Source organism: Schistocerca piceifrons, chromosome 4 (assembly GCF_021461385.2).
Source record: "Schistocerca piceifrons isolate TAMUIC-IGC-003096 chromosome 4, iqSchPice1.1, whole genome shotgun sequence".
Classification (NCBI taxonomy): domain Eukaryota; kingdom Metazoa; phylum Arthropoda; class Insecta; order Orthoptera; family Acrididae; genus Schistocerca; species Schistocerca piceifrons.
Window position 1 is genome coordinate 493,954,372 of NC_060141.1, and position 288,358 is coordinate 494,242,729.

Consider the following 288,358-nt stretch of genomic DNA (forward strand, 5'->3'; position numbering starts at 1 on the left):
CCCTCAATATATATATATATATATATATATATATATATATATTCCATACTGTCATTTCTTGTTAACAATATTAGCTTATTCCCAAGAATAAGCAGCATTCATTCAGTTAATACTCGGCAGATATCAAATTTGTATTTGGATTTGGGTTCCTTAATTCTTCAGAAAGGTGTGCAGTATATTTCTCCATCCATTTTCAGTAAGCTACCACTCGAATTCAAAAATCTTAGCAGTAAGCTACGTGCATTCAAATAGAAACTGAAGAGTTTCCTAATGGGTCACTCCTTCAATTCTGTCGAGGGGTTCCTTGAAAAATTAAGCTGATTGTTGATTGTTGATTGCGTTTACTTAAATTGTGGATTGACTTTTTTCGTGTTCATAAGCATTTATTTTTATCTGTTATTACTTTTATGTTGTAATTTCATGTACTGATATGTTCCATGACCTTGGAGATTTGCTCCTCAATTTGGTCCTACGGAATTTGACGTGTAAATAAATAAATAAACGCAGTTATAAAGGTATCATGTTGGGAAAGAGGCGCCAGTGCTTCTCCGTGGACGTCAGGTGTTGGACTGAGGCAATAGACTCAATGGATATCGACTATAAAGGACGATACATAACAAAGATACCAAATTAAATCTATTCTGTAAATTGGCTTTCATCCGGAATAGCAGTTATAAGCGAAAATCATACATGAAATAACTTATACGTGGTAACTATATAGCTAATTAGCAAAGAATGGACTTTCCAAAGTTCCTAAATATGTAGAACGGTGACAAGTAAGAAGGTCATTATTATAAAAAAAAGAATCAGATTTTCAGTTTTAAGTCTGCGCTGCTTCAACTTCATTCTGCAACGCAATTAAAATCTGCTGCTTTAGTAGACGTTCCCAGCTTTTGCGTTTACACTTTAATAAATCAGACGTATTCAGAACTTCCGTTAGAGATAGATAGATAGATAAATAAATAATAGATTTTTATTTCCATAAATCGATAATGAGGAATTCTAAATAATGTATCAAATGCCAAAAGCAAAAATGTACACAATACGTGTTTGGAACAACAACAGCAAAATAGATTTGCTATTGTTCGCTCCATAGGAGGTAATTATAATGATCTTGACCGACATGTATAATTCTTTATTTAGTTCACGTATGTATAATGAACTGCTTATGGAATTCTTAAGCTGCTGTAAGCAAGCATCATCACACATTTCATATTTCTGCAGTGGAGATGTGCAGAAGTCAGATTTTACATAACACTTTGGTTATTTGAAGTTAGTAATGCCGTAGGAACGTCAATCTAATCTAGTAATTAGTTGATGGAGTAAGAGAGAGCCTCCAGTAAATCATTTATCTTCCTTTTCAACAATTGCTTATTATTAGTAGTTAAACTTTAAATGGCTGCTGGCAAACTATGGAAAATCGGCGTTCCTGAATTACGGATACCTCTTAGGAAGAAAGTGACTTTAAATGTTAATGCAGGATGAAGAAAAATTCGCGCACTCGGACTTCACAACGCGATTTCTCACACAGTAGCAATACAAAAATACCTGTCACAGAATTTCATCCTGTAGATATTTCGGGCAGCAAATGGACGTTAAAGAATGGAAATCTGGCCACACAATCATCACGTATACGGTAAATACTTCTGTCAGGTACAGTACCGGTGCTTTGGATAGCGTTTTGTGTTATCATGCAGGAGGTCGGAGGTTCGATTCTGGGTCTAGGCTTATTTGTTTTTATTTGCTAAAAGTAGTCTGTGTGGTACAGCATCTTCCGTCTTAATCGTCATACAGCAATTACAGTGGGTCTTCTACGAAACATTTGTAGTTACGTACTACGAACACAAAAATTGGAATACAATCGTTTTCACTGGTCAGCTTTTAAAGAAACCTTTTGCACGTCGTGGAGGCGAATTGTTTCGCGCCACTGAACCTACTAGATTTCAGACTTGTGTGTGTACCCTCCCTCAATGGTCCTATCGATTAATACGAACTGTTATTCTGGCCACGTTTAGGTTCATTACATTTCGTTAGGGCCTTACGTCACCAGTAGGGTTAGAACGTGCTTTGCAAATAATTTCGGTGAGGCTATTGGGGGAGGTTACACAGCAAGCACGTTTGGAATCTAGTAGATGCAATGGTGCGGAAGACTTCACGTTCGCGATGTGCAAAAGGGCTTCTTTAAAAGCTGACTAATGAAAACGATTGTATTTCCGTGTCTGTGTTCGTGGTACGTAGCTGTAAATCTTTTGCAGAGGAGCCACTGTAATCTCTGTATGGCGATTAAGTCTCCAGATACCGTACCATACAGATTGCTTTTAGGAAATAAAAACAACTAAGCCTCGACCCACAATCGAAGCCTCGACCTCGTGCATGCTAACTCAAAACCGTGTCCACTACAGCAACTGCACAGCATTTCTCTACCTGGTGACAGAGATAGTTGCCGTAAATGTGATTACAATGTTGCCAGATTGCCAGTCTTTAACGTCCATTTACTGCCCGAAATATGCGCAGGATGAAATTCTGTGACCGACATTTTTGCATTGCCAGTATGTGAGGAATCACGCTGCAAAGTCCGAGGGCGCGTATTTTCCTTCGCCCTGTATAGATGAGAGCTACGTAGATAACCAAAAAAAGGTGTCTTTTAAATTACTCATTGAAAGCTATGTTCTGAAAATCTGCAAATATGTGTTTCTAAGAATCAGATGACTGTGTCTCTACGTATACAGAGGAAGGAGGGGAGTAGAAGGGACAATATCACGAATACTGTTTTGTCTAATTACCTCCTCATCCAGCCTCTACGTGGAAACGTTTCCCTTCCGTGCTGTAATTTTCCACAGCGCTGTCAGCCCGTATTACCTTTCCGTCTCGGGATCACGTCGTCCAGCGTTAACAGATGTAAACAGCGTAAACGTGACGACTGCCCAAATCTTCCGGTGACTCGAGCACCTAATTGGATAAAGTAATGTGAGACGGACGAAGGAGAATCGGCTACTGTCTCGAATTTCACTCCTCTAGCAGTGTTTTCTTCTGCACGTCTCCATTTTCAACGCCCTAGGCCCGTCACCTTATCCTCTAACAGAGTCTCGCCGAGTCGTTCTCGGAAAGCACAGAGGACTAATCACTGCCACGTGCTTTGAACACTGCTCACCGTGTTTCTCGGTGCATATTCATGAGAGTCGTAACGCAGTTTCCAGTTAACGTCCTGCGTGCACGGAAACAGTGCCGCAGAGCTGTCACCTGCAGTCTTTCTCAGCGGAGTGCATACTAATTTTAACCGAACATCATAACACAGTGAATTGGCCTCCTTCCTTGTCGGCAATGAGTGCTTCTCGCACACTGGCAGATTCTCCAATCTGCATTTTACGAACACGTGTAATAGATGTAGCGTGTGCTGCAAGGTGACAATGCCACCCCTAGTCCAGTCAACAACTGAAAAGTAGCGGAACGAATTCGTATAGTTGTAAATTTTTGTTTTATTGTTCAGTGATAGGAGGGAATGTTGTGAACACCGGTGTGGTATAAGCGGGGTGTCGGGGGAGCAGGGAGTTTAAATTTCCTACAAAAAAAGGTCATATTTATTTTTCACTGGAACTAATAGTTTCCGTGTTGCAGGGGAAGGAAAAGTCAAAGATTATTAAACTGAGTGGTTTAATGCTATAAAGTTAATGTTTATTGTCAAATGAGTGGGTTAAGTATAAGTATTAAATATGAATACCACATCTAAATGCAGTAGAACCGTATTAAGGGGTAAACTGTGTGTCCTGGGGGTGTAACATGGTGGAAGGAGCGGGTCAAGGGTAGAATCGCAAGGGAAGGTACGTGGCTAGATTGTGGTCCTCCGCTTCCCTCCTTTATCTGTCTGCAAACTGAAGAGCGATCAAGCAGTTCCCTATTGTCCCCACCCCACGACATCACAAAAAGCGTTCTTCCGGGAAAAGTAACTCCCCCCCAGCCCAACTACGACCGCTTCTCAGTTAACAGGCAGAGTATACCTCTCCAGTGTTTCCAGCCTAAATCTCGTATATGAGTAAAGAACTTCCCTGAGATCATGCTTATATAGTAGAGCTTGTTTCAGTTTACTAGTTACGATATCATCAACAGCCCGCCATCCTATTGAGTGCAATGTTCGTTATACAGTATATCAATTATATAACTGATCACAAAATCTACATATAAGCTGACTGACCAGAACGTCTGGCCAATGTACTGCAACGCAACACTGTCTCAATAAGACAAACAAATTAGGAAGCGGATAAATTGGCTACATTTATTTTTCAAAGGGGTTCCCCAACCAGGATCAGTCGTAGGAGAATAGTTAGGTTCTGTGATTCACAATAAGTCTGAATTTAATCAGGCATTGATTTACTCTAAAATATCTACGCATGCCAAATTAAAATGACAAAGAATAAGTTTCCAACAAAATGAACAGAAGTTTCTTAAAACTGACTGAGAAATGTCTCCAACACAACGAGCACAAATCATCTAAAATATTGAAACACGAAGCTCAATTTAATCAAGATTGTCCGGCTAACACGATTAGAAGGTGCCTCGTTTACGTGGAAGGCTGCTTGGGATACGCTACATTCTTTCCTGATCTGCGCAGCTCGCAAACGCAAAGTAAAGAAGTCAAAGACCGACGAAAGAATACAACTAATCAGACAACACAAATTGCTTAGCAAATCCCACAAATTGTGACCTGCTCAGAAAGTGCATAGCGATAATGCGAAATGCGACACTTACTCAAAACTTAGCAAACATGCTGCAGACTTCGCTGATCGCCGTCTGATAAAGGTCACCCAAATTGGCATCATCAAGAATGCGCTCTACTACGCGCCAGGATCACAAGTCCCTCTGCCTAAGTAGCACAACTGAAAGCGTACGAAGTTATTCTTCCATAAACCTAATTCCCAACATTTTGAAATTTTCGCGTGGAATAAATAACTCCACGTTACTGCCAACGTGACCCCGAAACGTTGATTTATTTACGCGAATACAATGACACCCTAAAAATTCTCCATTCTTCTTACAGAACGCATCTTATCCTGTAAGATGTTGTTATGAGCTGCTAGCTATGTTGCTGTCATTGGCTAATCAATTCACACCGAAGGATGGCAGCAGATAAGAAACATTTCATTGTTTAATAAAATCTGGAGTGTTAGGCAAAGAGTTTTCTTGTCCAGGTAGAACCGTTCTTAGATCTGTATAGAGAGAAGTGAATTCGTCATACTCAGTGATACAGTAGGAACATGTAGTGGCTTTCTGACTGACTGAATTCAAAAGAGAAAACCGCGTTTGCCGACAAAGCACGTAGAAGGAGCTTACCGCATTCGACCCGCAAACTGCAGCGCTCTGTAGACCCACGTCAGATCACAGGACGAACACCTGGGGCCGACGGTTTCTAACTAGATAATTTGAAGCCTTCTTATTGAGTCAGTAAGTAAGTACTCTCCTCAGAAATGTCTAAGAAATAAGCAGAAAAATAATGAAATACCGCACAGTGGCATGTGACTGTCATGTCACAGTAGACTTGTACTTCCCAGCAGACCGCACAGTCTCTCTTCTATAGCTACCTTCAGTGCTATTCACTGTGAAGTATGAGCTATCCTCCTCGTTAGAAACTTTCTCTACCTGTCAAACAAGGAAGACCACTAAGTAGATAAGTTCGCCCGATAAATTATTAGTCGCGCCATAAAGGGGAAGACTTTGAAGCGCTGCAGATAGTGTAGAAGTCGTACAGTGCGCACAAAATAACTTGACTCGCACTGGCTCAGCTGACGTGGTAGGCGAGAGGACAACGGAGAGGTGCAAATCCACAGCAGAAGCCTACACACAAACACATGTCTCGTACAACTTGTAAGCTACAGCAAACGAGTCTGCAAATGATCGTACTAAAAGGTTATTTTACAGCGGCCAATAATTAGACAAACGTTGACATTCAGAGTCATCAGTTTCTCCCCAGAGCTAAAAAAAAAAAAAAAAAAAAAAAAAAAAAAAAAAAAAAAAAAAAAAAAAAAAAAAAAAAAAAGAAATACGTAAAATAAAGACAATGACCATGCAATGGCACATGATAATCTATGAATATTTAGTAAAATACGCAGTGGCGTCATTTCTGAAGTTTCCCCAGCATAACTGATCGATGGTTCGGTAACAGGGAACGTGTAAGTGTCGGTATACAGATAAATACGTAATCTGTCAATTATTTTGTTGTAAACATACACATCAAACTGAACGAATGGTCGATAAGAGTAAAACATATGTGAATGCAACCCTTATAATTTCTTGAAAGGTGTGGCAAGGGATACTGTTCTTACACTTGTTTCTTGAAGAAGTGGCAATACCGACATTGGTTCCTCTGCATCACATGGATGAAGACACTTGATTGCCTTAGACAGTTACAGTCTTGCAAACATTGATACTTTTGCCAGTGAAAATAGAACATTAAACAAATATTTCCAGTAAGAACTGTTCAAAATGTATTTCTACGTAGTGTCAGAAAGATTAGTGTCCGCCCCCGGTAGCTGAGTTGTCAGCGCGACAGATTGTTAATCCTAAGGGCCCGGATTCGATTCCCGGCAGGATCGGAGATTTTCTCCGCTCAGGGGCTGGGTGTTGTGTTGTCCTAATCATCATCATTTCATCCCCATCGACGAGCAAGTCGCCGAAGTGGCGACAGATCGAAAGACTTTCACCTGGCGAACGGTCTACCCGACGGGAGGCCCTAGTCACACGACATCATTATTTAGAAAGATTAGTTTGTATTATTATGTTCCAGACAGATTTACAGGTACAGCTACCAAAATAGATGATAGAGACAGACAAGAAAAATTAACAAAATTGTGGTAGAGGCGAAAGTGTATGACAGCTCATATTCTGCACTCACCAACACCTCAGTTTTTGGTGTACTACCAATACACGTTACCATCGTCACTTACAAAATAATTAGCCTTTGTACGTCTGTTTCTTATTGCCAACATATTTCCTTGTCTTTAATAGATTTTTGTGTCAGACTCCATTCCTTACAAAATGCATCTTCAGATCGACAACTACCTCTCTTTTGTAAAGAATTCGCCGGCAAATACGCCATTTGTTCTACAATACACCAAAGGAATATTCAACGTTCTTATGAGCCCATGACAAATGGTAGTTGAAAATGGTTTTCTCATGTGACAATATTTTATATCCATATGGTCACAGTAGGCGTTCGGAGAGAACACCTCCAAACACTTACGGTATAACTTGGATTTCTATTGCCTTTTAGTCGCAAGGTGAACTTTTATCAGATCAACCTTGCTTCTGGTTCTTTCTATAACTTGTAAACAAATACAGCTACTGAATATTTCGTAAATGAAACTGTACAAGTGTGTACAAGAAAAAAAACGGAACGTACAGGATGTAGCAGGATTTGCTGCTAGATTTGTGTGTCTCTATCCCAGCTAATGAAAATAACTCGTACTGCAGTGGCTGTAACTGGTTTCAAAAACCACATAAGGAAGAGAAAAACAAGACGCTACCCCACTAGAACACAGCCATGTCCTCCAGTTTGGCGCTTCATACTCCGTGGAGCCTAACTGCAGTTCATCAGCCATTTACTGGATACTAGACAGAGGTATGACTCTCCTTAAAGTTTTAAAAACAATTTGGGTTGTTGGGTACATTTTGTGTGCAGTAATGTATGACCTAAAACTCAAAAACATAAACTGACCAGCAACTACAATCTTCACTACAAACATTTCAAAATATGCATGAGAGGTTAGTACATTTCGAAGTATCATAACAACTATGAACAAAAACGGAAATAGAGCCAGTTTATTTTCAAGTTAGCATGTGAGACTATAAGATCTGAAACATTCTTTTTTATCGAGTAGTTTTCTCAAAATCAAATGAGAAGACTGTGTCGTGGAGAATACAAGCAAATAAAAAAAATTGTTTTCAGTGTCTTATACGAAAAGTAGAACTTCTACAGAGAAAGTAACTACAGAGACAGGTGTAGCTTTGCTTCGTTTAAACATTTTAGAGGCACAGAAGACGACTCGATACATGTCTCTCCGCCTCATGCACACGGAACTCTCCGAGTAGCCACATTACAACTCCCATGCAGAAGAAATATTGTGTGTCCCCCCCCATCCTGTTCGAAGACAATCTATATTCCAAACTTATTGATCACGTGGTGTGCTTCTATTTACAATGGTGACTGTCCTGGGATTAATCTAAAAATCTTAAGCCAACGACAGAGCAGTTACTAGCATCATATGCTGACAGAAAGTGGAGTTGAAGGAAACAAAACGAGACACCTTGAATTCACAGGCAGTACTGAATGACAGCTGTAGCTTACGACAGCAGCAGGCGAATGTTCGCTGCCCTCCGCTCCACCTACGGAAACTCTAACCATTTGCTACGTATCACTTGCTCGCTGGGTAGTGTATTACGATTCCGATGAGGGTGATTACAAAACAGGGGCGTAACACTAGATGGCTAACGAGACTAACAGACCATTAAGACTTGATTCATCTGTTCATTCGAGGTTGCTGAAAACATTAAGCAGATCTGATGTCAGTGTCGTGAAAGGACACCAAACTTTTCTTTTAAAGCGCTGAAATATCGAATGACGAATACTCAAAACAAGAAAAATAATTTCATAAAATGTGTTCTACAAATAGCGCTATTTTTTTTTCATAAATCTCCTTTTTGCAGTTTATAGAAGTCTTTCTTTCTCTTGTTCACACTTTTATTTTCTTTGTAAACAGCAGATTCAGAAAATCATTTGATGAACGTGAACGCTTCAGCATTTATATAGATGATTAAAGGAGAAAAGCAGAGCTTAAAAATTTTTCTCAAATACGGGTTCAAGGTCGCAATCGATATCAATGGGCATGCGGCTACCGTTGTTGCTACAAACTGCGGGAAATAGATCAGTGTGACTTGAGCAGACGCGTGGGATGCCTCGCAGACGTATGCCCGAACCGTCAAATCAGTGAGTTTGAAAGAGGGCGCATTATTGACATGAGAGAATGTGATGCAGCCATCCGGGACATTTCTGCTCGTTTGAGACGAAGTGTTACGGCAGTGCAACGGGTGTGTGCAGAATGTTTCACGATCTCTTGTTTCACGATGTTTCACCTCAGCTCTTGCGCCGCACCCCCCCCCCCCCCCCCGAGAAGATCGACACCTCATCCACATGGCATTGCAGGACGATCTGCGTCCTCCTCAGTTCTTGCGCAGCAGTGGAACAATCAATGTAACACATCGTACACCATCAGGGATGACAGTCTGTTAAGAAATGGTTCAAATGGCTCTGAGCATTATGGGACTTAACATCTGAGGTCATCAGTCCCCTAGAACTTAGAACTACTTAAACCTAACTAACCTAAGGACCCGTGGTCTAGGGGTAGCGTCTTTGATTCATAATCAAAACGTCTTCGGTCACGGGTTCGATCCCCGTCACTGCCTAAATTTTGATAAATAATCAGCATTGGCGGCCGAAGACTTCCGGCATAAGAAGTCAGTCTCATTCTGCCAACGGCCTTGTCAAAGAGGGTGGAGGAGTGGATAGAGGTTCAGGGCCCTCTCTTGTCCCAGGGGTGGGAAATTGCCCCTAAAGGCGGAAGAATCAGCAATGATCAACGAGGTGAGGATGCAGAAGGCAATGGAAACCACTGCATTAAAGACACGTAACGTGTATCCACAGGACATGTGGCCTGTAATTGAAGAATTATTCATGATGATCTCTCCATTGGCAAAAGATTCCGGAATAGTCCCCCATTCGGATCTCCGGGAGAGGACTGCCAAGGGCGAGGTTACCATGAAAAAAAGATTGAATAATCAACGAAAGGATAACGTTCTACGAGTCGGGGCGTGGAATGTCAGAAGCTTGAAAGTGGTAGGGAAACTAGAAAATCTGAAAAGGGAAATGCAAAGGCTCAATCTAGATATAGTAGGGGTCAGTGAAGTGAAGTGGAAGGAAGACAAGGATTTCTGGTCAGATGAGTATCGGGTAATATCAACAGCAGCAGAAAATGGTATAACAGGTGTAGGATTCGTTATGAATAGGAAGGTAGGGCAGAGGGTGTGTTAGTGTGAACAGTTCAGTGACCAGGTTGTTCTAATCAGAATCGACAGCAGACCAACACCGACAACGATAGTTCAGGTATACATGCCGATGTCGCAAGCTGAAGATGAACAGATAGAGAAAGTGTATGAGGATATTGAAAGGGTAATGCAGTATGTAAAGGGGGACGAAAATCTAATAGTCATGGGCGACTGGAATGCAGTTGTAGCGGAAGGAGTAGAAGAAAAGGTTACAGGAGAATATGGGCTTGGGACAAGGAATGAAAGAGGAAAAAGACTAATTGAGTTCTGTAACAAGTTTCAGCTAGTAATAGCGAATACCCTGTTCAAGAATCACAAGAGGAGGAGGTATACTTGGAAAAGGCCGGGAGATACGGGAAGATTTCAATTACATAACATCATGGTCAGACAGAGATTCCAAAATCAGATACTGGACTGTAAGGTGTACCCAGGAGCAGATATAGACTCAGATCACAATATAGTAGTGATGAAGAGTAGGCTAAAGTTCAAGACATTAGTCAGGAAGAATCAATACGCAAAGAAGTGGGATACGGAAGTACTAAGGAATGACGAGATACGTTTGAAGTTCTCTAACGCTATAGATACAGCAATAAGGAATAGCGCAGTAGGCAGTACAGTTGAAGAGGAATGGACATCTCTAAAAAGGGCCATCACAGAAGTTGGGAAGGAAAACATAGGTACAAAGAAGGTAGTTGCGAAGAAACCATGGGTAACAGCAGAAATACTTCAGTTGATTGATGAAAGGAGGAAGTACAAACATGTTCCGGGAAAAACAGGAATACAGAAATACAAGTTGCTGAGGAATGAAATAAATAGGAAGTGCAGGGAAGCTAAGACGAAATGGCTGCAGGAAAAATGTAAAGACATAGAAAAAGACATGACTGTCGGAAGGACACACTCAGCATACAGGAAAGTCAAAACAACCTTTGGTGACATTAAAAGCAACGGTGGTAACATTAAGAGTGCAACGGGAATTTCACTGTTAAATGCAGAGGAGAGAGCAGATAGGTGGAAAGAATACATTGAAAACCTCTATGAGAGTGAAGATTTGTCTGATGTGATAGAAGAAGAAACAGGAGTCGATTTAGTAGAGATAGGGGATCCAGTATTAGAATCGGAATTTAATAGAGCTTTGGAGGACTTACGGTCAAATAAGGCAGAAGGGATAGATAACATTCCATCAGAATTTCTAAAATCATTGGGGGAAGTGGCAACAAAATGACTATTCACGTTGGTGTGTAGAATATATGAGTCTGGCGACATACCATCTGACTTTCGGAAAAGCATCATCCACACAATTCAGAAGACGGTAAGAGCTGACAAGTGCGAGAATTATCGCACAATCAGTTTAACGGCTCATGCATCGAAGCTGCTTACAAGAATAATATACAGAAGAATGGAAAAGAAAATCGAGAATGCGCTAGGTGACGATCAGTTTGGCTTTAGGAAAAGTAAAGGGACGAGAGAGGCAATTCTGACGTTACGGCTAATAATGGAAGAAAGGCTAAAGAAAAATCAAGACACTTTCATAGGATTTGTCGACCTGGAAAAAGCGTTCGACAATATAAAATGGTGCAAGCTGTTCGAGATTCTGAAAAAAGTAGGGGTAAGCTATAGGGAGAGACGGGTCATATACAATATGTACAACAACCAAGAGGGAACAATAAGAGTGGACGATCAAGAACGAAGCGCTCGTATTAAGAAGGGTGTAAGACAAGGCTGTAACCTCTCGCCCCTACTCTTCAATCTGTACATCGAGGAAGCAATGATGGAAATAAAAGAAAGGTTCAGGAGTGGAATTAAAATACAAGGTGAAAGGATATCAATAATACGATTCGCTGATGACATTGCTATCCTGAGTGAAAGTGAAGAAGGATTAAATGATCTGCTGAACGGAATGAACAGTCTAATGAGTACACAGTATGGTTTGAGAGTAAATCGGAGAAAGACGAAGGTAATGAGAAGTAGTAGAAATGAGAACAGCGAGAAACTTAACATCAGTATTCATGGTCACGAAGTCAATGAAGTTAAGGAATTCTGCTACCTAGGCAGTAAAATAACCAATGACGGACGGAGCAAGGAGGACATCAAAAGCAGACTCGCTATGGCAAAAAAGGCATTTCTGGCCAAGAGAAGTCTACTAATATCAAATACCGGCCTTAATTTGAGGAAGAAATTTCTGAGGATGTACGTCTGGAGTACAGCATTGTATGGTAGTGAAACATGGACTGTGGGAAAACCGGAACAGAAGAGAATCGAAGCATTTGAGATGTGGTGCTATAGACGAATGTTGAAAATTAGGTGGACTGATAAGGTAAGGAATGAGGAGGTTCTACGCAGAATCGGAGAGGAAAGGAATATGTGGAAAACACTGATAAGGAGAAGGGACAGGATGATAGGACATCTGCTAAGACATGAGGGAATGACTTCCATGGTACTAGAGGGAGCTGTAGAGGGCAAAAACTGTAGAGGAAGACAGAGATAGGAATACGTCAAGCAAATAATTGAGGACGTATGTTGCAAGTGCTACTCTGAGATGAAGAGGTTAGCACAGGAAAGGAATTCGTGGCGGGCCGCATCAAACCAGTCAGTAGACTGATGACAAAAAAAGAAAACCAACTAAGGACATTACGCACATCCATGCCCGAGGGAGGATTCGAACCTGCATCCGTAGCTGTCGCGTGGTTCCAGACTGAAGCGCCTAGAACTGCTCGGCCACAACGGCCGGCGACAGTCTGTCGCCGTTTTTTTTACGGCATGGGTTACGTACGCGTCGTTCACTTCTCTACCTGTCTGCCTACCTTTCCCGAATGTGCAGAAACATGCTAGACAGAGACAGCAGTGGTGTGTGGAACGGCATTTGGGACAGGAATGGCATCGGATAGTGTTTTCGGACTGTTTGTTTTAAAATGATGATCGTATTTTCGTTCGCCGCAGGGAGCGGGAGCGGTATCACAATGGCTGTATTTACGTACGATATACGGCCCCAACTCAAGGCCTTATGGTGTAGGGTGCTATTGGATACAAAAACAAATCACAGCTGGTGCGTGTCCAGGGCACTACGACCAGGATAACCAACGTGAATGATATCCTGCGACCGTAGCCATACCCTTTTTGCACAACAACCCAGGCGCCACTTTTAGCAAGACAATGCGCGACACCATATTGCTGCACGAAGACGTGCCTTCATGGTGTCACAGGATGTCAGCCTTTTTCCCTTGCCCGCCATATCTGTGACTTGTCGCCAGTCGAAAATGTGTGGGATATGGTGAAACGACGGGTGCAGCGCTGTGACCCAGTGGTAATCACCACAGATGAACTTTGGAAACGAATGAATGCAGCGTGGATGACTATATCACAGGACGTATTCGCACCTTTTACTCGTCGATGCCATCACGCATGGAATAAGTTATCAGGGTCGATGGCGCACCTTGTGCCTAGTGGGCAACAGGACACATGGTGAACCGAGCTAGTTATTTCTGCATTTCATATTAATGTTAATGCCCTGTGAATATGAAGGTCCTACCTCTGGTCGTTCAACATATTGTGTTTTTTTTCTTAACGTGAGTGTATACATCTAAAGTTAGCGCAAGTATAGCTGCTTAGTTAATTATTAATTACTTTGTGACACATACTGCTCTGCTTTTCTTAAAACCAGTTGTTAGGTGATCGTTCCACTTTAGGTCACTCCGAAAGATTAATTCTGGCTTCTTTTAAGGTTGTTACTGTCTTCAGACCATTACCGCCAATAGCATGATGGAACACTAGTTGTTATCGATGCCTCTATGTCATTTTTTTACGTTCAAGATCAACTGTCTGTCCCTACACCAATCATCGATTCTTCACAGGTCTTCCTGCATGTCGGCAGTCTTCTGGCGTTGCAAACTTTCTATGAACAACAGCATAATCTGGTAACAGCCTCATGGACTACACAGGGTTGTCAGAAACAGCCTGGAAAGCTAGAGAGGGTGTTTGTTGTAGGGGAGGTTGCGCTGGGAAATAATTGTTAAGAAAAAAATTCGATGGTTGCGCCATTTACAAGTTATTTAGCATTGGAGTTAGTCAATCAGACCGTTGCGCGCTCAAATTCAAGTACTTGCACGCGCTAAAATTCGGTAGAGCACAGAAATCTGTGTGTCCGTGAGTTACAGCTTGTCCAAATGTTCGTTACCAGTTAAAATGCTCCTTTTTCTGGAAATGATAAATTTAACCTGGGTGGTCAAAAGCTACGTTTGTTCGATTTGAGGGAAAGAACCGTTTGGAGACACTTTCTCTGGGGAGCTGCTTGAATTTGGCCAACTTCAACGCTAAATGTCTTTGAAACTGGGGGACATTTCGAATATTCTGCTAACAATTATTTCTCAGCACGCAACGTCCTTTGCAACAGCCTTGCAAGCTTTTCATATTGTTTCTGATCTCCCTGTGTAAACGAGATCATTTATATAAGTTCACTGGGCAAAAAGTTAAGTCACCGCAGTGGTCATGAACAACTCAGTCGTCAAAAGTTTACAGATGATACGGCGACTGAATCACGTGTTCAACCGTGGGCACACTGCCTCCATGTGAGTATTAGAAAGAAGCTATCAGTGAGACATATACGTTTCATTTAATGTATTTGCAATTGAATATGGACTACCATCAGCTGTATAATAGAACGATGACGATGAAAATTTATGCTGGACAGGGAGTCGTACCAGGATTTCCGGCTTACTACTGGCTGCCGCCTCGCCCTTTGGTTATCCAGACATGACTCACGACCACCCCGAAACTTCCATATGTCGTCAACCACGTGTCTACAGCGTGTGCTTGTACATCCATTGTGTATATTCCCGTAGAGGTGACACATTTTACTTGAAAGTTCAGGTCCGAAGGAACAGTGCATAGTGATTAGAATAACATAGGCACTGCAATATCGAATTTATTCACCCCACACCGAGCAAGTGACATGCAGTAAAATATCTTCCCCGTACGGGAATATACGTAATGGATGTAGGAGTACAGGTTGCAGACACGTGGTTGACGACATATGGAAGTTTGGTCCCGGCCATTAGTCGTGAGCGGGTAGCCTAATGGTAAGGCGGCCGCTAGCAACAAGTAGGAAATCTGGGTACGGGTCCCGGTCCGGCACATGCGTGTCCTAAGGAACTTTCCATCTTAATTCGGAGTAACAAAGGCACTGCAATATCGTATTTATGTTTCAAGTGGAGATTGTACGTAAACATGGGACGTGACAGAGGAGCAAAAATGGGCGGTCAGGTTTGGCCGTAGGCTACTCGGTGCGTATAGTTGCTGAATATGTTGGTGCACCTCATGTGTCCACGAAACGCTACGTCAGAATTGTAGTCAGAAGAAGATCCTGACTGAAAGGGACCTGAGACGCGTTTCACAGCTTGTGAAACAAAATCGTTTCGGAACCTGACATGAATTGTTGCAGGCAGTGAAAGAAGGTCCATCCCAGCCTGTTAGAGGGGGAAGATTACAATGGGAACTGCATGCAATGAACATTTAGAGTCGGTCATTTAGCAGGAGGCCATTGATACCCTTTATTTTTTATTTATTTTTTTAAAGACGACAACAGCAACGTTCATAATGCTGGTAGGATTTGTAACTAGTTTTCTGAGCACCCCCCCATCCCATTATATTACATCTTGATTGTCCTGAAAAATCATCTAATTTGAAACTCATACAAAATCTGAGGGACGTGTTAGAATAACAGTTAAATGCCAAAATTAGAATCTCTGCAACTAGGTGGAATTGCGCGAATATATCCTCAGCAAGTGCTTAACCTGGATGCAAAGTACCTGCACAGTCTTGTGGACTCACTTCCTAACCGAATCCTGGGAGTTATCAAGTTCAGAAGCGTAATAGCACTTTATTAAAAGGTGCTTGTTACGGTTTCTCTATGGGCGGCTGTTTTTCGTCCAGTGATTTTATATTACAAACAGCAACGATCTTACAATACACCTTTAGGATACAGCTATATAGTTCTTCGCTTGATGCTCAGATTACGTTATTTATTTTCAAATTTGGGTTCAGATCTATTTTAATCACCTCGTACAAAGAAACTACTGATAAGGCAGTATACTAACGAATTCAGACATGTTACTGTTGTGTCATGAGGATGTTTAAGACTTATCACTATTCCGGATGTGCACACCGTAACTCCGTGTATCACATATCATGAGCTGCCAACTATTGTCCAGCTAAAGAAAGAACGTTACACAAGAAACAATATACAACACTTTTAATAACTACTAGGGTGAAATATGCGTTATATGATGCTTGAAAGCTCAGCACTCACACAATTTCTGTGGCCTGTTCACTGTGTGAACGTTCTAATTAGCGTACGGTTGCCGCCGACACCAGGAGACATGTACCGTCAGCCGCAGTGCAACGCGTCAGTGACGTTGACTGCCCATTGGTAGTTGCCGGAGAACCGAGAGAAGCTCATTTCCTCGCCTAAATACGTTCGCTGGTGGGATTTGTTACAGCTCTTTGTTCACCACACAGTTGCTTTGTGCGTCTGGTCCATCTCGCCACGAATAAGCTGTGGAAGAGAGGAGTGTGTTTCCAATACAATGGCAACGATCTCACCCTCTGCTCTCTAATTAACAGTTCCCTTCATATTCATGCTAATGTTACACCAGACATTTCCAGCTGACATCTAAAGCTTCGCTGTAAAAGGAAACGCTAAATACCTGAGCTTTCTCGGCTCCCACCTCAGCTCGTTTCATGGTGAGGAGGAGAATAAAATAGTATTTCCATGAAATCATCTCAAAAGACGTCAAACGTTCTTGTATTCCCCATTTTTGCGCTAGTGCGTAATTGTAGAGTAGAAAACTTTAAGTCTGAAAAAGTGCCGAGAAAGGGAAAAACGGAGGATAAAGATAGGAATCGAACAGTGAAACGAGATCAGAGAGGAATGAGTCAGTGCAGTGGTCGTGACAGCCTAATTTCTGGAACCGATACCTCTTAGAGATAACAGTTTTAATCTACATTCAATCTCCGTAAGCCACCTTTTAGGGTGTATCACAGGGTACTCTGTGTACCAGCGTGATTTCCACCTCTTCCTGTTTCAAATGGTTCAAATGGCTCTGAGCACTATGGGACTTAACTCCTGAGGTCATCAGTCTCCTATAATTTAGAACTACTTAAACCTAAGTAACCTAAGGACATCACACACATCAATGCCCGAGGCAGGATTCGAACCTGCGACCGTAGCGGTAGCGCGGTTCCAGACCGTAGCGCCTAGAACCGCTCGGCCACTCCGCCGGCTCCTGTTTCAATCGCGTGTGGTTCGCGGGAAGAAAGATCGCCGGTAAGGACCCAGTTGGGCTCTAATCTCTTTGATTTTATGTTCATTGTCTTTTAACGAAATATACACACATCAAAAAAATTTTTTATCAGCTAGGTTTCGAGACTTCCGGAACCTGTACAGAAAATTGGAATAGAGATCAACATTAACATCATTTCCGCCCTTTTTATTGCTCATGGAAACCACACATTGCATGTTCTACCACCATACAGCGAGACCTTCAGATGTGGTGGTCTAGACTGCTGTACACACCCGTACGTCTAATACCTAATAGCACGTCCTCTTGCATTGGTACACTGGACTCGCATTCGGAAGGACGACGGTTCAATCCCGCGTCCGGCCATCCTGATTTAGGTTTTCCGTGATTTCCCTAAATCACTCCAGGCAAATGCCGGGATGGTTCCTCTGAAAGGGCACGGCCGACTTCCTTCCCCATCCTTCCCTAATCCGATGAGACCGATGACCACGCTGTCTGGTCTCCTTCCCCAAAAAACCAACCATCTTGCATTGGTGCACGCCTGTGTTCTTCGTGGCATACTATCCACAAGTTCATCAAGGCACTGTTGGTATAGATTGTCCCACTCATCAACGGCTATTCGTCGTAGATCCCTCGGAGTGGTTGGTTGATCAAACGTTCAAATAACTCTAAGCACTATGGGGCTTAACATCTGAGGTCATCAGTCCCCTAGACTTAGAACTACTTAAACCTAACTAACCTAAGGACATCATATACATCCATGTCCAAGGCAGGATTCGAACTACGACCGTAGCACAGCGCGGTTCCGGACTGAAGCGTCTAGAACCGCTCGACCACAGCGGCCGGGGTTGGTGGGTCACGTCGTCCATAAACAACTCTTTTCAATCTATCCCAGGCATGTTCGATAGGGTCCATGTCTGGAGAAAATGCTGGCCACTCTAGTCGAACGAGGTCGTTATCCTGAAGGAAGACATTCACAAGATGTGCACATGGGGACGCGAATTGTCGTCCATGAAGACGTATGCCTTGCCAATACGCTGCTGATACGGTTGCACTATCGGTCGGAGGATGGCACTCATGTATCGTACAGCCATTACGACGCCTATCATGATCACCAGCAGCGTTCGTTGGCCCCACATAATGCCACCCAAAAACAGCAGGGAACCTCCACCTTGCTGCGCTCGCTGAACGGTGTATTTAAGGCGATCAGCCTGACCGGGTTGCCTCCAAACACGTCTCCGACGAATGTCTGGTTGAAGGCATATGCGACAGTAATCGCTTAAGAGAACGTGATGCCATTCCTAAGCGGTCCATTAGGCGTTGTTGGGGCCATCAGTACCGCGATGCATGGTGTCATGTTTGCATGGATGGACTTCGCCATGGATGTCGAGAGTGAAGTTGCGCATCATGCAGCCTATTGCGCACAGTTTTAGTCGTAACTTGACGTCCTGTGGCTGCACGGAAAGCATTATCGACATGGTGGCGTTGCTGTCAGGGTTCCTCCGAGCCATAATCCGTAGGCAGTGGTCATCAACTGCAGTAGCAGCCCTTGGGCGGCTTGAGCGAGGTATGTCATCGACAGTTCCTGTCTCTCTGTATCTCTTCCATGTCCGAACAACACAGCTTTGGTTCATTCCGAGACGCCTGGACACTTCTCTTGTTGAGAGCCCTTCCTGGCACAAAGCAACAATGCGGACGCCATCGAACCGCGGTATTGACCGTCTAGACATGGCTGAACTACAGACAACATGAGCCATTACCTCCTTCCTGGTGGAATGACTGGAACTGATTGGCTACCGGATCCACTCCGTCAAATAGGTGCTGCTCATGCATGGTTGTTTACATGCTTGGGCGGGTTTAGTAACATCTCTGAACAGTGAAAGGGACAGTGTCTGTGATACAACATCCACAGTCAACGTCTATCTTCAGGATTTCTGGGAACCCAGACGATGTAAAACTTTTTCCATTTGAGTACATGGCAGGAAGCAACATATTGGCTGACCCTTGTAGGAACGTCCGCTCTCGATACTCTAATAGTAGACCACACCGTGATGCGGACCGCCTCTCTTGTAGGGTTGACTAACCTTCTCCGTGACGCTTTCAAGCTTACTAAACGAACCTGTAAAGAAGCGTGCTGATCGTTTTTGGATCTTCTCTATTTCCTCTGCCAATGGTCGAATGAGTATTTTATAGGCTTCTTCCTTTGTTGATAGACTACATTTACATTTTATTATTCCATTTAATGTTAATTTGACATCTACCTTACCTGCAATCTGTCACGAAATTTTCACAAAAGGCTACACTAGTGTGCAGAATGAAACACTTCCTTCATGCTAAAAAAATTTCGTAAAATTTATTCACAGTTGCGAATATGGACAACCATCGGCTGTATAATGGAATGACGACAGTGTGAATTTGTGCCAGGTAAGGACTCGAAAACGAATTTCCCACTTACCGCGCCTTACGGTTAGGCTATGCTTGCACGCTTCACGACCTGACCCGAACTTCCATATGTCGTCAACCATGTTTCTACAATCTGCATTCGTACGCCCGTTGTGTGTATTTCTGTACAGGGGAGACATCTTAACTGAAAGTCGCTTTTCCGAAGAAACATTGCATTGTGATTCTGAATAACACAGGCATTCCATTATCGTATTTATCTGCTGACAAGGGGCAAGCGATTTCCAGTCAAATGTCTCCTCTGTACGAGTGCAGGTTGTAGACACATGGTTGACGACATTGGAAGTTTGGATCTGGACATGAAGCAAGGCACTTGTCTTCTATTTTTAACAGTTATTGACACTGTCATTTCAGTCTTCTTCATTATTATCCTACCCTTTATGATGATACGAAATAGGGTTTCAGATGCGTTAAACTGATCAACATTTTTGTTATTCTTACTGAGATTTATTATTACTATTACATCAGTAAAAACAGAAACCGAGTTCTTATAATGAATTTCGTATTTTATTACTTGTAGGACACTTACCAAGTACATATAACTGCGTGTTGTATCAACAGATAATTCGTGCACATCCCAGTAAAGTGATTTTTTTGTAGTTGACAGATGGATATTTTACCAATGCCGACGATTCTCAAGCGCCCACGTAGATCTTCCCGCACTGGTCCCAGTATGCCCAGAACTACTGGAACCACTTTCGCTGATTTGCCACAGGGTCGCTGTAGTTCGATTTTCAAGTCTTGGGGCATCTGGAATGGCAGTGTCAGTGAACCATACTTCCACAATTACAGTGTCTGGTGTACTTCGTTTCAGTATTCGATCTGTCTGCAATCGGAAGGCCAACAGTAATTTGGCATGTTCGTTATCGACAACATTTTCTGGCTTGTGGTACCACCAGATCCCTGCCACTGGTAGACAGTAATTTTGACATAAGTTTCAACCGATCATTCATGTCACAGCATTGTTCCCCTGTTTGTAATCAGTCTGTGCGATCCTTTTCAACAGCCCATGGTACGGTGAATTGTTGTATCTGCTTCTTTCTGTAGTCTACTCTTCGGGTCATTTGCTGATTTCTCTATTTTGCCTTTATAGGTGTTAGTTCTGACGGCTTGCTCATGTGCGGCGAAAATCAGCCCTTCAGTTTCCTTCTGTAGGTTTCCATTGGTCAGCCAACAGCAGGCGTTTTCTTAATTATTTTGCCTTCAATATTCTTCGAAAACCGCCCAAGCAGTGCTTTTTTACGCTGATTGTGAGTCCAGCACTGGAGCACAGCTTTACAGTATTGGTTCTTGGTTTGTGATGTTCAGAGAGTTCGGAGCTGATTCTTTCCTATCTTTCATACAGTCTGCTAATTCATGCTTCTGTTCTTTCCCTGTCTGCCTCACTTGCAAAAGACGTCAGCCGGCTTCTTTTTCGGGCAAGTACATATTGTCGACTTCACTGCGAGGGAGAGGGACATGTGAAAATGCCATGAGCTTCCTTGTTTCCCTGCCCATATATTCAACTGTACTTGAGTCTAGTGCACAGTGCCTGCTATGTACCTTATGGTGGGTAAAACCGAGATATTGAGTACCTTTATGCTGTTAACTCCATTTAGTTGCACATCTAAATTTTTCTAACTCTTTCGGTATGATCTTTGATGGCTGAATTTCTTACATGCCCATACATGAAGCTCACCGACTGCAAAGTACATAGAATTCGTATGTTGAGATATATCCTTCCAAACTTCTGTTACAGGCCACTTGGATATGCTTGACAGGGCGTCCACCACATGGTTGTTTGCATGTCAGTCTTCCACAGTAGTTCTTACATTCAGTTACTGTTAGTTTTCCAACTAAAGCTTACTCAAACTAATTGCGGCAAACCTTAGACCGGAGCTAATTGTAGTGAACATTAAACAGAAAAACTAACAATAATTGATTATAGTGATTGCTGCAGAAGATGATTAAGCAAACAAACATTATTTTTATCGTCATTAATATTTATTTTACTAATTATAACAGTTCTTATAATAATTTCTACGATGTGTATAACTTAACCAGAAACTGAAAAGTTTTCTAATAATTTCCGGTATGTGTTGGTACTGCTCTGCTGAAACCTTATCGGACTAAGCAAAAAGTAAATCCCGACTTATATCCGTAACATAAACGAGATCGTTGTCATCCTAACTAATAATATGAAGATCCAGAGTGTAAAAACTTGAATCGCTTTTAGTGACTATCAATTTTCGCTGAAATATTATGTGCCATTAAACTTTTGTGTCTTTTAGGGACTAGACTGAAAATACTCTTGGCCGCAAGGAAACAGTCAAGTTAGTGAGTTCCAAGTTACTTATTTATATAGCCACATAAAACGTAATGGTGATCTTACTGGAACGCCCATCTCTTTTAAGACTGGCCCTTATATGTTCCACCCATTAGCCGACACATCAAGATATTCTTCAGGTACCTTTACGTTTATTACGACAGGACCATTTCCGTCTGTGCTCATTTATAGTCATAATTAGTGGTTGTATATCATGACTCTTCCCTTTTAATGCAACCCTGTTTTGTGTAGTGAGCAACTGTTCCAAGCAAATGAATTTATTTAACTATATTTTTTTTCAGACATCCATAGTTGCTTCGCTATGGCAGGGTTAGAATGAAAGTAATTTATTACGCTTCGCTTTTTTGTTTACGCGTTTCATATTTCAAGTTTCTACTTATTCAACCGAACAATATTTATGAATTTATTGATTTTGTTATGCATAACATTACTGAAATAACATGTTAATCACAGTCCATAAAATTCGAAAGCAACTGCTCCAGAATGGCGCTATAAATCACTCAAAACCAATTGTCCTGTTTTCGCACATATTTTGTTATTTATAATTACAGACCAAAGTGGCGCCCCGGTCATATATTAGGGAGCAGTGAATTTCAAGTCTCTGTCCAATTTCCTTCATTTCAAAAAATCAGTTAAGGTGAATTCCGGGATGACTCCTTTGAATCCTAGCTTGAGATCCGTACCCACTCGTCTCGTCGCAGAATGGAAATTAATCCATATCTTTGTCCATTTTACTGGAAATTAAAAGTTACACACAAGAAATGGGAACAAATCCGACAAAAAATAAGTTACAATATTAAGAGGCATAACAGTCGGACAGCACTGGTGTAGACACGATACTAATGATTCGAAGCACTCGAAACCTTCTGACACGATTTACTACAGATGCTGCTCCTACTGTTTCAGAGCTCGCCATTCGTTACAGGCTTGTTGTTCGTTGAAGAGTATTTGTTACCGTGATTTGGATCTTTACATTTTTTCGTGTACTGAAACCTTAATCACAGTACATGAATTATTCGTTCACTTTCATTTAAAAAAATTAACATCTTTACTAGTCATTCTGAAACTTGGTTTCATTTCCAAGAACTGACAACTGAATCATGGCTTCACAATTCTACAATCAGTTGTTTCTTTTTTTTTTTTAGTCTCTTGATTACATTAGGATTAAAGTATTACTCCGGTTCCACCACTATGTGGCTTTTTATTTAGTTAATCTGTATTTCTTGCTTAGTCAGCATGCCTTTTACTCTGTCCTGCATTTTTAATGTTCTGTCAAATATGAATTTAATTCATGCTTTTTAGTTACTTCAACATATACGCTTCAAGTACGAACAGGAGAACCACAGTTTAGGTCTCCGTTTTGTACATGCACCGATGAGGTTGGTTTGTTGATTTGGGGGGGAAGGAACCAAACAGCGACGTCATCGGTCCCATCTGGTTAGGGAAGGATGGAGAAGGAAGTCGGCCGTGCCCTTTCAAACGAACCATCCCGGCATTTGCCTGAAGCGATTTGGGAGAATTACGGAAAATCTAAATGAGGATGGCCGGACACGGGTTTGAACCGTCGCCCTCCCGAGTGCGAGTCCAATGTGCTAACTACTGCGTCACCTCGCTCGGTGCAAAGATGAAGCAAAACGTTATGACCACGTGCTGGACAGCTTTTGGTAGGTTATACGCCGCGCGGGATTAGCCGAGCGGTCTGGAGCGCAGCAAAAATGGTTCAAATGGCTCTGAGCACTATGGGACTCAACTGCTGAGGTCATAAGTCCCCTAGAACTTAGAACTACTTAAACCTAACTAACCTAAGGACATCACACACATCCATGCCCGAAGCAGGACTCGAACCTGCGACGGTAGCGGTCGCGCAGTTACAGACTGTAGCGCTTAGAACCGCTCGGCCACTCCGGCCGGCAGGGACGCAGCTGTCATGGACTGTGCGGCTAGTCCCGGCGGAGGTTCGAGCCCTCCCTCGGGCATGGGTGTGTGTGTGTGTTTGTTTGTCCTTAGGATAATTTAGGTTAAGTAGTGTGTAAGCTTAGGGACTGATGATCTTAGCAGTTAAGTCCCATAATATTTCACACACATTTGAACATTTTTTGGTAGGTTATACAGCAGCGATAACCTGTGGCATGTATTTGATAATGTTTTGATTGGTTTCCGGAGGTATGTGGCTCCAGATGTCCACGCACAGATCAAGCAATTCCCGTAAGTTATAGGCCGGTGCTTTGCGGGTGCGGAGTTGGGACCTGATAACAGCCCACATGTATTCTGTCGGGTTCTGAACAGTAGAATTTTATTGCCAAGAGGTAAATATTATTTACGATCATCCTGCATTGCATCGCATTTCTGTCCTTACGGCGCGGACAGTTACCATACCGCAGTGTGCCATCGCCCTCGGCGAAGGCATCAGACATGAGGAGATGCAGGTGGTCTGCAATACTGTTCACATGGTACACAACTGTTGTGGTGCTTCGATTACTACCACAGGCCCCATGGAAGCCCAGGCGAATGTACCCCATAGAAATATGCTGTCTCTACCGGCGTACTTCAGTGTTGGGGTGTATCTTTTGAGCACCAATTCGCTTGGGTAGCGACATTATCGGGTACGACCATCAACCTAATGTAATAAGATACTCGATTCATTTGACCAGGGGACACATTTCCATTGATCCACGATTCGGTGTCGTAGATCCCATACCCACTGCAATCGTAACTGACGACGTCCTTGGGCCCATATCGCATCTTCAACAAAGTGCGCTTAAACTGTGTTTGCAGTTCCGAGAGGTGAAGTTGTTACTGCAGTTTCTTTATAATTAACCATATCGCATTTGAATGTTTATCTTGGAGGATAATAACTGTCTGTTAATGTTCGTGAGCTGCAAATGTCGTCTTAACATTTTTATTTGGGCAGTTGTTTTGTTTTTGTATTACCTAATCTGACTACAAAAAGGAAATGTTAGTGAAAGAATCTGCGGCACGTAATGGTCTGTTTTACATGCATCATTCCGGCAAACTCTGGTTAAGTGCGTCGCCCACTTTATGGATACGCCACTGTAAATTTTTGTTGCGTAATTTTTGTGGGAAGATGATTAAATTATCACTATTCGCTTTGCTTCTTGGCACAAACTGTTATCGTGCCAAACTAGTACCAACTGCAGAACCCTGATGGAACGCGTTGGACAATTCGTAAAACATTGAAATTACCTCTGTACTTTTTTCACTTTATTACTTGTTATACTCGAATCTTTCTTGCAAAGTCGACATCCTATCCCAAATGTTAATGTTATCAGTTCTTAGCACCCACTACCACGACTTTACTATCCAACCCTGTCCTCTCATTGCTACCCTCCAACTCACAATGACGTGGCATCCCTTCAGCCGAATGTCACTACCTGTGTTCCACGCTGTGATCAAGTGAACAGAACACAGACTGCATACTGTTGTGTATGCGAGCCTAGAGAGAAATGAAAGAAAAGCTACCAATGTTTCAAAAATTAGACCATTAGTTTGATTTTGAAACTTGGATGATTAGTAAATTCTCCAGTGTAAAGGCACAGGTTATTCCACTGTAGAGTACTTGCAGCAATGAAAGGCTCTGAATAAGTATTTGTGGTATGAGATGGAACTAAAAATATTGTATACAACAAGGATATGATGACTCACGAATGTTATTTACGTGGGAATATTAAGTTTTATAATATGTATTTGAAGCTAGATAGCTGAGACCATTAACGTGCAGCTCCTGGGATTAGGGGGGGGGGGGGGCGAGTCTCTCTGGATCTAATCCACATCGCCGATTAACAGGAGTCTTTATAAGCCGGCCATAGTGGATATCATTTCCCACATACAAATCGGCAAATGCTGGGCTGGTATGCACGTTCCGCCTCAGATTCACGCTACCGAGACATTTAGAAAACATTCTCACATTTGAACATGGGATTTACTCTAGACGCAATGCAGCTGTCACAAACACTGACACAACCCATATAACAGTTCCAACATTGTAGGAAATAAAAAAGCAGACAAGTGGGAGTTGGAATCGTGCTCTGATGGTTTGGTACGAGTTCAATTACGTATATACATAATAATAATAATAATAATAACAATAATAATTTGTGTGTCTCACTTCAAGTCATTCTACTGGACGCCTCTTCGGCGACATGCATGTCCTTAACCTTCCCCAGTTATCCAACTGGGAAAGCGGACGAACAGTTTAACTTGGAGTCCGAAACATGTGTTGTTTCTGGCGACTCCTCTTGTCGTAGAGAAGCCAAATTTTGGTTAAAACGAAAACTAAAATATTGATCGTCCGACAGGAATTCGATCCCTCGGCTCTCGTTCCCAGGTACGCGATTTACAGCTTCCTTTTCATTTTCTTCTTCATTGTTCACGTCATATGGTCTGGACGGATATCACGTGACACTTCTTCAAGTTGATCGTTGAATACCTCACTCAGTTATTTTCATTACAAAGGTCACCCACATCTCTGACTGAGCTCGCTGAGCTACCGTGCCGGCTGCCCCTATCCCAACAGGCCCACTAGGCCTATGTGTCTGGATAGCTCATCTATATATTTTGATGAGTGAGTTTACAGGAGTATCTTTCGGTTGCATTGACTTAGAAGAAATTATTTACACCGACAAGGGACCTTTAACATAAATTTTAACTTGATAAGTCTTCCCGTTCCCAAAAAAAAAGAATCTTTACAGACGACAATATCTTGTGACAGCACTGACTTGAAGCTTAAATTTTGTAGACCGCAGAGAGACCATAGACGTTAGTGCCTGACAAAAAATTCAACTTTGTATCTGTACCCATTCATAATATAAGGCGTCTTAGCAGACAGACAGGCCGACAGACAAAAAATACAAAAAAGTTAAGTAATTACGAATGAATAACTTTAGGATTTTTCCCTTTACTTGTACTATAGAAACTGGCTTCTTTTCAGTTTTAATGATAGTTGGTCAACGGGACGTGCTGTATAGGTTTTAATGAATTAGTTTGCAAGTATCGAAATATACGGCACAAATGACCATACCCTTTCATTACATTGACTTAGAAGCTTAAATGTTTCACACGATCAAGGGGCTGTAGCCCTTGGAATGCGATACAAACTTCAGCTCGATACCTCTGCCCCTACCTAAGAAACAGAATTCTGAACTGTCGAACAACAAAGAGGGTTCAGCTTTTACTGTACGAGGTACGAAATCCCATAAACGAGAAGAACAAGAAGAAGACATGAAGTGTGTTGTAATTTCACCTTCAGGCTGTACTTAACCAAGAAAGTTCCTTGTAGGTAGACGGAATGAGATAAAAATTTTTTGCTACACTTGTAGCTGAGTGGAAACGCATTTGATCATTCAAATCTTTTTGATGGTAGGAATCATATGACGAGACGAAATGGGTTAGAAATGTTTAGAAACGCGACACCCTCATTCACACTAGAAACGTATATTTTCATCACATTGACTTAGAATCTGTGAGCACAGCAGGTGAACTGAGTGTGTTGATGAACGCCCAGAGTGTGCGATCGTCACCGCTGAACCACTGAGTCGGAGGTGGCGCTGTTCCTCACGTTTATGTCTTCACACGCTGCACGATAGTCACGCCTCACCCAAACTGCGCCCGCATTTCGCAAACACGAGAGATCGGCGCCTCCGCGACTTTCACCGCGGCAGCGATCTCGTCTGGCCGAGCATTAGCACCCAGCTCACAGCCGTGGGACCGCGTATCACCAGAGGATAGTACGACTACTGCCGGCTCCCAGCTTTCAGAATGCCCGTGGCTCTGCGCAAATATTCCTCTGATAGACCGTAATCACAGACAATTTCGTCTGCCGATTGCCGAATTTAAGGCCTTCCACACCGTGCATGAAGGCATTCTCGTTTGCAGCTGCACTCCTGCTGATTTGCTCGTAATGACGGGTTATTTATGTGGCGATCCATTTCCTGCAGGTACACTCTGCCTTCAGTCAAAATTGCCTCTGCTACTCAACTCGTATCAATGGCGTGAAACGAAGTCTTGGTCTCAGTGACAGGTTCACAATGTGGAATTCAATAAGATGACAGTTGATTGAAGTAATACGGGTGTACTGCATTTTCAAGGACGCTGCAGTACTATAGTCTTAGTAGGAACATAATCACTTCTGGATCTGAAATTAGCGTCATCAAAATGTTGAAAATGTCTATTCGGTACGCTATTACAAGTAAATTATTCACTGAACAGCCAAAGAACTGGCACATCTGCCTAATATCGTGTAGGGCCTGCGCGAGCACGCAGAAGTGCCACAACTTGGCATGGCATGCACTCGACTAATGTCTGAAGTAATGCTGGAGGGAACTGACACCATGAATCATGCAGGGCTGTCCATAAATCCGGAGTGTGCGAGGGACAAGGCATCCCTGATACGCTCAATAAGATTAATGTCTGGGAAGTTTGGTGGGCAAATGGGGGTGTTTAAACTCAGAAGAGCGTTCCTGGAGCCACTGTGTAGCAATTTTGGACGTGTGGAATGTCGCATTGTCCTGCTGAAATTTCATATGTCCGTCGGAATGCACAATGGGCATGAACGGATGCAGGTAATAAGACAGGATGCTTACGTACGTGTCACCTGTCAGAGTCGTATCTATACGTATCAGGGTTCCCCTGTAACTCCGACTGCATACGCCCCTCGCCATTACAGATCCAACACCATCTTGATAAGACGCTGCTGACATGCGGGGTCCATAGATTCATGAGGCTGTCTCCATACCCATACACTTCCATCCGCTCGATACAATTTGAAACTAGAATCGTCCGACCAGGCGACGAATTACCAGTCATCATTTCCACTGTTGGTGTTGACTGGCCCAGTCGATGCGTGAAGCTTTGTGTCGTGCAGGCATCAAGAGTACATGAGCCTCTGAAAGTCCATATCGATGATGTTTCGTTGAATGATTAGCATACTGACACTTGTTGATCGCCTAGCACTGAAATCTGCAGCAATTTGCAGAAGGGGTGCACATCTGTCACGTAGAACGATTCTCTTGAGTCATCGTTAGTCCCGTTCCTGCAGAGTCTTTTTACGGCCGCTGCGATGTCGGAGATTTGATGTTTTACCGGATTCATGATATTCTCGGTGCACCCGTGAAATGGTCGTACGAGAAAATCCCCACTTCATCGCTATCTGTGAGATGCTGTGTCCCATCGCTCGTGCGCTAACTATAGCACCACGTTCAAACTCACTTGAGCCTTGATAACCCACCGTTGTAGCAGCAGTAACCGATCTAACAACTGCGCCAGACACTTTTTGTCATGTATAGGCGTTGCCGAACGCAGCGCCGTATTCTGACTGTTTACATATATCTGTATTTGAATACGCATGCCTATACCAATTTCTTTGCCGTTTCAGTGTACATCAGCTTTTTTCCTATGATATACACAGCCTAACAAGGAAGTGAAACTCCCAGAAAGGGAGCGGAGAATGAAATTGGAACTTCAGAGGTGGAGAGGATGGGCAATGTTATTTCTGTGATTATAATATCGAGTCGATTTCACACAGAACGTAGCAGTGTGAGACCAGTTATTAGTACGACTTAGCAACCCTATGGCCTAGTCGCATGTAATGATTCGATTGTATCCTTTACTAGGACAAGATGTCCCATAACTGTTTTTACTGGTTCTTCATATCCTAGATGCTGGCAGTGGGAAAGAGTTGATATCCTAGGTGACCTCACACCTGGTCTATCGAGGAAAGACATGGGGATCCTGGCTGCCACGCGAGTACTTCAATATCGAACGGATAGTTCATAGAGGCATATACCGTGTATTGGACAAGCATTGTCCTGTTGAAAAATGACGCCACGATACTGTCGCAGTTCGGTTATGTTGCATTGTGGTGGTTTTCTTCAGTGCGCCATGCGCCAAAGACACATTTGGATGGCTTCACATGGGTGACAATCCTCGGTAAATTGAAAGGAGTGTGAAGAGTGTAGACCAGGAATTTCGTCTTGCTCAAACCATTGTTTCACCTTCATGAGGAGCTTTCCGAACCGGAGGTATTGGTGCCAGGAGGAAGCAGGTGAACTACCCCGGACAACTACATTAGTAGATGACCGCTACTTTGTGCAGTAAGCAAGAAGGGACCCACGTCAAACGGTGGAAGTAGTTGCAACCACATTTAAGAGGACTGCAAGGCACGTTATCTCTCTCTCCACAGTGGCTCGGTGACTGCATGGAAGTGGACTACATGCCCAACCACAAGTACGCTCTGTTCCGTCGACAGTGACACCTGATGGAGCCAGGAGCACTCACGTGCTCTTCTCGGATGAAAGCAGATTGTCTGAAAATTTCTTCTGGACGTACTACCACGTTCCGAGAGGTGGGAACGCATAATATACCCAGGAACATAGTTATAAAGATTGTTTTTGTGGTCCAGTTATTATGGTGTGTGTGTGTGGGGGTGGGGTTTGGGGGAGGTGGAGGCATGATGTTGCGTAGGCGTACTAACTTCCAAAGCTTTAAACGCCGTACAGTCACTGGTAAACAGTCATTGTTACACTACATCTTCCCAGTGTGTGTCTTTTCAGAGATGCATTCGACCCTGGCTTCATTTTTATGCATGAAAATGCATGACCACATCGAACAGCGCAGGTGGAAGAGCTCTTGGAACGAGAGGCTATTCGCAGGATGGCCTGACCTGCCCGTTCCCATCGACTTAATTCCCATCGAGAACGTAAGGGATGCCTTGGCAAACGTATTGCAGCACGTCCTCATGCACCAAAGACCATCCAGTATTAGCAACTGCGCTGGTGGTGGAATGGAACCCCAACCACAAGAACTGCTTATCAACCTTGTGGCCACCATGAGGGCACGTTGCAGATCATGCATTACAGTCGGTGGTTATCACACACTCTACTAAAAACCATGTCCTGCCCAATGTAATATCCAAGGGAAATCATAAATCGTTGTGCCCTTAAAAAAGTCGTGTCTGTTCGTCTCATTGCGTAATTCTTCCAGATACGTTCTGGAGCACACTGTAGCAGTTCTTTTTGTAAATGATCGAAGTTTCATCGAGGTTTGTTACTTGGCAGTGACACACTATTGCAAAGTTCATTTCGTCCCTAAGTTTATCATACCAGAGTATTTTGTCCCTTCAGTTACTAAAAGCTGCGTTCAACATAATCGCGCAACAGGAGAAAGACTATTCGGTTTGGTTGGAACAGAGGGAAACTTAACTACAAAATCTGATATTGTACATAATGTTCGATTCTAACAATCTCACGCTCGTGATTTTTGTAGTTTCCAGTGTTTTTAATACAGGTCAATTTCAGGTTCAAACTGAGCAGTCCTCAGTGATCGAGGCAAACAGAAGAGAATACCATCCACCGGTGAGCCTCTACAAAGATTTTCCCGCTCCAGGTGATAATTTTCAGAGTGAATTATTCTTTTTATAGGAAAAGAACCTAGAGATGCACGCGCCGGAACACGTAAGTTTCCGCAACGTCTACTTGTTCAGTGGAGCGCGGTCCACACGAAGATTGTCTACACCTCTCGGTGTGGCCTCATTAAGGTTTCCGTTACCCTACATCAGAGAGATGTTCTCAATTAAGGCCAAGACCGTTTGCCTTCTCCTTCCCTCCTCCTCTTCCAGGGAAGAGATGCTCCGCCTTTAATGAAGGCTTTGGTGACGAAGCGTGGAGTACCAAACTCATTACCGCCTCATTTGCGCAAATCAATAACGAAGGATCGGTTATCTCCGCTGCGGCAGACCAGGAGAAACTATAACTTGTCCAAAGTGCAACGCTGTTTATCGCGTTATGCGGCTAAGCTATTCAAATTTCGTCTTTAATGAGACTGAGAAGTTCTGAAACCTGGTTTAAATTTTACGTAGGGAAGTAAATTCCAGTTTTTTAAATAGTAACCAGAATGAATCACTGTCTCTGCAGTAGAATATGCAATGTGCTGACTCTACTGACAGATTAAAACCGTATGCTGAACTGAAACCGAATCATGAATTTTACCTTTTGCGGACAATATCAATACTGACCGAGGTATCCCGCCACGTACCACGACCCACAGAGTTTCAAATAAGCCAGTATCATAAGGTTTTTGTTATCCGTATTGATTTTAAAACTGAAAAAAATTTAAGGTACTAACAACTGAACAAGTAAAGCGAATACGATCTTCTTTTTTTTCATGTGCTTTTGTCCCGCATCGGCGCATGGTCTCTACGGATAACTATAGAGGTTGGTTGTATGCCCTTTGTGTCGGCATCCCGTAACCCCCCGCCCCAACATTATGCCGGTATGAAATGAGTGTACCCACCTGTTTGCCAGTAGTGTTATTCATGTGAAAGTGAGGGGAAGTTTTCCAAATGTTTGCGAATCGTGTGAAGCAGAACTTGAGCACCAGCCCCGTATTCACCTAATGGGATGCGAAAAACGAAAGCGAATATACTGTAATGTTTTAAAAAGCCATAAGTAAAGAATCGTTTCCTATGGATCTAACGTTCGTATTTAGCTTCACCCAGACACCCGTGTACTGAATTCAGTATGATATACACTTAAGAGCTTGCATATTCGTACCAGTGATTAAGTGGTATTCTACCGCAAACGCGGCCTTGCACAATCAGTTACGGAATGGATGGCAAAAAATGGTGTAAACTGACCGATAGCGACGTAACGCTTGTAGAGGCTTCGTTTCTATCTGCCACTTTACGTGTCAGGTGAACTAATAGAGGTGCTCTGGTTACAACTATATGTAAAAAGGGTTTTAACTCACCACGATACATTATTCGTCGTCGATAGGAACCACGTAAGCCTTAGCGTAAGCAATTGAATTCTTCTTACGCTCACGCACATTGGTTCACTTCCGGTACCCCAGTTATTTTCTGTTGATAACTTCGAGGTTCTGGTAGACTCTGTGATTCACAGAGTATCTTACTATAACAGTTGACCTTTCAAGATACGCTGTACCGAAGGACTGAAACCTGTCGGATACCATTCTCACAGGTGCTTGGTCCTGCAGCAGGCAACTAGTGAATGACGACGAGTAACTGCTCTTGATAAACATGTGTCATCTATCTTCACCCTACATTTGGTGCTCCCTCATATATTCTGCTGTTTATTGGCATGTATTCAGATCCTTACAACACTGCATCTCATCAGTGTAGCACCATTCATTGTATTTATTCCGTTAAACAAATCGTTATTTGCTGTTCGTAAAAGTTACACTTTGAACACTGAATCACAGGCATTATGTAAAGTGCGAAGCGTACTATTGACCTTTTAATATTCCGTAAACGGCTCAACATACGGAAGCGAGTTTTCCTGGAAGTGATATTTTCACGCATGGCTACCAGTTGACATTATTTTACGTTATTCAATAGCTTTTGCAATTAATAGTTTAATGATATTACACTTGTTAGCCAAACAAAGGTAAAACAACGAATTGAAAGGCAAAACAAGGAATTGAAATTTATTATCAGAAATGTGCATACTCAAATGACTCCTAAATGACTAAAACAGAGTTACACAGTAAAATGCTTCTGAGTAACTTGTAGAATATACTTACACATCTACTAAGTACAGATATGAAAAATAATGCCGATACTTAATAACAGACCATAATTTCCGTACCACATCCAATGTGAGGCCCTCTATAGTAGCTCTGCATCATGTAAACTAACTACTCCACCTTGACGTATTACAAATATTACTTCAATACGTCAAATTTATTAAATATGCAATTAAAATATGTAAATCTTAAATTTTGTACATAAAATTTTGTATATTTTTTTAATATTCAGCATCTTCTTCAATACGTCAAATTTATTAAATATGCAATTAAAATATGTAAATCTTAATTTTTGTACATAAAATTTTATAATTTTTTTAATATTCAGCATATAGCCAGTCAGAACACCACTTAATAAATAACCATACACAGCACTCAATTCATTCATACTAAGCAATTTCAATTTTTTGATCATACAGACACTCAAATCAGAACTGTTTAATGTAGACACCGAACTGCCTGCAATATTATTTCGAATCTGTAAGCAAAAAGTTACTCACATCGTAGACAAAATTTTCCAAAGCAAACAAACGCGTTAGTCGGCAAAATGGCATATACTGTTCTGTGTTTGTGCTGTATGTAAAGACAAAGTGCTTGCACCACAACAATAAATGCAAAAAGTTGGAGCAACAACAAACAGAATAGAAAATCAGTACAGCTAACAAGTAATACAGCGTAAATATACAACTTTCGAAGGGCAGTAGTTGAACAAATTGTTAATTAGCAGAGGCAGCTGCAATAATTAAAATTGAAGCTGATGTTTTTAGCGATGTACTAACTGAAGATGGGTCAAAGCTGGAAATAGAAAAATATAAAAATATATAACAAAGTGACTGTTTGCTGTATTTATTAAAATAACATAATCCACAGACACGAAGCTCAGCAACAAGTGACATGGATAAATTAATGACAGTGCGCTTGTTAGGGCTTTCAATAAACATATGCACGAAATACAGACAAAGGGAAGTGAAAGTGTTTGTGTAAGTGCTCTGTTTAAGCAGTCTTCGACTAAAGCATTATCTGTCCTCTGGTTGTTTTATAGAAAAATATCGATGTAATCACCGATGTGTGCTTTGTAACTTCGCTTTTCGCGAGATGTCAAAAGCAACCAGAAACGTACAGCCTTCTTATTGAATAGAAACAATAATGTGACATTGTTTCTGTATGCAAAATTGTTACGTCAGTTAACTGTTCATCAGAATACACACACGGACAATTGAATCATGAGCGGAGGCATTTCCTTTTTATTGCAGCTATCACGTCTGTGTCTGGAGGAGTTCAGAGCTAGAAGGGTATCAGACCTCGTACTGGCTTGAGGAGTAACACCTGTGTGGTGCACTTGCAGGGTGCACGATATTAGAGAATTTGCTCGCTCCCAGGTCGTGGGTGCTCACCGAGGTCGTGCACGTGCTGCCATTTCTGGTTATCTCCTTATCCATGAGCTGCCGAGAGTACCTGGAACAGGACAAACCACTATCGCTAGACTCAATTACCGTCGGCCATAGCTTGTTGAAGACATTTCTCGCCTGCAACTGCCGGCCGGAGTGGCCGAGCGGCTCTAGGCGCTACAGTCTGGAACCGCGCGAACGCTACGGTCGCAGGTTCGAATCCTGCCCCGGGCATGGATGTGTGTGATGTCCTTAGGTTAGTTAGGTTTCAGTAGTTCTAAGCTCTAGGGGACTGATGACCTCAGAAATTAAGTCCCATAGTGCTCAGAGCCATTTGAACCATTTTTCGTCTCCAACTATGGCGGAACGTCGAAAGCAGAGATGTTCTCATGAGACAGGAACACCGCAGCTTGCTATCCACCCTGGGATGAAGTAGTATGAACACGTTCCTCAACGAACCTTCCGCAAGACTTGCAGCGGCAGGTAAGAAACTTATGAAAGCAGTGAGTGGCGCTTGTCGTATCAACTAAGGGGACGTCATTATGAAACCATATTACAGAGCATCCCTGCCCGATCGTGGTACTCTGTTGGCACTTACCGCAGAAACTTTGTGGTCACCATGTTGCGCCTTCGCTATAACCACGGGCCGTTGCAACTGTTTTGCCACTGGCTACACCTGAATGCCTCACCCGTATGTGGCTGTGGTGTGATGGAGGACATCGACCACATTGTGCTCAGCTGTCCACTGGCATGCCACGCGACGATCAATTTCCTGCAGCGTTTAGTACTTCTAGGACAACAACTCCTCACAAAAAATCCGAAGCTAGTCACAACGCATGATGTGACACTGTGTAAACATATGTAATTTTTTAGCTGCTAAGCGTATCAGTATATTATTCTTCTTTTTCCTGGCGTTACCCCCTGATCTTGACGGGGTGAGCATGCTATTCTGGTTCAAAAATGGTTCAAATGGCTCTAAGCACTATGGGACTTAACATCTGAGGACATCAGTCTCCTGGCTTTAGAACTACTTAAACCTAACTAACCTAAGAACATCACACACATCCATGCCCGATGCAGGATTCGAACCTGCGACCGTAGCAGCGACGTGGTTCCGGACTAGAATCGCTCGGCCGCAGCGGCCGGCTGCTGTTCTGGATTTCACCGTGTTTTTGGTGGAGAGTGAGCGTATTCCCTTCCTTCGAGCCGCAGCGTTTTGACTACGGATCGTTGTGCAGTTATTTGACATTGACAATACCTACATGGTGGCTATAATTAAACTTTCTTTACTTGAGCAGGCGTAGAAGGATAACTGTTTAGCATATGGGTACCCAGCTTTATAGGAATGATATTCAGACTCTGTGCCGCAGGATTTGCGATGCTTGTAATGTCAGTATCATGAGTTGCCGTTAGGTGCCGGTGTTGGTTCGATGAGGTAGCGTTGAAACACAGGCGTCAGGGTGTATTACAGTTGCAGACAGTCAGTATGGTTCTGGACAAGGTGATCCAGGCTTTACTCGCAAAGCTGTTCTACCGAAATACGGTAATAGTACTGCTGCTCTTCGCGATTATTCGCGTATTAAAGGAATACGGAGAGGTCGTCTTTCCGCACCGATGTTCAAGAACACGATTCGAAAGTTCAAATTAACTGGCGATTTGCGCATTGTTCCTGGGAGAGGTTGACGTCCAGTTGCGCCATACGTTGTTGACGAAGTTACTTTCGCCATGGCTGAGAATTCCGGAAGCAATGTGCGATCTTCAAGCAGTGCACGAACTGTGTCACGACAGTTGAACGTTCCGTGGTCCACCGTTCGAAAAGTGCTGCGAACAGTTACGAAATGATATCTCTAGTGCGGTTCCAGGCTGTCGTAGCTGCAGATGATCGTTTCATTGTGAAAAGTTTGTACTTCGAAACGTAAACATGGTATGTAATTAGTAGATGTTACCATCTAAGGTGGAAATTAAAATGTGTTTCATGCAACTGTTAATGTGCCGTCGACAGTTACGCTGCCACAACTTAGGTGCACGCTCTCGTAAGTTGGCACTACAAGAGAAGACTAACTATGCCCATTAAAGAGCCCTCTGGCCGACCCAGTGGAGCTCAGGGAGTGCCGTCTGGATTTCGGACCTTTTCATCAAGGGCAGACAGCCTGGAAATATCGCTTCTACTACCGAATGGGCTAGCTTGCTATTGAGACTTTGTATTAGTTACGTTCAGTTAAAGTTTGGACAGCAAAGAGTGTTTGTTAGTTTTGAGATTATACAGAACAGTCATCCTAACTTCACAGGATTAGATATGGACTACGACTTCACACCTGCGTGCTCATCCTAGCCCAAGTTAGGTATGCATTTGATATTTACTTGTGTTTTTGACTCTATTAAAAGTGTTACACGCAGTACCGAAGTGCTTCACCTCTCCTGCTCCTACTCGCTTCCTTCACTCTCGGCCTATACTACAGAAGCAATTCACAGGAGCAGACCCACGCACCGCCTGTCCAGGCGGGATATAAAAGTTTATTTGTTTTTTCTGTTCTGCATGTCCTTAGAAATGTTTCGTTATCCTACGATCAGTTGTTTGACATTGGGGCCCTCTCTAGTAGCGAAAGTTTCGTTGTAGCCCTCTTGCACTTTTGTTATAACTCCTCTATCATTAAGCTGTGGAAGATGAAAAGAAATACCGTTTGAGTGAATTTCAAGATGAGCTTAGAAGTTCTTATAACTTGTTGGATGTTTTTATTCCCGGCATGATGTATAGATAGTAAATGCTAAGTAGATACAAAACTGTAATTTGATATTAAAAAATACTTTCATTTGGTCTACTCTTCACCATATACAGTTTGGAATCATGAAATACAGGAAAAAGTGTTGATACGCAGAGTTTGCTAAAATTTATGTATGATTGGGTAAATTTTGACTTGAACTGACAATTTTGAAATTTCTGTATGCTGTAGAGTCAAGAAGTTAGTGATATGGTCTGGCTTTCAACTATTGTAAATTAAACATTGAGGCCACTATCCGCATCTGAATAGGTTTCTCAGAGCACGCTATATATTGAAACAATTGTTTACATGGAATGTATTATTCGCAGTTGCGAATACGAACAACCATCAGCTGTATAACGGAATGACGACAGTGAGAATTTGTGGCGGACCAGAACTCGAACCCGGATTTCCCTCTTTATGTGAGCTGTCGCCTTAACCACTTTGGCTATCCGTGCCCGACTCATGTTCAACCCAAACTTCCATATGTCGTGGTTCCTATGCCACAACCTGTACTCGCACACACGTTATATAATTCCCGTACAGTGGAGGACATTTTAAATTAGAGCCGATGCCTGGCATCGGTGTATAAATACGATAGTACAGTGCCTCGGTTATTAAGAAGAACGAGTCAACGTTCCTTCGGACATGTTCTTAACAACATAGGCACTACAGTATCGTGAAATTTTGTTGGTTCTGTCTCGGTAGATAGGATGGCACTCGTTACTGGGTTCTACTCAGGAAAAGATCGCCTTTCAGTAAAATATTATGTGATCACTTAAAGTTCCAAGTGTAAACGGAAGAATCATTTACAATGATAGGAGGGAATATGACCGATGGATGCAGCTATGGTCACAAGCTGTTCAGAGCTGGATAATCTGAACGTCACCCATGCGGGTACACGTATAACCCCCTCCCACCATGTGAATCATCATACAACGAGTCGTGTGTCTCCACGTCTCTGCGCGCTTTTCCCTAGCTGTGATATAATATGATAAATTTTAGGAGTTATTTGCATCGACCTTTGAAGTCAGAACATTGAAGAACTGTTTGTGTACTTTTCGTGGCTGTCTTCCGTAATGCATTGCGTGTTAAACACCGCATTGGAAGAAGATTGATTTGTGTATGTGTGTGTGTGTGTGTGTGTGTGTGTGTGTGTGTGTGTGTGTTGGGGCTTATGGGCGCTTAGCGTCGAAGTCATCAGCGCCCTGACACACATTAAAGGGAACGAATGTGGACAGACTTAATAAAACTGAAACACACATGCAAAGAAAGCAGGAAAAGAAGGAAAATGCGACGTAAGAAAGTAGAACGTAAGGAAAGGGAAAATATAGCAACAAGGACGCCACAGTAAATTGTCATTGGCTGGCCACTTACATAAAATATGGGTGAGCTTGTCACACAGTGAGCAAATTAAGATCCTCTCCCTAGAATCTTTGTAAAAACATTTGACATGGCACAGAACTTTAAAACTTTAACTACATTGGTCCGAGTGTTGCCTAAAAGAGATGGCAGGTCCGCTGCCAAGTCAGCCGCGGCCCGCTGGTCAGAAAATAAAACGCAATCCAATAAAACGTGGCGCACAGTGACCTGGACACCGCAAGCACCACACACTGGAGGGTCCTCCTGCCGGAGCAGGAACCCATGCGTCATAGGGCTGTGGCTTATCCGAAGCCGAGTGAGGAGAACCTGTAACGAACTGAATTAAAACAAATGTAGCCCAGTGCGGGCAACTTTTGGTACAGATTTCTGCTGCACTATTGCTTTATTTACATGTAGCAGTTACAATGTTACATGGCAAGCTCGTTCCAGTTTTACCATCCTGTGCCTGCGCAGATGATATAATACGTATTTTTCCTCACAGCTGTATTAATTATTATATTTACTAATGGCACATATGAAACCGTCTGCACAAGTATGCTTGATAATGGCAAAACGCCGAACTAGCTCGTCGTGTAACAATGTAACTACTATGCGTAAATAAAGGAGTAGTGCAGCAGATACTTGTACCAAGAGTAAAACATCGTTGCTCGACCTCGTGCATGCTGCGGGTCATCTATAAAAGAAATAGTTAATTAATGTGTTTTATCGACCGCAACTGCCAGACACCATTTTCACGTTGAGTGAAAAGAAAGGCTCACGGGCTTTAAAATAACACTAGTAGATAGAACCAGATGTATAATTCCAATATTAAAAATGCTAGTGCAGAGGAGTTTGTTGTAGTAAATGTAAAATAGTCATTTCAAGAATATAATCTCGTTGTTTCAAAAAGTGTGCTGAGACTGTTAGCAGCTCATAGTTCTCACTTCCTTATATAAACTAGAATTACAGAGCTGCTGTGACTAAAAAGTTGAAGTATTCAGGCAAGACATCTGCAAGGAGCTTACAATACGAAGTCGTAAGGGAACGCTGTTTTTGCAGTATTTTCCAGCTGCCATTCACAGCTATATGTCCTGCCACTGTATGGGAAACAAAGGTAATTTTGTAGCTGGGCAATTGGGGATCTACGAACATCACTAAGCACAAGAACTGAACCACAAACAATTCTGTAAAGTAAAAGTAATATTCCAGATCCCGCTGAAAGAGAGATTGCATGCTAAAATGAAAAAGACCGTTTTGATTGATAACTCGCAGACTGCGTGAAGAGTGGCATGCACTTGAGGCACGGTCCAAGTTTATGGTACGCTGTGCAAGTGTTCTTATATGTTGGAGAGATGAAATGAGGAACGTGCTACGTATGCTATCGTCTCTCATTGAGGAACATTATGGGAACTACTGTCCGGTCATGAGGAATGATTACCCAGGACAGCATTCGTCTGGTGACCTGTACCTTCAACAAGAAAACGCAGGAGGCAATCATTCCCGAACTGTCAGAATTTTTTGACAACTCATGGATTGTTTGGTGGCACACTGGCTCCATCTGGGATGCCATCGAGCAAGATTGGTGCACCTGGGATGAAGCTTCTATTAACCTCTGTCAATTGCGTTTACTTGGGTGAGGTATCTTAGTTGTCAATTATGAGAAAGGCTCCTCATCACTACTGGCGTGTCGTGGACTACGGACCATGATGCATTTGCCGGTTTTATGAGGGTGAGTGGGGTACTACACGTGATGCCTAATTTCATATTAACGGTCTACATCCCGAAAACTTTCTTTCGTTACTTAAGCAGTTTTTCAAATACTATGGAAGTTCGCCTTACATGTGAGCACTTTAAGCCTAATATTGTCACCTTGTTTCATATAAAAGACAAATGGTGCTCCATTAACCGTGAATATTAGTTTAGCAACACGTTGAAGTGAACCCTTTACACTTCAGAGTCTTTATAGTCGTCCATTACAAGGTTCAGTTCATCTGAACGGCGTTAATACTACTACCAACTAACATGTAACACATGTAACACTGCTCCCCCATCTGTGCGTTCGCTGTCGCAGGCATTCCTATCTGAACATTGAGATTACGAAAAAGAAGCTGCTGCCCAAGTGTTGGCAACTAAGATAACCGTTTAGTTTTGTTTCTTGATGGTCGAGCGGTGTAAAGCCGCCAAAAACCATAAACTGTGTTACACACTGCTGGCGCCTGAGTGTCTTGGAATTTTCCTTGGCACAGGAGCAGGGAGAAGCTAATTCTCCAGTGTAGTTGGTAGGTTCCAAATTTCCTTGTGTGGTCCCTACCACAGACGTGGTTGGTGTAAGGATATGTGGTAATGAACGACACAATTGCAACAAGGAGGAACGCCAACTCGAACTAGTAAAATCGCATAAAAATAATTTTAGAATACTTGATATATGTCTGATCTAATACCAATCAGGATCATTTATGTGTGAAACTCCCCGTCTGTGCACAACCAATATTTTAATGGTAACGAATCTATAGACCACAGAATAAAAGTCACTGAAATGCAAATGAGTGATAACACCAGCCTGGAATCGAACTGCTCACGGTAAAGATACTCATAATGTGGTCACTGTGGCTTCACATTTTGGACTACTACAGGGCCGAAACACCGGAAATAGAGGAGCATGTACACATGATGCCCTTGTTTCATTCCAATGTGTTTTAATCAGTTCACTGCATATCATTGGCTCTTAGATCACAAAATAACTTCTAGTCTAAAAGTTTGACTCTGAAAGAAATCGATGTTTTAACATATATTTTCTCAAGAGAATATTACTTTTTTCTCAAATAATATGTCATTTAACTGAAGAGCCAAAGAAACTGGTACACATGGGTAGTGTCGTGTAGGACCATCGCTGTCACGCACAAGTGCCTCAACACGACGTCGCATGGAGTAGACTAATGGCTGAAACAGTGCTAGAGGGAACAGACACCATGAATTCTGCAAGGCTGTTCATAAATCCTTAAGAGTACAAGGGGGTGGAGATCTCTTCTGAACAGCACTTTGCAAGGCATTCCAGATATACTCAATAATGTTCATGTTTGGGGAGTCTTCCTGGAGCCACCCTGTAGCAATTCTGGACATTTGGGGTGTCGGTGTCGCACTCTCCTGCTGGAATTGCCGAAGTCCGTCGGAACACATAATGGACATGATTGGACGCAGGTGACGATGCTTACGTGCGTGTGACATGCAGAGTCGTATCTAGAGGTATCAGAGGTCCCATATCACTCCAATTGCACACGCCCCACAACATTACTGATCCTTCACCAGCTTGAGCAGTCCCCTGCTGACATGCAGGGTCCATGGATTCATGAGGTTGTCTCCAAACCTGTCCACGTCCAACCGTTCGATACAGTTTGAAACGAGATTCGTCCGCCCAGGCAACATGTTTCCAGTCAAAAACAGTCCTATGTCGGTGACGACGGGCCCAGGCGAGGCGTAGAGCTTTGTGTCATGCCGTCATCAAGGATACATGAGTGACCTTCGGCTCCGAAAGCCCTTATCGACGATGTTTCCTTGAACGGTTCGCACGCTGACACTTGTTGATAGCTCAGCATTGAAAGCTGCAGCAGTTTGCGGAAAGGTTGCACTTCTGTCACGATGAACGATTCTCTTTAGTCGTCGTTGGCCCTGTTCTTGCAGGATCTTTTTCCGGCTTCAGCGTTGTCGGAGACTGATGTTTTACCGGATTCGTGATATTCACGGTACGGTCGTGAAATGGACGTACGGGAAAATCCCCACGCCATCAGTACCTCGGAGATGCTGTGTCCCATCACTCGTGCGCCGACTATAGCACCACGTTCAAGCTCACTTAAGTCTTGATAACCTGCCGTTGTAGCAGTAGTAACCGATTTAATAACTGCTCCAGACACTTGCTGTCTTATATAGGAGTTGCCGACCGCAGCGCCGTAATCTGCCTGTTTACATATCCCTGTATTTGAATACGCATATACCTATACTAGTTTCTTCGGCGCTTCAGTGTATTAGTGTTAGCGAACCACTGGTCGTAATTGTCTATAGCACGTTTCAGCGACTTGGGCCTCTATTAGATCCATTAACGTTGAAACATCGATCCTATACAAATACAGTGATTTATAGATAAATTATTTTGATGGGTTAAAGCTCAGGCATATCTCTGCCCTTTAAAGGAATTTTTGTTCAGATTTATCTGTTAGTACTGTGTTGCCGTTCTTGTAAGTGTAACCAGATTTGTCACATCAGGAGTAAGTCATTGTTTTCGGATGTAAATGTCATACCCCAATGTAAATTTCAATGTTTCTGAGTGACTGAAGAAATTTTTATGGTACTGAGAGATCAAGCCGCTTCTCTGTGATCGCGGATGTACTGCAGGGAAAGATGAATCCAACCGGGATCGACGTACAGAAGTAAAGGGAGATCAGTTACGTACCAAATCGTCTTCCTAATCACCCAGCTAATGGCTTCGTTAGTCTGTGCCATATTTCGACATGTGACTTTTATCTGGGCTATAACTGAACTTGACTGTATTAAGGGAATATGCATCATTATATTTCTGATGAAGAGAGCCTAGTGGTGACAAATACTTGGACACCCTTGGGAAGTGGTGCTTTACTCAGGGGGATGAGTGGGTGGTGATGACAGATTGGTGGGCCCAGTCGAAACACTGAGGTCAGTGAAGAATGCCTTCATTCAATTCTAATACATGACGTGTCGCAGCTCAGCGATGTAAACAAGTCTCGCTATGTTGTCCATCGCGGACGTTGACGTATGCTTAGCTCTTGACATTGCACACATACCCTGTGATGCTATTGGTCAACCCGTGGCATGCCGGCGGCGTCACGGAAATGTTGGCCTTGTCGCCAACGGCGTCCCACTTGCTTAGGTGAAGTGGAGCCGTGGCGGCCACTCGGCTCCGCACGCATCTTCCGCGGTAGTGCCTTGAGATGGCTGTTCGCAGGTTTCAACTCACTTCCCTCTGCCAGGCGTCGGACGACAGCTGGCGCTAAGACATTAAGTCCACTAGGAACTCAGTGCTGGAGACAGCTGGCACGGACCCCAGGTTGGCAGGGCAGTCACGTGAGGAACTTAGTGCTGGTGGCGGGAGGCACAACCCTGTCTCCAACCAACAGCTGCTGCTGCCGGTGTCCAGTCCTCTCGCTGCCCGGAGTGGCCTCTGGTGTCATGGTGGTGTTGGGGTGGACTCTGGTGATGAGCAGGCCGGTGTGGCCGAACGGTTCTAGGCGCTACAGTCTGGAACTGTGCGACCGCTACGGTCGCAGGTTCGATTCCTGCTTCGGGCATGGATGTGTGTGATGTCCTTAGGTTAGTTAGGTTTAAGTAGTTCTAAGTTCTAGGGGACTTATGACCTCAGAAGTTAAGTCTCATAGTGCTCAGAGCCATTTGAACCATTTTTGAGCCATCTGGTGATGAGCGAACGCTTCTACCTCAAAATTCAGCCATATTTACATCACTCCAAAGGGCATTTGTTTCATTAAAACCTTGCCCCTAGTTACATCACCCATTACAGGAGACGTTGGTGTGATGAAGTCGACCTGGTCAGAGACTAAAACTGTCTGTACAAATTATTAACACACAGAGCACTAGTTAAATGTACTGACAGTAGAAACAAGAGGCCTTCTGTTCCAAGCATGATCATGAAAGTCTCACTATAATTCAGAATGAATGCATTTGGTAAAACATTTTCACGCGTTTGGGAAATACGTCTTCTTTTTCAGTTGACAGAGTAGGTTGAAGCAGGCGGTTACACAGACATTTCGTCATTGATGTTGTTTTATGTTGATTCCCATTGAAGTGGTGTTTCCTTCCCTTAGCTATCTGAGTGAAATTTCATTTCCCCTACCACTTTCTTCATGCCTTTAGAAGCATGAAAAAAAAGTTCAAATGTGTGTGGAATCTTATGGGACTTAACTGCTAAGGTTATCAGTCCCTAAGCTTACACACTACTTAACGTAAATTATCCTAAGGACTAACACACACACACACACCCATGCCCGAGGGAGGACTCGAACCTCCGCCGAGATCAGCCGCACAGTCCATGGCTGCAGCATGAAGTCAGGACCGAATGCACCCCTGAAAAAACGCACATGGGGAAAGGGTACGGTATAACGATAACATTGACTGGTGAGTGTACCATGTTCAAAGATTTAGAGGTCAGTGTGAGCATGCAACACTGTGACACCCATACCATACCACGTGGACCATCAAACCGATCTTGTTGGACACGCCACATTAGGGTTCGTCCAGCATTGTCGAACTTGATCGTGTTGGTGGTCCTGGTGGTTGAAGGAGGGAGAAATAATCTTGCAATGGTGTACAGACCTCCAAATCTCTGAATTTGGTGAAATCACTGTTCAAAGTTATTGTTTCACACTGTAAGCCTAAGACTCGGTATGGTGCGGATTTTCACTTGTCGTCTACACTCGTAACAATGCGAAGTTCAGCATTTCAAAATCGATATAAACTGTATAATTTCTTATTATTGCATCTTCAGTGTTTTCGTCCCTGTTGACTGTTTTCATTTCATGACACTGAATTCAAATCATTTGGACCAAGAAACAGCGGAACAATTACCGTAAATTTCAGAGGACACTGCATGAAGGAGATACGTAACTTTCAGTAAACAGAAGAGCATTGTGTGCCGTGTAGTGTGCACAGTGCTGATCAGAAATAAAATTTCTAGACCTACATTTAAAATAAAGGAAGAGCAACACATTCACCTTCCGAAACGAGATTCGAGTCGTGAGGTTCCTATGGTACAACAAAGAAAAATTTCATTAATTCTTTGAGCTTTGTTGCTACTTTAGATATGCCGGTTAAAATATGACAACGTGCTTTGTATTGTCTGTCCTCATATTCAACGTGCTGTGGCAGTGGCTTAATTTTCCATCGAACCTACTTCGTTCTGAAGCGCTTCGCTACCGGATAGCACTGCTATCAGTGTCAAGTATCACAGGGAGCGATCCTGCCGGAGCAGAGTAACATTCTGAACAGAGGGCGCGGCATTTGCCTTGCAAATTTGCGCCGTGTTATCGGGTATCAGATATCGAGGGACTGCTATCGGGCATTAGGATCAGAAGCTACCCGTAGCTAATAACCGATGATGACGTCATAATTAATTAGTTCAGTTCCGCTAGTTCGACTCACGACGGTTAAGCGGAAAAGTTCGTTGCTAATCCAGCTACCACGATAGGCGGGTGACGTAACGGTTATCAACGAACCAGCAAATCAAATATTTCCTTCGGTATCGATATATCGGCGCATTCGACGACAATCGATTTACGGGTACGTGACATGATTTGTAAAACAGGAAATCGGAGGGAATAATCATAGGTTCTCTCTCTCTCTCTCTCTTTCTCTTTCTCTCTTTCCCTCTTTCCTCCATGTACATGCTCATCTCTCTCGTCCTGTCCATCCTATCATACATCCATGACCCCACTCCTGGTCTTGCCTCATGCGTCGTATAATATTGTGCTAGCGATGACACTGAGGAGTGGATTTTCTTTAATTTTACATCATAACGCTTACTTCTGTCATCCCTCTTCTGAAAAAGCTTGCGTAAAGGAAAAGCAGTAGCTTCTTACAATAGAAATTGACGTGTAACCCGGAGAATTACCCTACTTGTGTCCTCAGCTCGTGGTTTAAGTGGCTCGCCACCGAAGTAACTCAGCATGTTCAGTCAGAGGGCTGGCTGCTCTTTGTAATAACAAAAGATCAGTGAAGCACTCAATGATGAACTTGAAGGGGTGTCATGTGACGTCCGCCCAGACCAAATGGTTAGAACAATTACGAGGTAAATGACGAGGAAAAGAAAGTGGTTATCGTCGCTGTCTCTAGATCGCGAGGCCCCGATTTTGATTTCGGGGCGAGTCGGAGGTTTCAAAAACAAAATGGCTCTGAGCACTATGGCACTTAACTGCTGACGTCATCAGTCCCCTAGAACTTAGAACTACTTAAACCTAACTAACCTAAGGACATCACACACATCCATGCCCGAGGCAGGATCCAAACCTGCGACCGTAGCGGTCGCGTGGTTCCAGACTGTAGCGCCTAGAACCGTCGGCCACTACGGCCGGTTCGGAGGTTTCCTTCGCGCGAGAACAGGGTGTGTGTTGTCCTGATCATCATTTCCTCAATTCTTCGTCCTAGCTCACGTCGTCTAAGGACGAGGCATAGACAGACTTGCACTGGGCGGCAGAACAACCACAGACAGAGTCTGTCGACTGATAATGTCGTACGATCATTTCACTTCTCCCTAACTGTACAATCGAGCGGAAGGCGCGGTGGTACGACACTGTGCTCAGATTCAGGAGGACGGCGGTTCAAAATACTGTTCAGCTATCCAGATTTAGGTCTTCCATGGTATACCAAAATCTCGTAAGTCAAATTTTGGTATGGTTCCTTTGAAACGAACACTACCAATTTCCTTCCCTTCCTTCCACGACCTGGTCTTGTGTTTTTACACCTTAATGATAACAACATCGAGGAAGCACGGAGCAACCTTGACATTTGAGGGTGGAGGTCATGAAGGAGAAATCGGCTTTCGATGGGCTGCCACTGAAATTTGAAATGAAAGTTGTCTGTTTTGTTTCCTTAACATAACTATATTGACTGGCGACTCCATAGAGTGCTGTGTGCACAACGACCATGTGATAAATAACGGCCAACGCTGACCTTCCTTCTAATTTTCTAACATAACTGTGTTTTCCCCAGTGAAGAAAAGCGTCATTATTACAGGGCTGTTTAGATTTTCACAGTAGAAGAGACTGGAAACTTACTCTTCAAAGGGGATAGGAGAACGAAAGGATTGGGAAGGAAATCGGCCGTGCACTTTCAAAGGAACCATCCCGGCGTATGCCTGAAACGATTTAGGGAAATCACGGAAAACCTAAATCAGGATGGCCGGAGACGGGATTGAACCGTCGTCCTCCCGAATGCGAGTCCAGTGTGCTAACCACTGCGCCACCTCGCTCGGTAATGTTTCGCTATCTGTCGGATTAAAAGGAAAGTACAAATTCATGGTAAGATGGATATATTACAAAATACAATTGAGCTGATAATGTAATTGAGGAAAGCAACTTTTAAAACAGATCAAGAAGTACGTCCTTGACAGGAATATTAACCCAACTGGATGACGATGTATCTCTCAACTACTTAAGGCGAATAAAAGTACGCTAGAATGGTAGTAGAACGTAAAACAGTAGATCTTCAGTTCATTCTGGCAGTACAATATGTGCTACTCCGTATAGTAATACAGGAGCAATGTAACATGATTAAGAGAATTTACGTTTGGTGCCAAATACCAACCGTGTCGTTCATCCAGTCTGTGTCTTCTGTTTGATTGTGGTCAATATTTGCGGGTTGTCTATGGTTTTGTTTGGTAACAGCTTCCAAGATAATTTTCGTGTACTGCTTCAGGTGTATACTGACATAGATTCTTCCGACCATTGCTGTTGAGTACTTTTCTTCCATTATGTTACGTGTAACTGTAACTCTTCACCGTAGGTCCATCAAGAAGGTGCAATTATTTTAAATATGTTTCGAACAAATTGTTGATCTTTCCCTCTCATGCAATTCCAAAGAGAGACACAGTGCGTGACGCTCACTACTGTTTCGAAAAGAACGCCCATATAAGAACCGCGTGGTAGGAAATGAAAGCTGTCCACCAAAGCGAGTGCGAAAGTCTCATTAACCTCTGAATTCGTTGTCTTCATATGCCTTGCATTTATATTACAACATAAAAACAAGCCGGCCGCTGTGGCCAAGCGGTTCTAGGTGCTTCAGTCCGGAACCGCGCTGCTGCTACTGTCGCAGTTTCGAATCCTGTCTCGGGCACGGATGTGTGTGATGTCCTTAGGTTAATTAGGTTTAAGTAGTTCTAAGTCTATGGGCCTTATGGCCTCAGATGTTAAGTCCCATAGTGCTCAGAGCTATTTGAACCTTAAAAACAAATTAGTCATAGTGATAAAGATAGAACACATTTCAGAGTGATGAGCACTTAATCTTAAAGCATTTTGAAGCACTCATGGCAGTTCTTTGGACAGATAATCTCTGTGTTCGTAAAATTTAGAAATAATTTTAGTTTGCTGTCTACGCATTGCTTCATGTACTCTGATGCTCTCGCCGTTAAGCACAATAAATTGTTGTAAAGCAAAACCTATGGCAGAGGATACATGACTCTATAGAGATACTAGCAAAAATTCACCTCTGGCGATAACTGTGGCTCCAACCCGACTGGGCACCGAGCCTAACTGAGAGAAAATGACAGTTGTGTGTATGTCATTGCATGATGATTCAACTGTGCGTAAAATTTCATCAATGATAGCGGCTGCCGAGTGGTGTTGCCGCAGTCTCAAGGCAACCCTTGAGCAGATATATTCAGTGTTTGAGAGATCTAGAGAATAATTTGGTCGGGGCAACTGTGAAACACCCTCTGTATCCAGATATGAGCACAGTATGAGCAATATGTGGTCTTGTGTTATTTTGTTGGAAGATAATTTGTTGGATACTGCAATGATGGGGCACAGCCATCACCCTTAACGTGTCGTAAATGTAGCCTCTGCTGTCCAAATTAGCGTCTATGCAAAAGGGACGTGATTCTGTTGTTCACACAACTGCAGCCGTACCAGTTATTGGGCTCGTATGGCAACGACGAATGCAATGTGGCATGGTTCATTCACTTCAGAGCCTCCACACATTGTCAGAAAACTTCTGTCTACAGCTGCAACAAGGTAAGGCACAGTAGTTTTCACAGTACTGGAAGTGCCGTGCGGGATTAGCCAAGCGGTCAGGGGCGCTGCCGTCGTGGACTGTGCGGCTGGTCCCGACGGAGGTTCGAGTCCTCCCTCGGGCATGGTTGTGTGTGTTTGTCCTTAGGATAATTTAGGTTAAGTAGTGTGTAAGCTTAGAGACTGATGACCTTAGCAATTGAGTCCCATAAGATTTCACACATATTTGAACATTTGAACATCAGTACTGGAAGTAAACGGTACTCCACATGTAGTCACACTGACCTTGTGGAAACTTTTCTCCCCGCAAACAACCAGTTTCTTGACTCAATTTACGTAACGTATTTGATAAATGCAGCACGGCCAAACGAGCAATATGATTTACCCCTCAGGCACAAGCCCCGTGAATCCATTAAAATCCTGCATGGTATTGAGTGTGGCCCTCCTGATCAACGTGAGCAACACTATCGTGTAAAGACAGGCATTAGAGGCTACGATCCGCTGGTGTCGGATTCAGACACACGGTAGTGCACGTTTCTCCTTCTTATACGAGACATAAACAGTCAACATTATAATGGGATTTTTTAACGAGAAACTTCCTGCATAATCTTCCTTATATACACAGAAAACATGTATGGCGTTGCACCTACTTGCTTTGCGCAGCTGCACTGAAACGCTTATCAACTCCGTATTGAAGCATATACGCGGTCCAGTCACATTGGTGTGACCACCGCCTATCTTCGGAACCAACGGGTAATAACCACTCACGGAAGTCAGGTGGAAGCTCTAGCAGTGGAGGATATATAAAGCACGTCGGGGGCACGCGGAAATCAGTGCAATCGTTGTCGTAAAAAGGAAACGAGGCGATTTATCTCACATTCAGAGAGGTACGATCATTCCATTTCAGGCCAGTGATGGAAGCATTTCCGAAACAGGTAAGTTTATGTACGGGCTTCCGCAGCAGAAGCCTTGGGCAACCAAGGCTGGAATTTACACTCCTATACCGCAACTGGACGTCCACTAAAAGTCAATAGATAAACTTTTCAGATGAATCACGTTTTATGTTCCATCGGAGAGGTGGCTGTTGGCGTGTACAGCGTGAAACGTCGGAGGAGGAGCATAAGGTGTGAGGAATGTTTGCGTCATTCTGTAAGGCACAGAGGATCAACACAAGAATGCATCTATCCTTGGGGACCTATTCCACCGGCCCATGCAGTTTTGTTTCTCGGCATGATGTCATCTACCAGCACGACAATGCAAAGCTCGCGGCGTACTTTCGTGGTTAGTGCAGCACCAGGAGCAGTTTAATGTATTTCTGTGCCCACCAGAATCCTCGAATTTAAACCTTGAAGAGAATTTGTGAGACTACATCGATAGGGCTGTTCCCGCCATGGACCCTCAGTCGAGCAATACAGCTGGCCTTGGCATTAGAGTCAGCCTGGCACCACATCCCTGTCGGTACCTTCTAGCGCTTCATTAGCTCTCTTCCTGGATATTTCACAGCGGTCCGCGCAGCATAATGTGGTTATTCAGGGTTATGGCAGGTAGTCACATTAATGTGACTGCACAGTGTGGTAAAACTACATAACAATCCTGTTGGAAGAACATCCGCAACCGAGCGTTATAGCAGAGGTTCAAAACACTGCTACAGTTGTAAATTACTTTATTTTCACACGACCGGTTTCGGACTGTTATAAGCCCATCCTCAGGTGTCGTAGCTGTGCTGCGGTCCCCGAGCGCCGCGTGTACCAGGCGCCGTGTGCTGCCTATAAGCGAAGAACAGGGAAACTTTCGCTGCATGCCGCCTTCATGGTGTTGTGATTTTGGCGGACAATCGTATAGAAGAAGTCAGTGATTTTCATGGCTGTAATGACCTTTCAAAATTCCTCTCGTTGTCTACTATAGCGTTTCAGGTCCACGGCTTTTCTAGATATTTGCTGATATCTCCTTATTAGTCGATGAATAAATACATTCTGGGCAATATATTTGATTATTACCACTTTTAAACATAAACAGACTATGGTTCTGGTTCATCAAAAATTGGGAGGCATTACTTTTGAGCACGCCATCGTGTATTCCTATTTACAGTCATATTAGTGGTATTGTAGCTGCTTTAGGATCATTGTTTTCTGTTTTACACGGAGTTGAACCGTTCGATCCTGTTAGTGGCCAGGATATCGAACGTTCTATTTTCATTGGTCAGTTCTGTGTTACCTGCTGAAGGTGATTTTCGAATAAAGCACTTAGAACAATTCCGTACGATTTCCTGCCCATAGTACCAGCCTTAATCACTTGCGTTCTCCCTGTCTACAGATCGTAAGTTGACATCTCCACTTGATACAATAACACGACCAGAAAATTTGTGGGAAATACTCCCCGAGTTTCCTCTCAACTGTTCCGCTACTACTACTCCTGAAACAGAGATTCCATAAAAGCATTCGACGATCGTGTTTGTTCCACCTTAAAACACTTACCTTGACCCAAATTATTTCGCATCCAGAATCTGTACTAACCTCTCAACATACTATGGTACTTGTCTTAGAATGAAGGTTCTGTATACATGCAAATTATGTTTATAAGATGTTAAGATGTTAATTAAACGTCGTTCATATGACAAAAATTATAAAAACATGGAGAAATAAAACGTAGCGTAGAATTACCAAAATAAATTTGAAATATAATATTTTATATATGCATTTCTCTGTCGGTAAATTAATCATGATTCATACGATAGAAATCATAAAAAAGATAAATAAAATGTAACCTACAATTACCAAAATAAAAGTGAAATAGAGTATTTGATATGCACAGCTCTGACGGTATTCGTATTAATTAAACTGTCATGTCGTGTTTCAGTTACGACAGTTTAATTACTTCAATAGACTTACGAACTAGTGTCTCCAACCGAGTGGCCAGGACTCTTGCATCATGGGTTCGATGCAGCTAGTTTGTAAAAACTCTTTTTTTTTACATTGAGTTTCCAGGAAGGATACCAAAAGTCAAAATGTCGACCATGAGGTGACAAGTGAGAGACTAAATTTAAGTAACCTAGTTGGTATAAAAGCAGTAGGAAATTCCAGACAAAATGTTTTTGTTGGAAGAGAATGACATCAGAATATGCGAAAATTTGTGATAGATAACCATAGGGCTTTTATTCTAGAGTAACGGATAAGATACCCACCTAGCTCTCGCTTATGATATTTGATTGTTCATACTAGTTAATCCGTGAGAATCACATCACAACATGTATTATCAGCATACTTTTTTTTAGGAATTTCGCTATTTCGTCCACTATAGCATGTGAAGTGTAGTTATCTGTCATTTAACAAACATTTAACTCTGCAAAAAGATTTCTTTTGGTTTTGATGTAATTGTTTCGTTGCAAAAAAAAACTACTTTTATTTTTCATTTATTTTCGTGTACGAAAACCAGTTTTCGTTCGCTTTTGTTCGTACTTTTTAATCCTTTCCTCTCATTCCTGCTCTTATTCGGTTGTGGAAAAACTTGGAACCAGCGATCTCGTGAGTAGGCTAAATGTGGTCCACAAGAATGAGGTCATTGCCCTAGTGTGCAGCCGGAAACCTTTTTGTAATTTCTAGTGCTATGTACTTTAAGGGTTGCAGAGCTGGTGAGAAGTCAACTATCCCGCATTTGGCAATTATTTTTACAGTCGTCGCATACGACTCATGTCGTCATTATAATCGACAAAAGCCAACTGTGTCATCAGTCTGTGAATTGCGTAACTTTTTATACACCTGTTTAGCTGTATTAATGTGAAACCGAAACTGAACGTTGTACCAGATTAAGAGCCGGTAAACAGGGCAACAGATCGTATGTGCGTGTAACTTATCTTCTTTTGTCGTTAGCTAACGATCTCGACGTTAAGAGGTGCGGGAAGAACATAGGCACACAGGATGGTCCGGCGAAGAATTGTTAATATCAGGAAAAACAGAGAAAACTAAGAAAAATTTCCGAATGTTCTCATCTCATTCCGGCATTGCATTAGAAACTGCGTGGTGGTAGGAAACTCAACAGAGAAACACGACTTGTTGACTCTGAAGTGTGGTAATTTGGTATGTGGTGACGCTACAGTTGATTCACGGATCTGGAAGTATGACTTCACGGTTGCATAAGGACTGCTCAGTCATCAGCAGCGTTATGAAACGCACCAGCCGGGAATTTGCGAGTTCGGAGCTCGCAGAGAAACACCAGAAGAGGAAAAAATTTAAATTACTCGTCGAAGTGAAAGCTACAGCAGCCTTCGTTCGTGTCGGCGAAAGGATGTTTCCGTAGTGCACGTGCAAGACTCCATCATTAGCATTTGACGACGGCGATTACTCGAAAGGCGTGGTGGCAGAGTAATTTGTTCAGGTGTATGTAGAATCTAAAGCGGATACTGGCTTGATGTTAGAGGAGCTGCGCTCCCGAAATCCGAGGTGTACTTATACCGCCGTGCGGAGTGGGTGCACGGTTTGAGGCACCACGTCACGGATTGCGCAGTCCCTCCCACCGGAGGTTCGAGTCCTCCTTCGCGCATGGGTGTGTGTGTTGTTCTTGGCATAATTAAGTTTAAGTAGTGTGTAAGTCGAGGTACCGATGACCGCAGCAGATTCCTTAGGAATTCAGACACATTTTGTATTTAGAGCTGTAGCGCCACCTTCAAAATAAACTGGATTAAGGGATTATTTCATAGTTGTTTTTAACCATTGCTATAGATTTTATCTCCATGAGTTACAAAATCAGAAAATTGGCCAAGATGATGACAATATTCTGCGGAGTTTTGGTACCGGCGTTAGGGCTATTAATGTGCGCAGATGCTAATAAAACCGACAAAAAAGTAACGTGATAACAGATATGAGGCGAAGGAAGGATTTTCTGCGGCTAGGGGAAGAGAATTTGGCGAAGTAAGCATCTTCGTATTTCTGAATAATATCATTGCACAGTAGTCTTAGACTGTATTTCCATTAATAGACTCCGATAGAACGGTTCGGTATAGTAGACCAGAGTAGAAATTTTACTAGCTTAATGATTTTAATGCCTTAAAATGTTCCTTAGAGAGCCTATTTTTAAGATTTATTCATATAAAGTGTGCCATAAATGTTACAATATGTTAAAATCGCAATTTCTTCCATGGAGTGTGGTGCATGCGAGCAAAATGCCTCTGAACACTATGGGACTTAACATCTGAGGTCATCAGTCCCCTAGAACTTAGAACTACTTAAACCTAACTAACCTAAGGACATCACACACATCTATGCCCGAGGCAGGATTCGAACCTGAGACCGTAGCGGTCGCGTGGTTCCAGATTGAAGGGCCTAGAACCGCTCGGCCACAACGGCCGGCTGCATGCGAGCGGTCGAATGCAGTGTAATACTGTCGAGTTACGTGTCCTGTTAGTTTCGGATAGTGTCACAAAGGGCAGTATCAACCAAAATACCACTCTCAACAACATTTCTCTTCGTAACATGATTCATTTATAGTAAACAGTCTGAAAGCATGTGCTTCTCTTCCGCCTGCTTAACTTGTCGTTGCGCATTTCTTTAATGTGAAGTAAACGGTAAGTGCTTGACAGTGACAAACTAACGTATTTAATGGGATAGAAAACTTTGGAAAAGTAATCCTCATCGTGCAAAAAACGCTTCGATTGGTAAGTGAAAACCAGTTAATAAATACAATTTAGTCAGAATGATAGTGTTTAGAAATTTGCGAAAAAACGCCTACTGTAAGGTGCTATTAAATGTTTGTTCAGTTTCAATATAAAAAAAGAAATTCAAGTTGAAAATTTAAAGGCTTGTTTTTTCAAAATAATATTTTTCAAGTTGTCGGGAGCTATAACGCATGAAATACGTATGCAGTTACATTGTACCTTTATGTATGTCGTGAGTCGGCGTTTTCGCTACACTGGTACATAGAATTTTTGCGATATATTTTATTTTCGATTTTTGGTGCGCGTTTTTATAACATTTTAGTCGAAATACTTGACTTCTATTTCAGAGTGCCGCCATTTTGTTAAAGAACATTTGCTCTAAATATCTCTGTATACTACGTTAGACGATATCATAAGTTCCAAAGTAGTTTCCCAAATATTGTAGTACGCTGATAATTGTGGCGTTCAGAGCTCCCACGAATCGCCTTCGCATTCAGCGAAGGCCTTTCGTCGATGTAGTGTAGTGTCCTCTTAGTTTTATAATTAAAAAGTAGCTACATAATAAAATCTTAAGGGTGTACAGTAAAGGTCTACACTCAGTTTTGTAATTTGGTATTTTATTGAAAACAATCATCAATATCGGATCCAAAACTGAACGTCATTCTGATCTACCGCCTTAAGAAAAATATAATACAACTGAGACTGTGAGGTTAAGTCGGTGTTCACTGTACATACACTAGTGGCCATTAAAATTGCTACACCAAGAAGAAATGCAGATGATAAACGGGTATTCATTGAACTAATATATTATACTAGAACTAACATGTGATTACATTTTCACGCAATTTGGGTGCATAAATCCTGAGAAATCAGTACCCAGAACAACCACCTCTGGCCGTAATAACGGCCTTGATACGCCTGGGCATTGACTAGAACAGAGCTTGGATGGCGTGTGCAGGTACAGCTGCCCATGCAGCTTCAACACGATACTGCAGTTCATCAAGAGTAGTGACTGGCGTATTGTGACGAGCCAGTTGCTCGGCCACATAGACCAGACGTTTTCAATGGGTGAGAGATCCGGAGAATGTGCTGGACAGCGCAGCAGTCGAACATTTTATGTATCCAGAAAGGCCCGTACAGGACCTACAACATGCGGTCGTGCTAAAATGTAGGGTTTCGCAGGGATCGAATGAAGGGTAGAGCCACGGGTCGTAACACATCTGAAATGTAATGTCTACTGTTCAAAGTGCCGGCAATGTGAACAAGAGGTGACCGAGACGTGTAACCAATGGCACTCCATAACATCACGCCGGGTGATACGCCAGTATGGCAATGACGAATACACGCTTCCAATGTGCGTTCACCGCGATGTCGCCAAACAAGGATGCGACCATCATGATGCTTTCAACATAACATGGATTCATCCGAAAAAATTGACGTTTTGCTATTCGTGCACCCAAGTTCGCCGTTGAGTACACCATCGCAGGCGCTCCTGTCTGTGATGCAGCGTCAAGGGTAACCGCAGCCATGGTCTTCGAGCTGATAGTCCATGCTGCTGCAAAGGTTGTCGAACTGTTCGTGGAGATGGTTGCAAACGTCCCCATGTGTTGACCCAGGGATCGAGACGTGGCTGCACGATCCGTTACAGCCATGCGAATACGGTGCCTGTCATCTCGACTGCTAATGATACGAGGCCGTTGGGATCCAGCACGGCGTTCCGTATTACCCTCCTGAACCCACCGGTTCCATATTCTGCTAACAGTCATTGGATCTCGACCATCGCGAGCAGCAATGTCGCGATACGGTAAACAGCAATCGCGGGTTGGTTACAAGCCGACCTTTATCAAAGTCGGAAACGTGATGGTACGCATTTCTCCTCCTTATACGAGGCATCACAACAACGTTTCATTAGGCAATGGCGGTCAGCTGCTGTTTGTGTATGAGAAATCGGCTGGAATCTTTCCTCATGTCAGCACGTTGTAAGTGTCACCACCGGCGCCAACCTTGTGTGAATGCTCTGAAAAGCTAATCATTTGCGTATCTCAGCATATTCTTCCTGTCGGTTAAATTTCGCACGTCATCTCCGTGGTGTAGCAATTTTAATGGCCAGTAGTGTGTTTCAAAGTTACTAATGTTGACAGTTGTTTGTTACCAGTTCAGATATCTGGTATACTTACTCCGTCTTGTTTGGTGAAACAGGTTCGGAAACTCTGCGCTAGTGGCATTTTCATCAATAATAACACCGTTGCTATTGCACATAGAAGGTATTGATTTCGTCTTATCGATGGTGTGCTTTGCACTCTGTATTTGAAAGAAAAATGATTGGGGATACAGTACTCCACCGTAGCATCCCAGGGTGAAAGACGGCTGCCATTCAAGTAACTTGTTCCTTCTTCTAAGGTGCCGAGAACTACAGTAACCAGTGAGCATTTGTGCTACAAGAGCAAGCTGTACGTGAATGCGACGTGTGTGCACTGTGCAGCGAGGCAGCGAGGCAGCTCCGCTGCGTCCACAGCCGCCAGCAGAAATGCCCTGTGGCGCGCCGCAGCCGCGCCCGTGGCGCCGCCTCACAAGCGCGACCGCCCATTGGCCGGCTGCGGCGCGCAGCGCGAGCCGGACTTAATCAGCCGGAGTGGAGCCGTGTTGTGGCCATTCGCCGCGAGGCGAGGCGAGCCCACGTAGCTTTCACCAGCCGGGCCGAGCCGCGCCGTGTCGCAAGAAACCTGCAAGCCGGCCTCCGCCTCGGCCGCTGTTTTCGTTTAATTACGGGCCCACAACTCCGCCTGGACCCGTGGCGCCGTCACACGACGCCAATTAGCCGGCGACTGACTGCTGAGGCACGTCGGCTGAGAGAGGCGACCGGCGAATGCTGAGCGTGTTGACACTTCGTGGTCGTGACGAGGTTTCCAGGCGTTACTCAGCCCTGCATCATGCGAGGATTAGAAAGGATGCAGAGTTCATAACTATGAAAAAAAAGAGTCATCGTTTGATCTGTCCATAGCATTTTACTATGCGGAGAAGTGGAAATAATGATGTAGCTAATAACTGATTTCAAGAATACTTAAGGGAGGTATGACGTGAAACGGGCCGACTTGGAGCAGGAGAGGCACCACAAGACATTTTAATTTACACTGCCTATACTTTTACAAATAAATTCATAAAACTTTGTTAGCATGACCAGGAAGGATTCAGGATTCACACTCATGGTAATGGTTTCAATTCGCCATTTTACCTCTGAAGATGTCTTCCACAGCCAGAGGGGAAACTCAGGGAGAAAGTATTATGCATTGACCACGGCCTAATAGGCTGGAAGTTTTAAGTGATGAAATATCATGTGAGGCAGAATGCTTCCCTCTGTCATGTTAACTGACGTCAGTGGCGACAGGGAGTGCATGAACACTCCGCAGTTGAAATAAATTGGACAAATCATGAAAGCAGCGGACCCCTGGTATCTGAATAAATGCTGGAGAGAGAATACTGACAACGCCATTGGCAGAATTAATTTTTCTTATACCGTGAATCTTTTTATCTAACAGAAAACGTCATGATTTTTATTTGCTATGTAACCTGAGGCTAGGATGGAACGTTCGAAAATTTTAGTAAGAGCCCTGATAACAGCCACTAGGCGACCACTTAAAACAGTACAAGGAGTACAGTGTGTTTCACAGAACGTTGACGATCATGGAATTAAAATTATAGCTCAGTTAATTATAATGAAAAGCATAAATTTCATAATATTTTTCTTTACCCACCTATTTATTTTTTATCAAAGAAACGAAATGTGTGTGTGTGTGTGTGTGTGTGTGTGTGTGTGTGTGTGTGTGTGTGACGACGCCGGTTGCCTCTGTTAAGTTTTACCATTATTTACTCTATCGTCTGTGATTTTACTTTTAAGTCGTTAACAACCAAGAAAGGTGGTGTGGCATAGAATATTCTGTCACTTCGATGTTCTATAATCTGCCGGAATAAACTGTGAAATGCGTAAAAACGTATGTATTATATTTCACAAAGTGAGAACGTCAATCAGCGTTTGTATCGAAAGGCCCAAGGTTGCAACGCCATACTATTCACACCGACCAACTTGTACAATAGTTCTCCAAACTCTCCTTTTCCCACGTACTGGTCGGTTTCTAATTTACTTCACTCTTACCTTACACAGGAAAAGAAATGAACTTTATTTTTAGTGCGAGATCAAAGTAATCATATTTACATATTTCCCAATTTTGAAATAAAGCTTATAATTATAATGTAAACTCTTTGACAAATTCTCTGTTATTCTTATTTAATACGACTAATAAACCTGTTTAAAAATAATATTTTTAGTTTCATGCCCAGAAGTAAGAAAAAATAAGTTATTGAGCGGATTCACCCTTGAAGAAGAAAATAACTTTCTCTTGGGAGGGACATGCAGAGCTCAAATACACTACGGAATGTAATGGAATAGGCCTTATAAGTAAAACATAAGTTAAACCAAACTTAACAACGAATTCTTGAAAGGGAGATCCATAAAAATGAATGGTATCTTTAGGACCGATATCTTCCCCCTCCCCCCCCCCCCCCCACACACACACACACTCCCCCCGCCCCCCCTCTCTCTCTCTCTCTCTCTCTCTCTCTCCCCCCCTCTCCCCCTCCCCCTCTCTCTCCCCCCCCCTCCCTCCCTCCCCCCCAAGCTTTCTTTCTCATTAGCATAGTCCTTTGAATTAAATTGCCTCGATTTTCTTCACGTTCAGCCTAGTGCTGTTTCCAGAGTTGAGGTAAACTGAGTTTCAGTAGACGACAACTGCAGATCTTAAGCAAAAGACGATGTGTTGCGTGAGAAGAATATTTTACTTTAATGCCTCCTACAATGTTCTACACAGTTCTAGCTACCACGCACGAACATTCGCTCTTTTCGACTAAATATGGTGTAACTGTCACTGCAGCTAGAAACTATTAGCTAAGTGAGCGGGAAAACTAAGAACATGTGAGTAATACTAGTCGCTTTGGATAATTTGCGCTTGTGAATCCCATCCATACCAAATTCTTGGGGACGATATGTAAGAAGAGCTGTCCCCATAACCATACAAACACGGTACAAAAAAAGAAAAAATTCCAGTTTCCTCCCTCTCTGTCCATGTTGATTGAAGGGTCGAGAATGGGAGGCGACCCCTAAAATGTAATCCGATTTAAATTCTTCCATGCAGAAGAGTGCTACTGTCGGTAGCTACTGTCTTTGTAGGTGCCTCTAGTAAACACGAAACTTCATCCTTAACGACAAGTCGTTAGGCCTCTTTAACTGTTTGTACTAGCATCTTACAGGTATCGCTTCGCGCATTTGATCCTCCAAGACACTGAAACCTGCAAAGAACATCTCAGTAATGATATAAGATATGAATCATCTACCACCTGCAGGGTCCCTAAGCTTCGAGAAGAGGCAGCTATGCCTGTTACTATGAAATTTACTGGATGGATCGAGGGATGAGAGAGAAGGGGAGAAATAACTGCTGTGCCGCCTCTCGCGGTATAGTCCAGTCAACTGTGTAAGTAGGCTGTTTATGTTTTCTTATTGGCTATGTAAGTAGGCTGTTTATGTTTTCTTATTGGCAACGTTACGTAGCGCTCTGTATGAAAATCACTGGCTGTGCTGTGTGCAGTCTGTGGCTAGTTTGTATTGTTATCTGCCATTGTAGTGTTGGGCAGCGGCAGCTGGATGTGAACAGCGCGTAGCGTTGCGCAGTTGGAGGTGAGCCGCCAGCAGTGGTGGATGTGGGGAGAGAAAATGGCGGAGTTTTGAAATTTGTAAGACTGGATGTCATGAACTGCTATGTATATTATGATTTTTCAACACTATTAAGGTAAATACATTGTTTGTTCTCTATTAAAATCTTTCATTTGCTAACTATGCCCATCAGTAGCTAGAGCCTTCCGTAGTTTGAATCTTTTATTTAGCTGGCAGTAGTGGCGCTCGCTGTATTGCAGTAGTTCGAGTGACGAAGATTTTTGTGAGGTAAGTGATTTGTGAAAGGTATAGGTTAATGTTAGTCAGGGCCATTCTTTTGAAGGGATTATTGACAGTAAGATTGCGTTGCGCTAAAAATATTGTGTGTCAGTTTAAGCACAGTCTTATATAATTTTTCAAAGGGGACGTTTCAACTGGTATTGCAAACGAGCGTTTCAGTAACAAAATTGTGGAAGTTTTTTTCTCTAGGGTTGCATACGTTTTTTGTGGTGCCGAAACCAACTACATCCTTACTGTCTCTTAGGAGGTCGTTTTCACAACGAAAAATGCTGAAACCACAAGAATTTTGCACTATTTTCGGTTTTCCCACTTACATCTCGAAAAGCTACACGTTTTCCGACGATGACCACTCTTACAAAATTGAAGACGACCATATTACCTACAAAATGTGCTAGTCTTTTTCGATTTTCTGACGAGCGCTGTCGGCGCTAGAGTGCGCTCAAAAGCAGACATTTTTTGGTCCTGCAAAAGCGTCAGAAACGCCCACGCCCATCCCCTACAACTCTAAAAATATTGATGTTGTTAACAAAAACTTCTACACCATCTGAAAGTACATTACATTTTCTACAGGAGATGATTGTATCGATCAATTTTCTCATAAGGCGAAGAGAGCGAAGCGGAAATTACGAAAAATGCCTTATATGCCCTACAGCCAGACAACCGCTCGCAAATGTGTATTTCTCATCGGCACTATGCCTTCGGTGTACTAAATTTAGAAGAGTTTCTTTTGAATGAATTAATAAAAAAATACGTCTGACGAAAAAACTGACAAATTATATACTATGTGATCAAAAGTATCAGGACACCCTCAAAAACATACGTTTTTCATGTTAGGTGAAATGTGCTGCCACATACTGTCAGGTACTCCGTATCAGCGACTTCAGTAGCCATTAGACATCGTTAGAGAGCAGAATGTGGTGCTCCGCGTAACTCACGGACTTCGAACGTGGTCAGGTGATTGGGTGTCACTTGTGTCTTACGCCTGTAAGTGAGATTCCCACATTCCTAAACATCCTTAGGTCCACTGTTTCCGAAGCGACACGTACAGCACTAAAGCGTATGGGCCGACCTCGTCTGTTGACTGAAAGAGACCACCGACAGTTGAAGAGGTCCGTAGTGCGTAATAGGCAGATATCTATCCAGACCGTCACACAGGAATTCCAAACTGCATCAGGATCCACTGCAAGTACTAGGACAGTTAGGCGGGAGGTGAGAAAACTTGGATTTCATGGTCGAGCGGCTGCTCATAAGCCTCACATCACGCCGATAAATGCTAAACTACCCCTCGCTTGGTGTAAGGAGCGAAAACATTGGATGATTGAACAGTGGAAAAACGTTGTGCCGAGTGATGAATCACGGTACACATTGTCACGATCCGATGGCAAGGTGTGGGTATAGCGAATGCCAGGTGAACATCATAGGCCAGCGTGTGTAGTGCCAACAGTAAAATTCATAGGAGGTGATGCTATAGTGCGGTCGTGTTTTCATTTGCACCCCTTGTTGTTTTGCGTGGCGCTATCAAAGCACAGGCCTACATTGATGTTTTAAGCACCTTCTTGCTTCCCACTGTTGAAGAGCAATACGGGAACGGCGATTGCATCTTTCAACACCATCGAGCACCTGTTTATAATTCACGGCCTGTGGCGGAGTGGTTACACGACAATAACATCCCTGTTATGGACTGGTCTGCACAGAGTCCTGACCTGAATCCTACAGAACACCTTTGGGATGTTTCGGAACGCTGACTTCGTGCCAGGCCTCACCGACCGACATCGATACCTCTCCTCAGTGCAGTAACCTGATTGAACGTATGAATGCGAGAGTGGAGGCTGTCATCAAGGCTAGGGGTGGGCCAACACCATATTGAATTCCAGAATTACCGATGGAGGACGCCACTAACTTGTAAGTCATTTTCAGCCAGGTGTCCGAATACTTTTGATCAAATAGTGTATTTACAACATATTAAGAACATGACATCGAACAGAAAGATGAAGAGGAAATTTGTGTGTGGTAATGTACATGAGTCATGGCCCTAGATTGGGTCACCACCTCGATCAAGTTCTCCAGCTGGAAGAGGAAAAAGGCATATAGCGATAGAATACGGATGCAAAAGACAGGTATGTGGTCGATGTAGGAAGAAATATCTGTACCGATGTTATGTGCACAGTTTTCCAACCAATGACTGTCTGGCTGTTGGTAGACTAGTCAGTGTTTCTTGGGCACTAGAAGGTCCAGGTGAAGGGTCTTGGGCAATGGAAGATCCAGGGGAAGCTTAAGGGCTCTGGAAGGTACTGGCTTAACGCTGAGTTTTTGCGACTGCTGTTCTTCAAATGAAGAAATTGTGATTGAATGGTTAATATTACGGTAGAGAAAAACTTATCAGTAAAGATGCATGACGCTGCAAAATATTACATAAATTTAATACCTTCTGCGCCTTAGTCGCTTCAGATAGTGATAATGCAAGGGGCTCACCAAGGTCATCTTCATATACTATATCAAAACTGTCGTCGATGTTCGTACGCGAACCTTCACATTGATGGCAAGGCTTCGTGCAAAGGTCCTGTTCGCCTACACCTACACTTACCTACGCAGTCTGTCTTACATTTGCAAGATATAAGGCGAAGAAGACTCTAGGTGGGTGGGTGTTTCAGTGTTGTAATGGGACCCATGTCAATATTTGTCAGCTTGCTCCCTTACTGCTCTGGATCCAAGCAGTAAAGTACATGTGATGGATGGGAGCTGTTTGTTGGACTGATTTGTGTAATCTAGTGTGTATACTTTCGAACAAATTTGCGACTCATGTATTCATTATGTACAAAGTAAGTGGAATGGATGTGCGACAATTGTGTTCGATGGGCACTTGGGCGGAGAGAGAACTAAAGATTCCATAGTGTAGTTGAGGAGGTCAAACAAATATCAATTCTTGGAGATACACTTAACCAGCACCATGACACCAACAAATGCTAAATACAAGAACAGACTATTCACCATGCTGATGACAGAATGCAATAATACTGGAATAGCCTTGAAGGACGCAGATAATGATGCAGACATACCTATAGCACACTCTCAAGAATGTGTGCATACGTTGACCTTCTGGTCATAATGATGGGCCTCCAAATTGCCCCGAACATGAATTTCCTCAAACAAAGAGAGGTACAACCCTCGGAAATGTAATGTAATTTCAGGTGGTATAGGGATTTACGTTGATAGCATCTACATTTTTCTGTTTGCAGGGGATGAGTGTGGCGTTTCCGATGTCTTCGCAGAAGGGGCAAACAATGGCTGCTCTTCAGCACGCTATAGTGCCAATACCGCGCAATTCAGAAAATCAAATCTGACTAGTGCATTTTGTAGGAAAATTTGTCATCTTTAATTTAGTATGCAATGATGACCTTCGAAAAACTCGTAGTTTTCGATACATAAGTGAATAACTGAAAAATATGCCAAAAGTCTGAAGATTTTTGCGTCTTTCGTTGTGAAGCCGACCTCCAAAAAGGCATAAAATATAAAATTGGGATTCAGAATCCCAAAAACAACGTTGAGAAAAACGATAACGCTGTTTTGTTACTGAAAACAGCCATTTGACTGGGCTAGTACAGATTATTAGAGATCAGGAACACAGCGAGTACGAGTGTGATGTTCGGGTGTATACCTCACAAATGAACACGGCGCTGTTGCGTCAGTACTTATGGGCTTCCTTCGTTCCCGTTATAGTTCCATGAGTATGAGGAGTCTGAGAATTGTGGCACTGCGGTCGGTTCATAACCTTCGACTCGTTATCTCTGACTGAAGCATGCAGGAGTGTAGGCCTAGTCGTGACTTATTGTCGTTGCGGAAGATGAGTGCACTATATTGCTGCTGCAAAGTAGCACTGACAAGGCGAAATGACTGACTGCTGGGATCAGATGCCCTGTAATGAAGGTTTGTTTTCTGAGACTGTGAAGACTGTAAAATGAAAATAAATGATTCAAACTACACAATAGGGAATGTCTTACGTTAAAAGAGGAGTGATGTATGGAATAAGTTTCACGCGATAATCCGCGATTCAGACGAAACAGTGCAGACAAAATGGTTGTATTCTTGTTTATTCCACCTGAACCATGAAAAAACATACTTGCTGCGTCAAACGATAACTGGCACGGAACAACGTCACTGTTACACCAGTGCGACAAAAAAACACAGTATTTCTGTATTCGTCTGATCATGACAGTCTGCGTTTATGGACTCACAGCGAATTGTGCAGCTTATCATTCATTTCTGTAATTTATTCTAATCATTAATCACAATTTAGAGACTGCATTTCATCCGCATGTCCTGTATTATGATACTGTCGTTACAGACTAGGTAACGTAGTGCAAATGTGAATATGTCAACGTAAAACCAGGACATTCTGTGAATAGCTGTCCAATATTAAAATAAATTTACAGCAGCCTTCGAAAAATTTTACCTATACAAATGTATGTACAAACAGAACAATAGTCACTGCTAACCGATCAGTCGTTGTATTGGTATATAAACTGCTTCCGTAATTTGGGCAGGTCGGACATTTTGTGACATTTAATCTCGCGCTTTAGAATGGCTATATTGCCGAAATCGTGACTGTGTGAAATAACTGAATAGGAAACTACTATTTAATGCTGGAAATTTCTTTCAAAACGGTTGTCTGTGTAACGGGAATACCGTGAATCCGCGGTTATACTTGTGAACTCGTTTCCTCGCCCTCCTTTCTGAGCGAATCGAGTTCGCTTGTACCCGACAGCAGACTCAGGCGACGAGTGGGCTGCGGCGGGAACTCAGGAGTCGAGTCTACGGGCACACGGAGATAGGTTCGGAGAAGACGTCTCAGGACTCAATGGGGAGTTTAAAACGAGTGTACAGAGCTAATGTCTCATCTCTACTGGTTATTTCGAGACCATGCTGTAATGACCCCGACCGCACATCAAGAAAGATGGATCTGACGGGGCGGTTGGTAGAGGACGAAAACCACGCTTTTAACTGTCGATATCATACCAGCCGGCCGCTGTGGACGAGCGGTTCTCTGTGCTTCAGTCCGGAACCGCGCTGCTGTTACGATCGCAGGTTCGAATTCTGCTCCGGACATAGATGTGTGTGATACCCTCAGGTTAGTTAGGTTTGAGTAGTTCTAAGTCTATGGGACCGATGACCTCAGATGTTAAGTGCTATAGTGTTTAGAGTCATTTTTTGTTATCATACCATCAGTAATCATGGTATTTATGGTGTATCGACCTACTTCGGTTAATCTTATGAACAGGTGTATTGGTTTCGAGTGAGCAGATAGATTGCCCTATAACAAAGCTGTATAAAGTGTAATAATAGTATAATCATTGGGTTTCGTAAGTTCCAGTGACTTTCTACGAATGCCTATTATTGTGGTGATACGCTCTGATAAAACTTTTCGGCCTTCCAGAAGGCTTTATTAACTGCAGAGTTCTCATTCATTCAGAGAACACATTTGTTTCTTCTGGAGGAACTTGCGTATCTTAAACGTTTTAAACACTAAAACTACCTTCGTCGCGAAAACGTCTAAGTATTTTAATGTTTATAGTGTCATCGTATGTCAGTTATCGGTCACATCCTGTCCTGAGTTATCGTACTGAACACCGAACTAAACACTGTAAGTTTTTCCATACACCGTCCCACTGACCCTTTCAAATACTGTAACTTTAGAACGAATATTGTGATGGCTGCGTCTCTCTCTCTCTCTCTCTCTCTCTCTCTCTCTGTCTATAAATTTCGAAGTTCGAGAAAAGATATGTTGAAACCGCCTTATTCTGCTTTGTTAATAATTTTCACTATATTCGACTAGCTTCGATTTAAAATCATCGTCAAGTCAACCGATATTATCATCGTAACGGGGGACGGGGATAGTTGACATAAGAAGTACAGGCAAAACTCAGTAGTCCACTGTGTTATGCAATGTGGTTTTACTTTTTTTGACGTGAGATAAAGAAGTTAACGAGTGCCTCTTTTATAGGACACAAACAATTCTGTATAAATGTCGGGAAACCGTATAACAGCTAAACACCATAAAGCCATAAACACGTATGCATGAATAAGTAGGCCGGCCGATGTGGCCGAGCGGTTCTACGCGCTTCAGTCTAGAACCGCGCGAACGCTACGGTCGCAGGTTCGAATCCTGCCTCGGGCATGTATGTGTGTGATGTCCTTAGGTTAGTTAGGTTTAAGTAGTTCTAAGTTCTATGGGACTGATAACCTCAGGTGTTAAGTCCCATAGTGCTCGTAGCCATAAATAAGCAGAGTCCAAGCCTGTTTACGAGTCTTCACTACAGGCATCAGTTAGGCGAGGTGAGAGAAGGCAGTAACACGCCAGAGGACACACCGACCGTGTACCTGTCTGGAGGGTGCCCATCATTCATGTGGTCGAAACAGTTTTTTGAAGTGCGTTCACGGTTGCTAATTAATTAATAGCTTAATTGCGTGTGTAAATATCAACCACGAATAACTTTTTCCGTTAAATATACAATAGGTGGCATTGTGGCCTCTTTTGTATGTAAGGCTCATGAGCCAGACAAAGAAATCCGAGAGAAGTCGCCTTTTCAGTGGCTCTGCGCATCGCTTTTACCGTTTCGCAGCTTCGCCTTTTCCTGGCTGCTTCCCGCCGTAAACTCACATTAAGTTGATTGCAGAAGTTTTTTAACTTTATACCGAAAACGGAGAATCGAGTTTAACTTTTAACGGCCACGGGAGACTTCATCTCTGGATAAAACTTCAGTGAGAGTAAAAGATGAAAAGTTTCTATAGCCCAACACAACGCATAGAAGTAGACGTCTGTTTTCATGAAAAATGTGGACCGTCACACACGGAGGAGAACTGTTAAGCTGGCTAGGTGTCACTGGGAATAACTAGTCATAGTTCCTGAACAGCTGTAAGTCAAAGCCATATAGTGCCACTCTGTTATCTGTTCAGACGGTGTTAGGAAAGGTTTCCATGGCAAATCATAGGACGACGAAGCCTCTGTGCCTTCCTTTGTATGTTATACCTTTTCACATAAACAGTGCAGTTTTGATCTCCCATTTGGTTTCACGTATCGGCTGATGAGATATCACCAGATGATGAACTCGAAGAAACAGAAGTAACGACCAGACTTGATTAACTGAAATAGTTGAAAATAAACAAGTAGCCAGGTTGATATGGAATCCCAATTCGGTCTTACAAAGAATACTCTACGACTCTGACCCCTTACTTAACTTGCATTCATCTCGAATCTTCCTCCCAGCGCCTTGTCCCAAGCGACTGGAAAAGAGCGCAGGTGGCTCCTGTATATAAGAAGGAAAAAAGAACTGACCACAAAAATTACAGACCAATATCTCTTACAGCGGATTGATGCAGAATCCACGAACATATTCTCACTTCGAATATGATAAATTCTCTTGAGACCGAGAAGCACGGTTTTACAAAGCGTCGCTCATGCGAAACTCAGCTTGCCCTTTTCGCACATGATATTCTACGAAGTATGCATGAAACGTAACGAGCTGATTCCATATTTCTAGGTTTTCTGAATGCGTTTGACAAGGTACGCCAATGGTAACTGTTAATGCAAGTACGAGCATACGCATTAAGTTGCCCGATAAGCGGGTCGCTCGAAGACTTCGTAGGTAATAGAACCCAGTATGTTATGCTCGACGGCCAGTGTTCATCAGAGACTAGGCTATCGTGACAGGAGTGTCCCAAGGAAGTGTGAGACGACTGCCGTTATTCTCTATATACATAAATGAATTGGCGGAAAGAGTAGGCAACAATCTGCAGGTGTCTGCTGATGATGCTGTGTTGTACGGTAAGGTGTTGAAGTTGAGTAACTGTAGGAGGATACAAGATGACTGAGACAAAATTTCTAGTTGGTGTGATGAATGGCAGCTAGCTCTAAATATACAAAAATCTGAATTAATGCATGTGAGTGGGAAAAACAAGCACGTAATGTTCGGATGCAACATTAGAAGTGTCCTGATTGACACGGTCACGTCATTTAAATATCTGGGCGTAACCTTACAAAGAGATATGAAGCGGAACAAGCATGTGAGGATTGCGGTAAGGAAGGTGAATGGTCGACTTCGGTTTACTGGGGAATTCTAGGAAAGAGCGGTTTATCCGTAAAGAAGACCGGATGCAGGGCGCCAGTGCGACCCGTTCCTGAGTAGTGCTTGAATGTTTTGGATCTGTACCAGGTCGGAATAAAGGAAGACGCTGAAGAACTTCATAGTTGATGACAGAGATACTTCGGGAACTCAAATGGGCCCATGGAGGGAAGGCGACGTTCTCCTGGATGAGTACTATTGAGAAAATTTAGAGAACCGGTTCAAATAGTTCAAATGGCTCTGAGCACTATGCGACTTAACTTCTAAGGTCAGCAGTCGCCCAGAACTTAGAACTAATTAAACCTAACTAACCTAAGGACATCACACACATCCATGCCCGAGGCAGGATTCGAACCTGCAACCTTAGCGGTCGCTCGGCTCCAGACTGTAGCGCCTAGAACCGCACGACCACTCCGGCCGGCTAGAGAACCGGCTCTGAAGCTGACTGCAGAAGGATGCTAGTGCCGCCAACATAAATTTTGCGTAACGACCACGAAGATACGAGAAATTTGGGCTCATAGTGAGGTATGTAGACAATCGTTTTTCCCTCGCTCTGTTTATCAGTGGAATAGGAACCGAAATGACTAGCAGTCGTACAGGCTACACTATGCCACGCTCTTTACGGTGGCTTGCTGAGTCTGTATGTAGATGTATATGTATTCTGGAGAATAAATTTTGCCGGGACCGACAGCTGATCATGCCATCAAGTTGATCTTTTCTGTGGCTGGCATGGAAGACGGTGACCGGTGACAGCGATTAAGCCGACGTAACAGCACTTTTATTTCGCGAACGGTTACACGTATGGAAACGCGATTTTCGGCAAGTGAATGGTTCAAATGGCTCTGAGCACTATGGGAGGTCATCAGCCCCCTATACTTAGAACTACTTAAACCTAACTAACCTAAGGACATCACACTCATGCATGCCCGAGGCAGGATTCGAACCTGCGACCCTAGCAGCAGCGCGGTTCCGGACTGAAGCACCTAGAACCGCTCGGCCACAACGGCTAGCTAATATTCTTAGCGCTGGTATCAACGGAGATAGTGAAGCACGTAGTTTGTTTTATAATGGAAGCGTATACTTTTTATAACTGCATTCGATAGCTCTTGAGAAAACTATGACATTGATACATCGTTGTTAATGTTGACTTTCATAACCCTTGTAAAAAAATTCGGGAAATATCATAGTGTTTGAGAGCATGCTGGCCGAAGACGCCATTCGCGATGCAAACACTGCCCAGCAGGCGTCTCTGACTGAGGCTGCGTAGTTGTACACTGTAAGCTAGGCCTGCGTAACGAGAATGAAGCTTTATTTCCCCTTGAACCGACTTAAGACCTGGATGTAGGTTCATCTACGAATGCTGTACATGGAAATACGACATAGGCTAGAATATAACGTATCGCAAAGAGCTTAAGAAAACTTCTTCAAAACTAGAGAGTTCTTATACGCTGCAAAAATTAACTACTGTATTAGATATCTAGATGTCAGAAAGAATATTTGACCCATCTTTTCCTGTGTGTGCCTGTGTGCTTCTTAGACGTAAAATACATGGTGTCAGACAACTGTCTCTACCTACACTACTTCAAATTATATCATATGGGACACATTCGTTTAACTAAACATTTTATTAAAAATACTTTGGTGAGAACATGCATAACGCAAAATAAACATTCTTCTTAACGAAACGCCGTTTCACGCTGAACGTAAGCTCGTAATTATAATGCTACCAGTTACGTGCAATTCACGCTGTCCACTTATTCACGCTGTCCAGTTTCGTACACACGTAAATGAAATGAACACATGCTAACTACTCAAATCACATAACATACACTTTGTCTTCCAAAAAAATAACGTTATCCTTTATTTAACCATGTGGTCAAACTATTGATCATGGGCTGAAAGGCACATTTGCAGTCGCCGCTTGAAAGAACGATGAACAGGTGCAATTACAGTGGATGATGCGTTAGAGCATCCATTGGTGATTCGATGACACATACCGTCTGGCGTACCTGCGGCTTCATCTGATACTGCATCTTTAAGTGCCCCCCAAAGAAGAGAATCAAGATTAGTCAAATCAGGGAACCTCGCAGGCCATTTGACAACAGAATTTCCTAGTATCCAATGTCCAGGAAAGTTCTCATTTAGTATTTGCGTTACAACACGTGACAAGTGAGCTGAACAACCGGCGTGTTGCAGTGACATTACACTGTCCTATATCCAGTGGTACTACTTTTAGACGAACCGGCAGAATGTTCTTCAGAAAGTGTGCGTACGAATGTCCGTGTTCAACGCCTGATATGAAGTAAGGTCCCACAATGTAATGACATATCATACGTTTACGCTCCACGTCCGTTGATGTTGCACCTGACGAAGCCAGTCTCGTTTTTCGGCTCGCATGGTATGCAAATTTACATTAGCGTCGTTAGTAAACGTTGATCCACCGCTAAAGAGCACACGTTAGAAAAACGTAGGGTCGTCTCAGTTGTTGAGGGGGCAAACCGACATAATTCTACTGCACGATATTCAAAATCACTGTCGTCGAGTGCCTGATGTAGTGATAAGAATGTAAATTCGGTCAATGCAGGATGCGAATGACACTCGTCTCGCTGATTCCACATTCCTTCGCAATATTTCTCTTACCACTGCGCGAATTCATTACCGTCGTAGCCAGAACAGCATTTCTTTTTAGTTCTTCCTTGTTCTCTTTTTGACGTTCAAGAAGCCTGTCCGCACTAGAGTGCAGTTACCTGGGGAGTCGGACATTGGCGATCCGGATAGACAGCCCTATACCGCTGTACTGTTTTTATGGCCTTTCTTTTACGTTCACTATATAACAATAATATATCCAACTTCCCCTCATTCGTGTACATGCCTACACGTAACGAATGTTGAAGCAGAAATGAGCGGCCTGCAGTGCAGACAAGTAAACAGGCAAATATGTCAACATTCTGACACAGCGTTGCACGAGAGCTCTGCTTGGCAGTATCTGCACCGCAAATGACTATTCCGGCCGCCGTGCTCTCAAATTCTAGGACATTTCACGATTTTTTTTTACGACAGGTTCCAACGTCAGCATTAACAAACTCTATATCACTGTAATTGTCTTCTCAAGACCTACCGAATGCAATTCTGAAAAAGTATACGGTTCCATTTAAATGACGTACTTGCTTCAGTGCCTCCTTTGATACCAGCGTTAAAAACATTAACCAAACAAAACAAATACGTGCCCTGGACGCTCTGACATTCCCCGGCAATCGCGTTTCGATATGGGCAACGGATCACGAAATAATAGTGATGTTGCGTCTTAAATCTCTCACTATACACCCTGGAGATATATATATATTCTCGATCCCTGTCCAATCAAAATGAGAGCTCTGTCTCTAGTGAACCTAATCAGACCGACGTCATTGGAACAATGAACTATACATTTGTTTACTTCTTTCCAATGCTTGAAGAATGCTATCTATACACCTCTATCGGACTCAGTCACGACCTCCATCCCTATATATTTTCGGTTTTTTATGATTTGTTTTCTATCATTTTTCAGTAATACACGTAAGATTGAACTGTATCCTGTTCCAGAGTATCCTCTGAAGAAGTCTTTCATACGAAAGGCTAAAGGCGTCAGGAAAACTGAATAGCAACATTACAGTAAGAAAAAGACATTTGATATCCAGGATGAGCAAGATAGACAGAGGTTGTTCACGGATACCTTCAGTGTATTTTGGTTCAAATGGTTCAAATGGCTCTTAGCACTATGGGACTTAACATCTATGGTCACCAGTCCCCTAGAACTTAGAACCACTTAAACCTAACTAACCTAAGGACATCACACAACACCCAGTCATCACGAGGTAGAGAAAATCCCTGACCCCGCCGGGAATCGAACCTGGGAATCCGTGTATTTTGGTACAAGGGCCCACGATCTAGGGTGACTCATTGAAGTCCTCCTTCATTTCGTCTGATTTATTGCCCAGTTATCTTTGCATCTGCAGTCCACAGAAAATAGTGCATGCAGTGCAGATGTCTGCGGTAATACTATGGACTAGTCTACGGATGAAGAGTTGCCTGATATGCATTTCTTGTGTGGATTAGTTCACTGAATACAATGGAACAGCGGCACAACGACGCTATGCTGAACTATTCACACACATATGGTAGCTACATCACACTATGTTTACATTTGTCCAAGGGTTGTTGAATTACTTTGTGTTATGTTTTGTACATTTTGGTTATGGCATATTGCAAGCTTCTTCACTCTTGTTAAGGTATTTTCACAGAAACAAGTATTGTTGCGGTAACCAACCGAAAAATTCATAATTACATTATTACTCTGTAACGAGCCACGGAAAATCTTGGGCCCTTTTGCCAAAGTATTTAGAAGGTTCCTCAGAACAACCTCTGAAACTGCGTCTGTGGAGTTCTGGTTGATCCTGCATCAGTAAATATTTGCCTAGTTTCACAGGAGAAGACCATTCCAATAAACTTCTAATACAACGTATTTTAATGGCTGAATAGTGCCTGGTTGCTACAACTTGGTGACAGATTTCACAGTCTCATTATTCCTGAATCCACTGTAGAAAATATAATGTTAATATAATGTTTCGTAACTGTTTCTGTGCATTGGTTCTCACAATCATGTTACCGCGGATCATCGTCGTGGCGTTTTCTCGCTCTATTTCGATTAACAATTGGAAATGATTCATATCGTATTTAATTGAAGGATCACATGCAGTCTTTTCTATGTACACTGAGGTGACAAAAGTCATGGGATATCGTGTCGGACATCCTTTTTGTCCCGGTGTAGTGCAGCAACTTGAAGAGGCATGGACTCCACAAGACGTTAGAAATCGCATGCAAAAATATTGCCGGCCGGTATGGCCTTGCGGTTCTAGGCGCTTCAGTCTGGAACCGCCTGACCGCTACGGTCGCAGGTTCGAATCCTGCCTCAGGCATGGATGTGTTCTTAGGTTAGTTAGGTTTAAGTAATTCTAGGTTCTAGGGGACTGATGACAACAGCTGTTAAGTCCCATAGTGCTCAGAGCCATTTGAACCATAATTACGAAGCTGTTCCCGGTGCAGGCTTTTACGCCTGAACTGACTTCTCCATTATATCCCGTAAATGTTCAATGGGATTCATGTCGGGCGATCTGGGTGGCCAAATCATTCGCTCGAATTGTCCAGAATGTTCTCCAAACCAACAGCGGAGAATTATGGCACGGTAAAATGGCGCACTGGCATCCATAAAAAAGTCCGTTATTGAACGGCCGGAAATAGTCTCCAGGTAGCTGAAAATAGTCTCCACGTAGCTGAAAATAGCAATTTACAGTCAATGATAGGGTCAGTTGGACCAAAGGATCCAGTCCATTCCATGTAAACACAGCCCACACCATTATGGAGCCACCACCAGCTTTCACAGTGCCTTGTTGGCAACCTGGGTCCATGGCGTCGCTGCATCTGATCCACCCTCGAACGCTACCATCTGTTCTTACCAACTGAAATAGGGACTCATCTGACGAGCCCACGGTTTTTCAATCGCCTAGGGTCCAACCGATATTGTCACGAGTCCAGGAGAGGCTCTGCAGGCGATGTCGCGCTGTTAGCAACTGCACTCGCATTGGTCGTCTGATGCCACAGTCCATTAACACCAAATTTTGCCGCACTGTCCTAACGGATACGTTTGTTGTACGTCTCACATTGTTTCCTGCTGTTATTTCACGCAGTGCTCGTCTGTTAGCAATGGCAAAGCTACTCAAAAGGTACTGCTCTCCGTGGTTAATTGAAGGCCATCGATCACTGCGTTTTGTGTGGTGAGAGGAAATGCCTGAAATTTGGCTTTCTCGGCACACTCTTGATGCTGTGGATCTCAGAATATTGAATTCCCTAACGATTTCCGAAGTGGAATTTCCTATACGTCTAGCTGCAAGTACCATTCCGCGTTCAGAGTCTCTTAATTCACCCCGTGCGGCAATAATCACGTCGGAAGCCATTTCACGTAAGTCATCTGACTACAAAAGTCTGATCCGCCAGTGCACTGCCTCTTTATATCTTGTGAACACACTACTACCGCCATCTGTGTTCGTTCATATCGCTGTCCCATGACTTTCGTCGTCTCAGCGTTTATGCGGAGCGAGAGAACCAGGTGTTCGAAAAGGTCACGACATCAGACAAATTAGTTACGAAATTACCCCTCAGCAGTGTTAAAATCATAAGTAAGGTTCCCTATTTATAACTCAAGGAATAACGTATCAGCAATAATTTGAATGGCATGAAGAAGACATGGCCGTATTAAAGTAATTATCATACTTACAAGACACATGAGAAAGATGTCAGTTTCCAGATGACTGCCGCATTTGCACTCAGTTCCTTCCGCGAACGACTGCGGACAGCCGGAAATTATACCACTTCCTCCGATAACACGAGGGCCACTGCGGAGTGCCTCTTCACGATCGCCGTAACTTGGCAGAACTGTTGGCATAAACTGAACACCCATTGCTTGCGATTAAATTTATGCGGTCTGTTCTCGTCCACACACATAACAGCTTTGCGGCGCTCGGTGGCGTTACGGCCCAGTGTGACCTAGTTACATATGCCGCAGCAAAGCAACCGTGTTACAAAGGGCGGTCTTCCTCTCGTTTAACAGTAGCTAACATACTCTCAATCAGGTTAAGGTTCTCATCCCATCCACAGAAGATACTCGGCAGATCTTTTTAGTTTCGGTTCCGCTAGTTCATATGCCACTACAGCAGACTCCAAGAGAGAATGAAACTATTTTAAACTTTATATACTACCCTTTCCAGTGTTTTATGTAAACAGTCCAGCAAGAAATATATAGATGAATTATTCATTTCTTTTGCAAACAACGACGGGCTGTAAAAACCTTCAATGTTAAATGATCAATATACAGAAGAAAAAAAATCGCAACACGAAGAACAAGTTGTGCGACGTTGACGAAAGTTCGTAGGTGTGTTTCTACATCTGAAATATGATATCTATTCAAGTTTCACGCCAGTCGCATGAGAGTGCCTCTAGTAGCACAACTATGAGGATGCAAATCACGTTTTCTTCAAATACACGCTGCAACGGTTGTGAGCGTTAATTGCCTTCGAGACTGGACGTGGTGGGCCGGTTTTAGACAAGAATGTCTTTAAGGTGACAAAGGCGCCACTATCAACACCTCACTGGGTTTGACCGAGGTCGTGAAGTAGGGCTACGATAAGCTGGGCTTTCCTTCTGCAATATTATAGGGAGAACTGACAGGAATGTATCCACTGTATACGTTTGCTGGCAGCGATGGTCTCTAGAATGTACGGTCACAAGAACACTGGGATTTGGACGGCCGCTTGGCACTACCGAGAGGAAAGACTATCATGTTCGGTTTACGCTCTGGCGCATCGTACTGCATCTGCAGCAGCAATTTGAGAACCAGTTGGCACCACGGTGACACAACGAACTGTTACAAATCGGTCACTGCAACGACAGTTCGGAGTCAGACACCCTGCAGCGTGCATTCCACTGACCGCAAAACACCGCCATGTACGACTTTAGTAGAGTCAATCGAGAGCGTATTGGAGGATAGGCTGGAGGTTTCTTGTGTTTACCGATAAAAGCTAGTTCTCCCTCGGTGGCGAGTGATTGGTTAGAATGAGGCCAGCTGTGCGCCTGCAACGAAACGTTTTGCGTGCTAGACACACTGGACCTACACCAGGAGTTATGGTCTGAGACAGGATTTCGTATGATAGCAAGAGCACTCTTGAGGTTATCCCACGCACCCTGACTGCAAATTCGTACGTCAGCCTGGTGATTCGACCTGTTGTGCTGCACGCATGAACAGCAGTCCAGGCGGCGTTTTCCAACAGGATAACGCTCGCCCAATTACCATTGTTGTAACCCAACATGCTCTACAGAGTGTCGACTTTTTGCCTTGGCTAATTCGATTACCAGATTACTCAAGGTGCCCTCCGCCACACACCGTCAGGTGGCTTGCGGAGTATGGATGTAGATGTAGATGTAGATGTAGATGTAGATCTTTCTCCAATCGAGCACACATGGGGCATCGTCGGACGACATCTCCAGTGTCATCCACAAACAGCATTAACCATCCCTGTATTGACCAACCAACTACAACAGGTATGGAACTCCATACCACAAACTGCCAACCGGCACCTGTACAACACAATGCATGCACGTTTGCAGGCTTGTAATCAACGTTCTGGCGGTTACATCGGGTATTAATGTACCAGCATATCATATTTGCAATGGCTTATCGCACACTTAACAGTAACCTGTGACCTTACAATGTTAATCACTGAAATAGGTCACGTAGACAAATGCATTCGCGAAATTTCAATTTCTCTGCATTAATTATCTTTTGGTGTTCGATTTTTTTCCGTCAGTGTATTTTATGCAGCACTTGTGCTAATTTCCTGTAAAATGTATATTGACAGAGTCTTATAGTGTGAACAGTATTGTTAACAATGTTTTCCAGTACAAAGTAAAAAATAGATTGGACTATACGTCTTTCTTAATCAGAGCTAAACCCATGACCTGGTGCAAAGTATTCGTTTACTACAATGGCAGTTACTTCAACGAATCTTTTAGCGAGAACATTATACCGAATGCATATAAATGAGCTAACGAAGTTGAGTCAGTATCGTGAACGCTTTGTTCCCATGATACGAATCAAACAGAGATCATAATTCCACCACATTTTCAGAGGTCAGGAACTAACGGAACTGTGTATTTCGCAACGCTCTATTCATTTAATTTACTTGCTGCTGCCATTTGCACTCAATTAGGCATCTAGCTACTAAGACAGGTCCTATGAGATAATTTAAATCTATTATGTGCTCTTTTGTTTGCTTAAAAAAGGAGAGAGAAAGAGAGAGAGAGAGAGAGAGAGAGAGAGAGAGAGAGAGAGAGAGAGAGAGCGAAAGCTATCTAAGACATTGCATTAGCTCGAATTTCTCTGCTTTTCCCGTCAGGTTCAAATCACGAGATGTGTTTTGAAGTAATCAATATGCTGCCTAGCTCTTTCATGGAAACGTTGGCTCCAGGAACGTAGCTAGTAGTCCTCTCTGTGATAGCCAACGCCTTGCTTGTAGCGTCTGCCAATGAAATTTTAAAGATGAACTTCTTTCCCTATTCAGGCTGATCACAGTCTATGACAGTATTTTTAGTGATTTTGACCTACATTGGCAATCTTCATATGCTGTTCGTCACTGCCGGTTTTCGGTGTAGAAACCGTTCATTACGTATGTTGTAAAATGAAACTTAGTGATTACATTACAGAATGTGATTGGGTCTGAAGCAAAAGAACTATCGCAATAAATCGGTCACTAATCTTCTTCGAATATTTTTTTTTTTACTTTCATGAGTATTAGAAATTCGCTCTGGCACGTAGTGAATGAAAGTGTCTTCTCCCAAACCTCCTGTAAGTGTCCCCAGAGTACTGATAACAGTCTATCGGGAATTTTATATGGTATTCCCTTCGTAGGTGACTTTACTTCCATTGATTTCTTCAAATGAATCTCAGTCTTTCATACAATTTTTCTACAACTTTTGTGTGCACAGTTCCACTTAGCACATTTCAGCGCAGGACGCTACTTTTATTTGTGGTGAGAGCCAACTGCATTAAGCCCGTTCTTATGCATTTATTCCACCATTTCTTGACTGTTTCCTGGCGTTACGACTTCCCTGTACAGAACACCATCGCTCCTACATATCAGATCAATTACACACATCGTGAATAGTGATTTCGCTGTAGCACTCCCTTGATATGACCCACATTTGCTGTTTCCTGATTACGTAGAGACTTGTATTGTAAACCAAACAGGGAGGGATGTACTGGTGATGTGTTATAAACACATTTTGTGGACAATACAGTCAACTGAGATCCAGCGGCGAATAATAAACATTTGCAGTACGGCGGTATCGTCACAGACGTTTACATAATGCCAGTAACAGCTTCGGCACATCTCACCATGCAGCTGAATGACATAAGCCCCATGTTCAACAATGGGGGCTCAACAGTGTGCCACGAGGCACCAGAATTGTGTTCTGTAGTCAGATCTGTCACAGATCGCCGTTACCTCTATTTCACAGAGTAAGCAGGACCGAAATCCATGCTTTGGGGCCGCGCGGGATTAGCCGAGCGGTCTTGGGCGCTGCAGTCATGGACTGTGCGGCTGATCCCGGTGGAGGTTCGAGTCCTCCCTCGGGCATGGGTGTGTGTGTTTGTTCTTAGGATAATTTAGGTTAAGTAGTGTGAAAGCTTACGGACTGATGACCTCAGCAGTTGAGTCCCATAAGATTTCACACACATTTGAACATGCTCTGGGATAAGGCGTCGACATAACTTGTCGCCTACTCGTGGTCTCACCGTCCTTCAGACACTTTCCATAGATGATCACGACAGTAGCACTCTAACAGCCGACAAGCTTCGCCATTTTCGAGATGCCCGTTCCCAGTCGTCAGGCCATAAAATGGTATCATTGTTAGAATAATTGTTCTCTACTCTGCTTACATAGGGTGATTCATCCACCCTTACCGATGTTGTTTAACGCAACCCACAATATCATATCATGCTTGCAAAAAACGCACGCGAGATTTTCATATTCTCTCTCTCGCTACTCGCAAACTATTAGTCTCAGAGAAGGAATCAACGGGACTTTTTTTGTGGGGAATTTAGTGTTGTTAAATTTTGTTAGTGGGATAGGTTTGCGTTGGAAACCTAGTTTTCGAGTTATTCAAGAAAACGTACAAAAGTGTCCTTCAAACGCACCTCCATCCATGCACTCATCCCTAACTACCATCATTTCTAGTATGTTGTTCGTGGCAACCCCTTCCTACGACTGTAACAAAAATTTTCGATTGCGCAAACTATTGTCGACATTCGACACTTTTTCGTCTCTGTTGAATGGCCTATTACACTACCAGCATAGTCGTCTGTTTCATTAACATAATTAATTTAAACGTGCACTTGAGGGTAATAAAAGAAAAGCGACTTTTATAAACATTGCGCTAAGGCTAATCATGAATAATAAGTGATCCAGACTTATTCAATACAAGCGAAGTAGTTTCGTAGTCAAAAGGCATGACGAAAACAAGTATATAATAGTTTGTTCTGTGCCGTTAAAATTCACGAAATGTTAGGCAGAATTTACAGAAGCGTCAATTACACAACATTATGTGCTCGACTAAGACGGTGGCTTAATAAGGGCAGTCATTTATGATGATGATATTCGGTTTGGGGGCGCTCAACTGTGTGGTCATCAGCGCCCATACAAAGTCCCAATTTTTACGTAGTTCAATTTTTTTCCCACTCCAGTCTAGCCACAGTCACGAATGATCACGATAAAAATGATGAAGAAAACACAAACAACCAGTTCCCGGGCAGATAAAAAATCGTGCAATCGCAAATTTTTGAACAGCGGTAAGAGATACTGCCATGGACAGCACTTCCTGACCGGTGGGGGCTGAGTGTGGGAGTGGGGGTGCTTTTGATGGTTAGTTTTGTGTGTATTTCTTGAAATCTACGGTCTGTAAGAAAACTGCATTCCAATACAGAAAATAACTAAATTAAATTTCCCGCAAAATGTACTGTTCATTTTTTCTGTAGACCTAATAGTTTGTGAACAGCGGGCGAGCGAGAGGATATGAAAATCTCGCACGTGTTTTTTTCATGCCACATCCAAGATCGCGCATTGAATAAAACGACATCGGTAGGGGCAACTGAATCACAATGTACCGCGTCACATACGCTCAGCGCCATCAGACGGCATTCAGTAACGTGGTACAGAGTGACGGGTATGTTTTGGCTCGTGGGTGTAGTTTCTACCGAGGAAACTGTTGGTAGAAATATTTCCCTCCGATATGGTAGTGATAATATTATTGGCCTTACCTGAGACGAGTTTAATATCTTAAAGAACAGGTGAGTATCCTCATTACTCCGGTGTCACAGCAAAGACAGTGAAAATATAGTTACCACAGAACATATAGATGTTGACACGAAGGTTACTAAGGCAGAATTAGCGATAGTCAGAGATTACATTTTTTGGTCTAGAACTGACAACAAGGATAACTGAAAGTTTCTAGTGGCGGATCATACGCTCATTTATAAAAGAATAAGGAATGAAATTGGTAACTGTCTTCTCGAGGAATTCAACTCACCAGCTCTTGTCAAAAAGCACTGGAAACTAATATTAGGATAATAATGAATCTTTCATGTTGTATGATCGTGGTCCATGAAACATTTTTGTTCCTAACGTTTGATCCAGAACTGTGTTGTATATTTTCAGAGGTTCTCCTGGTTCTGTTGAGTCTTGCTGACTGACGGATTTTAAGTCTGAGAGCGACGCAGATACCGTCATAAGGGGATGTCATCCGCAGAGATAATCCTTGTCAAAGGTAAAAAGTGATTATCGAACTGTCGTCTCCCGATCACAATCTTTAAGTCTCTCTCCGTTGTCCGACCAGTCAGTTGGCAAGATCACCGGATCCTGTAGCGCCTCTGAAGATGTCCATCGCAGCTCTGGACGAAAAACTACGAAACAAAAACGATGCTGGGACCTCAACCATACAGCCCAAAGTATTCACCAGCAACAGTGACAACCGGCACTGAAATCCTTCATTGTACGATCAATATTAGAGTAGCCGAATGGATCTCAGAATTCCTCTTGTCCTTTGTGCATGTCCAGAGAACCAGGTTCGTTCGGGTGATACAAACTCCCTATGGTAGTTAATTACTAACTGTTGTGGAAAATGTACGAGGGGTGTTCAATAATCATACAACACTTTGAAAGGGTCCTATAGTCCCCTTTCGTTATCATTTTATCTACTTTCCAATGCACTTTGAATCCTACAGAACAGTTCGGGTGTTTTCGTTGCTAAATTTCGTACCAGAGAAGACTGAGCTATGATTCAATTTAGCCGTAGCCTATTTCTTTCTACGAATTGCAAGCATCATATGGCTGTTATGTTGGGTCTTTTCAGACTTTCAAATGCGTCTATAACGTCATTATAAGTCTTCCATGCTTTTATATCCAACCCAATTCACAACTATGATTCCAGAAAATGTTTGTCCCTTGTTATCCTATTCCAAAACTCTGTGGCATGCGTGACTGAATGAATGTAGGTGTGTTTCATTTTGCTGTTCAGTGCTTTAGCCAGCGGCAGTCTTACAGAATGACCAACCCTTGTAGTTTTCAGGTAGGCAAAGAGGTTTGTTCCCTTTGTGTGAAAGTTACCGGTGTTAAGTTGGTAGCGGAAGCGTCAGCTCTGTATTTTCCTGGCAACGGGGTTGTGTGGGAAAAGTTTTAGTGTGAGATGGGCAGTCTGCTTCCAGCTCTGAGAGGATTTGCATCCGAGGTCTCTTCGAAGAAGGGTGAGTTGATTTAACCACGTGACGCTTTATCTCGTAGCGAGAAGGGAGCTTTTTGTAATTCAGTCTCACTGAACTTGCACCTTGTGCTGCTTTTGGCCTCGCATTTTGTCTTATAAAAACTGTTTTGCTGTGTCGCAGCAAGAAATGCAAAGCTTTTGCAGACTTTCAGTCCGATTCCTAATGCAGACTTTGGTCCGTAAGAAGAACGTAGCACAAACGTGTTGCAAATGTTGAAGCGATCTCACTTAGGAAGTGCGCTCTCGGTTCATTGTGAATGTTTGTGTGCCTGCGACTGCTTGTGTATACATTCTAATATTTTCCGAGTCTTGATAATTTTTGCCTCTTCGTGAATTTTCTTTGTTTCATCACTATCCGCGTGGGTTAATATAAGAGATTGTTGACCCTCTGCCATTACCCTCTGTCTATTCAAATGCGTCCTCTATGAAAGGTTAAGTTCCGCGGCCGCGTGGTTTAATGTTGCTAAAATTTGGCCACGGTACATAGAAATAGTGTCTTCACGAGTCACGTGGCCCGCGAGTTAACTCCTAACTTTCCTGTCTCCCCTGCCTCTGTCCTAGAGTTTACTTATTGCTCTGATTTTGGAATATTAAATATATCCTGTCCGGATTATTCAATTGTATTTGTGGTCTGTGATTTCATGTTAAGCGCTTAAGCGTGTATGTGTAGCCCTCGTTAAGGTGTTTTCTCCAAACCAAGGTTCAACTTTAAATGCAACCGTGATATTCAGATCTACTCTTTTATTTAATCATTTGTCAACACAGTGGAGCAAACCTCCTAGGTTCATTGCATGTAGGTTCTTGGGCCGTCTTTGCTGTTCTTTGAGTGAAATGAAATGAAACGTCGTGTGGCTAGGGCCTCCCGTCGGGTAGACCGTTCGCCTGGTGCAGGTCTTTCGATTTGACACCACTTCGGCGACCTGCGCGTCGATGGGGGTGAAATGATGATGATTAGGACAACACAACACCCAGCCGGAAATCGAACCCGGGCCCTTTGGATGGACAGGCTGTCACGCTGACCACTCAGCTACCGGAGGCGGACTCTTTGAGTGAATGTGGGTCTGAATGCGAGTATTAAACCTTTCCCTTCCCCCTGTAATTACCACCGCCATTCTAAATTAAGAGATTCTGTTGTGAACTGTATAGAGTTTCACAATCAATCGTACGTACGTCAGTCAACAGCAGTTATATCAATGTCTTAAGAAATAAATAATTTTGTTTCAAGTCTTAGCCAGTGTACCGATGTTACGTCTCTTTTACCTACGACATTCACCTTTCTGTTTCCTTGTTAGCCCATCCATACCGTTTCCATGGGCACAGGTCCAATAATTAGCGTTCCCTTTTTATTTAAATCAAATTCTTTAGAATAGATCTTGTTTTCAGAAATGTTGTTGCAAGCTGCTCTTATTCACAGTCTTCAGAAACTTTTTACTTAATTTTAATATTTGATTCATGTGAACAATCCCTGGATTATATTAATAATTGCATCCTATTTTTATGGGTGACATTACAATGAATGTTGTTTACGAGTTTTTTTATTTTGGTTAAATTAATTAATTTTCCAACGCAGTCGAACCTCTTGTTTGTCGTGTGGCTAGCGTTGGTGGGGATCCAATCTTTTACTTTGATTTTAATGTGAGACAGCATTTCCATTTGCGAGTGGCTCTTTTAGCCATCAGGATATTGCTCAGGCTTCCACTCGTTTCATAAACACCACTTCATTACACGTCACTTACAACTTCTTTTCTGGAAACAGATTGGTCTTATTCGGGACTGTATACACTATATTACTCCCCGCTCTTTTAGCTACAAAACCTAATTTTCAACATAATCTCTGTTCATAGCAGCGACCGTACACCACCTTTCTGGGAGGGCTTGTATGTTCACATGCTACCATTCTACTGGTCGACGTCGGAGCCATCGTCTTGCTGCATCAACAACGTCTTCCACTATGCCAAACAGATGGAAGCCGGAGATTCGAGATCCGAGCTGTACGGTGAATGAGCAAGAACAGTACCATAAAGTTTTATGTGGTTCCCTCGGATGCAAAGACATCGTGGGGAAAGAAAGTACATTTCCACGTTTGTGGTGATGTACAGGCTGAAGTCGATATTTTCAGTTTCCTGAGGGTAACACAATAAGTTTTAGAGATGATAGTTGCACCATGATGGAGGATATCAAACAAAAGACGGTCGCCATGACTTTATCAACTGAGAATGAAAGGTGGTGTGGCACCACTCCATGGATGGCCGTTTTGTTTCCTGTGTGAAATGATGAAGCCATGTTTCGCATGTTTCGTCGCCCGTGATGATGTTCTACAAAGAATTGTTACCATCAGCCTCGTAATGCGCAAGCTGTTCCCTTGCTGTTTATGGTTAGGCGGAGGAGAACCCAGCGGACACAGGCCTTTGAGTATCTCTACTGGTAGATGAGTGTGTCAGCACTACCAACAGAGGCGTCCAGCCTTGCAGCGAGGTGTTTAATAGTGATCCGTTGACCACCTAGAATGAGGAAGTCTGCACGTTCCAACACTGCAGGAGTCACAGCAGTTTGCGGCCGGTACGCGGAGATCGGAGAGTTTGCACGACGTTGTTGCAATGACAACAGAAGCCTCGCCCAATGAGTCACCGTGCTTTTGTTCACTTCCAGGTCTCCGTAGACATTATTTTTAAGAGCCTACGAATATCAGCGATGCTCTGGTTTTCCACCAAAAGAATCTGAATAAAACGTCTTTAATTGCTTCGGAGGGGCTGACGTCCCACAGCAAAGTTCGTTGTAGGTCGACGATAAAACTGTTGTGTTTAAGCACTGACATATAATAATAATAACAATTGAAAATAATTATACAAACAACCAATTAAAAGGAAATCTAGCCGGCCGGGATGGCCGAGCGGTTCTAGGCGCTACAGTCTGGAACCGTGCGACCACTACAGTCGTAGGTTCGAATCCTGCCTCGGCATGGATGTGTGTGATGTCCTTAGTTAAGTTTAAGTAGTTCTAAGTTCTAGGGGACTGATGACCTCAGAAGTTAAGTCCCACAGAGCTCAGAGCCATTTGCACCTTTTTTTTTTTTTTAAAAAAAAAAGGATATCTACTAAATGAAAAGCAAAATGAACCTAAATATTTTACACGCACATACACATCACTATCTTAGTCTCTATAATGGAAATTATTTTTTGTCCGAAAATGTAATCGATATTATCAACTGCGTGAAAAAATCACTTGACTCCTTTGTTAATACTGTTCCTTTTTTACCTTTTTTGGTGTTTGAAGTGAAGGTCGGTAGACTCGTGGCGTGCCGAAAAACGTCTAATTTGGTTTTCTGTAAACTCAGGGAAATTACTGTCTTCTCGCCTCGCGAGGACATTCAGAATAGTTTAATTTCGTGGGTATCACGTAGGTAACGTAAGAAAAAATATAGTAAAGCAAAATCTGTACCATTTATAAATTGCGGATTGATGATCGTTACTATGAAATGAAAGCAGAAATGTCAAATTAAATAATTATTATTTATGAAAGCAGCTTTTTATACAGACATCTGACATCTCGTGCATTAATCTCACACTTTAGAGCATGACAAAGAATGTTTTGTTGTGTTCCGGCGAAATACGTAGAAATTGCAATAATCTTGGCCCGACTCTGGAGCGAAAGAAAAAAGTATTCATAGTAAAGTGATATCAGTACTCGCAGTTGGCGATAATAATGTCACAATTAAACAAATTCCTAACAGAAATACAGTTTCAGTACATTTGAACAAAATCGAAGACAATAAGAGCCTGATAGCGTAAGATGCTGTCGGAAAGGCGCGCGACTAAAGAAGAAGAGAGAAGAGAGAGAGAAGACGAGCGCGCATTCTTATATAGAACAAAATAGAGATGATAATGTTACGCCGCTCTCATTATCCTGGGCGTACATATTCGCTGACTGGCATCGCAGATAATTGACTCAGTGGTTAAATTATAACTCTTGATATTCGATAGGAAAGGAAAATATTATGTTACTTCGTCGTGGGCAGGACACAATATTACAGACATTCACATTCTTTCCTGAAAGAACCTTGGTCAGATGTGATCGAGAACGGCTTTTAATACATGTCAACGAAACTAAATTACGAGAAAATCTCTTCCCTGGAAACCGACGAACGTCTGAAGGGGAGATGGTAAGCCGAGACCACTTTCAATAGACAGCGTAAAAAACGGTGATTGCATGAGAGTTCTTGAACTGAAGGTGCCACTTGGAACTATTACGGATGAATTTTCTCGACGTGCAGTATTAAGAAGACTCATTGTGGACGGCACGCAAGGGCGGGGTGGAATGTTTACACAGGAGTCTCTCGCGTACTCCGGTGTGGCCGTAACGGGAGCCTTCTGAAGAGGAGACGTCCGCCTGCCCCGCAAAAGGAAGCGCGTGCCGCGCCGGGAGGTCCGCTCCGGTGTGTCGCAAGGCGTGTGGCCAATGGACGGCCATTAGACTTTCTAATGAGAACCCGATCCGGCACGTCGCCCAACCATCTCCCGGCCGCGGCCAACAGGTTAATTCAACTCCTAATCTCCTACTCTCCACGCTCCGAGCCCATTCTGCCTTTCAGCACGCCGACAACGTTCCTTTCATGCCGTCCTTCCCTTCTACTTGTTCCCCTTTTTTCTCTCTTCTGATGTCATTTTCGCCAACCGCAATCTGCTACCTGCATACAGTGGCGCCACCGTTTTTTTTTTTTTTGGTGTGTAAACTCAAAAAAGGTGTTGTCAGACACCTTTCCGTGGAATTTTTCTTTGGTATCTTTACACTAGTAAGACGAAGTGTTGCTCTTATCAGTGTAATAAGGTATCTTTATGTATACAAGGCTAAGTTCTTTAATGAAAAGGAATTCCACGTCGCAGCTAATATATACGAGGTGTTCAACTAATACAGGTACAAGATAATTTGAAAGATAATCCATTAAATTTCGGGCATGCACCTATGGTCTGTGAAGGGTGATGGCAGCTACTGGCATGAAGATATAGATTTGTGTACGTTTGTTTCCGATATACGGCATGTCCTAATGTGCCATCACTTTTATGGCAATCGAAAACATCCAAAAAATGGAGGCAGCCGCCTTTTTCTGTTTCCATAGTAAATTTAATGCTAGCAAGGATGGAATTCAAATGCTCAAGAAATCGACGTAATTCATCCATTCCATGGGGACATACCACGAATGTGTCATGTCATCCACGTACCTTCAGAAGACCGTAGGTTTAAAATTTGCTGAGTCCAGTGCCTTGCCCTCGAAGTCTTCCATGAATAAATTAGCTACCAGAGGGGAGCGGGGGCTTCCCATGGCAACACCATCAATTTGCTCATAACATTCACCATTAAACCGAAAATAAGATGATAAAAGCACATGTTCAAATAAGGCCGTAATGTTCTTATCAAAATGTTGGCCGATAAGAGATAAAGAGTCCTTTAAAGGTACCTTGGTGTATAATGATACCACGTCAAAACTAAGAAGCACATCCGTACTATTTAGCCTGACATTGCTAAGTCTCTGAATAAAATCCATAGAATTATGAATGTGGTGACTACATTTTCCTACCAATGGTTTTAATAAGGAAGCTAAATATTTGGCAGAAAAATTTGTTGGTGAAACAGTAGTGCTCGTTATAGGTCTCATAGACAGATCCTTTAGACGCTCATCGTTACCCATCTTGTGAACTTTAGGAAGACCATAAAATCTCGGTGGTACTGTGCCTAGTACTTTTAAACTTCTTATGACTTCCTTCGGTAGTGATGAAGCGTTCAGCAAGGCAGCAGTCCTTATTGTCAACTTGTTAGTAGGATCTTTGCTAATCTTCCGGTATGCACCAGAACTAAGTAGACCACATATCTGTTCCTTGTAGACTTCCTGAGGCAAAAGGACGGTAGCATTACCTTTAACAGCACGCAGCACGACTTTATCAGTATCCTCGCGCAGTTTTCGTATCACACATCTTTCTTCCTTGCAAACATTGCTTCTTTGTGGACGATGCTTCGTGATTGCTTGACAGGTTTCTCCTATGATTTCTTCCGCAGAATTTGAAAGATAATTGTTGCAATTAATAAATACTTTCAACTCGCTTTCATTTTCTCGAAATCTGTGTTGACATCAAAGATAGTGACGAAATGATGCGACAATGAAGGTCCGTTGTATTCGTCTGCGAGCAAAATCAGTGGCTGATCACAATGACGGCTAGTATTTGAGTGCTAGATGGGTTTTTCTAATACGGTTATTAGGTCGCGGTTCAGGACATAGTTCTCTGCCTAACGTTTCGTCTTATGCTGGAGGCATCACCAGAGGCTTCAAGAACTCCGAAAGCAGTTGCAGTTTCAAACTAGCTGAGGAACCTGAACTGACTATAGGTACCAACGCAATTATACAAACAATTATCAAAAAAGTTACATAGTCATAAAAGGGATTCGTTTTGCAGAGCTTCTTTGAGACTGTAACCGCTTTCACAGTCGTCATTGCCTCTGATGGTGTCTCCAGCACTGGAAGACGAAACATCGGGCAGAGAAATACACTACTGGCCACTAAAATTGCTACACCAAGAAGAAATGCAGATGATAAACGGGTATTCATTGGACAAATATGTTATACTAGAACTGACATGTGATTAGATTTTCACGCAATTTCGGTGCGTAGATACTCTGAAATCAGTACCCAGAAAAACCACCTCTAGCCGTAATAACGGCCTTGATACGCCTGGGCAGTGAGTCAAACAGAGCTTGGATGGCGTGTACAGGTATAGTTAGCTGCCCATGCAGCTTCAACACGATACCACAGTTACGAGCCAGTTGATCGGTCACCATTGACCAGACGTTTTCAATTGGTGAGAGATCTGGAGAATGTGCTGGCCAGGGCAGCAGTCGAACATTTTCTGTATCCAGAAAGGCCCGTACGGGACCTGCAATATGCGGTCGTGCTTTATCCTGCTGAAATGTAGGGTTTCGCTGGGATCGAATGAAGGGTAGAGGCACGTGTCGTAGCACATCTGAAATTTAACGTCCACTGTTCAGTGCCGTCAATGCGAACAAGAGGTGACCGAGACGTGTAACCGATGGCACCCCATACCATCACGCCGGTTGATACGCCAGTATGGCGATGACGAATACACGCTTCCAATGTGCGTTCACCGCGATGTCGCCAAACAGGGATGCGACCATCATGATGCTGTAAACAGAACCTGGATTCATCCGAAAAAATTACGTTTTGCCATTCGTGCACCCAGGTTGCAGGCGCTCCTGACTGTGATGCGGTGTCAAGGGTAACCGCAGCCATGGTCTCCGAGCTGATAGTCCATGCTGCTGCAAACGTCGTCGAACTGTTCGTGCAGTTGGTTGTTGTCTTGCAGACGTCCCCATCTGTTAATTCAGGGATAGAGACGTGGCTGCACGATCCGTTACAGCCATGCGGATAAGATGCCTGTCATCTCGACTGCTAGTGATACGAGGCCGTTGCGATCCAGCACGGCGTTCCGTAATACCCTCCTGAATCCACCTATTCCATATTCTGCTAACAGTCATTGGATCTCGACCAACGCGAGCAGCAATGTCGCAGTACGATAAACCGCAATCGCGATAGGCTACTATCAGACCTATATCAAAGTCGGAAATGAGATGGTACGCATTTGTCCTCCTTACACGAGGCATCACAACAACGTTTCACCAGGCAACGCCAGTCAACTGCTGTTTGTGTATGAGAAATCGGTTGGAAACTTTCCTCATGTCAGGACGTTGTAGGTGTCGCCACGGGCGCCAACCTTGTGTGAATGCTCTGAAAAGCTAATCATTTGCATATCACAGCATCTTCTTCCTGTCGGTTAAATTTCGCGTCTGTAGCACGTCATCTTCGTGGTTTAGCAATTTTAATGACCAGTAGTGTATGTCTGGGACCCCTCCCTAATGCCCAAAAAACAAAAATCACCGAGGTTGTTAGCGGTTGTTAATATATTATTTTTTACAATCTCATTTCTTATAAAGCGCTCTATAGAAACAGATTAGAATTATGTCTTACATTAAATGTAGAGAATGCAGTAAGAACCAGTCTACAACTGGAACATTAGTGGAACTACCAATAGGTAACAGAAAATAATTACGGTCTGTAGACAAATAGTTCTGGCATATTTAATGTTATTATTGTTGTATCTATTAATTAAGAAATATGAGTATATGTATGTTGGTTTTTAAATGAAAGTATATATTCATAATTTAACTTCGATGTTAAATACGTCGATATTTTGGCTCCGTTGCTATTGGCCATCAATGTTTAGAAAACGATGATGAAATCTAAATCCACAAAAGTGATTTACCAACATCGCATATATCTGTTCTGCGCAAAAGAAATTACTAGATTTTGTTAAAAAATCATCTATGAAGTAGAAAAAGTTATCCAGAAGAAACTACAGGTGCTAAATAAGAATATGGAAACACCGTGAGAAATGTATACTGGAACACAAATGCCGACGCTAGATAGGCCTGTCGGCTGTGCTGTTGCATTTGACCACGAACGACACCTCTGTAATGTGCTGAATACATTGCAAGCGTCAGCCGTGGTCCGAACAGCGCTCTCTGCAGTTGTGAGTGCATTATGTCGTCGCTAAATGACTTCGAACGTCGACAGATTGTTGGTACTTCCGTAACCAAGGGAGCCGAACTGTATGGTGTTTGAACAGGCACCGTATCTAAGGTTTATACCGGATGCAGGAGAAGCGAAAACGCATTAATCGTAAGTCACAAAGCAAACGAAAGTGTATGTTGAGTGATCGTGACAGACGGACATTGAAGATGTTCTTGACGAAATTTGAGAGGACGGGAGCTACAAAAGCCACTCCAGAACAGAACGACCTTCATGTGATCGCTGTCAACACCAAAACGACAGCAAGGGAGCTCCACAAGTAGAGAATTACAGGGGGAGCTGGAATTCCAAAACCACTGATAACTGAGACAAATACATGTGACAAGAAAGCGTGATGTCAAATTCAAAAAATCTGGACTACAGAGCTGTGTAAGATTCCTTTGGTCGGATGGTACTTCAAACTATTTACATCCCAAGAGCGAAACATGTCGGGGTTTGGTGATCGTTTCGACAACTATATGTGGTATTTTATGCCAAGGATTATGTGACCGTTTTGGCTGATCAGTTCGATCCCATGGTACGGTTGTTGGAGCTCCAATGGCGATGCTGTGTTCCAAGTCGACAGGGCCCCTATTCACACAAGTCGCATCGTCGAGGAGCTGTTTTGTGAACATAAAGATGAACTCTTCCATTTGCTATGGGCACCACAGTCACCACACCTCAATACTGTTGATCCTTTGTGGTTTACTTTGGAAAGAAGGATGCTTAATTGCTATACATCGGCATCATCGTCCTGAGCTTGCCGCTGTTTTCCAGGAATAATAGTATAAAATTCCGTCGAAAACTATACAGAGCTTGTATTTATCAATTTAGAGACGACTGGAAGGCCAACCGTCTTCTTCTGCCATATTAGGCATGGTAATGATGTGCTTTGTTTACAGGCCCCCATATTTTTGTTCAGTCCTTGATTTATGATTTGCTTTTCTGCCCGTCAGGTGTTTTATAATTTCGCTCCATGGCGAATATTTTTATGAACCGGCGATAGCTTAAGTAATGAGTAGAATACCTCAAAATTACGTTCTGGTATTGGTGCACCGTTTACAGCTAGCTGTTCTGGTATTCTTCAGAATGTTCTTGTACTTAAGAATCGATGTCCAACAAACAAGCGTAATGGAGTATTAACGGAAAATAAAGAGATATGAAACATACGAAGAGCTTTTCTTTCCTCACGGTTCACAGGAAAGGGATTACTTTGAACACCACAGTCGTCCTGACGGAAATGGTAACCTATTCCTTTCCTCCTGTATAAGAACATCTTCACGTAAACCTATCTCTCTTTTTTTAGAATGCAGGAGGGAGGAGGAAATGCAATCTAACATGGTGAATGTAGACTTCGAAGTGAAATGCTCGTTAGCATTTTTATAGTACACCCAGTTGGGGTTAGTTTAACTATAAGTAAATAGTTAGAAAAAGCCGGAGATCGAATCTGAACACGTGAATTACTTATCCTGCACCGATTTACTTTCTTTTCGCGTTTCATGCTTGGCAAGTTTCTGACCAGTAATCCTTAATGAGTAATTCTATTCACACAACACGAACAACGAAAGGCGTCAGTGCCGTAATACTTCTTTCTAAACCAAAGCTCACCATAAATTTTAAGGATATCAAGGAATTACTTGTGAAGACTTTCGTTTCACTTGCGCGGCGATTATGGGAATTAAGCATCTTCGCTTTCAATGATTATAGAATGTTCTTCTCTCGTAAAAGGTCACCTTCGTTAACATTTTCCATGTTCTACAAGGAACATAGTGCTTAGAGCCATTTGAATCATTTTGAATATGGTATGACAGATTACTTTACATCTTTCTTTGGAAATTTGTGGTAAAGTCTTATGGGACCAAACTGCTGAGGTCATCTGTCCCTAAGCTTACGCACTACTTGATCTAACTTAAACTAACTTAAGCTAAGGACAACACACACACACACACACACACACACACACACACACACACACACACACACACACGCGCCCGAAGGAGGACTCGAACCTCCGACGGCGGTTTCTTTGTTTCAGTGTAATGGGAAGAAAGTAGGCTGCATCAAAGCTGTCGGCATCAATCCAGTCGACACACCATTCCGCATTTTCAGCTTCCTACATCGTAGTTCATAACGGAAAAAGTTAACGATTTCATTACCACTATCCTTCAAAATTTGCATTTCTTCAATCACTCCTATCTACTTTTACATGTCTCATTGTCAACGCTCTCTTTAGTACACCTAAATCCCATCGCTACAGCCGGCCGTGTGGCCGAGCGGTTCTAGGCGCTTCAGTCTGGAACCGCGCGACCGCTACGGTCGCAAGTTCGAGTCCTGCCTCGGGCATGGACGTGTGTGGTGTCCTTAGGTTAGTTAGGTGTAAGTAGTTCTAAGTTCTCCGGGAATGATGACCTCAGATGTTAAGTCCCATAGTGCTCAGAGCCATTTGAGCCATCCATCGCTACATACTCCCAAATCACACAACAGTTTCCACCGCTCTAGCCTACGTGCCTTTGTATGATACTACTACCATACAACGCTGTGTAGCAGAGCCCATACTACTGCGCCAAGTCCCTTCCCCAAGCTCGATAATATCGCTTTGCTTTACGCTAACCCCCTTGACTCTCCTCAAACATACTATCTTTCTCTTTTTTCATAATAGAATTGTCTGCCTGTCCACATTACACTTTCATCTCCAGCTTCATGATCCCATTCCTTCCATTCATCAAACTAGCCACTTGTGTATATAAAACACAAAAAGGTCGCGCCGTTAAGCTCATGAGAGCGTTGGGTTTAACGTCAGCAACAGAAACACATCAGCTCCATCACCTTAGCCAACATTACGTTTCTGTCTTTATAACAATTCTCGGCCGCACTCTGCGAGGAAATGGAAATGCTTCTGCAGCGTTTTCGATGGGAAATGTTTTATCACCCACAACACAGCCCTTAATTAGCTCCCCCTGAGTTTCATCTCTGCTCTCTGCTCAGACGAACCTTTGGCCATTAAGAAAACATTTTGGCACAGACAACGAGCTGTAGACCAGCATAGAGAATTGGAGGAAAGTACAGGCGGCTACCGTCTGTGAAGAGGATAGTGGAAAGCTCGTACAACGCTACGACAAATGTCTAAATCGGAGTGGCGAATATGCAGAGAAGTAGCTGGAAGGTACACCTAACTGTTGCAAATAACACAGTTCTGATTTTCACAGAGGCTTCCATTTCGCGACCGATCGGACTTTGCTTTCTGAATAGCCTTCGTAAGTAATAGAACCTGGTACGTTGTCCTAGCGGTGAGTGTCCATTGGAGACGAAAGTTTCATCAGGAGTGCCCCATGGACGTGAGATAGGAGAGCTCTTGTTCTTTCTATAAGTCACCAATCTGACGTATACGTTGAGCAGCAATCTGCGATTGATTTCTGTTTATGCTGGAGGGAAAGGGAGAGTGTTGGCTTCCAGTGACCGTAGGAGGATACGAGTTAACTTTGCTAGAATTTCTATTCCGTTTGATGAATGGCACCTTGCTCTAAACATGGAGAAATGTAAGTTAATGCAGATAAGGAGGAAAAACAGTCCCGTAATGTTCCAATATTTCATTAGTGGTGTGCTACTGGGCACAGTTACGTCAAACTAATATCTAAACTTAACGGAGATAAGCGACATGAAATGGAACGAGCACGTTTGGTCGGTTGTGCGGAAGATGAATGGTTGACTTCGGCTTATTTGGAGAATTCTAAAAAAATCGATCAAATAGCTCTGAGCACTATGGGACTTAACATCTAAGCTCATCAGTCCCCTAGACTTAGAAATACTTAAACCTAACTAACCTAAGGACATCACACACATCCATGCCTGAGGCAGGATTCGAACCTGCGACCGTAGCAGCAGCGCGATTAAAGAATAGTTCATTTAGAAAGTATACTGCGTACAAACACTTGTAGTACCCACTGTTGAGTATTGCTCGAATGTTTGCAATCCCCACCAGTTTGGATTAACGGAAGACATCGAAGCAATTCAGAGGCGCGCTACTAGGTTAGTTACCGGTAGGTTCGATGAACAAGCGAATATTAGGGAAATTCTCCGTGAACTTATATGAGAATTATTGAAGGGAAGACTAAGTTCTTGTCGTGAGACACTACTGAGTAAATACAGGAATCCGTCATTGGCGACGGACTGTAGAAGTGAATTCTTGCCACCAACAAATACACTCCTGGAAATTGAAATAAGAACACCGTGAATTCATTGTCCCAGGAAGGGGAAACTTTATTGACACATTCCTGGGGTCAGATACATCACATGATCAGACTGACAGAACCACAGGCACATAGACACAGGCAACAGAGCATGCACAATGTCGGCACTAGTACAGTGTATATCCACCTTTCGCAGCAATGCAGGCTGCTATTCTCCCATGGAGACGATCGTAGAGATGCTGGATGTAGTCCTGTGGAACGGCTTGCCATGCCATTTCCACCTGGCGCCTCAGTTGGACCAGCGTTCGTGCTGGACGTGCAGACCGCGTGAGACGACGCTTCATCCAGTCCCAAACATGCTCAATGGGAGACAGATCCGGAGATCTTGCTGGCCAGCGTAGTTGACTTACACCTTCTAGAGCACGTTGGATGGCACGGGATACATGCGGTCGTGCATTGTCCTGTTGGAACAGCAAGTTCCCTTGCCGGTCTAGGAATGGTAGAACGATGCGTTCGATGACGGTTTGGATGTACCGTGCACTATTCAGTGTCCCCTCGACGATCACCAGTGGTGTACGGCCAGTGTAGGAGATCGCTCCCCACACCATGATGCCGGGTGTTGGCCCTGTGTGCCTCGGTTGTCTGCAGTCCTGATTGTGGCGCTCACCTGCACGGCGCCAAACACGCATACGACCATCATTGGCACCAAGGCAGAAGCGACCCTCATCGCTGAAGACGACACGTCTCCATTCGTCCCTCCATTCACGCCTGTCGCGACACCACTGGAGGCGGGCTGCACGATGTTGGGGCGTGAGCGGAAGACGGCCTAACGGTGTGCGGGACCGTAGCCCAGCTTCATGGAGACGGTTGCGAATGGTCCTCGCCGATACCCCAGGAGCAACAGTGTCCCTAATATGCTGGGAAGTGGCGGTGCGGTCCCCTACGGCACTGCGTAGGATCCTACGGTCTTGGCGTGCATCCGTGCGTCGCTGCGGTCCGGTCCCAGGTCGACGGGCACTGCACCTTCCGCCGACCACTGGCGACAACATCGATGTACTGTGGAGACCTCACGCCCCACGTGTTGAGCAATTCGGCGGTACGTCCACCCGGCCTCCCGCATGCCCACTATACGCCCTCGCTCAAAGTCCGTCAACTGCACATACGGTTCACGTCCACGCTGTCGCGGCATGCTACCAGTGTTAAAGACTGCGATGGAGCTCCGTATGCCACGGCAAACTGGCTGACACTGACGGCGGCGGTGCACAAATGCTGCGCAGCTAGCGCCATTCGACGGCCAACACCGCGGTTCCTGGTGTGTTCGCTGTGCCGTGCGTGTGATCATTGCTTGTACAGCCCTCTCGCAGTGTTCCGGAGCAAGTATGGTGGGTCTGACACGCCGGTGTCAATGTGTTCTTTTTTCCATTTCCAGGAGTGTATATCGCATAATAACCGCGAAGATAAGATGAGAGGAATCAGGTCTCACACAGAAGCGTATATAGTCATTATTCCCTCGCTTCATTTGCGAGTGGAACACGAAAGGGAATGTCTAGTAGTAGTTCAACCTGCATGTACCATTCACCGTACGTTGGTTTGCGAAGTACTCGTATGGTTGTAGACGTAGATATCCCGTATAACCCGAGCTTGAGCTTGTATCTTATCAAATCGACGGTATCGGACGTTAAAATATGTACCCATATCCACCCTTTACTTCCATCGTGTAATGCAGATTACTTTTCAAGTGACAGTTGAAACATTACCTGCGGTGAACTTTCACAATTGGTGGGAATCTTAGTAACTGGATTTAACGTGGCCGATAGGGAAATCGGCATCGTACAAAAAAAGCACGTAGAAAATAATAGCAACAATCAAAAAAATTTGAAACGAGTTTCATATTCAGCAATTAAAGCAGAATGTTGCTCTCCAGTGTCAAAAAAGATAAATATATAAATAAATAAATTTAATAAAGTTACAATTTTACTGGAGTGCTATAAAGTTTAGGAGGCAAGAAGACTTTTATGGGTCTACTGGCTTTTTTTAAAATATTTATGCACAAGATTAACCACAAAACTTAACCTTTCATATAGATATTGTTTGTGTTTGCAGATGATGGAAGTGTCATTTGAGAAGACTGGGAATATTGTGTGAACGCTTGGCGGGTAACATAAACTCGTGGATCACAGAGAACAGTGTGCCACTAGATACACATAATATTCTTCTCGCGGGACTACGGCTTAAAATATTATTGCGAAACGCAAGGAAACTTCTCACGCTCTATGACAAACAGGGGGAATGGAAGGGAATTCCTCTCGATGTGGCTGATTGGAGCTCCTTATCTCTGTCAATTTCCCAACTGATTAGAAATTCACTTGGTGGACGTTAACTTCGCAACTCTATGCATACATAGGTACTCTGCAACAAGGCTAGCCGCATCCACCACACGACGAGGAAAGACGATGCACGGAGAATGCGCGTGGTACTTGTTATCTAGTGACACTTCGTTAGCGAGAAATGTTCGTAGCAGGAAGAATGAGCCCATTCACTAGTGTTTGTACAGAATACATTGAGCTACCGGCCGCCACACCAAGGTCCTTTTTTGTAATGAAATCGTACCTCCGACTACAGGACTTCTTTATCATTTTTAAACAGATTTCAAGCCCCTGTTAAACTTTATTTCTTTTTACTTTTGTATTGATTAGTCTGGATTGGAAACAGCGTCTTAACGAAACGTTGACTAAGTTACGCTACGTGTTTGTTCCGCATGACTGATTTCGTGAGGCGTCGACTCTCGCCAGTCGTGCGGGTTAAGTACAGGGTTCGGCAGATATGTGTCGACATAAATCCTGCGTTGCTTTCTTTTTCCGACCGTTGCTGTTTCGTCGGCCGGAGTGGCCGAGCGGTTCTAGGCGCTACAGTCTGGAACCGAGCGACCGCTACGGTCACAGGTTCGAAACCTGCCTCGGGCACAGATGTGTGTGATGTCCTTAGGTTAGTTAGGTTTAAGTAGGTCTAAGTTCTAGGGGACTGATGACCTCAGCAGTTAAGTCCCATAGTGCTTAGAGCCATTCCGTACGTTGCTGTTTCGTTCTACCTTCTATCACTATGTACATAACGACAGGACGTCAGATGATGAAAAAGGACAAAATAGTTCCATCATTTCCAGTACTGTGTCGTCATACTCTGTTAAACTCGCACTAGTATTTAAAAAAAATTCACGGAGTGTTTGTAAACCTGGTGATCATAGACATTGAATAAAGGTCTTGAATGAATATGAACGTATAACCTTGGCATACCTTTTTCTTGCCTGCTGTAAAAGGAAATTACATCACATGTTTAAATCCACCAATTCTGTGGACGTTCCACAGGTCTGCTGCAGTCAGATGTAGATGAATTTATTTTTCTCGGGATCTGATATCATACCGTAAAATGTGTACGAGGGCGACATGAAACTACTGGGTCTGCCAATAAAAACCAATGTTTTTTAAGTCAAATACGTAATTATAATTTCTCGCATTTCTCTTTCACGTCAATGCAGTTTTTCCACCGCTTCTACGGGAATTTTACACTTTTTTGTGAAGTGCAGTTTTAGAAACGCATATTTGGACTTTCGCACTCCGTTAAGGTTGATGCGACCTGATACGCAATGAGACTGTCACATGCTCTGATTTCTACGTGAGTGTCTCAGCCACTAGCGTCCTCACTATGTCTCCTCACATGTTCCACACCCATTAACTAATGGACTACTTCGTTGCAACCTGTGACACCTGAAAACATTTTGGCTGTACCCATACGTAACACTAGATGTCTTTCCGTTTCCGAAATAAAGCTGCAGAAGAAACTTCCCACTAACCTATATCTACCCCAAAAACAAACTGTGCCCAAGAGGTGTCTAAAGCTTTCTCCGTTAGCTGTATTATATCAATAAAAATCTATGCTGATGACATGTTTTTCCTGTCCAATAGCAATCAGATAGTTCTACCTCATTGTTAACACTATAATATTTTTCCTCAATCCTGTTTGTATCTGTTTTTTCCTTCAGTTTCATCTACTAAATTACAGCTATTTTTTAAATCTTCCCGGAAAAAGTAATATCTTTCCCCATCTTTGAATCCTGTGCTGCTGACACGTATTTGCGTTGGTATGTCGAAGCCCCAGTTTGAAAGGAACGTCATTTGAGGAAAAGAATAAAGAAAATTTTGATAATAGTGACATTGCTGTAATACATTATATATATTCGTCAATATAACCATTTTACTATTATTATTATTATTATTATTATTATTATTATTATTATTTCACACGTTACAGGCCTTTTATCAGACCACACAAAACATTCATGAATACTAATACTTCCTGTTCTTCCAGTACTCCTTCATTCGTTCACTAAAGGCTCTCTTCCTTTCTTCCGTCCACTTTGGCCTTTCGGCTTTAGGTGCTGCTTTCCCTGACGTCACATCCCACTTTTACACCTGGTATCTACAGACGCCTTTATTATTATTATTAGTATTATTATTATTATTGCTGTTCACGCTGTATTATTATCCCTCTAAGAATATCTGTTTGGATGCAAGAGCAGACAAACATGACCTAACCTTGTCAGGTGAAATAAATATCTAAATAAATAAATGAATTGTTCTTTGAACTCAAAAAGTCTTCCGTGACATAGTTCCTTATGTGTGGGTATATTTGGAAAAAAGTGTAACCAGATCTACCGAACGTGGTGGATATTTCAGCAATTTCTCCATCACATCTCTCAGTTTCCTAAGCTTTTCCCTTACCTAAACACCTTCCTGTGTTCCATGCTGTATTAAGTTTTCTTTAGTCTTAAGTTTGTTCTATTTTCTTCGGATATCAATCTCGTGACTGGTTTGATGCTGCCCGCCGAGAATTCCTCTCCTGTGCTAACTTCATCTCAGAGTAACATTTGCCACCTACACTATGGCCATTAAAATTGCTACACCACGAAGATGACATGGTACAGACGCGAAATGTAACCGACAGGAAGAAGATGCTGTGATATGCATATCATTAGCTTTTCAGAGCATTCACACAAGGTTGGCGCCGGTCGCGACACCTATAACGTGCTGACATGAGGAAAGTTTCCAACCGATTTCTCATACACAAAAAGCAGTTAACTGGCGTTGCCTGGTGAAACATCGTGATGCCTCATGTAAGGAGGAGAAATGCGTACCATCACGTTTCCGACTTTGATAAAGGTCGGATTGTAGCCTATCGCGATTGCGGTTTATTGTATCGCGACATTGCTGCTCGCTTTTGTCGAGATCCAATGACTGTTAGGAGAATATGGAATCGGTGGGTTCACGAGCGTACTACAGAACGCCATGCTGGATCCCAACGGCCTCGTATCACTAGCAGTCGAGATGACAGGCATCTTATCCGCAGGGCTGTAACGGATCGTGCAGCCACGTCTCGATCCCTGAGTCAACAGATGGGGACGTTTGCAAGACAACAGCCATCTGCACGAACAGTTCGACGACGTTTGCAGCAGCATGGACTATCAGCTCGAAGACCATGGCTACAGTTATCTTTGACGCTGCATCATAGACAGGAGCGCCGGCGATGGTGTACTCAACGACGAACCTGGGTGCACGAATGGCAAAACGTCATTTTTTCGGATGAATCCAGCTTAGGTTACAACATCATGGTGCTCGCATCCATGATTGGCGACATCGCGGTGAATGCACATTGGAAGCGTGTATACGTCATCGCCATTCTGGCGTATCACCCGGCGTGATGGTATCGGGTGCCATTGGTTACACGTCTCAGTCACCTCTTGTTCGCACTGACGGCACTTTGAACAGTGGACGTTACATTTCAGATGTGTTACGACACGTGGCTCTACCCTTCATTCGATCCCTGCGAAACCCTACATTTTATCAGGATAATGCACGACCGCATATTGCAGGTCCTGTATGGGCCTTTCTGGATACAGAAAATGTTCGACTGCTGCCCTGGACACCACATTCTCAGGATCTCTCACCAATTGAAAACGTCTGGTCAACGGTGGCCGAGCAACTGTCTCGTCACAATACGCCAGTCACTACTTTTGATGAACTGTGGTATCGTGTTGAAGCGGCATGGGCTGCTGTACCTGTACACGCCATCCAAGCTCTGTTTGACTCAATGCCCAGGCGTATCAAGGCCTTTATTACGGCCAGAGGTGGTTGTTTTGGGTACTGATTTCTCTGGATCTATGCACCCAAATTGCGTGAAAATGTAATCACATGTCAGTTCCAGGATAATATATCTGTCCAATCAATACCCATTTATCATCTGCATTTCTTTTTGGTGTAGCAATTTTAATGGCCAGTAGTGTACGTCCTCAAATATTTCTTGGATGTATTCCAGTCTCTGTCTTTCCTACAGCTTTTACGATCAACTATTCCTGAAGTATCACGAGAGCTGTTGCATAATTTCTTAACAAATGTCCTGTCATCCTGTCCCTTCTTGTCAATGTTTTCCACGCGTTCCTCCTCGGCTAGGCTGCGGAGAGTTTCCTCGTTTCTCTTACTTTATCAGTCGGCCTGATTGTCGGCAAGCTTATGCAACCACCGACCTCAGGTGCTTGGATTCTCCTCTTCCTGTTTTCCCGCAGTCCATGATTCACATCCGATCAATGCTGTACTCCAAGCCTACATTCTCAGAAATTTCTTCCTGAAACTAAGACCTTTGTTCGATACTAGTGGACTTCTTTTGGCCAATAGAGCCCTCTTTACGTGAGATAGTCTGCTTTTCAAACCCTCCTTGCTGCGTCCGCCATCTGTTACTTTGCTTCAAAGGTAGCAGAACTCCTGCAGCCCATCTAATACGTGGTGCACTACTTGGCTGTCAAGTTTAACGGCAGTCTGATTTATGCTACTCTTCGTTGTTTTCTTCAGTTTACTTTTAATCCATAGCATGTGCTGTTTAGACCTTTCATTCCATTCAACAGCTCTTCAGTTCTTGTTCACTTTCATTGACGATAGCCACTTTGTTAGATAGCCATTTTGTCAGTTATTTCTAGGTTCCGGGGACGATTAGCACGATGAATCGTAATGATGTGGATCTAGTCTTTTACATGCACGTACCAAATTAATTTGTAAACATGGCTACATGCTGACCATTTTACAAGTGCTTTTCCTTCTTCGGCGCATTATGTGCTCCCACCTATCGCCTAATGAGGGTACGCCTAGATCGTCGAACATGATCGTTTTTGTGTGCCTTCCAAATCTTTGAACGCGTTACACTCACCGGTCAACGGTATTGTAACTTGGAGGTGAGCCGCCAGCAGTGGTAGATGTGGGGATAGAGATGCCAGAGTTTTGAGAGCGGACGATCTGGACGTGTGTCCGTCAGCAAACGGAAATTTGTAAGACTGGATATCATGAACTGATACATATATGATGACTTTTGAACATTATTAAGGTAAATAAATTTTTTGTCCTCTATCAAAATCTTTCATTTGCTAACTATGCCTATCAGCAGTCAGTGCCTTCATTAGTTAGAATCTTTTATTTAGCTGGCAGTATTGGAGCTCGCTATATTGCAGTAGTTGGAGTAACGAAGATTTTTGTGAGGTGAATGATTTATGAAAGGTATAGGTTATTGTTAGTCAGGGCGATTCTTTTGCAGAGATTATTGAAAGTCAGATTGCGTTGCGCTAAAAATATTTTGTGTCACATTAGTGATGATCAGAATATGTAAAGAGAGAAATGTCTGAGTACGTGCAGTTTTACTCAGCTGTCTCTGTATCAAATAACATAGACGTTTACCAGCACAGTAATTCATAATATTTCCAAAGGGGACGTTTCAGAAGTACTTGTGTTAATTCCATACATAATTATAATTACTTCCTTTTGTGTAATGAACAATTGTTGCCTAAATGAGGACTCTTCCCTGAATAACATCCCATAAGGGATCAGTGAATGAAAATATGGAAAATATTATAACATCCTGAAGTCTATATCCTCGAAGTTGGCAATTGTTCTCATGGCAAAAGTAGGGGAATCTTAAAGTTTTGTCGGGTCTGACGTATGGTTTTTCCAGTTAAGTTTTGTTTGTCACGCACACTACCGATTTTATTATTGTATGTTGCTATACTAGGTTAATAAGAGGTCGGGTGTTTCTCATAGTGCTAAATTGAATGAGTTATTTTTTTTCAATACGCTAGGCCATTTGTGCAAAATCAGTCAGCAACTTTCATAATAGCATAATTTATTATTTTCTCTTTTGATACTTCTCTAGTCGGTTTCACAACAATGGTAAGTGTTCTGTATCAGCGATAGTGATGGAAACCCCATACTAAAACTACGTGACCTATTTTCGAATTACAGAATACGTCGGTTTCCATCAAAATTTCAAGTTGTTTGTAGGAAACGGAAAAAAATTCAAGGCCGGGCGATTAAAAGGATGGAAACGTCCACTACTGGGATGCGACACTGCATCGAAACCGTTAAGGCACGGACGCCGAAAATCGAATCGACCAATGACGACGAAGATAACGACGGTTTGTTGCCTAGCTACGGTCAGCTTCGCCGTTCGTCTGCGTTCAACAGTAAGCGCGCAGATACGCATCGCGTCGTGTGCCCAGAGCCAGCGGTGTAGTACGAACAGCGCCTTAGGTGTCGCGGAATGGCGAAAGGTGAAACGTTTGCAGGTAAGCTGACGTAATCTCTACCACACAGGGCGACTGACCGCAGCGCTGAGCTACGTATTGCATAAAACGCCGCGGAAAATGCTATCCTGACATTATTCATCTCCGGTCGTTTTTATCTACGAGAGAGTGGTTCGCGCGACACCTTTATACGCTAATATCAGCGGAAGAAACGTCGTTTACTCATTAGTTTTTTTCATTCAGTATGTATTCGTCGAATTATTCTCTATTAAGTTATCAATCTTCATGAGTAACTCGATAGTGTCATGTTAACTGTACTCCCCCAAAAATCTGTTATGATTAAGCAATTCATTCTTACAAACAACAAATACGAGATCCATCTGCAGCCCGTACAACTGAATGGATATTGTAGGTGGTTCCAGTAATCTTCCACATATTTTAGTTTTTTCCAAGCTGTCAGAAATTTCTTAAGACTAAAAAAAAAAATTGTCAGTCAGTGTGCTCCGAATTAATCATTCACCAACTGTTTGCCTAAACTTGTTCTTAGGTTGACACTCGTAAAGTAAGAACTGAGAGGGTAATTTGCTCCTCAGGTGCAAATGAGATTCACTTAAATATATTAAAAACCATTCAACAGCCAAGCTGGCATAAAACATTTTTTTTATTTAAAACAGTCGATTTCAACAGACTATACTGTCATTTTTAGATGTTAAAATGTTTTGTTGTAAGACATTTTCATTTTGCGCTGGCCTTATGCACAAGATACCAAGTCGTTTAAAATAGCATTTCATCCACTTGACATTTTGTGCGTGAAGTCAGCGTAAAATGAACATGTCTTACAACAAAACATTTTAAGACCTAAAATTGACAGTTTAGTCAGTTAAATCCGGTTGTCTTAAACAAAAAAAATGTTTTATGTAATCCTGGCTGTTGAATGGTCTTTACCAATTCAACAGATCGCCCTTCAGTTCTCTCAAAATGAGAAAATTCAGTTTAAATGAATGTTGCTCAAAATAGCACTATGTTACTTGTAAGTAGCAAATATTCGGAACATACGTAAATAAGTGCATCCCCTCCAAGCAGCTAGAGAGGTGAAATAGTGTCACCTGATTTATATTTAGGATGTAGGTAGAGCGCCTCTAGAACATTACGCATCCACTCACTTTGGGAACTTACTCAAAGCTTCGTAATACTCGTGATGGAAGAAAACTGCGTGCGAACTGACTTTCACAACGGTCCATAACTGTCAGTTGAAACAAAGGATACAGACTCTAACCAGTCACTTTTATTTTATGATTCATTAAGACGTTTCAGACTGTTACGTCTGTATCATGAGGTGGATTAGATTTATAAACTACATTTTTGCATAATTTTATTGCCAACCCACAACGCTTTCCTTCATTAATCACAGGCTACTTTACAAAATCGTCTACCACATACACGCTTCCCTTTAACAACAAACATTTGGTAGGGCGTAGTCCCCACACTTCCACTGAGATTCATAATCTACTATTTTTCGAATTGTTTCTCGTTCAAAGAGAAACGCATGAGCAGTTGCATCTGTGCAGTGGCCATCAAATGAATCTATTCTCGTATGGAAGAGTAACTATTGCTGCTGTCATACGCCACGGGTTTTAGAACAAGTGACCGGCATCAAAGAATGCAAATGCTCCGCTAGTAGCTCTTCGTAATACTGTTCCTCACCCTCGTTGGCGAGAGGTGGCATTAAAGTAACTGTTTCGACTGACCGTGGTTGTGAATATGTTCATTATCATTATTTGGCTGGAGAAGCAAATCTGGAGCAATGGTGAACAGTTCTTGGTAACTAGACTTGCCTTGTGTCTTGTAGACAGAACATGAGAACTGTTTAGGGCGATCTGGTCTGCCCAGGAAGAACTTAAGCTAGGTGAGTCCCTTTGGCAAGCAGTCCCCTGTTTCAAACCCCACAAACGAAGCATCATATCTACGGGACCTTCATAACTCAACTTCACGCCTTACTGACTTTGACTCTTCACGTGTCCTTTATTCTAGACGAAGCCTCTTCTCACAACGAAAAAGTGGTATTTTTAGGTCACCAACAGAATCTTTGTAAACCTACATCTTCAAGACAATAATTTCACAGGAGCTTTCTGTAGTGGTACTGTAGCGTTTATAACTTGAGGAGAGCGAATTGTAGGCGGGAGAATAAGACGGAAAGTTTGGACTGGAATACGACAGAAAACTTCTCATGTTCGTACAAAAAAGGCTCCGCCATGCACTCTGCAGTGGCTTGCATAGTATGAATGTACAATAGATCTCTAATGTGACGTTTCAGTAGAGGTGGTTGGTGATGTTGATAGCTATTTATGGATTGTTATCAGGTGTGTCCGTATGAGGAATTTTGGTGTGCCATCGGATATCGTAAATCTCGCTGGCACTTAAATTCATGTTTTATTACTACTGGACGCTGACAGAGAACGGTTAAAGCTAAGAGATGTATAAAGACTAAGGCGTTGATTCGAAATTAGAATGCTGCTGCCAGGTTATTACTCTTCCCAAGGATTCTCACTTGTCGCACGAGACTGTTCTGCGATCCTTAGGAAAAGATACCCTACAGAAATTCGCCGCATGGAAGAAATACCGACAAACCTTTGTTACTTCAACGGACAATGACAGAGGTAGTGGTCGAAGGAACGCTTTGACGGTAGTTAACCATTCATAATTCTCTCGCTTTTTAAAGACGGAAGATTTCATGGGAAGGGACAGCGATGGCGACTTAACGCCACGTATTTCCCTAACGATCATTTCTTATTAGCAGTTGAGTTAAAATAGAGAAAAAAATTATACGGGGTCATGTGTACAACAACATTTCGAAATTAAGACACGCTCCGTGACCATTATTCTACGACTTAACCTGAACAAAAGTAATTTCGCTGCTCTTTTCCTGTCATATTCCTTGGAAACCAATAAATGCCGCGACATGCTAACCAAACAGCCGCTGGCACTGCCTGCATTAAACTGTAATGTCATGTCGGCGGCTGAGGCTTGTCGATTGCTCGGCCAGTTCTTGCTGGTCATCGCTGGTAACTACCGTCTGGCAGTCGAGGGCAGGCAAATAACCCATCCTGGTTGACAGCAGTGTCTGCACTGAAATATTTTAAGCACACACATGACATTACGAATGGAAAAGTGTCCAACGTACGCATGACCTCAGAGGCTTAACTTCTCATCCACCTTTGGCATCGCCTGCCATATTCACACTTCATAAACACTCATCATATTGTCATATGAAGACTACGTTGCCCTTGGTGGATGCAGACAAAGAGAGAGAAATCTCTTATTGATACGTACATTTTATGGCATCGATTCCTCCTGATACTCCACTACCTTATGATGGTCAGTAATTTTGGACTCATTAATAAGTGGTGAGGATGTAGTCGATTGAGTGGAGTAGGAACTTCATACTACCACTAGAAAAATAGTATGGAAGTACACCGAAAGGTGGGCGTTTATCGTGAACCTCTCGTCCTCTCGTCCACCGCAGAGTCCGAAGCGACTGGAAAGAAAGCGCAGTTGCCTCCTGTACATAAAAAGGGAAAAATATCTGATCCGTATAATTACAGACTAGTATCCCTATCATCAGTTTGTTGCAGAATTCTTGAACATTTTATCAGTGCGAATATAATGAAGTTCCTTAAGACGCAAAAGTTTCTCTCCAGAAATCAGCACTGATTTAGAAAGCACCACTCGTGCGTAACTCAGCTTGCACTTTACTCACAGAGATCCGGCGAACCATGGACGAAGGGCATCAGGCAGATTCGATATTCCTAGATTTCCGAAAAGCATTTGACACGGTTTCCCACAGCAGACTGTTAACGAAGGTACAAGTATACAGAATAGGTTCGCAGATACGTGAGTGGCTCGAAAACTTTTTAAGTAATAGAACCCAGTACGTTGCCAGCGAGTGTTCATCAAAGACAAGGGCATCGTCAGGGATTCCCCAGGGAAGTATGATAGGGCCACTATTGTTCTCCATTCACATAAATGATCTGACGGACAAAGGGAGCAAGAATTAGTGGTTGTCTGTTGATGATGATGATGATGTGATGTAGGGCAGGGTGTCGTCGTTGAGTGACTGTAGCAGAATACAAACTGACTTAGACAAAATTTCTAGTTGATGTGATGATTGGCAGCTAGATCTAAACGTAAAAAAAAGTGTAAGTTAATGCATATGAGTAGGAAATTAGTTAGTTACGTGTTCCATTGATCAATCTCACGGTATCCGTTATGATGTGGAACGTGTCAAGTGCATAAGAAACGCACACATGAATAAAGAATCCTTTTTACCCACCCCATTCCCTTAAATGGCACAAAATGCATATATTATAAATACTGATTTATTTATTCCTATTCAAGAAATCGCCTACTGTATAGAAGGAGTTGTCAAGGAGATATGATTTCAATTTATTTGTAAAGTTGTTACCGCTGTCTGTCAGACATTTTATTTCATCTGGTAATTTATCGAAAAGTTTTATAGCAGCACGTTTTACCCCTTTGTGTGCCAAAGGTAGCTTACGCAGAGGAAAGTGTAAGTCTTTCTTTCTTCTTGTATTATAATCATGAATGTCACTGTTTTTTGAAAACTGGTCCATGTTGTTGAGAACAAGTTTCATTACTGAGTAAATGTACTGTAAGGCTGTCGTAAGAATTCATAAGCTTTTAGAGAGATGCTTACAAGATGTGTGACTATGAGCCCCACACATTATTCTAATCACTTTCTTCTGAGCAGTGTTGCATAAGTGTTGAGTGACCCCGATTTTGTGTTAGCAGAAGATCCAACACCGTGTTACGAGTGGAGGCCGAAATGCACTCGTTTTAGCTCACGCAGGCTGGCGTGAGGAGGGAAGAGCTATACTGACGTGAGGTCTGGAACATGACAAGGAATGAGAATTCAGAAAGCTGACGTAATTAGTTTGATACTTAACTTTAATCCATTAATGATGAACATCGCTCTTGACGGTACATGATTCACAATATTATCTGTTCAGAATACATTCTTGAAGATAGTAATTATAGTAACTGAATATGGCGCCTTGCTAGGTCGTAGCAAATGACGTAACTGAAGGCTATGCTAAATTGTCGTCTCTTCAAATGAGAGCGTATGCAGACAGTGAACCATCGCTAGCAAAGTCGGCTGTACAACTGGGGCAAGTGCTAGGGAGTCTCTCTAGACTAGACCTACCGATAGTGGCGACACGCGGGTCTGACGTATACTAACGGACCGCGGCCGATTTAAAGGCTACCACCTAGCAAGTGTGGTGTCTGGCGGTGACACCACACCCGAAATATTATTCTGTATGACATCAGAGAGTGAGAGTATGCGAAGTATACTATCTTGCTCATTTCTGTATCCTCAAAATTAGCAATTGTTCAGATTGTAAAAGTTGCTGAGCCTAGTCGCTTTAGGAGATCCAAAATACGAATTTTCCAATTACGATTCTCATCTGTATGTACACCCAAACACTTAGTATGCTCTACCCTCGCTACTGACTTCTGTTGATGTGTTTCATTTATTGAAGGAACTGTAGTGCTTGCAGTAGAAGATCGGATGTACTGTGTTTTTTCAAATTTCTGAGCAAGCCCATTCTCAGAAAACCAATCAATAACTATTCCAAAGACATTATTTGTATCATTTCGTATTGGAGTTCCTTTTACCGTATTAATAATGATGCTTGCATCATCAGCAAAGAGTGTCAGTTTAGATTATTGTTTCAGATAAGAAGGGAGATCATTCACATATATCCAGAACAGAAGGGGACCCATGATCGAATCGTGTGTAGCACCTAATCCAATATCATCCCAAGTAGAAGAAGAGGGGAACTTCCTTAAATCACTTAAACCATATAAAGAAACTTTTTGCTTCGTGTTCTGTAGGTACTACTTGAACCACTCGTATGCTGTTCCATTTATACCATAGAATTCTAATGTCTGTAACATAATGCCTTGGTTCAAATAATCGAACGCTTTGTATAAGTTACAGAAAATTCCTATTGGTGACTTTTTACTATTTAAAATCTCTATTATGTGGGTAGTGAAATTGTTTATTGCTGTCTCAATGGAACAGTATTTTTTATATCCAAACTGTGATTTACTAAGTATCCCCTTACTGCTGAGATGGCTAACCACTCTTGAGTACATTACTTTCTCGACAATTTTTGAAAATGCTGTGAGCAATGTTCGATTACAGCGTTAGTAGTTTGCTGCTTCACACAGTCAGGTCGATTAAATATCTAGGCGTAGCTCTGCAAAGCGATCAGAAACGGAACGAGCATGTAAGGATTGCAGAGGGGCGGACGAATCGTCGACTTCAATTCATTGGGAGACTTTTAGGAAAATGTGGTTCATCTGTAAACGAGACCGCACATGGAATGCTAGTGCGACTCATTCTTGGGTACTGCTCGAATGTTTGGGAACCCCACATGGTCGGATTAAAGGAAGACACTGAAGCAGTTGAGAGGTAGGCTGTTACAGTTTTTATCGGTAGGTTCGATCAGTACCCCCGCACACACTAACACATAAATAAATAAATGATGCCTAAATAGAAAGGAATTATCCGAATGGGACGAAATCGGAAGATATGAGATACGTGTAGAGACAAGTAAATGATTACGGTTTCAGAAAAATTTGATGATTTATTCAAGAGAAAGAGCTTCAAAAATTGAGAAAGTAGGTAACGCGTTGGCCGGCTGGAGTGACCGAGCGGTTCTAGGCGCTTCAGTCTGGAACCGCGCGACCGCTACGGTCGCAGGTTCGAATCCTGCCTCGGGCATGGATGTGTGTGATGTCCTTAGGTTAGTTAGGTTTAAGTAGTTCTAAGTTCTAGGGGACTGATGACCTCAGATGTTAAGTCCCATAGTGCTTAGAGCCACTTTTTGAGGTAACGCGTTGACCGACCTCTGATCCTTAAGCAATGAGATTTTCGGCTAGGCATTAAGTGATAGAGTTGTTGGATGTGCTCCTGAGAGATATCGATCCGCATTCTGTCCAACTGGCGCGTTAGATCGTCATAATCCCGAGCTCCAAACGTTCTCAATTGGGGAGAGATCTGGTGACCTTGCTGGCCAAGGCAGGGTTCGACAAGCACGAGAACATGCAAAAGAGCTCTTGCCTTGTGTGGGCAGGGACTGTCTTGTTGAAATGTAGGACCTTCGTGGAGCTTTTATCCTTTTTTTACTGATTTGCTTCAGGAACTCAAATGAGAAAACCTAGAGGGAAGGAGACGTTGTTTTAGAGGAAAGCTATTAAGAAAATTTAGAGAATCGGCATTTGAAATTGACCTTGTATTGTATTGTATTGTATATTAACCCGGGGCCTAGAAACGACGGAGAGGCTCCGTTCCCGCAGCAGCCGCAGTGGTCCACAACCCCACGACGAATACCGCAGTCCACTTCACTCCTACGCCGCCCCACACCCAACCCTGGGTTACTGTGCAGTTCGGCCTCCAGTGGACCCCCTCCCCCCCCCCCCCACCGCCCCAGGGAACGTCTCACACCAGATGAGTGTAGCCCCTATGTTTGTGTGATTGAGTAGTGGCGGTGTACGCGTACGTGGAGAACTTTTTTGCGCACCTATCGCCGACATAGTGTAGCTGAGGCGTAATAAGGGGAACCAGCCAGCATTCGCCGTGGCAGATGAAAAACCGCCTAAAAACCATCCACAGACTGGCTGGCTCACTGGACCTCGACTCATGTCCACCGGGTGGATTCGTGCCGGGGACCAGGCGCTCCTTCCGCCCGGAAAGCCGTGCGTTAGACCGCACGACTAACCGGTCGGGCAAAATTGACCTTAGAACAATACTACTGCCACCAGCTTAAACTTCGCCTACGTACCACGAACACAAGATAAGAGAAAATAGGGCTCGTGGCGGAGGAACTTAGACAGACGTTTTTTCCTCGCTCTATTTGCGGATGGAGCATGAAGTGAAATGACTGGTAGTTCTACGGCCTCCCCTTCGCTACGAGCGTGCGGTGACTTGCGGAACATGTACGTTGATGTAGATGTAAAGGAGATTGGGACGAAGAATTATTACTCAAATAATGTGAGTGCATCACCGTAGTAGTGCTACAAAGGTAATTTAATTAATTTAGTTTAACGGATTAGCTCAACACAAACAGTGCCCTCGAAGGTCAAACACCTAATTACTTGACAAAACAAAAAGTGAAAATAATGCGCTTACATATTGAAAAATCCACAGTTATGTTCAACCTCCGAAAACCATCGTAGCACGGTTCTAGCCTTGTAGCACTGAAAGATATCATGCTGGAAGACGTCATCGTCGTCGAGGTAGACACAAGCATGAAGGCGGGGAGAAATTTATTAATTGGTAACAGCGGGATAAAGTGGTTCACTAAAAAATTTAAGACTAGTCCAAGCCGAAAAAGATTTGTATAAGAAATTTACAGCTGCTGTTCAACCAAACATGAAAAAGTCTACATTTGCGCTTTTCGAGAAAGCTTCAAGATCACGCCGGAGAGAGCAGTTTTGGTGCCACTGAAACAGAAGTTGCCTCTCAGTAGGGCACAGTGGAGTCCCTGAGCTCGCGTAACGGCTGCAGTCACGCAACGAGGCTCGTTGCCACCTGCTCCCAGCAGCTGCTCTCGTAACTTTGAGGCTGCAAAGGTCGTCCGTTCGAGCCTGTCCGTGACGAGAGTGGGAAGTAAACACTCGCGGCAGACTCCCTTGCAGTGGCGACAACAGCAGCAGCAGCGATCGTCGGCGAGGCCGTGAATCCGCTGCTCAGCGACCCGTGTAGCGCGCCAACTGACGCACGGGAATTGCAGCTAGGAGGAGCGAGGTTCGAACTCATGTCCAACCTTCCAGATTTACAGCAATGCCAGGATGGCTCTAACACATTTCATAATTTATTTAATTTTTAATTTTTGGATGGCACAATTTTTTGCTCTTACTTTGTCACATCAAAATCATACTGATACTTGAGGGAGGATGGGAGCAACGTATTAGGTTGGGACATAATTTCGTTTCTTTTTTTTCATAAGTTTAATAAACACAATAGTTTTAGAGACTTTAGTCATCAATAATATATTCTCCTTCACTATTTACAAGTCTCCCAACGCTGCGGTGATTTTTCGATTTTGAAACAGTAGAAATCTCTTGATTTTGAGGCGAAGAACTCGTCGAGCCATGATAGGAGCGCATTTTAATCCAGAAAGGAAGTTCCTTGGGCGGCCGCGGTGGCCGAGCGGTTATAGGTAGTTCAGTCTGGAACCGCGCGACTGCTACGGTCGCAGGTTCGAATCCTGCCACGGGCATGAATGTGTGTGATGTTCTTAGGTCAGTTAGGTTTAAGTAGTTCTAGGTTCTAGGGGACTGATGACCGCAGAAGTTAAGTCCCATAGTGCTCAGAGCCATTTGAATCATTTTTGAACCCAATTACAACGGCATGATCAGGAAAATTACTAATGATATTCTGCAAGCTCTGTCTGAAGCGCTCTACAACTACAGATGCTGACGCAGGTGGTTTATAAAAGCATCCGATCACCATATTTGACCGTTCTTTGATACTCAATTTCACCCAGATTAATTCACATTCGGAATCCGTGATAACCTCGCTAGATTTTATCGAATTTTTTACTGCAATAAACATGCCGCCACCATTGACGACTAACCTATCCTTACTATAAACATTCTAGTTTGAACTTAGGATTTCGTTGTCACTGACGGCTGGTTTCAATCAGCTTTATGTTCCCAATACTACCTGTGCATTATAACCATCAATAAGCGATACTACTTCTGGGACCTTTCCTTGGATGATCCTGCTGTTTACTAAAATGATATTAATGATTTCTATCTCTGATCTGGGAGGACCAAGATTCTCTGAGGTCGCTGTCGCTCATTTAACAGGCAAATTGTGTTTGCTCCCAAGGGGGGGGGGGGGGGGGTCCTCTAACCTAAGAAAATCGTTTGGCCTCATGGATGTTATCCAATCAGTCTGCTCCACTGTAGTCTGGTATAATTACTTAAGTTCCGGGAATCGCTGCTGAAGTAATTAATATGGTCGGTGAAGATACTGCACGTAGAATCAGTAGCAGCTAGTAAGTGTTTTCAAATGAGTAATTGCTGTATATGATCTGCTACAAGTTACCTACAGACTGATGTGGTATGACTTTAGAATTCGTCTGTGACGTCTGATAAATCTAGTAACCGTACTGACGTTGAAGTGTAAGGAATGACTTGTCTCGGGGTATACGTGAACGGCTTGAGGCGAATCTCGGAAAATCTAAATTCATATGGTTGGACGGGGATTTGAACCTCCTGCCACCAGAATTACAATCCACTACACTCCCACGTCTGTGGAAATTGAAGCGAAATATTTTCCATACTTTCTGCGTGTTATTTACGTGCGTTCGTCGAAGACTGGTGTCTGAAGTTATTTCTAGTAGTTAAACCAAAAAATTATATTCTTTCCATTCTCAGCGAACTACTTTGAAGGCAACAGAGTTACATTCCAATATGTATTCATAAATACGTTTTGAATCTTACATAGCGATATAGATTGCAGGTCTCTTCATTTACAAAAATATTATTTTCATAAGTAGCCACCATCCACGCCATTTTTGATAGCAGGAAGGGAGAAATGGCGTAGACAGTGGTATCCACTTGCGGATTGATTTGGAAATTTAAGAGTAGCTTCATACTGTAGGATTCAAACACGTTCCAGCGAGACTGCCGGTGACAGGCATTCTCGTGTTTATTATGATTACAGCATAAGCGATGTTGGTAGTTTACATTTCCTTCGTTACGAGTCGCTCAAAGTTCCTCATTATGATGCACTCGGGTATCTCGTACCCAAAGTAAGTGCCTTCCAGAAAGAACTGTGAACCAGCCTATATAGCAGAAAAAACAGCAAGAATAATGTCTCCTAGCGTGACACACCAACCCTTAAAATGTTTGAAACGCGGATGCAACGATATTTGCGTATGCAGTGAAATGGTAGAGCCACTTAATGGACATGTTGCTACTTTAGCCGGAAAATGTATGTGAGCGCTATTGCATGTAACATGAGCTGAGTTTTTGAGCGGTATCCTTCTATATGGTCTACCGGCTTCTTATAGCTACTGACACTGAGGCTTCCAGTCCCCATAAGCGACTGTTGTCCTGGATATTGGTATCTTCCTGGTCCTGCATTGTCGTCGCAGCAGGCAGAATCAGAATTTTACAGTCTTCCGGTTTATCAAATGTGTAGGAGTTATCGCTTTCCGGAAAAGCTATATAAATATTCGTATATAAACAAAACAAAATAATATCTGTATGTACCGTCTGAAAATTAGGAGAAATAAATGCACCGTATTGTGTACAAATTGGTGAAGAAATCCATTTCTGTTCGATTACACTATCGGCCATAAATCACTGGAAAGAGTAGTTACTAAAATAATCTAACAGTAACGACACAGACGGCGTAAAATGGAATGACCACGTAAGAGTAATTTTAGGATAAAGACATCCCAGGTCAAGATTAAATGGAAAAATCTTAAGTAATTCCTACGAAAGAATTGAACTGCAAAACTCCTGTTGGAGTGGAACTTGGGTATTGTTAATCAGTGTGGAATCAAAGCCTCGCTGGACTGGTGGAAGAGATAGAGAAGATTCAACAAAGATCATCACGTTTCGTTACGGGCACTAGAGCGTTAAGCATATCCTTAATAAAGTCTTATGGCAGACGCTACAAAATACAAGAGGGGCTTTGTACGTCACAGACAGGTGTAATGTCGAAATTGAGATGACATATGTTCTAAAAAGAGTCTGTCAACGTATTGCTCCCATCCATATTCGATATTGATCAATAGTATCGGGACAGCAATTAGTGGACATTAAAATGGGGTGAATCCATCATTTTGTTTTATGACAGTGTGAACTCTACTTGAGATACTTACAGTGCGGTGTCTGAATTAGTGTGCAGAAATAGCAGCCCATTATTCCTCTACAGCGGACACATAATGTGAGTAAAGCATGACATCCATGCTTCACATCATGGTGTCTTTTCTCCTTCCCAAAACCCAATTGCGAATTACTCGTGGATGTTGTTACCTTAGGTTGATTAGGCGTAACTTTCTTTAAATAATTAGACGAAAATGGTTTTTTCTATTCAGACGTAAATGAATTTTTCGCCGTTTAATATTATTTGCACATATGGGAAAGATGAATTTGAAGCACGGATCAGGCCACTGAAGACAATATAGTACATTCTCAGTAAGTATAAGGACCTGTTTGTCGTGGAGCGTTACACCACGACTGTTTCTTGACTATGATATGTGTGATTAACGTGTTCTACAAGAATCAATCAGCTAGTGACAGTGGAATGACAGTTAGTAACAGATCTTCTTCGCAGTTCGTCGGAGATGTTGTTTACGACGATTCATGACACATTCTGTAAATTAATTTTCACAATTAGTTTGTTAGTTGTGTTTTGTTTTAGGGCGCAAAAACAATTAAGGTCATACCTGCCCACGTCGTTTCAGGTTAACGCCGCGCAGAAGCTCCGTCATTTTTGCCTTCCGGCGGAATACGCGTGAAGTAAACTGTTCGCCCACTATCGATGAGTTGATCAATGTCGTTGAAACCCACCACAAGAGGACGATATAGTTCAAGATTAAAATACAACCACGCAGTAATACGCCTCGATAAATGGTTACTTCGTGATACGAGAAGACGCTGTTGCTAGTTGGTGTCTGGAGTGACGTCGACGTTCTAACTTACCCCGACGCTGTTCCATTGGTTTCAGGTCGGGACACCGGCCAGGACAGTCAGTTTTGGAAATGTTATCGTATGCAAACCATTGCCTTGCAGATGATGCTTTATTACAAGATGCTCTGTCGTACTGATAGAAACAATCACTGTCTCCGGGCTGTTTCTTTGCTGTACGTAGAAGACAATGCCTCAAAATGTGTTCATATCCTTCCACATTTATCGCTTACTTAAGCGCAATAAAAGGGCAACAGCGACCACGTAAATCAACCGCAAACCGTAACGTCACCTCCTCCGTCGTTCTCTGTTGGCTCTACATGTGGTGGCAGGTAACGTTATGCAGAAATTCGCCAGATCTAAACCCTTCCTTCGGATTGCCACAGGGTTTGGCGTGGTTCAAAACTGCAGAGCACACGTTACCAGTGATCCACGGTCTAGCGGTGTCTGTCTTTGCACTGACTCAAACGTCACTTAGCATTGCCTGCAGAAAAACGTGACTTATGAGGAGCTTCTCGACTTTTGTACCCCAGTTTTTGTACCTACCTATGCTCAGTGGTTCAAATGGCTCTGAGCACTATGGGACTTAACATCTATGGTCATCAGTCCCCTAGAACTTAGAACTACTTAAACCTAACTAACCTAAGGACACCACACAATACCCAGTCATCACGGCAATCGAACCCGGGAACCCGGGCGCGGGAAGCGAGAACGCTACCGCACGATCACGAGCTGCGGACCCTATGCTCAGTCATCGCCCTAGTCTCACTGTTAGTAGCACTTCGCAAATCACGTGTGATTCCTTCCGCTGATTTCATGCTATAATTTACGACCTCAAACCGCAATGCTCGATGGTCCCTGACTGTCGGCGCATAAGTTTTATCCGGTCTTGGGTTTCCACTTCGCAGTCACATCATCCTTCATTCGAATTGCGCAGCTTTAGAAGGGTGAAAGTGATCCTGATGGATTTGTTACTAGGCTGACATCCAATAACTAGTGCAAGTTCGAAGTCACTGACCTCTCCAACCAGATGTTGCTCCTCCTCTGCTATCAATACAACAGAACCTCTTTCCTTTAATACAAGCGGATACCCCTCTTGGGACATGTAGAGGAGGGGGGGCGGGGAGGGAGGGAACACAGTGTAACCAGAAGCACCCTCCGACAGAACGGTAAGGTGGCTTTCGGATTACAGATGAGCATGTCGAAGTATTAGTTTCCTCCAAGAATTCCTCTCTCTCCGTCAAAAACGTATTCTCATTACTATTAGCACTGCTGATGAGTCATTGCACTTTAAAATGGTGTAAATACAGTGGAATACGATCTTGACGTAGAAGAAGGATATGCTCGTATCACGAAGTAATTATTTCTTGAGGCGTATTAATCCGCACTTGTATTTCAACCTTGAACTATGTCCTCCCGCTGTGAGAGGTCTCAACAACATCGATTCAATCGTTGACAGTGGACGAACTGTTTACTTCACACGCATTCCTGCGTTCCACCAGAAGGCAAAAATGATGGAGCTCCTACGCAGCGTTGACAAAAAACGACGGTCAGAAATGTTTTGGGAAGGTGAATGGACGAATGCAGAAACGTGTGATTTCAAGCGGGCGCTACTTTGATAGCGACCTCCACTAAGTGAGCTTATTTACAGCTGAGTTGAGTTTCAGCATGTGTCAAGCATCGTTATAAACAACATTTCCGGGGAAATGCAAGTAAGATTTGTTTCGAAACTGTCATTGTACTGTCACTCAGTTGGTCGATTTTGGTAGAACTTCTCACAGGTTAATGCCATATATCAGTGTCAAAAAACAGTCGAGGTGTAACACGCCACATATAGTACATTCTGAGAATGTACTACATTCCCTTCAGTGACCTGATCCGCGATTCAGATTCATCTTTCCTGTCTGTAAGTGTTCAAGCAGATTATATTAAACAGCGATAACTTCATTTATGTCTAGATCTAAAAAAAGAACAGTTTTCTTTTAATTATTTAAAGAGAGTTAAGCCTCGACGGGATCCCTCTTTTTTGGTTCCATCATGTTCGTTGCACCAGAGACACGCTAACACGGCTTGCATGTGCTAATAACGTGGGGCTAACGTAGGCGAGCTCGCTACGTGACGGAAACGTATGTCTTTAACTGTTGGTAAAGAGGGCAGCGAGGCTTATGTCACCATACAACGAAACTCCGAAATAATTGCGTCACACGAAAACCATGAAGGTCAACATGAGTGGGCATGCACGAACTATTACCTTCTACGAACCGACGAATTAAACTACACGATATTTCACAATCACTATTACACTCTTCTATAGGTTGCAGGGCGTACTTTGTAGATAAAGTTTTGACAAGGAATTCACGTCCGGGAATGTACTGGTTTGATGTTAAGTAAGTTATAGCATCGGATCACTTTCAGACTTCCTACTACCCGGTACCCTCATGCAATGAGGTGAGGGTGCCTTCCTCAGGTCCTGTTGAAAGTATAACAGAAAATATGTTCGTAATACTACAGCAATAACTGCGAGTAACTGGTACTTCAGCATGTAGGAGGGTTGACTGAGGCGCTTCACGGACGAACCACACTCTTGACTCTGACGAGGAGCTCCTTCGTCAAGTACTCTGTAACTGCAATATATGATCTGAAGATGGGCGGCTAGCCTGAAACTGGTCATTGAAAATAAAAAATAGCGATCAAAAGACTGAAATGCCATATTTTTATTTTTTTAAGTATAACAGAATCTGAACATTGCACATGCCATGGGCCCATGTGGAAAACACCGGTCAAAGGTCTCTGTTTTCATTGTGGGCGTTCCGTGTAGCGAGAGAGTTGAAAGTTTTTCATCCCTCAGATTATTTTACACCCAGACGATACATTCCCACATATGCGTATGTGTACAGGTCGTGCCTCCAAGGAGCCGCAAGGCGCATTTTCTCCGGTGTGTCGGCAGCTAATTGTAATTTAGTTTTTGCAACGTGTAGTTGAATTTATCCCAAACAAATACTATTCAACACGTCTTTCATGCTGCGCCCAGCGTCGACAAGTACGTCGATTTGTTTCCCAGTACAATCAAAATGTTTTTAAATGTGAAATCTTACGTGCCTATTCCATAGGGCGGCCCCAAGTTAATCTAGTACGATATTTGTTTTAACGATACGTATTATTAGGGTCAGTAAAACAAGAACAATAGACAGTACTGTAGCAGCGACAGCTCCATCCTGGCCGATGCCGTCTACTACCGCTATGCAGCAGTGCTCCTCAGTCGCTGTTGGAGTACTCGTTATTCTTCGTCTTTTAGTGTCCCTAGTAATACTTGTCGTTAAAACAAATCCTGCACTAGACTAACTTGGGGCCATTCTATCGAAAAGGCTCGTAAAATTCCACTTTAAAAATCATGTTGTTTGTAAGGTTAAAAAACCGACGCATTCCGTCGACGGTGGTGAGCCTTATCCAACTACACATTGCAAAAACGTGCCGAATCGCCAGATAAAATTCGCCTCACGTCGACAAGAAGGGACTCCCGGGATATGAATTCCTTGCCATGTAAAGTCCCAGTGAAATTAACTTCTAAACTTATCGATTATCGCAAACAATATTTGCACCATTTTGGAGTCTTATCGAGATCTGATTCATTATTTTCGCAAATTTTAAGTAGCCATGATGTGCATGATAATGCTTAGGCCTAGAAAATACACTGAAATTCCATGTTACATGTAAATCGTTACAAAACATTGGTAAACATTTTTGGGAATTATTACTAGACCAATACCTTACATGTGGTAACTTTATTCAACCATTAAAATCACGAATACTGATATTGAAAGGCGCGCATCGATGTTACCCGTTGACTACAGAACATAAATTATCAGCGTCTGTTCCTTTTTTATTCGTCTACATAACAGGCATTAAAAATGAAGAGTTTCCCGTTGGAAACACACAGACGGATTATTAAAAGCAACAATTCTATATGGTTAATTCAAAAGTTAGCAACGTTTTTCTCATTCCAGATGTGGGAGTCGTTATTTGATATTTCTTGTTTGACACACAATATCTGTAATCTAGTACTCGTAAATATATGTTAACTTTTGTTGATTTCGAAGGTTTAGCATCGTTTTAAAGATGCGTCGTTTCAAGTCAAGTTCGGGGAGATAATATCTGATGTGATGCATTGACACCAATCGATCATCGACCAGTATTTTCATTCCATATCACACACACGTTTGTCAATTGTTACCTTAAGCACATCAGCGGCCGTTTGTAACCAAGAGTGTTACTGGTGTCAATTTAATTATATATTTATATGAAAATAAAGAAGAACAAATAAATGTATACTTCACGCGAGAAAGAAGTAGAAACCGAGATACAGCGTAAAGGTTCACGTCCATTGACAGAAATCGTTGATATGTAATTTAAGTACTATCACTGACATATATTAACAATCCTTGAATACTTCAACGTACAGGACGAACTAGAAATGACGTTAATCCAAGCTACAATCTGTTAATTCGAGCTAACACACCAATAACATGCCGGCATAACTTGTCTTCCATGCTCTGGCGGTCTCCGCCATCCTACATCCATCTTACTCTCTTTGATATGATTCAAATCGTACTTAAATTTCAAACTTTGCCTGACATCGTCTTAAACTGGAAACTAATAGCTTCTTTCATATTTGTCACAAAAACACTGTATCATCGTTGAGAAAGAGGTGAAATAGACTATGTCTGATTAACATCCAGTATCCCGCATTTTCGCCATGACAGCTGTTAATCAGAATTACGCTCCCAACGGTTTGCCCGCGCACCTTTTTTTTTCAGACCAGCCTGGGTCCTCAACTTGTAAAGGTCAGTCGACGCATTATCTTCCATCTATCAAGCTCTTTGTTGTGCGTCCGTTCAGATCGAATAAAATTCTGCCCTCTTAGATTGTTTGTAGATAATCGTGTCGTGTACCATCTATCAAAGTCATCAGAAGAAAAAAAATAAATGTAAAATGATCTATACTCGGAGAAGTATCAACTGACCCTAAACAGAGAAATGTGTGAGATCGTCCACATGAAAACTAGAAACAGAAAATCCATTTAATTTCGATTACACGATAAATCACACGAATTTATAGTTTGTCGATTCAGCTAAATACCCTGGTATTATAACAGCGAACGATTTGAACTGGCACCATCACAGGGAAAATGTTGAATGGAAGGTAAATCAGAGACTGTGTTTTGTTGGTAGAACACTCAGAAGATACAACTAGTCTAGAAAAGAGACTTCTTACACTACACATGCCCGCCCTCGTCTATTGTATCACTGTGCGGTACGGGATCCTTGCTGGATGATGATGATGATGATTAGTGTTTGAGGGCGCACAACAACGAGGTTATCAGCACCCGTTCCCAAAATAAATGTTGACGAGTGCAGCCAAGATCTGTTAAACAAGGATCAATTCAGAGCCGATCTTTGCGAGAGTTGTAAATGCTCAAATTTTAGGATTGGACACAGCACATCAAAACAGGTAGGTAAAACTAAAAATAAAATACCAGCACAAAACAGGTAACTGTGGCTGGGTGACCACTTACAAATAGTGGGTGACTAAACCACTTTACAGCAAATTAAGATCTCAATCCCAATATTTTGGGAAGAAGTCCAGACATCACACAAAAACGTAAAACTATAGCCACACTCGCCTCATTATTAGTTAAAATAGAGGGCAGGTCTGGTGGGAAACTTAAATCTTCCCTCAAACCCAGCATATAAAACACACACAGTTAAAATATGTCGTATCGACAGCTGTGTCCCACATGTCTGACACGTTGGTGGCTCCAGGATTCACGGATGACATCGAAAAAGATCAAATAAGGGCAGCTTATTTTGTATCATTGTCAAATATGGGAAACAGTGTCACAGATATGATACGTGAGTTGGGTTAGCAGTTATTAAAACAACGGCATTATTCGTTGCAGCGAAATTTATTTTTTATTTTTTTAATTTAATTTAATTTTATTTTTTGCGCAATTCCAGTCACCAGTATGTTCGTCCGAAGAAGAAAATATTTTGTTGACTCCCACCTACAAAGAGAGAAATAACCATCGTAATAAAATAAGAGAAATCAGATCTCACACGGATAGACTTAGGTGCTCATTTCTCCGAAGTGCTTTTGGACATTGGAAAAGTCGAGAAATGGTGTGAAGGTGGTTCGACAGATTCTCTGCCTAGATTGAATGTAGTGTGAATTGCAGAGTAGTCATATATATGTACACTCCTGGAAATGGAAAAAAGAACACATTGACACCGGTGTGTCAGGCCCACCATACTTGCTCCGGACACTGCGAGAGGGCTGTACAAGCAATGATCACACGCACGGCACAGCGGACACACCAGGAACCGCGGTGTTGGCCGTCGAATGGCGCTAGCTGCGCAGCATTTGTGCACCGCCGCCGTCAGTGTCAGCCAGTTTGCCGTAGCATACGGAGCTCCATCGCAGTCTTTAACACTGGTAGCATGCCGCGACAGCGTGGACGTGAACCGTATGTGCAGTTGACGGACTTTGAGCGAGGGCGTATAGTGGGCATGCGGGAGGCCGGGTGGACGTACCGCCGAATTTCTCAACACGTGGGGCGTGAGGTCTCCACAGTACATCGATGTTGTCGCCAGTGGTCGGCGGAAGGTGCACATGCCCGTCGACCTGAGACCGGACCGCAGCGACGCACGGATGCACTCCCAAGACCGTAGGATCCTACGCAGTGCCGTAGGGGACTGCACCGCCACTTCCCAGCAAATTAGGGACACTGTTGCTCCTGGGGTATCGGCGAGGACCATTCGCAACCCTCTCCATGAAGCTGGGCTACGGTCCCGCACACCGTTAGGCCGTCTTCCGCTCACGCCCCAACATCGTGCAGCCCGCCTCCAGTGGTGTCGCGACAGGCGTGAATGGAGGGACGAATGGAGACGTGTCGTCTTCAGCGATGAGAGTCGCTTCTGCCTTGGTGCCAATGATGGTCGTATGCGTGTTTGGCGCCGTGCAGGTGAGCGCCACAATCAGGACTGCATGCGACCGAGGCACACAGGGCCAACACCCGGCATCATGGTGTGGGGAGCGATCTCCTACACTGGCCGTACACCACTGGTGATCGTCGAGGGGACACGGAATAGTGCATGGTACATCCAAACCGTCATCGAACCCATCGTTCTACCATTCCTAGACCGGCAAGGGAACTTGCTGTTCCAACAGGACAATGCACGTCCGCATGTATGCCGCGCCACCCAACGTGCTCTAGAAGGTGTAAGTCAACTACCCTGGCCAGCAAGATCTCCGGATCTGTCCCCCATTGAGCATGTTTTGGACTGGATGAAGCGTCGTCTCACGCGGTCTGCACGTCCAGCACGAACGCTGGTTCAACTGAGGCGCCAGGTGGAAATGGCATGGCAAGCCGTTCCACAGGACTACATCCAGCATCTCTACGATCGTCTCCATGGGAGAATAGCAGCCTGCATTGCTGCGAAAGGTGGATATACACTGTACTAGTGCCGACATTGTGCATGCTCTGTTGCCTGTGCCTATGTGCCTGTGGTTCTGTCAGTGTGATCATGTGATGTATCTGACCCCAGGAATGTGTCAATAAAGTTTCCCCTTCCTGGGACAACGGATTCACGGTGTTCTTATTTCAATTTCCAGGAGTGTATATTACACACGGCTTTAGAGTGAGCGAAGTGATGCAATGTAAGACATCGCATTAGCATTCGGTAGTACAATGGTTCAGATTCCCATCCAGTCGTGCAAATGTGAACTTTCCGTAGTTTCCTGAAATCACGTAGGAAAAAATCAAGGTTGGTTCTGCTGAAAAAAGAAAACGACCGATTTCCTACCCCATCTTTGTCCAGTCAGAGGTAGCACTCAGTCCCTGATGATCTTGTCGTCGAGAGGAAGTTCACACGTGCGGAACAATTTGACCCCTCCCTCCCGCACTCAAATATAATTTGATACCACCCCTACTTTTAATCACAGATTCTGAGTATTGTATTTAAAATAACTATAAAATTTATCAAATGCTTTGATATAGTAATAGAATTCGTTTTCATTAACGCTGAGTAAATTAGACTCGCGCGGATAGCCGAGCGCGTAAACCCGTCGAATCCAGGATTCGGGGGTGGGGGTGGGGGGGGGGGGGCTTTCCGGACCCGTATCGAATCCACCGGGGCGATTGACGACGGTGTCAGGTGCACCGGTCAGCCTGGATGTAGTCTCTATGCGGATTCTCACATCCCACTATGTGAGTGTCGAGCTGGTTTTCTAGTCTTGCCTCAGATAAAGGCGCCGCCCGTTGTGGCCGAGTGGTTCTAGGTGCTTTAGTCCGGAACCGCGCTGCTGCTACGGTCGCAGGTTCGAATCCTGCTTCAGGCATGGATGGGTGTGATGTCCTTAGGTTAGTTAGTTTTAAGTAGTTCTAAGTCCATGGGACTGATGACCTCAGATGTTGAATCCCATAGTGCTTAGAGCCATTTGAACCATTTTCAGATACACGCTTTGGAAGTTAGAAAACTGTCTCACAGTTGAACAGTTGCGTTGTTTTAGAGCGGTGGTCGTCAAACTGCGGCCCAAATCAAATATTATTACGCCCCGCGGTCCTCAGCCGTATTTTATAATAATATGCATCTAGCACATAACAGGTGATCAAAATTCCAATTGAAGCTTCTTAGGAGTGAAGCTTTTCTGCTTAGTAACAAACAAGAACACTTACTGAGACAGCAATATTTTAAGACTTACTTTATTTTAATTGATGTGGGTGAAATCGTCCGTGAGCTAAGTGAAACTGGTCGCATAGCTCAGGGGATGAGGCGTAAATACGGCGGCCACTGAGGGATTATAGGTTATGACAGGGGGTTTCTTTTACTGTTTGTCTTCCAGAGCTGATTACGCACAGGCGTCTTCAACTGGTATGGATCAGCTACTACGGTATAAAAATTTTGACAAGGAAGTAAAACTGATTCAAGAATGCGCATTACAGATATACGGTCATCATCTAATGCGGTGCATATCTGCAGCATGGAGTATGAAAATAAATTAACGCTATTGTAATACAACGCAATGAGTAGAAGAAAAATGACGTTAAAACGTTTACTAAATGTTTGTGATCGTGTTTCACACTGCATAATACATTTACACATAAGTACAGTTAGTGTTATTAATCAGCTAATCATCGGGTCATACAGACAACCCAACAGCACTTCGTCATGAGACTACAGTGTCACAACTTCGAGTCACTGAGGCTTCCAGCAGTTTGAAGCAGAGAACAGTCGACACGAAGTGTGCCAACTTTTACTGATCACTAATTTGGGTGCGGCGACTAGTTCATCGCACCCTTACTGAAGTTATTCTATTGGAGGGCTCAAAACATACTAACTTACGTAGGTTACCAATAAATAGTGAGTCGGTACATACACCGCTCCAAATGGCGGCCAACAATGTCAACATTGGCTTTTTAGCCAATCTTGCTGATTGAATTGTACACATTTATTCCTATCGGTTTTGATGGTCAAGCATCATCCGAGGCTATACCAAATAGACAGAAATGAACAATGCATGTTACTGAGTAAAAATACGTAATGCATATTCGTTAAATACCGAACACTGTACTTAAATATAATTGATAAGAAATAGTTACAATGCAAAATAAATTCGACTTTTACATTTGATATTAAATGCTACAGATGAATGCCATACTAAAAGGCATATTATGATACACATCAACAGTTATCAGTGAAATACTGTGAATGTTCAGAAAAATGGCTCTGAGTACTATGGGACTCAACATCTTAGGTCACAAGTCCCCTAGAACTTAGAACTACTTAAACCTAACCAACCTAAGGACATCACACACACCCATGCCCGAGGCAGGATTCGAACCTGCGACCGTAGCAGTCCCGCGGTTCCGGACTGCGCGCCTAGAACCACTAGACCACCGCGGCCGGCTATTGTGAATGTACTGCACCATAAAAAGATATATTACATTGTATATTAGATATATTCGTAATGATTGATTGTAAATCACGTTGTTTCGTGGATTGTAATATTTTTGTTGGGTACACTCTTTGGTTTGGCACCATACGTTTTCTGTGGTTCTACAACTATCGTTGATGTATGTTGTTCTATGTATCTCAGTTGACTCAGGCACAATATTTCACTGATAGCTGTTGATGCGTATCATAATACACCCTGGAGTATGCCATTCCTCTGCAGCATAATATATGAAATGTGAAAATCGTATTTTTTGTTTTTTTTTTTGTTTTGCTTTCCAAATATTTCTTCTCGATTATATTTATGTATGATGTTCAGTGTTTAACAACAATGTGTTGCGTATTTTTCGTCGGTAACATGTATTGCTCATTTCTATCTAGCTGGTGTAGTCCGTAGGTGAAGGGTGACAACCGAAAGCGATAGGAATAAATGTGTAAAATTCAAAAAATTGTTGAAATGGCTCTAAACACTATGGGATTTAACATCTGAGGTCTTCAGTCCCCTAGAAATTAGAACTACTTAAACCTAACTAACCTAAGGACATCACACACATCCATGCCCGAGGCAGGATTCTAACCTGCGACTGTAGCAGCAGCGCTGTTCCGAACCGAAACACCTAGAACCACTCGTCCACAGAGGCCGGCTGTAAAATTCATTACATCAGAGTTGACATGGATTTTCTAAACTTTATTCATACTGTAGAGTGTCACCTTAAAAAATAAGTTTGACTTTTGCCTTCTGTCTGTAGGTATGGTACAAACCAATTGTGTGTAAATGACATGTTGTTGTTGTGGTCTTCAGTCCTGAGACTGGTTTGACGCAGCTCTCCATGCTACTCTATCCTGTGCAAGCTTCTTCATCTCCCAGTACTTACTGCTACCTACATCCTTCTGAATCTGTTTAGGGTATTCATCTCTTGGTCTCCCTCTACAATTTTTACCCTCCACGCTGCCCTCCAGTGCTAAATTTGTGATTCCTTGATGCCTCAGAACATGTCCTACCAACCGGTCCCTTCTTGTCATGTTGTGCCACAAACTCCTCTTCTCCCCACTTCTATTCAATACCTCCTCATTAGTTATGTGATCTACCCATCTAATCTTCAGCATTCTTCTGTAGCACCACATTTCGAAAGCTACTATTCTCTGCTTGTCCAAACTATTTATCGTCCACGTTTCAGTTCGATACATGGCTACACTACATACATATACTTTCAGAAACGACTTCCCGACACTTAAATCTGTATTCGATGTTAACAAATTTCTCTTCTTCGGAAACGCTTTCCTTGCCATTGCCAGTCTACATTTTATGTCCTCTCAACTTCGACCATCGTGAGTTATTTTACTCCCCAAATAGCAAAACTCCTTTACTACTTTAAGTGTCTCATTTCCTAATCTAATTCCCTCAGCATCACTCGACTTATTTCGACTACATTCCATTATCCTTGTTTTGCTTTTGTTGATGTTCATCTTATATCCTCCTTTCAAGACACTGTCCATTCCATTCAACTGCTCTTCCAAGTTCTTTGCTGTCTCAGACAGAATTACAATGTTATCGGCGAACCTCAAAGTTTTTATTTCTTATCCGTGGATTTTAATACCTACTCCGAACTTTTCTTTTGTTTCCTTTACTGCTTGCTCAATATACAGATTGAATGACGTCCATTAAATGTCTTCTGTATCGGAAATCATTCGGAATAGAGTATATACCCATATGAAGGTTTTTCTTTTTCTTCTCTGAGTACTGATCATTCCTCCTCGGACACCCTGCGCATTACACGAGATAGGACTCGGATGCCAGATGAGCGAACTAGACCAGACCTCTCAGAGCCGAGTGCCGCAGGTTGTCGTGTGCTGACCGTCTTAAGGCTTTTTTTGAGCGCTCCTGAGCTGCTATTGGAAGCCTCTGCTAAGAGTCAGTGGCCATGGAGCGCCCAGGGCACGTCCCGCGTCGCGTCCAGAAATGAACCCCGCCGCTGCCGCAGCCACGGCCGGCGTATTTATTGCCGGCGGCGCGGCCGGCCATTGTGCGGTGGCAGACGACACACACACAGTGGTGTGGTCCCGCTGCCCGCTGGAAGCTATTTCAGGGCAGCCACCCAGTTTGTGTCACACCACTCTTCTCTCCGACTCAATTTCGCTGTTTCGTCGGCTCATTTCCTGCGCCACAAGCTCGGTCATTAGCCGTGTTTATGAGCGGCATTCTCTGCCTTTGTGCTGGCCGATAACGAAGTTTATTGTTGAAGGATTACTGCGCGTCCAGTGACGAGGAGGTCATTACACGCCGAGCCACCCAGCTTGAAACGTACTCGGCTCGGTCGGAACGGTAGTTCGGTGGGCGATTCGGCGAAACGCGTAACCTTATTGTCCGAACCCTGTGGCACGTGTTTATAACGAGAATGGGCTTTGTAGTGCTGCCATACTGAAATTAATTAGATCAGTTTTTAGTCCTGAGCTCTCGATGTAACTCTAAAGAACTGCCACCTAGTCAAAAAGCTACTTCATTTTTATGTGTTACTGACACACGAGTAAAAATAGAGAGAAAAAAAATACCGTTATCAAGACCATAGGATTGCGTGACGCCGACCGGCTGCCGTTCGTCCTCTGCCATGTGACGTCATTCACATCCGGTACGGGGGGCCGTATGGGGTCAGCACACCTCTCCCCTGGCCGTTGTAAGTGTCCCAAACCGTGGGGACGCCTTTTGTCATTCTTGTAAACCCTCAGTTGGCTACCGGAGACTTACTTGACCCTATTCCAGTCCCAACTTGATTCAAATGAAGTAGCCCGTGTTGTCCATCCTCCTCTGGGTTGACGTTCGGACAAACATTACAAGAGCAAGTGAAACACCGAACACATCAGTTCGCCATGTTGACCTTAACGCTTGTTCCCTAACAGAACTCTCCTGGGCTTAAGTGCTTCTGAATGGAAGGAAATAAAGAACTTGAAGTCCTGTCAGCAGCGAGGTACAATGGAAAGCACGGTCAGCGATGCACTTCGCAGCGGTCTGAAGAGTGTATTTGTAAATGTAGAAACGGAGCACAAGCTCGGACTGGAGAAAGATGGGGAAGGAAACCGGACGTGATTCCTCAAATTAATCTTACATGCATTAACCTTAGGTGATGCAGGGAAATCACGGAACGCCTAAATCCGAGTGGCCGGACAGGTGTTTGAGTCGTCGTTCTCTCGAATCCGATTCCTCTTCCTTACCAAGGCGCCAAATAGTTATTTTGCTCCTGAAAGTAATCTCTCGATCTGACAGTAGTTGCGAACATCTTCCAGTTATAAATTATGCACGCAGCCCTGAACGTCAGGGCGCATTAATTACGACACTGAGTCCGTAGCTGGAAAAAGTGGGTTAAAATCCCCGAGTGGTGTCATGATGTTCACTTTGTTTCCCTCACGGTTTCCCTAAATCGCTTTAAATCACTGTCGTTATGACTCCTTCCATCGGCCATAGTCATTTCGCATACCTCTAATTTTTTGAAACCAGAAAGCGCTTCCTTTCAGCTACTTCAGATTCTACACAACCTCAGTTCCTAAATTTCATTTCTGTATTTCAGTTAAATAAAAATATACCCATGGCTTAAACATTAATTGCTCTGGCTTCTTTTTATGCTATAAAGGAATGAAAATTTTGTTTTGAAGAAAGTAATAGTTACAGTTAATAAGGAAGCTGTAACTAAAGAAGACACTTTTAACGTAACTATTATATACTAACAGAAATACACAATAACGAAAGATGAGACATTAGTCATAAGCTACTCAAGCTTAAACATTAAACGGAGGGCTCTAGACATAACGTTTCACGCAGCTCACGAAAGGTGTACAGAAAGACTGGATGAATTACAAATCTTCGGTCACTGTTAAACGGCAGGAGTTTCGGAGACAGTGTTTCCTTGAATATAAATATCATTTTACGCTATTCTCTTGATTTTACTCATCATATATCTGACTTAAGTTATTATAACATTTTTAAACAACGAACATACGATCACTAAAGTTAGTCCCCCGCGACCGCTACGGTCGCAGGCTCGAATCATGCCTCGGGCTAGTATGTGTGTGATGTCCTCAGGTTAGTTCTAGGGGACTGATGACCTCAGATGTTAAGTCCCATAGTGCTCAGAGCCATCTGAACCATTTGAACTAAAGTTAGTCACAAAATACTTTCAAATCTTCCATGTGCAGAGATTTCACAGACATTTGAGATAGCACAGTTATGTTTGACAATATGTAGTGCTTCCACATTCTTTGAACTGTAAAATGTGTACCGCAATTATCTAAAAAAAGGAAAAGAAGAAAAATATGAGGATGTCTGTGACTGACAATATTAGATGACCAGGCAAGAGCGAATCTGGTGCAGCACAGCGTTGATGTCAAGTACCAACTACTTTAATTTAACCACTGATACAATAAGAAATAACACAAGTATAGCCACAGCTTGATATTTAAAGAAACTGCAAACCAAGAAATATTGCACGTCGGAATACCTTGTTTCCTTTAATGCTTGGGAAGAGCGGCGTACCAATGTGGACAAAAGCGTTTGCTCTGTTGTAGAAATTTCCGAATAAATACTCAAGAGAATAACTGTAGGAGCTATGGATATAGAGTATTCCGCATTAAATTTATCAAGAATAGTTTGGATCTCAACACGAGTTAAATACTCATTCCAGCTAAGGAGACGGAAGTATATCCCCTCTGGCTTGGGGGATAATGTCCAAATGGAGATGGTTATGGGGTGCTTTTCTCAGGCTGCTGAAGCACCAAGTGTATCCCTATCCCTTGGATATTTGTGATAAGAACTAATGTTATGTAGCTATATCACTGTATTGTTAAGAAGAAATGTGATGAAATGGATTGGTTAAATCTGGTTTCAGTTTGTAGTCTATTCTTATATGAGGTTAAAATCACCATCCAATGAACAGATCGCCATCAATTGCACCACATACGCAATTTCCCCGAAATACTACACAGGGATACTGAAGTAAATCCAGCGACGCGCTGTCTGATAGGCACGAACTTTACCCCAACACCTCTGAGGCCTTAATAATAGAGAAAGAAAAAAGTCATCCATGAACTCTAGTCCAACCATCTTCTTCTGAATCTAGTTCCTTCGCCGTAAGTACATACATTGACAGTTAAATTTAAAATAACTAAATTCCATCTGTCGCTAATTTCAGGGTGAATGTTGCCATGGGAAGATCAGTGAATAAAATGTCAGTGTACAGTGTTCTCAAATATACAGCTTTTCACCTAAAATATTTCCGGAACAGTTTAATATATCATAATTTTGTATCCAATCACCTGAACAGAAAGTCCTTACTAAATAACGTATACAGTCTTTTCAGAGCTGCATTAATCACAGAGAAATCAGCACCACTTCGGTTTATCTAATGAAGCAACAGTAATTTCCGCTTCTGGTGTCGTAATTGTGAAGGAGACAAATTCAGCGGCGTTTCGCTCTTCAAAATGCCATTGCTTGTTTCAGAATCATTGTGTACGCGACTGTGGCTCAGTCTGACTAAATGGGAAACAAAGAAAACAGAAAGAACACTTTCCCAGTTTGTATGGCAATTTGATATATGTCCGAATCTCTTTCTCTCCCCTGTCTCTGTCTATCTCCTCCTGCCCCACTCTTTGTCCATCTTCTCCTCCATACCCCTCTTTCTGTCCGTCACCTCCTCCCCCTCTTTCCCCCATGGCCTCCCTCATTTCTTTCCATCTCCTCTTGCCCCTCTTTCTCACCCTCTCCTGCCTCCACCAACCCTTTCTCCTTCCATCTTCCCCTCCCTTCTCTGGTTACATCAGATCCCTCCACTCTCTTTCTTCTTATTCTGCTGCTCCCTCTTTCTATCTATCTCCTGCATTCCGCTTTCTGTCTCTATTTCTTCCCACAGCTCTGTCCATATCCTCTTCCCCCCTGTCTCTGACCTTGAGCCTTGTTTACCATTACTGCGTATCAGATTCTGTAGAAGTATTTGAGCCATAAGCCGACATCCCATAAACGCAACATTCCTGTCTGCTAACAAATATATATATATATATATATATATATATATATATATATATATATATATGTGTATATATATATATAATTTAAAGTAAACCGGTCAAGAACTTTTCGAGTTTTTTGTTAATAACCTTTCTCCTTTATACATTTTACGTTTATTTTTATGTTATACATATTAAAAATAGGTATATAAAACACTCAATCATCGGAAGCAACGTTGTGTCAAAGTTTGAAAGTAGTGAGTGGAGGACTTTCGGAGGTTTACGATTTTGTAAAAACGAACATTTACTTTTTTATTGATTTACTCTGTAATTATTGTAATTATTAAATGTGGCACTCTAATAGGTCTATAAAAACAGGCAGGTAATCGAATGCAACATTCTGTCAATATTTTGAAGGAATCTGTGAAGGAGCTATGGAGGTTTAAGGTTTTGAACACGCAAACGTTCATATTTTATTTATGTAGAAGTAAATGTTGGTTTGTAAAAAAACCGTAAATCTGCGAAAGTTCTTCATCAAATGCTTTGAAATTTTAACACAACTTTACATTCAAATATGCGTGAGTTTTTCTATATCTTCTGAAGGACGTGGATAATTCGTTAGCAAAACTTTCATGTTCATTGTTCAAAAACTAAAATCTCCGAAAGTTGTTCACCGGTTCCTTTTAAATTTTGATGCAACGTTGCATTCGAATACACGTGTGTCTTTATACACCTACTGGGGCACCATTGGCATATACAGGGTGTTTCAAAAATGACCGGTATATTTGAAACGGCAATAAAAACTAAACAAGCAGCGATAGAAATACACCGTTTGTTGCAATATGCTTGGGACAACAGTACATTTTCAGGCAGACAAACTTTCGAAATTACAGTAGTTACAATTTTCAACAACAGATGGCGCTGCAAGTGATCTGAAAGATATAGAAGACAACGCAGTCTGTGGGTGCGCCATTCTGTACGTCATTTTTCTGCTGTAAGCGTGTGCTGTTCACAACGTGCAAGTGTGCTGTAGACAACATGGTTTATTCCTTAGAACAGAGGATTTTTCTGGTGTTGGAATTCCACCGCCTAGAACACAGTGTTGTTGCAACAAGACGAAGTTTTCAACGGAGGTTTAATGTAACCAAAGGACCGAAAAGCGATACAATAAAGGATCTGTTTGAAAAATTTCAACGGACTGGGAACGTGACGGATGAACGTGCTGGAAAGGTAGGGCGACCGCATACAGCAACCACAGAGGGCAACGCGCAGCTAGTGCAGCAGGTGATCCAACAGCGGCCTCGGGTTTCCGTTCGCCGTGTTGCAGCGGCGGTCCAAATGACGCCAACGTCCACGTATCGTCTCATGCGCCAGAGTTTACACCTCTATCCATACAAAATTCAAACGCAGCAAGCCCTCAGCGCCGCCACCATTGCTGCACGAGAGACATTCGCTAACGATATAGTGCACAGGATTGATGACGGCGATATGCATGTGGGCAGCATTTGGTTTACTGACGAAGCTTATTTTTACCTGGACGGCTTCGTCAATAAACAGAACTGGCGCATATGGGGAACCGAAAAGCCCCATGTTGCAGTCCCATCGTCCCTGCATCCTCATAAAGTAGTGGTCTGGGCCGCCATTTCTTCCAAAGGAATCATTGGCCCATTTTTCAGATCCGAAACGATTACTGCATCACGCTATCTGGACATTCTTCGTGAATTTGTGGCGGTACAAATTGCCTTAGACGACACTGCGAACACCTCGTGGTTTATGCAAGATGGTGCCCGGCCACATCGCACGGCCGACGTCTTTAATTTCCTGAATGAATATTTCGATAATCGTGTGATTGCTTTGGGCTATCCGAAACATACTGGAGGCGGCGTGGATTGGCCTCCCTATTCGCCAGACATGAACCCCTGTGACTTCTTTCTGTGGGGACACTTGAAAGACCAGGTGTACCGCCAGAATCCAGAAACAATTGAACAGCTGAAGCAGTACATCTCATCTGCATGTGAAGCCATTCCGCCAGACACGTTGTCAAAGGTTTCGGGTAATTTCATTCAGAGACTACGCCATATTATTGCTACGCATGGTGGATATGTGGAAAATATCGTACTATAGAGTTTCCCAGACCGCAGCGCCATCTGTTGTTGAAAATTGTAACTACTGTAATTTCGAAAGTTTGTCTGCCTGAAAATGTACTGTTGTCCCAAGCATATTGCAACAAACGGTGTATTTCTATCGCTGCTTGTTTAGTTTTTATTGCCGTTTCAAATATACCGGTCATTTTTGAAACACCCTGTATATGTTATATAAAAAACATGGATGTTTTAAAATGGCCGGCCGCGGTGGCCGTGCGGTTCTACCGCTGCAGTCCGGAACCGCGGGGCTGCTACGGTCGCAGGTTCGAATCCTGCCTCGGGCATGGATGTGTGTGATGTCCTTAGGTTAGTTAGGTTTAAGTAGTTCTAAGTTCTGGGGGACTGATGACCTAAGATGTTAAGTCCCATAGTGCTCAGAGCCATTTTTTTGTTTTAAAATGCAACGTTTTGTCAAAATTTCAAAACAGTCTGCGAAGAACTTTAAGAGATTTACGATTTTGAACGAACGAGCATTTTAATCTTTATTTATACAGATTGGTGGAGTAGGAGTGCTGTATTATGCGGAGGTTCGTGATTTCATACTCAGATAAGGAAATACGTTATGTCGGATAAGAAGGAAACAGGAAGTTGCACTGCTGCGCTACCGCTGTAAAAAGAGCACAGGAAATGCAGCTTTTATTCCGTTTTTGTCGTTCACGTTGTCAATTGCTGGTTAGTTTTGAAAACTGAATATCCTTCACAAACCAAGAGAAACTAGATATGCTAGTCCTTTACGGAGAACAGTTGATATGTGAACACAAAGGTGTCCCGACTGACGGTGTGCAACAAAAATGACGGTTCAGCGAGTGTGCAAAACACTTGTTATTGGAAGATCACTGGAGTACTGCAGTACCTCGCAGAGGACAAGGGAAAGCCTGCAACTAGCGAAGCAAACGAAATACATGTCCTGGGAGCTGCTGTCCATAATCCACATGTTAACTCCAGTGAAGCGGCGAGTACCCCTGGAATAAATCAGCGTTGCTCACATTTTGCCTAGAGCTTCCATGCGTATCCTGCGATACTGCACCAGCAGACTAACCAGCAGGATTGCCGAAGGCTGACGGAATTCTGGCACTCGGTTCTGATACGATATCAAAACAATAGGTTCTTCCTTTGAAGAGTTATGAAACTACGTTTACAAATTACAGAAAACTGAATACAATAAATACTTGTATGCATTATTGGGTTGCTGAGAATTCTCACTGTCTGAGGCAAGTAGAGTATCAGAGGCAGTGCAGTATAAACGTTTGGGACAGGATTATTGAAGTCTACGTGACTCGTACTTACTTCTTAACGGTTAGACACACACAATTACATACTGAATTTTCCTATAGAGAGATGTCTGTGGACCCAGCACTATGGATTCTTGGCTGACTACTCTCTTGTGATAACGAAAGCGCTCACCCAGCCCTTTCCTGGTCACAGAACAGGCCGTGAAGGCGTTCTCAGAAGGCCTACATGTTCGTCTGACTTCCAGCCGCTGGACATTTCTCTCTGGGGTAATCCCAAAGTTATACATAGGCTTCAACAAGCCAAGAGGATGTAAATGATTGCAATGTTGCTGCATATGCAGTGATAGCGAAGGAATGTCTTCAGTCTCTCCAGAAGTGCTTGAACTAGTGAGGCAAACGTGTATTGCAGTAAACGGTGGGCATTTCGAACACTTGATAATGTAACAGGAATATTATGAAAGTGTTTACGACCACGTTCTTTTGTGATTTCGTATTGTTGTCGCAGATGTAAGGAGATATAGAAAGGTTCTGTATGACGACGTTGCTGCAGCATAAATGTAACGTAGCGCGACTTCGATACGGGTATTTAAGTAAAGACGCGAAAGCTAGAGTTCAGTGTGGCATTCGTGTTTTTCCGACGTGTGTACTGTAAATGCGCGAACGTAAACTATGATGATGTTATTACCAAATGCATCCAAACAGGACCAACGTGGTGTTGTTCTATACCTGCCTGTCGAAGGATAACGCCGGTAGACACCCAAGGCAGAGTGAAGAATATGCATGGGGCAGCACATCTGTCGAAAACCACTGTTGTGGAATAGAGGAACAAGAGGGTACTACTGGTCCACGTTACCGCAGTCCCCCCATCGCGATGTTCATCAACTCAAGTGGCAGACACTACCCCATGCAATCATCATCCCTTCGATCCCTTAAAAGAGGTCTTGAATGTTCGACGATTCCTGTCGGACGAGGTTGTGCAGCAGGCTATTGCGCCCTTCTTCGCGCAACGGGACGCGGTGTCTTAGAACACGGGTATCTCCGACAATGTGCGTCGGCGGGATGATTGCCTCAATGCTCACGATTATCTGCCTGACTGGCATACCGTTAAACTGTACCGCCATCGAAAGGAAACTTTTTGGTCGCCAATTACATAACTTTTCAATGTAAATGTGTATCTTGTCGTTAAACTCATAACGTGACGTCATTACTTAACACATTTTAACCTCAGTACCCTATTTTACAAAACTATTCAGTTGTTGGCGTGCACATTCCCTTCAAGGCAGTGGTAGAAACAAGAGCCGAAGTGTTACCGTAATTAACTGGTGAATCACTCTTTGACGCTACGTCAATCGGCTTCTCGTTTTTGTGACGTTCCAACCACATGTAGCCAAATAAGATTCGTATCACTCTCAAATTAAAATTTCCTTATCTATTTCGTTTCAGCATGAGGCTGAAGCGTCCCATCAGCTTGACACGTTAGTTTTTAATAATAACGCGGATTTGCGCATGAGATTTCTTAAAATTTTAAAGGAGAAATTTGAAGTTAACAATTTAGTTGAAATATCCTCGTATACACGAGTTTAGCTTTTATGAATGTACTGTATAATGTACACTATGTGATCAAAAGTATCCGGAAACCTGGCTGGAAATGACTTACAAGTTCGTGGCGCCAACCATCGGTAATGTTGGAATTTAATACGGTGTTGGCCTACCCTTAGCCCTGATGACAGCTTCCACTCTCGCAGGCATACGCTCAATCAGGTGCTGGAAGGTTTCTTGGGGAATGGCAGCCCATTCTTTACGGAGTGCAGCACTGAGAGGTATCGATGTCGGTCGGCGAGGCCTGGCACGAAGTCGGCGTTCAAAAACATCCAAACGCGTTCTTCAGGTTTCAGGTCAGGACTCTGTACAGGCCAGTCCATTACAGGGATGTTATTATCGTGTAACCACACCGCCACAGGCCATGCATTACGAACAGGTGCTTGATCGTGCTGAAAGATGCAATCGCCATCTCCGAATTACTCTTCAACAGTGGGAAGCAAGATGGTGCTTAAAACTTAAATGTAGGCCTGTGCTGTGATAGTGCCACTCAAAAGGAAAAGGGGTGCAACCCCCTCCATTAAAAATACGACCACACAATGACACCACTGCCTCTGAATTTTACTGTTGGCACTACACACGCTGGCAGATGACGTTCACCGGGCATTCGTCATACCCACACCCTGTCATCGGATTGCCACTTTGTGTACCGTGATTCGTCGCTCCGCACAAGGTATTTCCACTCTTCAATCGTCTAATGTTTACGCTCCTTACACCAAGCTAGGTGTCGTTTGGCATTTACCGGTGTGATGTGTGGCTTATGAGCAGCCGCTCGACCATGAAATCCAAGTTTTCTCACCTCCCGCCTAACTGTCTTGGTACTTGCAGTGGATCCTGATGCAGTTTGGAATTCCTGTGACATAGTCTGGATAGATGTCTGCCTATTACACATTACGACCCCCTTCAACTGACGGCGGGCGCTGTGAGTCAACAGACAAGGTCGGGCTGCACAGTTTTGTACTATACAGAGTGTTACAAAAAGGTACGGCCAAACTTTCAGGAAACATTCCTCACACACAAAGAAAGAAAATATGTTATGTGGACATGTGTCCGGAAACACTTACTTTCCATGTCAGAGCTCATTATATTACTTCTCTTCAAATCACATTAATAATGGAATCGAAACACACAGTAAAAGAACGTACCAGCGTGACTTCAAACACTTTGTTACAGGAAATGTTCAAAATATCCTCCGTTAGTGAGGATACATGCATCCACCCTCCGTCGCATAGAATCCCTGATGCGCTGATGCAGTCCTGGAGAATGGCGTATTGTATCACAGCCGTCCACAATGTGAGCACGAAGAGTCTCTACATTTGGTACCGGGGTTGCGTAGACAAGAGCTTTCAAATGCTCCCAGAAATGAAAGTCAAGAGGATTGAGGTCAGGATAGCGTGGAGGCCATGGAATTGGTCCGCCTCTACCAATCCATCGGTAACCGAATCTGTTGTTGAGAAGCGTACGAACACTTCGACTGATATGTGCAGCAGCTCCATCGTGCATGAACCACATGTTGTGTCGTACTTGTAAAGGCACATGTTCTAGCAGCACAGGTAGAGTACCCCGTATGAAATTATGATAATGTGCTCCATTGAGCGTAGGTGGAAGAACATGGGGCCCAATCAAGACATCACCAACAATGCCTGCCCAAACGTTCACAGAAAATCTGTGTTGATGACGTGATTGATGACGTGATTGCACAATTGCGTGCGGATTCTCGTCAGCCCACACATGTTGATTGTGAAAATTTATAATTTGATCATGTTGGAATGAAGCCTCATCCGTAAAGAGAACATTTGCACTGAAATGAGGATTGACGCATTCTTGGATGAACCATTCACAGAAGTGTACCCGTAGAGGCCAATCAGCTGCTGATAGTGCCTGCACACGCTGTACATGATACGGAAACAACTGGTTCTACCGTAGCACTCTCCATACAGTGACGTGGTCAACGTTACCTTGTACAGCAGCAACTTCTCTGACGCTGACATTAGGGTTATCGTCAACTGCACGAAGAATTGCCTCGTCCATTGCAGGTGTCCTCGTCGTTCTAGGTCTTCCCCAGTCGCGAGTCATAGGCTGGAATGTTCCGTGCTCCCTAAGACGCCGATCAATTGCTTCGAACGTCTTCCTGTCGGGACACCTTCGTTCTGGAAATCTGTCTCGATACAAATGTACCGCGCCACGGCTATTGCCCCGTGCTATTCCATACATCAAATGGGCATCTGCCAACTCCGCACTGACTGCAAAACCGCGTTCGTGATGAACACTAACCTGTTGATGCTACGTACTGATGTGCTTGATGCTAGCACTGTAGAGCAATGAGTCGCATGTCAACAAAAGCACCGAAGTCAACATTACCTTCCTTCAATTGGGCCAACTGGCGGTGAATCGAGGAAGTACAGTACGTACTTACGAAACTAAAATGAGCTCTAACAGTGAAATTAAGCGTTTCCGGACACATGTCCACTTAACACCTTTTCTTTATTTGTGTGTGAGGAATGTTTCCTGAGAGTTTGTCCGTACATTTTTGTAACACCCTGTATGTATTCCTTCACGTTTCCACTTCAGTATCACATCGGAAACAGTGGCCCTAGGGATGTTTAGGAGTGTGGAAATCTCGCGTACAGACCTATGACACAAGTGACACCCACTCACCTGACCACGTTCGAAGTACGTGAGTTCTGAAGAGCGCCCCATTCTGCTCTCTTACAATGTCTAATGACTACTGAGGTCGCTGATATGAAGTAACTGGCACCTAATATGAAAACTGTATGTTTTTGAGATGACCGGACACTTTTGATCACATAATGTATATACTGCGGTTGATGCGGGTGATACAGTATTTCTAATTGTTGCTTTTTCTTATTTCAGGTGAGCAAAGCAAACTACTCGAGGTTCCAGCCCGTTTGCAGAGCGTATGTGAAAACACGCATAATGTGAGTTGCTTGGCATGGTACCTAAACACTTGCTTGTTATTTCATTTTCTTATCTTTAGTTGACGAGACTGTGTACATTTTAGACAAGTGAAGATGTAACTTCCTCAAATTACATTTTCCTTCAGTTGTGACCAAGTTGTTGTCCTTTTCGTGAAACCAGTTCTGCAATGTAGGTTGCACCGGTGCATTTCCGATAACTACCTATTTTTCCTAAACCGTGAGTTATGACCATATCAGTTGGATACTAGAAGACTGGTTCAGATGGTTCAACTGGTTCTGAGCACTATGGGACTTAACATCTCAGGTCATCAGTCCCCTAGAACCTATAACTACTTAAACCTAACTAACCTAAGGACATGACACACATCCATGTCCGAGGCAGGATTCGAACCTGCGACCGTAGCGGTCTCGCGGTTCCAAACTGAAGCGCCTATAACTGCTAGAAGACTGGAAAACGATGACCTGATCAGCTGAGCTCCGATGATAGAGTTACAGTGTGTCGTAGACCCACGAGGCCACGTACCCAAGTTGTCAGCAAGGCCCTCTGCAATCTGGTGGTGGCTCCAGAATAGGGTGGTCTGTGTTTACAAGGAATGGATTGGGTCCTATGGTCCAACTGAACCTATCATTGACGTAAATGGTTCAAATGGCTCTGAGCACTATGGGACTTAACAGCTGTGGTCATCAGTCCCCTAGAACTTAGAATTACTTAAACCTAACTAACCTATGGACATCACACACATCCATGCCCGAGGCAGGATTCGAACCCGCGACCGTAGCAGTCGCACGGTTCCGGACTGCGCGCCTAGAACCGCGAGACCACCGCGGCCGGCGACTGTAAATGGTGCTCAGAGACAGTTTGTAGCCATTCGTGGACTTCATGTTCCCAAACAACAGTGTCATGTCACCGGGCCAGAACTGTTCGCGATTGTTTTGAAGAGCACTCTGGGCAGTTAGTGCGAATGATATGGCGAGCCAGATCGCCCGACTTGAATCTCATCGAACATTTAAGGGACATAATCGACAGGCCAACATCCTGCACCGACAACACTTTCACATATGTGGATGGCTATTGAGGCAGCTTGGCTCAATATTTCTCCAGTAGAGTTACAACGACTTGTTGAGTCAATGCCCCGTCGAAATGCTGGGCGAGAGGAGCTCCCATGCAATATTAGGAGGTATCCTGTGATTGATACCACCTCACTGTATGCTGCAGTAGTCGTATGCAGGTGATGAGTCTTGTGCGGGATAGACTAGCATGGAGAACTGCGTCACACCAGTCCTAGTACTGAAGACCACAACACTGCAGATGAGGACATATTGAATGGAAAATACTCAAAGAAGAAAGAAAAAAATAAAATGAAATTGGCTGAAGTGCGAAGACACTTTTCATTACGGCCGATACGTCTTGTCCACGGCGTCATAATGTGTCGGTGATTTCTAGCGACTCTGTTAGGCGTTCAGAATTAGCAAGTTGCCCCGTCAGGGACAGCTCATTGTTGGCTGTCGTAATCAGCGGTAGCGACCTTGTGAAAGCTCCCCCCCCCCCTCCTCCCCCTTTCTCCCCGACCAGTGTGCCAGCAAACCGCTGATCCGTCAGCTGCAGTGCCAGATCCAGCGTGCCCTCCCCTTGCCACAGGCCAGTGTTCCGAGCGCCGCTAATGAAAGCGACTTGCCGCTCCGGATCTTCCCAGTCCGGCCTCCTGTGATATGCAAATGGAGGGTCGCCGCAAACGCGCCAACATGTTACCCGTGTCCGTCCGCGCGCCACTCGCCCGCCGGACAATGTAATCGCTAGTCAGCGCGCCGCGTTTCCTATTCGCCGCCGAACAATGCCGGCGTTTCCGCCAGCCTGCTTTACTACTCTGCTCTGCCCTCTGGGCCTTGTCGAGCCGGGCACACGTCGGCGCTCACTCCGGGCTAGTCTACCATGCCGTAACAAGTGCCACAGCAGTGCCGCTCTTGTAATTAGGGAACCTGACATCAGCTTACCAGCTTAAGGTCTGCAACAGTGGTTCCTTTAACCACTATCAGTTTACATGACACATAGCTGCTTAGCAGTTCGGCGTATTGTTGATATGGTTTCACTATCTATCAGAGGAAGTTTTGTCCATGTAACACAACATCGTACGGGCTTTGTACTATCAGATGCCTCGCTCTCATTGTTCTGTCTAGTGATCCAATTAAAAATAAATCAACAACCGTAGTGAACTGAAAACGATAATAGTACTATCTGGTCGTGGTTGTTTATTACGTTCATAGCATTTTGAATGGTAGTCATAAAGTACAAAAGCAAAATTGTACGTATTTTTAAGCGTTTCGTCATACTTCTATGTGATTAAACGGTGTCAGACATATTACTAATTGCACAGAAGCCTATCTTACAGGTCCCGTTCTCATCACGTCTACTGAGTACTAGCATGAACGTGTACCGCGACACCGTCTGAAGGGAATGTTTGCTTTTCAGTGCTAATAAAGCCGGACTATAAGTCATTAATTTATTCGATATGTCCTCATATCAAATGACATAGGTCACTTTTTTTTCTTTTTCTTATGGGACTTAACTGCTAAGGTCATCAGTCCCTAAGCTTACACACTACCTAACCTAAATTATCCTAAGGACGAACACACACACCCATGCCCGAGGGAGGACTCGAACCTCCTCCGGGACCAGCCGCACAGTCCATGACTGCAGCGTCCCAGACCGCTCGGCTAATCCCGCCCGGCATAGGTCACTAAGTGAATCAGTTGGACAACTAGAATACACATGAAGCCTGATATCTGTTTGTCTGGTTTGAGGTTTGTCAGTAGGAGAGCAATATACTTTATTGGACAAATACGACTTGAACTTCCAGGAGCCGGTCGCAGTGGCCGGGCGGTTCTAGGCGCTTAAGTCTGGAACCGCGCGACTGCTACGGTCGCAGCTTCGAATCCTGCCTCGGGCATTGATGAGTGTGTTGTCCTTAGGTTAGTTAGGTTTAAGTAGTTCTAAGTTCTAGGGGACTGATGACCTCAGATGTTAAGTCCCATAATTCTCAGAGACATTTGAACCATTTAAACTGCCACGTATCCAACATGCAGGGGTAGGGCCAAAAGCATAACGTCATCACACATCCACCCCTCTTCGCCTCTTATCCTCATACCTCCCCACCTGCCCTCCCCTCTCCTTTGTTGTACCCCCTCCAATCCTCTCTCCTCTCCTCCAATCACAGCCCAATATTTCACTGGCCATTAGCACAAAACAACTGATCAGTATACACGCCAGATCAGCCATCAGCACCGAGCGAGGTGGCGCAGTGGTTAGACACTGGACTCGCATTCGGGAGGACGTCGGTTCAATCCTGCGTCCGGCCATCCTGATTTAGGTTTTCCGTGATTTCCCTAAATCGCTCCAGGCAAATGCCAGGATGGTTCCTTTCAAAGGGCACGGCCGACTTCCTTCCCCGTCCTTTCCTAATCCGATGAGACCGATGACCTCGCTGTCTGGTCTCCTTCCCCGAAACAACCAACCAATCAGCCATCAGCAACATTGTAGCATTTGTGGCAAGCTGATACAGCTTCATCAGGAGACAGAATACAAACACACACACACACACACACACACACACACACACACACACACACACACACACATCTTTGTCAAGTCTCGGCAGATTTAGATCTCCCAATCACAACACAGTCTCTCATCAGCCATTAAAATGACAGAGGCAATGAGCATGTACACCATAGTCTGCCATCTTATTCTCTGTATCTGATCTGGCAATGATTCAAGTTCGATATTTGTAGCCCACAGGTGCAAGGCATAGTGGGCCCTCAATCATCACACTGTTATTACCAGCTCCTAGTTGTCTTTATTATTTATCAAAATATGCAAAAATATTAACTCTAGTGATCTCACATACAGCTTAAGACGCACTGAGCATTGAGTGAAGTTCGATATTTTTATCAAACTTGTTGCATACATAATGGACTCTGAAATACAGGGTGTTCCAAAACGAACATAGCGGTTTTAAGGTGTTGTAGCATTTATTACGTTCAGCTTTGAATTGTAAATAATATACCAAATGAAAGAGCAATTCAAACAGTTTTGTTTGTATACCTGTGCGCAATGGGAACAGTATGGAATGACAAAGAGTGACTGAAAAACGTGTTGAACGAGTACGAATCTTTCACGCTTAGCTCCAAGAAATATCCAAGCAGAAAGTTTATGGGCCTGTCTTTTTCGATAAATCAACTGTAACTGATGTTTCTTATCGTTATATGCTACAGCTATGGCCCGTGCCTTAATGGGAAGAAGCTGAACCACACATCTATATTTGGGAGCAAGATGGTGCGCCGCCTCACTGGCATAACTCAGTACGCGACTGGTTAAACGACGTTGTATCCGACCGGTGGATTGGGTGCAAGGGGCTGGTTGACACAGCATTTTATGCATGACCTTCACGTTCACACACGATCTGATGGGATCATGTGTAAGTGCCTCCGACAGTAGCTGATCCATCCGACTCATCCGACTTTAGAAACAGTGTTATTGCAACAGTTACTCCTGACACATTGATCAAGGTTTCGGAACAACTCGCCTATCGATACGATGTATGATCGATGTTCACACTGAATAACGGTAAGAAAAACTTTGTGTTTCTGCATAATAACGTTAATTCCAAGCCTAAGAGTGTGTATTATTGTTCTACAACAGTACAAAATACATGTGGCCTACTAATTGACATTGTCGACGAGTATAGTTCGATATTTGAATTCCTATTGCTACAGTGCACAGCAGGCTCTCAAATTGAGCGTCATTGAGTTATTTCCACATATAAATGTTTCTATTATGTCTCAAAATACACGACGATATTGTGTAACTTACTGACTAATGAGTGCCTAAAAATATGAATCCTCAAATTAAGTGCCACAATGCCATTTCCATATTCAAACTGTCAGTATTACTTTTCTGTCACAATATAAACGTATGTGGCTAAAATAACATCCTAATCAGGCAAGGCAGTAGTAGTTTACAGTGCCTTGATGCTACCTTGCTGGTGGTACAAACAGGAACCTTCATCACCTGATGAAGCACAATTTGGGGGCTGGGAGGCGGGAAGATAATGCATCTTGTTGTAAATTAGAAAAATAAAGCTGACGTTCCTAAGGGACTAATATATCTGTTTTATTACTATTGATCTTGGGCTTACTTCAGGTTGTATTCCACTAGTGCTACAGAAACCAATTTTCAGGACGTCTGTGGTGTTTATCAGTCAGAACTACGGGATCTCAAGGCACTCTCAAACAGTTTCCTCTCCTACTCAAATGACTAAATAATACCAGTATCTACAGCATTTTTATCCACTGATTGTCAGATTTTTTAACACTTTAGTACAACAACGTGTAGTAAAATGATGTGTTTAATAGAGACATTTAACTCTGAATATAAAGTAAACTGCACATTTTCTTAATATGCTAATAGTAGTACAATTGCGAAAATCATTAAATATGATGTATGAGCTTCGTAAGCATTTAGACATACTTGGTTGGCTGCTCCGTTTGCTTTTGTGAAAGACAACGATGGACAAGGTTATTCAGAGAGGAAAGCTTGAACTCTAATCGCAAAAGAAAATTCCAACTTTGTTCCAAAGTAAAATAGCACATTAAAAAGTCGTACATTTATGTATTTATCAAATTACAAAAAGATTTTTTATGACAGTGCATTACATACGTGGGTCTCTCATTAGCACTACTGATCTAACTTGCAAGTTAATGATACATCCAGGGACGACACACAGAGTGACCTATGCTCTTGCGCAGATGAAATAACATACTGGAGAGTAATTTAGTATTTTATCCATCTTCGACAGCTGTAGTTGTATGTATCGAAATAATCAAAAACCAGTTGCATAAAAGAGACTTTACTTCCTTTACCAGTTCCAGGCATTTAGTGCCGTCTTCAGGAGGCTGTACAGAAAAATGTACTAACAATAGGTAGAAGTTGGACAAGAATAGTGAAATTAAGGACGAAAAGTTAAAAAAAATTAAAAATTAAAACAGAAAAATGATATATACTTATAACAATAGCATTATTTGCGAGCAGTAAGTAACTAAGTAATAAGATCATAAAATTATGAATCGACTAAGACAAAAAAAAAAAAACTCGTGAGGGCATCCATGTTACTCATAGCTTTTGTACAGAAATGGTATAAAGAAGCCAAACAGCAAGTTCGGGTGTCATACCAGAACTGTAGCTAATCAACTAATGACGTGCATATACAACTATACTTGTCATAATGCATAAACGAAAAATTAAAGTGCGCATAAGCAGCGTAATTAGTGATGTATTGAGAACCTAATGATAATTAAAATAAGTTAATATAAACGACATGTGGTTCTATGGATGGGAAATTTGGGAACTAATCTCTAGGGTTAGTGCGGGCATTAGCATTATAACAGAGAACCTGTTAGCAAAATCAAAGTGCCAAGCGCATCATGGGTCTGAAAACTGTAACTGGAGAAAGTGGAGAGGGATCGCTGGCTAATACTGGCTAATATTACGTGTCGGAAAGTGACTGTAAAGAAAAAGAAACGTGAGCTCAATTATTTTCTCGTGAAACCACTAGTGCTGGAATACATGGAGGTCCCAAGTACGTTTCGTGAAGGAACTGTAACTAACGACATTCACACCAGTTGTGTGATACTGTAAGTTCTATAACACATCGGTTGAACTGATGTAGAGATGTCAATAACAGCTTGGTAGCAGAAATTAAAGCAGCGCAAACAGCGGGCGATACATCAAGGCAGAAAAGCAATAGCTGGAGTAAAGGGCGAAACAGTTCCTAGTCAGTAGCTAAAACGAAGAGTCAAAAATAACTATAGGGGAAAGCAAACATGGGCTTCATTGCATACTTTCGTAACAGTTGAATAACTAATTCATAAATGTACATAAGTCCTAAATGAGATTCGTGAAGTAAATATAACGAGCGGCATCTACCCTATTTTAATTATAAAGTAGAGTACCTGTAACTTTAAGAATAGAATGTCTATGGCTCATTGTTTATGTGCAGCTAGCCACCTGTAGCAAGTACACATGACAGTGTTGGGTGGTCTTTGCTAGCGGCGGGATCTCGGGGCGGGGAGGAGGGGAAGTATGAGAATATGCTAAACTTAGGTGGGGAGGAGTTGTTGCAATGATAGCTGCGGAAGGGAAAGAAGGGGGAGAAGTGACAAATAAGAACAAGTGAAGAAAATTGGCTACTAATAGCTAGATTATTATGACTGATAAGGTGTAGCTACCAAGGCAATTAGTTGTTACGTGATTATACTAACTTTAAGCAATCTATTGAAACTAACATAGCAATTACAAAATACTGAGTATATCCTACTGATTATAGTTGTAGTCAAATGACTGTAGCACTAATTGTCGCCTATTGAATGATAATGTTGTAACCATGAAAGTTAAATGGCGCTCATAAAAATTCCCTGAAAAACAATAGTTTTATCATCTGAATTTAACTCACATTTTTACAGACAAGAAACGAACAAGCTAAGCTTTCAACTTCCCACTTTTAACTACTTTTCAAAGTCTACCAAACGTTATAGTGAATACAAGCCAATTTATCTTGCTGTACAAAACGCTTGCCATCCACTGTTGATAATGCTAACATGTGCTTCCGCACTCGAGAAGTCGACATTTAATATTGTTAGACAATCTTCCACGGGGTTAAAACGCCATCTATTCCTTGGTTCTAAATTATAGATTCCATTCTGCTAATAGCATGTTCTTTACACAAGGAAAATGTAAAAATTTCTCGTAGACCCGTGTTAGTGACATCATTACCAATCTCACTGTTCACTCCTGAGCTTGGGATTTTATTCGTATCGAGCGAGGCGGAGCAGTGGTTAGCACACTGGACTCACATTCGGGAGGACAAAGGTTCAAACCCGCGTCCGACCATCCTGATATAGGTTTTCCGTGATGTCCCTAAATCGCCTGGCAAATGCCGGAATGGTTCCTTTCAAAGGGTGCGGCCGACTTTCCTCCCCATCCTTCTCTTGCGGGCTTAGCTTACGTAAACATATTAGCGAAGTCCCAGCTTACATAATCATGATTCTGTGGTCTTCTGTCCAAAGACTGGTCTGATCCATCTCTCCATTGTGAAGTACTTACGCTGTGTAAGGATCTTCTAGTCTACATAGCTGCTGGTAGTTACATCCATTTACCTAGCTTACTGCAGTCAATCCTAGATGTCCTACGACCAGAAAAAATACTACCATTCCCCCTCTCTTCCTCCACTTAACTCATACACGTACTCACGTACATGCACACATACTTTCCGCCATTACCAACCTGACAGTTCCTAGATGCCTCAGGGTGTGAGCAATCCGTCCTTTTTGTTTTTTGGATAAATTTATTTCCTCCCAACTCGACTCAGTAGACCGGCCTCTTGATTAGTTGTGCGACCTACCGTAGTAATACTGAGCATTACTCTTGTCTAAACTGTAGTGACCGAGTGGTTCTAGGCGCTTCAGTCTGGAAACGCGCTGCTGCTACGGTCGCAGGTTCGAATCCTGTCTCGGGCATGGATGTGTGGTATGTCCTTAGGTTAGTTAGGTTTAAGTAGTTCTAAGTCTAGGTGACTGGTGAGCTCAGATGTTAAGTCCCATACTGCTTAGAGTCATTTGAACCATTTTTCTAAACTTTTGGTATACATCTTTCACTTTCATGCGAGACAACACTCTAGACAAATACCACAAGGGAAGATAATGTAATAATTAAATTCAAATTTGATGTTAACAGTGTTCTTTTTTTTTCAGAAATCACTTTCCTGATATTTACAATCTGCATTTTATATATCCTTTACTTAGGCCACCATCAGTTATTCTGTTGCCCAAACACCAACATTTATCTACTACTTCTAGTATCTCATCTTCTATTCTAACCATCTCAACATCGCCTGATTTAAGTCGACAGATTTTTATCATCCTTATTTTACTGTTGATAATGTTCATCTCGTAACCTATTTCAAGACACTGCCCACCCCTTTTACCGCTCTGCCAACTCTTTTTCTAGCTGTGGAAGAACTACTATGTCAACGGCAAAATTGAGCGTTTCTATTTGTTCTCCCTGAATTTTAATTCCTCTCCTTTATCTTCCAGACTGTGTGCTCAATGTACAGACTAAATAATACTGGGTATAGGCTACAACCGAGCCTCACTCCCTTTTCAATTACTTCTTCCCCTGCGGTTCTTAAAACAGAAGTGTGGTTTCGACTCAAATTTTAAATAACCTTTCACTTTCTGTATTTCATCCCTGCTACCTACAGAGTTTCAAGTCTGTTCCACTCTTGTATTTTTCGTTCACAAAATCCGTCCGAAAGAACGTCTTTTTACAAGTGAAAAACTCCGAGAGGTACTGTAACTGCGTTTCCAATTACGTGAATTGGTGACGAACGCGACTTATCTTCCAGCTACACACGGTTGTTCCAAAAACCGAAAAATTTAGCACTGAAGGCCAAGAGCTATGACGGAACAATAATGCACTTTATATCACAAACTGTCTGCCCGTAATATGTTATGCACTGACTTGAACTTCCCGGTAAACGTCCTTGGACGCTACAAGACATCGTCAGCTCACTAAATGCTTACACCGGTCTCCCGGGCGAGGAGTCTGTGCCGCCTATCTACGAACGTGGCAGATTAAATTTGGCGTGCCAGCACTAATCCCGTGTGAGGACAGTATTAAAAACGCTGTCGGGGAGAGAAGAGAGCGACATTAAATTCGGCCGCCGCGCAGTGCCGCAGCGCTGTCAGGGGGGGATTTATTCCTGACGCCCGGTCCGTAATCTGGTTCCCAGCGCTTCGCAGGGATGCCGCCCGCAGATGTTGGCGCCCGTATTCGCCCTCTCCACACCCACACTCTGGCATCCCGTGTGTGCGTTATCGCCGAACGCCCGAGCCATAAACTGAGCATTAGTCGTGATTTGTTACGTGTCGGCTCAGTAATTTCAGACCGAAAGTTCACGACCCAACGGTTCAGCTGCGAGGCTCAATGAAATGGGTACATTCGTAAGATGAAGACCTGTTTCCTGCGGGTGGCGCTGATGCTGTAGAGAGAACAACAAATAACGGAACCAGTAACAATATATAGCCTGCACCAAAAAAGTGAATCATTGACACGAGATTCACTTGTAAATTTTACGCACAGTTTTGATAGAGACTGAAGGAGGAAATCTAAATTTGCACACACCTCACGTGCTGGCCAGCAGCTGATACATGGCGTAGGTTCACAGTAGTCCCTCACAGTGAAATTTGTAGCACACTTTTATGCCCTGCAGTAGATGCTGAAAAGTATCTGTGGATAATTTTAAATGGAAAATCTCAATCGGTAACACATCTATTGGACTTAAAGCATCCTCGTACCTCGGAACGTTAGTAAATGAGTTCGTTACTGTAGTTGGTTGTTAAGCAATTGTATTTATCAACGAGAAAGCTGTAAAGGCATACTTAACGGTCTAAATTTCTTCGCGACATAAATAAAACCAGGCAATCGAAATGATTAAGGGGCAATTTAAATTCAAGCCCTCTATTAAATGAAAATGGCGTTTTCAGTTGCTGTGGCCGGATCGGAGAGAAGTGTGACAATTTCCCAGCCTGGTAGGAACTGGAGGTGCACTCCAGAATAGGATCAAACCCTGTGGAGAGATTTTTGAAACTGCAACTCAGATAAGGTATCTTCCATGTCGACATGATCTTGAGCAGAAGTTTCGGCGTCGTCCGTCCTGCTTTACAGAGAAGGAAAACCTCCAACCTCCATGTTCGTTGACGACGTGAGAATGTCGCCTAGTCACTCACTCGTGGATTCATCGTCCTTCAGCCTCAAACTGTCGACAGAATCACGTGAACAGCCAACCAGCTAACCAGATTCGCTATTTCCGAGGCACTTGTTCCTACGTGCCAGGCCATAACAGTTTTCTCTTTGTTAAAATCGTTTATGACAGGTTTTCCCAAATTTGCGGCACGTATCCTATTCGTGTCTGCTCTGCCTATGTACGCCCCTTAACACGCCATGTGCCCGTCACACCATTCTGTCTCATGTTGGATAGTCGTAATGTTTTAGCACATTAGTTTAGAGTAAGGTAAAGCTAAAAACGGGTAATAACTGAAGATGGACAGAAGAATATCTATGCTAGAAGTGACTTATCTATTGTGCTGTCACATTTCTGCAACATAAGACCTGTGGTCAACGAGAGACGGTTGCATAATTTACTTAAGACATTTAAATTTTCCGTTGCTTCTTTAATGCGTGATGATATCCTTGGAAAAAGACAGTGCCCGATATTCTTTCCCATCTTTGTCCGTACTGAGCCTGTATGGGGTCTCTAATCACTACGTCACTGGTGAGACTTCAGTACAACTTAACGTCTCTTTTCCAGCCATTTATTTTGACCCTCATGCTCATTTCTTTCCATCCCTACAGAAAAATAACGGCATTATTGACTCAGCTACTCCAAAATAAGCTTCCTGTCCTTGTTAACTATTTCCCCATGGTATCAGGCGCACACTGGATGCAGGAATGTGTGGTTAGAGGCACTGCGTAAGCAATCTAGGCGGCGACTAGTCAGGAGATAGTATTTGTACCAGTAGCGGTAATCCGGTTCTGCGAGCACCACGGTTTCTATGCTAACTGGTTGAGAACCTGGTCTCTACAGTGGGTGGTTCTGGCCAGTTTGTACCCTACAGATGTCCAAAATCAGTGTACGAACGGTTCTGGAGCATAGAACCAGTACTGACCGGAGGCGCTCGGTGCTGATCGGTGGCTATAGATACCTCTAGCAGAGGTTGATATACCGGAATTAGGCAAAAGTATGGAAACATCACGAGAAAGCCATGCTTGAACATAAAAAAGTGCCAGCAAAGCATACAGGTTGCTCTGTTGTGTTTGACCACAAACGACACTTGTGCAGCCTCCTCAATAACTTGAATGTCAGTCGTGGTCACACCAGTGTCCTATGTAGTTGTGATTGCAATATGTCGGAGGTAAGCGAATTCGAACTACGGCAAATTGGATGGTGGGTACTTCCAGAACCGTATCGCATATTTACATCACACACAGGAAACGAGGAAAAATTTGATCCGGTAAGTCGCAACGTGGACAAAAGTGTGAGCTGAGTGGTATTGACAGATGGTCATTGACGAGAATTGTGACGAAAAATAAGAGAACGACAACTGCGAAAGTCGGCAGAACTGAATGTCTAACTCACGAACCCTGTCAGCACATAAAAAAAGGGTGGGGGGGGGGGCGGAGAGAGAGAGAGAGAGAGAGAGAGAGAGAGAGAGAGAGAGAGAGACGAAGGGCGTGTCGTAAGCACAGTATTGTAAGGCGAGCTGTAATTCCGAAACCATCCATCAGTGGTTAACCTGCCCGGCCGTATCCAGCAGACAATACCCGCACACCAACAATGGATGAGAAAAACATCGCTGAACAGAGGAAAGTGACTGGACATGACGGGGTAACAGTACGATTCTACATAGAGTATTCGAAAGAATTTGCTCCTCATATGCCTTACTCCTTTCTAAGTTGCAGGACACAACGAAATGTTTCAAATGATTCGGAAAAACACGGGTCACATGAGTTTTCAAGGAAGATACTCAAACAGACGGGCACAAACATAGGCCAATATCGCTGACGTCGGTGTGTCGCAGAATGTTTCAGCACGCTATATGATAGCGTACTATGGCCTTTCTGGAGATTGTAAATATCCTCTTTAGGGATCAACGTGAATTCCGCGAACAACGAGCGACTGAAACCCAGCTCGCTCTGTTCGCCCACGAGACTCTGGGGACATCAGGTACAGGCGAGCAGGTTGATATCGAGTTCTTGACTTCCCCAAGGCGCTTGCCACAGTTCAGCACTTTCTCTTAATGAGCAAAATACTAGCGTACGGAATATGAGACCAGCTTTGTGACAGGACTAAAGAGATTGCATCACATAGCACACAGCATGCCATTCGTAACAGAGAAAAATCGTCAGACGTACAATTAATTTCGGACGTAAGTTATAGCTCAGTCACTGTTCAGAATATATAAACAACCTGGTGGATAATGTTGAAAGTTCCGTGAATGATGGCGTTGTATACGAAGAAATGGCAAACATAAAAAATTGTAACGATATGCAGGAAGACCTGCAGAAGATAGACGCTTGTTGCAAGATTTTCCAGTTGACTGACAACATAAACAAATTTATTGTATTGCACGTAAATGAGGGGAAAAATAGCTTACCTGTGAATAACTAATCGTAAGGAATGTAGATACAAGGATGAGAAAATTAAACGACCGAGACATAATTATTATTCGTTACTCGGGGCTCTTACCACTTAGGGTTGAGGAAGGAAAAAGCGAAGATCCAAAGAAGAGTAAGGTGCTTGAACATAGCTTTCTTTAGTAAGTGCGAAAGTGTCGCGAGTATGCAAGTCTTACTCCATCCCCAGACGCTTCAAGAGAGGCTCGTGCGCCACTGTGAGGTTTACTGTTAAAAGTGCTAGAGCGCACATTCCTGGGTTTCTCAACCGACATATTGTTTCCTCCTACGTATCTGGCGAAACTAACTTCTACGTAAAATTTAGAGAGATTCGAGCTCACATTGTGGTTTACTGACAGTCATTCTTCCCAGGAACCATTCACGACAAGAACAAAAAGAGACTAGACAAGTGAGAGCAGGACTCTTACTCTCAGGGTTCCGTACAAACTTAATTATTTACATAGATAAAATAATATTAATAGTAATAATAATAATAATAATAATAATAATGATTATTATTATTATTATTATTATTGCTATTATTATTTAATTTTGCTCAGTGGTCTGGTGCAAGTCTTTCTATTGGACTCCACTTCGGGACTTGCGTCTCCCTAACTTACTTCATTTATCCACGCAGGGAAAGGGGACAACAGTTTAAAACGGAATCCGAACCACGCATTGTTTATGGGGACTCCTCACGTAGTTGAGAAGTGAAGGCTAAGTAAAAAGGAACACTGAAAAATCCGTGGTTCGACCGAGGTTTGATCCCACGACAGCTCGGTTCCAAGGCTCACGCCTTACCACTACGCCACCATGGCCGATAGCTATATAAACAATTCATCTATAGGTTTTGGTGACTGACTTTGCAGGTATCAACATATGTGTCACGTATAGCCATATCTTTTGATTGCGTTGATTTAGAAGCTTAAATTATTTACACCACCAAGGGACCGTAGTACTAGGTATTTGACATATATTTCTACTTGATACTCCTACCCATTTATAAGAAAGAGGAGTGTTTACAGATGGCGGTAACTTTTGATCTCATAGACTTGGAAGCGTAAATTATTTACAGTGACAAGGGATCGTAGACCTTAGTATTTGACATAAACTTCAGCATGATAGCTCTACCCTTTCTGAGAAAAAGGAATCTTGACAGATAGACGGATGGATAACAAAAGGTAAAAAAATATTTTTTACATGATATAATAACAAAGTAACAGTTTTCGGATTTTTTTCTTTACGTGTGCTGTGAAACCTTGCTTCTTGACAAATTTTATGATACTAGATCAACTGGAAGTACTTCATAAATTTTGATGAGAGGATTTGCGAATATCGAAATGTGTGACACGGATTTCCTGTATTTTTTCACTGCATTGACTTAAAAGCTTACATTTTTTCACACTACCAAGTATCTGTAGATCTTACGAGCACAGTTCAACAAACAATTCAAGCCATTTTTTCTTGAAAGGTTGATTTTATTCAGGATTCCAATAAATCATATTATTTCCCATTCTTGTAACTAAAATTCCTATTTTTCAACATAATCTCTGTCAAGCGCGGCCTTACGGCACCTTACTGGGAGGGCCTTTGCTCTGCATGGTACCACTTTACTGGTGGCCGTCGGGGCCAATGTCCTCCTGCATCCCTATCGACCACGTATTGCTTCTTAAAGGGCATCCTCAGCTGGCCCAAACAGTTGAAAGTCGGAAGGTGCGAGATCTTGGCTGTAGGGTCGATGAGGAAGAACAGGCCAGTGCAGATTTGCGAGCTCCTCTTGGGGACGCACACTTGTATAAAGCCTTGTCTTGGAGAAGAAGGAGTTCGTTTGCATTCTTGTGGCAACGAACACGCTGAAGTGTCTGAGGCTGCACAATACGCTTCGGAGTTGATCGTTGCACCATGAGGAAAGACATAAAACAGAATAACCTCTTCAGAGTCCTACACACCGAGCGAGGTGGCGCAGTGGTTAGCATACTGGACTCGCATTCGGGAGGACGACGGTTCAATCCCACGTCCAGCCATCCTGATTTAGGTTTTCCGTGATTTCCCTAGATCGCTCCAGGCAAATGCCGGGATGGTTCCTTTGAAAGGGCACGGCCGACATCGTTCCCCATCCTCCCCTAATCCGATGAGACCGATGACCTCGCTGTCTGGTCTCCTCCCCCAAACAACCCTACCCCCAGAGTCCTACATGAACGTCGCCATGACTTTACTGCCTGAGTGTGCGGCTTTAAACATTTTAGTCGGAGGAGAGGTGGTGTTGCGCAGCTACATGAACTGTCGTTTTGTTCCCGATTCGAAGTGATCAAACCACGTTTCATCACCTGTGACGATGCTCAACAAAAATTGTCACGATTAACCTTGTAACTCGCAAGGAATTCCGCACAGCTGGTCCATCGTTGCTCTTTGTGGTCTTCTGTTAAGCGGCCGGACACACGTCTTTGAGTACCCCAACTGGTGGACGAGTGTGTCAACATTGGCAGCAGAGACGTCCAGTTGTGCAGCGAGGATTTTGTTGTAATCCGTCGATCACCTCGAATAAGAGTGTCCGCACGTTCCATCATTGCAGGAGTCACAGTTGTGGGCAGCCGGCCGGCACGTGGTAGATCGGACAGGAGTGCGCGACCTTGTTGCCATGATGTCCCACAGCATAATCCGCGTTTTTTCAGCCGACACTGACCGAGAAAGAAAGTGTTGTATTACTTACTGAACTCGCGTCGTAGTATGTGATACAAATTTCAGCTTGATACCTCTAACCGTCCGTGAGAAAAAGGGTTCTTAACAGTCGTACCGACAGACAGACAGACAACAAAGTGATCCTACAAAGGGACCGTTTTTGGCGATTAATTACGAAAACTTAAATGGGGGGCGGGGGGAGAGAAGTTCATCAAGTATCCTCCACCACACTTCTGAAGGTGGCTGTCAGAGCTTAGATATACACTTTTTGAATACAGCGTTTTCAGCTATAGGTGCAAGAATGAGATAAAAAAAGGCACTCTGAAATTCAAATAAACACAGAATATTCACGCTGACCAGCTGAGTCAATACTCCGTCTCGATCACGCCGTTGTCAGCGGGGCGGTACAGTAAAACCAAAATAAATACACCCTTATAGTCGAATTAGTTCCCAAGCAGGGAAATGTTTATTTGCAGCTGCCGCGGCATGCGAGTTTCCATCATAATGCGGAAAGTCAACGCATCGTGGTAGAAATCTGTCACCTTTGTGTACAGTTCCAGACACGGCGCGTTTGTTTGCAAAACAACGGTAGCTAGGTAGCCGATATCGATCGCCTGAACGTAGCATCACGCAGCGAACAGCGGACTGCAAAATGTTGTCTCCGTTCACTGTATTAGGCGCCCGTCCGGCGTAATGTCTGGCTCTTAAAATGCCCGAGAATGATATAAACTGGAGCGAGGTGGCGCTCCTCTTAAAACACAAGACTCATGCTGAACAGTGCGGTTCAGTATTATCAAGTTTTCAGATGTGATGTAGCAGCTGCTGTATTTTAACAGTAATAATTGTTAGCGCTCAGTCACAGCTACATCTACATCTAAGCGATTACTCTGCTATTCACAATAAAGGGCCTGGCATAGGGTTCAATGAATCACCTTCAAGCTGTCTCTGCCCGCATCTCATGGTCGTGCGGTAGCGTTCAAACTCCCCACGCCCGGGTTCCCGGGTTCGATTCCCGGCGGGATCAGGGATTTTCTCTGCCTCGTGATGGCTGGATGTTGTGTGCTGTCCTTAGGTTAGTTAGGTTTAAGTAGTTCTAAGTTCTAGGGGACTGATGACCATACATGTTAACTCCCATAGTGCTCAGAGCCATTTGAACCAAGCTGTCTCTCTACCGTTTCACTCTCGAATATCGCGATGGAAAACCGAGCACTTAAATTTTTCTGTGCAAGCCCTGATTTCTCTTGTTTTATCGTGATGATCATTTCTTCATAAGTATGTGGGTGCCAACAGAATGTTTTCGGAATAGGAGGAGAAAACTGGCGACTGAAATTTCACGAGTAGATCCCGTCGCAACGAAAAACGCCTTTGTTTTAGTGATTGCCACCCCAATTCACGTATCATGTCTGTGGCACTATCACCCCTGTTTGGCGACAATACAAAACGAACCGCTCTTCTTTGAACTTTTTCGATGTCATCCGTCAGTCCCACCTGATTCGGATCCCACACCGGACAACAATACTCCAGAATAGGCTGGACAGGCGTGATGTAAGCAGTCTCTGTAGTAGACTTATTGCACCTTCTACGTGTTCTACCAGTGAATCGCAGTATTTGGTTTGCTCTACCCACAACATTATCAATGTGATCGTTCCAATTTAGTTTATTTGTAATTGTAATCCCTAAGTACAGGGTGTTACAAAAAGGTACGGCCAAACTTTCAGGAAACATTCCTCACACACAAAGAAAGAAAATATGTTATGTGGACATGTGTCCGGAAACACTTACTTTCCATGTCAGAGCTCATTATATTACTTCTCTTCAAATCACATTAATAATGGAATCGAAACACACAGTAAAAGAACGTACCAGCGTGACTTCAAACACTTTGTTGCAGGAAATGTTCAAAATATCCTCCGTTAGCGAGGATACATGCATCCACCCTCCGTCGCATGGAATCCCTGATGCGCTGATGCAGTCCTGGAAAATGGCGTATTGTATCACAGCCGTCCACAATACGAGCACGAAGAGTCTCTACATTTGGTACCGGGGTTGCGTAGACAAGACCTTTCAAATGCTCCTATAAATGAAAGACAAGAGGGTTGAGGTCAGGAGAGCGTGGAGGCCATGGAATTGGTCCGCCTCTACCAATCCATCGGTCACCGAATCTGTTGTTGAGAAGCGTACGAACACTTCGACTGGAATGTGCATGAACCACATGTTGTGTCTTACTTGTAAAGGCACATGTTCTAGCAGCACAGGTAGAGTATCCCGTATGAAATCATGATAACGTACTCCATTGAGCGTAGGTGGAAGAACATACTGACGAAACTAAAATGAGCTCTAACATGGAAATTAAGCGTTTCCGGACACATGTCCACATAACATCTTTTCTTTATTTGTGTGTGAGGAATGTTTCCTGAAAGTTTGACCGTACCTTTTTGTAACACCCTGTATATAGTTGAATTTACAGCCTTCACATTTGTGTGACTTACCGGTAGTCGAAATTTAGCGGATTTCTTTAAGTACTCATGTGACAAACTTCACACTTTTCTTCACTCAGGATCAACTACCACTTTTCACGCCTCACAGATATCTTATCAAAATCATTTTGCAATTCGTTTCGGTCACATGATGACTTTACAAGACGGTAAATGACAACATCATCTGCAAACAACCTAAGAAGGCTACTCAGATTGTCTCCTATGTCGTTAACATAGACCATGAACAATAGTTGGCATACAACACTGCCTTAGGAAACTCCAAATTTTACTTCTCTTTTACTCGATGACTTTCTGTCCATTACTGCGAGCTGTGGCATTCCCACTTTAATTGTGCTTAACGCAAATGGACAAGCAGTTCGCTTCGTTCGTGAAATAAAATAAAATAAATGCACATCAGGCTATGGGTCATCGTTTTTAAGGTCATCCATTTACGTCTCTAAACGTAGTATCCCACATCACAAGTCATGGCGTCTCGAGATTTAGATCTTAAATCGTTGGCAAAGAAAAAAAATACCATATTATGTTTTACGCCTTAGCCATCTTTATGTGAAAACCAAAGGAATCTCATTTGGGAGGCTAAATAGTCTTAAATCTTGTATGGGTCCCAGTCCCGTGACGTTAGCCGCAAAACTTTTCTCCAGTCGTGACTTAGGGTAGGACGAAAATTGCGGCGCAGATGGCCTCAGAAGGGAGGACACATTTATAATTAAATTAAATGGACGCGGCGGTGCTTCAGTTCTTGGAGACATATAAAGAACAGTGAGTTTGATAAAAAAAGTGTGCCAGGCCCTTTTAGTCCAGGAACGCAGATCGTCACTGTATAATTAACAAAATAAAACAAAGACGCAACAGTTTGTAGGACAGTTGAATCCATCAGATGGGCTCTCCGAAAATTTATCTGACGAACTAAATTGCAGTCGAATAACAGGTATCGAGGACATGCTCTCAATACGAATAAATAAATAAAATAAAATAAATAAAAGCAACCAAGCTTGCTTCATCACCGAAGATTTGCAACACTGGAAAACAAGATTCTTGCTCTTAAATCTCAACTTACATCTACAGTAAGACTACGAAAATTAATTGTGTAGGTGAATGATATGAACTCTTCATTCCGAGCAGGCCAAAATGGCCGTGCGGTTAAAGGCGCTGCAGTCTGGAACCGCAAGACCGCTACGGTCGCAGGTTCGAATCCTGCCTCGGGCATGGATGTTTGTGATGTCCTTAGGTTAGTTAGGTTTAACTAGTTCTAAGTTCTAGGGGACTAATGACCTCAGCAGTTGAGTCCCATAGTGCTCAGAGCCAACTCTTCATTCCATTCAAAAAACATTGTAGTAGGGAAATCGATACTCTCTGTCTCTCTCTCTCTCTCTCTCTCTCTCTCTGTCTTGCAATAAATGAGTATTGAAACAGCTGAACCCCCAATAAATTGCTATTTACGAAAAGATGATTTTACATAACCGACAGACTTAGCTATAAAGCTGTTTGGTAAATGTGAATTCTCGGCTCTCTAAAGAAGCCTACATATGACGTAATACATATCAGCAGCCACTTTATTCATTTGAAGACGCCGTGGTGAGGCCAGGAAACATTCACAGCTGTGCCGCAAAGTGTAGCGAGATGAGATGTCAGTGGTGAGCGAGCGAGTCGGTGCTGCTGTGTCGTGCTCTTACCCTCAGCGACAGCTGAGTACACAGCTCTCAGGAATGATCGTGATGAACATCGACCGGTCAGTTGGCGTTGCTATTAGGTTGTCCCCCATCTTTTCATTGGAAGCGCTGTTGCTGCATTTGTGAAGACAAGTAAATGGCATAAATGAACCTTCTTTGCTCGCTTCAAGTCGGTGCGCCTACTTTAATATTGAGCTTATGTCCGTCTCCGCGGTTAGTGGTAGCGTAAGTGAACGTCACCAGAATCTCAGTTTGGTACTGGATACCACACCGATTACAGGATGTGTGTCGCCATCGCCCGCGGATGCGTTGACCAGAAAAAAGTGTTTCGAGATCTTTGTTACCCTCTACTAATTGTTGAAGTACCAGGTTCATCACACGAACATAGAAGTGCGCAAACAGAGCCTCAGGATATTTCTCCAGAACTTTACCTTAGAGTCCATTAAGGTAATTACACATGACAGCAGCGCCACCTAGGTTTGGAAAATTAGTTAATCCCGACAGTTATATTGTTCCATTAGTTCATCGCCATGATTAAAAAGAGCCGTTGCAGTTATGTCAGCACTCACATAGTGAAACCCAAAAAAACGACCCAGTACTTTTTTCAGTGAAACTGAAAAGGAACGGAATACAATTGATAACGCGATTTATTGATTATATCTGATGTTTCATCAAGCATAAAAACCACAAAGTCGGTTTCCTTAATTTCATTACAGACTTCATCTCTCAAAAATCAGCTATTGCCTTTATTGAACCATTTTGAACGCTTGCCGATGTGCGGCGGAAACCCATTGACATTTCTAAATGTTCTTTCAACGGACGATCAAACTCGGCATTTACAAGAAGAAATTTGATGTCATTTCCTTTGTTCGCGCACTCTGATTTTTCCCCTGGCCTCGAAAGGATAGTTCTTGCTTCGCTAAACTGAAAAATGCATTCATTAATTTGTTCAATATTACCCTGTTCTTTCTTACTTTCTCATCGTGCAGTTCTGTTTCTACCCTTCGTTGGGAACTCAAAAGATCGTTAAATCTAGCAGGGCAGGCAATAAATCTGTAGTATGTTAAAAGTTAAAATGAAGAAAGGCATAAATGAACCTTTTTTGCTCGCTTCAAGTCGGTGCGCCTACTTTAATATTGAGCTTATGTCCGTCTCCGCGGTTAGTTCACTATATTTCGTCACTGCAGTATTAAGATGCTTTAAATCACAATACCTATGATTAGTTCAAGTAGTTTTCTTTGTAGCAAGTAACAAACTGGTCCAACAATAAAATCTGGCCGCGCGGTTAGAGGCATCATGTCACTAATCGTGCGGCCGCTCCCGGCGGAGGTTCGAGTCCTCCCTCCGGCATGGGTGTGACTGTTGTCCTTAGCGTCAAGTTAGTTTAAGTAGTGTACAAGTATAGAGACCGATGACCTCAGGAGTTTGGTCCCTTAGGAATTTACACACATTTGAACATTTGAATAAAATCTGTTTATCACATCACATCTACGAAGCCTGTTTGATAACTCGCACAACCCCTTACTAAAATGCGTCGCAAATCTCTTTGCAGTAGAACCACAGTTTTCCTTTACACGCGTTGGTACTGTTAAGTTAGAACATGATCTGCCATTTCAAATAATTTGTTTCTTCTCTGTGCAAGATAGCAATGAAAATGGACTGTGTAATAGCTTTTGCACATTGCTTTCACTATCCATTTCAAAACTGCGGCGATCTTCATGTACGCAAGAAACACAAGAAGTTACCAAAACAGCAGCAGTCACCCAGCCTGCAACGTGCCGAATCACTGACACAAGAAACAACGTCCTGGCAGCAGTCTGGCCGACCAGTGGACGAGGCTGACGCATGCACAGTGACACTCGCAGAGCGAGGGATTCACGGTGGAGCCGTGCCAACGTCTTGGTTCAAGTTTGCCGAGTTGCATACTGCCAGGGGTAGGCTTGTGGTGAACAGTTGAGCTGAACTACTATTAAGCAAAGTCACAGACATAGTGTACTTTATACTGATTAAGAATGAGATTCTAATTTCCTAATTTTATTCAAACGTTGGCACACGTCTCGCACACCCCGGGCGACGCCATTCATCACAACTGCATCAGGCAATGTCCTCATCACCTGTCTACACCAGTGGTCGTTAAACATTTTCCATCAGGATGGCTTGCCATGCAGGGCAAGAAAACCCGGCGTAGAGTATCTTCGAGGTACCGCTGCGCTGTCGGATGCGGCAGATGACAACTAAACGCATCCTGAAATGAAATGGCACACCAGACCATTGCTCCCAAGTGTTCGGCCGTATGGTGGACGCCAATCAGGCAGATATTCCACTGTTGTAATGGGCCTCTCCAGACACTTCGTGGCTAGTTACTGGGTTCAGTTCGAAACAGGAGTTATTACTGAAGACAATTCCAGTCCAATCAGTGAGATTCCAGGCTGAAGACGTGTTTGGAGACGTCCCAGACAGCAGTGAGATACGAACCTCACTGTCGCCAGCCATACGCCTCGACAACCAGAACATGTGGTCTGGAGTGTCATTTTATTTCATAACGGGACACCATTGGCCGGCAAGGTCGCGGGATCTCTCCACATCTGAGAACGTTTGGAGAATTATGGATAAGGCTCTCTAACCATTTCAGGATTTTGACGATTTTAGGTACCAATCGGACCGAATTTGTCATGATATACCTCAGCAACTCATCCAACAATTCTAACAATCTAGGTCAAGGCAAATAACTACGTGGGTAAGTGCCAGAGGTGGACCACCGCGTTATTGACTTGCTCAGTTAGTGATACTTTTTCTCTTGAATAAATCATCAAATTTTTCTGTTGTTCATATCTCCATCCAGCACTCTTAGTGTCCGAGGGTCAGTTGAGGAGCACGTAAGAAGTGGTCCTTACACAAAGTCATGGCCGGTTTGCTTCCTCTTTATTGCCGAGCTAAGTCACTTTTCCATCTTTAATTCCCTATATGGTAACAGAATTTCGAAAGCTAATCATCATTTTTTACTTACTGCGAACAAATGAGTGTAAGTGAAAATCAGAGGATCATGAGTGATGATTAAGAGAGAAGTCCTTAAAAAGCGCATCCTCACCGTGTACCGCGGAATTAAGAATGCCTTAAGTATGCTGGAAGAGAATTCTGCCATATTACTGCAAAAAAATAATATTTTCTCTAGTTTATGGTCGCACTTTTACCGAGTGACTGCTGGTTTCGGTATCAAGTATACTGCTATCATCAGTCCATACGACCAAACAGATCATAGTGTGCAATTTAAATACTCTTTAGGGAACATCTGACATGTATTTTTGTTTATGACTGCTAAATTACTATGCAACGTTCAGACTTAAAATGTAGGAAGCATCTTGTCTTCGACAAGCAGTCGTTTCACTCACTTGCTCTAGTAGGTGTGTCATTATACTAACACACAGAGGTCAGTGTTGTTCATTAAACAGACGGTATTTACCACCGAAAAATACAAAAGACCCCACTCCTGCCGCCTATGTAGATTTTTATACGGTCGTTATGTAACAGGTATATAAAGAATATCATTTACCACACTCGCGTAAGAAACGAAGTGTGAGATGGTAAATAATGAAATATAATCTAGAAATAATGCCCACTGTAAAAGAATTAAGTTCACACATTATTTAATTTATTTATTTTCACCGACCGTTTATAAACTGAGTTTTCCTCTGTAAAATGTCGATTGGATCGTAAATCATTCTAATCAGGTAGGTATTGTATGTGACAATGGTATTACTTATTTCCCTCCAGCATTATTTATATGGAGATCATCAGGCAAGGTACAAAGGGAACTGTATCGCAGTGTGGCAATGTGTTACTCCGCAATTGTCAGTTGGCACTCTTTGACCGAATTTTAAGTTTTCTGCTTGTCACATCAGTATTTGTGTGTTCGATGGACATCTCTAACAAATCATATCACGCTTCCACAATACAGTGATGACTGCCTCGAAGAATCGACGAATACACAACTTCCACCTACGTATACCTCGCGAAAAGACTATCAAAGTAAAATTATGGGGATTAGAGGCCACAGGAAGACTTAGAAGTAGTCGTTCCCCCCGAGCGCCATTTGCGAATCGAATAAGTCAGTGGGTAAGTGAGAGTGGCACGCAAAGTACCCGCCGCCCCACACTGTCAACTTATTTGTGGATTATGGCTACAGAACTACCGTCGACGACGATGTCATCACGGATTGAGGGACTATGGGGAAGGAGGCCGACTGCGATCTTTTCAAAAGAACCACCCCAGAATTCACCATTAGCGATTTCGGGAGTCACGGTAAACCTAAATCTGGATGCCTGGACAGCTATTTTAACCACACGCCTCCCGAAGGAAATCTTGTGTCGTAGCACAGCCCCGTCTTTCTCGTTCAAATGTAAGAACCCATACTATCTGTGAAAGGCAGATGGCATATGAAATGAGTTTCAAAACCTGCACTTTTTTTTCGGCCAATCGCTGTTTATATATTAACATATTTTTTGTGAAAGCCAAGATCACTTGATTTTAAGGTCTTTATTCCAATTACAAGGTTCGACAGAATTGTGCTGTCATCTTCAGATTGACATTACACTTTGGGTACATGTTCACATACATGTGTCGGCGACATTTTGAAAACAAAGTGTAAATACAGTACAAAACTCCGCATTGTTTGTCATTTATAAAAAAGAATGCTCCCAGATGGGTTGTCAAACGAATAAAGTGCAACATCTGTAGCACCAACAGAGTGGAAACTACACGCCATCTTGACGGCCTCACGTGGACTCCAAGTGTGGTGTCACCGCCAGACACCACACTTGCTAGATGGTAGCCTTTAAATCGGCCGCGGTCCGTTAGTATACGTCGGACCCGCGTGTCGCCACTATCAGTGATTGCAGACCGAGCGCCGCCACACGGCAGGTCTAGAGAGACTTACTAGCACTCGCCTCAGTTGTACAGCCGACTTTGCTAGCGATGGTTCACTGACAAAATACGCTCTCATTTGCCGAGACGATAGCATAGCCTTTAGCTACGTCATTTGCTACGACCTAGCAAGGCGCCATTACCAGTTACTATTGATGCTGTAAAACATGTACCGTCAAGAGCGATGTTCACCATTTATGGATTAAAGTTAAGTATTCCACAGCTACGTCCTTTTTTGTTAGTCTAATTCCTTGACCTGTTCCAGACCTCACGCCAGCCTGCGTGAGCTAAAACGCGTGCCTTTCGGCTTCCTCTCATAGTGGGTTGGCTCTCTTGCCAATCCACAGCACCAAGAATACAAGATTAGGGTTGCAAGCTGATATCACAGGCGTTGTGAAAAGGGGAAAAGGGTGGCGTGGGGGTGGGGGGGGGGGGGAGGGGGATGCTTGATCAATGTTACGCCAACCTCATGCAGTGGAGCGTCGTTGAATGTAATGCGAAACTTGGAAACCTCTGCCATTATGCTTCGTCGAGGTGAAAGGGTGCAATAAGAGCATGTTTGTTCAAACTGGATAGACTTACTGGTCTGTCGGAAGTGAGATTGTTAAACGCTGTGTGTTGGGTACCTAAATCGTACTGCGACATGACATTGACGAGAGTATGCAACCAGTGGAAAGGGTGTTTCACACTCAGCGACAAAAAAGCACTAGACCACACAATGTGACCACAGCAGGAGTAGACCGCAAGCTTCTTCATGTGGCCATACTGGATCGAGCGGTTTCGTCCACCGCGTTTGGTCCACACTAGAACGCTGCAGTGTGTTTAGACCTGTTTGCAACAATTGTTCAACACCACTTGCTGTATGCTGGACTTGTGGAACAAATACCAACGTATCGGCTTTTATTATCCAGAAAACAGAAATTGCAACGAACACGCTGGCTCCGTATGTTGAGTGGGAAAATGCAGTGTTTTCGGACAAGATCCTCTTCAAGCTGACTTGTTTTGCTGGCCACATACTTATTAGGCGCTACTATGGCGAATGTAATTTGACAGTGTGCGTGCGCTGTTGCGTGACATAATGGACAAATTTAAAATGTATATAGGACGGTACAAACGGTCACAACATGCAGTTACGCAACACCGTTTGGGGGGGGGGGGGGAGGTTTGAGGGGGGTTGGGGAGAGGGTGGACAGCAATTCAGCAATTGCTACATCAGAAAGTCTTGGAACGCACATACTACTCATTCTTCAAGTAACGCTACGTACAGTACTTCAATAGTACAATACCCAGTCACTTGTGATGACGAAGAATGCATCGACGAATGAAATGGCCACTGCATCTTTGGCCTGCCCATTCTTCTGATACAGGAGCCGATCAAAGATTTGTGAGATAATTTTGGTCTACTTCTTGTTCGTCACAGTAATCCAACAATGATTGTTGATGTTTTGTGAGCTCATTCATAAATCTCTTGGAGGGGTATGGCCGACAAATTTATCCGGTCCTCCTTTCATTTAACACTACGACATTTAGAGTCTACGATACAACAATTAATTGCATGTATCCTCCCTGAAGTTACTGTGTCTGTTACTTGACTTTGCAGAGGATCTCTCAAGTATTACCCACGATGGTGATGCCGCAGCTTCTATTATATGAGCTAATGAAGTGTATCCTTCAAATCTGAACACAGTCGATACAAAAGGATTCGAGTAATTATGAGCGTAAAATCAGAATTGCACTATGTATTCTGAGTTATTGGGTAAATGGATTACCACAATTATAAATACGATTATAGTCGCCTAGAACGACTATTTTCCCGCAAGGAATTTTTAGGAACAGTAAAATAACTGTAATGTTCCAGCTACCGCTGTTAACATGAATGAAACAAATAACAATTTTTACAATTTATTTTAAAGTATTGATTTGGACAAGAAAAGCCTATTACTAAAACAAGGACAATGATAATATTTCTGTAGAGCTCCGAATATAAAACAAATAAAATAATACTATTTAGTAGGAATCCTACGAAGTATTTAGCCTTTGCAATCATTGCTGCTCCATTTGACACATTCTGCCGGGCGCTTTGCAGTCTTGTTTCGAACTGAATGGATCGGGTCGGTACAATGACAGATAAGCTTATAGCCAGCTCCCATTTCATCTCCCTATTTGCAGATGACGGGCTAATTAACTCATCTGGTTTATGATGTCTACTTTTCAAATTGGTCGTGCGGCTAATTGCAGTTCAAAAAGCCAAAAGAGGATTGCCTGACAGCGTGTTTATTAACACGGTCCCGCTTTCTTTTCGTTCTTGCTCCGAAACAGAACAGTCTCATTCAAGAGGGCAGAATTTATCTCTGCCTTTAAATACCTATTCACTAGTGGGATATAACTGTCAGTGTAGGAGTTAAAACTTACAGGAGCTCTTTTTCTTTTAGTTTCGATGATTCCTAGAAGTGTAAATAAACCGGAAAAACCAGTGACCTACTTCAGTTTACCATTATTCGTCAGTAAAGCCCTTGTTTTATTGTTTCTCCTCTTCTTCTCTTGCTACCAGCACTATCGGTACTCTCAAAATAAAGACTTGTTATACGTGCACACAGTCGTAGACGTACAAGTACTGCGAGGGGACTTCAGAAAGTAAGTTAATCATTATTATGTCAGGCCGAGTAACTGTCATTGAATTCTGCACTACACTTCCATGTGACACAGACACATGAATTTTGCACTACACTTACAAGTGATACAGAGACATGAATTTTGCATTACACTTACAAGTGGTACAGACACATGATACAGTTTTTCAACATAGCCGCCGAGTCTCCGAAACAACGGTCGGTACGTCCTACCAATCAGATATCCGCTCCTTCGTCACGAAGACATTCGATATTAGTGGTGTGACTGTCCTCATCATCCGAAAACTCTTCCCCCCCCCCCCCCCCCCCCGGTACAGTTTCTGAGCTTGCCCCAAATATTGTATTCGCATGATGCAAGACCTGTTCGATCAGCAATATCCATGTATTGGCGTCATTTTGTGAGGGGTCCACTTGTACGTGGAGCCCGATTTTGTAATGTAACTCATGAAAAATTACGTGAAACGGTTGTCATATGCAAAAGAGATTGTATCTTTGACACAAATGAACTAAAGATGTTTCCTGAGTCGTAGAATCGATTGTAAGTAGGTGCACGCGTAGCGCACTAGCAGGTGCCGTTGAACTCTGCCGTAGATTGGATGTAAGACTTAAAGCTAGTGGCTAGCTGTGGGAATTTAGTTGTTGGTCTATGGACGCAGGGTAATACAGTTTTTATAAAATGAAGTGATGAATGATATTGTTTATACTCACAAAGAGCCAGTAAATGTTAGGTCGTAGTGTAAACTGTGTATTATTAGTTTTTGAGGCTGTAAGATTATCAAGAATTGAAATTATACTGATCGTTAACAAATATTGGCCATTGCCCACGGCAATCATAGTAGAGTACTGAATGTATACTGGAACTCAAAGGGAAAGCAACTGGAACAAATTTGTAACGTAATGAAATTTTGTATATTTAGTTTTAAATATGCAGCAGCGCGACATGTGAATTTAGCTGAATTTTACAATACTGACCCTTGAATGTACGAACCAAGTATTTTCCATCAGATTTAATATACACGAGTAGATTCATTAGGTATATCCTATTTGTAATACACTCCTGGAAATGGAAAAAAGAACACATTGACACCGGTGTGTCAGACCCACCATACTTGCTCCGGACACTGCGAGAGGGCTGTACAAGCAATGATCACACGCACGGCACAGCGGACACACCAGGAACCGCGGTGTTGGCCGTCGAATGGCGCTAGCTGCGCAGCATTTGTGCACCGCCGCCGTCAGTGTCAGCCAGTTTGCCGTGGCATACGGAGCTCCATCGCAGTCTGAAACACTGGTAGCATGCCGCGACAGCGTGGACGTGAACCTTATGTGCAGTTGACGGACTTTGAGCGAGGGCGTATAGTGGGCATGCGGGAGGCCGGGTGGACGTACCGCCGAATTGCTCAACACGTGGGGCGTGAGGTCTCCACAGTACACCGATGTTGTCGCCAGTGGTCGGCGGAAGATGCACGTGCCCGTCGACCTGGGACCGGACCGCAGCGACGCACGGATGCACGCCAAGACCGTAGGATCCTACGCAGTGCCGTAGGGGACCGCACCGCCACTTCCCAGCAAATTAGGGGCACTGTTGCTCCTGGGGTATCGGCGAGGACCATTCGCAACCGTCTCCATGAAGCTGGGCTACGGTCCCGCACACCGTTACGCCATCTTCCGCTCACGCCCCAACATCGTACAGCCTGCCTCCAGTGGTGTCGCGACAGGCGTGAATGGAGGGACGAATGGAGACATGTCGTCTTCAGCGATGAGAGTCGCTTCTGCCTTGGTGCCAATGATGGTCGTATGCGTGTTTGGCGCCGTGCAGGTGAGCGCCACAATCAGGACTGCATACGACCGAGGCACAAAGGGCCAACACCCGGCATCATGGTGTGGGGAGCGATCTCCTACACTGGCCGTACACCACTGGTGATCGTCGAGGGGACACTGAATAGTGCACGGTACATCCAAACCGTCATCGAACCCATCGTTCTACCATTCCTAGACCGGCAAGGGAACTTGCTGTTCCAACAGGACAATGCACGTCCGCATGTATCCCGTGCCACCCAACGTGCTCTAGAAGGTGTAAGTCAACTACCCTGGCCAGCAAGATCTCCGGATCTGTCCCCCATTGAGCATGTTTGGGACTGGATGAAGCGTCGTCTCACGCGGTCTGCACGTCCAGCACGAACGCTGGTCCAACTGAGGCGCTAGGTGGAAATGGCATGGCAAGCCGTTCCACAGGACTACATCCAGCATCTCTACTGTCATCTCCATGGGAGAATAGCAGCCTGCATTGCTGCGAAAGGTGGATATACACTGTACTAGTGCCGACATTGTGCATGCTCTGTTGCCTGTGTCTATGTGCCTGTGGTTCTGTTAGTGTGATCATGTGATGTATCTGACCCCAGGAATGTGTCAATAAAGTTTCCCCTTCCTGGGACAATGAATTCACGGTGTTCTTATTTCAATTTCCAGGAGTGTATTTTGTGTGTTTTATGATTCTGATACAGAGAAGTAAAATTTTGGAATCTGTTTTGTCAAACGATATCAGACTTTTTATGATGTAACAGTCCAAGTGTTTTTAATTGCGACAGTAAGAGACAATTTAGAATAGTTGAGAAGTTGACTGGTTCTCAAGTTAATGTAAACTGTTTCATATCCGATTCTGTGGAGGTGGAACTTTATTTTGATTACAATTTTGGAACTGAAGCATTTGGTCTTAGCATATCAACTTGTCAGTACCTCATCCTCTTCCGTGTCGTGTTTATTTAAATCCAATGAATAGTTTTCTAAAAAAAAATCATTTTCCAATCAGAATCATAAAAGTATTAATGTGTCATAATAAGGAAAATATTTATGTTTGAAAGTTTCATTGCGGGCAGCATTGCACAGCATTGAACCAATATCCAGTATTTTCACTGAACATTTGCAAGGTTATTCATTTGTCAACCATTCTACTGACATTATTTGTATGAAGCTATTTTAAGGCGGGCATTGCACTTCGTTGTGACAAGATTTAATATTTTCCGTGCCCACTGTGGAGGGAACAGAATACAAAGATTACATCTGTTGCGACTCTAGAGCTAAGGAAAATTTATTTCATTGTTTATTTGCACAAGCAATTTTGTCGGTTTATTGTACAGGGCCATAGAAATCGGTGCTCACGACAGTGGGTACATTTCAGAGGGATTGATTTCATTATGGGCATTGCGTATTGGTTTTCCAGTTTAAGTTGTTTCATTTTTTTGGATTACAGTAAAACTGATGAAGCACACCGTTTGCTCAACAACACATCACACTGTAAATTTGCATAACACAAACATTATGCATTTCATATTCATCGGCAAACAAACACATGGATTTTTTAAAGAACGTTACACATTTATAAAGAACGTTACAATTTCACCACGGCTGAGCTCGACCGCACAGAATTTCACGATGAATCTGTGTGTAATTTAAGCATTTTGCCCCGATTTTCCAGCTGCTGCGCCATTTTACAGAACACTACAGTGCACGTGTTACCTATACCACAGCAGTAGCACTGTGTATGCAGGAAGCAGGGAACATTTACGCTCTTGCGTCAGTGTACCACTTGTTGCGCAGTGGTCTTGGCGTGGGACAATACGTGTAACTTACTTTCTGAAGTTCCAGTTGTCGACAGCTTAACGAAGTTTTCATTTGTACGTAGTTATCTCAGCCAGTAGTCGAATTTAAGAGTTTATGGTTTTTGTAATTGTAACAATGTGTGTGCCACATTTAGCTTCGTCACTGAGAGAAATTAAAACAAACACTGCGTGTCGTTCTTTTCAGTGTAGTTGTTGTTGTTGTGGTCTTCAGTCCTGAGACTGGTTTGATGCAGCTCCCCACGCTAATCTATCCTGTGCAAGCTTCTTCATCTCCCAGTACCTACTGCAGCCTACATCCCTCTGAATCTGCTTAGTGCATTCATCTCTTGGTCTCCCTCAACGATTTTTACCCTCCACGCTTCCCTCCAATACTTAATTGGTGATCCCTTGTTGCCTCAGAACATGCCCTACCAACCGATCCCTTCTTCTAGCCAAGTTGTGCCACAAACTCACTTGCAAAATAATTTACACACGTATACATTTGGTGAGAATGGAGAAAGCCGGAGCAATGGCGAAGACACTGGACTCGCTTTCTTGAGCACCACGCTTGAAATCCTCGTACGGAGACCGTATTTTAGTTTTTCGTGGTTTCCCAAAATTACTTAAGGCAAATCCCAACATGATTACTTTGAAAAAGACTTTCTTGATGTCCTTCTACATTCTTGTCCGTAGCAGCCTTGTCCTTCGACACTAGTGACTTCATCGTTGACGGAAAATTAACCCCTAATCTGCTTTTATTCCGCAAGATAATGCCACTGTACGGTGTATGGCGAAGGGAAGTATTCCATTCCATTCGCGTGTGATATCATATTGATCTCATTAAACGATATGTATGTTTGAAACATTTTTTTAAAGTCTACTTCTTGCAATTTACGGAGAGATGCTGTTCGCTATACCAAATGGGATTACTGGTCAAGTTACTGTATGTAGTTCGCAATCACCAAACGATGACACTTACAAGTGGAAAATAGTATCGCCAGACTAAAATTTTGACGGTGTTGCTGACTACATCTGACCAGTTGTCTACGAAGAGGTTCTTTGAAACTTCACATGACAACGTGGAATGTGACTTCCGCTTTTGTGGAACAGTTGCCGTTCAGAATAATGTATTAACTTCTGTCTGAGTTACTCAGGCTAGCCTCGCACCTGGTAAGGCACTGCGGACGATCATCGTCATCATTCAAGAGACACGTGTATAGATAATTACAGCATGTTAGAACAACACATTACAGTCTTTATATATATTTAGCGGCACATCTTAAATAACTCAGGCACCTATGACAGACGTAAGCATTTATCTACTGGTTGGTCAGACCATCGTTGTGTAAATACGCCTAAACACATGGGTGGCGAATAGTTCCAAGACTTCGAAGGCTTGTAAGACATCTCAAATTTCGCTGTTTTGATTGGTGAAAAACTCCATCTTATAATGTGGGTCTGTGGTGTCACCGCCAGACACCACACTTGCTAGGTGGTAGCTTTTAAATCGGCCGCGGTCCGGTAGTATACGTCGGACCCGCGTGTCGCCACTGTCAGTGATTGCAGACCGAGCGCCGCCACATGGCAGGTCTAGAGAGACTTCCTAGCACTCGCCCCAGTTGTACAGCCGACGTTAATAGCAATGGTTCACTGACAAATACGCTCTCATTTGCCGAGACTATAGTTAGCATAGCCTTCAGCTACGTCATTTGCTACGATCTAGCAAGGCGCCATTACCAGTTTATATTCAGTGTAATAATGTCTAAACAAGAGCGATGTTCTCCAATTGTGGATTAAAGTTAAGTATTCCAAGAACTACGTTCTTTTCTTTATAGGATAATTACTTTACCTTGTTCCAGACCTAACGCCAATCTGCGTGAGCTTAACGCGTGCCTTTCGGCTACCTCCGAATGGCTTGTCTGTCTTGCCACGCCACTACAGGGTCGATATTCTTTCCCTTGCAATACGCACACACACAGCTTTAGGACGTACGTTCCCAAGGAAAAATACACAAAATGAGCGAACACATTGCTTAATAGCGTGGTGTTACAACTTTGGAACGCAATTCAGCTACAGCTCCGAGTTTCGTTGATTAGACAAGTAGTTGGTAGGTTCCCGGAGCTGAATGACAACACATGTATGCGCACGGCTCACATAGTTCCCATAAATAACAGATCGGTGGTTTGTGGGTGCAGAGCTGAAGCCCGATAGTGTCCCGGATGTGTGTCTATTCGGCTCTGATCGAGAAAGTCTGGTGTTCAAGACATCAACGGAAGTGCACTTCCATACTCATCAGTTAACTGTAGCAAGGTTCTAGCTTTGTACCACGGACATTTATCCTGCTGGAAGTCCGCCCCGACAGCTGAGTGGTCAGCGTGACGGATTGCCGTCCTACGGGCCCGGTTTGATTCCCGGCTGGGTCGGAGATTTTCTCCGCTCAGGGACTGGGTGTTCTGTTGTCTTCATCATCATTTCATCCCTAACCGGCGTACAGGTCGCCCAATGTGCATCGAATGTAATAAGACCTGCACCAAGGCGGCCTTGCCCCGCAAGGGACCTCCCGGCCAATGACGCCAAACGCTCATTTCCATTTCCATCGTGCTGGAAGATGCCATCGCTGTCGGGAAAGACATCAAAGGTGAAGCAATATAGGAGGTCCCTGATAATGTTCCTGCAATCGACAGGTTACTGCTACACGAACCATGAAAGCTCACATGAATGTCCAAGGTAGCATGTGATACTGTCTCTACTGGCTTGCGTCCGTGGAGCTACGCAGGTATCGTGTAGCCGTTCGCCAGCATGGGGACGTGTCCGGACACACCATCGGCTTGATGTAATAACAAAGGTGATTCATACTACCAGACGACACGTACACATTACTCTACGGTCCGACCTCGATGATCCTATGCCTACTGCACTGGTATTTAAGGATATCTTTGGGTGAACACGGGAATACGTGGGTGTCATCTTCTATAGAGCCACAGAATAAACATTGAGCCCTGGAAGGTGTACTCAAAAGGAACCAACTTCACGTTCACTTGCTGCACGCATCTTACTTCCTTGTAGTCTGTACAACTAACGTAATCAGTAGAAAAAATTATTCAGACTGTCGGAGATGCACTGCAGCAAAAAATAAAAAAAGCGGCAGCCAAAGAAGCGTGCAGAAGAGGCACTGCTATTTTGTCCTGCGTCTTCCAGCTGACTACCATCTCATTGTCAAACAGAAGGATCCTACATCACGGGGATGATGGTTAAACTGCGATCAAATCGAACACCCATCGTTGGCGAACCTCATGCCAGCCACGCAGATGGAAGGAAGTTGTGCTCACCAACATGGCACATAGTTTCCTTCTGCAGGAGCATGATCCACCAATACTCTTATGTGTAGCCTGTGGTATAGCACTTTCGGTACAACATATTTCAATACAACATATTTCATATGCCGATGTAAGGACAAGTTTCTGCTTGGCTAGAGTCCTGTTTATCATCTAAGCTGATAACGGACTGTGTTAGCTGCATTTAAAAATTTTGTGAAGTAACGTACCTCCAAGACGAAGTGTTGGGGGAGGAAGCCATTGAGTACTGAGCGGACGGCTCGACTCCAGTTTTTTTTTCTTGAAGTAGTTAACCATCCATATGTCAGGCTGTTTGATATCAAGACGTTTTTCCAAACGATTGGAGGATTTTAAAGCGTTCACATCACATATTTGATTCAACATAGCCAGACACTTTAAAGAAATATCCTGATTTGTGTTACTATCGAATCATCACAAGAATCTCGCTTGTGACAACAAACATCGTTAAGATCACGAGTACGCGTGTTTTCCATTAGGGGCGCTGATGATCTTGCTGTCGGGCGAACTAAGCCGATCACCACCACCACCACCACCACCACCACCATCATCGTTACGGTAGCAGTCCTATCACACTTCCCTCGAACGCAACCGAAGTCCCGTGTGTTTTTGGATGACTTCCTATCCAAGCTCAAGAAGTTTTAAATCTTGGGGCAAATGCACCCGACACTACACTATTTTCTCTCAAGGTGCAGTGACCACATCGAGGCATAAGGTAACAGAGGTGACAACTGAGGGTATATTATTGCATATCTACCCACAACCTTCAGAAATCAGAAACCTGAAACTGTCGATGAGTTTACCAGGCAGCATGTCTTCTGAAAATATGTTCATATTGCACCGCGAGATTCTTTTTCCATATTTAGCTTTGCTTTATTGAACCATACTGCCAACAGCTTATTACCAATGTAGAATCATATATAATGAGATACCGCAATATAAAGAATTTTAACAATGGTGTTAAATTATTTTACAACTATGATATTGGTTCAATACTTACAGCTAATGAATCTTAACAAACCGACTTTAAAGAAAATAGTACCTAAAAGAAAGAACCCAGTAGGGATGGGAAGCATGCACCTGGAAATTATATTGGTCGTATGATAACCATCGTCGGCTGGACTATGCTAAATTATACTTATTGGTATGTGGCTAAGAGATTTAGCGCACGAATTACACTAACTGTGAAAAAAATAGCAACGCTGAGAAAGGGTTGTGCAACATAAGCGAAATTTAGTAGGCGTGTTTCTCCATCTGAAAACGTCTATTCAAATTTCGCGCCAGTTGCAATAGAGTGGCACTAGTATCGCCACTATGATCATGCAAAGCAGGGTCGCTTTAAATACACTAGAACGGTCGTGAGCAATAGTTACCTCGGAGATTGGACATAGTGAATTGATGTTAGTCAAAAATGGATTTAAGACGACAAACATGCCATTATTAACACCTTACTGAGTTTGAACGATGTCGCCTAATAGAATGTTCCTTCTGCGGTGCTGTGGAAAGACTTGGCAGCAACGTAGCGACTGTAAATGAACGATTGCAGTGGTGCTCACGAGAGTGTACGCTCGCAAGAAGACCGGACTCTGGACGGTCACGTGGCTCTACCGAGAGGTAAGACCACAGTGTTCGGCGTATGGCTTTAGTGCATCGTACTGACTCTGGAGCAGCAATCTCAGCAGTATATGGCATCTCTGTACGAGCTGTTACATTCGGTTATTCAAGGACAGATCCAAGCCACACACTCTTTAGCGTGCATCCTACTGACGCCAAACCACTGCCATTTACGACGTCGCTAGTTACCAACTCCGCGCGACTGCTACGGTCGCAGGTTCGAATCCTGCCTCGGGCATGGATGTGTGTGATGTCCTTAGGTTAGTTAGGTTTAAGTAGTTCTAAGTTCTAGGGGACTTATGACCACAGATGTTAAGTCCCATAGTGCTCAGAGCCATTTGAACCACTTTTTTTAAGTTACCAACTAGAGCTCTTTGGACGACAGATTCGTACGTCAGTCTGGTGATTCAACCTGTTGCACTTCCATTCATTAACAGCTCTCCAGGGATGTTCTCCAACAGGGTAACGCTCGCCCACAAACTGCTGTAGTAACCCAACATGCTCTTCAGAGTGTCGACGTGTTGCCTTGGTCTACTCGGTCACCAGATCTGTCTTCAGTCGAGCACGTATGGGACGTCGTCGGACGACAACTCCAGCGTCATCCAGCACCAGCATTAACTGTCTGCGTATTGTCCGACCAAGGGCAGCAGGCATTGAATCCCATCCCACAGACTGCCATTTGTCATCTATGCAACGCAATGCATACACATCTGCTTATTTTCATTCAACATTTTGGAAGTTACATCCGTCATTAATGTACCAGCATTTCACATTTACAGTGACTTTTTTCACGCTTACATTAACCTGCGAACTAGCAGCGTTAATCACTTAAATACAACGATCAGCCGAAACATTATTACCAGCTACCTAATAGCTGATATATCCTCTTTTGGCACGGATAACAGGTGCGACATGTCGCGGCATGGAAGCAATGAGGTCTTGATTGGTCGCTGGATGGTTTTGGCACCGCATGTGCACACACAAGTCGTCTAATTCCCATGAATTCCGGACGAGGGCGGCGATGAGCTCTGACCCAACGTTCAATCACATCCCAGATGTGTCCGATCGGGTTCAGATCTGGCGAGTTGAAGGGGGCCAGAATACCAATTGGAACTCGCCACTGCTTTCCTGAAAGAGAAGATAATAAGGTAAATTCGAGGCAATAATTTTTTGGTTGTATTTAGTTCCGTAAAATACGAGGGTCGTAATGAATTTCGTGAGCAACCCAATATTTAAATTCAAATTTGAACAATGTAACAAAAACGGATGCAGATTCGTTGTCTACAGATTCTCCACCACACGTCGCCATATTGTGACGTTATTAACGACTTTCAGGTGACGAGAGTCTGTACTTCCGAAAAGTCGGACGTTGATGTTTCGTTTCGACAGTGGGCTCTCAGTGAAATCCTTGTCAAAGAGGGAAAAATCCGCTCCTGAAATTCAGCCCAGACTTTGGTGTGCCTGTGGAGTGAAATCGCTGCTAAGCTTGCAGTAGGACGCAAAACAGAGCACGAAGTGATTCAGAGCCTAGGTTATGGAAAAGCTCGTACCCGTTGGGTCCCACGTTTATTGACTGAAGACCATAAACTTCAGAGAAGAACCACCAGCCAAAACCTTTTCCAGAAATTTCATAATGAAGGTTATGAATTTTGGACGAGCATTGTGAGAGCCGATGAACCCTGTGGGACGGTGAAGGATATTCAAAAAGCAGTGTGTCAGTATGTTCCTGCAGCTGGAACGGAGTTCCATAGTAAGGATATTTTCAAAATTGCTGAACGATGGGAAAAATGTGTGCGAAGAAATGGACACTATGTTGAAAAGGGAGAGAAAAGACTACAGATTACTATGGTGTACTTGGTTTCTCAAAAAATAAATATTAAAGGAATTAAAAATTGTTGCTCCCTACTTTCGGTATGACCCTCGTACTGTGAAATCTCTTAAAACTCTGATTAGTCATATATTACAGTCTATTTCACGATAGCTTAATAACAATTGGACATTGTGTTTAGCCTTACAGTTTTCGTCACCATCGTGAAATTGTGGAAGTAGGAAAAGCGTCTGGTCTCAGTAGAAAATGCTTAAGACAGGATCAGCTAAAGTACATTAAAAGCCTATAGCGAACAGCATAAAAGATAAGAAATTATATATCAGTTTGACGCTAAACTTCAGGAGGGGCAATAACAACTCATTACTGCATGTGAGGTTGCAGCAGTGACTCCGAAAGAAGTCGACGCACGAAAAAGCGGCAGCTGCTGGGTGTGCTGACGGCTGAGTTTTGGAGGTGTGGCTTTGTGCTGCGGGCAGCCAGCCGTGCCACATGAGGCAGACACGTTGTGGCCCGGGTGCTCTAATAAATGTTGCAGCGCTGACCGCTGCGCAGCGTCCGACATGAAGCTGTACGCCGTATGGTTATGGTCTGCACAGATTACGCTGCGTGAGTGCTTCCAGGTTTTCCTCCGAAGCTGATTGCGTTGCTTCATAATTCATGGTGAAGCCCTGCCAGTTTGGCCGCAATCTGTGTTGTTCCACTTTAGCTCCGAAACGCAGAGTGCAGTGCTGCATAACACATAGTTGTGTTATCCCAACCCAGCACTAGTTTTCGGTCTCCTTGACAACGTTGCAATACCTATCTTTACTGATGGTGCATTACGTTTTTGGGGCAGAGTAATTTCATCTCGAGAAAACTTAGGACATTAAGGAGAATTGGTTTTGAAAGCCTAACCGTGCAACAAAACGTTTTATTGTGATATTATGTTGCAATATTTAAGGATAAATGTAATAAAAGGTCAGCGTGGGCTAAACAGGTAATTCAGTACACGCAAAAATACACTACTGGCCATTAAAATTGCTACACCACGAAGACGACGTGCTACAGACGGAAAATTTAACCGACAGGAAGAAGATGCTGTGATATGCAAATGATTAGCTTTTCAGAGCATTCACACAAGGTTAGCGCCGGTGGTGACACCTACAACGTGCTCACATGAGGAAAGTTTCCAACCGATTTCTCGTACACAAACAGCAGTTGAGCGGCGTTGCCTGGTGAAACGTTGTTGTGATGCCTCGTGTAAGGAGGAGAAATGCGTACCATCACGTTTCCGACTTTGATAAAGGTCGGATTGTAGCCTATCGCGATTGCAGTTTATCGTATCGCGGCATTGCTGCTCGCGTTGGTCGAGATCCAATGACTGTTAGCAGAATATGGAATCGGTGGGTTCAGGAGGGTTGTACGGAACGCCGTGCTGGATCCCAACGGCCTTGTATCACTAACAGTCGAGATGACAGGCATCTTATCCGCATGGCTGTAACGGATCGTGCAGCCACGTCTCGATCCCTGAGTCAACAGATGGGGACAACAACCATCTGCACGAACATTTCGACGACGTTTGCAGCAGCATGGACTATCAGCTCGGAGGCCATGGCTGCGGTTACCCTTGACGCTGCATCACAGACAGGAGCGCCTGCTATGGTGTACTCAACGACGAACCTGGGTGCACGAATGGCAAATCGTCATTTTTTCTGATGAATCCAGGTTCTATTTACAGCATCATGATTGGCGACATCGCGATGAACGCACATTGGAAGCGTGTATTCGTCATCGCCATATTGGCATATCACCCGGCGTGATGGTATCGAGTGCCATTGGATACGCGTCTCGGTCACCTCTTCTTCGCATTGACGGCACTTTGAACAGTGGACGTTACATTTCAGATGTGTTACGACCCGTGGCTCTACCCTTCATTTGATCCCTGCGAAATCCTACACTTCAGCAGGATAATGCACGACCGCATGTTTCAGGTCCTGTATGGGCCTTTCTGGATACAGAAAATGTTCGACTGCTGCCCTGGCCAGCACATTCTCAGATCTCTCACCAATTGAAAACGTCTGGTCAATGGTGGCCGAGCAACTGGCTCGCCACATTAAGCCAGTCACTACTCTTGATGAACTGTGGTATCGTGTTTAAGCTGCATGGGCAGCTGTACCTGTACATGCCATCCAAGTTCTGTTTGACTCAATGCCCAGGCGTATCAAGGTCGTTATTACGGCCAAAGGTGGTTGTACTGGGTACTGATTTCTCAGGATCTATGCACCAAATTGTGTGAAAATATAATCACATGTCAGTTCTAGTATAATATATTTGTCCAATGAATAGCCGTTTATCATCTCCATTTCTTCCTGGTGTAGCAATTTTAATGGGCAGTAGTGTAAATTTCTGTTGATCTCGTTTTTAGTAAAATCACAGCACCAACAAATTAGTTCTCAGTCTAAGCTCTTATTGTAAAGCAATTTTCAAACTTACAGCACCATAAATATTAGAAACTGTGCAGCGACATTACTGCGGAGTATCTCACATGTTCCAGCATGTAGGTTTTAGGCTGTATCCCATGTAGAATTAGGAAACTGCAAAGCTGTTTCCCCAGTGATGGACACGAGTTTCATGGTTTACGTTAATTGGTATGAAGACTACCCGGTGACAAATTTAAAATAAATTACCGAATCATAGAAGAGAGAGCTCGCTATTCACTGGACGAAGGTGAGATGAATTCCATGACAATAGATGCTGCCGTGTATGAGTAACTTCATGCCAAAAACACGGTGCTGCAATCAGCAAATTCTTAAAACAGTACCACAGAATGAAAGAAGTATTTTGTATTCTCCTGATTAACACTTTCCAGGTAACCTCTGGGAAGTATTAAAAACTTAAATTTATTTAATATAGGTTGATTCTTACAGAGGAGATAACAGTAAACCGCCACTTTTTGTAATGCTATTAATTTAGTTAAATAGCGCCGTTGTCAAGAGATTGATCGTCAGACGGGTTGTTCACGTTAAGATACATTTTACATTAGCTTGCACTTTTTGTTCTCCCAAATGATGAAATTTTCTTCGGGTAGTGTTGCCCTACAGCCAAAACAAATTGTCAGGCAATGTCTAATTGTAATTGCGCCTCACAACGATATTAAACAAGGTAAACAAATTTAGTTACTTACAGCTGGCCGGGGTGGACGAGCGGCTCTAGGCGCTACAGTGTGGAACCGTGCGACCGCTACGGTCGCAGGTTCGAATCCTGCCTCGAGCATGGATGTGTGTGACGTCCTTAGGTTAGTTAGGTTTAAGTAGTTCTAAGTTCTAGGGGACTGATGACCCATAGTGCTCAGAGCCATTTGAACCAACCAGTTACTTACATTCAAAACTCCGCGCCATTATTTTCCGTTGCTGACTACTGGTGTTCATGCCGTTTGATGACAAGGCGACAAGTCGACAAGTCATCCGATTTCTCCACCGGAAAACACGTGTCATATTTCATACACGGCATTACTGACAGTGCGTGTGTCATACGACAGGAATCTATTATCGACGCGCCTACTTTGTACGACTGGTAAGTGAGTGGGACATGCCTCCTTTCCCGATATAGGTGTTCGTAAGGATGTGAATGTGATCACTCCAAAAAAAATGATGAAAATATAATAATTTGTCACACAAGCTGCAACAGATGAACGCAACAACTTTACGATCATACAGTTTCTCTGTGCTATGTCAGAACTCTTCTTTTAACGTTTTTTAAGCTGCGTTCTTTTTTGGAAGTCTTGACGTTTTAATTTCTTTGTTGTAACATAGTTCACACACGTTTATGTGTTACTGTCATCTCGGTGAGACGTCTACATGACATCTCGTCTGCTCTCGCTATCCATTACATTTAGTTGCGACGATAACGTATTCTTACCACATGACTGATATTCGATAAGCAATGTATCGTATTACAACTGAAAAGACTACAGAAAGAGAACAAAAATGTCAATGACCGGACGGGCAGTTCATAATGTGAAAAAAAGAACAGCGCGAGGGAGTCATGAACACGGCTTGCCTGCTTGGATTTCAACCTCGGTGACCACTTACCCATGACGCCCTTGTTGTTTCGCGTTGCTCTTGTTCCTGGACCGCTCACAGTTTCTATTTTGCTTTTTCTTAACAGTTCAGTACACCTTCTTTCTGTTTTCATGCTTGATCTGTATTCAGTTTTTGACAGACTATCCATTGAGCCACCTTACCACTAAAAGTGAGGAGTATGCGATGGGGAGTTTCCCTTCTAAGCTGTATAAATGTGAAATATTCAAAATTCCACAGTGGTCTTACGTAGTTCAAGGACAAGCAATAGGTCGAGTGGAGTAGACGTGGCGAATTGACAAGCAAGTAATTTGATGAAAAAGTAACTTCCCCACTCCGAATATTCTTGTATGGAACAGCAATATTTATACTCCCTTGTGAGGTCTCCGAATTCTTAACTTCTCTTCGCCTACATTACTAGAATTCAGGTGACAGAGATTATCTGATTCTGGCTTTATTCGCCTCAGTGAAGTTGAGAGCCAACTGTCGTTCACGGTTCAGAGTTCAAAGAGCACGAAAGCTGTTGGATACGGGCGACTTTTTTCTCGCAAAGATCAAAGGCCAGTTCCAGAGGCGTGCTTTCTGCCGCTCAGGGCAATGCTGAGCGAGATTTGCCTGCGCCAACCAGGGAAGCCGAATCGAAGCCGAATGTCGCACGAATACCAAAGATTTTGCGAAGAGAGGGGCATAGAAACTGGACTTAGACGAAACTTTCGTCACAGTCAAATAACTCACTGCACTTGACTTTTTGGAGAGATCATGACAGTAATGACTACCTTTTGGCTTGAGCGTTCTACACACGCAGAAGGTTTTTCACCAAATCAGATATTTTTTTTTCTGAATGTCGTGTCATTTCAGCATATAACAACGAAACTGATTTGACTTAGATACGAATATTACTTTCAAGAAACTTTTCATTTGACCCCGCCTCCATTGCTGATGTCGTTATTGTACTCCTGTGAGGTGGCGCTCGACTCGGAGGTAGCCTGGACGTGCCTTTGTGGTGCAAGGAAGTTTCACCTGTAAGGGTAGGAGAGATGGTGACGAGAAAATCATGCTTAAAAGATTTTGCGATCAGTGTGATGGATTTAATTCCAAGCCTCTCGAAGGTGTCTCACAGTTTGGAGCTTTTGATGCTGTTGGCGGTAATGCGACCTCCGGATGAGGATGTTAATCCTGGCAGTACCCATGGTAAAAATGACGGTTATGACTCAGACAACTGGTTTTCGGTTAGGCAGGCTTTTTTTGACACCAATTTAACCTGCTCAAAATAACCGGTTTCTGAAATAACAGATTTTCGGTTTTTTATTCGTATTATATCCTGTAGTAAACGTAGAAATCGAACAACAACTGAAAAATTTTGGCTCAGTCTCAAGATTTATAGAATCAAAATATTAAATTAAATGTACAAATAAAAGAAAATTTAATCCGTCTACTACTCGCTACTATTCTCAAAAAGTTATGGATGGTACAATGCTAGAAAGAAATCACAGGTATTCTTGTACTGATTATAATTTTTTGGAACTCTTCTCAAAAATCATGTTTTCATTGGGGATCGTGGCACTATTTGGGCATTATAAATAGTCAGTGCTAAAGGGTGAAAATGTAGGTTGAAGAACTCTGTTTTCGTGGTAATTTGTATGTTTTCAAGGTTTACAGGCAGATAAAGGCGTATTACCTAGATGCAGGCAGCAGATCAGCTTCTTTCTATTTTTATTGTATACCGTGAATGAACTGTTGTTAAGTTTTTAATTTATTATTGTTATCTAAATTTCCTTCCTCTTTCTTTTCATTTTGTAGAGATGGCAGATAAATCTTTAATCTTTTAAAGTAACTTAAGCATTGTACTTCATTGCTACGTTAATTCGTAAAAATATTTCCAGACTAGGGTTGGTGCCATCTGCAATGCAACGGAGTTCGATAACGACAACGAGAACGTACCGTACAGACCAGATGGGCGCAAGTAGTGCACAATGCACGCACTCACGTACCTTAAGCTATGGCACACTGCAACAAGGACTTTACTGTCTCAACAGCGCGGTGCTAATTCATATGCCAAGTGACTTGCTCGTGCTGTCGGCATTGTTATTAAAATGACACTGATCGTTTTTCCCATTTTCTGTAATAACGCGTTAATTCAAACAAACGCCAATTTTACGAATTAAATTACTTCTTTGTTAAAAATTTTAGCACTTTTGTGATGGCTAATTGAAATTTCGGTCTTTTACTAGTTTATTAGTAAAAATAAAAACTACTTTTTATAGCCGACACCAAACAAGCGCCGAAATATACCGTTTATTCAAAATTAAAATACCTGTTTCGATTTTAACCGGTCAGGTTTTCCCGTACCACATGGTGCTATTTGAAAGAGGTAGGCTATGTGACGGCAGCGGATTTCACCATGTGCCTTCCACTATCAGCAGACAACAAACACTTCACGCAGTTATCTACGTTTCATAGATAGGGCAGAAGGTTCCACCTTTAGGATGATGTACCGAGGAACACTTGCTATTTTATTAGTCTATATTTCAATCTAGTGACATGTTTTAGAAAGGCATGAAGGAATGCGTTGTAGAGACTACCATCAGCAGTTTGCGACGTTTTCTAAGGTTTTGTTGCTGTGAGACATGAGGTTGTGTTCTGTGTAGCGTTTGTTAATATTACGAGTTGTACAAACTTACGCGCTGTATAATATATTAACGCAGTTTGGAAGACATTGTTAATTCTCCTTGGAAGATATAGTCAATTCTCCTGTCATAGAATTTTATGGTGGGCATATTTTCTAAAACTAATTAGTTGTTTACAGTTAAACCGTACAACGTCGGTCATGTACCATTTAGTAAACTGAAACGATAGAACGTTTTCTATCCCGAACCTTGTGATGTTTTCAAGCAAACTGAATAACTTCTGTCATGTCTTGACGATTTTACCTGTCTAGGAAATAGAAATTCTCGTCAGTTTCCAATAGCTTCTATTTCAAAATGTAGTTAACTTGTAAATGGTTTTTAGTAATACTGCTACTTAATTTGATTTCACCTACTGACTGTTGGTTATGTAGTAGAGTACTGACGTAACGGGAGCACTATTAAACACAGAATTTTCTCGACTGCAACACTTTCAAATTTCAGTGGACTGTTTACTTGTAAATGAATGACAGTGGCACATTTTTCCACGTTAGGAGAAACAATACTTTTCCGGGATGATTTTGTAGTTTCAGAAAAACATACAGCACACAACAAGTGAATGCTATAATTTTTAAAATGGAATAAGGCAATATAGTAAATATCTGTTACAGGGTCGACTAAATACGAAAGTCTGAAATTTGTTCCAAGGCGCAAAATACTTCCTCAGAATTAACACGCAACCGTCACACACCGCAGTGAAAGGTGCCACGTTAAACAGAGGAAGAAAGTCTACTCCGATTACGCTGCGGAACCCGTCCCTTGGGTTGTTTCAGTCAACAGTGCCATAATATCTTTGCATTTAACAACGTACCACCCACCTTTGCTGTAGTAATACTTTCGGTGCTCAAAACAGCAAACATGAAATTGTACTGTTCAAATGTTTCAAATGGCTCTGAGCACTATGGGACTTAACATCTGACGTCATGAGTCCCCTAGAACTTAGAACTACTTAAATCTAGCTAACCTAAGAACATCACACACACCCATGCCCGAGGCAGGATTCAAACCTGCGACCGTAGCAGTCGCGCAGTTCCGGACTGAAGCGCCTAGAACCGCTCGGCCACCGCGGCCGGAAAATTGTACTGTAAGATTTATTTTTATCAAAGTGATTGCGATGTAATACTTGCAACACATACGTTTCAGAATGTATATGACAATGTTATAATTGCAACTGCTTCCATTACCGATAAAATTCCTTCTTTATATTTATCTTAGAAAATAAAAAATGAGTTCTTGTTATAGTGATTGACGGCGGTGGTACTCGGATTTGAATTCAACAAAAACAGAGATTTTGGAATTTAATTACGAGGCATGTTTTATAGTCAGTTCGTCCAACATAATCGTATTACAGTTCATCCGATCGCAAAATACGGAAAGGCAGACTCTGTGTGGCCTCTGTTGCCTATTATTATATAGAGTTTTAACAATCAGATCAATACATTACTTCATTATAAAATTCATTACAGTTAACATTAATGCGTATAGTGATTTTACAAAGTTTTTCATACTGTAGTATTGTATTATATGTAGTGTATTACATGAAATGTCATGTGAATAGTGCTAAGACATTTTACCTTTCCTAATACAAATACAGCCATTTATGATAATAAACTCGATATTTTACATACAAATTTCTTCTAGTACTACGTTCAAAAACATCCCCACATTGATGTAATATTCATTCACAATCACCAGTTCATAAATGCGTTTGTTTTACTAAATGTTGTGCTTTGTACAAAACTTACAGCATTTATGTTTTTGAAAAATGATCTCTACATGATCACTGTTACATTGTCCGTAATTTCGTACATTCATATTACATTTAGCTTTTAACATCTCATTTTATAGTCATAATTACGGCATAGAGATACAAAAACAAAAATCTAGCTAGTCGTGGAGTTAAGTGTACATAATAAGTACGTATGGTCACTGTACAGTACAATATATCTCTGTATTGTTCAGTTCATTAATTTCCTATTGGGTCAGTTATGTCTCATACCACAGAAAAATCTGATATGTTTGCCGGAACTCGATTTCTGGATCTGTACATTAATGGCTGACAACTTAAATCTCTAGACTACAGAGGCGGCGGATCTTCAGTGGTGATTATCGTTTTCGCCGTGTGCTCATGAATACTGGTACTCCTTGTTCTTAGCAGACGCTGAAGTGAAGATTGCACTGTACAGTCAGTGGTCATTTCTTATTGACTGACGTTGTAAATGTTGCAACAACATTTTACTTCAAACAAGTAGTAGTATCGTGCATTAATATATTCCCACACGCCCTACACTGCTTTGGACATACACAGATCAGTCAGGACGCAAACTTAGAATACACTAGGCGGCATTTCTCTTATCTCAGCTGGATGATTGGGTTAAGTGAAGGAATTCCAGCCTACTGTTTCCGAACGCTGAAGCTTTTTAACAATGTCACTTTCGCTAATTTGGCTCGCGTGAACCGACCGTAATAGCGCCTAAGATAGAAGAAGCACGACAAATGAAACTGATGCAGTAAACAATGGCCTAGTGGGTCCCTGAAAATTTGCGGCCTGATTACGTTCGATGTCCAGCTTCGTGATAGTATACAAGTTCCACCTCTCCAGGCGTGAAACAATTCCAGGCATGAATCCGTCAGAATCAAGGAACAAAATATATCTCTCGAGTCCACGTAGCAGCTACTACATAAAAAGAAACTACACTGCACTACAACTAAGTAAAAATAAGTTACCGCACTACTACTCACTTGACCCGCCCTGATAGACGCTAGCATTAGCAAGCTTTTACCTAGGTTTAGCGAGGAGCGCATGCCGCAGAGTAGATCCGCCCGGCGGATTGACGACGGCGGCCGTTGTGGGGGCCAGCCTGGGTATTTTTAGGCGGTTTTCCACATATACTTGGCTGGTATTCACGTTACACCTCGGTTACGCGAATCGGGAACATTCAGAAAAGTTTGTGCACTTTCACGTGAGATAACACTGGACGCAGACAAATGGTACACAGGTATTTAGTTCAGGGCGGGGAGGGAAGGGGGTTCACTGGAAGGCGACAGGAAGGGCTTCCTGGAATCCCTTAAACCAAGCACACTGGACTCGCATTCGGGAGGACGACGGTTCAATCCCGCGTCCGGCCATCCTGATTTGGGTTTTCCGTGATTTCCCTAAATCGCTCCAGGCAAATGTCGGGATGGTTCCTTTGAAAGGACACTGCCGACTTCCTTCCCCGTCCTTCCCTAATTCGATGAGACCGATGACCTCGCTGTTTGATCTCTTCCCCCAAACAACACAACCAACCTTAAACCAACAATGGCGAATCCAGAATAACACGTCAACTCGTTGAAGACACGCGATAAGACCAAGCAAAAGAGGAAGAAAGACACTATCATTCAAATTCTCTCGTCGTGTAAAAGAAAGGCAGCGAACTGCTGAATTGCAAATGTAGTCACGTACATTTTTCTCGAGTTACAGTAACTGCATCTATAAAAAAATCGGTTAATATTAATATCTATTATCCAGGTCTGGTCGAATGATAAGAGTTACATCAGTCAGTATCGAACACAAAACAAAGACTGGCGGTTTGCAAAGTTTAAACAAATATTCTTGTGGGACAGCAACAACGTGTGAAGACTCCGTACTGTCCGGCTCGCTTTTTTTCTCCCCTCCACTGCTCACGCATCCTCTGTGCAGTTACTGAAACCCCTGGGATACACCACTGCGTAGCGGCTCGTAAACTCACATACACCAGATTTTGCAAGAACAGGTAGTAAAAAGATTGTCCTTCTCTTGCATTTCTTATCTCACCACTTACCAAACACATCAACCAATTTTTATTTTTTATTTTAAGTAACTACCTCATTGCTAATGTAACAGAAAAGTCAGACCGCTACAACCAAGAAGCACAATCAGCAGCAGTGAGAATGCTAAGCTGGGAGAACAACGTTAGTTACACTGCATGCCACTGTGTGTGGGGAACAACTGAGAGGTCGATAAGAGACCCTAAGAGCGGCCAAGATAACTCCGTTAGCCACCTGCCGCGCCGCGCCGACAAGAGGCAGCGCCAGCTAAGTGAGCGTGCAGAAGCTATGGCCCCGAACCGTGCAGCCGCGACGACGCCACACAGCCGGACACTTTTTTTGGAGATCTCCGGGCAGCGCTCCTGCTGCTGTCATTAATTTTACCGCGCGCGCCACTATTTACGTGCTCTCTGCAGAGACCTCCCTGGAGTGGCTCCATTCTCCCTGCTCATGGTCTCCTCTCTACTCGACGAGAGAGCAGAAAAGAAAACGAGACGCTGGAGCTGTGTAAGCCACCGCCGGAATTCACCAGAGAACGTCTTCCCACAGTGACGTGACAGCTGCAGTGACCTCCTCCCTCGCTCCTCCTAATTCAGTCATCGCCGTCCTCCAGTGGCAAGCTTCCTGCAATATTACGTATGTCACTTCGCGATATATCGAACGTTTGTGACATGTTTTCGAACCCTCTCGAGTATAAATAGGTTTATCACCAAATCGTGGCAGTACTTTTCTTTTGAGGCTCCGAGCTATTTCTTATTGAGCTGCAGGTCCACATCTCGTTTCCCTGTTTTTGAGAAATATCATGTATAGCTATTGCAGTATGGAGACAGCTTTTAACGGTATTGAATGGAGTGACCTCTTCGTCATTCTCAAGGTAGCAGGGATAAAATACAGGGTACCAGACGTTATTTCTAAATTGTACAGAAACCAGACTGCAGCTATAAAAGTCGTAACATATGAAGGGGAAGCAGTACCTGAAAGGGGAGAGAGAGAGAGATTTCTAACTTATTCCAGATATTATCCAATCGTATAATGAGGAACCTGTGAAGGAAACCATGGAGAAATTTCGAATGGGAATAAAAGATCATGGAGAAGAAATAGAAACTTGGAGATTAGTCGAAGACATTATAATACTGTCAGAGACAACGAAGGACTTGGAAGAGCAGCTGAATGGAGTGGATAGTGTCTTGAAAAGAGGTTATAAGATGATTATCAACAAGGCCAAAACAACTGTAATGAAATGTAGTGGAATTAAAATCGTGTGATGCTCAAGGAATTGGGTGACGTAATCAGACACTACAAGTAGTACAGGAGTTCTGCTATTTTGACAGCATAATACACACATCAAAAAAAGTTTGCATCACCCCAGTTCCGACAGTTCCAGAACCCATCCAGAAAATTGGAACAGAGATCAACATAAACATCATTTTCGCCCTTTTTCTTGCTCATGAAAACCACACATTGCATGTTGTACCAGCATACAGTGAGACCTTCAGAGGTGGTGGTCCAAACTGTTGTATACACCGGTACCTCTAATACCCAGTAGCACGTCCGCTTGCATTGATGCATACCTGTATTCGTCGTGGCATTCTATCCAAAAGTTCATCAAGGCACTGTTGGTCCAGATTGTCCCACTCCTCAACGGCGATTCGGCGTAGATCACTCAGAGTAGTTGGTGAGTCACGTCGCTCATCAACAGCCTTTTCAATCTATCCCAGGCATGTTCGATAGGGTTCATGTCTGGAGAATATGCTGGCCACTCTACTCGACCGATGTTGTTATCCCGAAGGAAGTCAGTTACAAGACGTGCAGGATGGGGGCGTGAACTGTCGTCCATGAAGACGAATGTCTCGCCAATATGCTGCCGATATGGTTGCACTATCGATCGGAGGATGGCATTCACGTATCGTACAGCCGTTACGGAGCCATCCAGGACCACCAGCGGCGTACGTCGGCCCTACATAATGCCACCCCAAAAAAGCAGGGAACCTCCACCTCGCTGCAATCGCTGGACAGTGTGTCTAAGGCGTTCAGCGAGACCGGTTGCCTCCAAACACGTTTCCGACCATTGTCTGGTTGAAGACGTGTTGCTGGGCTTATCTCTACCGCGCAGCATAGTATCGTGGTTGCAAAGATGGACCTCGCCATGGACGTCGGGAGTGAAGTTGCGCATCATGCAGCCTGTTGCGCACAGATTGAGTCGTAACACGGCGTCCTGTAGCTGCACGAAAAGCGTTGTTCAAATGGTGTCGTTGCTGTCAGGGTTCTTCCGATTCATAATCCGTGGTAGCGGTCATCCACTGCAGTAGTAGCCCTTGGGCGGCCTGAGCGGGGCATGTCATCGACAGTTCCTATCTCTCTGTATCTCCTTCATGTCTGAAAAACATCGCTTTGCTTTAGTCCGTGAAGCCTGGACACTTGACTTGTTGGGAGCCCGTCCTGGCACAAAGTAACCATGTGGACACGATCGAACAGCGGTATTGACCGTCTAGGCATGGTTGAACTACAGACAACACGAGCCGTGTACCTCCTTCCTGGTGGCATGGGTGGAACTGATCGGCTGTCGGATCCGCAACTTTTATTAGGCTCTGCTCTTGAATGGTTGTTTACATCTTTGGACTGGCTTAGTAACATCTCTGAACAGTCAAAGGGACTGTGTCTGTGATACAATATCCACAGTTAATGTCTATCCTCAGGAGTTCTGTGAACCGGGGTGATGCAAGACTTCTTTCTGATGTATGTACCTAACGACTTACAAAGAACAGAGTATATCACACGTGGTCTGGCTAGAGCAGGAAAAATATTTTAAAAAATAGTAATTTATGAATTTGTTGACATTGAAAATTAATTTGAGCGTTATAGCCTTTTCGGAAGGCACTTGCCTGAAGTGTAGTTTAGAGGGCAGAGTTAGCGACCACATCTTGACTTGTACTTCCCATTGATGCTAGGTGTCTTTTTGTGCTGGTTACGCCACTGAGCTGCGGCACGTTGCAGGCGCTCTCTCGCCCGTGTATGCACTGTGTGTTGCCTATAATCCAGTCACCTGCTCCGCGTGAAAGGAGGTACGCTAAGGAAAATTTCACTTCTTGATTAGCTTCTGCAATACACTGCTGAAAAAAATCGCAACACGAAGAAGGCGTTGTGCTCCGTAAATAAAAGGTGACTTTCGTGTCTCTGCATCTGAAAGATGGCATCTCTTCAGATTTCGCTCCAGTCGCGTACGAGTGGTGCCAGGAGCGCAAACTATGGTGACGCAGACCAGGTTTGCCTTAAATATACACCGTTACGGTCATGAACGTCAGTTACCTTTGAGATTGGACGTGGTGAGTTTAAAATAGTCATGAAGCCTTTAAAGCGACATAGACGCAATTATCAACTCCTCACGAGTTTCAACTAAGTCCTGTAACAGGGCTGCAAGAAGCTGGATCTTCCTTCTGCGATATTTCAAAAAGACTTCACATTAATGTAGCGACTGTACATCACTGATGGCAGCGGAGACCACGAGAATGTACTGTTGCGAGAAGAACGGGCTCCGGTCGACCATGTAGCACTACCGAGAGGGAAGACCGTCGCGTTCGGTGTATGACTCTGGCGTATGGTACTGCGTCTCCAGTTGGCACCAAAATGACACAACGAACTGTTACCATTGGGTTACTTCTTGGACGGCTCGGAGCCAGACGCCCTATAGCGTGCTATCCACTGACCTCAAAGCACCGCCATTGGTGACTTCAGTGATGTCAAGGAAGATTTCATAGTAAGGGGGAGTGGAAGTCTGTTGTGTTTTATGATGAAGGTCGATTCTGCCTGGGTGCCAGTGATGGACGTGTGTTCGTTAGAAGGAGGCCAAGTAGCGCCTGCAACTAACTTGTCTGTAGCTAGACACACGATCTACACCTGGAGCTATGGTCTGGAATGCGATGCAGCAGCAGTCCCGTGGTTATTCCATGCACCCTGAGTGCTAAATTGTACGTCAATCTGATGATTCGATCTGTTGTGCTGTCATTCACGAAAACCACTCTATGGAGTGGTTTTCGACAGGATAACGCTCGCACACATACCGCTGTTCTAGCTCAACGTGCTCTACAGAGTTCGACACGTTGTCTTGGCCTGATCTATCACCAGATTTGTCTCCAATCTAGCACATGTAGGACGTCATCGGATGACAACTCCAACTTTATCCACAAACAGCATTAACCGTCCCTGTATTGACCTAGAAAGTGCATGCAACAGGCATAGAACTCCATCCGATAAAGTGGCATCCGGCACCTGTACAACACATTGCATGAACGTTTGCATGCTTACATTGAACATTCTGGTGGTTAAACCAGTTATTCACAGTGTCTTATCTCGCGTTTACATTAACCTGTAATCTCGCAGTGTTATCACTTTAACATATTACCTAGACAGCATATTCCCGAAATTTCATTACTCTATGTTAATTGACAGATTACTACCGTTATCATTTCTGGTCGCAACTCTCCCACCTGTTGCACCAAGCAGTCAGGCCTACTAGATGTGTGGCTTGCCGAGCGAGTGCTTTTAATATTTGTGCATCGGAACTATTGATATGACTTATCGTAGCCACTGCTACTGAACATTGATAACAAAACAATATCACGCAACTGTTTTGCTATAATTTTTTTTTCTTTTTAACTATCTCATCGCAAGGGAATGAAACGTATCTGACTAATAAATATTAAATATGGTACTGAATGTACACATTTTCGATGGACTCACTCCACCTTGGCAAGACCACATTCCTATTGTATAGCATTCACTTTAATCAGACCTTGGCTATTCTAGTAATAGGGAGCTTATATCAAAAAGTTCCGAACAAAATGGCTACCCTCTACTGAATGATCGTGACCACCATTTTGTTTCATATCTCCTGTTTATTTTCTGAGATTCTATCACCGCAGTGATACGATCAACCATCGGCTCCTTCTGAATAAGGTTTATGATATAACTAAAGTCTTCACACCCATGTGCAATATTAGAAACCTTCTCCAGAACCGCAGATTTTTTGTGGAATTTCAGGGTAAGAAAAGTAGATGGAGAACTCAGAAAAATGTGCTACCACGAGGCAGTGTGCTTGCGCCGCTATGATTCAACATCTATACCAACGATTAACCTATCCCTGAAGGAACTCGAAGCTTTATTTATGCCGATGACTGCACTGTCACTACTCGGGCTAATTGTTTTGAGATTGTAGAAGATCCGCTATCAAAATCTTTGGAAGAATTCACTGTTTACTATCACGGGAATTACTTGAAACCTAACCGTGCCAAGACTCGGACCTACGCTTTCCACCTGAAGAATAAACAGGCGAATAAGTCCTTAAATAAATCCTGGGGAAGCATCGTACTTGAACATAATCCTACTCCTAAATATCTTGGAGTAACCCTGGATCGCGCGCTAACATACATTTGGGTAATGGATGGCTCCAAAGGAAGAACTTCCCCCTGGACATTCGGAGAAGTGGTCAATATGGAAGTCTCTCAATAGATTAGGATCAAACACAACGAGATGCAAGACCAATCTGGGTTTCTCTGTGGACTCAGTTCTTTGCTGGTGTGGCGTTGAGCAGAATAATAGCCATTTCCTTCAGTGTCCCTCATCACCAATCACCTGCAACTTATGAGAGCAACACCTAATACACTTGAAGTGTTCAATTTTTGGTTTTCTTTTGTGTAAAATTATGTCAACACTTTCACACTATAAATAATAAATACATCACCGCAATGATACAATATTTCCTCCAGTACATTTAAACATAAAAGAAAACAAGGAATTATCTGCCCAATGGGCATAATAAACGTACACACATTTCAATATCCCATGATTTCCTAATGTTTTTCCTTATTACTATGGTACACTTTCTGGATTGGAACGGACGGGCACTACTTCTCTCTCTCTCTCTCTCTCTCTCTCTCTCTCTCTCTCTCACACACACACACACACACACACACACACACACAGACACTCACTCACTCACTCATAAGCTCATTCATTAATAACCTAGAGAAGTTACTAGCGGTCAGGCTATGCAAAGAAAATTCTTGCTTCTTGGTACAGTACTTGTAACTAAATAGTCACATTCAAATTACACACATTAAAAATGTAAAATAAAACGGAATAACGGACTTCCCCACAGCAAAATTTCAACCCAGATTAACAAGTCACAGAACTTCGGATTAAATTTCACATGTAACCTTTCTTACTGACCTACCACATATTGTGGAGGATTTATGCTCATCTCCCACTGCAATGTGTCCCTCATTGTGTTGCTGGGCAGATGGCTAACCAACCTTTTTCTCTCTCAGAGTATCAAAATTTCTAAGTAACTTCACGTGAATGGAGTTAATAGCAGTAATTTTGATACTTAATTATCTCACACACAGAACCTCAACTGAAAGTTTGCATAAGCACTTCTGTTTTCCATTGCCTTTTGGTCAGATTGAGACAAAGTCAGTACTCACCATGTGGACGGGCTTGTTACTAATTCAGATTCTGCACACGAGATTCTTAAATATTCTCAGCTTAAATTTGCACACGGAAGTATCTGAGCATAAAATTACCATACGCAAGTATCTCAGCCTAAAATTACCACACATGGTTTCATTGTGACCGTTGGTCACTACCAAAGAATGCTAAATTCACCGTGAGTTCTACCTGCCTACCTTTACATGAACCTCCCACCAAAAAATTTTGTGCTCATCGATATTCAGAAAAGGGAAATCATAATTTCCAGCTACTCTTAAATATTCCACATCCATACCATTCCCATATTCTTTAGTTTTACGGAGCACACTGAAAATAGGGGTTCCAACTTCAGCAACAATCGACCGAGTGTCTGAACACGGCCGTTCACCAAGCCATCCCACGCTTCCTCAGAAGTGGGAAGGATCCTGTTACCTGGTCAGCCACACGCCAGGCCCTCTAGTGCTCTGGAATACTTCCTTTCTTTGGTTCTGCCAAAGGTGACCGGAGGACTGTCTCAAAGATAATTACAGATTCTACATCCACTACCTGTGGTCAGCAGACAACAAACCGTTCACTCATCTCTCAAACATCAAAAATCTGGATATAGGGATCTATTTTTGAAGGAAATCCACATATGAATAATTAAGTACAGAAGTTGTCCTTCTTTTCTACATCAGTATCCGGTTTCAGTGTACTGAATAAAATTTTGTTACCATAAAACTGCTGTTCTGACAAGAACAACGAAGTATGTTGTTATACAACGGGTATTACTGTACCCAATGAGCCAAATCTTCTCTATGTCGGGTAGTACTGTATCCTTTCATAGTTACTTTTTAGTGTTGTGACCTTTTACCGTCAGTGCATCTTTCCCCTCTGAGAGACACGCATTCTTAAAATCTTGTTGAAAATCACTGTATCAGTTTATTGAGGTAGGTAGTATGCCACATACCTGGTTAGCAGAGCCTGATAGACCAATGAAAACTCGTCATCCTAGGGCCGATGAACATTAAAAGACACATAATGTCGCCGGGAAGCGCCACAGAATATTTGTCTCTGACTAAAGTTGTCCCGAATGACGTGATGTGCCATTCGTAGACGGGTGATGCAAAGATTTTGAAACACACCGTATTCACACCTATCTGCCGCTCGGAATTAGCCGAGCGGTCTGAGGCGCTGCAGTCATGGACTATGCGGCTGGTCCCGACGGAGGGCATGGTTCAAATGGCTCTGAGCACTATGGGACTTAACATCTGAGGTCATCAGTCCCCTAGAACTTAAAACTACTTAAACCTAACTAACTTAAGGACATCACACACATCCATGCCCGAGGCAGGATTCGAACCTGCGACCGTAGCGGTAGGACGGTTCCAGACTGAAGCGCCTAGAACCGCTCGGCCACTCCGGCCGGCCCCTCGGGCATGGGTGTGTGTGTTTGTCCTTAGGATAATTTAGGTTAAGTAGTGTGTAAGCTTAGGGAGTGATGACCTTAGCAGTTAAGTCCCATAAGATCTCACACACATCTGAACATCATCACACCTATCTCATTCACCCTCCAACACAGCAGTTGCGAGTGGGCGCACTAATCTCTCTGCCGTAAGAAGCGGCGGGTCGGAGCCTACTTGGCACATACCGACTGCGGACTGTCAGACTACATCTGTATCAGACCGTATTTAGCTGGACAAGCCGCCCTACATCACACACGGCGGCGAACGAGCACACCTGCGCGGCAGACCGTGACGGACAGCTACGCGGACTGTATGAACATTAGCGCGGATGTTCGCTGTGACACGCGATGGTATCTGCGGCAGTGGAGCAGGGGGACACGCCCTGCCCAGACGAATTAATCACCGGCGCGTGTCGGCCGGCGAGGGCCAGGCGATCCGAGCGCCGGCTCTGCTCTGACCAGGCAGCGCGGCGACTAGCGGCTGGCGATGGCGGCTATGGCTGAAACAACCGGTTTTCGGTTACACCGTTTTGTGACGGCTCCCAAACCCAAGGTCCTCGGCGGTACTTTTGGGGCAGCCACCACAAATTGTATAAAGCGTGGGTAGTGACCAGGATGTAGCTGTGTCTGTTGGCCAAAAAATAATTAATGACAAGAATTGCGCTAGCTAGAATGAAGAGACGAAACGTGCACCAGCAATACAAGTCCAAGTAATATCCAAGAGTAATCCGTGTACTGAGCCTAGTCGAATACAATAGCAAATATCACACGGCAATGGCTCCGCTATAAACTCCACCGCTGCGGACCCGAGTTCAGCCATGGCGCGACCTCTTCCGTCGGCGGTAACGCCCTGAGACGCCGACGGCCGCGACAGGAACTGTGGCCAGCGATGTCACGGTCAGGGCGCGCGTGCGCGAGTTGGTTGGTTGGGTCCGTGGATACAACACATCGGTTCTTTGAGTCTCCGGTTTAACCTGACATTTAAATCTGCTCAAAATAACCAGTTTCTGAAATAACGGATTTTCGGTTTTTTATTGCTGCTTCTTCCAGTAATAAATGTGGAATTCGAACAAGCATTGAAAAATTCTAATGAAGGTGAAGAAGTAGGTGATCACTATCAACAGGGTTAAGGCTGCAGCAGAAATCGGTCTCATTGTCTCCCACAAATACTGCGAAACTGAAAGTGATAAGCGACAGCGAGAGGTGAAAGTCACAAGTTGATGACTTCCATGGATCGTTACTTTCGTATGGTATCAGTTTTTCATCCTGAGCCGTTTACAAAACTAAGGATTCAGTTATTAACCGAAGTTTATAGCACGTCAATAACATTATATTAACATCAATGAAATTTACTTTCTCTCCCAAGGAACATTGTAGGTGCTGTCTCCTTAATTTGATGCTGCAAGTTTGTAGTGCCGCCTGTTGTTTTCAATCTTTTAAACCAGTACAACATTGAATTTCATTGCTACGGCACTTCGTAAAGTACTTCCAAACTGCTACGGTCGCAGGTTCGAGTCCTGCCTCGGGCATGGCTGTGTGTGATGTCCTTAGGTTAGTTAGGTTTAAGTAGTTCTAAGTTCTAGGGGACTGATGACCTCAGAAGTTAAGTCCCATATTGCTCAGAGCCATTTGAACCATTTTGAACTTCCAAACTGTGGATGGTACTGTTCTGCAATACAACTGATGTCCGAGGACGGCAGCAAGAAACTGTAGTATAGACTAGGTGTTGGTGGAGAGGTTGGTGTGTGGGAGAGGGGGGGGGGAGGGAAGCCTTGGACACTGCATGTACACGCAAACCGCCTAATAGGCCACGCCATACAGCAACAGGTACATTACTGTCTCTGCAATGCTGTACCGATTTTTGTGTCACGTGTTTTATTATAGTTTATAAATGCAGGTGTTGTTATTGGAATAGCCGGCCGGTGTGGCCGTGCGGTTAAAGGCGCTTCAGTCTGGAACCGCGTGACCGCTACGGTCGCAGGTTAGAATCCTGCCTCGGGCATGGATGTGTGTGTTGTCCTTAGGTTAGTTAGGTTTAATTAGTTCTAAGTTCTAGGCGACTGATGACCTCAGCAGTTGAGTCGCATAGTGCTCAGAGCCATTTGAACCATTTGTTATTGGAATAATACAGACCTCTTCTCCCAATTTCTATAATAATCCAATATTTCAATGGAAATTTTATGAATAAGCATTATTTGTTTCTTGGAAATAGGTTTTATTAGAAAACCAACTATTTTAGCGCTTCTGCTGTAGCACATTATTATGTAGAATTTTTATCCAGTTATTAGTAATATGTTAAAAAAAACCTGTTGCAGTCGAGACCAAAGAAACACAGAAAAATACCGGTTATGCAGAACTAAAATACTCCCAACATGTTTGTTTGCGCGGACATCCTCGGCAGCAATCACGGAAACACTTGTTTAGTAAATAAAACCGCCTTTTCTTGCTGCAGTTTACTTATAAATCAGGTATAAAATACTACTATTGGTTTTAACCAGTCCGTTTTTCCCATCGCTCCTACCGTCACGGATGCGGCGATCTGCACTCCTTTCCGGGGGAGAGGTAAGTATAACAAGTAGTCGTCCCCAAAAGTGGGATTGACTTTTCAAAAACGTCTGACCCTTGGAGTAGTTTATGGTCCCAGGTGTCGATAGCTGCAGTCATTTACTCCAGCTGGCACTCATTTCCGAGTATTCGACAAAAAATGTCACAATTTCTTGTGACGGGGTAGTTCATTAAAACCAGCAGTAACTTAAATGGGCACCGTAGCGTAATTGTTTGGTTGTTTTACTAATATGGTGAAGATTGCGGTTTCATTCCCTCTTGGATGCATATATTACATCTTTACCGAAATGACCACGATCGTTATTTTTATTCACTTAACTGGTTTAAGTATAATTACATTAATTTTTGATCCATTTTCCCATCATTTTAACTAACCTATTAACTTGTATTGCTCTTCTTTTTTACTTCGTTTTATTTATTTTCTTTTGCATTTGGTATCATTGTTCATGTTATTTTAAATAAACCTATGTAGTTATCTTAATTTTTAAACGTTTGAAAGTACCTATCAGTCAGATATGAATGAGAAGACGAAATAACCTGTTCACTTCGGCTGGGCAGTGCTGTGCTCTCTACATCTGAGAGAAGCACTTGCAACCTACGTCCTCAGTTATTTGTTGGATATATTCCAGTCTCTGTCTTCGCCTACAGATTCTACCCCCTACAGTCCCTATAGCACCATATAAGTTAATCCTTGATATCTTAACAGATGTCGAATCACCCTGTTTTTCTTTATTGTTAGTGTATTCCATACATTCTTTTTCTCGCCGAATCTGCGAACCTCCTTATTCCTTTTCTTACCAGTCCACCTAATTTTCAACATTCTTCTGTGGCAGATCTCAAATGCTTGGATTTTCTTCTGTTCCAGTTATCCCAAAGTCCATGCTTCGCACCATACAATGCTGTGCTCTAACTGCACAGCCTCAGAAATTTCTTCCTCAAATTAAGCCGTATGTTTGATATTACAAGACTTTTCTTGACAAGGAATGCCCTTTTTGGCAATGCAAGTATGCTTTTTATGTCCTCTTTGCTCCGTCTATCGTAGGTTGTTTTGCTACCTAAATAGCAGAATTCATTAACGTCTGCTTCTGATCTCCACTTCTGATGTCAAGTTTCTTGCTGTTCTCGTTTCTGCTACTTCACTTTACTCTCGTCTTTCTTCAGCTTACGCTCAAACCATAATCAGTACTCATTTGACTGCTCATTCCACTCAACACATCCTGTTCTACATCACTCTCACTCAGGATAGCAATGTCACCAGCTTATCTTATCGCACTCTTGAGCCTTTCTTTTATTTCCGTCAATGCTTCTTCGATATACTGATTAAATACTAGGGGCGAAAGGCAACATTCACCTGTCTTCCACCCTTTTTAATCCGAGCACTTCTTTCTTGGTCTTCCACTATTGCTTTTCCCTCTCGGTTCTTGAACATATTGTATATTATCCGTATTTCCCTATAGTTTATCCAGTTTTTCTCCTTGTTTCGAACATCTTGCACCATTTGACTCTCTCGAATACTTTTCCCAGGTCGAGAAATCCTGTGAACGAGTCTCTCCGCACCTTCCCTAAAGCCCAATTGGTCGTCATTTAACAGATTCTCAACTTTCTTTCCCATTCTCCTATATATTATTCTCATCGGCATCTTGGGTGCATGGACTGTTAAGCTGATTGTGCTGTAATTCTCGCACAAGTCGGCACTTACTGTCTCCGGAATTGGGTGGCTGATGTTTTTCCGAGAGTCTGATGGTATTTGGTCAGTCTCATACATTTTAGATACCAACATTAATAGTCGTCTTCTTGCCACTTTCCCTAATTATTTTACAAATCCCGATTGAATGTTATCCATCCCTCCTACTTTATTTGATCCTAACTCTCCCAAAGCCCTTTTAAAATCTGATTCTAATACTGCATCCCCTGTCTCTTCCCTGTTGACTCCTGTTTCTTCTTCCATCGCATCATCAAGCAAGTCCGCCCACTCCTCTATCCACCTATCCGCTCTCTCCTCTGTACGTGACAGAGGAATTTCCATTGCACTCTTAAATCTTACCGCTCTTGTTTTTTAATTCACCGAAGGCTGTTTTGGCTTTTCTGTATGCTGAGTCAGTTTTTAAAACAATTATTTCTTTTTCGATTTTTCACGCTTTTCATGCAGATATTGTACCTTAGCTTTCCTGAATTTCCTATTTATTCCGTTCTTAAGTGACTTGTATCTCTCTATTCCTGAATTTCCTGGAACACTTTTGAACTTCCTTCTTCCGTCGGTCAATTAAAATATTTCTCCAGTTATCCATGGTTCCTTCGCAGTTACTTCCTTTGAATCTACGTTTTCCTCTCCACCTTGAGTGATTGCTCTTTTTAGAGATGTCCATTCCCCTTCAGCTGAACTGCCTACTGAGCTATCCTTTATCGCATTGTCTATCATCTCAGAGAACTTCAAGCGTATTCTTTAGCACTTGTGTATCCCACTTCTTTGCGCATTGATTCATCCTTACTAGACTCGTAAATATCAACGTACTTTTCATCATTACTAGAGTGTGATCTGAGTCTATATCTGGTCCTGGATACGTCTTACAATCCAGTATCTGATTTCGGAATCTCTGCCTGTAATCTAAGAGAAGTTTTCAAGTATACTTTCTTTTTTTGTGGTTCTTAAACTGGGTATTCCCTATTACTATCTGGTATTTGTTGAAGAACTCAGTTAGTCTTTCTCCTCTTTTGTTCCTACTACCGCGTCCATATTCTCCTGTAACACTTTCTTCTAGGCCATGCCCTACTACAGCATTTCAGTTCCCCATGACTATTAGATTTTCACATCCCTTCACGTACTGAATTACCCGTTCTACATCTTCATATATTTTCTATATCTCTGCATCCACCGCTTGTGACGTCGGCATGTATACCTGAACTATCTGAAATATGAAATTGTGAAAAGCAAGAAAATGAATCGAAGTAAATGAAGAAAAGGTCTTTACCAATTAGGGGAATAAAAATTATGATTGCTGTAATTTCCATAAGGATGTAAAAAGATACACCCAAAGGAATTCGAACCCACAACTTTCAGCATACTGGGCAATTATCATAATCATTAAGCTATGATACTAATCGGAAATTTGTGCTATTCTCAACGCTCTAGCTAACCACAAGAAATACTGGTCTTTTTTGTCGATTGTTTGCAAACAAGGTCTTACGATTGAAAATGGCAGCAGGGGGACCTGGGACCCGACAATCCACACCACCGTATTCGTGGTTTCAAAATGTCGATCCAGCCCTCGGGCACCTTTCCTTGCTAACGGCAATTGGAAAACTACACTGCCGGACATTAAAACTGCATCATCATGAAAGTTACAAATAATGAAATGTTAGTTACTGTGCTTGTAGAATATAGTAGGGAGGATACATGCTTAAATTTTTAGGCGATTTGGGGGTGTACAGGGTACAAAATTTAGTGCAGAATGCTGCCACTTCTGGCAGCATCAATAGCTCTAAACCGGCTTTGCGTGCTATAGAACTGTTCTTGTATGACATACACGCATACATCATTTCATGCTGCTCTGTGCCAGAATTCACCAGTCTTAGCGTGTGTCCGGTGGTGGCGTTTCAGTCTTTCGGTAACCGATGGCCATATGTTCCCAGTGGTTATGAGATCTGGACAACGTGGTGGTGAGGACAGCGTTCGAACACCCTTTATATCAAGATAAATCTTGCGTTATCTTGTTGAAAGATACCGTCACAAAGATCTTGAAGATAACGTACGGTTACCGGCCTTCACGCGTCATAAATGAAACATCTGATGTCCACATCATCGTTACACAAACCAGAGATCATCGTACTGTGTACCCTGTTGCATCTCATGTCATTACGGCATTTGCTGGACCCCTCTGACGATAACGAATGCAGTCTGGTAACCTATGTTCTCATCGTATGCTCCACACACGGATACGTCCATCGTGAACGATGACTCACCTGAAAAGACGCCGTGGTGCCACCCTTGCGTCCTGTGTTGCCGTTGGCCACGTAATGCTGACAATCCATGGTGTTCCAAATGGAATCACCCTGCCCGTGTGGATGCATGTCTTACTCCAATTAAATCCATTTCCCGAATCCACGAACGTTATGAGGCTGTACGATCCTGCAGAGTCGAGAGAAATTCTGTCCTGTCAGGCGCTTGTCGCGTGGGACGTTTGATATCCTGTACGTTGTTTGGTACGTCCTCCCCGAGTCCATCGCTTCCAAATTCACATGACAGTTGTGCAATTCCGACAAACGCGTGCACTAATACCATAGAGCAAAAAAACTGCAGTCTCCTTAAATCACTGTCCTTCTGCTATCGAATTCTAACAAAACGTTGGTGGATGTTTCTCCTCCTTATACGAGGAATCTAAAGCGATAAATACGTCAGAACACGTGCAGAACTGCAACTTAATTTGACGTCAGTCAGTGTACAGCGTATGTTACTCTGTGCGGAATCGCTCCTCCGTGTTACCACAGATAGCACGTAATGTCCCCATTTTTACTTGGAATGCAGGCCATGTTGGAGGCGTGTTTGTGTTTTGCAGTAGCAATTTGAGCAGCAGTTGGCACCACAGTGACACAACGAACTGTTATAAATCCTTTAATTCAATGACACTTTCGTGCCCACACTCTACAGCGTGCATTACACTGACCCCGAACCACCACCATTTGCGACTTCAGTGGAGTCAATCGAGAGCTCTTTAGGGCGGGGTGGAGGTCTATTGTGTTTTCCTAGGACAGATCGTTCTACCTCGGTGCCAGTGACGGCCATGTGTTGTTTAGAAAGGGGCCAGCAGAGGTTATGTAACCACACCATCTGTGTGCTGGACACACTGGACGTACACCTGGTGTTATCAAAAATGGTTCAAATGCCTCTGAGCACTATGGTACTTAACTACTGAGGTCATCAGTCCCCTAGAACTTAGAACTATTTAAACCTAACTAACCTAAGGACATCACACACATCCATGCCCGAGGCAGGATTCGAACCTGCCACCGAGCGGCCTCGCGGTTCCAGACTGTAGCGCCTAGAACCGCACGGCCACTCCGGCCGCCACCTGGTGTTATCGTCTGGGATGAAATTTCGTGTGACATCGAAAGTACTCTGGTGGTTATCTCATGCACCCTGTGAGCAAATCTGTACGTTAGTCTGGTCATTCGAGTTGTTAAGCTTTCATTCATGAACAGCATACCAGGGATTGTTTTCCAACTTAATAACGCTCGCTCACATAACGTTGTGGGAAGCCAGCATGCTCTACAGAATGACGACGTGTTGCCTTGGTCTACTCGATCACCAGATCCGTCTCCAGACGAGAACATACACTATGTGATCAAAAGTATCCTGAAACTCCCAAAAACATACATTTTTCATATTAGTTGCATTGTGCTGCCACCTAGTGCCAGGTACTCCCTGTCAGGGACTCAGTAGTCATTAGACATCGTGAGAGAGCAGAATAGGGCGCTCCGCGTAACTCACAGACTTCGAACGTGATCAAGTGATTGGGTGTCACTTGTGGCATACGTCTGTACGCGAGATTTCCACACTCCTAAACATCAGTAGGTCCACTGTTTCCAACGTGATGGTGAAATGAAAACTTGAAGGAGCACGTACAGCACAAAAGTGTACAGGCCGCCCTCGTCTGTTGACTGACAAACACTGCCGACAGTTCAAGAAGGTCGTAATGTGTAATAGACAGACATCTATCCAGACCATCACACAGGAATTCCAAACTGCATCAGGATCCACTGAATGTACTGTGACAGTTAGACTGGAGGTGAGAAAACTTGGATTTCATGGTCAACAGGCTGGTCACGAGCCACACATCACGCCGGTAAGTGCCAAACGACGCCTCGCTTGGTGTAAGGAGAGTAATCGTTGGACCATTGAACAGTGGAAAAACGTTGTGCGGAGTGACGAATCACAGTACACGATGTGGCGATCCGACGGCAGGGTGTGGTTATGGCGAATGCCCTGTGAACGTTATCTGTTAGCGTGTGTAGTACCAACAGTAAAACTCGGAGGTGGTGGTGTTAAGGTGTGGTCGTGTTTTTCATGGAGGGGGCTTGCAAACCTTGTTGTTTTGCCGTGGCACTATCACATCGCAGGCCTACATTGATGTTTTAAGCATCTTATGCTTTCCACTGCCGGCCCCTGTGGCCGAGCGGTTCTAGGTGCTTCAGTACGTAACCACGCGGCTGCCACGGTCGCAGGTTCGAATCCTGCCTCGGTCATGGATGTGTGTGATGTGCTTAGGTTAGTTAGGCTTAAGTAGTTCTAAGTTCTACGGGACTGATGACCTCAGATGTTAAGTCCCATAGTGCTTGGAGCCATTTGAACCATTTTTTGATTTCCACTGTTGAAGAGCAATTCTGCAGATATCGAATTAGGTGGAAATGAAATGATGTCACACATGGTGAACCAAAAAGAATAATCTATTTTGCAGTCCACCAAGAAATCATGGGCAAAACTTTGCAGAACTAGCTACCTTGTCACTCACTGTTTCAAGCTTATTATTATTATTATTATTATTATTATTATTATGTGTTTGAAGAGGTCAAAACACCAAATCGGAACACAAAATCAATTTCATTCTTCTCAAAACAGTGCAAAGGCAGCGAAGAAATGAGTTTTTGCATTTCCCGTGGGCATGGAAGGAAAGCGACCCTTCACAGAACTGAGTATACTCTTATTTAATCATTTGTGTGAAATGTTCCCGACTCTCTCCCTCTCGCCCTCTCTCTCTCCCTCTCTCCCTTCTCTCTCCCTCACCCTGTTTGGTTGTGACAGCAGAAACTACTTTACAGTCCGATATAATCAAACTTCCGATCGTCCAACGGTATATGTCTCCTTCCTTGAAGCGATCACCTGTGGAATTTCTTTTGTTATTTATTATTCGTAAAGTGGAAACATCCCCAACTTGTCACCGCTACAACCAGTTTCAGCTGTCCATTACAGCCATCTTCCGATCAAATGTGCCGCACTAATGACCTCTTTGTCATTCAGACACGTATCCACAGTGTGCCCTCTTACTGCTGCGCGTTGGATCAGAAGGTGAATCTCACGGACAGTTGAAACCGGTCGCAGTGTGTAACTAGCATGCGACTGTATCCGTTTAGTAAAAAGTTAATACTCTGATTGTAATCACAGGCTTCTCCATTTTTGGTCGTACCTTTGGGCACAACTGAAACAAGACTCTCTGTAAATCACACATCAGATTTTTTCCGAACTTTTATAGCCAAGCGGAGAGGAGTGAAGGGACAAATGGGGTATCAAACTGACCAGCACGAAGTTTAGTATGCAAAAAATTAATTACTCAGCGGCACTCAGCATAATTAATAAAACCTTAATTAGTGATTACAGTAAAAATGAAAATACACACATGAAAAAACTTTCGCATCACCCCTGTTCCCAGAATTCCTAAAGATAGACGTTGACTGTGGATATTGTATCACAGACACAGTCCCTTTGACTGTTCAGAGATGTTACTAAACCCGCCCAAAGATGTAAACAACCATGCATGGGCAGCGCCTATTAGACCGAGGGGGTCCAACAGCCGATCAGTTCAAATCCTTCCACCAGGAAGGAAATACACAGCTTGTGTCGTCTGTAGTTCAACCATGTCTAGACAGTCATTGCCGCTGTATGATGACGTTCACATTGTTACTTCGTGCCAGGAAGGCTCTCAACAAGGGAACTGTCCGGGCGCCTCGGAGTGAACCAAAGCGGTATTGTTCGGACTGGAGGAGTTATAGAGAGACAGGAACTGTCGATGACATGCGTCGCTCAGGCCGTCCAAGGGCTACTACCGCAGTGGACGACCGCTACTTACGGATTAAGTCTCGGAGGAGCCCTAACAGCAACGCCACCATCTTGAATAATGCTTTTCGTGCAGCCACAGGACGCGGTGTTACTACTCAAACTGTGCACAATAGGCTGTATGATACTCAACTTCACTCCCGACATCCATGGTGAGGTCCTTTTTGCAACCACGACACAATGCAGCACGGTAGAGATGGGCCCAACAACATGCCGGATGGACCGCTCAGGATTGGCATCACGTTCTCTTCACCAAGTGTCGCATGCGCCTCAACAAGACCAGCGTCGGATACGTGTTTGGAGGCAACCCGGTCAGGCTGAACGCATTAGACACACTGTCCAGCGAGTGCAGCAAGTTAGAGGTTCCCTGCTGTTTGGTGGTGATATTTTGTGAAGCCGACGTACGCCGCTGGTGGTCCAGGAAGGCTCCGTAACCTCTGTACGATACGTGAATGCCATCCTCCGACCGATTGTGCAACCATATTGGCTGCATATTGGCGAGGCATTCCTCCACATGGACGACAATTCACGCCCCCATCGTGCACATCTTTTGAATAACTTCCTTCAGGATAACGACATCGCTCAACTACAATGGACACCATGTTCTCCAGACATGAGCCCTATCGAACATGCCTGGGATAGATTGAGAAGGGACGATGTGACCGACCAACCGCACTGAGGGATCTACGCCGAATCACCGTTGAGGAGTGGGACAATCTGGACCAACAGTGCCTTGGTGAACTTGTGGATAGTATGCCACGATGAATACAGGCATGCATCAGTGCAAGAGAACGTGCTACTGGGTATTAGAGGTACCGGTGTATACAGCAGTCTGGACCACCATCTCTGAAGGTCTTGCTGTATGGTGATACAATATGCTATGTGTGGTTTTCATGAGCAACAAAAAGGGCAGAAATGATGTTTATGTTGATCTCCATTCCAATTTTCTGTACAGGTTCCGGAACTCTCGGAACCGAGGTAATGCAAAACTTTTTTGATGTGTGTATTTTACAAGTAGCTGCTGCAATCTGAGTAAGTGAAGTGTCAAAGTTCATCTCTTCAAGGCCTAGCTATTTAGCGCACAAAAAGACTCAATGGTGTAGAAATTGTGGAACGCTTTCTTTTATGTAGAAGAAATGAAATAAATATGAGATTGCTGCATACATTGAAACTTCTCAGCTTCTTCTTTACCCATGCACTCTTAGCAATTACAGAACACCGATCGATATTTAAATATGTTTCTGAGCAATCCATGAGGAATAAAAAGACTGAAAATTGTGTCGTGCACAAAAAAGTGAAAAATAACGGGAAAATATTTTTTGAAGTAATTTGTCTGAAATTGAGAATAGATTAGAAAAACAGTTGATGCTCTTATTTGCTGTCCATAATTTCGAGCATGATTCAAAGGTACTTCAAATGTTCCTCTAACCAGTTTTATTTCTTATTTTCAGACATATCATTTCACAAAAATTAGATTTCTTTTTTAATAAAAGACAGTTATGTTGTACATTACTAAACACTCAGATAAGGACGTAACTTCGGAACGTTTTGCACTTATATGATCAGATGAAAAGCCGGCCGATGTGGCCGTGCGGTTAAAGGCGCTGCAGTCTGGAACCGCAAGACCGCTACGGTCGCAGGTTCGAATCCTGCCTCGGGCATGGATGTTTGTGTTGTCCTTAGGTTAGTTAGGTTTAACTAGTTCTAAGTTCTAGGGGAGTAATGACCTCAGCAGTTGAGTCCCATAGTGCTCAGAGCCATTTGAACCATTTTTTTTTTTTTTTTTTTTTTTTGATCAGATGAAGTACGGCCACGTCTAAATTCAGTTTTTGCTGCATGTAGAAGCGAATTAGCAGATTCATTATAAACTTTCACCAACTGTGGGTGAATGTCTATAGGCAATAAACCGACCTAATTAGAGAAAGTTCATGCACAGTATTTCAGATTGTGTGTATTAATGAAACACACGTAGGAAGACTGTTTTAAACAGCCGTACAAACAAATTTATTTCGCCTATCAATTTGACGCTCGACTTAACAACACAACTAAAACAAATTTTCGTTATTATTATCACCACCTCTGTGTCAGGCTGCACCTGTCATTTGTAGTGCAGCAGAGTTGCGTGTGCAGGAAACCCGTAACAAGTACTCTCTTCTAACGATGCTTCACTATTGTTTTGCAATGGTCTTATCGTGGCACTAGATGTGTAACATACTTTGGGAAGTTTCCATGTACAGTCACTGAAGTCAGTCATATCACATCTTTACGTCGATTTAAGCACATTCTTATTTCTCAGTGTAGAGTATCTTTTGGATCCCTGTTTTCACTTGACACAGTCTTATGTTTAGTCAGAGTGGAGACCCGCAATCTTGAGATCTAAATAGAGGTTACCTATTCAGCTTTGCATTTGTCTCTCAGTTTGTCGTTTACCATTTCCATTAATCGAAAACATGCGTTTTTCCTTTGTTTATCGATGGGTGTGAAGGAAGTGCCCAAATAACGTAGATTGAGTCTCCCCCACTACTTTCACGCATTATTTACAGATATCTATGTTGAGAGTCAATTGCCGGCCGGAGTGGCCGTGCGGTTCTAGACGCTACAGTCTGGACCCGAGCGACCGCTACGGTCGCAGATTCGAATCCTGCCTCGGGCATGGATGTGTGTGATATCCTTAGGTTAGTTAGGTTTAATTAGTTCTAAGTTCTAGGCGACTGATGACCTGAAAAGTTAAGTCGCATAGTGCTCAGAGCCATTTGAACCATTTTTGAGAGTCAATTGTGTGTTTTAACAAACAGTGATCATTTCTCAGTTTCAGTTTAGTTTGTGACAATGTTGTAGCGACGTGACATGTATAAAGTCGTTTGTAGACCGATCGGAAATATGAAAACGTCACCTGTTTTCATTTCTTCGGCCAGGTGTGTTTGTGTTGTGACAAACGTACGTCATCCTGAGTATGAAAAATAGTCTTTAATGAGAAACAGTATGTGCAACTTCTATCTATGGATGGCGTATTTTTGTCTGCTTGTGTCTTTATTATTTTGACTGTTTCTCTGTTGCGTTTCTGAGGCAGAGGATAACCAGCCAGGAATTCGCGCATGGCCGGCCGCGGTGGTCTCGCGGTTCTAGGCGCGCAGTCCGGAACCGCGCGACTGCTACGGTCGCAGGTTCGAATCCTGCCTCGGGCATGGATGTGTGTGATGTCCTTAGGTTAGTTAGGTTTAAGTAGTTCTAAGTTCTAGGGGACTGATGACCACAGCTGTTAAGTCCCATAGTGCTCAGAGCCAGCCAATTCGCGCATATAAGTGTGTATAACCGTCTTAAAATCGAGCTACTGTCTCCCTAATCTCCAGAACAGCCATCGTTAACCCACTGTTCCACTTTGACCTGAGTTTTACTCTACCACGTTTCTCGCACGACAGCGCTCTGAGCGTTTACTTACACATGCAGACAGCCGTTTTCCTAATCGCAATAAATATTAATATTTCACCTCTGTACCTTTGCACAGTTTTACGAGTTGTCTCTGTCCAGAAATATGAGGTGCAACAAGCAATACTGAAGTGAACCGTAGTAACCGCCGACCTCGTGGAAAGAAAGCGTCTCCTATTAAAGGTGTAAGAAGGCCTACAGTACAGAGTGGTGTTGTATTTACAGTGCTACTACTTACTCGTGAAGCCGTCTGCACTCTTCTCATCACGGTAAGAGACGCTAGCTCCAGCGTTATCAGTTCAGCCGCAAATTTCTCATCCTTCTGCGTATCTTACTCACCAAGTGGTAAACAAAGCTCACGGGAGTGACACCGTTCCGAGTACTAAATATTACCTTCAACTGGTCGTTTCACACACTCACACACAAAAATATTCCGTTCCATAGGGATGAATGTATGAGTTGGTAAGTTTTAGAACAATTTATTTGTTGGTCTTTAATATAATCTTCCTGCAAAACATGTCCTTAAGGTCGATACCACATAGATACTATTTATTGATTCTACGACCGGATTTCGAAGTTACATTCAAGTTAATTTTCTGTTGGGTGCAGTCATTGTGCGACTTATCAACAGCAATAATGAAATATTTCAATAACCCTGATATTATCGTTTAATTTCTTTCTCAGATATCTAAACCAGTTCAATTTATTTGAAATTAATTGATGATTCATTCTCACTCTTTATTTAACGGGGCTCTTCGTAGAAAAAGAAATACATCTGTATATTGCTCGGATTTGTGACTTTTCCGTGAAATGTGCCTTGGTTAAGGCTATGAAGCATGACCGCTAACACGCATAGCAAACTTTTTGCCCATCATGGTTTGATAGTCAAAATATTAAAAAATAGTTTAACAGTCAACATTTAAAACAAATGAACTTAAAATATCTAGTGTTTTAAGCATGATGCTTCTATTGATGCTGCCAAATTTTTACTTTGTTATTAGTTGGAAACATATAATCTAAGGAGGTCAGGTGAAACTGGCTGCGGTGGATATTTGCGGATCGTACGATCTACAACTTACCGCATGTAGCTGAAGAATGCAAAAATAACGACGATGTTATAAAAAGTCCAGGATTTTGTATGACTGTATGGTCATTTATGTCGGTAGCAATGTATTGGTGGTGACGGATGTGAGGTATCTCAATGTCGTGTTCACATAAGAAAAAGCGTGTAGACTTTCGTGATATTAGTTTTGATGGACTGCAGAAACTGAAGTACTTCATTTTCTCTTTTTCGCGTCACAGTAGCATAATTAACTTTACACAGTCATTTACGGTTTATGTAGCGATTACTCATAAGACCACTCCTCACAGACTCTGAAGAAGAGTGCTAGGTCAGGTATCGACTTGCGGCGTGCATAATAAATTTTCCATCTAGGCTGCCAGTCCTAAAACATACCAACGACCTGTATTAAAAAAGAAATGTTCAAATGTGTGTGAAATCTTATGGGACTTAACTGCTAAGTTCATCAGTCCCTAAGCTTACACACCATTTAACCTAAATTATCCTAAGGACAAACACACACGCACACCCATGCCCGAGGGAGGACTCGAACCCCCGCCAGGACCTGTACTCCTTTTATAGTTGTATGTATATTACATACACTTTACACCGTCCGTTCATAAAGTCTCCGAGACTGATATTATACCCGGCATATAAGCGAACCCAACGCAGCAGTTACTGTGGCAGTTTGAGCTAACAACTGTAAACAAGAGATTTGCATTTTATCTGTCAGTTGTGAGCCGGCAGTGTTAAGTAACGGAAGTGTGGCCGTAGTATGTCAACGTTGTTGTCTCTCAAATCGTAATGCATCACCATTTACAAAACAAATCTTCTTCGTACTCTTCAGAATGTTTTCAAGAAGCCCAAAGTTGTCCTGCGACAAAAACAACAAAATCAATGACACGTGGACAACTGTCGTGACTTGATTCAAAGGCAACACGCCGATAATTATTCTCTAAAAGTAATCATCACGAGTGACGAGACCGTATTATCAGTAAGAATCTACCACAAAACGGGAAAATGGAGAACTTCACGTGAAGGGTAAACGCTTCAACGACGTAATCGACATTTAAGCCAATGTGACGCAGAGTTCATCAGCATCCCAAAGAAGGACTTTTCCCACAGTTTCATATTCTTTTGTGAACGTCCTATGGGTTGGCTTCAAGTGGAGGAGGGTGAGGAGACTGTGTAAACCACCTGAGGCATTAAAACCACCATCTTAATTTTTCTCTGATACTGAATGCTATATATACTATTAGCCTTTTCCCCACAACTTTGCCTGCGTTTTTGTTGAACACATGTACTGAACACACTTCCTCTCCCCTCACTCTGTGTCCACCTCTTACTGCCTCTGTCTGTCGACCTCTTACTCCCACTTCCATCCATCTATCTATCTCCTACTCCCCACCCTCTCTGTCTCTTCAACTCCTCCTCCTCTTCTTTTTGTCCATTTCCTCCACATCCTTTTCTCTGACCACATCTTTTTCCTTCTGCCCATGACCATACCTTCATCTTCCTCTCTATCCATTTCCTCCTCCCCTTGGTCCTTTTCAACCTGCTCATTACTCATCTACACCTTCCACAAGCCTCATCCATCTCCCCCTCCTCCCCTCCATTTGTCTGTTTCCTACTACAGACTATACACCATCTGTCCTCTACATCAAAACATCCATCGCCTTCTCCATCAGTCTCAATCCGTCCCCACCCATGCTAATAGGCTCATGTATCCCCCCGCAATACTGTTCAGTAAAGCAAGCCAATTCTTCTACCACATGTCTGTCATGCAGGGCAGGTTACACATCCGGGCTTGACAATCATTTCTTTGCCTCTGACATATAGGCAGCTATACAAGGCACATGATAAAACAGGGTGATACTGATACAACACAAAACACCTGACATGCGGGGCAACCTACATCTCATAGACCAGAAAACTGTTTTTTCTCCCCTGACACACAGACTCCCCTGTAAAGCAGATTGATTTGGCAAGCCGATATTTCTCCCACACAATATAGCTGCAATGTGGGGCAGCCTATATGTCAGCGTCTGGAAAAAACATGTTTTGCCTGAATCTACATCTTTGCTGGAGCTAGGAGGTTATAAACTCCACAGTTCTGATCTGATGAGGTCTGCTGTTTCTGTGCCAGATTTGTCTCACACAGACACACACACACACACACACACACACACACACACACACACACACTGCTTTATATAAATAACAGATATGCTCTCACTTATTGGATGATGGAGTTTTCACACAAAAACAAGAACGAAATTCCAGTTGCATTTACACTCCTGGAAATGGAAAAAAGAACACATTGACACCGGTGTGTCAGACCCACCATACTTGCTCTGGACACTGCGAGAGGGCTGTACAAGCAATGATCACACGCACGGCACAGCGGACACACCAGGAACCGCGGTGTTCGCCGTCGAATGGCGCTAGCTGCGCAGCATTTGTGCACCGCCGCCGTCAGTGTCAGCCAGTTTGCCATGGCATACGGAGCTTCATCGCAGTCTTTAACACTGGTAGCATGCCGCGACAGCGTGGACGTGAACCGTATGTGCAGTTGACGGACTTTGAGCGAGGGCGTATAGTGGGCATGCGGGAGGCCGGGTGGACGTACCGCCGAATTGCTCAACACGTGGGGCGTGAGGTCTCCACAGTACATCGATGTTGTCGCCAGTGGTTGGCGGAAGGTGCACGTGCCCGTCGACCTGGGACCGGACGGCAGCGACGCACGGATGCACGCCAAGACCGTAGGATCCTACGCAGTGCCGTAGGGGACCGCACCGCCACTTCCCAGCAAATTAGGGACACTGTTGCTCCTGGGGTATCGGCGAGGACCATTCGCAACCGTCTCCATGAAGCTGGGCTACGGTCCCGCACACCGTTAGGCCGTCTTCGGCTCACGCCCCAACATCGTGCAGCCCGCCTCCAGTGGTGTCGCGACAGGCGTGAATGGAGGGACGAATGGAGACGTGTCGTCTTCAGCGATGAGAGTCGCTTCTGCCTTGGTGCCAATGATGGTCGTATGCGTGTTTGGCGCCGTGCAGGTGAGCGCCACAATCAGGACTGCATACGACCGAGGCACACAGGGCCAACACCCGGCATCATGGTGTGGGGAGCGATCTCCAACACTGGCCGTACACCACTGGTGATCGTCGAGGGGACACTGAATAGTGCACGGTACATCCAAACCGTCATCGAACCCATCGTTCTACCATTCCTAGACCGGCAAGGGAACTTGCTGTTCCAACAGGACAATGCACGTCCGCATGTATCCCGTGCTACCCAACGTGCTCTAGAAGGTGTAAGACAACTACCCTGGCCAGCAAGATCTCCGGATCTGTCCCCCATTGAGCATGTTTGGGACTGGATGAAGCGTCGTCTCACGCGGTCTGCACGTCCAGCACGAACGCTGGTCCAACTGAGGCGCCAGGTGGAAATGGCATGGCAAGCCGTTCCACAGGACTACATACAGCATCTCTACTATCGTCTCCATGGGAGAATAGCAGCCTGCATTGCTGCGAAAGGTGGATATACACTGTACTAGTGCCGACATTGTGCACGCTCTGTTGCCTGTGTCTATGTGCCTGTGGTTCTATCAGTGTGATCATGCGATGTATCTGACCCCAGGAATGTGTCAATAAAGTTTCCCCTTCCTGGGACAATGAATTCACGGTGTTCTTATTTCAATTTCCAGGAGTGTATATTCGATATCCCGTATTTTCAGATACTGATAGCCGGACCGTAGGTGCAACCACAACGGAGGGGTAACTGTTGAGAGGCCAGACAAACGTGTGGTTCCTGAAGAGGGGCAGCAGCCTTTTAAGTAGTTGCAGGGGCAACAGTCTGGATGACTGACTGATCTGGCCTTGTAACATTAACCAAAACGGCCTTGCTGTTGTGGCACTGCGAACAGATGAAAGCAAGGGGAAACTACAGCCGTAATTTTTCCAGAGGGCATGCAACTTTACTGTATGGTTAAATGATGATGGCGTCCTCTTGGGTAAAATATTCTGGAGGTAAAATAGTCCTCCATTCGGATCTCCGGGCGGGGCCTACTCAAGAGGACGTCGTTATCTGGAGAAAGAAAACTGGCATTCTACGGATCTGAGCGTGGGATGTCAGATCCCTTAATCGGGCAGGTCGGTTAGAAAATTTAAAAAGGGAAATGAATAGGTTAAAGTTAGATATAGTGGGAATTTGTGAAGTTCGGTGGCAGGACGAACAAGACTTCTGGTCAGGTGAATACAGGGTTATAAAGACAAAATCAAATAGGGGTAATGCAGGAGTAGGTTTAATAATGAATAAAAAAATAGGAATGCGGGTAAGCTACTACCAACAGCATAGTGAACGTATTATTGTGGCCAAGATAGACACGAAGCCGATGCCTACTACAGTAGTACAAGTTTATATGCCAACTAGCTCTGCAGATGACGAAGAAATTCAACAAATGTATGATCAGATAAAAGAAATTATTCAGGTAGTGAAGGGAGACGAAAAATTAATAGTCATGGGTGACTGGAATTCGACAGTAGGAAAAGGGAGCGAAGGAAACATAGTAGGTGAATATGGATTGGGGCTAAGAAATGAAAGAGGAAGCCGTCTGTTAGAATTTTGCACAGAGCATAACTTAATCATAGCTAACACTTAGTTCAAGAATCATAAAAGAAGATTGTACACATGGAAGAATCCTGGAGATACTAAAAGGTATCAGCTAGATTATATAACGGTAAGACAGAGATTTAGGAACCAGGTTTTAAATTGTAGGACGTTTCCAGGGGCAGATGTGGACTCTGACCACAATCTGTTGGTTATTAACTGTAGATTAAAATTGAAGAAACTGCCGAAAGGTGGGAATTTAAGGAGATGGGACCTGGATAAACTGACTAAAGGAGAGGTTGTACAGAGTTTCAGGGACAGCATAAGGGAACAATTGACAGGAATGGGGGAAAGAAATACAGTAGAAAACGAATGGGTAGCTCTGAGGGATGGAGTAGTGAAGGCAGCAGTGGATCAAGTAGGTAAAAAGACAAGGGCTATTAGAAATCCTTGGGTAACAGAAGAAATATTGAATTTAATTGATGAAAGGAGGAAATATAAAAATGCAGTAAATGAAGCAGGCAAAAAGGAATACAAACGTCTCAAAAATGAGATCGACAGGAAGTGCAAAATGGCTAAGCGGGCACGGGTAGAGGACAAATGTAAGGATGTAGACGCATATCTCACTACGGGTAAGATAGATACAGCCTACAGGAAAATTAAAGAGACCTTTGGAGAAAAGAGAGCCACTTGTATGAATATCAAGGGCTCAGATGGAAACCCAGTTCTAAGCAAAGAGGGGAAAGCAGAAAGGTGGAAGGAGTATACAGAGGGTCTATACAAGAGCGATGTACTTGAGGACAATATTATGGAAATGGAAGAGGATGTACATGAAGATGAAATGGGAGATACGATACTGCATGAAGAGTTTGACAGAGCACTGAAAGACCTGAGTCGAAACAAGGCCCCGGAATAGACAACATTCCATTGGAACCACTGCCGGCCTTGAGAGAGCCAGTCCTGACAAAACTCTACCATTTGGTGAGCAAGATGTATGAAACAGGCGAAATACCCTCAGACTTCAAGAAGAATATAATAATTCCAGTCCCACAGAATGCAGGTGTTGACAGATGTGAAAATTACCGAACTATCAGCTTAATAAGTCACAGCTGCAAAATACTAACACGAATTCTTTACAGACGAATGGAAAAACTAGTAGAAGCCAACCTCGGGGAAGATCAGTTTGGATTCCATAGAAATGTTGGAACACGTGAGGCAATACTGACCTTACGACTTATCTTAGAAGAAAGATTAAGGAAAGGCAAACCTACGTTTCTAGCATTTGTAGACTTAGAGAAAGCTTTTGACAATGTTGACTGGAATACTCTCTTTCAAATTCTAAAGGTGGCAGGGGTAAAATACAGGGAGCGAATGGCTATTTACAATTTGTACAGAAAAAGGTGGGAATTTAAGGAGATGGGACCTGGATAAACTAAAAGAACCAGAGGTTGTACAGAGATTCAGGGAGAGCATAAGGGAGCAATTGACAGGAATGGGGGAAATAAATACAGTAGAAGAAGAATGGGTAGCTTTGAGGGATGAAGTAGTGAAGGCAGCAGAGGATCAAGTAGGTAAAAAGACGAGGGCTAGTAGAAATCCTTGGGTAACAGAAGAAATATTGAATTTAATTGATGAAAGGAGAAAATATAAAAATGCATTAAGTGAAACAGGCAAAAAGGAATACAAACGTCTCAAAAATGAGATCGACAGGAAGTGCAAAATGGCTAAGCAGGGATGGCTAGAGGACAAATGTAAGGATGTAGAGGCCTATCTCACTAGGGGTAAGATAGATACCGCCTACAGGAAAATTAAAGAGACCTTTGGAGATAAGAGAACGACTTGTATGAATATCAAGAGCTCAGATGGAAACCCAGTTCTAAGCAAAGAAGGGAAAGCAGAAAGGTGGAAGGAGTATATAGAGGGTCTATACAAGGGCGATGTACTTGAGGACAATATTATGGAAATGGAAGAGGATGTAGATGAAGATGAAATGGGAGATACGATACTGCGTGAAGAGTTTGACAGAGCACTGAAAGACCTGAGTCGAAACAAGGCCCCCGGAGTAGACAATATTCCATTGAAACTACTGACGGCCGTGGGAGAGCCAGTCCTGACAAAACTCTACCATCTGGTGAGCAAGATGTATGAAACAGGCGAAATACCCTCAGACTTCAAGAAGAATATAATAATTCCAATCCCAAAGAAAGCAGGTGTTGACAGATGTGAAAATTACCGAACTATCAGCTTAATAAGTCACAGCTGCAAAATACTAACACGAATTCTTTACAGACGAATGGAAAAACTAGTAGAAGCCAACCTCGGGAAAGATCAGTTTGGATTCCGTAGAAACACTGGAACACGTGAGGCAATACTGACCTTACGACTTATCTTAGAAGAAAGATTAAGGAAAGGCAAACCTACGTTTCTAGCATTTGTAGACTTAGAGAAAGCTTTTGACAATGTTGACTGGAATACTCTCTTTCAAATTCTAAAGGTGGCAGGGGTAAAATACAGGGAGCGAAAGGCTATTTACAATTTGTACAGAAACCAGATGGCAGTTATAAGAGTCGAGGGACATGAAAGGGAAGCAGTGGTTGGGAAGGGAGTAAGACAAGGTTGTAGCCTCTCCCCGATGTTGTTCAATCTGTATATTGAGCAAGCAGTAAAGGACACAAAAGAAAAATTCGGGGTAGGTATTAAAATTCATGGAGAAGAAATAAAAACTTTGAGGTTCGCCGATGACATTGTAATTCTGTCAGAGACAGCAAAGGACTTGGAAGAGCAGTTGAATGGAATGGACAGTGTCTTGAAAGGAGGATATAAGATGAACATCAACAAAAGCAAAACAAGGATAATGGAATGTAGTCTAATTAAGTCGGGTGATGCTGAGGGAATTAGATTAGGAAATGAGGCACTTAAAGTAGTAAAGGAGTTTTGCTATTTGGGGAGCAAAATAACTGATGATGGTCGAAGTAGAGAGGATATAAAATGTAGGCTGGCAATGGCAAGGAAAGCGTTTCTGAAGAAGAGAAATTTGTTAACATCCAGTATTGATTTAAGTGTCAGGAAGTCATTTCTGAAAGTATTCGTATGGAGTGTAGCCATGTATGGAAGTGAAACATGGACGATAAATAGTTTGGACAAGAAGAGACTAGAAACTTTCGAAATGTGGTGCTACAGAAGAATGCTGAAGATTAGATGGGTAGATCACATAACTAATGAGGAGGTATTGAATAGGATTGGGGAGGAGAGATGTTTGTGGCACAACTTGACCAGAAGAAGGGATCGGTTGGTAGGACATGTTCTGAGGCATCAAGGGATCACCAATTTAGTATTGGAGGGCAGCGTGGAGGGTAAAAATCGTAGAGGGAGACCAAGAGATGAATACACTAAGCAGATTCAGAAGGATGTAGGTTGCAGTAGGTACTGGGAGATGAAAAAGCTTGCACAGGATAGAGTAGCATGGAGAGCTGCATCAAACCAGTCTCAGGACTGAAGACCACAACAACAACAACAGAAACCAGATGGCAGTTATAAGAGTCGAGGGACATGAAAGGGAGGCAGTGGTTGGGAAGGGAGTGAGACAGGGGTGTAGCCTGTCCCCGATGTTATTCAATGTGTATATTGAGCAAGCAGTAAAGGAAACAAAAGAAAAATTTGGAGTAGGTATTAAAATCCAGGGAGAAGAAATAAAAACTTTGAGGGTCGCCGATGACATTGTAATTCTGTCAGAGACAGCAAAGGACTTGGAAGAGCAGTTGAACGGAATGGACAGTGTCTTGAAAGGAGGATATAAGATGAACATCAGCAAAAGCAAAACGAGAATAATGGGATGTAGTCGAATTAAGTCGGGTGATGCTAAGGGAATTAGATTAGGAAATGAGACACTTAAAGTAGTAAAGGAGTTTTGCTATTTGGGGAGCAAAATAACTGATGATGGTCGAAGTAGAGAGGATATAAAATGTAGACTGGCAATGGGAAGGAAAGCGTTTCTGAAGAAGAGAAATTTGTTACATCCAGTATAGATTTAAGTGTCAGGAAGTCGTTTCTGAAAGTATTTGTATGGAGTGTAGCCATGTATGGAAGTGAAACATGGACAATAAATAGTTTGGATAAGAAGAGAATAGAAGCTTTCGAAATATGGTGCTACAGAAGAATGTTGAAGATTAGGTGGGTAGATCACGTAACTAATGAGGAGGTATTGAATAGGATTGGGGAGAAGAGAAGTTTGTGGCACAACTTGACTAGAAGAAGGGATCGGTTGGTAGGACATGTTCTGAGGCATCAAGGGATCACCAATTTAGTATTGGAGGACAGCGTGGAGGGAAAAAATAGTAGAGGGAGACCAAGAGATGAATGCACTAAGCAGATTCAGAAGGATGTAGGTTGCAATAGGTACTGGGAGATGAAGAAGCTTGCACAGGATAGTTTAGCATGGAGAGCTGCATGAAACCAGTCTCAGGACTAAAGACAACAACAACAACAACAACAACAACAACAACAACATCCCGTATTTTGACTTATTGAAGAATGTAGAGTTTCCTTAGTTCCCAAATAAATAACTGATTATAAATGTTCAAAATGTCCTCTGCTTTCTCCCTCACACATATATATTAGACAGATTATGGTCTGTTATAAACTTGAGGTAGCCATGAATGTTGTTGGTTCCACAGCTTTCCAGATGCACTGATGAAGCACATGTGTATCGAATTCGTGTGTTCATAAATCGATTGTTATCCAATTTTCCCACTCATAATGTATTTAACAAACATCAGAGGACTGTAGTGGCTATAGAACCGCGTCTCCGCTACTAATCACACTAATTATCGTGAAGGATATCTCGAATACGATGGCTGAAAAGTGCTGTCGCCGTTTCATGCACCAAATATGCATCTGAAGAAAACACATGTATGAAGTGAAGTGCTGGGAGAGGATCCTTATAAAGAACGTAGTTGAAGGCCTCCTTTATAATCTGTCCATGCAAATAAGAATGAGCATGTGGTTTATGAATGATACATCTCGGGTACGTTTCTGTGACATTGTACGAAATGCATCGAATCAAATCTTCCGCGATACGTGGATAGTTGTATCAGGAAACGTTCCATTGTCTACAAGTTTCCTTGATGTCATTCCTTTGGACGATTATCTGTTTATCGATTTACGCAGCAGGCGTTACAAACACGAGGACCTTTCATTGTATGTTGTGAAACCATTCGAAAACGTAATATGAGATTTTTGAAGAGTCCTATAGCCCACAATATTGCGAGTGCTTTCGTTTCTCAAACAAGAATATTTTGAACATTTGTTAACATTTTTACACTATTAAATTCTCTAAAATAGTATCTAAATATATTTTTTATCCTCCGAAAAGAACTTGTTATAATTCTGTACCATTACATAAACTACATCAAACACACAACTTTAAGCTTCAAGAAGGTCCCAGTGTCTCTCCATGCAGCTAGAGAAACAGAAAGAATTATTTCCTCTAGAGCTTAAAAACAAGACGGCAAAGAATCACAACCCCTTTCCACTAATGCCTGAGTACGGAAGCCAAATTAGCAAAAACGAAAACACCTCCTCGTTCTATAAATCAATCAAACTATCCTCTATGCATTGAATCTCCCCTCTTAACCGTTCTGTTCGCCTTGTAGCCAATCCAGACACAGCGCCAGGGTTCCCATTCTGGGGGAGCAAGCTTCTGCTACGCATATCCTGGGAGGAGCCAACCAGCGACTCCACATCTCTCTTGTCTGAAAAAGAAGATTTTAGACTAGGGAGGCGTCGTTCTCATGGTAAGCATGGACATGTTTCGGCAAAAAACGTCTACCTAGACAGTACCACAGACCCTCGTTTATGAAGAGATCTAATCTTTACAAGCCGATCATTTCCGATTTATGAAAGAAGGCTGTTAAGCGTCCCACAAAGTCGTGCCCGAAATATATATTTTGGCCACTCGCTAAAAGAACCTGCGACTTTCTGGCATCACCAGAGTTACAGCCTTGCCTCCACTAAACACGTTCACCTGCCATTTTGTGTCGTTCCAGCTTCTAACATGAGAATGCTAAGAGTTTTATGACTTGCCAACCAGTTGCACAAAAGCGCAGATTCAGCACTCTCTCTTAAATGGCTTCTTCCACCCATTTTCCGCCATACGGTCACCTTTACGATGGACTGTCGCCCCGCCCAAGTAAAATGTGTTGCGAACCGGCGCCCTCCTGCTCCAACCCTAAATGGAAAGAGGGGAGTGTCATGGCTCAAAGTCTCTCTGCAGGTACTATCCAACGAGCACTACTTCCCAGAATAACTCGCACAGCCAGGTCGCTGGACTCAGCATTTGTGGCTCGCAGTCCATCTTTCTCCCCACTCTCCATCGCCTCCACTACGACCGCTTGGGTACAAGTTCTCTACTGACTACACACGCAGTTATGTGAACATTCTGCCCACAATTTCCTCTTGTAAAAAGTCCTGGACCACACATGCCAAATGTAGCTCTAGGGCACACCGAGATCATGAACTAAAATATGAATATTGATTTGACTGACAGTGTTGTTACAATTAGTGTGGCATGCCTGCTCTCAATACCTGTCTGCGAAACATTTGTAACATTTCATATTTTTTCTACCCTATCACTCCTCCCTATGGAAAATAATCATGGCTGCATGCAGATAAGCAAAGATACTATCATACCTTCAGCACCACTATGTCCGGATCCTATCAGAGATTTCGTAGTCGATTCCTTTTTACAGAAGTCATATTATAGAGTTGAGGAGGAGCTTTCGAAAGAACCCATCAAATTTCCCACATTTTTCAAAATTTGAAAGTTTGGCGGCACAACAGCCATCACCACGGGGGAAAACTGGACGACGTTCCTTTGTCATCCTCACGGAGAATAATTTGAACGATTCAACCCTGTTTGTGTTGGGTAAAGGACTCAATTTTGCACGTACATCTGGTGCTCTGCCTCTGATAAGTTTTATGAGTGGTACTGAAGAAGCTGTACAACGCCTTCCTATGGATGCTTCTGAAGAAATAAGAAGGGAAACTTGTCACTCTTTTGGAAACTCCTCCTCAATGCAGTAATATGACCTCTGAAGAAAGGGCTGCCTACGAAATCTCTGACAGCATACGGAAATAGTAGTGCTGAAGGCTGATAGAGGTAACTCAACAGTTTCGTTACCTCGTAGTTTGTTGCTGGAGACGATTTGTGGCCTACTTACTGATACTATGTACAGGAAGACTGATCACGATCCTACACTCCTGAATTCCTCCTCGTTACCTCCAGAGACCATCAGGTGGTTAAGACCACATGATAGCGTACCACCAAGACTGTATGGTCTTTCTCAGGTGCACAAAAATATCCTTCCTTTGAGGCTTATAGTGAGTAATATTGACGCCCCCACATATGATTCAGCCAGGCATCTTGCTTTCTTGCTGAGACCATTGCTTGGAAAATGTCCACATCACATAGGGAACTCAGCCGATTTGATCAGCAAACTGGGGGCTCTCCATCTATTGTAGTTCAGATCTTTTAGTGAGTTTTGATGTATCTCTTTTTCAAAGGTACCTCTTGCTGATTACTTGGCGCTAACTGGTAAACAGTTTCAGGTGGGGGGTCACTACTTTATTTCAGCACGATCTATTTTATGTTCAACACTGAATATTTTGAACAGACTGAAGGCGTCGCCTTGGGCAGCCCCTTAACTCCCCTGGTGGCTAACTCCTTTGTGGAGGACTTTGAGGAAAGAGCAATTGAATCAGCTGTTCTCATACCAGATGTTTTTTGGAGGTACGTGAATAAAACCTTCATAGTGTGACCCCCCCCCTCCCCCACCGGACCCCACAGAGGAGGCAACTTAATGGAGTTTCTACATCATCTTAACTCCATTCATGAAAACATTCGATTTACTACGGAATCAGAGAAAGATGGTTGTGTTCCTTTCTTGTATGTTTTCGTTAGTCGAAAGAGTGATGGCTCTCTGAGACATTCTGTTTACTGTAAGCCCACTCACACTGGAAAAGAGCGTACAGCATTGTCGGCCGGGAGTCGCCCATTCGGAGAAGTTCGGCCGCCGAGGGCAAGTACTTCCTGCGTTCGACGCAACATTGGGCGACTTGAGCGTTGGAGAGGGGTATGAAATGATGATGAGGACAACACAACACCCAGTCCCTAACGGAGAAAATTTCCTGCCCCAGCCCGGAAACGAACCCGGACCCTTGGCGTGGCATTCTGCCGTGCTGATCACTCAGCTAACGGGGACGGACCCCTCTCACACTGATTTGTATTTACACTCTTTAAGTTGCCATCACCCATGCCATACCGTGAGTGTGCTTAAAATTCTTGCACGCAGAACCCATGTAGTGTCGGAATCAGATAGTTTGCCTAAAGAGATTGCACATCTAAAGACAGCGTGCAGAAACAAAGGATACTCTACCCGGTAGATTAACAGAGCATTCTCAGCTAAAACCAAGAACCGGGAAGTGGATATAGATGAGAACGTGCCAACGAAGTCCCTAGCTTTTCTTCCCTCCGACGGAAATATTTCCTTTATAATAGCAAGAATCCTTAGTAATTTTCAGGTGACCTGCTGAGATCAGTGAAGTATAATTTGTTATTGAGGAAGGCGCGAATTTACAAAATTCCTTGCGAGTGTGGCATGGCCAATATAGGACAGCCGGCCGCGGTGGCCGAGTGGTTCTAGGCTCTTCAGTTCGGAACCACGCTGCTGCTACGGTCGCAGATTCGAATCCTGCCTCGGGCATGGATGTGTGTGATGTCATTACTTCTATATCTACATTTATACTCCACAAGCCACCCAACGGTGTGTGGCGGAGGGCACTTTACGTGCCTCTGTCATTACCTCCCTTTCCTGTTCCACTCGCGTGTGGTTCGCGGGAAGAGCGACTGCCGGAAAGCCTCCGTGCGCGCTCGAATCTCTCTAATTCTACATTCGTGATCTCCTCAGGAGGTACAAGTAGGGGGAAGCAATATATTCGATACCTCTTCCAGAAACGCACCCTCTCGAAACCTGGACAGCAAGCTACACCACGATGCAGAGCGCTTCTCTTGAAGAGCCTGCCACTTGAGTTTGCTAAACATCTCCGTAACGCTATCACGCTTACCAAATAACCCCGTGACGAAACGCGCCGCTCTTCTTTGGATCTTCTCTATCTCCTCTGTCAACCCGACCTGGTACGGATCCCACACTGATGAGCAATACTCAAGTATAGGTCGAACGAGTGTTTTGTAAGCCACCTCCTTTGTTGATGGACTACATTTTCTAAGGACTCTCCCAATGAATCTCAACCTGGTACCCACCTTACCAACAATTAATTTTATATGATCATTCCACTTCAAATCGTTCCGTACGCATACTCCCAGATATTTTACAGAAGTAACTGCTACCAGTGTTTGTTCCGCTATCATATAATCATGCAATAAAGGATCCTTCTTTCTATGTAATCGCAATACATTACATTTGTCTATGTTAAGGGTCAGCTCCCATTCCCTGCACCAAGTGCCTATCCGCTGCAGATCTTCCTGCATTTCGCTGCAATTTTCTAATGCTGCAACTTCTCTTTATACTACAGCATCATCCGCGAAAAGCCGCATGGAACTTCCGACACTATCTACTAGGTCATTTATATATATTGTGAAAAGCAATGGTCCCATAACACTCCCCTGTGATACGCCAGAGGTTACTTTAACGTCTGTAGACGTCTCTCCATTGAGAACCACATGCTGTGTTCTGTTTGCTAAAAACTCTTCAATCCAGCTACACAGCTGGTCTGATATTCCGTAGGCTCTTACTTTGTTGATCAGGCGACTGTGCGGAACTGTATCGAACGCCTTCCGGAAGTCAAGGAAAATGGCATCTACCTGGGTGCCTGTATCTAATATTTTCTGGGTCTCATGAACAAATAAAGCGAGTTGAGTATCACACGATCGCTTTTCCAGGAATCCATGTTGATTCCTACAGAGTAGGTTCTGGGTTTCCAGAAATGACATGATACGCGTGCAAAAAACATGTTCTAAAATTGTACAACAAATCGATGTCAGAGATATAGGCCTATAGTTTTTCGCATCTGCTCGATGACCTTCCGTAGGTTAGTTACGTTTAAGTAGTTCTAAGTCTAGGGGACTGATGACCTCAGATGTTAAGTCACATAGTGCTTAGAGCCATTTGAACCATTTTATATAGGAGAAACAACACGCATAGCGGAAGAACGCTGTACAGAACATAAACGTTACACTAGCCTGTGCAACCCATCAAATCTGCAATTGAGGAAGATGGTATCTCCAAAGGACATTCAGTGGACTTCGACAAAAGATTGATTTGGCCACCTTTTTGGGACTCCATAATAAAAGAATCCGTTGAAATACGAATTGCGGAAAATCTTATGAACCATGCCAGCTGTTTCCTGCGGGATAATGCACGGAATCCCGTCATTTACGAGATTTGCTCCATACGAAGACGTCAGAGTACTCCGATGGCTGCGGCGAGTGGCAACGCCGAAGACAGCTGATCCTCGCAGTTCCACCAGCGAGGGCGCTGCCGCCGGGCGGTGTGGTCCATCTGTCGCCGCGACTCTAGACGCACACGTGGCATACTCTCAGCGTGCTGTATAGTGCGGAGTGGACAATGTCTTCGTCTGTCGTTAATGGCTCACCAGAAGATGAGAGTGGCAGGTGGCAAGTCGAAGCGTTAACTGACCATCTTGTTTCACAACAGCTATCTCCACCTCTGCGGCCCCCCCCCCTCCCCCTCCCAACAGGCACACTACTTTCTGCGGCCCATGTTCCCACGTTCCCCTGTCAACGTAATTCTGTATTGAAATAGTCGTGTCAGTTCTGTCTTCTCCACTGTGTTTTTATCCCATCCGTTTCTAATAATATATTGTGTTAGTAATTATAGATTCTTCATAATAATATTTGAGATCAAGGTAACTGAATAATAGGTACGAAGAGATATTGGCAATGTTTGGTAATAATCTTTGGTGTGTGTAGTTCATAGGCCAATGTATGAGAGAGGATCTTAACTTTCTAACCTGGTCAGGTTAAATTAAACTATAACTAATCAATTACTTCATTGATAACAGAAAGTCTGAAGTTTTTTAGGACTTTTATGTAGCCTTTTCTTGACGTGATGCATTCCGCCTCCATACTACATAAAAGTATTTAGGATAGACACAGAGATTTCTGATGTAAATACCTATTATTATTACTATTATTATCATCAGCAAGCTTCACAAGCTATGAAACCTCTTTGCTGCTGACGTCTCAGTGCTTGCCGGGTGGTTACATCTTGCTATTTTGTTTTGCAAATTAATCATATGTAATATTTTCATACCTACCCTGATGTTGTCTTAATAGCATAGTCTTGGTTTTCCAAGCGATGTTCTTCTGGAAGATGTCCTCTACGTACTTGATAAATTTTCCATTCTTCTGTAGCTTGAAGTGCGTGTCCATTTCAAAGAAGGCTCCTAGCTTTCATTTTGGATAGAATGTCTAGTTCTCCATGTAGGTCATATACTTTTTGTTTGTTAATATTTTCAATTCCACTTTGTTCTTATCTCGAATCCTGCCAAATATTTTTCTTAAAATTATTTTTCAAAGATTCATAATTTTGCTTGTTCTAATTTTGTTAATGTCCATGTCTCGCAAGTGCATGTCAAGAAACATATAATAAGAGTTTTTCATATGCGAATCTTTGAATTTCTTGAAATAAATATGATTTTTATTACTCCCAGTAATGCGAAATAACATCTATTGACTGTTTATATTGTACTACTTATTCCTCCTGACATTGTTGTCCGTAGTTAGCAAAGTTCCAAGAAAAGTGAAATGAGTTACCGTTTCAACTTTCTCTGTACCAATTTTAAAGATATGATCTGCTTTAGTTTGCCGTGGGAAAATGACGTATTTGTGTTTTACTACTATTAAGTTGTAGTCATGTTCCAGGTAAGCCGTTATACTGGTACAATATTATGGTGAGTGAATTAATTTTTTGTTAATTTTACACTAAGATTATGATGTCATCTGCATAAGTCAGTAAGTTAAAATGTGCTCTGGTTTTTTCCCAAGTTATGATGATTTTATTTTTCTGATGATCTCTCCCATAACGAGGTTGAAAAACAGAGTGACACAGCACCTCCCTTCAAATGGTTCAAATGGCTCTGAGCACTATGGGACTTAATATCTGAGGTCATCAGTCCCCTGTAACTTAGAACTACTTAAACCTAACTAACCTAAGGACATCACACACATCCATGCCCGAGGCAGGATTCGAACCTGCGACCGTAGCGGTCGCGCGGTTCCAGACTGAAGCACCTAGAACCGCTCGGCCACACCGGCCGGCAGCACTTCCCTGTTTGGTTCCAGAAGTAATAAGGAACATATCCGAGAGACTGTTTTGTAGTTTAATTCTAGAATAGATTAGGAATTCTGAATTCACATGTTTAACGGCTATATTTGTCTGGAATTGCAAATTATTTGATAATCATCCATAGATAGTTTCTGTTAATACCATGTAAGCATCGACAAAGTTTATTGGATAAACAGCACTGCCATGTATGTGCGACTGTGCAATGTTCACCTCTATTCATAGAACAGCTTTTACGACTTCCCTGGACCTGGCAGCAATCGGAAACGCGGCAGAACCGTGTACTCTGACATTCCAGACCGCCTAGTCCCACTGCATTTACTATAGCGACTGGTCTCTCGGAATTGCCGGCGGCGTGCTACACGCTGCGCGAAGAAAGAGCTGGAGTTGTAAGCGGCGAGCTACAAGCGCTGCCGCCCCTACCGCGCGTGCGCCGTGTCGACGTGCAGTCGAGTGCAGGCAGGCCTGTGTTTTAGGCGCGCCGGCCGGCCGCAAGATAACATTGTACTGTGCGGCCGGCGGCAGTCGTGTCCAACCCGGCGTCCGCCTGCCCTTACACCGAGGCGAGCTGACCGCCGTGGTCTGCGCTGTACAGACAGGCAGCCCTGTCCGAGTCAGCAGTAAACACGATACATGCTAATTCTGCTTCATCAGTGCGTGGTACGCTACGTATCGTGTGTCTGTTCCTGTTTGTTGTCCTGGCGAAGAGAATTTGCGCCAACGATAATGACACCTATCTACAGCAATGTGCAAATTCCTCATTGGAAAAAAAGTAGTACACCTGGAAAACAGACGTAGATTTTGATCCCTGGACGACATATGCCATTGGGGGATACTGAATGTACTGATAATAGCTTCACCGGAGTCCGCCAACAGGTAGCGTAGTGGCACAGCAACCACAGCGCCATCCGTGTCTACCCTTTAATAGGGAATGCCCAGAAGGCTCAGTCTTGGAAATGTGCGAAGCTCCTCCTATGGCTGTCTGAGGAGCTATTGCGAGGAGCGGGAGGTCTGGCTATCATCCCCTAGTGGGGGAAAATCAATAACTAAGGGGTGCCCCCAGGGTTCCGTCCTATGACCCCTGTTTTGGGACATCCACATGGAGCCGCTATTAGATACTTCACAACAAAGTGAAGAGGTGCTAGAGGTGATAGCCTACGCAGATGACCTCCTCAAGTTGGTTGGCGGCCTTAGCCGCGAGGACATAGAGCCCAAAATAGAAAGTGCCTTGAACAAACTGCAACTATGGTGCTATAACAGTAAAATGAAAATATCACCAAGTAAGTCTACTTACCTATTATTAAAAGGACAGTTAATCAGAAACCCTGCAGTAAGAATTGAGCGCTCACCGGTTCTTCGGTGACGTGAGACACGGTACCTAGGAATCATCATTGACGAAAGGTGGAACTTCGGGAAATGCATTGACACCGTAACCCAGAAAGCCCTTCAAACATTAAACAATCTCATCTCCATCGGACACAAAAGATTTCATCTTCCCCCTCACCTCATAAAATTATACCACAACAGTATCTTAACATCAATAGTGGGTTACGGCTTGGGAGTCTGGGCACACAGGCTCACGAGGGTTGTGTTCGCCATGACAGTGAGAAGGGTTCAGAGAAATATGATACTCAGATCTGTGGGGGCCTATAGAACATCTCCAGGGGGAGCCATATTAGTCATAATGGGGCTCTGCCCCTGGGCATCAAGGTTAGAGAGCAGGCTGCGTGGTTCTGGGTCAATAAAGGGAACATCACGAAGACAGAACAGATATTAGGCACTGTGGTTGAGGATAAGGGTGAGATACAGCAAAGGGGCTAGCAATTGTGGCAAGAACTATGGGAGGCGGATGAAACAGGGAGTAGAACTTTTGAATTCCTTCCGAGCGTTAGGGAACGGCTGAAAATGAAATACGTTGAACCCACTCGAGGACTGATCCATTTTCTCACTGGACATGGGCCGTACCCGACATATTTATGTCGGTTCGGGAAAAGGGCCACACCCGCGTGTGAATGTGGGGAATCAGAGGGTACCCCCGATCATGTGATCTACGAGTGCCCCCTTTTCAATGATGTTACTTCCACATTACGTGACCAATTACCTGGCCGCGACACATACCAGTTACTAAGACAAGAAGACACTTTTCAAACTCTCAACAAACTAGCAGATGAGGAGGTATCACGAAAAGTGTTTATGGAATACGTGAGGGGCATAAATTAACGAAAAATTGAGACAGACCAAATATTGAATACGCGCCCTACTCCTATACCGCCTGTGCGTGGAAAGGCCGACTTTCCCCGTAGTCTGGAATCCGCCACGTACAGGACTAGGGGGAGTGGGGAACAACACCACCAATAGTAGACAAAGCACCGGACTTGACTTAGGTTAGAACTAGTTAGTAGGACTTAGATTAGGAAATTAGCATTAGGAACCTGCAGCGAATAACATCTTGGCCTGTCCAGTGTCCGGGGCACGCCCATCGGGATTAGCTCGATGGGCAAGGCAATAAAGTAGGTTTATATATTAACTGACACAACTGTGACGCTGCAGGCAGTAGAGTTTTAGTTAAGATAATGTACATTAAATATTAATAATAATAATAATAGCAGAAATTTAGCTGCCCATTGTCATTAGTTATAGCTGTAGCTCACAAATTAATTAAACCTATAATTAGCTGCAATTGATGTTTGAACAAATTAGGACCCACTAATCATATAAGGAAGTGGGTTATGTTGTATAATTATTATTATTATTGAAATAAAGTTTTTTTTTAAATTGTGAAGCTAGCAAGTAATCATGCACAGACATGCACTCGTGCTTCCTACAGCCAACTCAGCGAGTTTGAAAGGGGTCAATTCATGGACTTGAGAGTGGCGGGATAGTACTTAGGCGAACTGCCACAAAAGTTGGACGTGCTGCGGCAGTTGTGCAACTATATTGGTATCAGTGGTCACGTGAACATTCTCACATCCGTAGACAAGGGTCTGGACGTTCACGCGGCATAGACACTCGCTAGGATCGTCGTATTGTAAGGGTAACAGTGGCTGATCGTACAGCTGCCACAGCACAGGTAAGACAGCTTGTGAGCGCAGACGTGTCAACACGAACTGTTGCGAAGAGTTTATTAGCAGTGGGACTACTTGCACGCACACCACTACCTCGTCTTCCACTCACGCCGCAGCATCGACGTGCCCAGCCTGACTGGTGCCGTCGGAGGATCACTTGGAGGATGGAATGGCACACCGTGTCTTCAGCAATGAAAGCAGATTCTGCCAGTACGCAAGTGATGGTCGTTTGTGCGTATGACATAGAGCTGGTGAGGATCTCTCGTAGAGCACATTCGTCGGAGACACCCTGACCCATTCCCAGGACTTGCGGCCTACAGTGCGACAAGCTGAAACTCTCATTCACCTTTAGTGTTTGTGGAGAGAATGCTAACCAGCACTCAGTAAGTGCAGAATGTTATTAGACATGTTCTACCGCCATTCTTGCAACAGGAAGGTGGTGTGTTGCTCCAACAGGATAATGATGAGCCACACAATGCCTGTGAAAGTCATCCTGCTCTGCAAGATGTACAGCATCTTCCCTGGCCAGCACGTTCTCTGGACTTACTTGCACTCGAGCGCATCGCGACCGCAGTGAAGCCAACTAATCCACCATGTTATGTGTAGACAAAAGAATCAGGCGTGGCATATGATAGTGTGTAAGGAATGTGCGAAAACGTTTTCATCTATAATCGATTAGCAGTTATACCCAGAAAGAAATCCACTTCAGAGCATAGTACACTACCACTTTACACACATCGTCTCTCGACCGCCGAATGCCTACACAGAACATGGTGGTTAACACACTGTCCAGTCATATTCATGTGGTCACCCGTCAAATGCCTGAATAACCTCATTTGGCAGAGGGGACCGCTGCGAGAAGCCCAGGGTACAGGAAGAGAGCCGCTGCGGTTCTGGAAGGTACCGACAGGGATGTGGAGTCATGCTGGGTGCAGTGCGGAGGCCGGCTACGCAAGTTATCTCGAAGGAGAATCCATGGCGCAAACAGCGCTATCGAGGTAGAACCACCGAGACTAAGTAGGGAAGTATGATGGCCAGAGGAGTAAGGTGAACTTATCCTGGCGTTCTTTGAGTCACGCTCCTACATTGCGAGCTGTTTGACACGTTACATTGCCATGCTGGTAGACGCCACCATACCGAGGGAAAACAAATCGCATGTATGCGTGTACATGGTCCCCGAGGATAGATTCAACTTGTGTTGATCCATTGTGCCTTCCAGAATGACGAAATCACCCCAGGAATGACCTACAGCCGGGACCCTTCCGACGATTGTTGCAAGGTGTTTGCTTTCAGATGTTTTGTTTTCAGATGTTTCGCTTTCAGATGTTTCACGTCGTAAAGCCAACGGCCATCTGTTCTATAGAGCATCAAACATGATTCATCTAAAAAGGCCACCTGTCGCCACTCAGTGGACAACCAGTTCGGCAAATTCCAGCCTTCGTCGCCGATGAACAGCAGTCAGCATGGGTGCGTGTACCAGCAGGCTTCTGCTGCGGAGGTCCATTCGCAGCAGCGATCGCTGAACGGTTGTTGAGAAAACACTGTTGGCAACCCCTCGGTTCATCTTGTCAGACAGTTGAACAGTTGCTGTTCTATTCGCCCGTACACTTCTCCGCAAGTCGTCACTCATCCTTGCCATCTGTGACCTGTGGTGCACTGCAGTTGCGTCGGCGCTGATTTTGGACAGCGCCAATTTGCCGTGCAAGGTATACGTGGACCACGGCGGCACGGAAAGATTGCAGAGTGCGCGTTTCGGTAACGCTTCCACCCATGGTCCGAAAGCCAGTGCTCGTGCCTGTTTGAACGTCAGATCAATCGCTCTGTTTCCACAATACGAAAACGACTGCACTGTTCTTAGCGTCTTTTTTTTTCTTTATTATGATTTCATTCCACTGCCCCATATGGGCAGGGGAGGGCTGGCAGCGACACAATCCGCCTCTCTTCAGCCGAGTGACACGACAACTAAAACAAGAAGAAAATGTTACATACATAAGGGAACATAAAACAGAGTAAGGGGAGAAAATGAAGGTAAAAATACTGACATGGAGACGTTCATGGGGGACAGTTAGAAAAGTCACCAGAAAGTTAAAAAACACAGTTGGCGAATCTTAAAACACAGAGAAGACACTGAATGCACATGCACAGGTTAAAAGTCGGCTACAGTATTAAAAACACTCGGGAACAACACACTTAAAACCCGCTTGGAACACACACGACAAAGAATAAAACTGCCAGGTGGGACCTGCCGAGGGAAAGGTCAGAGAGGATGGAAAAGGAGGGGAGAGCATGCGGCAGCAGGGGAAGCGACGCGATGAAGAGAGTAGGGACGTCAGCGGGTACACTAAGAGGCAGGAGACACGTGGGGCAGGAGATGAAGAGGGGAGACAAAGCAGGAGGGAGTGCAGAGACACTCAAAGGGGGCACAAGGGGGGGAGGAGGAGTAGGAGGGTGAAGCCACTCAGGAGGAGGGAAGGTGAGGAGAGGGAGCCCTGAGGAGGAGGCAGGAAGATGGGGTTAGAGTTGGTAGGAAGGGTAGATGTCAGGGCGAAGCTCATCATTCGGGAGGGGTAAATGGTGGAAGTTGCGTTGGGAAAAAAGCAGGGTGCGGAGATGGAGAGAGGGTGGAACACAAGGGTAAAGGCGTGGCAACTTGTTGGAGGTGGAGAGGAAGGGAGACACCAGGGGGTGAGGGGGATCAAGGCGGTGGACAATATATAGTGAGTGGATGTGGTCAAGGAAAAGGAGAAGGTGGGGTAAGGGGATGATGTCGTAGAGGAAGTGCATGGGGGATGGAAGGCAGATGCAGAAGGCGAGGCGGAGTGCATGGCGTTCGAGGATTTGGAGGGCTTTATAGAACTTGGGAGAGGCAGAAATCCAAGCTACGCTAGCATAACAGAGGATGGGAAGGATTAAAGATTTGTAGGTGTGAAGGATGGTGGAAGGATGCAAACCCCACGTCCAGCCAGACAGGAGTTTCAGGAGGTGGAGGCGGTTGTGAGCTTTGTTTTGGATGGTAAGGAGATGGGGAGTCCAAGTGAGGTGGCGGCCAATTATTAGGCCAAGGTAATTGAGGGTAGGAGTGAGGTGGATAGGACAGCCATAAATGGTGAGGTAGAAATCATGGAGGTGGAAGGAGCGGGTGATGCTGCCTATGATGATCGCCTGGGTCTTGGAGGGATTGATACGGAGGAACCACTGGTTGCACCAAGCGGTGAATTGGTCAAGCTTGGTTTGGATGTTACGTTGGGACCGTTGAAGGGTAGGATAAAGGGCTAGGAAGGCGGTGTCATCAGCAAACGAGAAGAGGAACTGGTGGGGGAGGTTTGGGCATATCAGCAGTGTACAGGAGATAGAAGAGGGGAAGAAGAGAACCTTGGGGCACGCCAGCAGAGGGATAGAAAGTACGGAGTTGGAATTGTGGATAGTCACATAGGAGGGACGATGGGAGAGGAAGGAAGCAACGAGACGGACGAAGTTGATCTCAGCGTCCCCACCACAAGCTTTATATACCCTCCACTGCTAGCGCTGCTATCTGTGAGTAGTTGATGTCGATGACAGGAGGAGCTCACATTAATGTGACTGAACCATGTAGCACAGCGTGGCACCACAGGGGGCATTAAATAACGCGATACAGCGTCTGTATGTGTATTCTCTCTCTCATGCTTGCCCCTTACTAACATAACCTGTAAGCACAATGCTATGCCAATTCCAGAGAGCAATTAGCCACGCTGCACGATTCTGGCTGGGTCTTCGGCTTATTCGGCGGTGGCGAATCCAAAAACGTCCACCGATTGCTCTGCTGCTTCATTGTCTCGTGCTTATTGTGAACTACCTAGTACACGTCCATAGTGATTAAGCGGGTAGAGAAATCATCTAGATTCGTCAGACACAGCTGTAACAATTCCACGGTTTCCTACTAAGTTTCCAGTATTCAGTAAATATGTAAGACGTTCCTACTGATCTGACGAGCAAGTATTTACCACAAAAGGTGTAAAAATAGTAGCTCCGTGTTCCTCATGGAACGACGTATGTGGGCTGGAAGGGTAGGATGATTTAACACGAATAGCAATTTTCTCTAGTCAGTCTTAGAGAAATTATGGCACACTCTCATACGCTGTGCTAATACATCTACCATCTTCTGTAAGTCGATGTGATATTAATGCGGATGCAAGATCTACAGAAATCTACGGCTGCTGTATCAGTGGTCTGAAAGGCGTACGTTTCAAGAAATGATGAGTTCTGATTACTGGGAGCTGAAATTAACTTTCCTATCTGCCCGTCGCCTTGCTCTAGATGCATGAAGTTCCGCAAGATGAGCCACCGCAGACTTATTCCATTTACATGCTAATACGGATTACCATCTCCTCTTGTTTCTAGAGTTTCTGCCCATTCCGTACCGAATGAGTAGTAGTCCTGACCTCAGCCATTACGAGCATTAATTGTTGTTTGTCCGGCTGTTTTTGTTTATAGCTGCTGCCGGTGGTTACACATTTCGTTTACAAATAAGACAAAATATTATATGAAGTACACTCACGTGTTGTATGAAGTTTCATGAAATTTTCCTGTTTTGTAAACACTTGCAAACTTTTATTGTGTCCTTCTAAATGGCGGAGAACTGAACGCTATTCGCACAAAGTTAGTCCCTTGCTTACTAGGCTTATGCGGTGCTTCTCAGTGAATATATGTTTCAATGGCTCTTATACCTTTAAAAAGAAAAGCGTCCAGTTTCAAGTCACAGCTGTCCATGTCGTGAGGCCTCGCTGCATCTAATTTCCAGACAATACTATGTAGAAAAAGGAATGTTTTGTTTAATTTTATTAATTATGATTGGTATCATAATTCTGATTTATTATATTCATAAACCACGGAAGAAGTAGTAAATTTTCAGCCAAAAAATATCATTTTATTTCATATTCACATTACATTACGAAACCTGAAGGTTGTGTTTTAAGTGGTTAATGTCAGTATTTTGTCGTTGTTTGAATGTAGAAATCGACACTGGTCATTTTATATAAATGCAGAATATGTTAAAGATTATATTCTAGTATTCCTGAGACCGCGTACTGGTCAGTCTTGTAGCTGTTGCATTGTATTGAGGAAGACTCGCCCATTTTCTAAGCATTTTTGTTCATAAACAAAACCAAATCAAAATGTGATAAGTTCGCACCCAGCTACAAACTAAATGAATTCCTTTTTCGTAGCCAAGAAGTCCAATATAAATAAAACATATTGCAAGAAGCAAAGGACTTCCCTTAAGTTTTTAATACATGAAGCAGAATCAATAAATCCATATATTCTTTGTAAATTTAATGTTATTTTGTATTCCTAAACATAAGATTCCGGCACTTAATTCTGCAACAGAGGCAAAATTTCGAAAATACCTCTGTCACTGAAGAAAAAAAAAAGCAACTAACTAACAGCGCCATATACTCGTTCTTCAGCGTACAGCACCGCGATAATCGTGTCACTCAGGTAAAAAAAACCGTCCAACCTATTAAGCTGAATAGCCTCCTGAACCTTTAAATTAAGATTTTTTTTCCCGTGATCCGATTTTGACGAGATAAGGCCTGCATATAACATACAAGCTTTATCTCTTCAAAATCGGATCACGAAAAAATTCTTGAGGTACGCTCAACTTACCTATGCAAACGGCATCAAAATTCGTCCAGTAGTGCTCGAGATTAGTGTGATCAAACACATAAACAGACAGACAAAGTTTTCGGAAATGATGTTATTGGATTCTGTTACACTCTCTAAATCGCCGGCAAACAGTTTTTGACAGTTATTTTTTTCAGTGTACAGACACGATGGCTTTACAATTTCATTATTATTAGATTCGCGCATAGGTTCGTACCGTTTTTCTTATGCACATTGTTATTCCATTTGCTAAGGATTTATTTATCGACTGTCATTTTTTATTTGTAGTTCACTCTTGATATGCAGATTTAAATACTGCCATTTAGTCATTTTGAGATGGTGAGTGGATATATGGGCTCATGAAAACGGAGTGTCAAGTGGAAAAATCGGAACATTTCCGAGATATTCTTTTGTTTGAGTTAAATAGGGGGGTGACAGCAGCGGAGGCAGTCAGAAACATTATTGCCGTGTATGGGAATAACGCCATTGGACAGATCTCGGCAATACAATAGTTTTCTCGTTTTAAGGAAGATCGTTTTGACATTAGTGACTCACTACGTTGAGGAAGACTGTAACGCCGGAAATGCATATCCTCCTATTTCCATCTATTGTACTATTATTTTTTTTTTCCTTGTTTTGTTACCTCAAGATATGACATTTCTGTCTCTTTATATATTGTAATTGTTTTACTGTTTGTATATATATATATATATATATATATATATATATATATATATATTTACGCACTTATGTCGATGTATAATTGGTTTGTTTCGTAAATATTATTTGTATTTTTACGCTGGGTCTTGCCTAGGGAAAACTGCTATCGAACGATTACATCGATAGGTCGTGTGAAGAATCAAAGTGTGTAGGATCTTTGGTAGTGTTAACTCTGCCGCGTGGAGCGCGGGCAAAGCGGAGGGAGTCTGGCTGGAGTAGCGAGTGGAGCAGGGGTGTTGTGTGACGCTCCCGCGAGTTGCCGCGCTTTCGGGGTTTGGCAGCATGTAATTGCGCTCGAGTCGCGATGATAGTTTCTGACATGGTGTCGCGGACGGGAAGCATTAGCTGGCGCACATCAAGAGCCCGTTTCGCCTGGTGACCGTGTCGAGAAGAAGGCGCGCCAACATCCAGCTTCTGCAACAGCGACGGCCGACAATGAGTGACTGTCGCCACCTCCTCGATCGACGGCTTCAAACCTTCAATCAACCAACAAGGAAGACTAAAAGCACGTAAAGTTTCAGAACTGTATGGCAGACCTCAGCTTTTCAAATTGTTCCATTTGCCTCGCAAAATTACAGCAACTTAGCATGAACCTTTGTTGCTCATTGTCCCAATTGCATTGCCAAGCAGGGTCCCTTCCTTTTCCGAAATGAACCCGAGTGTGGTTGAAATTCAAACGCCAGCATAATTCCATTTCACTGCTTTGATTTCAAAGTTCAATTTAAGTATTCATAGCTGGCTACAATAGTTAGATTACACAAGCACAAATTAAGAGTGCGAGTTTTGTTACCGTATTTTAGCTTACCTGTGACTGCAGCTCAGCATGGTACGTACTAAATTTTACTATTGTTAATTGTTCAGAATCGTTTAATTCAAGTTCAAAGTTAAATCTCTTCTTTCTAAATTGCGTAGATTCAAGTAGCTTTAGAAATGATTGTTGAGGTAGTCCAAGACTAACTGTATTTCGATGTGCTTCAGAAAGAAAGCTCACTATTAACTTCAGTCACTAAATTAACTTTCGATTTTCCGGTTTCATTAATTCTTTTGCTAAATTAAGTGTAGCGAAATTTATTACTTCTGACAAACTTTCAGTTTTCACACTACACGTGTCAACCTTCAGTTGCCACGCTTCTAGTGCTAATTATATGTGTAATAACCTTTCTTTTTCAGTTATTATAGTAATTGTCCATAGGACTGGCGACCGTAATTTCCCCCAAATCTCAAATATCTCATTACCGCTAGTTGATTGTTAACGTAACGGCCGCACATTTACTTTCCTTATTAACTTTATCCCTATTTCAAAATTAATTTCCACCAGTTTCACTTGCATTTTTCCTTTCATTGAGATGTAACCCTTTCCTCCCTCTTTACCGACAGGTTAACTTCGGTGACGATTGCTTTTCCAAAATTCCCATTAGGTACACGCGGTTTCATTTTTCACTGTCATTAAGGTCGATAAGTGAGGGGGAGGTTACACGTGGCGACCTGGTGACAGGACAATCTTCAAATTTGAGGTTGTTCTGGACACGAATTTTGCATTGTACAAATCTCGTAACAAAGTACTGGTTACGAAATGGTCGATACGTCAGCGAGAATATTAGTGTGAGGAATCCTAATTAGATTTGAGATTTGGCATTTATATTGAAAATTATTAAAATGAGTGAAGGCAACAATTACCAAAATTTGGTAGGCTTGGATATGGAACAATCGGTCGAACAGTGGGGAACGCGCACCGCGGTACCCATTGTTCAGGGACAGGCGGCTAGCATGAAAGACGCGACCGCCGAAACGCAACAAAGAGCAGAAATGGAATTCCACACTTTAGAAAATGTTTCGGAGTCGGAAGTGAAAATCAAGTGCGAATCCCTTGGTGACGAATACGGGGGGACAACTAAAGAGGAAGCCGCTACGGAAGTAAAACCGGTAGTTTCCGGGAATTTAACTGATTTATTGAATGTTTTGATTAACGAAATCAAGAGTCAATCGGCCAAGCAAGAACCTCAGTCTGAAAAAATTGAACGAAAGCTAGACAGTCACAACAAAGCTATTAATGTTGTTAACAACAATGTTGGAGTTGTTAACACAAAAGTTGATAAAATCAAAGAAGATATTGTTGTGATTAATAGCGAAATCGGTAATCTTAAACCGGAAATGATAGGCGTTCAGGCGGAAATTGCGAGCATAAATACTCGTTTTTATTCCGAAATTAGCAGAATCGAGAAAAGTGTAGGAGAATCAGTTGCTCCGATCATCGAGAATAAGGTGACGGAACAAATTCAATTAGTGAAAAAAGAGGATCAAAGGAAGGTGGAAACTTTAAAGGCTTTAGTATCCAAAGTAGATACCAAAGTGACGAAGCAGGCTAATACCTGCGAAGAGAAAAAAAGGGAAGTAGAAACGCTTGCGACAACCACTTGCCAAGTACACTCCTGGAAATGGAAAAAAGAACACATTGACACCGGTGTGTCAGACCCACCATACTTGCTCCGGACACTGCGAGAGGGCTGTACAAGCAATGATCACACGCACGGCACAGCGGACACACCAGGAACCGCGGTGTTGGCCGTCGAATGGCGCTAGCTGCGCAGCATTTGTGCACCGCCGCCGTCAGTGTCAGCCAGTTTGCCGTGGCATACGGAGCTCCATCGCAGTCTTTAACACTGGTAGCATGCCGCGACAGCGTGGACGTGAACCGTATGTGCAGTTGACGGACTTTGAGCGAGGGCGTATAGTGGGCATGCGGGAGGCCGGGTGGACGTACCGCCGAATTGCTCAACACGTGGGGCCTGAGGTCTCCACAGTACATCGATGTTGTCGCCAGTGGTCGGCGGAAGGTGCACGTGCCTGTCGACCTGGGACTGGAACGCAGCGACGCACGGATGCACGCCAAGACCGTAGGATCCTACGCAGTGCCGTAGGGGACCGCACCGCCACTTCCCAGCAAATTAGGGACACTGTTGCTCCTGGGGTATCGGTGAGGACCATTCGCAACCGTCTCCATGAAGCTGGGCTACGGTCCCTCACACCGTTAGGCCGTCTTCCGCTCACCCCCCAACATTGTACAGCCCGCCTCCAGTGGTGTCGCGACAAGCGTGAATGGAGGGACGAATGGAGACGTGTCGTCTTCAGCGATGAGAGTCGCTTCTGCCTTGGTGCCAATGATGGTCGTATGCGTGTTTGGCGCCGTGCAGGTGAGCGCCACAATCAGGACTGCATACGACCGAGGCACACAGGGCCAACACCCGGTATCATGGTGTGGGGAGCGATCTCCTACACTGGCCGTACACCACTGGTGATCGTCGAGGGGACACTGAATAGTGCACGGTACATCCAAACCGTCATCGAACCCATCGTTCTACCATTCGTAGACCGGCAAGGGAACGTGCTGTTCCAACAGGACAATGCACGTCCGCATGTATCCCGTGCCACCCAACGTGCTCTAGAAGGTGTAAGTCAACTACCCTGGCCAGCAAGATCTCCGGATCTGTCCCCCATTGAGCATGTTTGGGACTGGATGAAGCGTCGTCTCACGCGGTCTGCACGTCCAGCACGAACGCTGGTCCAACTGAGGCGCCAGGTGGAAATGGCATGGCAAGCCGTTCCACAGGACTACATCCAGCATCTCTACGATCGTCTCCATGGGAGAATAGCAGCCTGCATTGCTGCGAAAGGTGGATATACACTGTACTAGTGCCGACATTGTGCATGCTCTGTTGCCTGTGTCTATGTGCCTGTGGTTCTGTCAGTGTGATCATGTGATGTATCTGACCCCAGGAATGTGTCAATAAAGTTTCCCCTTCCTGGGACAATGAATTCACGGTGTTCTTATTTCAATTTCCAGGAGTGTAATTACGAGAGTGTCGGAATTAGAAAAGAAACTTGACGAAAAACAGAGCTATGTGCCAATCTATGCACATAGTTCGGAATTGTTGACGAAAGAGGAGCGGTTCGACCCCTTGAAAAAAGGCGGTATACACGCGACGGATTTCATTAAGAATTGTGAAAGAGTTTTACCCAGATCATGGACTAATGAGAGAAAAATTAATGCGATTATTGATGTGTTGGCTGGTGATGCCAAGCGTTGGGGTTTAAACCTCAACATTACGGACCTGACGTTTGACGAATTTAAAAATTTGTTTCCGGCTGAATACTGGTCAGAGCAAAAACAGCAAAGTGTCTGGCGCGAATTTGTCGTATCGAGGCCTTTCGATGCGAATTCGCGCGGTTCGATGAAGGAGTTTTGTAAGGGCTGGATCCGCAAGTTGGAATACTTGCGTGATCGCCGCACGGAATCCGAAATAGTCTGGGAACTCTACAAAAAGCTTCCAGATGATACAAAACGCTACGTAGGAAGCAATTACAGAACAATAAATGATTTCCTGGAAAGAGTGGAGGACGAGGACAATTGGCGCAATAATCGCGACAGTGGTAGAGGCCGTGGTAACAACAACGGGTACCACAGCAACCACAACAACGATAACCATGGGAATAATGCATACCGCAACCATGGCAGCAATAACAATAATGGTTCGGACCCTAATAACAATCGGTACAATGCAAATAATAACAGGAATGACGGAAACCAGTATCATACTAACGTGATACGGGCTTCACAGAATAGTAATAACGCCAGAGGGTGTGATCAGCCGCCTCAGCAGCATCCGGGGAGCATATCTGCTGGGACGAGACAGGGAAACCATTAGCCGACCGGGCGTGGAGAAATTTTGGCGGCCCAATAACAGGAGAAAACCCAGGTGTCGTCGTTATGAAAATTCCGTGTGGAATAATAAACGGAGGGAGAGTGTGCCAGTGTTAGGAGAAAGGAGTGCGCCCACAAGTAATAGATCAGCTGTATACACGGCAGTAGAAAATACATTCACTGTCAGTGAGAACAAATTAAGTAGTGTTCCGGAAATCGATTATAAAGTGGCAGCTGTAATACCCACAGCGGAACTGGAGATTGAGTTTAAGAATGATTCGCAAGTGTTGAGAGAAGATCAGATGTCGGATAAAACGTCCGTCATCGAGCGAGGGGATGCAGAGAGGGATGAGGTCTGGTTAAGGCAGTTCGGTCGCTTATACGACGAACTAAGAGATTATAGGGGCCTGTACGGGAGAAGTTTTTATGGAGAGCGCGGGCAGAATTTGCCGCGTCTCGTCCCACAGGAAGATAGTATTTGTGAAGTGATGGAAAGTTCTGGCCCTAACCGGCAGACTTTACCAGAAATAGTTGATGTTAATGGGGAGCACGAGCAAGATTCGTCATGTTTCGTCCCGCAGGAGTTAGATGTTGAAGTAGTAACGGAAAGTTCTGGCCCTAACCGGCAGACTTTACCGAAAGTTATAGTGGTAGAAGTAGCCCACCCATCCGACGCAAACCTCCAGTTTAAACATTGCGAAAGTATTAAGGAGAAAGATTGCGAAAATTTTAGTGATAGCCGGACACGATTGGTAGAAAACCACGTAGATTACAGTGTGTATGAGGTTAGAGCTGATGTTATACGGTCAGACGATAACAGTGTGGGTTGCGCAGATCTAGAGGAAGTAATTGCAGATACTACTGGGCACATTTCTCCAGGTAGATTGGCAGATGAGATCAATCTGGCTAAAGAGGAATCAACGAAGGTGAGAGTTAGTGAATTGATAGCAAAGCAACACTCGCTAGTTGACGAGTTACAGGAAAAGGTTTCGGTTTTGGAGGCGAAGCTACAGACAAAGCCTCAAGACAAACGTGTTGAAATTAAAACTGTATGTGAACAGAGGCTGAAAAAGCCGCCAGATAAGCCGGATTTGGGATCAAAGCCGGATGGTTTTTTCTGGAATGACCTGGATATAGACGAGGATTTACTGTGGGAAAATAAAGAAACAGTCGAGGACAAGTGTAGACGGGTAGTAGTGTCTGTTAATATGCACGACCTACAACTAAACGTGTTGATTGACACCAGTGCAGAATTGAGTGTTGTATCTGGGAAAATATTTGAGTTACTGAAAGATAGACCTGGCATCGTAGTTATGCCAGTAACAGGAGTGAAAATTATCGGTGCTACTGGGAAGGCCAGTAAACCGGTCACAAAACAGATTTTTGTCCACTTCGAGATATGTGGGGCACGATTTGAACAAGAGTTTGTCGTCGTGCCAGACTTGACTACGGAAGTAATTATCGGGTTAGATTGGCTATTAAAGTACCGTGCAGAGATTAATTGCGAAAGCAAAACTTTGACATGTACGTCACAAGATAAAACAATAGTAGTTAGTTTTGACGAGGCAGGAGACGGTGTGCATAGGCAATACCAGCCTATACACATTGTTAACTGGCCGGATGCTATTGACGTAGGTATGAATTTGAACTACTGTAATGTGAGGAATCTCGGCATTGACAATAGTGTAGAAAGTGAATTGGAAAGTATTGTAGACGGTGTGTCAAACGTAACACACGAACAAAGACGAGGCCTGTATGAAGTAATAATGAAGAATAAGAGTGTGTTTTCAGACAAACCGGGACTTGTGGAAGGATATAAATGCAAGTTGCATGTGATTCCGCACGAACCATTCTTCGTGAGACCGTATGCTATACCGCTGTCCAAAAAGGAAGCAGTGCAACGGGAGATAGATAAGATGATCGAATGGGGAGTGATTGAAAGAAGTACGAGTCCATATAATAACGGTTTGGTCATTGTAGCAAAACGGGATGGTAGTGTGCGTATTGTGATTGACGCACGCACGTTGAATAGGGTCGTTCAACGTGAAACAGACAGACCAGAGAGTATGGAGGACATTTTGCAACGTTTTCATGACGTTAAATTCATGACTAGCCTCGATCTGACGGCTAGTTACTGGCAAATAGAACTCGAAGAAGAATCTGGGCCATACACCGCCTTCTTGTTTGCGGGCAGGTGTTATCAGTATAGAGTACTGCCGTTTGGACTTAATATATCTGTGTCCGTATTCATCAGGGCCCTAGATAAAGTGCTAGGACCGGCTTTGAGTTCAAGATTAACTGTATATGTTGACGACCTATTGTTGGCCAATGCCACTTGGCATGACCATTGTGACCTGTTAGATGAAGTTTTTAGAGCATTGCGCCGTGGCGGAATGACTCTAAAGCTAAAGAAATGCGAATTTGTGAAGCAGGAACTGAAATTTTTAGGGCATGTAATTACCACTGCTGGTATTACAAAGGACCCAGAGAAACTAGAGGCAATAAGGAATTGTCCTCCACCCAAGTCTAGGAAACAGTTAAAAAGTTTTCTAGGGCTAACAGGATTTTACCGTAAATTTGTAAAAGGACAAGTGTTTAATGATGAAAATTTGAATAACCTCTTACGCAAAAACGTTCCGTTTGTGTGGACTGACGGGTGTCAGGCCGCTTTCGAGAGATTAAAAGACGAGTTGTTAAGATCTAACATACTATTTCATCCTGATTTATCGCTACCCTTCCATCTGGGAACGGATTCGTCGAATTATGGGGTGGGGGTAGAACTGTTCCAAGAAGTTGGTAAAGGAGAGGATAAGGAACACCGGACGATAGCGTTCGCGAGTCGAACTTTATCAAAAAGTGAGCGAAACTACACGATTTCTGAGAAAGAGTGTCTCGCTGTCGTGTGGGGATTCAAAAAGTTCAAGGGTTACCTATGGGACCGTAAGGTGATTATTCATACGGACCATAAGGCGCTCACTTATCTGAAGGATTGTAAACTACTTCACGAAAGACTGACTAGGTGGTCGCTGTATTTACAGCAATTTAACTATGACATCTGTTACGTAAAAGGGACCGACAATTGCGTAGCGGATGCGCTGTCGCGTTTGCCCGAGTCTAATCAAGAGATATTGAAAGATGAGTCAGATGGAGTGGTCAAATTATACTGTTTTAAAGAAGCTGAGGGACGTAAATTAATAATGAACATCTGTAAGAATCTACGTCGTCATTAGAACGAGGACGGTTGTTTAAATATGGTGAAAACCCGATATGACGAAAGGAGTCCAGAAGGAGAAAAATTAAGGAAGTATTACAAGATATACGATCATATCTTGTAAGAGTGAAGATAGTAATATTTGGCGGGTATGCTGGCCCACCAAATACGTCACGGAAATAATTGACTACTACCATTTGGCGTATGGTCACTGTGGACCAAAGAAATGTACGGAAAAGCTGAGTGAAGTAGCGCATTTTAACAACATGTTAAAACGCGTTACTGACAGAGTGAAAACTTGCGATTTATGTCAGAAGGTGAAGGTTACCAACTGTACGAGTCGTGGTCCTATGCAAAGTATAAGGCCTAACGACACCTTTGAATTACTGTGTGTGGACTTGTACGGACCGTTGCCCAAGTCATCAGGAAACTTCGCCTACATTTTAGTAGTGCTAGACGCTTTTTCCAAGTTCATCAAACTATACGCGATTAGGAAAGCTACAGCCAAAGCGGTCTATAGCAAGCTTGTGAACGATTATTTTGTTCATATTGGTAAGCCCAAGGCGATTCTATCAGACAATGGGGCACAATTTACTTCTAAGTTGTGGAATGAAGGCATGGAAAGTAATGGGGTCGAGGTGATCCATATTTCAGCTTATTGTCCGGCTGGGAATTCCGCTGAGAGGTATATGCGCGAGCTAGGCCGACTTTGCCGTACCTATTGCCATCACAACCATAGGGCATGGGGCAAATATGTGGCAGTATTTGAGAGAATTATGAACACCTTGAGACATGAATCTACGGGATTTTCTCCAGAGGAAATCCTGTTGGGTGACAGAAGTAAAAGTTTAGTGGAAGAGATAATCAAATTCCCTCCACGGATTGACATTAGTATTTGTGTGAAAAAAGATCGTTTGCGAGAAGTAATGAAGCTAAAAGCCGGTGCTCGCATACGTCGTCATGACGCTAAAGCGCGTTTTGCTAAGTTTGCAATCGGAGACTTAGTACTTGTAAAAGCTCATGAGAAATCGAGCGAGATAGACAATGAAATCTCTAAATTTAAGTTTGTTTATAATGGACCATATAAAGTCATTGGTATACCTCACACAAATGCTTATTGCTTAGAGTATCCAAGCTCTGGAAAACTATTAGGTATACGGAACATTGTAGACCTGAAATTGTACCAACCTAGGATTGATTAATACAACAGAATGGGTAATTTGTACAGTATGTAAAATAGAGTGTAAGATTTAACGATTTGCTAGATTGCCATGCTTTTGACTGACCAAGGTCATTAAAGATGTTGTAATTAATAAGTAATTAATTTTGATTAATCAATTTAATTTTAATCAATTTAATCATGATCTAATCAACTGAAAAATCCAAGCTGCTAGTTTAAGTTTTCAGCTGAGTCACAGTAGATTAAGGAATGTAAATATGATTTTGTAAATAGCTGTAAGATTCCATAAATATGTGATTTACTAGTCATTGCCGATGTACTTAGACGCTGTTTTAAGTTTCAGGCTAATACATGCGTGTGATGATGGACAGTGTTGAGTTATCCACTGTGATAGCGTTAATGGACTCCTTGAGATTACTCGGGAGTGAGTTTTTCCTAAAGAATTCAGTGAAACGGACGTTCTGGAAATGCCGTTACACTGGCGAGTGAGATCAAGCGTGCCGCTGTCGGCTCTTGTGCCACTGTCGGCTCTTGTGCCGCTGTCGGCATTCTTTGTACTTGCGGGTACGGAAGGCGGATTGTTTTTCTTCCTGGACAGCTGAAAGAATTATACTGTCAATATTTATGGTTTTTTCGATCTGCTGAATACTATTTTCTTGTTTAGCATTAAGTGGACTCTCATGGCAAGAGTATTAATTAAGAAAAGGTTATATAAAATGTGTAGTCTATTTAATTATTTATTTGCGTATTTTGATCTACCTGTTTTTATGACCATGCACTCTAATTAATTTTGCAAATAGTGTTCCATTTCTTATAGTGTTACGAATTTTAATGATTTTGGAATAGCTAAACCATTTTCTATGTTTTCTATGAATTTTGATATGTTGTCAACCTGTTTTATTTTGTGCAAGATGACAGAGTGGAATAAGATTAGGAGTGTCTCCACTCAATTATTATTGTCTTAAAAATTTATGCTTAATTAGACGAATGCTAAATTTTTTTGATGTTTTGAGCATATGCATTTCCGCTGTTTATTTTTTGGGACATTTTCTGGGTCTGTTTACGTTACACGAACATCCTCAGACAATGTGGGGCACGTGTAACGCCGGAAATGCATATCCTCCTATTTCCATCTATTGTACTATTATTTTTTTTCCTTGTTTTGTTACCTCAAGATATGACATTTCTGTCTCTTTATATATTGTAATTGTTTTACTGTTTGTATATATATATTTATGCACTTATGTCGATGTATAATTGGTTTGTTTCGTAAATATTATTTGTATTTTTACGCTGGGTCTTGCCTAGGGAAAACTGCTATCGAACGATTACATCGATAGGTCGTGTGAAGAATCAAAGTGTGTAGGATCTTTGGTAGTGTTAACTCTGCCGCGTGGAGCGCGGGCAGAGCAGAGGGAGTCTGGCTGGAGTAGCGAGTGGAGCAGGGATGTTGTGTGACGCTCCCGCGAGTTGCCGCGCTTTCGGGGTTTGGCAGCATGTAATTGCGCTCGACTCGCGATGATAGTTTCTGACATGGTGTCGCGGACGGGAAGCATTAGCTGGCGCACATCAAGAGCCCGTTTCGCCTGGTGACCGTGTCGAGAAGAAGGCGCGCCAACATCCAGCTTCTGCAACAGCGACGGCCGACAATGAGTGACTGTCGCCACCTCCTCGATCGACGGCTTCAAACCTTCAATCAACCAACAAGGAAGACTAAAAGCACGTAAAGTTTCAGAACTGTATGGCAGACCTCAGCTTTTCAAATTGTTCCATTTGCCTCGCAAAATTACAGCAACTTAGCATGAACCTTTGTTGCTCATTGTCCCAATTGCATTGCCAAGCAGGGTCCCTTCCTTTTCCGAAATGAACCCGAGTGTGGTTGAAATTCAAACGCCAGCATAATTCCATTTCACTGCTTTGATTTCAAAGTTCAATTTAAGTATTCATAGCTGGCTACAATAGTTAGATTACACAAGCACAAATTAAGAGTGCGAGTTTTGTTACCGTATTTTAGCTTACCTGTGACTGCAGCTCAGCATGGTACGTACTAAATTTTACTATTGTTAATTGTTCAGAATCGTTTAATTCAAGTTCAAAGTTAAATCTCTTCTTTCTAAATTGCGTAGATTCAAGTAGCTTTAGAAATGATTGTTGAGGTAGTCCAAGACTAACTGTATTTCGATGTGCTTCAGAAAGAAAGCTCACTATTAACTTCAGTCACTAAATTAACTTTCGATTTTCCGGTTTCATTAATTCTTTTGCTAAATTAAGTGTAGCGAAATTTATTACTTCTGACAAACTTTCAGTTTTCACACTACACGTGTCAACCTTCAGTTGCCACGCTTCTAGTGCTAATTATATGTGTAATAACCTTTCTTTTTCAGTTATTATAGTAATTGTCCATAGGACTGGCGACCGTAATTTCCCCCAAATCTCAAATATCTCATTACCGCTAGTTGATTGTTAACGTAACGGCCGCACATTTACTTTCCTTATTAACTTTATCCCTATTTCAAAATTAATTTCCACCAGTTTCACTTGCATTTTTCCTTTCATTGAGATGTAACCCTTTCCTCCCTCTTTACCGACAGGTTAACTTCGGTGACGATTGCTTTTCCAAAATTCCCATTAGGTACACGCGGTTTCATTTTTCACTGTCATTAAGGTCGATAAGTGAGGGGGAGGTTACAAGACCTTTGGGGTTTGGAGGATATAGTTTAAACGCATTAATCCACAATGATCCACGTAAGTGTACTCGTGAACTGGAAAATGAAATGATCTGTGATCATTTCTCCATCATGAGACATCTGCGTGTAATGGGGAAGGTTCAAAAATCGGACGTTATGGTACCGCGTGGTCTAACAAAAGGACCCTCTATACTGTAAATCACGGAATTTGATGCACTTCAAATATGTTGTAGAGGCACTTACCCTGAGTACCTGGCTATTCGGTTTTTTACCGACGGGCCTTGTTTTTTTTTGGAGACAATCGATTTTGAAGTTCACTGCGCGCTTTGTATATCCGTAACATTACATATATTCCGAGCAAGTCAGCGTAACGCAGCGGTGAAGGTTCGCGGCTACCGCCCTAGAGGTAGCCCGTGTTAGAATCCTGTTCCCATATGTGTTTCTATGTATGCAAGAACCGTCCGGATAATTTGGTCCTAACGCTCAAAAACGAGTAGACGAATTAACTGGGAAATACTGAAATGTAGTCGTGTCCTGCACGAAATCCGGGAAGTTCACAAAAATGGTGTACGTAGAATTTTTGCGTTCTGTAATTCTTCCGTTCGTGGGACAGAAAAAATTTTAGTACTTTATCGATTCAACTTTATACGATCATCTATTCACTGATGAAAGGAAAGCGAGCACCTGCACTCTAAAAGTGGTCCAACGAAAGTGCACACCTTATTGCCAGCCCTGCGATGTTTATTTTTACCGACAGGTGAAAATCTCCGCGAAAATTATTCAGAATGCTCCCGATTTGATGAAAGACAATACAGAGATCGCTTCTAGGGAAGATTCGATTACATTACATTCGCTAATACTACATCAATTCAGCGCACCTAATTTGAAAGACTGATTAGATACGCATGGGTCGCACTGAAATTAGCGGATGAAAGAGAAATCTTTTTGAGTGCAAAAGAATTGTGTCTCTCGGTATCACTCATGAAGAAACCGTGCACCTGCAAGACGGTTGCTTTCATAAAATGTACGTGGTGCTGCGAAAATTTGTGCTTCGTATGGTTCTATGTTAAGTATCACCCACAATATTGTTCTGGCACATCAAGCAATGTGGACGATGGAAAATAAGATTTTGTAATATTGTATGACTGAGAAAATTAATAACTGACTATAACTTTATAATTTCGCTCACCTTACACTGTTTGTTGATATTCTTTGAAATAAAATTGAAAAATTCGGTCGATTTTTAAAAAAACCTTTACCGCTGCGCTACGCTGACTTGCGAGGAATAAATGTATTGTTACAGGTGTACAAAGTCCGCAATAAACTTCAAAATCGATTTTCTCAAAAACTAAGGCCCGTCGTTAAAAAAACCGGATAGCCAGGTACTCAGGGTAAGTGCCTCTACAACATATTTGATATTTGAAGCGCATCAAAATCCGTGGTTTACAGTACAGAGGGTCCCCTTGTAAGCCAAAATCACAAAAATCAGCGGGTGGATACATGTGCATCTCTACTTTCTCCTCATCAATTGGCGCCCTCAGACTTTCACCTTTTCAAATTTCAAGGAACTTCCTTTCCTTGTGAGAATACGCTCCTAATACGGCTTCACTAGTTCTTCGCCGCAGAACCACGTGATTTCTACTGTCGCTGAAGTGAAAAGTTATCCCAGCTTTGGCAGACTGTTGTAAATACTGGTGGAGAACATAGTCTTCATGAATGGGTATACATTTCGAGTTTATTAAACTTACAGAAAAACGCTACTAATTTATGCACCAACATAATAGTACAGACGTAGTAATAAGTTAAAACGGCTGCAGACACATTATCACTCTGTTCCACTCCAACTGTCATTTTCTTAATAACCTTCACTTTTGCTTTTGTGTATTACATTGTTAATTCAACATGCGGAGTGATCCTGGTGTGCCATACAAAGTTCTGCGATACAAACTGCATCTCAAGGTACGTGACAGCCGCACACTGTCTCCATTTACAGGTCACAGGGATATTTCGCAACGCTGACACTGGTAATGACTCGTCAGACTGGTTGTAAAAGCCGGAGAGAGCTGAAAGTTCACGAGTCGGTGACTAACTTGTTGGCTGCATGCTGAGACGCCGCCATTAGCTTATCAGGAGGAGAGTATAAGCCCGGCGCTGGACAGCGGACCAGCAGAGTCGTGGCTGCCGCTCGACGCGGCGTGCTAAGCCCTCTGTCGGCGCCATCAGATACGGCGGTGTCTGGCGCTGGCGACGCACCCGCACGTCGGCTCGTAAAGCGAGCTGTTCTGCGGATACCGGGGGCCACGCACGGACACAGCGGCTGCTGGCCTCCTGTAGCTTAAATATTTCACGGTGCGGCTACACGGTCCAGTCACATTAATGTGACCAGCGTCTATGTTCGAAGTCAGCGTGCAATAACCACTCACCGACAGCAGGTGGCAGCACTGGCAGTGTAGGGTACATAAAGCGTGTCTGGTGGCAGCACTAGCGGTGGAGGGTACATAAAGCGTGTCTGGGGGACGCAGAAAACAGTCCAATCGTTGTCGTAAACGTAAAGGGAGTGGCTTGAGCATTGGCCCTTGCGACAAAGGTGGAAGCATCTCCACAACTGCTAAGTTTATACAGGTTGAAAAGTATTTAAACCGACAAACTCTGGGAGGTTGTAGGAGACATCAAAACAAATATTTTCCCTTAATGTCATTTCTTCCAATAGGGAGTATTTAAACCGGTAGAGGAAGATTTCTCTGGCAACAAATTAATTAAAAGAACAAGTACTTCTCCAATTTTTTTTATGAACAAGAGACAACACATTAACACAACCCAATTTCAATTACAGTAGATTTTCAAAAATGCCTCCATTGACACGTAAACAAATGTTACACCGTCGGATCACGTTCTGTCTGACACGGGCAAAAACCCCAGGAGTATCTTGAATTGTTCCTGCTGGGAACCACAGTCAGACAGATGTCCGTTGGCGTGTACGTCGTGAAACGTCCGAAAGGAAATGATCCAGGCCGAAGGGGGGACTATTATGTCTGGGAAATAATTTCGATGCATTCCCTGGGTGGTTTCATCATTCTGGAAGGTACAATGGATCTACCCTTGGAATCATGTCAACCTCTAGATGCAGTTTGTTTTTCCTCGGCACGGTGGCTTCTACCAGCTGGACAATGCAGCGAGTCACAGCTCGCAATGCATGTGGCTTGTTCCAAGAGCACCAGCAAGTGTTTACCGCACTCTCCTGGTCACCAGATCCTCCGGATTTAAACCCAATCGAGAATCTGTGGGACCACCTCGATCGGACATTTCGTGCCATGGATCCTCAACCGAAAAACCTAGCGCAGCTGTGCGCAGCTTTGGTTTCCCCATGGCTCCCCATCCCTGTTGGTATCTTCTCTCTTTCTTCACGTCCGTGCTGCCAAACGTGGTTATTCATGCTTTTGGTAGGTGGTCACATTAACGTGACTCGGCCGTGTAATTCGGTGTCTCTACTATAAGAGGACTGCGACTGTACAAAGGTTCCTTTCACCCGTCCTCGAAGCTTCCCTGACGTCGCACCTGCAGCCGCGACCACAACCCACGCACTCTTTGCTTTGTGTGGTGAGCGAGACAAATTACCCGACGTATTTCTCCACAGATTTCATTGGAAACATTTATGGCTTAATTGTGTCCACTGCAACACTTGTAAAAACAAGGGCTTCCAGAAAACAAGGGCTTCCAGAAAACAAGGGCTTCCAGACTCGCCTTGAGACACCGTTAAACTCCTCACAACTCCAAATTCAATAATTTCAAAGCCCTGTGGCTATCACTTTCAAGAAAGATTCTGAGATCCGGCCGCTAGAGTGCAATATGCCCACCACTCATAGTTCAATGTACCGTTCCCAGATTATTGCTAGCAACTCTCGCCGATAATAACCGTAACAACAGAACAGGAATACAGTGTAAAGTCAACAGCGAAACGCTCTCACAAAGAATCAGTCTCAAATTTGTGCACCTACATCTACACTCTCCAAGCAACCTGAAGATGTGTGACGGAAAGTAATTCTTGTACCATTATTTGTTCCCCCTTGCATTTTTCCATTCGTTAATGAAGCGTCGGAAGAATTATTGTCGTTATATCCCCGTATTAGCTCTAATTTCGCTAATTTTCTCCTTGTGGTGACTTCGCAAAACGCATGTGGGACGAAATAATACTTTGTCCGTCTCTTTACGGAACGTAGTCTACTCTCTCGGAAATTCGATAGTAAATCACTCCGGTGGCCGGAGTGGCCGAGCGGTTCTAGGCGCTACAGTCTGGAACCGTGGGACTGCTACGGTAGCAGGTTCGAATCCTGCCTCGGGCATGGATGTGTGTGATGTCCTTAGGTTAGTTAGGTTTAAGTAGTTCTAAGTTCTAGGGGACTGATGACCTCAGAAGTTAAGTCCCATAGTGCTCAGAACCATTTTAGCCAAATCACTCCACGATGTCCAGTGCCTCTCTTGTAGCGTCTGCCTCTGGAATTCGTCAAGCATTTCAGCAAAGCACTCCATTCAACTAAATGAGAACTTGACGAAATGCGCTGCCTTCCGTTGTAAGGTAGCAAGACTGGTCGCAGGCCTGTCTGTTTTTCTCGTTTGTATTGATAATAATACTGTGGTGACAAAAGTCATGGGATACCTCCTAATATCGAGTTGGACCTCCTTTTGCCCGCAAAGTGCAGCAGCTCGACGTGGCACGGATTCAAAAAGTCGTTGGAAGCCCCCTGCAGCCATGCCGTCCATATTATCGAAAGTGTTTTCTGTGCAGGACGTAGTGCACGAACTGACCTCTCGATTATGTGCCATAAATACTGAATGGGGTACATGTCGGGCGATCTGGGTGGCCAAATCATTCGCTCTAACTGTCCACAATTGTTCTCCAAACCACTCGCGAACAATTGTGATCGTGTGAATGGACGCATTATGGTCCACAAAATTTCCATCAGTTTTTGGGAACATGACATACATCAATGCCTGCAGATAGTCTCCAAGTACCGTAACGTAATCAAAATCCCGTTCATTTCATGTGAACACAGCCCACACCATCACGGAGCCACCACCAGCTTGCTCAATGTCTTGTTGACAGCTTGGGTCCATGGCTTCGTTGGGTCTGCGCCACAATCGAACCGTGCCATCAGCTTTTACCAGCTGAAATTAGGACTCACCTAACCAGATCACCGTTTCCCAGTTGTCTAGGTTCCAGCCGGGATCACAATCCCGGGATAGGCACTGCAATGCTGTTAACAAAGACACTCCCATGGTTCGTCTGTTGCCCTAACCCATAAAACTCATAAACGCCATATTATTTCGCTGCGCTGTCCTAAAGCATAAGTTCGTCGTACGTCCCATCTTGATTTCTGCCGTTATTTCACGCAGTGTTGCTTGTCTGTTAATACCTATAACTGTAAGCAGCGAGCGAGGTGGCGCGGTGGTTAGCACACAGGACTCGCATTCAGGAGGACGACAGTTCAGACCTGCTTCCGGCCATCCAGATTAAGATTTTCCGTGATTTCCCTAAATCACTTCAGGCAAATGCCGGGATGGTTCTTTTGAAATGGCACGGCCGATTTCCCTCCCCATCCTTCCTTCATCTGAGGTTGTGCTCCGTCTCTAATGACCACATTATCGACAAGTCGTTAAACACTAATATCCTCCTCCTCCAACCATAACTCTACGCAAATGCCAGTGCTCTCGGTCGTTAAATGAAGGCCGTCGCCACTGCGTTGTCCGTGGTGAGAGGCAATGCCTTAAAGTCGGTATTCCCGATACACCATGGGCACTGTGGATCTAGGAATATTAAATTCCCTGACGAATGCCGACATGGAATGTCCCTAGCGTCTAGCTCCAGCTACCATTCCGGGTGCATTGTTAATTCCCGTCGTGCCTCCATAATAACGTTGGAAAGCTTTTCAAATGAATCACCTGAGTATGTATGTATGTATGTATGTATCTAGTAATGTATCTAATATTGTTTTTAGTTTGCTTCTGGCACGATAAATAATACCTGAGTACAAATGACAGCTCCGCCAATACGTATACACGATACTACCGCCATCTGTGCTGGTGCTTGTGGCTATCCCATGACTTTCGTCACCTGATTGTAGAATAGTAAAGGAAGTTGATAACAAAGCAAATTACGGCGTCAATAATCATAATTATTTAGACTTGACATACTGGATTAGAAAGCTTGATTTGTTTTTCTCTCTAACTTGAGGAAGTGTTTCTGGTGTGTGGGAAACGCAACGCACAGTGAATTTGAAAGCCGAGGGGGACAGGCAGAAGAATGCACCTACGAAAAAGACGGTTCTTTGTGGAGAGCTCGGTCGGTCCTGCCAGAGACACTATGTAACAAGAGTCCGGCGCCGAGGTGCTGAGGATCCACATTGTGCATTGTACATTTTTATAACAAGGGACAGGTCGAAGGATGAAACACTGCCATGAAAAACTTTCTAACGGGGGGTGAAAGCCGCGTTGGGGTGCTTTTTGGAAGTGCCTTTGTAGATAGCCATCGGCCGCTTTCGTAAAGATTAACATAGGGCTGTAATAATGTGCCAGCCTCTGTTGGTATAAATTCTCAGCATCTCTGTAGCTAGGATAGGGGAAACGCAACAATACCCATTGGTAGAGGAGTCAGTGACGTATTAAAACATCTGTTTCTTAGAAGTGGAGATGGATTCTGAATGTCCACTGAATTTGTTACGAGACGCGTTGTCTTGGTGGGATTTTCGGTGACAGAGGGTTCCGCAAGGTGCATCTGCGGTTTTCGCGCATTTTACGACTAGTGGACTAATTTACATTGGCGAGAATCTGTACGAGCCCGCGAAGTGTGCGATGAAGAGGGTTGGGCCTCCGGGCTTCGTGGAGAGAGGTTGAGCTTGACCATTTTCGGTTAAGTTAGATTTTGGAGATTATGCTTATCGGTGTCTCGGTGGACAAGCACGGCGTTTTGAAGATTGGTTTGAGGCGACGCCCGGAGTCTGCTCCTGCACAGACGTCACGTGTTCGAGCCGCGACGACAGCATCGTCTTCTGCGACATTTCAATCCACGGTGAGCAGAATTCGCAGCATGAACACGTAGGGAAACTCTGTGCCATCTATTGGATTTTATGTCATGGACCAATTCCTGTCTCGAATCAACAGCAGCTCTGCTGAATACATGTGATTTGTCGATAATTCGGCATATATCCAGTCAGTACAATTTCTTATTGCATTCCGTGCAGCTGAACTAAAGTTAACGGGGTTCGGAGTGAATAAGAATTGCGTTGCATGGGTGTAATTATTCAGCAGTGGAAAAAGGTTGTGAGCGAGTTAACATACAGTCACTTTGAATCCGCAGAATACCTGCTCATTATAGATTTGATTTATATTCTGGTATTACATGAATGTCGACTTTACATACTAATAAATTAATTTTTAACTACCCGGCGTTTATATTCAGAACCTTTCACTAACATTAGAGTATATTTTTATGACCTATTCCTTGTGAAAATGATAGCTTTGGAGGCCTTCAGAATGCCCTACTGAGTTGTATTTCGTACATTGATCGCAGGACTTTGACTGAAGGGATTTGGGAAGCATTAATGCAAATTTCTGGACCAGATTGTCAACCTGACACAAACTCGACATTTTGCAACGTTATATCTTCTCTCTCTTCAATTAATCCCTCTTCTTACGGATGCCAGACTGATGAGGAGTACCCAGAAATCTGTCGAACAACTGTGTTGAAGCCACTTCTTTCGCGGATGAGTTTTATTTTCTTAAGAGTATTCCTATGAATCCCAGTCTAGCATCTGCCTTACGATCTATTTGTTTTATGTGGCCATTCCACTTAAAATCGCTCAGGATGGTTACTCCTAGATATTTTGTGGTGGACACCGTTTCCAGCAATTTTTCATCAATAGCGTACTTGTACAATAGTGGATTTCTTCTCCTATGCATGCTTACTATATTACATTTATTTACGCACAAGGTCAACTGTCAGCCCCTTCATCATCCATCAACCCTATGTAGGTAGTTCTGCAAATCGCTGCATCTTTAGAGCTTCAGACATTTTCTAATATATTATTTATAGGTATTGTAAAGAGTAACGGCCCTGCCACACTTGCTTGGAGTACTACTGATTTTAACTTTACATTTGTCTATTTTGTTCCGTTAAAAGTGACGTGTTGAGTTCTCTCAGCAAGGAAGTAGCAATTTAGGAGTTTTTTTCGCTAAACAGCTGTGTGGGACAGTGTCAAATTCCATCCTGAAGTGAAGAAAGACGGCATCAACCTGAGCGCTCATGTCTAGAGCATTGTGGATCTTACGGAAATAAATGAAATTTATTGGCATATAATAAATGCTGGCAAAGTCCGTCACTTTTATCCAACGGCAGCTCCAGCTAAGCCAGTGCCTCCACTCTCCGCTCTGAGGCTTTCTTTGTGGTGAGCAAGTCCATCGTCACTAATCCACAAAACTCGCCGAGAAAAACAAGAAAATGCCTTAGCAAGGTTCGAAACCCTTGCATGGGAAATCACTGTCAACTGACTTCCAGGCTTTACATATCGGTAAAGTAATTTAGTTGATTGCGAAGGACCTCTAACTCCTCACTTCCGAAATTGTAACCACTTTAAGACACAAACTCCGCGCCAAAATTGTAACCACTTTAAAACACAAACTCCACGCCACAGGGCCCTCGGTTTTCCATCTCAAACCCACGAGGACTGGCGGCCTGGTCCTCGATTTCGACCCCCAAACAGGTTACGAAATTAAACTTTTGTTTGCTGGTAAATGTCTACACTCTTGGCGCCCATCGAATTGTTGCTCCACAGTACCGTATTACGCCGCTAGGGGAGACAAAAGGTGTGCGGCAACAATTCACCATCATATTACGTAATGGGCAGGCGGAGTATACGATACCAGTGCACTGAAACGAGTGGAAATGGCGAAGAACAGATTGACAATCTCTCTCTGAGGAATCGGGAATGGCAAAGGAAATGGGACCACATTGTTCTAAGATCGGCGTATCAAAGTCGCGGTGACAGTAGAAAAAGAGAAAGGCAGTCATGGATCAGTTTTGATCATTTTGAGAGACATTTTCAACACGGAAAAGTTCGCCGCCGGATGATTTCCGCGATTGATTACAACCATTCAAAAAGCATGCGCAGCAGTGAAATAGTTGATGAAATCATTAGCTGCCTAATAGCACCGAAATATCATGACAGGTTTACGAACCACCTAATACCACCGAGAACTCCCGAAAAGGTTATGAGACCTGTTACGACGAAACGTCGCAATAAGCTGTCCACTAGGTGGTTTTACTCGAGGATAACGACCCACTTCACTCATCACCGGACACATTTACATACGCTGCCTCTTTGGGTTGTCGCCTATTTCCTCACTCTCGTCTTCTGGCGACACATGACACAGTCATTTCATTCTCTTTCCTTGGATGAAGAAAACATTGGGTAACAGTCGTTTCCGGAAGAGCAGTGAGGTGATTTTCAATGTGCAGCGTTTCCTGAGCACAGAAAATGCAGACTTCTGAAATTAATATTTGCGCGTGGTCGTCCACTGATAGTGCATATGCGGAGAAGGACTAACACCACAGTCTACGACAAACAGCTGGAGCGGTACTGGAGCTCCAAGCGGCTAGCATGTAGCAACAGAAGAATGGAATGATATAAACTGAGAACTTGCTGTTTTCATGCTATTACATCTATATTTCCCAGTCATTAAAATGACAGTGACTATTCCAATACGAATAAGAAAGTGTAATTAAAGCCATATCCCGTCTCCTGTTTACGTCAATATATAATAACACCTCAGCGCAACGGTTCACAGCAGCAGAGTCTTAGCCGTATCATGGGAAGTCCTTCGAGACGAGAAATGAATTGTAATCTGATGTTGTAATATGATGTGTTTGAGTTCAAAAGGAAATGATTACGAGTACATTCGCGTGCTTGGCAGGTACGGTTCAAATGGCTCTGAGCACTATGGGACTTAACTTCTGGGGTCATCAGTCCCCTATAACGTAGAACTACTTAAACCTAACTAACCTAAGAACATCACACACATCCATGCCCGAAGCAGGATTCGAACCTGCGACCGTAGCGGTCGCGCGGTTTCAGACTGTAGCGCCTAGAATCGCTCGGCCACCCCGGCCGGCTTGGCAGGTATTTTCTGATACTTTGCGCTTAATGTAGTACGTTTGACGAGCTCGCTTGTGGGTTCCAGACTCACTCAAAACTAGTCGCGATTTTCGCTTCTTGGAGATTAGCTGCTAATTCTCCTTATAAACGCCGTTTTGGCCTTCTGCCCGCTTCGATGCAATGAATGTTCGTATCATATTTATCTGTTTTACTTCCCAGAAATCAACTTGTACATGTACCTTCAAGACTGTCTTTCTGTTTGTAACGTTCAGTCCTCCATCTTTTTCATCTGTGACCCTTTCTTCTTATTTATATGCGTATCTTACACTACGGCTACCACATGTTCCCTCAGATTTAACACAAAACGCAATTACTTTTCTTTCTTCTGCTACCACTGTTGTTGTCATCAGTTGATCTTATGTCTGTTCTTCATAAACAATAACAGTCTTTCACCTATGACAAATCCAGCTGCAGCTCCTACAGTTTATAGCGCCACGATAAGGTCCGAAATACAACTTCATTTGCATTTTGATTATGCTTCTCCATTCTGTACAAACAGTCGTTTAGTAAAGTGTTTATGCATGTTAGCTGCTTGGCGACGCCACTGTAGTGAAGTTGTAGAAAGAAAAAGTTTCGTCACTCATATCTTAGATTCTGCAGCTTGATTTTAGCTTTCCCATAGTATATTTCAACAACGTGTATTCTAGGTAATTGCTTTCCGGTCGTGTCACTTACAGTCGGGAACTGGAGCTGATCTGCAGCCAAGTCTCGCAAAACCGCGGGAGAGTGCAGCTGGCAGCTGCGCGGTTCTGTCCAAACACTGCGACTGCACCGTGTGGTTGCGTTCCCCCAGGGAGCGCACCAGCCGTAATTAATTGTGCGGGCGGTTCACGTGACACGACCGTCTGCGGCGCCGGTTCGCCGGCCGGGATGCTGTGCTCAATCTGTCGTAATTAACTCATCGCAGTAATTACGCTCGTTTCAATTACCCGCCGACGCGTTGGGCGCAGAGCTCGCTCTGTTACTTCTGGCCGTTACCGTTTCCGGACTGCCGCAAAGCTAGCGCCCGCGCCGGCCGCACCGAAAGGGGTATCCGGAGCGCCCACCCCTAATACGACCGGTCACAGCTCACCCCGCGGTGCGCTGAAGTTCGACCACGCGAGGGTGCCAACTACGCCCGAGTTACTCGTCGGTGTGGCAGAAGCTGACAAATGTCCCTCGGTGGAAAATTCGTGTTGCCGGCTATTCGCTCGTGGTTCCCGCTGCCTGTCATACACTGACCAGCGGTGAGAGATATTACGATGACCCACAGGCTGAGGAAATGAGCATGAGCTGCTCACGATGATGAAAATTTATTTATATACTAAGATGATATCATTTCTTTCGGACATATCCGAAAGAACAGATACCATCTTAGTGTATATATATATATATATATATATATATATATATATATATATATATATAAGGCTCACCCGCCACTTGACCATCTTCTTCTTCTGTGCGAATGCACAAACAGTGCCCGAACTCTTACGGGGAATGTAAGGCGGGACAATACGTTGAGAATGTGGGTTTCGCGGGAGGCGTGCCAGAGATAAATCCCTGCAGTCGCGCTATCCTCTGTGTCCCAGGTGGCTCAGATGGATGCCGGCACGGTAGCTCAGCGTGTTCGGTCAGAGAGCCGGTTGGCCTCTGTAATAACAAAAAAAAAAAAAAATGAGTGGAAGGATCAACCGCCGAACTTGAAGAAGATGTCTTGCGACGTCCGCAACGACCAAACACAACGATCAATAATGAACAAAATGCAAAAAAAAAGGTGGTTAGAGCGTTTGTCATGTAAGCAGGAGATCCCGGGTTCGAGTCCCGGTCGGGGCATACATTTTCACATTTTCATCTGTCCCCGTTGACGTGTGTCAACGCCTGTAAGCAGCTAAGGCTGTTCATTTCATTGAAAATTTATTTGTTAGAAAGGCAGTATGCAAATACAACATCATCGGTATTCCGCAAGACGGAGTATAAGGCACGATCAAAATGTTTTCGTTTGATGTCGTCGCTGCAGCGTTTGTGCAACGACATGCAGGCTAGAGAGGAGTGTGGCATTCATGTCTTTTCAAAATGCGTGCTGTAAATGCGGAAACGTGAACTACGACACCTTTTTTACCAAGTGCTTCCAAACACGACCGACGTGGTGTTATTCTTTTTATTGTCTTAGCAGAAGAGCCAACACCGTGTTACGAGTGGAGGCCGAAATGCACGAGTTTTAGCTCACGCAGGCTGGCGTGAAGAGGGAAGAACTATACTGACGTGAGGTCTGGAACATGACAAGGAATGAGAATTCAGAAAGCGGACGTAATTAGTTTGATACTTAACTTTAATCCATTAATGATGAACGTCGCTCTTGACGGTACATGATTCACAATATTATCTGTTCAGAATACATTCTTGAAGATAGTAATTATAGTAACTGAATATGGCGCCTTGCTAGGTCGTAGCAAATGACGTAGCTGAAGACTATGCTAAACTGTCGTCTCTGCAAATGAGAGAGTATGTAGACAGTGAACCATCGCTAGCAAAGTCGGCTGAACAACTGGGGCGAGTGCTAGGGAGTCTCTCTAGACCTGCCGTGTGGCGGCGCTCGGTCTGCAATCACTGATAGTGGCGACACGCGGATCTGACGTATACTAACGGACCGCGACCGATTTAAAGGCTACCACCTAGCAAATGTGGTGACTGGCGGTGTCTGGCTTCCAAGGAACAAACGACAAGGACGAACGTCGGAGAATGAAGAAATAGTATGGTCCGGCATGTCTGTAGAAAATAACCGTTTTGGAGTGGTGCGTGAAGTTCGGTGATGGTCGCGATTCGACACCAGGCGCCGGTCGACGTGGGAGGCCAGCCTCAAGGAACCTCGTGTCTCAGTATCCAGGGAACGGTACAGCGCAGAGGTGGAGAAATTGTGGCGTGCAATTAAGGCGAAATATCAGATGAAAACTGCGAGAACTGGAGCTGCTGCTTCGTGATAACGCACGTCCCTAGACTGCAAATGTCGTAACGCAGATGCCATACCAACTCAAGGGGCAGACGCACCAGCACTCCTCCTACAGTCCTGATCTCTCCCCGCGCGGTTATCACGCTTTCGGCCCCTCAAAGAAGTCCTTGAAAGGCCGACAATTCCTGTCGGGCGAGGATGTGCAGCAGGCACTCATGGACCACTCCAAGCCGTAGGACAGGGAATTTCACCAAACATTATCTTCAACCTGCTGCGTCGGTGGGACGATTGCCCCAATGCTCGTGGTCAAAAAGTGGTTCAAATGGCTCTGAGCACTATGGTACTTAACATCTGAGGTCATCAGTCCCCTAGAACTTAGAACTACTTAAACCTAACTAACCTAAGGACAACACACACATCCATGCCCGAGGCAGGATTCGAACCTGCGACCGTAGCGGTCTCGCGGTTCCAGACTGACGCGCCTAGAACCGCTCGGTCACACCGGCCGGCGTTCATGGTCATTTTGCCTGATTAGCATAACGATTCTGGATTGTCAGGCTTTCGAACGGAAAATTTATGGTTGGCTCTTAAACACAGTCGGTTTGTGATACTACATTTTACTAGCGGTTTAAATTGCAAATTAAAATAAAAGACCTGCCTTCCGATTTTCTGTGAGTCCCCGAGAGGAGAGTGAGACGAAAATTTCTTAACATTGTGACAGAAGAACCTGAGTAGCACCGTGGTGTAGTAGTTATGGTACTAAACTGTTGAACAGGGGGGTCGTGCGTTCAAAACTCACCTCGAATATACCATTTTAATTTCTGTATTCGGTTCGAGCACATTCTCTGTAGCTGTATATATACTGTATGTGTTCCGGCCGGAGGCAGTTCGCTCCACGCTCTTGTATGTGCAAGAATAAACCTTCGTTAAGTGAAGTTAGTGTTCGTCATTCATTCAATTACACCTTCTTCTACGTGACAATACTATTTCTTCCGTACAGCAGTAATTTGGGCCTGTTTGATTATAATAATGTCACTTCTTTCTGTCTGTATTTATTGCTAAATTTGGTTTCATGGGATCTGCTTTGAGCAAAACAATTTTTTTTCTGTTACTAAGACCTGTTTCTTGAAGTTGCACCATCGTCAGTGGGTTTTCACTTTCTTTCCTTTGAAATACAGGAGAAACGCTTTGTACTACCTGTACTTATTTATAAATTCGAGTATTTCATAAAGTATACTCAAATTTGCAACCACACCAGATTTTTAACAACTTTCGAAAATTAAATTGTATATGATTGTAGATGATAAACTGTAAAACGAAAAGAACTGTAATACAAAACACGTAAAACCGCAAAAGCCACAGATCTGGTAACAAGGTATTTATAAAATAACCTCGTTTGTATGCAGATTTGTGAATCCTTTGTTAAAAACTAGAATTCATTTATTTGTACGGGTAGTAAAGAGAATTTTTGCTATTGGTTGATACAAAGGAGACGAAAACCCACTGATGATGCTGTTACTCCAGTGAAATAGGGGAAAGGAAAAATGGTATTTCCTCACCTTGAATCTCATCTAAGACCACTTTATTATTAAGCAAACTCGGAGTGAATATAATCATTAGTGGTCACCAAGACGGCGGTAACCATTAACGCAGGGATACGTCCAGCAGAGGTAGTTGGCGTTTAAGACCAGACAGATAATGACAGCCTAACAGATCCAACGAGTCGCCTCAGAACTCGCTGGGAAGTCAGACATAGCTTTCTGTGGGAACAACCGATCAGGTTGGCAATAAGAAATAGTGCCTAAAGTGACAGTCTGCTGTTGTCTTGCTGCGCCCGAGATTTTCAGATAGGACCCAACAGTGTCACTGACCCTCAATTTTGACGGTGTCCTGGAGCAGTCAACACGTAACTTCTGTGTCCATTAGGGACTACATCATGGACAACCACCAGCAGCCGGTGGCCCAACACAGCGAGAAACTACCGCCTACAGGCTGGGTAATGCGCCATCATGGTCCACTGGTGCTCGTCACTGCTAGCGTTGCTGTCTTTCACTCGTCTCAACCTTACAGGGACTTAATTGATTACATTTTTTGTAACATTTATTCTCATTCATGCTTGATAACAAGTGAACTTGATGTTGAATACTAGTGCACACTTTCCACGCGACTTCAGTGCTTACTGTTTGTTTCCTGTTGCTTTGTAAATGCAGACTATATCGCAATGTAGGCTACTGCCATTGTTACGATTGCGATTTTGGCCTTACTGTTCACCTACATCACCGTAATTAACTTTGATTAATCGATGGTCAAACTTACTGCTTGATTCACATTTGTAAGTAGGATAGAGTCAAATCCTACCAAGGACACACTGTACGGCATCACATTCATTGGGTGCCATTTGTTAGCGGAAGTGGTGGACAGGCGTGGTGTAACAACACAAAGTTGGTAGCCTGTGCATCCTCATCTAATATAAATTGTCTTGCAGATCTTATAACGCCTTGTTACGTGTATACAGCTTGCTATGAAAATCACAACAAAATGGAGGGCAGCAGTTAACATTATTTTACGTGTTGTGCGTATACTGCGCATTAGAAGAAATTCATGAGTAAATTTGTAATCTGGGGATACGCGGGGTTCGTATACAGGGTTTATACAAGGGGACGTCAAATGGAAGCCGAACACCCGCCACTACGGGATAATGGAATGGTTCCATTCAAAAGTAATCACCACATGCGTTAAGACATTTATCCCCCTGGGAGAAGAGATGACCAGTTCATGTTTCGTAGAATCCGATCGATTGCCGACGGAGTCACAACCACACCCACTCTTGCACTTCATCGTCCGACTGAAACCGACGTGCAAGCATGTCTTTCTTCAGGTCGCCAAAGATGTCCAACTGACACTGTGAAAGATCCGGGTTGTGCTGGCTCGAAATGGTGGTGCCACATAAAACCATGATGATCTCCTTCTTCGACTGTAGGAGTACTCTGTTTGTCGAAATCCTCGAATATGGAGCCACAGTCAACGCACAGCGCCATGAACACACTCTGCAGGAACAGCGACGCGTCATCAAGTCGAGTTGCCAGCAATTCTGTCGGACGGAGTCATACTATTGAACGATAACTCCCGCCCTCATACTGCCAATTTGACGAGTGATACGCTTCAGCTATGTGGTTAGGAAATACTGCTACATCATCAGTTCAGATCGAATCTTTTACCATATGATGTCCACATCTATGGCGACCTGAAGAAAGACATACGTGAACGTCTGTTTCTGTTGGACATGGAAGTGCAAGAGGCGGTTCGGTTGAGGATCCGTCAGCGGCCAACCGCGTTCTACAAAACAGGTTCAAATGGCTCAAATGGCTCTGAGCACTATGGGACTTAACATCTATGGTCATCAGTCCCCTAGAACTTAGAACTACTTAAACCTACCTAACCTAACGACATCACACAACACCCAGTCATCACGAGGCAGAGAAAATCCCTGACCCCGCCGGGAATCGAACCCGGGAACCCGGGCGCGGGAAGCGAGAACGCTACCGCACGACCACGAGCTGCGGACACAAAACAGGAACTGATCGTCTCATCTTCCAGTGGGATAAAGTTCTTATCACTTTTGGTGATCGCTTGTGAATGATACTCTTCCACAGCCCCGTTATGGTGGGTGTTAGGTTTTCATTTGACTGCCTCTCATACCTCTGGCAGAATATATGGGTGGACAGGAAGTCGTAGTGAGATTGGATGACAGACTGTGGTACTGGATTCCATGCTACTTCAACTCTATGCTAGAGCTCATCAGTCATTGTGGCTAGCGAGTGGTGGCATGCCAGTCCTCCAGCAACCGACTATCAGTTGTTTTCAATGAGTGGGACCCACGGAACTTACTGGATAGGGCAACTGCTTAACACACTGAATCGAGGTAACGCCAGACAAGACGGGGTAACATGGAGTCTTGCGTTATCTTCTTGAAAGATAACATTAGCGGAGTCCTCATAGATAGTAAAGCGACCGCAGGACATCGGAAAAGTAGCACCTGGTGTCCAGATAAACTACTGCGCTTCTAAAGCTGATCGTGTCGTGTACCCAGTAGCATTTCATTCCATCGCGCCAAGTCCTGGTACTGTACAACTATTACAAATACAGTTCGACAACGTTCGCTCTGCTCAGTTTCCAAACACTGATATATCCATCATTATGCTGTACCAGGACTCTTCTGCCAACACGCATCTCTGTGTTGTCGCATCAACGGAAATTGGAACAGTAATCCACTGGGGCTCCAGACATTGCTGTAGTATCCAAGTGGGCCATAGTACTTGAAAGCCCTTCCCCACACCCCATCAATAGCTGAGTGTATTGAACAGATGGCTTCGATAAGCTGGGGGTATCGTCTCAGGAGTCCTGAGAATCATTAGAAACTGAGTGCCAACAGACTACGAGCACAATCACGAAGTTACCCTAGCAGATTGCAAGGTGATTAGCCATTATTTTCTCGTGTATCACCCAGTACCAAGTTTGTCCAGTTAATGAAGCAATGGGCCTCCTTGGCAGATAAATGTGCAGAAGAGGTCTGTGTAAGTGTCCTCAGCAGCTACTCACCATACGATGGGAGGTGAATCTTGAACACCAATAAACTGTCCAGTCACAGGTCAAAACCTGAATAACCACCTTTTGCAGCGTAGACCTTTGCGAGACGCGCAGGAAGAGAGCCAGTAAGGTTGCAGGAGGTACTGTCAGGGATAAAGCTGCACAAAGCTTCTCTGTTGAGGATGCATGGCGCGAACAGCCTAATCGAGCTGGTCCCACAGATTAGGTATTGGATTTTAATCTGGGCAGTATCGTGGCGTACAGTAAAATCATCCCGGTGCTCTTCTAACCACGCACGTAAACTGTGAGCTTATGACAAGTTGCATTGTCCTGCTGGTAGATGCCTTTCTTGCTGAGGGGAAATAAATTCCATGTAGGGCTCTATATGGTCCCCAAGGATAGGGGACACATGTGTTGATTCACTGTGCCCTCCAGAATGATGAGATCATCTAGAGAATGCCACGAAAACATTCCCCAGACCAAAACGGTTCCTCTTCCAGGCTGTGACCTCCCAACGATTGTAGCACGTTGCTTGCCTTCGGACGTTTCACACCCAGTGGTGTATCAAACGTAATTCAGATGAAGGGGCCACCTGTCACCTCTCAGTAGACGCCCACTTGCGTTGCTGAAGAGCAAATTTCAGCCTTCGTCGCCGATGAACAGCAGCCACCATGCGTGAACCATGCAGCTGCTGCGGAGGCCCATACGTAGCAACGTTCGCTGAACGATCGTTGAGAAGACATTTTTTGCAGCCCCTTGGTTCATGTGGGTGGTCAGTTGCTCAAGAGTTGCACGTCTATTCTGCTGTACACATCTCTGCAGCCGAAGTTCACCCTATAATCTATGGCGCATGGTGCATCATAGTTGCCCTGGTTCCATTTTTCCATCCATTGTATACTTTAACCACAGTGACACGCGAACTGTTTACAAACTCAACCGTTTAGGAAATGCTTCGACCCTGAGCCCCAAAGCCAGTGATCATGCCCTTCTGGACGTCAGGTAAGTCACTCCACTTCCGCGTTACGAAAACGACAGCAATGTTTCCCGCGTCCTCTCAACACGCTTTATATACCCTCCACTGCTAGTGATGTCACTTTCCGTCACTGACAGGTTATTTCACGTTGACGTTGAAGATAGATGGCGGAAATATTAATACGACTGACCTTGTAATATCGTGACTTATCATTATAAAACGAGTGGTAAACACTAGGAAAGCCATTTGTGGTGTTGGACCACTCAGTAGCGCGAGAACTGCTAGTAGCCGAGGCCCTGTGATGTCACGTCGAAGTCTCTTGGCGGACCGAAGTTATTTACGCATAAAACTACTGAGAAGTACCCAATCCCAAAGGCTTGGGAACTGGTGTCCTACATTATGTACTGAGAGGTGTAGTACAGAGTCCCAAAAACGTCCTTGACACTGGCTCGTGATTGTGGTGAGAGGACTCTTGCCTACATGAGTACCTTTTTCTTTCAATATAAACACAGCGTAACTGCTGGGGAACTCCCCTGAGGAGTCCGATTACCGTGGAAGTATATAGTATTCGAGTTCTCTTTGAGAGCTGCGCAGCATTCACTTGGCAGATTGCATGGTGATTACGCATAGAATAGCCTTAAACTACCCTATCCATGGTATTCGGAGTAACAGATGAGGTGCGTGGTTTAGGTTACTCGTCAAGTGTTGTGGAGACAGTTGTAACGACACGATATGTATTACACCAGCTTCAAATCTAGACAGTCGTGGAATTGTTTTGAGGCTAAGAACCAAGTGGTCGACTCCGATGTAGTTGGGTAAGGCCTGCCGAACGTCTAGCTACCTGAGTTCGACAATGGGTGGATATGGCCACTTTCTATCCACAACTTCTGCGGGTTATAGTATCAACATGTTGCCTACTGTGCAGACACCGATGCTGAATGATTCAGCCGAAGTGGTACCCCCTTCCCGTGGGTCCCTGTGGACACTGGCGCAGCGGCGAAGTGTGGTTCTCTTTCGAGGGTCCGTCGCCCATGGAAGGGGAAACATTCCTGGTCCGTTACCTGTAGGTGCTGATGGAACTAGACAGGTGTAACCGTTTTTATACTGGTATTACTGGAGTAAACACACAAGCTGTGCTTTTTGCTGTTACGTATGCCAAAACCCTGTGATGATTAGTAAATTATGCAGCACTAAAATTAAAATGATATAAACAAACTATCCCTTTCCATAACTGTGTTATTGCAAATAACGCGTTCTCCTGATTCATGACACGTGATGTGACTGTAAAGCTCGGCATCACAGAGCGAACAATCTGTCTGTCGTCTGGACCGAAGACGCGTGGTGCTTTTGAGATCTCGCATGGCGCTGAGTGAAGCTCTCCTGAATCCATTCATTCTATATTCTCATGACTGTCGTGGTATCCCGAACAGTGCGAGAAGCAATGTCGCGAAACGATAAACTCTCTCTTGATAGACCACTATCCTGTCACTGACGGAGTCCAACGCGTGCTGGTGCGCTGTTCAGCTTCTCACTCGCGGCATAACACGAACTTCTCACAAGGAATCACCATTCAAACATGTTTTCTGAATAATAAATCTATTGTCTAATCTTTCCCTACACACTGAGATGACAAAAGTCATGGGATACCTCAAAAAATCATGTCAGACCTCCTTTTACCCGGCGTAGTGCAGCACCCCAAAGTAGAATGGACTCAACAAGTCGTTGGAAGTCCCTCGCAGAAATATTGAGCCCTCCTGCCTCTATAGCGGTCTATAATTGCGAAAGTGTTGCCGGTACAGGATTTTGTGCATGTACAGAAAACTCGATTCAGTCCCATAAATGTTCGATGGGAATCATGTTGGGCCATCTGGGTGGAAAAATCGGTCGCTCCAGTTGTCCATAATGTTGTTCAAACCAATTGCGAACAGCTGTCGGCCGATGACATGGCGCATTGTCATCTGTAAAAATTCCCTACAACTTTGGAGACGTGAATTTCATGCATGGCTGCAAATGGTGTCCAGGTTGCCTAACATAACAATTTCCAATCAATGATCGACTCAGTTGGACCCAAGGATACATTGCATTCCGTGTAAACACAGCCCACGCCATTCTGGAGCGACCACCAGGTTGCATAGTGCCTTGTTGACGACTTGGGCCCATGGCTTCATAGGATCTGCGCCACACTTGAACCCTATTATCAACTCTTACCATCTGAAATCGAGACCCATCTGACAAGGCCGCGGTTTTCCAGTCGTATAGGGTCCAAACGATATGGTCACGAGCCCAGGAGCAGTGCTGCAGGCGTCGTCGTGCTGTTAACATAGACAATTGCGTCAGTCGTCTGCTGCCATAGTCCATTAATGCCAAATTTCGTCGCACTGTCCTAACGCATACGTTCGTTGTACGTTCGGCATTGATTGTGCGGTTATTTCACAGTGTTGCTTGTCTCTTAGCAGTGACAACCCCAACGCAAACGCCACTGCCCTCTGTAGTTAAATGAAGTCCGTCGGCCACTGCGTTTCCATGGTAAGATCTAACACCTGAAATTCGTAAGTCTTGGCACATTTTTGAAACTGTGAAACCCGGAATATGCAATTCCCTAACCATTTCCGAAATGGAATGTCCTCATGAGTCTAGCTCCAACTACCATTCCGCATTCAAAATTTGTTAGTTCGCGTCATGCGGCAATAATCATGTTGGATACTTTTTCACGTGAATCACCTGAGTGCAAATGACAGCTGCGCCAATGCACTGTCCTTTTGTACCTGTGTCCGTGACACTACTGCCATTTGTATATATGCATATGTCTGTCCCATGACTTTCGTCACCTTACTGTATAGAAAATACATACGGCGCTGCTCCTCCCTTCTTTGTGTGGCTGTGCTGAATTTTTAATTATTTGCATATACATGCATGTAGTGCACTCCATGCATATTCGACTCTTCTTGCGAATTTTACTGTTCATGCATGCTGCCTTTAATGTGTAGCTGTTACATGACCGAGAATATAGTTGTTAAAGAAGGAAATACTTGTTACAGTGATACCCTAGGACTAAACTGACAGTAAATAACATTTACTGTCACTATTCACACCTTCCCTGTGGAAAAAATTTCACAGCAAAAGTAAAAGAAACAACAGAAAACTCTGTGTTCCTCTGAAATGACCTGTAATTGTTTTACAAGCACACCATGAATACATTCAATTCCTAAGAGAGGCGAAACGTAATAAAATACGGTCGCATGCATTCGACAACGCAAGGGCGTAATGGGAGGCAATTCTGTCGGCACTTAGCCCAAATGGAGCGAGCTGGCAACTACTTCCTCAAGCAAAGTCGTTACAGCGATTCGACAACTGCCGTGGGAAGTCAGACAAGCGTGCCACGAGGCGCCACGTCTCGCAAAAAGCGGTGTTCGCTCGACGCGGGCAATTAGCTTTACAGCCGCGGCGCCGTGTCGGATGGCTCGTGTTGTTGCAAGGCGAGGAAACAAGCGGACGTCTTGAAAGCTCTGCTGTATAACATACCAGCCAGGCGCGACTGTCAGCTGTGCTTCTCTGTCTCAGCCGTCGAAACAGCTTTCATGGCAATGAAATGAACTGTGTGTAAATAGAGGATGCAAGCCAAGTCTGCTGACGTAGATCTTGAGAAGGCAATGGCTACCCTTTCTCACAAGGGAGCCTTGGAGTTGGCGATACCATATTGTTTTTGTATGAGCTCTCTTGTGAAGATATTTTTATGGATAGATTTCACTTCTGGCAATTTATCCTCTGTTGTTGGACATTCATAAATCCCTGGGCTGGAGCTTTATTAATACTGACTATCTAGCCTTTTCACCAAGGTTTCACCAAATATCCTTTCAACTCTCTCTCCCCCTTCCCTGTGTCGACCTTTTCCTACCTCTGCCTGTCCACCTCATCGTCGCACCTGTATCTGCATTTTCTTGTAGCCATTCTCTCTACTTCTAAGTCTCCTGCTTCCACCATGTTCGTCAACCCCCTCATTCCGACTATATCTTTCTCCTCTTCCCTTTGAAAACATCCTCCTCAAACTTTCTCTTCCCATCTCCACCTCCCTCTGTTTATTCCCCATCTGACCACTATCCCTCTACACCTTTCAGCTGCCTCATGTATCTCCTCCTCCTTTCTCCCTCAATCCATTTCCTCCTTCTCTTGCTATCTTCATCCCGCCTGCATCTATTTCAATCTGTCATCGGACATGCTCATCCACACATATAGCCTCTAGTGTTCAAGATAACAGGCTGATATTACTCCCATAACATACCTGTTATGCAGGGCTGGCTACATTGGAGACTTGAAATTCATTTATTTGGCCCTGACATACAGGCGAGTATACAAAGCAAGACGATAATGTAGGCTCATACTACAACAACGCAATACATCCATTACCCAGGGTGACCTATATGTCGGGGACTGGATATGTAGGCTGCCCTGCAAAGCAGGTTGATTTGGTAGGGCAGTATTATTCCAACGACAGGCTTTTTGTGTAGAACAGCCTATACACACCAATCCTATTGGAGCGAGGAGGTTATAAAACCCACAGCGCTGATACTAGTGAGATCTGCTGTTTGTATGTGAAATATGGTTAAAACTAATCCACAGGTTTGGGAAGACATCCCAAACATACAAACATACATACACTTGGCTCTACACTGAGGTGACGAATGTCACGAGATAGCGATATGCACACATATAGATGACGACAGTATTGCTAACACAAGGTATAAAAGGGCAGTGCAGTCGCGGAGCTGTCATTTGTATTCAGATGATTCATGTGAAAAAGTTTCTGATATGGTTATGGCTGAAATGAGAATTAACAGACTTCGAAAGCAGAATGGTATTTGGAGCTAGACACATGGGAAATTCCATTGCCGACATCGTTAGGGAATTCAATATTCCAAGATACACAATGTCAAGAGTGGGCTGAGACGACAAAATTTCAGCATTACGTCTCCCTCAGACAACGTAGTGGCTGACGGCCTTCACTTAACGACTGAGAGCAGCAGCATTTGCATAGAGTTATCAGTGCTAACAGACAAGCAATACTGTGCGAAATAACTGCACAAATCAATGTGGGATGTACGACGAACGTATCCGTTACGACACTATGGAGAAATTCGGGGTCAATGGGATATGGCAGCAGACGACTGATGCATTTGCCTTTGCTAACAGCATGACACACCTGCAGCGCTTCTCCTCGGCTACTGACCATATCGGTTGGACCCTACACGACTGGAAAACCGTGGTCTTGTCATATGAGTCTTGATTTCAGTTGGTAAAAACTGATGATAGGGTTCAAGTGTGGCGCAAACCCTATGAAGCCATGGACCCAAGTTGTCAACAAGGCACTATGCAAACTGGTGGTGGCTCCAGAATGGTGTGGACTGTGTTTACATGGAACGGACTGGGTCCTCTGGTCCAACTGAGCCGATCATTGATTGGAAATGGTAATGTTTGACCACTTGTAGAGCATTTGCACCCGGTCACGGACTTCATGTTCCCAAATAACGATGTCATGTCTGTGGGCCACAATTGTTGGCCACTGGTTTGACGAACATTCAAGACAATTCGAGCAACTGTTTTGGTCACGCAGATTGCCCAACATGAATCACATCGAACATTTATGGGACATAATCGAACGGTCAGTTGGTGCACAACTCCCTGCATCAGCAACACTTTCTCAATTATGGACTGTTATAGAGGCAACATGGCTCAATATCTCCACAGGATGTTTCCAATGACTTTTTGAGTCCATTCCAAGTCGTGTTGCTGCACTGAGCCGGGCAAAAGGAGGTGCGACACGATATTAGGAGGCGTCCCATGACTTTTGCCACCCCAGTGTTATAAAACGTTAAACAGGTTCTACAATGTCGGAATACTTTTTTTATTGATATTAAGAACTGTCATTCGTTTTTCGATTGACAACGTGCTCCCTGTGATGTAGCAATGATGGCATAGCACTTGGAAAACTTCTTATTAATTTGGTAGCTTGTTCAGTGCCATGGAACAGTAGTACATGAAACACACTGATCAACCAAAACATTATGTCCACTATCCACTGTCATAAAGAATGTCACTTAGTGTCACTGCAGTCATAAGACGCAGTAAGAAAAGAGTGTAAACGGAGTTGAGACAAAAGATGAATCATTCTCGCGACGATAAGCGCCGCAAATGTTGAAAATCTGCTACAAAGCGTCTATGAGAGAGGAATTGGTTACAGCCATCTCCGAAATAGTAAGCTGGTTGCCTGTTCGTGTGCTACTAACGTGAGCGCTATAAAAATGAGTGAAGAATGGTGAAACCAAGAGTTGGCGACATGATACTGGACATCCACATCATATCACTGAACATGGAAGTCAGTGATGTGCCCGGTCTGTAAAGTAAGATGCGCGGCGGTCAGTGGCAGATTTGACAACAGAATACAATGCTACTCCAGGCAGAAGCGTTTCGGGTCACATCGTTTAAACGCACGTTGTTGAACATTGGGCCCTGCAGCAGAGGACATCTACGTGTTCTCATGTTCGCTCAACGACATCGCCAGTTAGAATAGTAGTGAACAACAAAACGTGGCGTAGAATATTGCCGACGAACCGCTGTGTGTAAGGGTACCACATATGAAAACCAAAGGGCTGGCGGGTAACAGTTATTTTGGTATTCCACCGCTGTGTGGGGCGTCTCCCGACATGTCGTCGGACTGGAATCTCACCAACTGGAGTGTAGTTGTCTTTAGTGAGGATTCCCACTTCTAACTAAGCCCCGATCACCAGTGAATACGTATCTAGAGACGCCCCGGAGAGTGGTTGGATATCAAACTGAGTGTCGTCTGCCTTAAGGCGTGACAACCAGCAGTGATGATCTGGAGTGCCATTTCATTTCATAGCAGAACAGAACCTCTTTTTTTGTCAACCGCAGCACCATTACAGCACAGCGGTACGTTGACGACATTCTACTCCCCATTTTGTTACCCTTCATGGTAAGCCATTCTGGGCTTAAATTTCAGTAATATAATGCCCGCCCACACACGGCGAGAGTTTCTTCTACGAGTATTATAGTCAGGGCCCTCCAGCCAGCGCGGGATTTTGACTATCTATTGCGCCAATAGGACAGAATTTGGCACCATATGCGAGGGTATTGTCAACTATTTATTTACAGCTCTCTAAGCTGGTCGTAGGTTGTGTTTCAAAATTGAACAGCATAGAGACAGCAGTGATGACACTTTCTGCAGAACCTGACCATCGTTTTGCTGGACAATGCTCAAGCGCGTACAGTGCAAGCTGTTACTGATTTGTTTGACCGATGGAGCTGCTAAGTGCTATACCACCTACTGCACTCCCCTGACTTAAGCCCTCGTGAGTTCAAGTCGATTTCTAAACTGAAGGAAACACTTCACGACATTCGCTTCAGAACTGCTACAAATTCGTCGGGCAATAGACCGCGCCGCTCGAACGGTCAACACAACTGGCACTGCCAAGAGCGTCCTACGACTTCCACATCGCTGGTAACGGATTATACACAATGGTGGTGACTACTTTGAAGGTTAGTAAAACTTTGAAATACGTATCTATATTGTACGAGCTGTAAATAAATTGCTGGCACTATTAAAGTTCCAACCCTCGTATTTTAGGAGGGCGTCTAGCAATTATAGTTGTTAACAGACTGGTTTCTAAAGAAGAAATGAAGAATACAGAAATAGTGGTTACTGTCCGAATATCATAAAATTACAAGGTTTTATTTATTAATTTTTAATTTTTAATTTTTATTTTTGAATAATCAATCTTCTAGCTGGGTTGTCGCTGCCCGACACGAATTCCTCTCCTATGCAGCCTCGGCATCTCGGAGTAGCCAGTTGCACCTGAGTTATTTGTTGGGTTTATTCCACTTTCATTCTTCACTCACAGTATTTGCTGCGTATGGCTCCCCATAGTACCGTAGAGGACATTCTGTAATTTCATAACAATTGTTCTGTAATTCTGTACCTTGTTCTAGTTAACGTTTTTCTGAAGTTCTTTTCTCACCTCATTGTTTTTACCCTCCACAACACACTCAAGCATCATACACGGTACTCCCTGGCGTCTTAACAAATGTCATAAAACCGTATGCCTTCTACTTTCAATGTTTTCCTTCTACTTCTTTCTTGACGATTCTATGGAAAATGTCGTCATTTCCTCGTCATAAGTACTGCATTGAAACAACGTTTAAAATGAAATTTTGTCTTTATTCTGAAACATACGAGGGTACTCCGAAAAGTAAGGTCTCCTATATTTTTATAAGTAGATAAACCTGTTTTTTTTACAATGGTTTACATCTGTTTACAGCTTGAAAAAAATGGTTCAAATGGCTCTAAGCACTATGGGACTTAACTTCTGAGGTCATCAGTCCCCTAGAACTTAGAACTACTTAAACATAAATAACCTGAGGACAGCACACACATCCATGCCCGAGGCAGGATTCGAACCTGCGACCGTAGCGGTCACGCGGTTCCAGACTGTAGCGCCTAGAACCGCACGGCCACCCCGGCCGGCTTACAGCTTGAACATTTTGCTATTTATGAGTTTACAGTTCGAACATTTAGCTATTTTTCGACACAATTACCATTTCTGTCGATGCATTTATGTAGACGCTGTGGCAGTTTCTGTATGCCCATGTCATTCCACCTCGCCGCCATGTTTCTCAGAAAGTTATAAAACTCTTCTTCCACCTCGTCGTCGGGCTGAATCGCTTTCCGGTCAAATGTTCTTTTACCTTAGGGAACAGGTGATCGTCACTGGGCGCCAAGTCAGGACTATAGGGTGCAATTGATGCAGGAGTGCAACGGTTTGCCGAGCGATGTGCGGGCAAGCGTTGCCATGGAGAATGTGTACGCCCTTGCTCAACATTCATTTTGAGTTTCTTCTGAGTCTCACAGTACCTGTCAGAGATCATCCAGGGTGATCTGCCGATCTTCACGCATGCTTTGCTCAACCATCAACACTGTCTCCTCAGAAATTGACGGTGTCCCGCTCCTTTGTTCGTCGTGAATTTCTGTCCGACCAACTGCAAACTCTCTACACCACTTACGAACATTTTTGACATCCATGCACGAGTCAACATACAATTCCGTCAATTCGCGATGGATCTGAATCGGCGCAGTGCCCTTTGCGTTCAAAAACCGAATAACTGCGCAGAATCCGCACTTAGCGGTAACATCCAACGGGAGCTTCGTTCTCAATGGCTTCCAAGCCAAGACAGTGCCTCAGCGCGGAGTGCGCATGTTTACACACAGCACGTGAAGCACTCTTCATAACAGTGTGAGCAACTGCGACAGAAACAGAGTTCTGTACCTATAAAAAAATAGGAAACCTTACTTTTTGGATTACCCTCGTACTTACTGATAATTTAGAACACATAAACAATTAAAGTCAGTAAAGCGGAGATTGAGTCTTGTTAACGACGGTGTCTGTCAGGTTAGTGGAAAATGACAGTTTTTTTTTTCCTTGTAAGCAGCTCCCATGTCGCTTCAGTACCACATATTAAGGAACTATATAGGTTCTTTGTAAGAAGAGACTGTTCCTTCAAGGATATCTCACATATGATGCATGGGATTCATGGCGGGAACTGCGCTGGACAGGGACAGTGAGTTGGTCGTATTTCCACCAAAGACGCGTCTTATGTAGTTGACATTCAAAGTCCTTAGGGATCAAATCACTACTAACAGCACAAGCATGGGGAGTGCACAAGAGTCCTGAACATCGATCCTATACGTCTGCGCAATCACAGTTCCGACAGAGTGACATACAGCCATGTTTCTCCACTCACGTGTTGGCCTATACCACCAAACGTTGCACACACACTGCCTCAGTTCGTTTAATGTGCGTCTGATCAGTGATACTAGACTCAAGTCTCTCGACAGATAAATATACCATAAATCTATTGCCACTATAAGTTAAATTGAGGCCTATCGTAAGAAGCTCGTTCTCCATTTATTTGCATTCGAGTGTAAATGTTGGTGCACTCGCTACAAACGGTTCCAACTCTTAACAGCGAAGCGTGTGTGTCAGCCTCCATGAACAGTGCTAGGTTACGTCAACCTCCAGCGTCCGCAGAAAGGTGAACGCGAGTGAGACGTCGCCACTGTCCTATTCCGTCGTGTGTATAATAGCTAACAGTAGACCTGCGTAAGACCTGATGTTCCATTAGTGGTCAGCGATCATTCTGTCCAGCATTTAAGCAGTTAACGACAGTCTTCATCACACAAGACTTCGCTTCAAGATCGTGGAGGCCATGGTTCCTTGATGTTAGCTGTGGAGAAACGACGCCAGTTGTGCGTGTACTATTGGCTTTGCCGGTCACTGGCAGTGACCGGTGAGGCCGATGCCCTCCAATCACACGCGGCCCTTCGTTCCGGGATTACCGTCAGGGTGTTTTGGGATTTCAGTTGTTTCCCTTATTCTTCCAGTGAGTATTTGCAGCTGTCTTGAAAGGACTCGTGTTCTTTGAACAAGATCCGCTGATATATCGCACATAGAAGGCGTGTGAGACCAGCGCCGACGTCAACTCCTTCCCAATTATAGTACCCAGGATATCAAGAACCAGCTACAAAACTTGTGGACCAGTTTGCTTCAGTGCAGGGGGCAACGGCTTTATGACATCCTTCCCTATCAAAGCTGTACACACATCCAGATGGAACCTCATACCCGAGCCGAGGAAAACCCAGATCTGCCCTGCAATGCCATCCGGGTGTGGTATCGATTTTCTCGAGGGTTGGTCTGGGTGGTGCGACCAGACCCATCTCGTCGTGTGCTACGACCTTCCGTGAACTTTCTGCTCACACCAGTTGCACTGCCGAAACACTTCGTCTCACACGAGCAGCAACGTCCCGGATGGATTCATTACATTCTCTCATTACAATGATGCGCTCTCTTTCAAACTCACTAATTTGACGGTACGATTCGCGCATACATCTGCGAGGCATCCTATACGTCTGCTCAAGCCGCGCTGATCTATTACCTCTGGTTTAGAGTGACAACGAGAGTTTCAGGCAGCAGTAGGTTGTGGTATTGTGCATTGATATCGATGTTGACCTTGAACCCGCTCGCCGACGTGGTTCAAATGCCAATCATTTCTGCAGAACATACTAATGTACATATCCTGTCAATATGAATGTCTTATCTGTAGTCGTGCAAAGTGTTCTGTTTTTGCTGAACAGGAGTGTACTTAACTACAAAAATTAAAAGAAGTTAGACTAAGAATCAGAATAATAATAATAATAATTCTTTTTCAATATAATTACAGATAACTGTAACATCACTGAAATATTTCGTTTCCATTGATTAGTTTTCGAGACTTTGTAGTCCCATCTTCAGATGAGACATGTAGAAGTTAAATATTCATGTTTGTAACGTGAAGATGGGTGCTGAGGGATGCTTGTATGTGGAGACGACATAGGAAGTATTCGTTATTACTCTTCTTGTCTTAGAGACACAACCTCTTGCATCCAGTGTCACGTTACAATCATGAATATTTAACTTCTGCGTGCCTCATCTGAGAATGAGATTGAAGAAGATAGAAAACTACGTAATGAATTTAAACAAATATTTGACAAGTGACTGGTTGCAGTTATTTGTACTTACATTCAATTACTATTTAATCATGATGTTGTACTATATCCATAATAAATTAACTTAATCAATATTTTTAATGTAAATTCTTTATTTTTGCTCCCCTTCTTCCAAAAATATGGAAAGGTACCTGACCTGTGGTTAATTATTTCTGGAGATAATTAAGCTTAGGACGTCAATACAAACATCACTGGGCTAAGAAATTACGTTCTTGACAAGAAATAAGAATTCGGGTGCTCGCGGTCAGTATCTCAGGAACGGGAGAGATTTACGAGGAAGCACGAACTCAGAGTGGCGAAGTAAATCAGCCGTGTCCTTCTTACAGGAACCATCCGGTATTTGCTTTGAACGATTTATAACGACCATGGCTAACCTAAATCTGGGTGGTCGGAAGGGATCAGAATCACTATCCTCCTGAATGCGAGTCAAGTGGCCTAAACATACAGACACTTTACTCGGTAGTAGCTAAGAAAGCTGAGAGTTTTTGTTGTCAGCTGAGCTAGTGGAGACCACCGGTCTCGCGTACGTCGCAGCTGGGATATTCATTCATCATTTCCTTTGTCCGCCCTTCCAACAGCTGCTTGTCCGCTCGTATCGATGTGTCACGGGGACGTCGTGAATAATGCTAGTGCTACGTGCTCGCTGTCTAGAGTGGCTTCGTGCCCGAGCAGCGGTGTTTTCTGGTAAGCGCACCTCGCAAGGCCACGCATCTCCTTTGCCTAGCGACAGCTCTCTGTAAATGATTTGCAGCGCCGTCTGGGGAAGGATTCAATTAAAACGTTAAGGCGCGTTTGACAGGGCAGTTAAGGTGCCAGCTAAGAAGGCTGTGGGCCATTCACACTTGCTCTTTATAGTGCCGGCCATCAAACTGCTGCGCGTACGTCGGGCTGCCGGAGTCTGATCGTTAGCACCCGATACGGCGATCCGTCTCGCTTTTAAAGGCCGTCCCTGTGCGCCTTACCGGGGCGTAATCACCGTTCATCTCTGACAGGCGTGTTTACGTCCAGCTCTCGAGTTTTATCCCGTAGTTCTTACAGAACGAAGAGTCAATAAAGCCTCTGGGCTGTGATGTCTGTAGGGCTGGGACCATGCAGCTTTCGACATGGTTGTACTGGACTACCAGCAGCAGTGTATACCACCTTAACCCTTTATTTTCTCGCTGTTATTGTTTTCTTGAGACGAAAGCAGACAGTTTATGCGGAGTACTAACTTCGCTTCAATTATCCTTCATAAGAAATTCGTCAGATTTCCTAATCTCGAGCACAGTTTACAATCAGACATAGTAGAACGAGGATATTACAGTGTACAACGACTGAAATGAACGCATAACAGTGACATCATAAGACTGTTTGTTTCATCCTGCCTCCAAATAAATTCTTCCGTACTCGAGCTACAGAATGTAGGGACTGCTTCCCTCTGAATACTCCGTAGATTTCTGTCGTCCGAACAGTGAGAATCTAAACGACTTACGATACGACTCATCTACTCCGAACTAGCTACGGACATGAACGAATGAGTAATTCTAAGTTTTCATAACATAAACAATAACCCTACAATACTTCAAAAGCTTACTATAAACCGCAATATGAATCTGTAGGAGCACATGGAAAGCTTGAAGCACAACAGATGGTGGTGCCAAAATCTTCTCAATTGAAAATTACAGACACTGGTGGTGAACGTGCCTCTGAAAACTTTTGGTGCTGCGCTTATTCAAATGAAAAACTACTGAAGCACATTATATTTCAAATCTTCCACAGTACCCTCCTTCTGCTACGTAACAAATCTGTGGTAACTGAAAAACGTATTTCCTCAAGACATTCTATGGATTTTACGGAAATTACGATTTTGGCCATTGCTTCGTCCCATTGGCAGTCAGTGGTCAAGAAACTGGCAGACAGAGTCCTCAGCCAAGACGAGAACTTCCATCTCGGCAATTCATGGAACCCTCTCACTTCATGTCTGTGTTCTGACTTTGTTCCGGCAGCGGCCTAGCATTCTGCCAGCTGCCACAAATTTTAATGATTACCTACTTTATAAGTACAGTGTGTTTGTTTGCTCTTAGCGTTTGCATTATTTCCATCTTTGGCAAATAAATTTTATCTATGGCCGGCGATGACGTGCCTATTGTATTATCTGTTGGTTGGTTGGTTTGGGAGAGGGGACCAAACAGCGAGGTCATCAGTCCCATCGGATTAAGGAAGGATGGGGAAGGAAATCGGAGGTGTCCTTTCAAACGCACCATCCTGGCATTTTCCTGAAGCAGTTAGGGAAATCACGGAAAACCTAAACCAGGATGGCCGGACGCGGATTTGAACCGTCGTCATCCCGAAAGCGAGACCAGTGCGCTAACCACTGGGCCACCTCGCTCGCTGCTGTGACGCGTGCACATTCTATTTCAGAGTACACCACTGTATCACCGACTTGCCTTGAACATGAATGTAAAGTCTACAGACGAACTATCGGAAGAAGCTGTTTTACTGCCGCGAATGAACTACCGAGAAAAGATAGAATATCACGAATTATAGCTACTCATTTTAGCCGCTGCCGCCTTAGATCTAACTGTCTAAAGGTGTAAACTTCGTAGCACTGGGACAGCATAGTCAATGGTGTTCACCCACATTTTCTTGGTCGCTCACATTCTCACCGGTCACAGCAAAATGTCAGAGTCATCTGATCGTGTGGCGCGGTATGACTGCACTTCTCACTATGATCTTCTGTAGAAATCTAATGACGTGTCTTACTTATAAACCAAGATTCCAGGGAACTGCAGTATTGCAGTATTCCGGAATCTAGGACAAAATTCAAACTTACGAGAACTATGAGCGACTTTTATTAATGTATATTAACCAGCAGGATAAAGCGTTACGCACTTCCACGACTTAGTTATATTACCTAGATTAATTATTTCGAACCCAACTGAGGTTCCAAAATTTTAGGAAGATTTTGGTAGTTTACCTTCAGTATATTTCATAAATTGTACTGTTTCCCCGTATGGATATTAAACATGTGGAGTACTGACCGGTAGGTCGTATGTATGACGAAAGTTCGTTCAGTACATAAAGAAGAACAGACTGCCTGACAGGTCTTCTACAACACCACAAAGTAATTCAGCATTCTTCTAAGTTAACTGAGTAAAGTATCATTGTTGTGTCCTGGAAGTTGTTGAATTCCAGCGTCAGTGACTTCAGAAAATTGCTACTAGTCAACAACGGATGCATTAGTGCCGGCATAGAATGATATAATGTAGACTTGGTCTACATTAACGCTGATTATGTTTGATAATGCTTAGTGTGCACGTTTGTGTACATAAATGTATGAAAAAAGGACTTGATCTAAATATTTCATACGATTGTTGTACCACCTTCAGCCAAATGGAAATAAGAGAAATTTTGATTCAGTCACCATCTTCCCGTTGCCTTCCAGTTTTATGTCATGTGTGTCAAAAATATGCAGCTTACCATAATAGGAGTTGGTCCGTAATATCTTAAGGGAAGTGCATGTGATAAAAAGATCATGTATTGTAACCAAGATTAAAGCATATACACATTTATGTTACACGCAGCTACTGTAGACGTAAACTCTCACGATCATAAGAGTTAATAACATTTCTTCATTTTTGTTTTTTAGCTTAGGTCTTTCTATGCGTTTTCATGTGGATGGACTGAAATATCTGATGTCTACTATCAATTGATACAGCTTATGCATCCTTTTTTTCATACACTTACTTACACTTACGACTGTTTGAATGGCGAATCTGTTGAATTCAGCTCTCTCTTCCTTGATCTCCTTCGCTGTACCCTAATTACCGATGATGTTCTTGAAATCTCGCGACTGACGTGTCGCCGACTGCTGTGGCCGAGCGGTTCTAGGCGCTTCAGTTCGGAACTGCGCTACTGCTGCGGTCGCAGGTTCGAATCCTGCCTCGGGCAAGGATGTGTGTGATGTCCTTAGGTTAGTTAGGTTTACGTAGTTCTAAGTTCTAGGGAACTGATGACCTCAGATGTTAAGTCCCATAGTGCTCAGAGCCATTTGAAACATTTTTGACTGACGTGTCGATATACAAAGCCTGAAAATTATAAAATTTTCGCGATAGCTACATGGCTAATGTGTCCATTGACGAGTCTAAAGTTTCGTTTACTGTAGTATCGCTGTCTCTTAGGTGGTACAGCTGTCACTATTGGATATCAACGTCGAGGCACTAATCAATCGTAACAGCTGTGGGTTTCATAGTTTGTTGTTCAGATTTTATGATGCTAATGAAGCTGTAAAATTGTCCAGTTTCGTCCTGCTTTAGCAGCGATGTTTGTTCTCACGAATGATGAGTTTGCACAGGGGCTGTGTTAAGAACGCACCCGGCTGTTCGTTGAAAAGAAGTAAACACTTGGCGAGACGTCCTCTCACTCATAATGTGTCCTTCAGATGTTCGTTTGTGTGTCTGCCATGGTAAACATATAATGAAACATCCTTTCACTCTAGAAATATCCTTGAAATTAATATGATTGTGTGTTACTGGGACAAGAACCTAAACACAGATCTTAATATGGCTTAGAACCTGATGAAAGCTCACCAGTTTGACATTACTATGGCTTGCATGTCGTTCTTCTTGACCAGTAGTTCCCATGATGGGGTGATTTTCACGTGATCGTTGAAATGAAATATTTTGAGGGGGTACGAACAAAAGGGTTATGTTGTGTTTTAGTCACAACACTAAATTATTTTTGGAAGATCATTACTATTATCACTATTTCGTAAGACTGTAATATTGCTTGCTTAAGTTATAAGCAATTACATTTTTTAGATACTAGTACTAAACAGTGACACAATGTGTGGAGATTAAAGCTTGTAAAATGGGTGAAACTTCCTTGTATGTGCATACTGCTCACAAACTGCTTCTATCTATAGTACTGTAAAGTATTAATGTACACTTTATTAGACCACTTTAGGTAAACGAAATTCGCAGATTACTGTGTACTGAGTGCTACATGACGTACTGTACGACGAACATAACACGTCACACGACAATACATGATGCAGTAGCAGGAAGACAGTGGCAGGTAGACAGGTAGTCAAGTGGACACATACTGAGAGTGAGCAAAGCAAAGATACTGGCACATAAAACCAAGTCATACAAAGATCATGTCTCACACGAGTCCAAAGATGTTAATTTGATTGGTTTTCACAAAACCCAACAAAAAATTGTGGTGTCATCATCTTCCCCACGTAGTCTATCCGTTAGATGCAAACTTTGTTCTTTGTACCATGCATTTATGACAGTAATATGTGTAACGGCCACTACACTGCTGTAAAGCCAACAGCGTATTATTATAGTGATATTGGTAATATATAAAACGTTAGCAGTCTGAAGTCTTCCAATTTCTGTCAGTTCAGGAGAAAGAGTCCATCAATCAAGTAGTTTACGAACATTAGGTGTAATGCACACATTTTAACTTGGTTGATTTTAAGTGTGGGTAAAAGCGTATGGGTGAAGCAAGTGTCGTTAGAGAGAGGAATTGTTCAGAGGAAGCATATTCTTTAACTAATATTGGACAGAGCTCTTTTTTTTACAGAGCAGTTGTAAGTAGCACTTGCGATGTACTGATAATTGCTTCATCATCGTACCAAAAAATGTTGTTGTCTCAGTGCCTCATTTGTTCGTGGTTGAGTAACACCTAAAAAACCTAATATTTATTTTACAATGTCTAACAGCAGCCACACAAATTATTATGAAAGTTATACACTGATTGCGAAGAATTCTTGGACATCACCTGTATTAGATATAGCAGTACTACCTATTAGAAACACCTGAGAATGTGTGCCGGATCGGGACTTGAACCCAGATTGCCCTCTTGTCGCTATATGTCCCCTTCACAACTCAGGCTATCCGTGCACGCCCCCAGACTGATCCAAACCTCCATATGCCATATTTCCTACGTGTGTTGCGCATAAATTTACATGTTTCACTGACGTGTAACATTTCCATACCTAATACAGCTCATGCCAAAGAATTTACTGTCAGCTAGACACTAATGTCGATGATGGTCTGTGACGGTTTTTGGCCCGGGGGGAGAGGCCTGGAGGATGACAACTCGCTCGCTAATGTCTGATTGCGAACAGGGGTAACAGTGTCAGAAAGATTGGGAACCACTGTTCTATACTTTATGTCTGGATGTGTAACAGTAGTGTCATGACTACTACGATCACTTGAACGTATGATGTTGAATTTACGTTGTCGTTGACAGGTACAGGAGCGAAAGAAAAGGAGAGAGCAAAACACATTACTGCCATGTAACCTAAGGCAAGATAAAGCAATCCTCAATCCGAATATTGACGTGAGCAAAAGTGCTTTACAGAACACGGTCCTTTTGGTAGGTGGTATTCTAACATTTGAGCTGACTAACCAGAGGAATCTACAGTTTAACGTGATCTCCGAACCACTGTGCAACTTGGCATTTCTCACATATGTAAATCATTACCAAAAGTTAAAGATACGGCAAATGAAAGGAAGAAACCTTTGGACCAACCGCGGATCTAAGCCCAGATATATGGACTGCCAGTCTGGCGCCTACACACTTGTTTCGACATTTCTCTTGTTTTCTATAAACAATTCACATGAACAGATTTAATTCTCATTCATTACACATGTCGGCTGGTTCGGTAAATTTTTCGCTGTGAGCAAAAGGGTAAAAAAATTAAATGAAGAAGGAACATTAAGTGGTGATTGCAATGACGAAAACAACTAGTAAGGACAAATATGTTACTAAAACACACTAGAACAGATACAAAAGTTCCTTATTGCATCTGTTACAATACACCAAATTTCTATAAGCAAAGGCAGCAGACACAAATAAACCATTCTTAGCAGATATTTCAAACTCTTGATACGTAGAATGGTGTATCATGTCGATCCCTTTGCTCTGGCAATATGTACCTCATAGTGACTTATTAGATTTTGCTAAAGATATACTTTGTTTAATTTACGTTTACACTAAGATTGATACAGTGTTCCTAAAGGTTACTTTCTCCTTGTTTGCAGGTGAGCGGGACAAATTACTCTTGGTTCACTTCTGTTTACATTTCTCCTAAGAAGTTGGTATAATGTGAGTATATAGCGACGTGACTAACCATTTGTATCATATTTCATATTCTTAGCTTTAACGGATTGACATTTTGTGTATTCAGAATGAAATTTTCGCTCTGTTGTTATGAAACTTCCTGGCACA